Source organism: Rhinolophus ferrumequinum, chromosome 15, assembly GCF_004115265.2.
Source record: "Rhinolophus ferrumequinum isolate MPI-CBG mRhiFer1 chromosome 15, mRhiFer1_v1.p, whole genome shotgun sequence".
NCBI lineage: Eukaryota > Metazoa > Chordata > Mammalia > Chiroptera > Rhinolophidae > Rhinolophus > Rhinolophus ferrumequinum.
In genome coordinates, this window is record NC_046298.1 from 31,772,872 (window position 1) to 32,061,229 (window position 288,358).

Consider the following 288,358-nt stretch of genomic DNA (forward strand, 5'->3'; position numbering starts at 1 on the left):
ACACTGAGGCAGCCACGACAGTGCAAGTAAAGACACTCACGAAAGAGGACTTCCAGAATTGCTTCAGAAAGTGGTAAGAAAGATGGGGTAAGTGTGTTCGAAGCGAGGGGAAGTATTTTGAGGGGGATTAATGGCAATGTGACTTTTACTGCAATAATTTTTTTAAAATTTAAACATTCACTGTCTCTTTTGATCACACCTTGTAGTTAACACTCATACACACTTAAAAATGGTTAAGGTGGTAAATTTTATTGTATTTTTTTACAATTAAAGTTTATTGGGGTGACAATTGTTAGTAAAGTTACATAGATTTCACGTGTACAATTCTGTAATACATCATGTATATATCTCATTGTGTGTTCACCACCCGGAGTCAGTTCTTCTTCCATCACCCTATACTGGATCCCCCTTACCCTCATCTCCCACCCCCCCCCCATCCTCTGGTAACCACTAAACCATTGTTTGTGTCTATGAGTTTTTGTATCTTCATTTGCTTGTCTGGTTCTTTTGTTGTTTTCAGTTTTATATCCCACATGTCACTGAAATCGTATGGTTCTTGACGTTTTCCGTCTGATTTATTTCGCTCAGCATAATAATCTCAAGATCCACAATTGAAAGGATAGTGCATAGGACAGGGTTAAGTACAGAGCCCTGCGGCAAGCTACTAGAGACTTCTTTTCACATGAACTTTGCCATCCCGAGTCTGTGCATGTGTGTGTGTATGTCTCTGTACACTCCATTTCACATACAGAAATGTAGCCCAAGTTTTAAATGGTCAATTCAGGAAGAAAAATACCTTGAGCATTTTGAATTTTTAAAGTATTTGCTGAACTAGTAGAAAAATATGTGTGGGGCATAGAGATTTCTTGTCTATTATGAAACCTAAGTGATACTTTTATGGAAGAAAGGGAACCCTTCACAAGCCTTCTTCTGGGGGGAAGATTTTTTCCCTCTACTTTTCACCTGGTTCAAATGTTTGCGCCAGGCATTCTGAGAACCCCCACCCCCACCCCCACCCCCACACACTAGATTTTCATTTCTCTTCCCTCTTGACAACAAAATCTCCCATTGCAACAATCCTTCCCTGAGTTGCCTCCTCTCTCCTCCTTCTGTATTTTTATTTTCTTTTACCACTCATATTTTCCTGTTTGTTTTGTTGTTTCTTTCCCTTTGCTGTGCTGCTCCATCAATATTTAGTTTCTAAATATTTAGTTTCCAAATTGCTATTCTTGTACTGTTTAGCCAGTACAAGAAATGTAAATTTTTTCATTCACCACTGATGTCCTGAGCCCTGGCTGCAAATAGAATCACCTGAGAAGCTTCTAAAAGGTACCTCAACTCCACCACTGATCAGTTAAGTCAGAATCTCAGGGGGTGGGGTCCAGGCGTGGATATTTGTCAAAAGCTTCCCAGATGGCACAACTGTGCCGTCAGGGTTGGGAAACACTGATTGCATAGATATGAAACCCTTCTATGCACCAAGAGGGCGGTGGTTTGGGGGGATGGTAAGGAGGCCTTCCTGGAAGAGGTGTCACGTAAGTGTGGTAGGTTTGCATTTCCCAGGGCACAACAGCTGCTCGCATCCCACCAGCTCCTATGTGACAGGACCTTGATGCTCACCACTGTGATCGAGTCTACTATTCCCCACCTTGAACCTGAGCAGCCCATAACTGCTTTGATGAATGGAATGAAGAAAAGGGCCCTCCTGGTCCTGAACTGAGCTCTGCCTCCTCTCCTGGTAGTTTCTGTCTTTTGAGGGATAGGTCCACATCATCTAAGTTATCACATTTGTGGGCAAGGACTTGCTTGTAAAATTCTTTTTTTTTTTTTTAATCCTTTTAACATTCACACAATCAGTGGTAGAGACCCCTCTTTCCTGAGGTTGATCATTTGTGTCTTCACTCTTTTTTTCTTGGTTAGTCTGGCTGGAGGTTGATCACTTACATTGATCTTGTCAAAGAATTAGCTTTACATTTTGTTGATTTTCCATATTGTTTTCTTGTTTTCAATTGCATGGGTTTCTGCTCAATTTTTAAAATGATTGTTTTCTTCTCTTTGCTTTAGGCCTAAATACCTCTTCTCTAGTCTCCTAAGGGGGAAGCTTTGCTATTGATGTTTGACCTTCCTTTCTAATATTTGCATTTAATTCTACATTTCTCTCGAAGCACCAGTTTCACCATATCCCACAAGTTTTGAGAAGTTGTATTTTTGTTTTCATTTGCATCAATGCATTTTTTTTTAAATTTTTTTATGTTGCTCTAGAGATTTCTTCTTGGACTTACAGGTGATTTAGAAAAGGGCCGTGTCTTCCTCTCTCTCGGATGCTCCTTCTCAGAACCCGGTGGCCATGAGGGGGAATGCCCAAGCCACATGGCGCGGCCACGTATGGACACTCTCCTGGCAGCCCCAGCTGAGCCCCCTGTGGACCACCCACACTCAGCCGTATACCTGAGTCCCCTGGATGGCCGACATAGTAAACCTCCAGGTGGTGCAGCTCCAGCCCCTTTAAATGCCATCCAGAACCACCCAGCTGAACCTGCCAAACTTCTGAATCGAGTCAGTAACAATAAGGAGTTGCTGTAAGCCACTGAGGTGGGCCACTAAGTGATGCAGAGACAGGTAACTGACACAGCAAGTGGAGGCCATAGGACCAGTGAGAGCCAGCCAGCTGAAGGAGGCAGGTAGGGCTTCCCCGACCAAGGGGAGAGGGAGGACGAGTACCAGGTTGCGGAGTGACTCCCCACTCTCTGAGTGGCACACAGAGTTTGGGGAGACCGCTCCTGCAGGCAAAACACCTGCTCATTCTACTTATGAAACAGCCAAATTAGGAAGTGGAAACCCACGCTTCCAATATTTCAGTGTTGTACCTTGTGCCCAATGTTTAGGGAAACTAATGGAAACGTAACATGCTGACACAGCTCCAACTCAAGTCTTTGCATCTTTGTCCTCCATCCCTTTCCCCACCCCAGAAAACCCACAGACTCACTACAGGTGTCTGTAGGAGCTCGAGAACGGAACCATCTTCCCTCTCTCAGGTTTTGGCTCAGAGTGAGGCGGGGCTCAGCTTTGCTCCAGAAGGTATCGGGACAGGACTTTTAAAGGTCATTCCTCTCCCTTACCCTTTGAGGGTTTCGTTTATGATTTGGTGGCGTGCCGGTGACGACAATCTCTCTTCTCAGGAGCAGCCCTTGTGAGCTGCTTCCAAGCCAGGCACCGGAATGTGACTAAGCGTGCAGTCCTTCACTAGCACCATCTATAGGGCGCCGGCACATCCACGGCTGCGGCTGGTTGTTCTTATGGGGGCTTTGTAGTCATGGTTCATTTACCCTTTGTGTAAAGCAGCAACCCAGAGAGATGCAGGCAGGTTGAACTCAGGGACTTGGGGGCCCATGGGTGCTGCAACGCTGCCCTCTGGACACACACGACTCAATTCCCGTGTTCTAGAAGAGCCCAGGTTTTCCGTGGTGACTGATCCCTCCCGGTTCTAAATGAAAGGATGGGGCGTGGAATCCCAGGTGTCCTTGCAACTCAGGTGTGGTCCATCAGAGCATCACTTCACCCTGCCAGAGGGATTGGTTCATGGCATTTGGTCCAACGTGGCCAATCAGTGCCACACACTCAATGTCAGGGCTGTTGTGCAACTTAAGCTTCACGTCAGTTTGGTGTTGGTAGGGGTTCGACTTGCTGTTTCAGGGGAGAGCTAGGAAAAAATAATGTAGAGGTGAAGCGAGACTGAGCCCTGAAGACATAGTGTGCACCCCTGGGTCAAAACCTACTAGAAGCAGTTCTCCTGCCGGGCTATCCAATTCTGAGTCCACAGATGCTCCTTGTGGCTTCAACCAGTTAGAGTCTGATTTCCGTCCCTTGCAACGGAAAGAATCTCAATAATACCTCATACATTGGAGAGCTTCGTTGGTTGGTCATAGCGCTATTCATCACTGGGGTGACTGTACCTCCTAATTTTCCTGGGACAGTCCTGGTTTATGCTGTGGGTCTGGTGTAATTATTAACAGTACCCCCTTTCATTCTCAAAATATCCTGGTTGGATGATAAATTATGTGGTTGCTATTTTAGTTATCTGTCGCTGTGTAACAAACCACCCCAAAACTTAATGGCTGACAACACCCACCGTCTTATTTACACATGATTCTGCAGTGTGGTCTGGGTTCAGCTTTGTTGTCCTACTCTTTTGACGGGGGGTCCTCTGATGGGCTGTGCTCAACTGGGACACTGGGATAGTTGTGCCATTCTCTCCGTGTCCCCGCAGGGGACCTTCTCCATGTGGCCTCTTCAGCAGGTGGGCAGACCTTCCTATGGGGAAGCTCAGAGCTCCCAACAATGCGGAAACAGAAGCTGCCAGGGCCTGTTAGAACAGGCCTGTAATGGCCATAGGCTCCCTTCCACCACCTTCTATTAAGTGGCCATAATCCCAGCCTGGGGTTTGAGGATGTGAATCCCTGCAGGTGTGGCTTGGGGAAAGTCTCCCAGGCAGAAAAGCATCAAGGTGATTCCATCCACTTCCTGGGGGAAGAGGGAGCCCAAACAAGAACCTGGTTGCCTCTCTCTGGGGTGTGAGCATCCAGTGGAGGAAAAGGACACAGGACTCTCCCCCTTCATGTCTTTGGCCTCAAGACAGTGAACTCTGGGATCCCTCCTCCAAGTGCCATCCTGCACACGCAACGTCACAGTGCCTGGGAACTGGTTAGAAATGAGGCTCCCAGGCCCCGCCCCAAGCCCAGTGAGCCAGAATCTGCATTTTAACAAGATTCCCAGGGGACCCGAATGCACCTGAAGGCGTGAGAATCACCACTTGAGATTCCACACTGTCTCAGAGAACTTGCAACCAGGTTGGCACAAGGAAACCACAGAGTTATGGCAAAAGCCACACTGCTTGTCCAAATAACAGTGCTTCTACAATACACCAATATCAGGCCCGAGCTGCCTGCTGCCAGATGCGTGTCCCAGGATAAAAGGTTCCTGCTCAGATCCAGCCGGACAGAGGAGCAGCTTGGTTTAGAACAATTCTCATCTGGCCCTGGCACATCCTGACCAGTCATGTGACTTCTGACCTCTGCCCCTCTGAATGGGGTCCCCCCATTCTGTAAAGAGAGAGAGGGGCTGGTTTCACTGCACTCCAGGGCCCCTTCTAACACTAAGACTCTGGGAATCCAGGAAATCCCAATTTAGATCTGTGGCTTCGGAAACTGGCAACAGACAGAGAATGGAATCCGGAAGGCCCTGGCCATTGTGAGCGCCAAGTCTAGACGCTGGAAAGGGGGCCACTGAGGCAGGAAGAAGTGAAAGTCCCCTTTCTCAGCAGTCCACCTTCCAGGAAGCAATAACCACTCTGCTCTCAACCAAGCTCCCTGAGGCTGTGATCTGGTTACCCTGGGGCAGGGCCAACACGGCTGTTATTATCTTCTCGCAGTTCACGTCCAAATACTCACACACCCAACCTAGTGCTTCCTCCGTGATAACACCAGGAGCAGGAGCTGCCCCCGTGTCATCCTGGACAAACAGGTGATGTTTATTTACAGCATGTAAAAGAGAGCCCTCTGACCAGCGATGCCAGCTGACAGCAACCGGGGCTGATAAAGGCGGCTTATCACAAAGGCTTAGCCAATGTTATTTTCTCTTTGTTTGTTTGAATTTGGGTATTTGGACAATCGCTGTGAGCCCCGGGGTGGTGGAGGCCAAGTTGAACAATGACCGCAGCGATGGCAGTGATTGCCCCATGGAGATGAAACAGAATGAGCCGGCAGGCCGGCGCTGGGTGTCGGGGAGATCCGCAGCCGCGCTTCTCAGCTCGGGTTCTGAGGGCTAGACACCAAGTGAGGACGAACAACTCTGGTTGGCTGTGGGCAAAAGAACGGCCTGAAGCGAAACTTCTATGCGCCTAGGACCGGGGCTGTCAACCTGGTTGCTCACTAGTATTATCTGGGGCACCTTTGCAAACCGGTTGCACACGGAGCAAGGAAATCCGCATCCCTGGGGAGAGGATGCGGAGGACCTTTTTAAAGGCCAAGTTGAGAAGCAGCGCCCGAGATCAATGCTTCTCAAACTCTAATGTGCATTTCGACCACTCAGTGGGGCCTGAGGTTCTGCATTTCTGACACCCTCCGGGGCATGCTCGTTTTGGATAACAAGCCTAGTTGACTGTGGTTCCAGTGCCTCCAGCATTGCCCCCCCCCCCCAATACTGCATAAAGCTAACAGATGTGGGACAGGGAGAGGGGTTCTCCTGTGTAGGTGAGGTGGTGTCCAATTGCTATCGACAGGAGAGAGATGAGCACAGCTCGGAGCCAGGGTACCGCTGCACCCGTCTGAGGTGTCTCACTCTCAGGCAGGGGCCCCTCGGATGAATGGGGCTGGGTTTTGTGGGTGTGCACCAAATAAATAAGGGTTGGAGATTAAAATCTCCAGGTGAGGTTTTTTAAAAAACATTTTTATTGTGTTCTAATTCATGTACCACAACATTTACCCACTATAAAGTGTCTAAGTAGCTGGTATCCAGTATATTCCCAGCATTGTGCAGCCTCTACCACTCTCTAGGGTTAGAAAATCTCATCACCCCCGAGGGCGCCGTTTCAGGCCACCTTCTCGCTGAGGCCAGAGGCCAGCGCCACCTGCAGGAAGATTTCTGGCATGTAGGAGTCAAAAGAGATGAGCCCTTGGTTGGAAGTATGAGGCATCAGCCCATGTGTCAAGGGAGGTAGAAGACATTGATTATCACCAACTCCAGGAAGACCTCCATGATGTCCCCAAGCCAGATTACGTTCACTTCCTCTTTGTCTCTGAGTGTTCTGCTCACCTTCCACACCTATTATTCCCCCTAACCAGACCTGGGACCCTGTGGGGGTAAGGCCTGTGTCTTTCACCTCTCTAGACCCACAGATGGCCCCGTGGCAGACCACAGTGGGATACACTGAGTATGTGTGTGCGGAAAGCTTGTACCAAGACCCGCCTCTGCTATGGTTGTCATGTCTGGGAACAAGTGGGGTGTGGTTTTGAACTTGTGCCCTATCATTTCTGTAAAGGAACACTGAATTACCACCCACATGGCTTCATCTCCAGCTCACGATCGGCACCTCATTTATCCTCATCTACAAAGCAGAGAGGAAGCCTCTCCCAAGCCCATAACCACCAGAGTTTTGTAACCAGGAACACTAAGGATTCCTTCTCCGCGGAGGGTAAAGCTAAAAGCAATGTGTAAAATTAAAGTTTGGAAAATTCCAGCCGAATATAAAGAAACAGAAATTTCCTTGAAGGTGGAGATGCCATCAGGGAATGGGCCCCCATTACTGGAGATATTTTAGGCAAACGCTTTCCCAAGATGTTACACAGGAGGGGGTAGGTGACCTTGAAGATCTGTCTAAACCTTGTGCTTCTATGATAGAGTTTTCCTCTGGGTAAAAGATGAAGTCTTAGAAGCACTGACCGTATGCTCACACTTGTTCAATTTGAGCAGCAGGCTGCCCAGGAAAATGACAGTGGCGTTGGTGAAGTTAGGGCGCCCCAGGAACAAGCGAGCTCATCACAACCAAACCCATGAAATACCTGTACCACGCCATTCAGTATCTGAGAAGTATGGCAAGGGCTTTGGTGTAGGATGGCAACACACCCATCTGAAATCTACGCAAGGGAGATGCCATTTTCTGAGGCAAGAAAGACTGTGGGTGGAGCAGGTTGAAATCGGAAAATGGGGCCAAGGGATGGTGATCAGGTCTCCCACTGGTCAGCATCCATTCTTCACCTTTGAGAGATTTTTGCTTTTGATCCATTCCTTGGCTCCTAAAATGCACAGGGGCTGTAGCACCATGAAGATAATGGCCCACTGGCCCCATGGTTTGTCTGTTTGGAAAATTCCTGAACATTTTCCCAAATAAGGTTGAAATGCCCCTATAGGCATTCAACAAATACTCACGGTCAAAGCACTCATCATCACCCGTGGTCAATCCAGTCATGATGCCCCTAAGGCACAAAGGCAACAGACTGACTGTGATATGCCCACTGAGCTCTGCCATCCCCATTGGAACCTTGTCCAAGACGAGCAAAGGTCACAGACAGCTCCGCTGGTACTTGTGTGACATTGACATGTGAACTCTCCACCCAGTGATGGCAAAAGAGGACACTCGCTGCCCATGCAATCCCTGGCACAAGACAGAACATCGCGTTTGTTTACCAGTTGACACATCTGGAATATGCCCAAAGCATCCAATAGAGATAACCATCCACTTATCTGCACCACCTGTTTTCGATAGTCAAGTTTCTCATGAACAAACTTTTTCTACACACACCAAAAATAACCCCAATAGATAAAAGGGATGCAGGCCCCACTTGGTGCTGCCCTGAGTTCCACATAGGCCACCACGCAAGGCCAAAGAATGCCCCTTTTAGGCCTACTGTGTGTTGGTGGGGAGCTCTATTATACTGACTCTACACCATTCATACGTCACCAGCCACCAAGGCACAGGCAGAAGGAGTCATGGCAAATTACACCCTGGAGTTTAAATCTTCCAATCAGAAGGTATGTCACCTCTGTACACATTTAACTGGTCTTAACGTCAAGGGCACAGAGAGATGCACTTCCACATGGGCCTGGACATTAGCTCCAACAATCACCATAGTTACTCTCGTTTTCTTTGGCTCAGACGCACATAGGCTGATGCCTATTTTCAAGGTTGAATTATTATTATTTTATAAGAATAGTCATAATAACACAATTCAGTGAGTAGTTATTAGGTGCAAAACTCCTTGCCACATGCTTTCTATGAATTCATTCTTTCACTCAATAATTACATGTTACGTACCTACCACGTACTGAGCGTCATGCTAAGTGATTTCCGATCAACATCTCGTTTAATCTTTGGAATGATCTTATGAGATAGTGTGAGAGTCAGGGTTTCTAGTTGCAAATAACAGAACCCACCTTCTCAAGCTTACACAGAGAGGAAATTTATTGAAGAATTTCTATTTCATACTCTCTGCTGATATGCTCCCCCTGGTCAGGGTGGAAGAGAGCAGGGAGGACGTCCAGAGGGCACAGAAGACCTATAGCCATCTTGTCTGAAGGCCTATTTCTAGTTTTCAGAACAGTTTTTCCTTCCCTTTGTGACCAAATGTCCTGAAAGAGTGAACTACGCACCCTGCTTTCACCTCCTCCCCCGCCCTCTCCTACCCTGGCCCCACACCTCTGTTTTGGGTGACATCCTGTAGGCTGCTCTTCTTAACTCTCTTTCCTTCTGTGTCCCGTCTCCCTGCGACACCTTATCCACGCCCTGGACTTCTTCTTCTTGTTTTGTTCTCCGAGCTCATCCTCCCCTGCAAGGACTCATTCCCGACTCCCTACTGGGACCGCCCTTAGCAGCTCCACGGACCAGGCCCAACCAGATGTATGGCATTTTCACCCAGCCCTCTCTTCCTCTCAAGAGCTATCTCGATGAATGGCGTCCTCATCTTTCTGATAGTAAATAGAAACGTACGGTGCCATTTGGAAAATGTGTTTTCCTCCCCGACGTGGCAATGGACGATTAGGGGGTGTTGTCTACTCTCCCTCCATTCTCTCTGCTGTGGATCAGTTCAGCACCTCATCTTTGCCTGGGTTGTTTAAAAAATTAAAATAGGCCTTAAAAAAAAAAAGGAAATGCTAAAAATAATAGTCGTCGTAACTACCACGTATTAGACATTCTCATAAACGTGTTCCAAGTATTATCTTTTTTCACGTAACCTTTTGTGAGAGGGACTGTAAATATCCCCTTTACGGATGGGGATGGGTTCCCTTGACACATGGAGCAAACGGCAGAGCTGGGATTTGAACCCACGTCCGTCTAGCCTCATGTGGCAGAGCCATTAACCTTATAGTGAAAGAAAAAAAAATTTTTAAATTGAAAACAAAGTATGCAAAGAATGTCCAAAAAGCCAAAGAGAAAAAACCAGGAGAAGAGATAGGACTGCAAGAAAAGGACAGAAATGAAAAGAAACAAAAGGTGTGTGGGGGGGGAATATAAAATTTTTTAAAACTGATAAAACAGTTGAAAGAGACCGTGATGTTGAATGTGGGTGTTTTGCAATCTCCTGGGCAGGAGCAGTTGCCCTTCGTGTTTACTAAATGAGATTCCTCTATGCTCAGCAGTTGGACAAATTGGTTTAGAATTAGCATATTTCGACAACCTCTTAATTAGCCTTCTAGTCTCCACTCCCACCCAATCTAGGCCACTCTCTCTGGCTGCCAGGAACATCTTTCTAAAATGCAAATGTGACCTTGCCACTTCCCTTCTTTGCTTCACATTTTTTCAGTGGCACCAGTTGTAGGCTGGATCAAGTCCCAGCTGGCCCCAGGCAACCTTTGCAGCCTCCTGCCCTCCATCCTTCCCTGCGAGGAAACCCTGACCACCTCTGCTGGGCATGGAGTCTACTGTCCCACACACCTCTGCAGGATCCCCCATCCTGACCCCTTCTCTCCAACTTGGGACATTCTTGGGCTTTTTGGAGGATTGCTGCATCATCGATACCCCATTCTTTGCCCCTGTAGCAGTGTTCCCACCTCTACGGTTGGATGTGATAAATTTAATTTCTCGGTTACTTCCAGAGCTCCATGAGAGCAGGGCCCATGTCCTGTTCATCTGTCTCTCCAGCACTTCTCCCGGGAATAGAATGGGGGGGCCAAAAGACATTAAATGACCGAGCAGTCCGGTAAGATATCTCTTACGGAAGTACAGGATCCAGTGAAAGCATATAAAAGGGGTTACCAACCAAGTGTGGGGGCGAGGCAGATCGGGGAACGCTTCCTGGCGCAGGTGATGGGTAAGCTGAAAGACCAACTAGAGTCTGTCAGCTGAAGAGTTGGGGAAGAGTGTTCTAGGTGAAGTGGAGGGTTTTGAGCTGCGAGCACTCTGCCTCTTTGAGTATGAGTTGAGGGGATGATGTGAGACGCGGCTGGACTGGTAGGTAAGGGCCTGAGTCCCTGACACCAAGTTTAGGCTTTGTGAGGGGAGCAGTGGGGATGCCGAGAGGCTTTTAGTAAGCAGAAAGTGGCGTGGTTGGGTTTGCATTTCAGAATGACTGGCCCCAGTGGGGAGGGTGGATTGGGAAAAGAGGTGGATGGGTGCCATGGTAGTTGTGCAGACTGGGCACCGTACAACTCTAGGAGTACCACTGTCCCCTTTAGGGTGGCCTTGGTACTTGGATAGGGCTCACGTCATCTGATGGCCAGATGATGACGGGAAGTGAATTATATTAACACATTGCAAAAATGTTTAAATTTCTTGGTGATTGGACACGAAATAACTGATATCAAGGATGATAGCATAAAATCCACAAATAAAAAACAGTGATGACAAACGGAGTATGGTCACTTCAAAGAGTATTTAATTTTACTAATTGCACAAGAAAACTGGAAATGCCTTGAACTCTTACAGCTCACATATAAAAGAAATTCAATAGAAGTTTGCCTAGATTTGACAAGTCTTAAAAATTTTCACAACAGTTGTAGCTGGGATCTATGGGCCAGGTAGAAACTATAATTATATCATTGTGAAACTAAAAGACTTTTTTTCTGAACTACCAACAGACACACACGCAAAAACAAATTGTAACCAAATATGCCAAAGGAAACACTGATCTATCCTTCTATTCTCTCAATAAAAAATGATGTTACCAAATCATTGTCATATGAAAAGGAGATCAAAGAATATGCAGCCCCCCAAAAGGCAAGAAAAAATGTATTACAGATGCGTATCAGGCAGTTAATCAGGAAAAATATCATGTTAATTTGTGGATTTGGTGATGTCAGTCACGTTTGTCAGCTTTTTAAAATCTGCCTGCGATTTGCTGTGATGTGTTTTCTGCATATTCACTTCTGTAACTACTTGTTTATTTGTAATTTTGAATTATTTTTCTTAAAGAAGAACGCCTAAATTATGTAAGGCTTGAGCCCAGAAAACCTGAATCTGCTGGTTTCAGAGGCCAGGAATATACTTGTGCAATTTCTGGCCAACCGGAGGTCATTTGGGGTAAGACTGATATGCAAATAGTCAGGCCTGCTTTGCTCCAAGCTTGAAGCCTGGCAGGCTGACTCCAGCTGAACTAATACGCCTCTGAGGGTGGGTTGGCGGTTCTGGGGGCCTTTGCAAGCGGTACATTCATTAATATTACTGGGCTCAGATCTATGAAATCAACGCCTCCCGCCCAGCGCCCTGTCCTCCAGCCAAAATAACATGCTCTAAGCTCCGATACAGTTGAAAGTGAAACCGCATGTTTTTGAAAGGTTTAAAAGCTCGTTTGAAGAAGGGCAGAGGGTCAGGAAAGAAGGAGTTGCATTTACGGAGCTTTGGCAGCCTTTTCACGAGGAAGAGTACCACTTATAACGCATGCTGCTCACCATGTGCGCTGCCCTGGGTAGAGACCAGTGTGGCTGGTCAGTGTTTCTGGCCATGGTGGTGACAAGGGCTCGGCGACATAAGGTAGCTCGCTGGAACGAGGCAAGCTTAGTGCTTCAGAGCTGGAGGGAGGGCTCTTGGCAAAGGGTCGCGGGAGCAGGAAGTGGGGTGCAGCTGGGGCGAACCCTGAGCTGCAGGCCATCTGATAGTACAGCTGGCCAGGACCGCCAGAATGATTTTACTCCAAATGCTTCTCAGATGCCAAGGGGAAAACCACTAAAACCCATGAGCTCATGCATCTTGCCCGAAATCTCTATGAAATTTGAGGGGCAAAGCATCGATTGGAAATCGGCTTTTTCACAGGAAACTTCAGAGTCTCCTTCATCAGGTTGACACATCATTGGCATTCAGAATTTTCCAACTGATCTCACTGCTGTGGTTCCTAAGAGGCTGTTTTGAGGTGCTCCAGTTATCACTGCTTTCACGTTTTAAGGTACCACTTTTGGGGCCCTTTTATCATTACCTGTAACAATAACAATATTAATAGTACGTTCCGTCTTATGCTTTGCAGCTTATGAAGGCTTTTCTTCTGTATCATTTCACAAAATTCTCCCAAAACCCTGGCAGGTGGGTGTCGGTTGTCCATTTTATAGGAGACAAAAAAAAAGTCAGGGACTTGTCCAAAGTCAAGTCAGTGATTAAGAGGCAGAGCAAAGACTGCAAGCCAGGCCTCATGTCTTAATTCCAATATGTTGGGCTCCCGTGGGAACTTCTTGGAATGTCTCCTTTCAATTTCCCTTCCATAATGTTATGGAAGGGACACCTTGTGTTCTGGTGACAGTATCTGTCTTAACTGCCTAGAAGAGATGCTGGTAGAACAAGATTAAGTGTCTGTGTCCATCTGGACCACAATGACCTGTGAACGCCCAGCCCTTGGCCTTGGGCCTTTGCACATGCTGTCCGTTCTGCACAGCAGGACTGTCTCACCTGTTTCTGCTTACTTTTCAGGTCAGCTATGACCTTCTCAGGCCCTCTCTGGGCCTCGTGATGCAAAGAGCCCTGTCACCGTCCTCATTCCTGGTACCTTATTCCCATTGAGCATTTCCTACTATCTGAAATGGGCTCCTTTCTTTCTTTAGTTGCTTCTTTAATGTCCGGTTCACGCTGGTGGATTTTAAGCTCTAAGAGGACAGAAAAATCCAATCAAAGTGAATCCTTTCCTGTCGTCCACCCCCATCCAGGAATCAGTGTAGGTGATACACCATCTAGAGATCTTAACTGGGGACGTTGATCAAAAAGTGACTTCCTCGAGCATTCTTCCACACCATGCTATGGAAGGAGCCAGGAACAGATGGCCAAGTTGGAATCTACGTACTGTCTTTCTGGCTGTAGAACCCGGGACATCTTTGCGCTTCAGCTTCCTGTTTGTAAAATGGGTCTGATAGCAGTGCTACTTCACTGAATACTAATTGCACCCCTGAAGATACAACCAGCGCCTGCCCTACAGGACGTGCTCAGTAAACGTCAGCTACAGAACAAAACTGAGTCCTCCAAGCAAAAGAGCTTTGTGGCCTTTAGAAGGCCTGTGATGGTTAGTTTTATATGTTAACTTGACGGGGCTAAGGAGTGTCGCGAGAGCTTATAGACATTATTTCTGGGGGTGTCCATGAGGGTGTTTCTGGAGGAGATTAGCATTTGACTCTGTGGACAGAGAAGAGCAGATGGTCCTCTCCATTGCGGGTGGGCCTCATCCAATTCAGCGGGGACTGGGAGAACAGAAAGACAGACTAAGGACAAGTTCTTTCTCTCTGCTTGCGCTGAGACATGCATCTTTTCCTGCCTTTGGACATCGGCATTCCTGGTTCTCTGGCTTTCAATTTAGATTGGGAGTTACACCATCGGCTCCCTGCTTCTCAGGCCTTTGGACTAGGACTGAATTATGTTACCAACTTTCCTGTTTCTCCGTCTTGCAGTTGGCAGATCATAGGGCTTCCTGGCCCCTATAAGTGTGTGAGTCAATTCCAACAATTAATAAACATATATACATACCTATATAATTTTATATACATATATATTATCGGTTCTGTCTCTCGAGAATGCTGACTAATGTTGCTATTTAACACTTAAATATTGCTATCAAATGACAAATATTATGAGCAAGCATGATTCTACCATTACTTGTCGAGGGAATGCAAGCATGAGTGAATGAATGAATGAATGAATGAATGTAGGACTAGTAATCTGGGGAACCTGCTCAGATATCGATCAATTCTCTTCAAGGACACGGTTTCACAAGGATGATCTTTTGGCAGGTTGTCAGCTCAGATGCCTTCAAAGACATGCCCTGCAAAGAAAGAGCAGGGGCTGAGCAGTGACCTTGTTCCCAACCAAAGACACCTAAAACATGGAATGTTTAAAGTATGGTGGTCACTAAATAAAATATATCTTTAGGTCGTCCTATAGGCCGCCAGTGTGAGGCCTCTGGTACATTGCACAGGGACACCTGCTTGCTGGTGACAATTCTAAGTGAGACTGTTTCAGGCCCCCCAATCCCTTATTTGGAACCATTGGGGCCAGATGTGTGTAGAATTCAGAACTTTTATGCATTTTAGTAATATGGTGCATTCGTCTACCTCATGTGATTTCCCCAGCAAGTTTGGGCAGCAGCCCTTTATCTTTAAACATTCACCTGTGAATGTTTGAGCATTCAGTTAAGTGGCATAAACAGAGATGAAAGGCAGATTTGGTCGTCATGAGGTTTTTTATTTAAGTTTTCACCTTTTTGGATATTGTAATTGCTGAACAGGATTCACGGGTCTGTGTTTCTAGAGTTTTGCAGTCTCAGGCAGATGCCCGTTAACCGGCTGCATCTCCTTCCCGTTGGTCTGTCTTTTTCTGCCTGGTGGCAGAGCTTCCCATTCGTCTCCCCCAGTGAGAAGGCGCCTCCTCTCTTCACTGACATTTGCATCCAGGCTTCTGAGCTGTAGAAATTTTTCTTTTCCTTTCAGTCTATCTCGCAGTATTCAGACTCGGAGTGCAAAGGCCAATTTAGCTGCCAAGTTAGAGGACCAGTACCAGATGAGCAAACTGACATCAGATGAGCAAACGTGGGTCCCCCGCCAGTCACCCCGCAAACTGGAGAATCTGGGCCAGAAGTCCATCTTCCCACTCCTGCTTCCAGGCATTTTTCTCTAAGGAAGACAATTACCCAGGGTGTCAGGCTGAGGACAGTACATCATGGCTGAATTCGGCAAGGAAGCAGTGGCCCTGATTCATGTCTCTCTAGAAACCTCTTGTCTTTGGCAACCGTTTCTTCTGAAAGTGAAAATCCCTTTTGTCGGTGGGAAAAACCTCATAAAAAAAAACAAAAAAAAAAACACAACACAAAAAACAAAGCCCAACCAAAAAGCACATTGGTTTCTATTTATAATTTGGGGGAAGGAATTTCACGCAGATTCAACTCATATATGAAAAAGAACCTATTACTCAGAGGCGGATGTGTTTCCCATTTCCTATTAGCATTAATTTTTTAGGTCTCTGCTCAGCTATTTGGAGATTGTTTCATTGAAAGATGATTTGTTTAACAAGGACATTGGGAGCTCAGCGAGCTGTAACAGAAACCTGCTTTTGCTCAGGGTCCCCGCTCCGCTCACAGAAGGACAACCGCTTACTTCTCCACCAGCTTCCAAATACCTACCGGCCGTGTTCATCACCCAGGAACCCTGCATCACCTAACAGGTAGCTCCTAACCTCAGCTTGGGGAAAATGGTTAAAAGTAGTGCATATTTTCATTTCTTCCCCCACAGATGGGAGGAGGGGCATGAGAGAGAAAACGAGGGACCGATTTCAAGAACGGCAACACTAGAGCTGGGGCTGGAATTCCCAGCCACTCTTTCTGCCTGGCTGCTGGCAAGTACTATGGAAAATGAAGATGCCTTTGCATGAATTTCATTCCATGGTAAAATCCAATCTGAAAGCTGGAGGAATTTGGGGAGATTTGAAACTTTTGACCCCTTGGCTTAGGTCTGTCTGTCTGCCCAACTAGTGGCCGTGACAGGTCAGCTTAGGCTCCCCATCAGCCAATTTAGATCAAAGGATGGCTTGGCCGAATCGATGATGCTTGTCACTAATCGTCAACTGAACACCCCCAGAACAGAATCAGGGGAGCAGGTACAGCCGTTTTTGCTCTCCTCAACGTAAACCTGGTGGAACTGGTCTAGTGGTTCATGAAAAAGTAAGATAACTATAAAAATAACAGCCATAGTGAATGTTGCCGAGTGGTGAGCATTGGCAGATGCTTCCCAAAAGACTTTCTTTCCATGCATTTTCTGCCAACACCCATTATGGGTTCAATTGTATCCCCCAAAATAGGGGACCCAGGACCTGTGAAGGTGACCTTATTTACAAATAGATCTTTGCAGATGATCAAGTTATGATGAAGTCGTTAGGGTGGGTCCTAACCCAATATGACTGATGTCTTTTTGAAAAGGGGGGATTTGGACACAGAGACAGACACACGGGAAGACGACGTGAAGACACAGGTTAAATGCCGTCACAAGCCAAGGAGCATGGAGGCCACCAGGATCCCGAGAGGCCAGGAACAGCCTCCCTCACAGCCCTATGAAGCAACTGCCACACCTGGATTTCAGATTTATGGCGTCCAGAGTGGTGAGACAATACATTTCTGTTGTTTAGTCCCCAGTTTGTGGCATAATTCCCCACTGTCTGAGGTGGGTGCCTTGATGATTCCCATTTTATGGATGCAGTGCTAGAAAGAAATGTTATGGTCACAGAAACGAAAGAAGTGACTGTCTCGAGTTCAAACAGCAAGCAAATCATACTGTCAGGATTTGTATGCGACTCTCTCTGACTGTAAAACCCCAATTCATCACAAGGACACTGCACAGTCCTTAGGAATGGATGTCTCGGAGTGGGGGCACATCTGCTTTAGTCCCCTCAATGCATAGAGGAAGTCAAGGGTGCCCAAGGAGTCCAAGAGCCTGTGCAAGGTCACATGGCCCATCAGCAGCCAAGTGCGCATGAGGACCCAGGTCATTGCCAGGGCTCCATCCCCTACACCAGACTGACCACCATGTTGACCAGGAATCACTCTCAGACGGGGAAAGAGAAAATTGGGGTCTGGGGTTCTGGGTGGTGCTCCAGGAGGCTCACCCCATCAAATGAGCAGGTGGTAGAGCAGGGGAGGGGACTGAATGGCAGATGTACATGCTGTTGTGCCCACCACACCTGCCCTCTCACTCTGGGCCATCCAGGCCAGAAGGGCCCCGGAGGGCTGGGCACAGGATACCTGGAAGGCTAAGGGTACTTGTTTTCAGAGCACTGGTTTCCTCCACGGTGAGCTGTTGCAAATATTATTTTGTATATTAAAGCAATAATCGTAACGGATCTTCTCAGTTAGAACTGCATTCAGCTACTGGTAATAAAGACCTGAAATGAAAGTGGCTTACATACATGGAGAATCTCTTCTTTCTTTACATAAAGGAAGTCCACGGGCTGGTATGGTGGCGCCATGAAATAAATGTCCAGGGTTCTGAGTGGGATGGAAGGCTTTGAACCTGTGCACACACATGCTTAGAAGGGATGGGAAGGAGCATTCTGGGGAAGTGGGGACCTGTGAGCAAGAGCGGGGGTGAGGGCATGTTTTCTTGCTCAGCTGTGTGAAGAAACTGAAGAGTTTTATCAGATATTAGATTCAAGAGGTGGACTGAGGTTCACCATCGTTGGTGGTTAAGTTGGGAAGTGTCCTCTCCAGACTGAGGTCTAGGAAAAGGGAAGACTAGGCAGGTGTCTCACCCACACCCTCTTTTCAGTAACAGTACAATACATGGGACAGTGATTATTCACGAGTCACAGTCACCCCCTCCCCGTACCCAATGAGGGGGATTCTGCATTCAGCTGGCCTTACCCCCAAAGGAGAGCAACTCCCCAGACTGGCATTTTGGTCACAAATGGAAAAGCGAGGCCGGTCTTGTTTCTGTTTTAGGAGGGAGGCAGGGGAGCAGCTGCCATGTGTGAGGGGGATGGATGGGATAGCAAAAGGAATATTTAAAAATAGCTTGCTTTGGCCCATGTATGCCCTTCATGTTGGTTGATAGATGCAAGTTAGCAACTTGGGCTATTTTTAAATCTGCTCTGGGGGCTGGACTCAGCTTCTCTGATGACAGCATTGCTCTGAGACTGGACCGCATGGGTGATGACTTCGTAGAGAGTATGTCCATGGGTCCACATAGAGTGGGGTAGTTTCTAAATTCAATGGGTAAGGCGGAAAACACATGAGGTCCAGGGTACCCTGGAAAGTCATTCAACTCACTCTTTCATGGCAAGACGTAAGCCCTTAGGAAGCTCAAAATTCTAAGTCGCTTCTTTTGTTTGTCTCTGAATTTTGGCCACGGAGTCCCTTTCCCTGGGGTTGGTCTAGTTGAAACAAGAGGAAAGGAATTTAAAACATGATTTCTTTTCAAGCACATCTAATAAAATTCTGGTACGAGAAATATCTGCACGTTGTGATTTCACGGCATGTCTTTCATGGAGAGGAGAGGGGGTCACTACTTCGGTTTCTTGTCCCTTCAAGTTACATGTTCCCTCTCTGTCCCTAGTCCCTCCTTCCAGGGGCCAAGGGTGTCCGTTCCCTCATCTGCTCACTCTAACAGATGCACTTTTAAGAAACAGACCCTCCATGCATTTTCAGCTTTGGGGCTTGGCGACTTCTCTGTGACATTTGTCTTTCTAAAGTGGGAACATCAAGGTGGGAAGAGGAGGAAGAAATCAACAAATAGCCAGCTCTGAGCAGGCTGCTAGGAGAAGGCTGGAAGTCCCCCGGATGGCAGGACCACTGCTGTGGGGGGGGAGGGGTTTGGGGGGCCGGGGGCAAGGCCCAGGCAGCAGGCATCCTCCACTGTGGGGATGAAAACCTCACAAACAGCTCTTTGTCACATTGCCGAGGGATCTGGGACGTCCCGTGAGTTGCAATACACACACGCCCACTGGATTAAGAGCCGTCAGACTGGTTCCCAAAGCAAACACTGAGTTAATTTTTCCAGCATATTCCTTTCATGTCTGGGCTGCTTCAGGCTTCGCTGGGTCACTGGGCTCTTTGTTGCTGGCTTTGCCGAAGCCCCCGGCCCCCTCCGCCTGGCTGGCTCCTGGCTCCTCTCCCCTCTACACCCAAGTCCTAACACAGTGTTCCGTTTCACTTAAGGAGCAAGAAGAGCCTCAAAGAGATTGGCCTTTGAAATCGGTGAGTTGGTGAGTAGGAGTGCCCTGGAAGTTTCAGATCACATTTCTCTGGGCCCATGGCACGTGTTGCCCTGTAGAAGTCAAGTCCTCATTTCAGGACGCGTCCCAGAGTCTGCAGGGACGTGTGTTGTGAGTCCCACTCACACCTCCCCTACTGGGGATGGTCTGATCAGCCACATCACCCCCTAATCCTTCTTAAAGTGCAGCGGGGCCCCCCACTGCCTTCAGATCATAACCATCCTCCTTCGTGTGCCGGATCGAGCCCCACTCTCACCACTCGCCCCTGGTAACTCTGAATTTATTTCAGTTCCCTGGATGTCCTGTGTTCTCTTACTGCCGTGACAGACGAGGAAACCTATGCGCCATCTGTCCCATTTTAGGTCCTAACAGGAGGATAGAAAATGCTCTGAATATTGACAACAGAGAGAATTTAATACAGGGAATTGGATGCGCAATGGATGGGATTGCTAAGAAGCCAACTGGGGACAACGAGGAAACCCCCAGATGAGCAAGAGCAGGAGCCTCCACCATCATGAGGCTGGGGATGGAGGGACTGAGTCACCCAGCAGACGCTGGAAGTGTGGGAGGAAGAGACGGCCAAGGCAGAGAGGGAAGAGGGGACCACCCTGCCTTCTCCCTTCCTACTGCCTTGATTATCCCCCATTGCCTTTGGGTGGCTGAACCAGCTGGAAGTCAACCGATGCCTAGAGCCTAGGAATACAGCCCACAGACGTCGGCCTGCCTGTAAGACAAAGCAGGACAGGAGGAGGCAAACAGAAACAGGACCGATGCACCACCTCTGAGTTAAGATTGAGTGGACCCTTCATTCCATATCTGAATTTCTCTCCTTAATCATCAGTTGCATATAGTTTTCAAAGCTCTGTTGATTGCAAGTGACAGAAACTTTCCTCAGTAAGAAAAAGAATGTTGATTTGCTTAACTGAAAACTTCAGTGGTTGGATTTAGGTAGGGCTGGATCCAGGGACTGAAACATAGTAAGCAAAATTCCATTTGGACCTCTTCAGCTCTCAGCTCTATTTTCCTCTGTGAGGGTTCCATTTTCAGGGTAGGCAGGGTGGCAGCTGCAGGGCCTAAGACTCATCTTTTCAGAATTCTCAGTGGAAGAGGTGTCCTCTCTCTGTTACTAGTTCCAACCAAAGCCCTGGGATTGAGTCTTCTGTCCGGTTACATCATCTGAGTCTCCCATCAGAGATGGAAGTTATCCACCCAGGTGCCACACATCCTTCCAGCATGCTATTGTGGTTCTCTTCTCCTAGGTGTGTTCTCCACAGATCCTGGATTATCCATGGTTTCCCAAGCTTTCCACATCAGTGTCTCATTTGTGCATCCCAATCATCCTAAGGAATATGCAGGAAAGAGGTTTTTCTCACCTTCTAGCAGGGGAGACTGGGGCCCAGGGGCGTTGGGAGAGATGCTTGGGGCCACTCTGCAGGAATCCCAATTCCAGTCATGGCCACCAATACATACTGAGTGCTGACAAGAACACCAGAACCTAAATGCTCCTTGTATATTATACCATCTAATCATAGTAGTGATGCAATGAAGCAGGTATGATTACCCACTGTCCAGATAAGGAAACTGAGGCTCAGAGAAGGTAAGGCTCTTGTCCAAGATCACATAACTGGTTAGAGAATGAGCCAGGGTTTTGTATAAGGAACTCTGACTCCAGAAAACGCAGGTTTTATGTCTCCCAAATTCACCTGTTCTCTGCCTAACCATCCTCAGTTCCTTCAACTCTCTCATAGGCTGGCTGACTACCCTGCTGCTGACCCTGGACAGCTCTGATTTACACCCATGTCCCAGCAGAATTACAAGTAGATTCCCCCTTGTTTCACTCTAGATGGTACATTAAATGGTCATCCTAGACATAATCAAAACCACAACCCCCATCATTGTGCTGGTCACCCCACACACATCCCACACCCCAATCCTTTCAGCACCTTCCACCTGGAGGATGGAGGCACTGCCCCAGCACACCACCCCAGCACCCCTGCTCTGGTGTGTAGGGGTCCAGGAGTAGAGGAGACCAGCGAGGCTCAGCTCTGCTGTTCCTTCTAACCCAGCCCCTCAAGAGTCCCACCCCCAAGATGTCCAAGTTCCTTCTGTCACATTTGACTTTTCCCATCAGACTCACTGAATGTAAGAGTGGGGCCCTGGTTTTAATTTCTGAAACATTGCTGAATAAACTGATTTCTTTTCAGGGATCAGTGACCCGGGGAGCTCTCTTAGCTGGAAGCTGTGGAGGTGACGGATGGAATTCGCCAAGAGGAAATGGCCAGGCGTTGCTCTGTGGCATTTCAGCCTTGTCCTAGGATGTGCTGTGATGGGGATTTTGCAGAGCTGGGCTGTGTGAGAGCAAGCCATGGGAGGCCAGGCATTCCAGAGAGAAGCCATGGGAAACCTTTCGGGTTTCCTTTTCTCGTGTTATCTCCATCGGCACATCGGTTCACCAGGAGACAACTTTCTAAAGTAAGAGCTGGAATTGTCTTCAGATTTTCTGCCCAACTTAATTTTATAGACACCGCAGTGAGGAGGGATCCAGGAAAGACTGGCTGGAATGGGACCAGACACCAAGTCTCCCATCAAAACAGTCCCTTTTCCCACCCTGTGTCTTGCTCATTCCTAGAAGGAGAAGGACACTGGGTCTCTAGCAGGAATCCTGGCACCAAAAGTTTGCAGGAACGAATGAGAGTCAGTGTTTTTTTAAAGGAACACAGGCTCAAAGAGCTGTGCTTTCCCACCGGGAGGAGTAAGAATCCATTCCACCATGTGGCCACATCAGGGCTGATAGCCAAACCTCCATCTCTCAGTTGGGGGAAAATGAATTACAATCCTATGCTCCAAAGGCAATTCATTACTAAACATTCACGTTCCTCCACTGACCTCTCCTTTCCCATCTTGCATCACTTCTGACCTCACACTCCATGCTCTAGTGACACCCACCTGCTAAGAGTTTCTTGAATATTCCATGTCATTTCAGGATTCAGCAACAGAAGGCTGCCCTATCAGCCTGTAACTACTTTTCTCATCTTTTCCTGAGGCAGTCTTTCAAACCCGGCTCAGATTCTGCCTTTTTCTGGAAGCTTTTCACACCCTACCCCAACTCCAACAAAAACATTCCTCTTTGTCTTATGGTACAATGGCACCTTGCACACTATCCTTCAGTTGTACCTTCCACCTGGGTGTGTTACTCATCTGTTGCCTCCAGTGGACTGTGAGCTGCTTCAGGATGGGACAGGTACCTTTCTCTTCTCTCCCCACTGCCTCTTACACGGTACATAGGAGACAATAGGCATTTGATAACTAGCAAACAAAAGCAACAAATACTGACCTGAAAACTGAAACTGAATTGGCACGTCAAGATGGCAGAGTAGGCAAACATTGTTCTTACCTCCTCTCCCAACCACATCAAAATTACGACTACAGAACAACCATTACTGAGAATCACCTGAAGACTAGCTGAATCAAAGCCCGACAACCAAGGACATATAGAAAAAATCACCTTGAGACTGATGGGAGGGACAAAGACATGGAACGGGCTGGTCCTACACCCGCTTGTGATCATTAAAAATCAGGAGGGATATCTCAGCTGCAGAGGTTCCCCCCGGAGAAGCGAGGATCCCAGCCCCAAGGCTCCGATGCCAGGGAGAGAAGTCCCCATAACTTCTGGCTTTGAAAATCGACAGAAATTGTGGCTGAGTGAGACAGAGGGCTGCTAGAGTCTCAGGTGTCCTTCTTAAAGGGCCCACACACAGACTTACTTGTTGATGGACTCACTCACTCTGATCTCCATCACTGGGGCAGCAGTTCAAAAGTAACCAGGGACATATCAGGAGGAACTGGATTGTTTGGCTTCAGAGTAAAGGCTGGAGGGGCATCTTTCTCCCAGACAGAATTACTGGCAGAATCCATTGTTTCTTTGTTGAACCCGCTCAACTCCTGGTGTGCAGATGCAGGTGACTGCCATATTTGGCAGGCTTCAGACAGAGATGGAGAACCACCCGACTGCCTCCAAGGACAACACACCCAATGAGCAGACTGGGCAGGCACCAGAGCCCCACTTAAGCAAATCCTGCTCTATAGGGTCAGTCCCTGCACAACAGCTCCTCCACTGTAGTCATGGCCAGTCCTCAAAAAAAAAATCAGCCTGAGAGTGAATCCTTCCCATTGATGTACAAATAGCAACCAAGGCTCAACTACAACAGGAGGGAACACACAACCCTCACAATGGACACACCTGCAGCACCTGGCTCAGATGACCAGGGCGACTGAGCCACTGAGCCCCACAGAACACCTACTATATAAGGCCACTCTACTAAGACTGGGAGACGTAGCAGGCCTACCTAACAGATAGAAACAAACACAGGGATATGGCCAAAATTGGGAGACAAAGAAACATGCCCTAAATAAAAGACCAGAACAAAGCTCCAGAGAGGTAACTAAACAAAATGGAGACAAGCAGTCTACCAGATGTAGCGTTCCGAACAATTGTTACAGGGATGCTCAATGATCTCAGGGAGAACTTCAACAAAGAGAATAGGAAACATTTTTTTAAAAGGTCAGAAATGAATAATACAATAACTAAAATGAAAAATACATTAAAGGGAATCAACAGGAGATTAGAAGAAGCCGAGGATCAAATCAGTGATTTAGAAGGTAAGGTAGCAGAAAAACCCAATCAGAACAGAAAAAAAAAAGAAATAAACGAAAAACAGACCCCCAAAAAATGAGGAGAGTTTAAGAGACCTCTAGAACAACATCAAGCATAACAACATTTGTATCCTAGGGGTACCAGAGGAGAAAAGAGAAAGAGCAAGGAATTGAAAACCTATTTGAAGAAATACTGACAGAAAACTTCCCTAACCTGGGAAAGGAAATAGATATACAAGCCTAGGAAGAGCAGAGAGTCACAAACAAGATGAACCCAAAAAGGCCAACACCAAGACACATCATAATTAAAATGACAAAAGTTAAAGACAATGAGAGAATCTTAAATGTAACAAGAGAAAGCAGTTAGTTACGTATAAGGGAACTCCCATAACACTGTCAGCTGATTTCTCAACAGAAACTTTGTAGGCCAGAAAGGATTGGCAGGAAATATTCAAAGTGATGAAAAACAAGGACATACAATCAAGATTACTCTACTCAGCAAAGCTACCATTTAGAATGGAAGGACAGATAAAGAGCTTCCCAGACAAGACAAAGTTAGAGTTAGTTCATCACCACCAAGCCAGTATTACAAGGAATGTTAAAGGGACTTCTATAAGAAGAAGAAGAAAGATAAAAAATATGAATAATAAAAAGGCAATAACTACATATTTATCAACAAATGCTTTCAATGTAAATGGATTAAATGCTCCAATCAAAAGATAGGGTGAAAAAAAAGATAGGGTGGCTGAATGGATAAGAAAACAATACTCTTACATATGCTGCCTATAAGAGACTCACTTCAGATCAAAAGACACACACAGACTGAAAGTAAAGGGATGGGAAAAAGATCTCATATGAAAATGGAAACAAAAAACAAAAAACAAACAAACAAAAATCTGGAGTAGCAATACTTACACCAGACAAAATAGACTTAAAACAAAGCCTATAATAAGAGACAAAGAATAATCCTGTAATTCCACTTCCGGGTATTTATCTAAAGAAACCCAAAATGCTACTTTGAGGGGCAATGTGCATCCATATATTCGTTGCAAACTTTGTCTACAATGGCCAAGATGTAGAGGCAGCCTGGGTGTATGTCGATGGATGAGTGGATAAAGAGTAGGTGGTGCATATATACAGTGGAATATTGCTCGGCCATGGAAGGGAATGGGTTCTTGCCATCGGTGGCAGCCTGGATGGACCTGGAGGGTATTGTGCTGAGTGAAGTATGTCAGACAGAAAGAGAGATACAATGTGATTTCACTTATATGTGGAATCTAAAGAACAAAATAAACAAACAAACAAAACAGAAACAAATTCATAGGTACAGAGAACATTTTGATGGTTGCCAGATGGGAGGTGGGCTGGGGGGTGGGGGTGAGTGAAAAAGGGCAGGGAATTAAGAAGTATGAATTGGTGGTTACACAGTAATCATGGGGATGTAAGGTATAGCATAAGGAATACAGTCAGTAATATTGTAATGTTATGTATGGTGTCAGATGGGGACTAGATTTATTGGGGTGATAGAAGGGAGGGGCTGTGGGCACAGGGTGAAAAAGGTGAAAGAATTAAGAAGTACAAATTGGTAGTTACAAAATAGTCATGGGGATGTAAAGTAAAGCAAAGCATAGGGAATATAGTCAATAATATAGTAATAATATAGTGCCAGGTGGGTACTAGACTAGTCAGTGGGATCACTTTTTAAATTATATAAATGTCTAACCACTATGCTATACCCCTGAAATTAATATAAAATGATATTAAATTTCAACTGTAATTGAAAAGTTAAAAAAGGGGGGGAAGGTAAAGGGGAATAAGAGGTTCAAATTTCCAGGTATAAAACGAATAAGTCATGGGGGTATAAAGTACAGCATAGGGAATATAGTCAATAATATTGTGATAGTGTAATATGGTGTCAGATGGTTGCTGGACTTCTTGGGATGGTCACTTCTGTCATGCAGGGTATCACGCGGGGTCTCTGGTCCCGCTCCCCACATAAGAACGCAGGATGTGGTGAGGCCAAAAAGGAACGCTCACGGAGCCATAGATAGGGGAGTCATACCACTATATTCTCGCTGGCGGCTGGGTAGGAGACACAGGCAGCAGAAGCCACACGATCCGCAACCTGCCGTCCACTTCTCTGCCAACCAACCCCACTTGCTAACTGCAATGCGCTCTTGCTAGCTCAGCCACCATCTTCTTGCCAGCCCCCATTTCCTGCTAGCGTAGCCACGGCAGTTATATTAGTGGCCAATGGCTCACTGGTTACAGCTGATGGCCAACTAGCCACAGATGATGGCCATCCAATCAGTTGATGGCCATTTACTACCCGAGTGAGCACCTTTCCACGTGAGGCCGAGAGCCTGGAAACTGCACTCCTGGCTCTGTCCCCACAACTTCTTTAGGTGTATAAAGGTTGATTAACAATGGTGTACACCTGAAACTAGTATAATACTGTATGCTAGCCATATTTTTAATAAGAATCTTAAAAAAACACTGAAACTGGTTGTCTGTTCTGTGCTACAGACGGTGGGGTGGTGATTCTCAGCTCTGGCTGCACCTGGGGGAGAGCAGCTTTTAAAAAGTACTGATACCAGGCCCCCACCCCAGATTAGAACATCATGGGAACTTTCTAAAAGCTCTGAAGGTAACTTTAATTAGTAAAGGGCGAGAGTGCTGTGCTGGGAGACATAAAGATGAGTAAGGCAGGGTTCCCCTTCCCTTGAGACGTTGACAAGACCAAGCTGATGTTTTCCTCCAAGACAGCAAAGAGTAGTTCTCACAGTGGGGTCCTAGAAGCAGCTTCAAAGCCTCACCTGAGAACTTGTGAGAAATGCAGATTCGGGAGCTCCATTGGAAAACCGTGGCCTCAGAAGCTGCAGGGTAGGGTCACAATCTGTGTTTTAACGCGATGTCCAGGAAGTTCTGATCATGCTGGAGTTTGAGAACCCCTGCTTGAAGACTTGTCTCTCAAAGCGTGACTCACTCACATTTATACCAGCAACTCGAGAGCCTGTAGATGCCTGAAACCCTTTTCAGCGCAAATGACTCAGAGCCTTGGCGCTGGGAGAAAGCTCACAATTTACCAAGAATTTGGAGAGGGAGCCACATTGTATCCATAGCTCCCCGGGTGATTCTGAAGCACATGGAGGTGTGGTAACCAGTGCTCTAATATAATAATAGTTTAAATAAACGTCATCTGCCCCACCCTTCTTCCTTCTCAAAGCATGGACTTTGGTGAAATGGGGGACAGTCAGAAAGTTGGGTCTGGCTACTTCATGTGCATACATCTTCAGATCTCCCCGTACCCCCAATACTTAGGGTGTCCTGAAAGGTTGCCCATGACACTGCTTCGAAGTCTCTTTGGTTTGGTCAATGTCCAGCCTCCACTGGCACTCAGGACTAGGGGGACCCCAAGAGCACCACCCCCACTGTCTCCGTATCAATACTGCCCCTGTACCTTCCTGCCTCAGAAAGGGACTTCTTCCTCCCGGGGAGACGGCCCTCACCACAAACAAGTGACAAACACATGCACAGTCATCACTTGGGACTCTGAGTCTACTGTTATCTCCACCTCTGGGACCACACAACTGCCAAATCTTCTGCCAAACCCACCTTTAATAATCAGTAAACACCCACTTGTGAGTGGGGGCAGGGTCAGTAGCAGAGCTGAGATTCCATTTTGTGCACATTTCAGCAAACACAGGAGCTTTTCAACTGCTAACTCAGCAAGTGTAATTATATCCCACGTTCCATTTTTATTCCATTGGTAAAACTGTGCCAGACCCAAAGGGAAATGGGGAACTGTCCTGCCGAGGACAGCAGAGGCCCCTGCTTTGTTTCCTGTTGATGCTCTCACGATGTGGACCGAGCCAAGCCGCCCTTTTGGATGAGGCAGCGGAAAGTTCTCATTTCCAACCAGCTGCCTAAAAAGCACCCACTCCGCTCGCAGTGTTGTGTTAATCGAAGAATTTTAGGCCTCAACCTTCATGTGTGAGCAAGAATAGGCCTGGGGGGAAGGCCAGCCATTTCCAGATTTAGGAAAGGAAATATTTCGGCATCAAAGCACCTGGTGAACCCCACTGGGTACAATGCAGATTGAATTTCATCCACTTCTTGCCACCTCAGGACCAAAGTCATATAAATAACCACGTTGCAGACTAGAAAGGCCCATGAAAGAGTGGCTAGGGCAGTGGTTTTCAAATTGGGTTCCAAGGAACCCCAGAGTACCTCAAGGATCCAGTAGGGAGAGAGGACTGGGTTGTCTACTGGTTAAGTGACCTTGGGTAAATGAATTCCCTTTTCTAAGCCTCACTTTTCTCATCTGTAAAATGGAGGTAATAGTTCTGCTTTGACTCCTTTGTAGCATTATTGTAAGGATTAAATGAAACATTGCGCGGGCAGTGACAGCTTGAAGCTCTTGAAATGACTTTAATCTTGAGGTATGGTTTGGCAGAAAGGACAAAGGGTATTTCAGGAGAAAGGATGACCAAAGCCAAGGCCAGATGGTAGGTGTGTACACGCCGTGTGCTGGAAAAGATGCAGCCACCTGAGAGGATGGAGTTTGCCCCACGGCTTCTGAGCACTGGCACCTCTCAGGGCTCCCCTCAGCTAAGCCTCCTTTCGAAAACAGCCAGATTTCTCCTTTCTGTTTGCGTCAAGGTCATTTCCTCCCTGGGCCCACACTAACCACGGTCAGGCAATGGGCCTCTCTTTTTCCTGGATTTAGGATGTGGGCATACCCTAAAAAAGATACGGTCTGACGGCCAGAAACACTGGGAAACTCTAGTAACTGCAGACTATGCTGTTTTGCTCTTCTCGGTAATGGTTATGGTGATGGAATCATCAGGAACGTCGTCATCGCCACCATGCTACCATCATCGTCACCATCTGATCATCTTATCCTCCCCTCACCCTTATGTGAAGAACTATTATTACTCCCATTTTGCCAACAGGGAAGAAAGTGAAGCACAGATAGGGTAACTTGTCCCAGGCGCCACATCTTGGACGGGCTGGAATTTGAACCCAACCCCCACAGCTGACACTCTTAGCCATGGAGGTTTCTATAGCAGTTTCAGTACCAGGGGGTGGCTTGAAGGCTACTTGAGCACCGCATACTCTCCATCAGCCCCCACCGAGACAATGTTGATGGAAGGCACGGTGGTGATGGTGGTGGTGGTATTAGAGCCCCTGGCAGTGAGAGAAGCCAGAAACGATAGTCTTTTAGTTTACAATGTTGTCCTTTTTCTCACAATCTGGGTTGTTTTCAGGACGGCAAAAGGGGAGAAAGTTGGGTATTGGAACTCTTTTTGACATTCAAAAAATGACTGTTTTGCATTGTCTAACGTCCTCGTGGCCCAACTTTCCCCACTGAGAGCCTTCATGAGCTAGGTCCTGGTCCCACAGTCCCTTTGTAACCACAATATTAAAAGATGTACCTGGAGGGAGAGCCAGGGATAAGGAGAAGAGGACTGTGTCTTTTCTGAAGGCAAGAAAAATCTTCCAGTCCTAAGCTTCACTCCAGAACTAGGGCCCACATCTTTGCCGTGGTCCATTGGGACCCCTCTCCCAGCTTGGAAGATTGGGAGTGTAGGAAAGATGGTTTTCATTCATTAGAATTGCTGGGGGGACCCATTCTCCCTCTAAATTCTCTTCTCCAATGTGGATCCTCTAAGGCACTGGGGAATCATGCCTAATGAGATGGAAATTCTCCAGCATGTCCTGTTCACTAAGAGAAGACAGCACTTGTCACTTTAGAGAACATTCAACAAGCCAAGTTCACAGCTTTGGAATCCATCAAACATGCCAAGAAAACCCAATGCAGTTGTCAGGCCCTTTGCAGATTGTAAAGTAGGTCTAGTGAGGTTGTTCATCAGCCAGAGACATGTCTGCACTCCTGTGTGGATTTGCTGTTCTCTCTGGAAGCCTCAGACCCTTACACCCCTGTCACGTTGCCTCAAAGACACACATAGCTCGGTACCGCCCTTTCCGGAATGCCATGGAGTCAGGTCCCAAGAGCATCAAAGTTGGAGCCAGTAAAGGCCACAAGGTCCACCTAAGGAGATAGGAGCTCCAACCCTTGTCATTGCCTTAGCAAAGCAGGGAGGAAAATGCCATGAAATCCAGTCAGACCCCAGCACGCCCTCCATTGTGTTCACTTGTAAAGCCCTCACATCTGCTCTTCATAGAGGCAGGCTCCAAATATGATAGGAAATGTATTCTACAGTCACGGCGTGCCCTGATTCCATAGCTGCACCTTCACTAGCAGGATGACTCATCACAAAGGGGCTCCCTGTGGTCACAAAAATAAAGAAAGGGAAAAGCATGCATTTCTTTCTTATTGGAAACACAAGTTGGAGCTTCCTCTTCTTGCCATCCTCTCCGTGTGAATAAGAGTTACTAGGCCTGGCCTGGGTCCAGGAGAAAGACAGTGTGTCAGATTTGCAGAGTGTGCCCTGGCCTCAGGTCTAGATGGCAGTCCCAACTCTGATGCGAAACTCTCCACAGGTCTCAAAATATTAGCAGAAGTGTAAAAAAAAAATAAATAAATCTATCTGTAAAATTAATTAAAACGTGCTTATTAAACAAGGTACCTATTACACAACCCTGCAGAGAGAGGAAGAGGTAGGATGGTGTCAGGTGCTAAAAATATCCTATAGACCCTCCTAATGTATCAGCATTTTCCAAAGGGTGGACACATGAAGCTGATTAGAGACAGGAAGGGCCCATGGGGTGGCGAATATGTATGTTCCATTTCTCGAATTCAGATGCCAGCTTCCTTGTTTGGGGTGGGGGAGAAGTGTTTAAAATGGATAAATCACAAGGGAAGAGGCAAGTGGTTGAGTTGTTGTCGTCAAGGTGACGATTCTCGCAGCATTAATGTTGCAGCACTTGGATGTGGAGATGCTCCTTGGGCTTTGTGCAGACTGAAGTTTCTGACTGTTGCCAACGTCATCACCGTCCTCGCCATCGTCACCGTCACCATCCTCATCCTCTTCATCATCACCACCACTATCACCGTCATCGCCGCCACCAGCGTCGCCATCACAATCATCACAACCACCATCACCATCGTCCTCATCATCATCACTATCGTGGATGTCAGCGTTATAATTACTATGATGAATGTCAACGAGCAGCCTAGAATAATTGTGTGATCCTGTAGCTGCCTGAGGCAGGTCAACAGGGGCAACACCAGGGGGGGGGGCGGGGGAGCCTCAGAAATGAACGTTTGGCTCCTCTTTCCACAGTGTTAGGTAACCAGGAGCCCAGCATTTTATGCACCAGCTGTAGCGTCACCTCTGTCCCTGCGTTCTACCCAGAGCCTGACCTCACAAGTCAATTACAGCTGTTTTCATTGTGCTCATCGGCTTCCAGCATCCACCCTGGCCCAGCTTTCAACAAAGGGTGGATTCCCATGAACTCTGTTCTTTATTACCAGCTGGTTCCGATTAAAGATGAACCAATAAAATGAGGAGTAATACAGTCGCAGTGTGTTCCTAAATGTAGCACTTTTCCATGTGTTTTGATTTACTGGTTGACCAATAAAACCCAGCCCTTCATCAAGGTGGATTCCATACCTCACATGTTTGGCTTTTTTAGTAAACGCAGAGCTTTTTAGAGACTGAAAAAAGATGGGAGTGACTTAGGTTGATAATGTCTCCTGGAGAGAGTGGGGGAGGGGAGTGTGTGTGTGTGTGTGTGTGTGAGAGAGAGAGTTTGTGTAAGTGTGTGAATTGTGTTTGTTAGTGTGAGAATGTGTTTGGGTGCAAATATATGAGAGTGGTGTGTGTGTGAGTGTGTAAGTGCTTATAAAATTATGTATGTAAGTGCATGTGTGTGGACATGTGTGAGTATGTGAATGCTTGTAAAGTGTGTGTGAGTGGATGTGAATGTATGAGCATGTATGAGTGTGTGATTGTATGTAAGTGTGTGTGAGTGTGTGCATGACATATTAGATCAGAAGCTGGGTGTCTCTGACAGGGCACTAGGCCTTGATTTCAGAGCATCTAATATTTCTATATAAACACTCCCTGTCAGCGCCCTTGATTAAATGGCCTATGCATATAAGAAGACATATACAATATGGATATTTCCTCCCTCGTGTCGATAACTGGGTCCTCTCCTCCTAAACATCTATTTTCTACCTGCCTTTTAGCTCCCCCTGAAGGTAGTCATGACTCGACAGTTTCCCTGGACCTTGCATTGGATGGAACTGTTGACTGTTCAAGCTGCATGACTTTTAAGTAGATGAAACCTACATGGTAGCTTTCTGGCCTGGGAGAAGTTTTGTTGGGTTCCAGTTGGAATGAAGAGCAGTATCTTGAACATGAGGAAATGACTTGAAAATATTAGCACTAAGAAGCTTTGGGTACCACTCAGAAGACCCTAACTCAGCATAGAACAGGAAACAGGGCAATGGGAGGGACGATTCCTAACCTGTGAAGCCCCATACACCTTTTCACCTTGTATCTGTACTTCAGTGCCACGGGGGTGGCCTGCTCTTCTCTGAAATGATGCTGTTCGTGGCTGAATCCTCACCTAAGTGCTATGCCGGCAGTCAGCTGGTGCCCAATACGTATTTGTGCACTGACTGCATGATCAGGAAGGGTGGGAGGAGAGTCCTGCAGGAGGTTTTCTGAAGGAAATGAATTTGAGCCTGGTATTCTGGATTCTATTCGGAAGGAGAGAAAAGGTAGTTTTAAATGAGACTTGGACTGGCATGCTGGAATGACGGAAACGGAAGGGAACTTGGAGACCACCCAGCACGGTCTCCTGCAATGAGCACTGTACCTTTAGGAATGGGAGCATTTTAAGCTATTATCTGTCATCGATTCATTCATAAATAAGGCTACAATGGGGAATGAGTCCCTGCCCTCATGGGGCTTACCTTCCAGGCGGAAAAGACAGAAAATCAAGAAGTGAACAAATGGAAAAGATCATTAAAGAGTGCAGTGGGCATCGAACGGAATGAGCAGAGCACGGTGTGGTGTGGGGTGAGCAGGAAAGGCGTCTCTCAGAAATTCCCCGTGCAGCCAAACCTTAGGGAAGAGACAGACAGAACCTTCCAGGAAGTTGCAACAGCAAGTGCAACGGTGATTCCAGAGTGTAACCAGGGTGAGAACCCAAGTAATGGGGAGCATTAAAGAGCTGTAAACACGAGAGCCCACTTATCTGAAATCTGTGTCCCCCAAAAGTACTGAGGCTTTTGGGGGGGTGTGGGTGGTTAATGGCCGCTGGGCTGACCTGGGACGGGGCAGCGTGGTCCTCCAGCACTTTGGTTTGTTCGAACACGCTTATCCATTAAAATTTAATCATGCAGGCTTTTTCTCCATTTCTCTTGAACTTAGCAAGTTTTTGCTGGCATACAAGGAAGGAAAAACAATCCAGTACAAATATTTCTTACTTGTAACTTCTGCAAAAAGACAATGTGTAAAGGAAATGTCCGGTAGCTTCCTTTTCCAGTGGGTCACTGCGGCAGCGTGAACTCCATCTCACATCGGATCACTGCGCCCCCATCCCACCCCCATTCCCCATCCCCCGCCCAGAAGAGGCGGCATTGTCACTTTTCACTAGGAGAACGGAAATAAGGTCAATCTTCCCATTGGGCCAACCTGTCCAAAGAGTGCACTTTATTGTTTTAAGGTAGTTCAAAGGTAGTTGGGGGAGAAAAATCCCTCTAAAAACGGTCCGGAGTTTATTTAAACTCCACAGAGTATCAAGGTGCAGACATGGCGATTCAGTTCTGGGCGATTCAGTTCTGGATGTAGTTCCTGTGTTAATTTCTTTCCAATCCCACGTGATGGTTCGTTCATCGGATGGAAGCACCAAGCAGAACAAGCTAGCGGAAGTTCTCCTGTGGCGTAAGCAAGCCTTGTCTTATACTTCCCATGAAATGAAATAGCATTCTGGGAGTAGGACTCAGTGTGTTTTCTCTGTGTTAGGAATGTTTTAGTTTTCCACCGCTAGTAGGACTGCCATTACCCAAATAGCTAGGGGCGAGGCTGTTCAATTTTCTGTTGGATAGCCAATGTTTAATGCCCACCTGCCACGTGTCAGGCAAGGAACAAGTCTGGGGATTCCAAGCGGGTAAGAACCTGTCTTGAGTGATTCATGCTGAGGAAGGAAGTATCTGAGCTGGTCGTTTGTCACTTGTTTTATTCTCTTTATTATAAAAGTTTCCTGTTGTGAGCTTAAAAAATAGAGTGGAGCAAAAAGAACACAGATATCACTCAAAATGGTGGCCATCTTATAATTTATTATCTAAATTGGGACATTTTTGCAGTGTGAGGGGGCCTTAAGGATAATGGCAGCAGGAGAAACCAGGCACAAAGCAGGGCTGATGGGGGCTGACAGGGAGATGTGGACTCTTTATTGCTAATGCTGCTCCCAGAGGTCACCACTGTTGGCATTTTGGAGCATGTCCTTCTGCATCCCTGGCAATGGAGAATCAAGAAGAAGCATTCTACCATCTCGTGAATTCTTGAGAATTTCCCAGCCAAGCAGCTGCCTTTATGTCACAATCCTCACAGCAGAACAGAAATGGCATCGTAGGGAATTTTCAGAATGGAGTCAAGGACATGGGTGTTTGGGGTGCATGGACACCTAGCCCCGCGCCTCACTGGGGTGAAAGCCAGGGAAATAGTAATATGCTGATATTTTAACGTCTATGCGTCACAGTCAAGCTTACCCTCTGCTGGACGGTCACTGTGTAATACTAACCAGAGGACGGTTCCCTGACACCTACTGTCATTGCCTCCATCAGATAAGATTTGTAACTATTGATGGTGATGATGATGGCGGTGAGTTGAGACGGGTGGTGGTGGTGGAGATGACAACGATGACGGTGATGACATTGATGGAGATGATGACGGTGGTGACGGTGGTGATGGTGGTGATGATAGTGATGGTGGTGATGACAGGATAATGACTAATACTTATATGAAACTCACAGGGGCCAGGCCCTGGTGTAAGCCTTTGAATATATTAACTCATTTAGTTCTCATCATTACCCTATGAATGAGGAGTTATGATTATCTCCATTTTACAGATGTGGAAATGGAGGCCTAAAGAGTGAAGGCCCTTGTTCAAGCTAAGGAGTGACATTTTAGAAAAGCTCATTCTGGGAGCCACAACACAGAGGGGTTAAAAGGTTTTGTTTCTTTGAAAGCAGTAACCGTAAGTATAAAAACTTGTTTTTAGCTCATTTGGAAACTGAAGTTCAGCAGGGTCTCCTTGCCTTTTCTTTTCTTTCCTTCTTCCCTTTTCATGTATTTATTTTTAAATATTTGAGCCTCCATTTCACTGACAGTCTGTGAAAAATATTTGTCCCTTTCGAGGTGCTTATTCACCCTGGAAAACTGGCCGTCATCCAAATGCTGTGTTTTTCAACTATCAGTGTAAACTAAGGATTCACATTCTCAAAACAGAACACAGTTAGGCATTGTTCATTTGTTAAAAACTCTTTAAACCTCACACTGTTTACTTCGTTGCTTTTACCTTGTTTATTGTACCAAAAAACAGCACAAACATCAAATGAAAAACAGACAAGACAGATGGAATGTGTTCAGGATTTTCCATAGGTGCTTAGCGTTTTTGGATGACTTGGCAGACCCGAGAGGAGATGGATAAAGAAATGACCCCTCACAGTTGGCACAGAGCCATGGAGCATCAGAGAACTCAGAGCTCCACCTAGAAAGCAGAGGGTCTGCTCAGAGCAGCAGGCTGGGCGAGTCACTCCATGAGGCCATTCCATGTAGATTCTTCTCCAACCTTCATGGTCCTCCCAGAAGGGCACTAGGCTAGATGCCAGGGGTAAAATTGGAGGAAAAGCTGAAATCTGGAGAACAGAGGAACTGAGTCCGAGGTCGGAAACGAGCAGAAAATAAATAGGCAGTTTCATGTCATGTGGGACAATCCATGATGGGCTATAGCAGAGATCATTCCAATTTATTTTCCTTTTCCTGAGCACACAAGAGGAGTTTGTATGTTTCTCTATCTTCCTCCCCGTTAGGTTGGGATCGGGTGATGAGTTCTGGCTGTTGAACTGTGAGCAAAATGACAAGTGGCACTTTGGGTCAGAGGCAGGTAAGGGCAGGAGTGAGTTCTCAACACTCTCTCCTAATTGTGTCCAGAAGTGGAGCCTCCATCAGCTTGAGTCCCTAATTGATGACGGGACACGGGGATCCTGCTGAACTTTTTTGAACCTGTAGCTCATTTGAGAAATAGCTCTCGGTTGTTTGAAGTCACTGAAGTTTTGGGGTTAATTTATTACTTGCCCATCCTGGCTGATACAAAGGGACAACCATGCAGTGCTACAGGGCAAGGGGAAAGGGTGTGGGAGGAGATGGTGATCAAGAAAGATATCTCTGGGACATGAGAGGTAAACTGAGCCCTGAAGGAGGTGGTCAGACGACCAGCGGAGGAAGAACATTCCAGGCAGAGGGAATAGCATGTGAAAATGCTGAAGAGAGGAGAACTTTGCAGATCCAAGAAAATGCAGAGAGGTCCAGCATGAAGAGAATGGAGGTTACAGGTGCAACTTACAGGTAAAGGGACTTGAGACCTTGAGTATCATCCTGAGGGGGTGGACTTTATCATGGGTCTTAGCTCAGGCTGCCATCACAAAGTACCGTAGACTAGGTGGCTGCTGTAGAACCCACAGTGGCTGTGAGCAAGGGGGAGGGGTGCTGTGCACCCTCACTCACTCTCACCCCCATCTGGGCACCGTGCCCACGGATGGTACGGATGTCATCAACTTGTGGTGTTTATTTTTGACTTTTTCCGTTGCACGTGGAGCCAGCTATCAGGCCAGACACATTTTGCTTTTTTAAATTTAGCCTGGTTTGTGACTCCAATGTTGAAATGGGATCTAAGGGGAGGGTTCGTATCCGCATTGACACAAAAGTTCCAGTTGTGTCCCTTTGATGACAAGATAAAAACGGTTTTTAAACAAAGGGGAGAGAGAGCACATGCAAAGCCAGGGTGGGCTCCCCTGCTGCAGAGGCTCCTGGGAAGGCGGCCACCGAGCCCACATCTGCATGAGACGGAAAGATGTCTTGACCACCTGGCAAAGCTTTGACCATCTTTCTCTCTCTGTTTCCACCAAGACACAGGGTGGGGTGGCTGAGGCCCTGGTGTGCAGGATGGAGAAGCGAAGCCTCCTGAAAGCACCACTAGCTTACTCACCAGCCCCAGGGCCGTGGGGATGTCACTTTTATACTTACAATAATGTGTTGTAAGTACCTGTGCTGGCCACACTGATATTCATTCATTCAACAAATCTCTTGCTGTCGCCTCTTCTATGTCGGCTCCTGTGCTCAGTTCTGTAGCCATAGACGTGAACAAGATCCCATCCCCACAAAGTTTCCAATCTAGGGCAAAGGGAGCCATGTGAGCCACAAGGGTGGTCTTGCTCATCCCACGCTCTCTGCTCTCCTCCCACTCCTGTAGCTCCTCTCCTGGACTGACCTTTTCATACATGACCCTGAACTAACAGGGCTCCTTAGGCTCGGCCCCCAGCCCCTTTCCTATGCCAGCTGTATTGGGCCCCCCTCATGGACTCCCAGACTTTCACTGAGCTTCTCTGAGCTGACCGTTTCCAAATCCAGAGCTCAAGGTTCTCTCCTGACCTTCCACTAGCCATGGCCCCTGGAATCCATCCCACCCACGTGTCAATCATTTGGGCAGTTAGCCTTGTGTTTGGGGTGGGGGGCTTGCACTTCCTCCACTTGCAAATTCGCCCCCACCCTTAGCCCAGGCCACTGTCACTGCTGGTCTCTATCTGCCAGAGCATCGTATTGGCAATCGTCATTTATTGCCTGACCATCCCCACACCCCAGTTCCACCAAGCAGGGGTCTGTCCTGTTTTGCCCCTGCTGTACCTCAGTGTCTGGTTGAGAGAAGGCCCTCAGGTGAACACGCTGGGGTGGTTTTGCGGCTTCGACTCTACTCCACGAACTCAGAGGGCGTGCACTCCTCCTGTTTGGCTAACCGCTCAGCACGCTGTTTGGCTGCAGGTCACTCCTTCTCATTACTGTTTGGGGCTCCATTCTGCGAATGTACCCTATTTCTTTATTCATTGCACTGCGCTATGCCTGTGGGGTGTTCCCAGATTGGGGGTATTATGAATAGTGCTGCAATGAACACGCCCATCCTGGGGTGCTGGAATCTATATCCTTTGACTGGGTGCTTGGACGAAGGCTTGCACAACCTGGGCGTGATGTAAAGCTCTGCCCTGCCCGGTGTAGGTCCTGCTCAGCCGGGGCACCTTTTTTGTTAGTCCGTACTTTCAGAAGATGTCCATTGCTGACGATATTGGCACAGCAAACACGAGAAAGAGTGGTAAAGCTGGGACCCAATTTGCCAGCATCAAGTCCAAACCAAGGGTGAGCCCTCTGATTGGCTGAAGGAGGATTTCATCCTCAATAGCGTATTTCCCAGACCGCTAGTCTGGGCAGTTTTTCGTCTGCCCTCTAGTTCCGATGGCTTGTTGCACCACTGCTGAGAATGCGCTGATGGCACCCATCACATCTGGAGACCGGACGGCCGACACCCCTTGCCCTTTGTGTGAAGTGAGAGGGTACAGATGAAGTGAGGAAGAGGCCAGCTCTGGGCCCCGCTTTTGGGAACGTACAGCCCCTCCCTGAGAGGACGAGCCTCTGCCAACGTCTCTCTAGAAGAACCTGTCCCTCAGAGGCCACACGCTAGAGCCCAACCATCAGCTTCTGCTGCATGTACTTGTTGGTTTTATTTCCATTTTTAAATTGAGCCAAAATTTCCTAGAACATAATTCCTGTTGAAGCGGCAACTCTGTTGAATGACATTAAATATGTCTTTAGCCGAGCTTCTGTACCCAACCCCTGAGCTGGGATGTAGCCCCAGTTTACACATTCTCCCCAAGGGCAGCACAGCCTGGGCCAGGCGGCTCCTTCCTCACAGGTGCCAGGCCCTGGGCTGAGTGAAGGGGCCCCCGGCCCTGTGGAAAGCAGCATCAGACCCAGGAATGAGGGGAGCCAGGGGTCACCAGGGTGGCAAGGTCAGCCCTCCACTGCACACTGAGGGTGCCAGCTCCCTCGCAGAAGAGGGCAAGGGAGTGGCCAGCCCCCTGCACTGTCGCTCCTAGCCAAAGGGGCCTGACAGATAACATGTTACTCACTGTCCTCTGGCAAGAAAAGCTGACGGCTTCTCGGCAAACTCAGAAGTCCTGTGTGTGCTCACAGCACCACACACACACACACACACACACACACACACCTCAGACATGCGAATACATATGTGCTCACACGTGCATGCTCCCCTCAACTCCCTGAACACAGAATGTGTGCACATTGGGTGGGAACAGCATTTGTCCAGAGGACAGTACCTGGATGGGCGCCATTTCCACGCTGCTGCCAGAGAAGAGTCAGCTTGGAGACGAAGGCTGGCCTCTGCCCTTCATTCGGGTGTCCTCAGGGCTCGCCACTGGGCTGACCTCTGAGGAAGACTGCCGCTGGCCACGGCCACTGTCCACCCTGGAGGTACTCGGTCAGTGCCTGCCCAGCCAGGCACACGGGTCCGGGAAGTTGGGCAGAAGGTTAAAGTTGGTGTGATTTAAGACGATTTACTGCCAAACCCATGAACAAGGAAAAGCACAGGAGAAATTTCATTCTTCCTCCTCCTTCCCTCCCCGCCTTCCCGCTTCTATTTTCCTTTATTCACTCAGTCAACAAATGTCAAATGAGCAGGAATTCCCACGTGTTGGGGCTGAGAGGGACGTAGATGAGTCAAAGGTGACCCTGTGTGGCTGGGGCCCTCTCTCTATTCCATCTCCACGTCCCCCTCCATTCAGCGGGCGGCCAGAGTCGGCCCATCCAGCACCCACAGGCTTCAGCAGGTGAGCCAGCCAAACCTGAGTCAGTGCTGGGCAAACCCTGGTACGGCTGCTCCTGAGCCTGAGACCAGCCCCTCTGGCTACTGATACTTGGTGACTACAGACATGGGTCAGCCCTGAGCTGGGCATGCAAGAAGCCCCCAGACCGACAACTTAGAAGAATCCCTGCAGCATTTCATAAATGACCCTTTCTGTCCAATGTTCTCTGTGTCTCAGCAGAATTCCACTTTTAGTGATTTATGCTGACAGTGGCACATTCCTCTATTGCTATTTAAGCCCCTGAAGTGAGGGAGGGGAAGACATAACCAGAACCCGTGTTGTCTCCCTACCTCCCTCGCCCCCCACTCCGGTCTGCTGTCCGCGATGACCTCTGCTGACTGTACGCGGCGAGCACAGCTGAGAACAGTGGACGATGGAGCCCAATGCCCAGCGACCTTGCAGCATGCGATGGTCCAGGTCCCCTTACATAACTGTTTCTTTTCCCGGTGTTGAGATGGGAATGGCTGCCATCCAAGGACGGGGACACAGTTTCCCATCTCATTTGGGGGAACTTTAAGAAAATCTGGACAAGTAGGGAAGGAACACAGCCATGCATATCTGTGCTGGGCTTACTTTTAGCAGAGGGCGGGGGACATTCAAAGTCAGCTGGTATTACCAGGTTGAGAGACAATTGTGGGGGGGTGGGGGCGCTGGCTTCTGTCACCGCTGACGGTGTGTAGTCTTGGGCACCCCTGATGCTCTCTGGGCCTCAGTTCTTTAGTTACAAAATGAGACATTTGGATAAGCTTAGGGACTTTGAAATCTTTTAGCCACAGAATCGGGCTCACCAAATACAACGAGGTACTGTCCTCACACATTAGTGGGTGTGTCTGCATGGGTCATCAGGGAGGCAAATGCCAAGAGGGAGTCAGGTGTGGGACAATATGTGGTAGTGCTAATGTGATGGACCAGTGCGAGAGGGAGAGAGGAGGCAGGAGAAGCTTCTGATCTTGAGGCCGGCCTGAAATGTGAAAGGAGACGGGGAAGGAAGGGGAAAGGGGTAACTCCAAAAGGCTCTGAAAAAGTCTCTGCCAGGCCGATGGGGACCCCTGGGCAAAGGTAGGCCCTGGGGAACTCCCCTGCGGGCAGCAGTGGCGGGTCCTCATGCTTCTGCTCTGCTTGGCCCCAGGCACACACGCTGGAGGCTCTAGCTACCCTCACTTCCTTGTCGGGGTCTCTTACAGGGAAATCCGAGCACCTTGCCCCATAGGCTACCACCATGGGGCGTAAATCTGGTTAGCTCCTTTCCAAAGCATTTGGACAGTATTTATCAAACATGTAAAAACACAAGGTTCTTTACCAATACATTTCACTTCTAGGGATTTACCTAATGGATCAACTCAAGCATCTGTACAAAGATATAACAATTTTGCTCAGGTATTGTTTTCAGTAATGAAAGACTGGAAACAACCCCAATGTCCAGGATCAAGAGACGGCTTACATAAACGGCGGCGTGTCCGCACACAGGAGTACTTTGCAGCCAGCTAAACATGTGCTGTCACATGTACCAAAAGAATGAATTTCAAGAGAGATTGTTGAGTGACAAAAGGCTAAGTGAGGGACATGTGCACTGTAGGTTGCCTTGTGTGAAAACAGAGGGAAGGGTCATCCTGTACACATGCTCAGATTCAGAAAGAAGACACCAGGAAGACACGTGAGAAGCTCGTCTGTGCCCCGGAACGGGGGCTGTGTCTAACAGAGCCCTCCATGTCCTCACCCTGCTCAGGGTTTCTCCCCGCTACTTGTCACTACAACTTGCTTTCACTGTTGACCTGATCATTTGAGGTGTCTGTCACTACAGCGTGAGCAGGGACTAGGGCTTTGCCCGTGTTTGTTGCCGCCGCATGAGGTTCGACGTGGAACATATCAACCAACGTGTGCTGAATGGAATGAGTGAAAGTCAAAACGCATCCCCATTTCACAGCTTAGGAACCTGAGGTTTAGGGAAATGAAGGACAACTTGCCTGGGATCACTTGGCCCATGAAAGTGGCAGGTCAGTGACGGGGGCTCAGACCTGCCAGATTTTGGAGTCCAAACTCTGAGCTGTTATGTCCTGTCTCCCATGAGAGGTCTTGGGGAAGCTGGATTCTGTGTTCCTTAAGGAGATGCTTTACGGTGGTGTGAGGTTCTGTATTCCTAGAAAAACACAGTTTCACCAAAAGGTCTTATTGCCCTGAAACAACTTTTATTCCCCAGTTGTGACAGTGCACGGCTTTTCTTCACATTAACGAATGACCAGGTTCAGGTTAACACAAAGCCCCTCGTGTTTCAAACGAATGTGTTCTGGTGTTCAAGAAGCTCAGAAGGCCCGAAAAGAAAGTTCACTTCAAGGCCAGACATTTCCACTTTATCTTGAGCATCTGATCTTTTCTTCATCTTTTTTTTTTTTTTTTTTGGTACCCCAGATATGTATGTCATATGGAAGAAATAAATTACAGTATTTATGGTGCATGAGAATCCGTTTATTCCCTAGGTCGTTACTGTTTAATCGGCATTTACACTTGCTTGAAATGGTTTGCTTACTCTTGCATCCAAACGGCTGACAAGAGAGAGGCAAACTGTTTATTCACAGCTGAGAACTTCAAAGAAGGAGTCGCTGTCGTGGGGAGGTTCGGGATGCCTCAGAAAGGTTAACCTTCTCACGATGGTGTGGCCTGAATGCCCAGAAAGCGATGCCTAGAGAGGAGGGTGCTCCCCTCTCCTCTGTTTCCCTCTCTCACACACACACACATTCACACAACTCACACACTCTTTCAATCATGCAGTCACACCAGTCCTCTCTCTCTCTCTCTCTCTCTCTCTCTCTCTCACACACACACACACACACACACACACACACAAAACAAAGACTGCCATCCTTCCCTGCAGTGGGTTTTTCCCTAATTCCCTAGAACGCTCCCATTTATTTCCTGTCCTTGGGAAAGGGAAATTTCTAAATCCTTTTGGGGTTTCTCATTAAGATACTGACAAATGAGAGAGCAAGAAGAACTGGAAGCCCACCACATCACCAAATATGGGATAAAAATGTGCCCTTCCCCCTACCCCCAGGGCGAGCACAGCACTACCTAAGGCCCCCGAGGGCCGCTCCTCAAGCCTGGCTCACCCAACTCCCAGCAAATGCTAAATTGGCTGCTGTGGCCACACAGACTTCACCGTGAAACCCAAGATGCAAATGGGTTACCCTTTAACAACAATGCGGGGCTTTCTTTAAAGCCGCCTGACCCATCCCTGTAGCTCCTGTGTTGGCCTGATTGACAGGACCCCTGGGACCCATGGGGTGAAGCCCCTATCAGAGCTGTGGCCTTTTTTGGGGCTTGGGGGCTCCAACGGATTATCGGGATGGTGCCGTGGGGAGCAATCTTTCAGGTTTTCCTGTCAAGGATGCCTGCCTCCTTCTAGGGACACCGGCAGAGGGGCTGATGAGCGAGAGCTGGTCCACCCGTGTGGCCCCCGTGAAGTCATCCCAGAGCCGGCCTCCATCTTTCCATCAAGCACACATACCACGGCCAGGAATGTCCCTCATTTTTCATCCCGAGCTCCTAGCAGTCAGAGACAAGGCTGGGAGCCATGGGAGGGGAGTTTGGCCGCGGCCTCCGACCCTGAGCCGTGACTGCCATCGCAGATCTCTGAAAAATGAGCCCTGTCATCCTGGCCTCCGGTGAGTGCACAATTGTGGCCTTATGTTTCCCTGCAGCTGCTTACCTTTCTGGACAGCAGCCCTCCGCCAAGCCCAAAGACAGGAGCATGGCGCAGAGTGGGGACGTGGCCATGTAACACCTACCAGGTGTCCCGTTGTGCTGCCGCAGTTCCTGAGGGAGGTCTCCGGGGACTCCCACAGCAGGCTGGGACAAGCTTTGAACGGCACCCCACAGATGGAGACAGGGAGGCCCAAGGCGTGCCACAGACAGTAGGTGGTGGCCTGGGACTCAAATCTAAGCTGTTGGACTCTGAATTGCAAGTTCTGTCTCAGGCTAGGATCCCCTGAAAAGCCTCACTGTTCTCATGAAATGTGTCGCAGTGCAACAAAGAGTGGGTAATGCCTGTGAAAAGGTCCAGAAAGCTACAGAATCTAAAGCCATTTGCTTGATGTGCAAGAACCCGCATGTCCTGCCGTGCACTCCTCACATCCCCCACTCCAGTCCCAGTGGCCTCCTGGTCTCAAGCACACAGAGCTGCCAGCCACATGGCTTTTGCACATGTGGGGCCACCTACAGGGCGGCCCAGCTCACGCCTTTCATCCAGGTCCCGACCAAGAATTCCCCCCTCAGAAGGGCCTTCCCTGTCCCCCTGAGCTAAAATCATAACTGCCCGCTGCCATCACCATCTGTCTCCTTACCTGGCTGGATTCTCATTAGAGCACTTGCTTCTCCCCAATAATGAGCAGATCTGTTCACTTGTGTATGAGGTCTTTCCTCTACTGGACTGTGGGTGTATCGAGGGCAGAAATTTCTATATCTTTTATCTTACTGATATAGGCCTTAGAACGGTGCCTGGCACACAGTAGGATCTCAATAAACATTCTGATGAATTAATAGACAAAGATGGAACGAGTGACCTATGGGGCGAACGTTCTCATCAGCTTCGTGGGGCAAACAAATCTCCTGATGCCTTACCTGCTCACAGTTGCCTTCTTTAACCACCCTGTCACCTCCCGGTGGCCCCACACACCCCCAGCCACAGCTGATAGGCTCAAGGAAGCAGCCTGACTCAAGCTGGGCCAATCAGGAATCAGAATCTCCTCTCTGAGAATTCGGAACTGGGACCAAGAGAGTTAGTCTGGCTTCCAGTTGCTAGATAGATAGTCTGTTGTGACATGCACTGAAAGGGTATGATCAGTGAAGAAAAACACAGGGGGATCTCAGACAGGGGGGTGGGGAGAGAGGGAGAGAGAGAGGGAGAGAGAGAGAGAGAGAGGAGAGGCAGAAATAAGAGAGAAAAAGAGAGAAAGAGTGTGTATTTTCCCAGGATATGCTTTCCACTCGTCAGAGGTCCTAGTATTCTTACAAATCCCCTTTGCTTTGCTTAAGCTGGAGCTGCCTGCCAACAAGAACTAGCTTGTGCCGTGGGCTCCCTGTCTTCCCCCACCCCTGTCCTCTCACCAGCTCCTCTCACCCCCACTGGTGTGGGTGTACTGTGCTGTGTGTGGAAGCCACCTTGACCTTCATGTGCTCAAGGAAACCTGACTTGCCCATGTGCGTCATTCTAGATGTCCACCTCCCAACCCAGCAGTCCCTTCTGAGCAGCTTTCCCTGCTGAGCACTGCTTATGCTGGGGACACGGTGACAAGCAGACAGACACAACCCTCAGCCCTGTGCAGTTCACTTTCTGCTGGGTGGGGAGTGACTTCATAAACCCCCCAAACAAAAATCAGTTATTGTTCTGTAAGTGTGATGGAGAGAGCCGAGGGGCGGGGAGGAATTGCCCTTGTAAATAGGGTGGTCTGGGGAGGTGTCACTGAGAAGGTGGTGCTCGAATAAACATGTAAAGAGGTGAGGGAGGGCTCCAAGTTCTACGTGGTGGAACGGCAAGTGCCAAGGCCCTGGGGTGGAGTATGCCTGCTAGGGAAAGGAGAGTCAGCAGTATGTTTTGAAGGGGATTGGTTTAGAGGGTAAGTTCCTGAAAGAGGGACTGCAGGAGATTGCATGGAGCCCTCTGCCAGCCTTGTGTGTGATTTGTGTGGGCCTCAGAGAATCTTGGGAGGTAAAGGAGGAGGAGTGAGGACTCATCAAGATCGGGGGAATTTAAGGTCACATGGCGACTGCATGGAGGGCCTGGAGCTCAAACAGAGGCCATTGGACCCCAACCAGCTTCTTCCCTTTCAGCCTGAGACAACCCTGGGGCCTAAACTGTGAGTTATTATTCAAAAGCAGTGACTGTTTTACAGTGGCTGCACCATTTTACATTCCCACCAGCAATGCATGAGGGTTCCAATTTCTCCACATCTTCACCAGCATTTGTTATTTTCAGATTATTATTGTTATTATTTTTATGATGATGATTACAGCCATCCTAGTGGGTGTGAAGTGGTATCTCACTGTGGCTGCAATTTGCATTTCCCTGATGACTAGTGATGCTGAGTGTCTTTTTAAGCCGCTTGTTGGAAACAAAAGGCCACATATTGTCTGATTCCATTTGTAAGAAATGTTCAGAAGAGGCAAATCCACAGAGACAAAAACGAAGATGAGTGGTTTCTGGGGGTGGGGTGGGGTGGGGAGGGGCGTGACTGTGAACGGGACAGGCTTGCTCTTAGGGGAGACGAAAATGTTCCGGAAGTAGACAGTGGCGGCGGTTGCATAACCTTGTGACTGTGCTCAATGTCATTGAACTGCACACTTTTACATGGTTAAAACGGTGACCTTTATGTTAGGTGTATCTTGCCACAGTAGGAATGGAAGCAGTGTTCTCGCACAGACTGCTTGGGGATGGTTGCCAAATGATAATTTTATCACCTCCTAAACCAGCTTCTTTTTCTATATTTTGGTCTATGTACGAACGGACTTGGACCCTCATCAAGGTTTTCAGGAATTTACCTCAAGGAAAATGTCTTAGCATGGCCCACTGGGGCTTTCTCCATGTGTCCTGGTCAAATGTCGGGGCCAAGGGGAGACTTTGCCGACTTCACTGTGTAAACCAGAACCCGAGGTGTCTGGGAAGCACCTCTGAGGTCACCCCCAGATGCGGCCAGCACCCGATTTGATCAATGCCCAGCCCCACGTAGAATTTTGAACAACTTGGACTAAAAACAATAAATAGCTATTTGGTTACTTTTTACGGACACATTTGGACTGCATTTCAGGCAATTTTATGGGCAAATACTATTTCGAGCATTCCCAAATTCCCAAATTGCACGTGAAACATCTGCAGGGCAAACATCTGGAATTTTACGCTCATGGTTCCTTGTGTGCACTCTTGTACATAAATCTGATCCTGTTCCGAGACCCTGGCGAGACAGGCCTGGCTCCGATGTGTTTTACTGATCGGTAGACAGGCTGGTCCAGCACTGTCCCCAAGTCCACAAGACAGGGCGCCCTATGGAAGTGGAGGCACAGCGGTGAGGAGCTGGGGCTGTGGGTTTCAGGAGCTATGACAAAGCCATCCCATCCTTTGGCTGGGCTGTGGTTGACCACGCCCAGCTCATCCCCTCCTTAATTTAGGGTTGGTGTATCCCAGGTGGGCACAGGTACACTTATTGCCACCACCTTTCCTTCGAGGTCTGCAGCCCCGAAGTTCATTCTCAGCCCCTGTCTACAGTCTTTCAGCGGCCGCCCATTGCCTGTGGGGGAAGATTCCCTCCTCACAGGCTTGCCTGGGCTGACTCCCGCTCACCTGCTCTCATCCTACCTGAACAAAAGCTTCCCAGCTCAGGAACCTTGTCTGTCTTCTTCATGAATTGGTCCCTCCTCCACTTAGCGCTGTGTCTGCCCCATAACAGTTGTTCCACGGTTTGTTAGTAAACACTTTTTAGTGAATTCACAAACAACTAAATGAATGAAGGTCGTAGGGTGCAGTCAATGAATATGCCACAGCAAAAGCACGTTACCCGCAGGACAGCACGGTGTCCTGCCTTCTTCAGATGTACGTTTACTACCTGAAGTCTCATGAAAATGTCTGGTGTGCAAACGACTTTCGAAGCAAACTCTGAATGTCACAGTACAACCATTCCCTTGCTATCTTCCCTTCTCTTCACTTGACATTTCCTTTCAGCCATTTACCATTTGCATACACACTTTTTATGATTGCACTTGTACATGTGTTTTTCTGCTTTTTGCATTACCAGTGCTTCATTTTTGTTTTTCCAAGTTTCTATAGGATCTTAAATGAGCTGCTAAGTAATCATACTTTATTGTTTTAGAATATGATAACCATATTCTTTATTATAAAACAAGGATCAGCAAGCTTTGGCCGGTGGGCCACATCCTGCCTGCTGCCTGATTTTATAAATAAAGTTTCATTGGAACATAGTCACACTCTTTCATTTACACATTGCCTGTGGCTGCTTTTGTGCTACCTGGCAGAGCTGAGTTGTTGTGGTAAAGACCATAGGTATGTGGCCCGCAAAGGCAAAAATATTTACGACCTGGCCATTTAAGAAAAAGTTCACCAACCCCTGCCTAGGACATTTGCATATTTTCTAGTTATTGACAGTTAGATAACTTAGCAGTGAATATCTTTGCACATTTGACATTTAATTTCTGACGCCACTTTTCCTACAATTTTAGAGGTGGAATTAGCCGACTACAAAGAATGAGCCCCCCAACCCCCTTTTAAATGCAGTACTTCCTATTTCCCCATATTTATACTCATGACATAAAATTTAGTAGGCTACCAAAATTCAGTGAATGCTCTAGTTTCAATGCGATCAAATAAGCACCGACTGCTAATGTTTAGCATGTCAGGGGTTAATATGGAAAATATAGAAATGATACATGAGGGCTTCTTTAATTTCATTACTTTGAATATTTAGTGACCAGATTTATATTTTGGTGTGTTTTTTACTTTCCCTAAAGTCCAGTTAATGAAGTTATGGTGAACCTTTTTTTTAAAGAGATCCCCAAACACCTTGGCTTGTTGTGAAAAGCCTCTTCTAGTGAGAAGAATTCCTGGGAAGAGGAAAGGGGGTTATTTTTCTAGGGGAATTAAATTTCTGTGGAGACAGCAAATTTCAGTGGGAAGCATCTCCTCAGTGTTAGTCAAGTTTGTTGGGGAACACTAACCAGTTTTTTTGTTTTGTTTTGTTTTTATAGATCTGTATTTCATTTCCCAATCTCTCTTTTTTTTAAATAAATTTTTTTTTTAACTTATTGGGGAATATTGGGGAACAGCATGTTTTTCCAGGGCCCATCAGCTCCAAATCGTTGTCCTTCAATCTAGTTGTGGAGGGCACAGCTCAGCTCCAAGTCCAGTCGCCGTTTTCAATCTCAGGGGCCACAGCCCACCATCCCATAGCGGGAATTGAACCGGCAACCTCATTGCTGAAAGCTCGTGCTCTAACCAACTGAGCCATCCAGCCACCCCAACACTAACCAGTTTTGAGTCTAGGAACCAACCTCTTTGGAAATGTGGGATTTTTTTATCCTAGCCCTATTGATTCTGATCTCCCAGGAAAACTTGTCAAAACCATGAATGCAGCTCTCACTGGACCCCCCCCCAGCTTTCAGGTTAGAGCCCAGGGTCGCAGGGAAGACTGCTGGTCAACTGGGTGGCTGAGTGGGGTTGCTCTGTGCTGTTTGTTTTGAAGTGAGATGGCTCAGGGCTGGAGCTGTGTGTGCTTTATGTGTTCCCAAGGCCTTTCTAGAGCAGATAGATAGACACTTTCTAAGAGGCTGATAATTCCGTGGCAGCCAACCAAGAGCCCCTAGGCGGAGGAGAAGCAAAATTTCATGGTTTGTTTATGCTGTTTCTCAAGTTGACCGGGAAGACATTGTCAGATGTCACTCAGCCCCACGGTCCTCCACCCTGCCTTTACCCTGTGTGGCGCTCCCCCACCCCCTGCTTTGTGCCTGGATGCCGCACAAAGAAAATTCCCTAGGAGTAAATTTGTAAACGAAAATGCGTATCAAAATAGACCAAATTAGGAATCTTTATAATCAAGGGCCAACATGCTGGTCACGATCTACCCCAGTGGATTTCAACCCCAACTGCAAATTAGAACTCCTTCGGGGAGCTTTTAAAAAAACACTGACATTTATTTGAGGAAGCCCTATCGCCATATATTGTAATTTAATTGATCTGGGATGAAATTCCCTCATTTACATTTCTTAAGGGATCCCCCCACAGAATTGAGAACCTGGGTCCCAGCCTAACTTTCTAGCTTCTCATCTTGGCACCTCTAACTAACATCCCTTCACACTCCACCCCCTTCACCCCACTCCTCCAGCCACGCCAAAGTTCTTGCAGATGTCCTGCTCTCTCCACCCCTTGCCATCTGACCAATCTCACTCACCCATTAGGACAAGCATCAGATAAGATAATGGATATGAGTGTAGATTAAACGTGGCCCAGATTTCAGAGGCTGACATACTGACTCAAGCACTTCGTGACTGCCTGATTTGGGGCAAACTGCTGCAGTCTCTCAAGCTGTTCTCTTATTTGTATGTTGTTGTGAAGACTGTGGGCAGTGTGTCACGATGGACTAAATATGAACAATACAGCCTCAATAAGAGCAGTCTTAAAATGTATATATTATTGCCATTACCAAAGCACCAGCCTTATAGAGGGACTCTAGCCCCTCACTTTACTGTCTGGTCAGTCCACAGCATGCTTCTATTAATAGAAAGGGTCTTTGAAAACTGCCTGCTTATTGTCTCTTCGAAGATATTTGCATGTGGCCTCTATCTTTGATCAGCTTTAGGGATAGCAAATCTTTTTCTTTGGAAGTTGGCTTTTGAATTTTAGAATAGCCAAAAATCTTTCAGTCAGTCCTGGTGATTCATTGATTTAACAAGCATGGCTTGTGTTCCAAGTGAAGAAACGAAACCTGTTTCACAATTGGATTCTGTAATCCCTGGGTGGATCTGAAAGTCTCCAACGGCAAGGACCAATCTAATGTTGTCTTTGAAGACGGGGCATTTCTGCCCATTGGTTTGTTACTTAACAAGAGTCTGCCAATCTTCTGCAGGAGGAGGGTGGGGATAGAGAAATGGTAGACAGGTACATAACAGACAACGACTTGATCATCTTAGAAGCATTCAGAATTATCAAAGAGCATCGTGAGAAGATAATGACAATTCGCCTTATGAAACAAAATGTGTTAAGAATCATCGTTTAGGACAGCAACCCTCACTTAAATAAACAAAGCTTTACACTGAGGCTGGAGGTGGCAGCTGAAATCTGGTCTTCTTACTGGCAAATTAAGCAGTGAATCAGTAGTGGACAGACTTAAGTTGTGACACGGTTATGTAGGAGTAAAGTCGTAAACGAAAATGCGTATCAAAATAGACCAAATTAGGAATCTTTATAATCAAGGGCCAACATGCTGGTCACGATCTACCCCAGTGGATTTCATCCCCAACTGCAAATGAGAACCCCTTCTAATTTGTAGTTTTGGCCATCCCAGAGCCAAGGTTAATCACTAGCATCTAACAATCATCCTTCGTAAAATAAGGTTGTGTGTATTATCTTGACATTGTGTCTCAAGCCATTGGTTTCCTTCAAGGCTAAGTGAAGTTAATTGATGAAAGGGCCTGTGGAGAAGTGGCTAAGAGCATGGGCCTTGGGGTCAAATGGGCCTGCAGTGAGTTTGGCCCCTCACAGTCTGTCTGTGTGGTCTGGGGCCAGGCCCTTGAGCTTCACGCATGAACCAGTGGGAAAATCCCTGGCTTCAGTCCTGGCTCTCCCACCATTGTTCTTTCTTTTACACAAGAGCTGCGCCTCAGTTTCTACCTGAAATGAGGTCTCCAACTGCACCATTTCAAATACATCTGCTTACCACTCTCGTCCTAAAGGCCAAGCAGATGGGTCAGCTGTCAAGCTGTCACTCTACCTGGTCACCTTAACACAGCTCAGCATGGTGGCCATTCTGACTCATGTCTGGGTGTGTGGGTTCTTGGGAACCACCCTGCTGAGCAGGGCCTGTGTGGCTACCCCAAGTCAGGGCTGGATCAGACATGGCTGTATGAGCAATCTTCACCACAATATTGAAGTGGGGAGGCCCTTTTGAGTCCAGTTGTATGATCTTGAATGAGCCACGTAACTCTTCTGAGTGTCAGTTTACCTTTAATTATATGGATGCAACAGTATCTGCTCCAACCAGGGTACAGGGTGTTGGTGAGGGTCAGATGATGCCTGCTGTTTCCTGGTGCTGGCACAAGAACATTGTATCCTTCTGCTTGTCAGGGGTGGGGGGAGGGATGGGCCCTTTGAGACAGGGATCATGTCTTGTTCGTCTTCACACCCCAACACTAACCATCGAAAGCCTCAGTCCATCTGGCAGGCCTGGTTCCAGATCATCTCCTGTTTCCTAACTGACCAAAGCCTCTTGTATTTCATCAGAAGACAGGGATAATAATGGTTCTGGGAGAATTAATCAAATCTGTACGCTACACTGGCATGGTACCTGCAAGTGCAAAGTGCTCAGTGTACATTAAGAGAATCATCATCTCTATCGCCATCACCACCATCACCATCACCACCATCATAACCATAACCATCACCACCATCACCATCACCACCATCACCATCACCACCATCATAACCATAACCATCACCACCATCACCATCACCACCATCACCATCACCACCATCATAACCATAACCATCACCACCATCACCATCACCACCATCACCATCACCACCATCATAACCACCACCATCACCATCACCACCATCACCATCACCGCCATCACCATCATCACCATCACCACCATCATAACCACCACCATCACCATCACCACCATCACCATCACCGCCATCACCACCATCACCATCACCACCATCATAACCACCACCATCACCACCATCACCATCACCGCCATCACCACCATCACCATCACCACCATCATAACCACCACCATCACCATCACCACCATCACCATCACCACCATCACCATCACCACCATCTCCATCACCACCATCACCATCATCACGATCACCATCATCACCTTTATCACCATCATCACCACCATCATCATCATCTCTAACTTCCACTACACATTTTCCATGTGCTGGGAACTGAGCTAAGCGATGGTGTAAATTAACCCACTTAGCCTCCCAACGCACATTGTGGGAATTACGATCACTATTCCCCGTGTTCTGAGGCACAGACAGAGTGAGTAACATGCTTCAGGCTGCCCCAGGCAGGAAGTGGCAGAGCACGATTTGAACGGGCTCCAGAGCCTATGTTCTGAACTATCTCTCGTAACTAGGCTGAGAGCCTATTTAAAGCTAGTTGAAAACATGCCGCTGGATGCACTTAGGCATAAAAACACTTTTATATGCCTGAATAAAATTAGAAGATTTCACAGTTAATTTAGCACATTGGACCATTATGTTGGATAATCCAAGTCAGCTATTCTATTTGAAACGGGCTGATGCTGTCATCACAAGGGCTAAAAATGAAGAGGAAACCCTTCCTGTGTTGTCCTGTAGCCAAATCAGCTGACGGTTTTGTAATACCTGTAATTATTAACTGGAAAATTTGTCCTAATCGCTGTGAAATAAAGTTTCCAAGTAAGATCTTTATCAACAAACACATGCGGATATGGAGATAAACAGCCCAGCCCACCCCAAATGCCTTTTTTGTTGTTTAATTTTTAGGAACATGTATGATTTCATGGAAGTTGGGCATTTTTGGTGGCTGGCTCTCTCGGTTTTCTGTTTTCTCTTTCCACGGGTCAGCCTTTCTTGCATGTGGGAGAGGCATGGAATGCAGAAGCACTGGGGGGCATCTGGGGCTGTGAGTGGCCCCACTGGGGCCAGGTCATATGAGAAGACAGCTTGTTCAGACCTTGAGACCAGCCTCCCGGTGAAGATCTCAGAGCAGTGACCACAATGCTTCCGTACCTGGGATCCGGTGCCCCACCCCCACCCTGGCAGTTCTCCTCTCCAAGATTTAGGTCAGAGATGCTCTGGGAGGGATGTCATGAGCCCCCCGCCCCACCCTTTTGGATAGGCAATCACAACCTCTAGAGGAGATGTAGAATAGAAAAGAGTGTTCCATTTTACACTACTATATAATGTGTGAAGGGAAAGCTTTTTTTATATAACTTAAAAATACAGAGCGACAAAATACGTTCGGGTGGTGGAGATTTTCAGACAGGACCGTGATTCTTAATGAAAACTTATTCTGCATAGCCCTTTGGGGGAGTGGGTGTGAGGATCAGCAGGTAAAATGGGATGTGTGTCTGTGTTTCTCAAAAGGGGGTATCTGTTTAAGAAGGTCGAGAAGCACTTATTTGCAAGGTGAGCCAAAGAATTAGCTAAGAGGAACAAAAACAGGTACTTTACGTCTATCCAATAATTTATGTACTTATTTAAAATATAGGAACGTCGTTCTGGCTGAGTGAACAGCACTGAGCATGAACATGTCTAAACTCGGGAAATGAGAGCTCTGACTTAGGGGGTTAGGTAAGATCACTGCAAGGAGTGGTTGTGTGGTAGTTTGTCCTAACCAAGGCCCACAGTGGCCCACGTGGGCAGGACCTTGCTTCTCTTTGAGACTGACATTCTCATTGCAGAGAGCTGTGAGCCTCTGAGTTCTTGAGAAAGATCACTGCAGCTGAGAACCCTGGGAGGATGAGTTACAGAGCCACTTCTCAGCATGACCATTGTATGACCTGTTCCTTCTGCTGTTGCACAAATCCGTGCAACATGCCAGCTTTTCTTGCTTAGGTGTTGTCTTTCTTTGTGACGTGCCCCTCCCTCTAGCAGTGGAAGCATCTATGAATTTAGAAGGAAAAAGATTCATATTTTCTGGGTTCTGCCACTTGGGAGATGTTCTCTCACCAAATGTTTTCTCTGTCACTGTTCTCTGAGGCCCAAGCTGTGAGGGTCATGTCCAGGGTCACACGGTGAGCTAGGAATGGCTTCTTCACACCATGACAGTGGGGCTCACTCATGCATAGCTTCTAAAACTAAAGGCTGTGGGGTGGATATTGTGTATAACATCCCATGTGAAATGTAGGCCCAGTGTTGCTAAGTTTAGGAATTTTTCAAACGGTGAAACCTTTTTTTTTTTTGTAATGGAACATTCATTTCTAAAAAACCTGACTTTCTGAAAATGTATAAACTCAGTTGAATCCTATCAGACAAACTCAAATAGAGGGGCAATCCACAGAAGGGTAAATCTGCACTCTTCCCAAATGCACATGAAACAGAAAATAAAGATAGGTTGAAGAATGTTCCAGATTAAAGGAGACCAATGAGACACGGCACGTGATTCAAGATTGAAGCCTGGATTGGAAGGCAAAAGTTGCCATAAAGCACAGTATCGGGACAAATGGTGAAACCGAAATATGAACATTCATAAAGCATGGTGACAACGTAGTTGTGTAGAATGTCCTTGTTCCTAAGAGACACTGCTGATGCATTCAGGGGCGTGTCCCACAAGTTACTTTCAAAGAGTTCAGCAAAAATAAAGAAACAAGTAATAATCATGATGATGTTGACTGAGAGAGAAGAAGCAAAAGAGCAAATGTGGCTAAATGATGACAACAGGTAAATCCAGGTGACAGAAACATGGGAGTTCATTATAATATCTGGTAATTTTTCTGTGGGTGTGCCAATTTTTTTTTCAAAATAAAAACTGCAATGGAAACAAATAGGACAGGAAAACATAAGGCTGGGTGAGCCAAATCAAGCTTTCCCACACATTTGCACTTTGCCATGGGCCCCCAGAAGGAGGCTCCCAACAAGACAGTGTCTGCCACTACGAGGGACTCAGGTTACTAACTGGGTGGTCTGACCTCATCCACGTAGTCACACACTCAAAACAACAGAGTGCCCACTGGTGCCGGGCACACACTAAGAAACACAAGTCAGACGGTTCCTGTCCTCATGGAGTTTAAATTCTACACGCATTCAGATAATGAGCACAGGCAAATACTGACCTCTGTAAAATGATGGATTGTGGGGAAAGCAGAAGGACAGCACAGCAGCCGTGTGACAAGGTGCTCAACGGGAGCGTAACCCAGACTGGATGCCAGCTTTAGGAGGGGTATATGAGAAGAGGAGGAGAGACTTCCAGGCAGCAGATTGGCAACCAGCATAGGACAAGATCTGGAGGCAGCAGCCAGTGTGACATGGGGAGAAGGAAAGGCCCACATGGCAGAGGCCCATGAGCAGGATGAGGTCTCGGGGCTATGTGGATTTTATTCTAAGGGTGACCGAAGACCACTGAAGTGTGTGAGATGCATTTGATCCTGACCCTATTTTTTCCATGCTGTTTTTGGAGTCCTGTACCTGATATCAGGAAGAACAGGAATCCCTGTATCTAGTTGCTGTGTGCCAAGCAGTGTTCTGAGCACTCTATATCTCTGAACCAATTTAATCCCCACATCAGCCCAAGGGAGGAGGTAGGACTATTATCCCCATTTTACAGATGAGAAAACTGAGACGTCAAAGCCAAAAGGGCCTTTTGTGGAGAATAGCTCTGTCCTGGGTTGAATTGTGTCCATGAAAACGATACGTCCAAGTCCTAGGCCCTAGAACTGGTGAGTGTGGCCTGATTTGGAAATAGGGTCTTTGCAGATATCAAGCTAAGATGAAGTCAGACTGGATTAGGATGGGATTAAGATCCAATGACTGCTATCCTAATAAAGAAAGAAATTTGCATACAGACACACTCAGAGGGAAGACACACGTGTGAAGACAGAGGCAGAGACTGGAGTGATGCAGCCAAGGAACCCAAGGACTGCCAGTGACTCCAGAAGGTAGAGGAGAGGCCGGAAGGATCTTCCTTCAGAGCCTTTGGAAAAAATCTGGCCCTGCCAACATCTTGATCTTGGAATTCTGACCTCCAGAACTTGGAGAAACTAAATTTCTGTTGTTTGAAGCCCCCTCTCCCCATTTTGTGGTATTTTGTTTCAGCAGCCACAGGAAATTCATGCAGTTTATAGAACGAGTTGTCAGACTCTGCGTGGACCCACATCCTACAAGAAACTGGTGACTTTGAGGGGGTTCCTGGCCTCCTTTTGGCAACAACCGTACAGTATTTGTTAGGTCCTCCCATAACTCATCATCCACCCCAGCCTCAAGAACTGTGTCAGACGGGAAGTCCTTTGGACCCTACTATCCCACAGGAAGGAGAAATGGAGGTCAAACAGTCACTAGTCCTTCCCCTCCCTTTCTCCCCTTGGAGGCACAATTAAATAAATTATAAGCTGGGGCCACATTGGAGTTCTCCCACCCACGTAAGGGCCGCCAGACCTGTTTTGATGGACAGCTGGCCACAGAGGGGGTGGCCACCTCCAGGGCCTGGGCCTGCAGGATGGGGCAGCACCGGGGCCTCCCTTGGCGCAGAGAGCCGCAGCCCTGCTCAGATACCTGATCAAATCAGCCTGTGCAGCTGTCCAAATCGTGGTCCTGAAACCTGACGACCGGGGCTGCGAGAGGTCAGAGACATGCACACAGGAGAATCCCCTTTCTAATGAAAACATTAGCAGGAGAAACAAAGGCCACTTTCTCTCTTGGCCCCACCCCGCCTGTGCGCCTTCCCTGGGAGGAAGGAGAGAGAAGATCGAGGAAAAGAAGAGGAACTGACAGCAGGATGGGTGTGCAGAGGAAACCCGCGGACCCTCAGCTCTGGGGCACGGCTCCTGTCCCCCCCACTGGTGGACTCCTCTGTCTGCCCGAGTGTTTCAGGATGTCTGCTCCTAACCAGGGAGGACTGTCCCCATAAACAAACCTGTAGGTTCACCGTGAGCTTCTTAACAGGCGCCTTCCTCGCACTGAAACAGCCAGTCCCAAGGGATTCTTAACTTTGCAAGTTTTCATTTGGGAGTAAACAAGTCCCTTTGATTTCTCTCGCAAGGTGCACTGGGAAGAGATATTTTGGTCCAACATCCAAGTTGGGAGATGGCCTGCTTTTTGTATAACAGTAGTGGCTGTTTAGAGAAAGGAGCGGTAGTTCAACTTTCAAGTCTTACCCAGAAATTACACATAAACAAACTGTCGTGACAGCAACAATGAGTCCCAGATGCGGCCAGGTAGAGGGATAGGGGGTTTCTCCAGGGCCACACGAGGTTAGAGGATGGTGGACAGAGTAAGCCAAGCCACAGCGCACATAGTAGGCACTCTATAAATACGTGCCCAGGCAGCAGAAATCAGAATCAGAGAACTTGAACTCAGGCCACAGCTGATCGCTCCAGGCACACAGCATTCCCTAGGGAGAGGTTTTGCAGTTGAAGCAGCCTTTTGGTGGGCGGCCTGGGGGTGGAGGGGCAGACATAGGTCACAGAGGGTTTTCACTGCAAAGCAGTGATGGAAGCCACATTGCTTGGGGCATAAGCAGCAGACTAAATACACCATGGACTGAGGTTTTGCAGCAGTCACTGATGTAAAGGACCCGTCCACCCTGACTTCTAAGTCAGCGGGTGACAGGGGAAGCAGGGCTGGTTATGACAGGAAGACAGGATGATGATTTCCTGGCAGAAGCACTTGGCTTGTCCCTGAACAACCTAGCATGAGTGTACAAGGTGGGTGTAACAATGGTTGACGTTGCCGTCAACCCGTGTCAGGCAGGGTGCTAAGCAATCTACATTCATCACTCCCATGAAGTCTCCCAACACCCCACCAGATAGGCACTCTTACGGTTCCCATTCTACTTCTGTGCCAGCTGAGGCTTAAGCAGGTTAAGTAACTGGCAAAAGTCTCCCAGGTTGGAAGTGGAGGGACAAAGAATGGCACTCCTGTTGGCCTGACTCCTGGGCATGCTTGCCCTGTGTGTCAAAATACACTTTTCTCTCTCCTGCCTCAAATGACTACAGTCTGCTTGGTAATTTCTCAAAGTATCGCTAAGTGCTAAGTTATTCATTAATCCACTTGACAATATTTATTGAGTAGCTAGTGTGTGGCAGGCACTGTAGGTATTTATGTACCGCGGAGGTGTCTCGGCACTGGAGATAAATCAGTGATTAAAAAAAAGACAAAATTCCTGCTCTCCTGGAGCTGGCGAGTGGGGAGAGACAGGTAGTAAAGAAGTAAATTATATAACGTGCTGGGGGTGGGGGGGTGGAGAACAGGATGGAGCTTGGGAGAGCTGGGTTAGCGTATGCACAAGCATTTACCATGTGCCGGCTCTCTGCTTGAAGCTAAGGGTTAAAATACGAATAATGGGAGGCTCCTGCAGACAAGAAGCTCACAGCTCATCATGAAGGACCCACATGAGAACCAATAGTCTCCATGCCGTTGGAGAAGTGCTACGATGAAGGTAAGAACAAGCGATGTGGGAACAGACATGTCTAAGCCGCTCCCAGATAACCACAGGGACCGCACAAAGGGGCACCGTGCACGTGTGTTACATCCCCTCCCAGGTAGCAGCCACTCACTGCTGCCTTTGCCACATCTCCAGAGCTCCCTATCCAGGTGCTGCCCCCTGCTAAAGGCTTCACAAACATTAGCTCCTTGTGCCCTCAGAACACCTCCACAAGGAGGAAACTGAGGCTAAGAGAGGTCAAACCACCTGCCTCAGAGTAAATGGTCCCCTCCAGAGTAAATGGTAGAGGCAGCGTTCCCAGCCAGATCTGTGTCTGAAACCCACCTCACCCAATATCCTCTTTTGCAACACTTTTGGAGGAAGGAACTCTTTCTTTTCTTCTATATGCTGTAGACCGACCTAGCACCATTTCCTGCCTAGACTAGATGCTCAATAAACATTTGTTGAATGATGAATGCATTTTATAGTTGTATGTTCTGTGTTCTGTTCTCTCTCTCTCTCTCTCTCTCTCTCTCTCTCTCTCTCTCTCTCCCTCCCTCCTTCATTCATATGAGAGAGAGACATTTAGAGACATACATGCTCAGAGTCACAGATGTGTACCCAGCTCATCTTCTGGCTGAAGGACAAGCTGCCTTCCCTCCCAGTGACTTCACTCTGCCCTGACTGACGGGAGGGTGTTTGGAAGACTCTTGAATCTGCAACAACATGGTACTTCAGCTTCCTTCATCTTGCTACCCAAGTTATCCAACCTAAGAGCAATGGATTATTTGCATGCCCAAACTCTTGGCCTGACAAAAAGTTAGGCCTCTTGCCAACCCCAGGCCAGGTGGCCTCTTTTGCAATCCTCATCGGCCCACGGGAAGCCATCCAAACTCAAATCCAATTAGAGGCAACTTGGAAGTCCCTCCTGAATGGAAAGGCATGGAAAGGTGTGACTGTTCATCAAAGGCTACAAGATCCTCGGTGGGTCTGAGGCTCAGCCAGCCCCCTGGAGTGAGCTGAGGATGACTCACCCAAGATGCTCTGTGGGCTTGGAAAAGTCCTCTTGGAGTGAGCAGGACACAGTTTCAGGCTGAGCTGGTCTCTGAGTCCAGGGTGTCAGAGGTTTACTGAAGCCTTTCCAAGCCTCTCACGTCGGAGAAATTGTACTCGAAGGCTGCCAAGCACCAGCTTTCCAGGGCCACTTCTGGCACCTCTGCCCTCTATCCTGGCCAGAATCACCAGAGCCAGTCTCTCTGCTTCCATACCCCAGGCATTTTCAGCTGCACACAGAGCCTCATTGACCTCAAAGGCAGAACAGAGAGGACATGGGGGGCAGCTGTCCCTGGAGGTTGTCCCTTGTGTGAGTCCAGCATTTGCAGCCCCAACCTCAACACTACGCCCAGATATCCATCCCAGCTTGAGGAAGGAGAAGGTGGGAGGAAACCCCCTGACCACACTTGCATGCATGTGTGGTTCCATAGGTGCCTAGAAGCCCTGAGCAGGGACCCTCTTTGGTCCAGGAATTGTCTTCCAGAGGTTAAACCTGAAGAATACGTTCCAACCCACGTGCCCGGAGGCCGGCTGGACAGCAGTGGACCACCCACGCCTGGGAGGCTCCAGTTGCCGTCAGAGTCAAAGGAAAATCGGGAGGAGCCCGCCAGCACATTCCCGCCCCGTGAGTACGAATTCTCTTTGGCAGCAGCTGAGGCTGCTAAGAAGCCAGTATAGTCAGAGTGAACTGGGCTCACAGAACCGAGGGCCCTCTGAGAGCTGGGGGCCCCGAGCCATGGAGTGATTTGTTCCCAAACCACGCAGCCAGAAAATGGCAGTACCAGGACTAGAGGTACTCAGGTGTCTTTTCTTCTGCTTGTCTTTTCCGTGTACTCCTCCCCAGGGTAAGAGCTATAAAAGCTAGCGGGGGACAGGGTCTATCATTCATTCACTCATACGATTATTCTTTGATTCATACATTCAACAAATGTTATCAAAGTCCTCCTTGGGGCTAGACCCTTATTAAGCCTGGGAGACGCCAGGATAACATAGAAGTTGTAGCCTGATAGAGGATATAAACCAGTAAACCAAAACTTTTGATGTATTTAGCAAAACATTTTCCCAGAACCTGAATCCAGCTTTTATTCCTGGCACTCAGTGTTATTTAAGTAGCAAATATAATTCTAGTCCTAGTTGTCTATTCAACATGCTACACTTGAGGAATGAATATGGTAATATCGTCAGGTTGGTCCTGCAGTGGGTTTGTTTGTTGTACTTAATTTCATAGTAACTCACTACCTCAGCAAACACTTGCTGAGCACCCACTCTGAATTAAATGGGGACTTGGCTCCATTCAAAAAGGTTGAGGTCTTTTAACATAAATCCAAGTGAAAGGAGGTTTCCTTTTCATTTCCTACAATATAATAAATATTTCATATCTCTCCTTAAGTGTCCTCCCTCTTGGTAGACTGTCTTCTCTCTTTCAGGGAGAGGATGGTTTATTGGGTATTAACCTTCTCATTCACCTCTTTTCCTTCCTCCTTTCCTTCCTTCCTCCTTGCCTCTATCCCTCCCTCCCTTTCCTTTTCTCTTTTGCCCCTTCTTTCTCCCTCAATTTCTGCCATTCTCAGCACAACAATCCAGAGGTTCTTCAGAATAAGGGTTTGTTTTCTGAGGCTTGTGACCACGCAGGGTCTTCCGACCACGCAGTATTGGGCTCATAGTAGGTCTACAGAAAATTCTTATTGAGTGGAGGAGACCAAATTGCTCCAAGCCCAGGGCTGAAATTTGTGTGTGAAACCATCAACACCCCTTAACTCACAGGGTCTGTGCAGGGTTTTCCTGGTCTGGCTAGTATACAACCCCCCGGCACACTTGGGGCTCTGGGAAGGAATTAGAATGTTGCTTGGGCTAGCGACCGCCTATTTACTATGGCCACACCTGCTGTTTTATCAGTGCCGACACTAGGCTAAGTCCTTTACGTCTGTGATTATATTTCTTTCAACAGCAACTCTTCCAAGATTAGCACTGTTACCCCCGTTTGACAGATAGAGAAACTGGATACTAGAGAGGTGAAAAACCTTGCCTGAGGTCACCCAGCAAGGCGGTAAAGGAGCTGGAGTTGAAATCCCAGTGGGGACATTCCAGCTCCCTCCCTTCCTGCCCTCCCCCACCCCCACTGTTCCCTCACCCCCTACCCCTACCCCACGCCACCCCCTGTCCCAGACTGAACTCTCGATCTCTTCCTGAGACCCTGGGGACACATCTCGATTTCATGGTCTCTGGGCACTTGCCATGTCACCTGGATATGGGGGCAGCATCTCCAGGGATTTCAGAGAACCACCAAATGTCAGAAAGAAAAGCGTCCTCAGGACTTACCCGCTCCCAACCCTCTCGCTTAGTAAACTGAGGCCCAGAGAGGCTTAGCAGCTTTTTCTGAGTCCTGGGCACCATCAGAGCCAGAACCCTCCAGTTCCTTTTCTGTCCATCATTTTCCGTTGGCTTAAATTTCCACACCCTGGAAGGGAGTGGAAAACTCCAAAATTTTTGGACAGAAAAATCCAAACTATATGGCAGAGAAGGAGGAATTAAGTATTGAGTGGAATCTTGAGGTCCCTCCCTCTACCCTCTTACACAAGTGAGGAGACTGAGCGCCAGACAGATCAGAAATTTCTCAATGTGACTTATTAGGTCAGAAGCAGAGCCCAGGCACGAACCCAGGATATTTGACTTCCAGTTGGGAGAGTCCTTCCTCCGCTTCTTATAACCTCCCAACCCACCACCTCTCATTTGTGACTGCGTTTGGGGGACTTTGTGACGAATTCAGCAATTTACAAGACGGATGAATAGTTGAACTCACTTTGGTCTCTTTTCTCCTATCGAGGATGTTTAAAGAATAAAATGAGAGACAGGCTTACAGATTCAAATGCCTACAGAAGCCAGACCTGTGACTTAAATAAACAGAGTAGGACAGGTGCAAGAGGACAGAGAGTTGTGGGCACTGGGGCCCACTGAGACACAGCCTCCTCTTAAGGGGACAGCCACTACCCACATCCAGCCAATGGTTGCCATATGGAATGTCCAACTCTAGGTGGATCTTCTAATTTATCAAGGAAAGCCAAAAATCTAGGTTATTAAATTTTAAAAAACTCTCCTCTTAACTATTACAATGCAATCTACACAATTGAAACACATCTACAGACCAAGGCGGCTCCGAAGCTACCATTGATACCCTCTGCTTTAGAATACGAAACTCTCTCAGGTAGGGGTGTCACCGTGTCCCTGAGCCACATGTCATCCCCATGAGGCCTGCTCTGCATGACTGAGAGCAGCAGAAGCAGCCTCTGGCAGAAATGATAACTGACATCAATTGTTTGAAATTAGCCATGTCTATATAACCTGCCACCCATTTTTATGTCAGTAGTCGGCACCACTATTAGCAGCTGGACTTCAAAGTGTGATGAGGACAGCAGGCGGAGGCCTGCACAGTGTCACTGTTTCTATCCTGTCATTAATGAGAGTTGGTTTACATGAGTATCAAGTGCTGATAAGGGTGTCTGAGGATCGTCACTGTAACTGCTCCATAGAGCAGACAATTTATTGGACAGCCAAGCCCAGCGCATTAGTCACGGACTATTAGAAGACTTTACAGATGTTTTTAAACCATCTTTTGAATTCCCTTAGACTTGAACTTCGAGCAGGTAATATCAGGGAGAGTGGGGACCGCAGGTAGCCTGGTAGCCTGGTACAATTTCCATCTAGACGTTTGCATGGGATTCTCCATGTGTGGTGCTTGGGGGTCGGGAGAACTAGGGGACAAATTCAGTGCAACCTCTGACCAACTGGGAAGATTTGGGGAGTCATAGGTACTCCAGGCTTCAGTGATTTCCTCTGTCAGGTAAGAGCATTGGACGGAAGGGCTTCAAAGATGTCTTCCAGCTAAGAGGACCGATATCTTGGTTTGCTTGCGACTTTCCTGGTCTTATCACTGAAAAGTACCACATCTTGGGAAACCTCAGTGCCAGACTAACCAGAGTGGCTGGTCACCTTTCTTCCAGCTCTAGATTTTAGAATGCCAACCAAACCAAGAAACATAAAGGCAACCTACCTCTCGTTGTCAAAAATTGGCAATAAACACAAAAGTGGCATGGACAGGTCAGGTAATGATCAGACCGTCTGAGGACCTCACGAGGCACTGTTCTGTCAGAAATCTTGGCTAAAATACCTCGAGTTTTCACAGCATCTGAAACAATTGGTAAGAATGGCTCGAGCCTAAGTTCTTTGTGGATTCTTTTGTAGGAAAACTAAATATGGAGGCTTTGTTCTCAGGCTGAGTTTTTTTCTACAAGCATTTGTTGAGGGGTTTTCTACACACAAGAGCTAGACATGGAGATCCAAGAGAGAGGGCTGCTGAGAGGAAACCGCCCTGCCCTCAAGACTGCTCCAGTCCAATCAGGGACACAGCGATAGCACCCATCAGCTTGAACCATTTTCTATATTTTCTTTGTGCTGCCATGTAGGAGGTAGGAGAGAGGTAACGTGACTTAAGGTCTCAGGGACCACTTCCAGCCAGAGCTCCTCAAGTGCTACGTGGAACCTGACTTTCTGGGCTCCTGTTAAAATGCAGTCTCTGCTTCCATGAGTCATGAGACCCTGCATTTTTAACAAGCGCCCAGGTGACATTGATGCAGCTGGTTTGGGGGGCCACACTTTTGAGGAGCCAGAGGCTGGGTGACTGCCTCCCGAGAGCAAAGTCTGGATCTGACTCATCTTTTATCCTCAGTAACAAGTATAGTCTTAGGAGGAGTCTACTGGATCCACAGATAGACTGAATGGGGCACCATTGAACATGGGCTTGTCTGACATTGCTCCTTCTCGCAGGGCTGTGTGCAGCCCCAACTGTTCCCCACAAGGCCCAGGCTGCATTTCTGAGAATACTCGTGATCAGCTGTTGGAAAAATCAGTCAATGGAATTGCCCAGGATAGTATCCCCTAACACTCAGTAAAGATGACCACAGTCCAACCCCAGGCCTTATTTACTGAGCTCCGGAGGCCACAAGGAGAGGTCCATTCCCTCCTGAAACAGGCCAGAGATGGCGACTGCCTTGTTCTTCCACCTTCGCTCTCCATCCTCCCCAGTGACTTGAGGACTTTGTAAGTTTCCTCCTCGCCAATTATAAAAGCATTCAAATAATCAGAGATATGTACATGGATACGTACTCTGGCATGGTTTGTATATTAGAAAGAAATAGCCTAAATGTCAAAAGAAGAGAGTGATTAGGTAATTTAAGGCATATCTATTAATGGAATAGTTGCTGCCGTTAAAAACCATACTTTTGTGTGTGAACAACAGGAACAAATCACCTAGCAATAATTCTAAGTACAAGGTTGCAAAACTATATAGAGAGCGTAACACTAATTTTGTAAGAGGATAGTTCAAAGAGGAAAGCTCAAGAGAAACTGTGGCAAAATCTTAACAGGTTGGTGCTGGGTGTGGGGTCAGGGTGTTTTGCCTTCTGATGTGTCCTTTGGTGACAGAGTCAAATGCAGAGCTCTGGAGTCAGATTGCTGGGTTCAAATCTGATTTGAGTCAGATTGCTGGGTTCAAATCTGATTTGAGTCAGATTGCTGGGTCACAGCTTAGTTCTGTGGCCTTGGGTAAGGTTTGGAGTCTGTTGGTGCCTCAGTTTCCCTCTGTAAGAGTGGAAGTGATACTCTACTAACCTGCTAGAGCTAGAGGTATGGATCTGGTAAAGTGCTGTGGCAGAATTAGGCGCTAGAGGAATTAAGGGAGAGCTGCAAGCACTCGTCAAGAGGACAAACCTGGTGAGGCTGTGGACACCCCTCTCCCATCCTCGCTCAGGTACCACACACACACACACACACACACACACACACACACACACACCCCTCACCCCATTTCAAACTTATTGGACTCTTCTGGTCCTATCTGAGGTCCTATTCTATAGAAGGGGCTTGCTTCCCTCCTTGTTTTCTGTCTGGCCCACCCCCTGCTGAGGGAACAGGTGTGTGAACAAGCTACAGGTGAGGAAGATGCTTCTTTGTGAACCCGGATGTCCCCGGCTCCAGACATCCCCTGGCTGTTTAGGTACCAGGATCAGGAGTACCTGGGGCAGCATTCTTGGATACAGAATGGCAGGGCTGGTCAAAAGTGAAATCAAGGTGGGTCCACCCCTCAAGTTTATTCTCTCAAGCCTCCCAGTGGGTCCCACCCCATAACATACTCCCAGCCTTTATTCAAAAGAGAAAAAAGAAACAGGGCTCCTGATTCAGTTCTGGATATGCACATACACAGTTTGGGATTTTCTAAGTGACAGCACCTGTTAATTGTCTGGTTAGGTATGACCTATTAAACATTTACCGCCCATTTCCTGTACACGTCTGGTGAGGCCGGCAGGAAATTTAGAACAAATTAAACAGCAGCTGCAATCCCTCACGCTTTAATGGTCCCTCCACGATGCTACGTGGTATTGTAAAATATTAGGGGGCAGATCTATTAGGGACAGGCGGGTTTCATCAAGGGAGCTTCCACCTCTCCATCCTCCTGCCAACCAGGCCCCATAAAGTTAAATTGGCCAGCGCGCATCTCTGCCTCCCCCTGCCTGCCCCCCCCCAAGCCGCCATATATTTGAGGGGAGGCTTTTTCATCTCCACACCCCACTCACCCTCCTCTCCAGCCCCCCGCCCCCCCTCCCAACCGTTCCCACACGGTTTCACATGTGGTCCGAGAGGAGCACTTCCTGCCGTTATAAAAAGCAAAACCAAGACCCCAGCAAAAACAGGCTGTGCACAGAACACCCAAGTTGACAGTGTGAGAGAGAAGGCCTAATCCATTCCATATGACAAACAGCAGTGGCCCGCAGGGGCAGGCCAAACCCTGCGGAGAATTCACAACAGTCCCCCCACTCTGCTGCCTGGTGTTCTCAACTGCCCTCCCAATTCCCTCCTCAAGTGGACCCTTCAAAACAGGAGAAAAAGATTCTTAGGAGCACGCCCCTAACTTTAAATTGATTATGTTTGGGTTTAATAGCCTACTATGCATTGTTCTTTCTTCACTTTGAAAATAAACTCTAGGAAGCATTAATGCAAATACAATATAAACACACTCGTTCCTAAATTTTCGCATCTCCCTGGTGTGTTTCGGCTTGCTCCTTAAGATGATGGCTTAGCTTGATGTAAGAACCAGATGGATCTTTGAATTGGAAGCTTTGCAACGCTCACCATGTAAATAGACAGCTGTTCAGATGATTTGAGGGATGAAGGCACCCCCAAGAATATTACCTTTAATAACTGCTTCCATTGTCCTTGTAACAGCAAAATGGACAAGGTCCGTCCCAGTCCTTCCTTTCTTGTTGTTCTGCCAAAAAAATGACAAACATCCCCTCAGTTATAGACGGAGGTGTAATTAGAGGTGCGGATTTTTAAGAATTAATTATAGGAACGAACAGATTTCTGTAGTAACCATACGTTAGTCAATATTTTTATATTTCTGCAGCTAATGTGTGGTACTCAATGATTGACAAATGTGCTTAATTATTTAGTCCCCACTGCTAGCCAGCAAATGGGACCATCCCTTTTATAGCTGCTCACCAAGGATACTGAACCTAAACACTCTTATCAGTTGCCACATCCAAAATAGAATCTTTCTACTTCCTGTTTCCTACTTCCTGCTTCCTGTTCCTCAGTTCCATAAACCATTCTCCTTGAGAGGTGCTAAAAATGAAAAGGACAAGATGAAAGAGTTACTCGAAAGATTTATGCCAGCCTGTAAAAGTCTCCTCAGTGTCCCACAGACTAAATCGTCAGTTCTGCTTTGACTGAAACTTTTACTGGGGAGTCGGTCTGAATTTTGTCTATAATTCCATTAAAATCTACTAGTCCAACTGTTTGAGGTTTGGTTGTTCTGGATGACTTGACAAATTAGTATAGTAAATTTCGGGTGTCTTAAGTACTAAATTAGGTCATTTGTTTAATGAGCCACTCCACTGCCCAGAGTTTGACCCCAACCCACTAGGGTGAGTTCACATGGAGTTTCAAGGCAGAGGCCTGTGGTCCCTCATTTGTCTTATGCTTCTAGAGAAACTGCTCTAAATTTAGGGCTGGACACGGAATTCCAAACTTAATATTGATAGCAACGTAAATTCCTTTGCTTCGGTTTCTCTCCTTCCCATTTCCTTCCTCCAGTATTGTCATTGCCACCATCCTCCTCCTCCAGTATTGCCACCATCCTCCTCCTCCTCTCCACCATCATCATCACCATCATTACCATCGCCACCATCATCCAACCCCTATAGAGCACTTACTACAAGTTACTTCTAGGTTAGCGCTTACGACGTGTGCTTGGCACTTTACTTGCATTATCCCACCTGCCCCACCCCCCACAATGACCCAGTGAAGTAATGCCATAATTAACCTTATTTTCCAAATGAGAAAATAAATCTTAAAAATGCTAAGTTTCCCAAGGGCACATTCAGTCACTCACACTCACCCCTTCATTCATTAACTCTCTCAACAAATATTTATTTAGCATCCATTAGGTGCCAGGCACTGGAGATCCAGAGCTGATTAAACCATAGTAATCACTTTCAAGGGCTTCACCATTCAGTTGAGTAGAGTCATGCATATTCATACGTGCAAAATAGGTCTATAGTTACCATAATTCAGGCAGACCAAAGGTACACCTGGGGCACAAAGGAAAAAGTAACCAACTCGGTCTCTAAAAGGTTCCCTGAATTATGTATATGAATTCCAGCCTTTTCAATGCTATCCATTCACTAACATGACATCCATCCACAAATTCATGTGTGTGAACTTGTTACCTTCTGACAAGCAGCGACTCTCTTAGCTGGTTCTTTTGTGCACATATCGTACAAAGGGATTGATGTTCAGAGTCATGACTCAGAAGAATGACTGAATTCTCAGTGGCACTGTGAACTGACCACCCCTCCTTTCTGGGAAGGGAGACTATATGACTGACACCGAAAACTGTGAGTCCCTTGAGGGCATGAAGTGTGTCATTTTCCTTCATGACCCACAGGGCTAAACACAGGACATGAAACATAGTCGGTTCTCACTAAATATTTGTTGACTGGATAAGCTTTGAGTTGATTGAGTTCTTTGAATATCAGTTATCCATAGAGGTTCTAAGTGGTGACTCTGGACTAATCAGAGCACTCGATTTAGTGGAGTAATTTTTTTCTAGCCCAAATGGGATGACATGAGCTTGGTGTAGACTCTCCAATAATGACTATCTTTACTCAGGATTGATATTAAGTTTAGATATGCTTACAACCTTCATTGAGAAACACGAGAGAGAGAGAGAAAGAGGCTATTTTCTCTTATTATTACCTCATCCAATATCCCCCACACTTGGTAGATTTTCATTGCTCCTCTGCTCTGAACAGTTAAGGACTGATTATTACAAGGCTGGTAATAATCAACCCACAACCCATCTTTCTCAATGGCATTACTTTGTTTTATTATTTTCTAACGGGCTCCTGAGATGGCTAGCTGGGAAAAGGGACTTCTGGGAAGTGGTGAGCTCAGTCCCCTTCCAAAGGTTTTCGATGTACACTTGTGTGACAACTGCAGTGTGAAGGTCAAAGTGACAGCATCCCATGGCTGCCCTTCACGAACTTCCACCCCATGCCAGGTGGAAGCTCACTTTTCTGCCCTCTGCCTAAATATACACCGACAGGGTCAGAGACCCAGTAGCAAGAACCGTTGAACAATTGTTACCATGGATGGTAAAAATGCCAGTGAAATTTTTAGTTTAAGCTTTTTGTATTTGATACAAGTATATGAAAACCTCAGTTTATACACACATGGAGAGGAGAGGAGAGGAGAAGAGAGGGGAGAAGAGGGACATTGATGTGGACCTTGGAAATAATACAGGAAGGTACAGATACCCGCACAAACCAACAAGGGCCTGAAGGAGACTCTAACGTTGTCTAACTTATGCCCCAACCTTCCCACCCCCCTACCCCAGTCTCTACTGATACATCCCTTCTCTGAACTCCCTGGAGTGTGCCAATCACCCCAACTAGGCTATATGTTAGTTGAGGGCAGTGTCCGTGCTTTTTCCTTAATTTTAACTGGAGTCATAAATACATAGTAAAGTACATGACTACGCGCTGAATGTACAGCTTACTGAATTTTTACATATATATACCCTAGCGTAGCCACTACTCCAATGAAGGTACGGAATATCTCTGGTACCCCAGAGGCTCTCTCTCTCTATGCCTCTTCCCAATCGACACGTCCCCAGGGTAACCACTATCCTGGCCTCCATCCTGACCCACCATAGATTAGTGTCGCCTTCTCTCAAACTTCAAGTGAAAGGAACCCTAGTGTGTCCTCTTGTGCTATTATTCTCTTCAGTCCTCATCAGCTGGTGCAATTCATTCACACTGTATGTAGCAGAGTTCTATTCTTTTTCATTGCTGTGAATGTGGTCCGTTATATGCATATCCTTTGACTCATTGATCCATTCTATCACTGATGCACATTTGATATTGTCTAGTTTAGGGTTATTATCAATAAGGCTGCTATGACCATGCCCATCCTACATGGCTTTGGTGGACGTAAAGATTCATTTCTCTTGGGTATATATACGTTGAGTCTTGGTATAGGTGGATGTTTAGCTTTGGAAGATGCTGCCACTCAGTTGTCCAAAGTACAGTGATCGTGTCATGTATGAGTTCAGTAGCTGCTGTTTTTCATCCTTTAGCCTCGTGGCTTTCAAGCCAATGTCTTCTTTCTTTTTAGAAGCTCTTTAATGCCTGTTTGTCAGCATCTGCCAAGCATGCCAGGTCACGTCTACCAGTTGCCCCCTGAACTGAGCCGAGTATAGGGGCTCAAACACCGGCCTGGTGATGTGACTTCCTTCACGGCTGTGTGATATGTCTTTGTCAGATGCTTCATTTCTCCAAACCCTTCCTTCATACAATGGCAGCAGCCATCACGTTCTCTACCTTATAAAGTTGTTTTGGGGACAAAATGAGGTAATGCCTCTAAAGTGCCTGCTGCATAATAAATGCTCAATGCACATTATCGTTGATGTAAAATGCCAACAAAGAGGTGGGCCATATTAATCACTCTTCCCAGTGTGGTGTGGGTGCTTTTAAAGGCTTACCCCCTCCAGAATTCCTGATGGCCCCCTCGCTGAGCCTCTTATTGTCAGGATAGTTTGCTATTCTTATCCCGCTCCGGGGGGGTGTGGAGGGGTAATTGAAAACGCTTTGCTCCTCTGCCCCTAGTGAGCCAGTCACTTCTAAGAGCTTTGGTGGTCCTTTCAAAGCCAAAGAGGAGAACTGGGGAGAAGACCATAGCAAGATGTCCCACCTCCTGGTGCCACTGGCTCAAATCTCTGCCCTGAGCCAAAGGGTTTCCTTTCGGGCCTCTTCTTTGCTTCTTGGTGTTGGTAGGGGAAGCCCCCTCTCCATCACCTCTTTCCCACTCTTGTGAACAAAAACACCATTCTCCACGTTGAACTCTGCCCTGATGCAGGGGGAGTCTGGCTTCCTTTGTCACATAGCCTGTCGGGTTTCGATTAGGCCAGGGAAACACCACAGGAAATGAGTCAAGGAAAGGAAGGCTGTGATTTTTTTTTTTTAATTTCAAATACCAGATTTATTATTATTATTATTTTAAATGACAGTGTCCCAGCCGTGCCAGGTCGAGGAGGAATGTGAAAAATGTGCAACTTGAAACGTGTGAGGAGCAGCTGGATCCTCCAATTGTTTCTAATAAAAACCCATGGGAAGCTCTAGGTCGTCCCCCCGGAAGATGGGACGCATCTGCCATGACGACACAGATGCTAGGACTCCATCCAAGGTTTGCGCAGGAATTGGTCGGGTTCAGCCAACCACGGCTGGTCTGTCCTTGGGCTTCTCAGGCCTCCCTCGCCTGGCCTGTCCATATAGTAGCTGGACACCTTCCCTGATCTTGTTGACTCCCAGGCTCCAAAGGGTTGTCATGACGATTTAATGGGCTGACCTTCCCAAGCCTGTTTCTTCTTTTGCAGAAAGCATGACTTGAACTGAATATGTAGGTCATTTAAACCCTTCCATCTGCAAGTGCCATCAGAACTGCCTACAAACCGAGGCGGTGTGAGTGTGGCTGGGGCCTTGGGCTCTGCCACTTCTGTGCTATGACACCTCCGGCAAGGTTTGGGACTTTCCTGGGTTTCCATTTCTTCCTCGGCACAGCAGGAGTTCAATAGTTACACCTGTTCTGTGCCAGGCATTCTCAGTGCCTGACATGTAGTAACTCAGCCCCCTAACGAGGTGGACACTGTTATTAGCCCTATGTTACAGATGAGGAAACTGAGGCAGGAAGGTTAAATAACTTGCCCTAGGCCACATAGCTGTTATGTGGTTGTATCAGTCAGGAGCCAACCAGACAAACAGAACCAGTGGGAGATAGAATAAAGAAATGTATTTCAATGAATTGAACTAGCAACGATGGGGCTGCCTGGACAAGTCCAGAATCTGCGGGGCAGGGCCCCGGGAAGGGCAGCTGCACCTCTCAGGCACCGGCTGGAGCCGTTGTCCACAGCAGGGGTTTATTCTTCAGGGAAGCCTCAGCTCTGCTCTCAAAGCCTTCCAACTGATTGACTCAGGCCCACACAGGTGGTCTGGAACAATCTCCCTTTCTGAAAGTCAGCTGATCACGGACTGTAATCGCATCTGCAAAATGCCTTCCTGGCAACCCCCACCTGAGTGTTTGATTGAACAGATTGGCACTGTAGCCTCACCAAGTTGACACGTGAAACTCACCATCATGGTGGCCGAGGCAGGATTCAAATTTGGGCAGTCTGGCTCCAGAGTCCACCCTCTGGTACTGTTTTGTTTTCATTATTATTATAATAATTATTAATAAGCTTAATTTCTTCGAGCAGTTTTAGGTTTACAGAAAGTTTGAGCAGGAAAGTCCCTATGATTAACAGCTTGTGATACATTTGTTACAACTGGTGAACCTACACGGACTTTACACTAGGGCTCACTCTTGGTGTTGTCCATTCTAAGGGTTTGGACAAATGTGTCATGACATGAATCCTCCATTATAGTGTCACACAGAGTAGTTTCACTGCCCTAAGAATCCTCTGTGCTCCATTTATTCATCCCTCCTTCTCCTACCAAGCCCTGGAAACCATTGATCTTTTTACTGTCTCCATAGTGTTGCCTTTTCCAGAAGGTCATAGAGATGGAATCATAGAGTATGTGGCTTTTTCAGACTGACGTCTTTCACTTAGTAATGTGCATTTCAGGTGCCTCCATGGCTTGATAGCTCATTTCTTTTTGGTGCTGAATAATAGTCCATGTCTGGATGGAAAACAATTTATTTATTCACCTACTGAAGGACACTTGGTTGCTTCCAAGTTTGGGCAACTATGAATAAAGCTGGTATAAACATTCGTGTGCAGGTTTTCATGTGGACTTAAATTTTCAGCTTCTTTGGGGAAATACCAAGGAGTGTCATTGCTGACTCACACGGTCAGAGTCTGCTTAGCTTTGAAAGAAACCACCAAACTGTCTTCCAAAGTGGCTGCACCATTTTGCGTTCCCATAATTATACGGTAAATAATATCTCTCTATGAAGTGCATAGAGTAGGGGCAGGTATACAGGTGGTGCTCAGTGCAGGTGAGCTACAATCATCCCTCCATGCCACAGGTGCACCGCCATGTGAGTGTCCCGTACACAGTTTCCGTCCTGGGGGTGGGGTGAGCAGCGGGGTGAAGACAGCCTCATCCCCGTGCTGATCCCTGTTCTGTCCTGGGTTGCACAGGCTTGGTGAGAAGCTCTCCATTTCGACGGCGCCTGGTGCCTCTCCGCAGCCATCCCAGCACACCCTCTCTCAATTTTAGCTTGGGTCACGGCCAGTTCAGTTATTTGAACTTCTGCAGGCATCCATGTCCTGCTGGTCTCCCGATGGGGAGGCTGGAGGGGGTGCTGAGGATGAAATCATGCTGGTCTGGCCTGGGCGAATGTTTCTTATTTCTCATTTGCAAATAAAAATACTCAGCCATCCAAGGCCAACAAACAGTGCCGCCTCCCCAGCTGCTCAGCTGGGCTGGTCCCTCCCGGCTGCATGCCGCAGCCATGGTGTAAGCCGTGTAGGCAGGGCCTGGGACACAGGAGTACCTGAAAAATCTCAGGACGGGAGGCCGCCATGTCCACGGAAGTCCCACATCTGCGCTCAAGACTCACTTAGCACTTTAGGACCCAGGAGTTATTTTCCAGGGATTGCAGCTGGGGAGGGAGAGAAGAGACTGATGAAAGAGCAAGAGTGACGGTGTCATCCTTATTGTTGGGGTGAACACCTCTCGAGCACTTTCTGCATGCCTCGATAAGTTTCATGTGATCCTCCAGGCCGCCCTGTGACTTGGGTGCTGTGAGCATCTCCCCACTTCACAGGCAGAATCTGAGGCTCGGAGGGGGTTACCTGAACTGCCGGAGATGGCTCAGCTGCTGAGGTCCAGATTCCTTTGACTCCAGGGCTCACAACACACTGGATTCCATGAACAACTAATGAGTGCCTGCATGCTGGGTACAGTTATAGCTCCACTCTCATCTGAGACTGAAAACTCCGTGAGCTGGATGTCACGAACCTACTGTATAGAGGCGGCGAATGAGCCAGGGCCCTTGAGTGAGATCTGGTTACAAATAGGCCCGAACTATTCCCCCTTGGAAGGTGAGTGTGGCATCGGTTGGGTTCCCGCCTCCGCCCTGCCTCAACGACCTTCATGAAGTGGTGAGTGAGTGGCTTCACTGCTTCACCAGCAAGGCTGGGGCCACCGAGTGCCTTCTTCACAGGCTTCCAGAAACAAGTAGCCCAGGGCCCCGACACAGAGTGCAGTCTGAGATATCATGATCAGCATCATTATTACGACTCCCTGCCCTCCCCATTCTGGTGGCAGTGGGAAAAGGCCGGTGTCACCCTCTCAATGGGAAGCGAGCTTCAGGGGGAGCTGCCCTGGTACCCACCCCTGAGAAGCCTGTTTGGTTTCCTCCTCTGGCGATCACACATCTGTCGGCTCCCCAATCCCAGAGCCTGGTCCCATTGAGTGGGGAGCTCACCAAGTAAAGAGGGCAAGTGCTGTCACTCGGGACAGACAATAAAAGCCCTTCTGAATTCTTCACCCAGCATAGACAGACCACACATCTGATAGCTGCCAACCTCCTTATGGGTTCCGCTTCATGTAATCATGGCTTAACTTTTTAACTAATCATTACAAGAGTTGGCCCACTATCGTGGCCTGGAGTCCCTCCCCACCTGACGGGATGGCAACTCACTGGCAGCTTTTGGGAGGCATTGACCTCTTTTTTAAGAGGTTCCAAATGGTCCCCACATCGTGTCTTTCTTCCTTGAGATGCAGGCCATTTGAGTGTCATGGGAGCCTTTGTAGAGATGTCAATGGATTATTTCACGAGAAGAAACCCCCTCTTTACACCCCGACGTGGCTTCTGCTATGAAGATGAAAGAGCCAGGAGGCAGGTTGGAAAACAGATAATTCATGGGACTGTCAGAGTGCAATTTGAGTTTCATTCACACCAGGCAGAGCTGGGAAGGGAGACGTGGAGCCCGGGGTTCTCGCTCCAGGGGGAAGCTGGTTGAGCTCTTAAGTGCTGAAGTGATAATCCAGCCCGCGGGGCCCGGACAAAGCTGGACATTTTGTCCTCACTGTCAAAACGCCACAAGCTTGGGAGCAGATGGAGTGGTGTTGGCAGTCGTAAACCCCACCCCCCCACCCCACCAGGGACAAGCAGGTTAACAGAAGGGATTGGCGCCAAGCATGTCATAAAAGCACTGCAGGCCTGTCATGTTCCGATAAATCTTGATTTTGTAACGGAATAGCGCTGTGGTTCCCAGCCTTGGGTTTCACAGGTGAGCCGTGGACTGATGGATGGTTTGGGAGCTGGGAGGAGAAGAGGACAGGAGAAACCTTACCCGCCAGCCCCCACCCCCTCTGCCTCTCCAGCGCCAGGCAGGAAATCCAGCCTGCAAGAGGATATACGAGGCATTTGTTACCTCTCCCAGATCCACACTGGAATGCTGGAAGGCAACCAGGCTTCATCCCCATCTCTTGGCCCTTGCAGAGAGTATTAAACTGTAGGAGCTTAATGAACGCTGGTGGTTGTCTTCTTTCAGTTCGACTCCTGAACTTGACTACCCTTTAAACAGAAGGACTAAGGAGGGTGGGTCCCTGCCCGGTGCACACAAGCTCTGTGGCCTGCCCTGCCCCCTACACTGCCCCCGAAAGGAAGGCACTCTTTTTTAGAATCCATCTGCCCAGAGTCGGTGCCATGAAGCCATTTGTCCACTCAGAGGGGCTGCCCTTTGTAGTTCACATCAAGGCACCATTTTGCTGGCAAGAACCTTGTGAAATGTCCACTCGGAAAACTTTTAAATAAAGGCTAGGACTCCCGAGCTCTGAGGTCTGAGGCCGGCAGGTGACACGAGTGAGCGGAGCAGGCCAGGTGGGAGAAGATGACTGGTGAGTGACCCACGGCTTCGAGTTGGGGAGAAAATGGCCCATCATGGGGATGTGCGCGCCAAGAGAACCTGCTCCAATGGCTGCCACGCGGGACTCAGGGCCGGACGCGGTCAGATCTTCTGGACTACCCACTCACGTGGGACCTTGTCCTTCTCGCCTTCTGGACCACTGTTTTCTTGTGTGCAAAAGGGTAATGAGCTAGATGTCCTTCAAAGGACTTTGAGACAACTACATACAAGGTTATGAAAGTAAAGTGCGCGACACAGCCCCCAGCTCATTGTGCATTCTCAATAAACAGTCAGAAAACTCACAGATGATCATTGTCCCCAGCGTGAAGCTGGACCAAGTGACCCAGCTACGTCAGCAGTTGCTTCTGCGCTGTGCTGAGCGATTCCATCAGCACCTGGCTTCTAGGGAGGGGGTGGGCTTCCTTCCTGGAGGGGCGGTGACGGGTGAAGGGAGGCCGCAGCCACTGCCCTTTCTTCAAGGCAGTGCCGATGTCTCTCTCAAAGATAAGCGCCAGCCCGATCGCCTGCGTCCTCATCGGCAGTCAGATTTCTGGCTCGCAGGCTGCTGCTTCTGGTTGTCGGGAGGAATGAGCGCTGGAGTATGATTAATGAAAGAAAAGGAAATGTAATAACGCGTGGCCGGCCCGCCAAATGGCATAAATCTCTCTGGAGGTTGGAGAAAGGATGGATTCCTCCCTCACCGGGTCTTGAGAAAGGGTGTCCTTCAGGCTAAATGGCGTCTGAGAAACAACCAAGGACATTCCATCAAAGGTCACCTGCACAGATGGGAACTTGAGTTTCACGTGAACACGGTGGCTAAGGAAAATCACCATCTGTGGGCCGGCAACGAGGGGTGAGAATGGCCTGCATAGATGACACGCTGAAAAAGAAGTCTGGCTGATGTTGAAGTGGTGGGTGAAGACCACCGTGCATGGGCTTGGGTTCAAATCCAGACCCCACCACTTGCTAGCTCCATAGACCTTGGGTGAGGTTCTCAATTTCTCTTTGTTTTAATTTCTTTATCTGTAAAGTGGGGATACAGATGGAATCTCCCACGTAGCGTTCTTGTGGGGATTAACTGGGTCACCTTGGGTAAAGCTCTTGGAGTGCGTCTGGCACGTGATGGGGGGCCTTGAAAGGGCTGTTAAAATTGCCATGCATTAGTTCTGCATCCTGTGATTTCATCACCGTACACTCTCAAGAAAGAGGATTTATTAGTCCCATTTCACAGATGTGTAACAGAGGCCCAGAGCACGGCCCGACTCACTAATGTCCTACAACGAGGAACGCCGGCCTCATCACACTGCCTTCTGGCAGCTTGAACTGGGAATTTGAAATCCCGAGGTCCCTTCTCTCTGTGACTTTTTACATTTGATCCCAGGTGTCCCACATGGCCCCTCATTTTGCCATTTGTTGGGATTGCTTCTGGACACTCAGCAGCACAGACAAATGTCCTCCTCCCGACCCCCCCCAACAGTCACCTTTGAGGACCTCAGATCTGTCTCCCATGGGAATTGTCTCCTTTGTTCCTCTTCCCAACACCCCTCTTGCCACTGCCCCTCTTCATTTCAGTCGTGCAATGTCCTTTCAGACCCACACAGGGTCTGCATTGGTATATTGCAGAGGCTGGTAACCTAAGCTGGGCGCTAGAGAGACACCACTGCTGGGCGGGTGTTGGGGGGATAGCTTGATGATTCCAGCAGATGCCACAGGGAGGGAAGGGCCACAGGCAGTCCCTAATTGCCCACCCAGAGATAACCCCTGACCCTTACCTCTCCCCATGGGACAGTCAAAATGTCTGAGCCCTGGGGAGGCCAATAAATCCTTGGGTGTTCCCCACCCAGGATTCTGACCTCCTGCCTGGCAGAAAACATTTAAACTTCTTAAAAAGAACTCTTGCTAAACCCACAGGAAGCGGCTCAGGGTGTTGGCGAGAGTGAGGACAGTCAGGCTTCTGCATGGTTTCTAGACTCTTAAGTGCTGCAGAATTCCACCTGCTTGTATATCATGGCAGCACAGCTGAGCAATACCATCCAGGGGTGGGGTGGGGTACCTGGGAGCCAGGAAGGAACGGGGGGCACTGAGCACCCCATGCACATGGTCACTCTCTCTGCCCACCAACACACTCTTTGCACCTCTGGGGCACTTGGGGATGGATGGCAAGAGAAGAGATCTTTGACACAAAGGAAATGTTTATTATTCAAGAGAATACCAAAGTTTCGAGGACAGGGTGAAGCTTTTTTCCTTAGGTCACATATTCACGTGGTTGATGGGGGAAGGGGGGTCCACAGTGTGAGGGATATAAATGATACATATCTAAGAAAAAAAAACAAAAACTCACAGACACAGACAATAGTTTAGTGGTTACCAGAGGGTAAGGGGGTGGGGGGTGGGAGATGAGGGTCAGGGGGATCAAATATATGGTGATGGAAGGAGAACTGACTCTGGGTGGTGAACACACAATGGGATTTATAGATGATGTGATACAGAAGTGTACACCTGAAATCTATGTAACTTTACTAACAATTGTCACCCCAATAAATTTTTTTAAAAAAAAATTCAAGATACAAATAGATATCTCCTTCTCACCTTTTCCCACAGGTACCTTCCCAAGGGTGATAACAGCTGAAGATCTTTTAGGTCTATAAGCATATAACTATGTGGAGGTAAGTATAGGAGGACATGTATACACACACACACACACACGTAAAATGTTATTGCTTTCCATTAATCTATTTTGGTGATCATTCCATATTGTTCAATAAAGAGCCCTTTATTCTTTTTCATGGGTGCATACTATTCCCACGAATGGCCCATTCATCGTCTATTTATGTAACTGTTGCCTCCTAGTAGGCCATTAGTGTTAAGTATCACTTTTCCCGTGCACTCATGTGTTAGGCAGTGTCCCCGCCGTGGTCATCTGGGACTCCTGGTCACTCTTAGGTCTTGTCCCTCCTTTGCCCTCCTCACAATCTCTGTAGTCCCCTCTCTTGGGTCCAGCTCCAACCTGAGGCTCTGTGGCTGGGTGGGACCTAGGTCCTTCTGCATCATTAGAAGTGCTCCTTTTACTGATTTTGACCTCATCTCACACACAGCATAGTTTTCTCTTGGGTCTATGCAAGGAGCATAGAAGATGCTGGACCATCATCACTGAATGGAGAATAGGAAAAGTAAATCCTGGTGGAGGGACTTCCCTCCATGTCCCCCATGGATCATAAAGAAGCATTTAGATTTTGTCACAGGGCATTACACATGGGGGCCAGGAAGGACCCAGTGGAGCGATGGGGGATTTGGGATCTAAAGATGTGGGTTGGCATCCTGGTCCCCTTGTTTATTAGCTGTGTAACCTGGGCTGTCCCCCAACAACCCCTATCTGTTCAACAGGTGATAAAAAACATAGGAGGCCTTTGTGAATAGAACACACACATAGTGGAAGACAGACGTGTTCAGCCATTCAGTCCTCAGCTTCACCTGAGTCCTGACTCCACTTCCTATGAACTACAGGCAGACACCTTTCCTGTCTGAGCCTCAGTTTGGGATTTATTATAATAGTATCCACCTCATGGGTTCGCAGGCTGATTTTGATGATTAAATGAGATTAAATGAAATCAAATGATATGTCTAGCCATTTGACATGAACTAGCACATGTCAAGTGCTCAAGACATTTTCGCTTTTATTGTTGTCATTGATGTTGTTGTGTGGTTGTTGTTGCCACAGCAGAGGTGGTTGTTCTCCTGACACGTTGTGCTCTTCTATGCAGATGTCCCCCACAGACTGCAGCGCAGTTGTTCAAAACCCAGAGCACTAGCGGGGCTCACAGACTCAAACCAGCTGGCGGGGATTACCACTTCATCATTCTCTACAGGTGCTCAAGGCCTGTTTCCTCTCCCACAGTCCCCTCTTGTGTCCTTGCACATTGGAACACACACGATGGCTCTTTGCTGGGAGAACCCTGCCTGGAGACAGGGGATTGAACCAAATGACCTTTTGACCTCTCTCCCACCCCTAGTTCCAGGCTTCAGGATCACCCAGCATGCACACGGGCCAATGAAATTAGCCACTCTTTCCGGAAATACAAGGTTATTCAGCATTCTACAGCTCCCAGGGGCTGTCTTAGATAAGACTTGCTCCAGGCTTTTTTTCCCCCCCAGGACTTGTGGAAACCTCTGGGTCTGTTTGACATCAACTTGTGTCCTCACAGTCCCACCAATGACCTTCCACTGACCTTTGGATACTGGCGAGAAAAACGTCATTTTTCCCCTAACCCATTGAACTCTCAGAAATGACAAAGTGACAGAGGCCAGCATGGGCTTTGCAGAAAAGCCTCCACCCCCGCCCACCGTCACCAGGACTGAGAGATAGTACCCACGCCCAGCAGAGGCCAAAAGTCGCTGGCAGCCCCTTACACTAAAAGTGAAGTGAGATCTTCCTGAGAGGGGTTTCTCCTGCAAGGCAGGGGAAGAGAGAGCAGGAAGGCAGGGGGTCAGCCGATAGGACACCTAACGGAAGAGGAGGAAATGGCCAGCGGAGTCTAGACACGTTATCTTGCCCCCCGTGCGGGCACCAGCCCCACGCTCATCCATCGTCCCTGGAACTGACTTCCTGCCTCAGGATTTACGCCAATGACTTCACCCTCTTGCTATCTCGACAGTCCCGCTGCTGCCCGCTCTGGGCTCTCAGGAATTAGGAGCCAGATAACAAGTCTAGACAGCTCAGAAGTTTTAAATGGATTATTCTCCAGAGGGAGGAGGATGGCTAGTGACTAGCTCTGGGGACTCAAATGCCGAAACCCTGGACTGCATTCAGATTCTGAGTCTGTGTTGGGAGTGGAAGGCATTTGTACTCTTCCTGTCCAGCCCCACTTCTCTGAGGTTGAAAACAGGCCCAGTAACAGCCACAAGGCCACACAAGGCTGCTTCCCGCCAGCCCATTGTGGGGAGCTCCACACCCAAGTCCCTTCTACCTGGTAAGCCCCTGGAGCTGCTTCCACAGAGTTGGATAAAGACCTAAGAGCTGAAAAGGGGATGGTGTCTCCCCGACCCTCCATGTGCTCAAAACCAAAAGCAGTCGTAAGTTGCACAATAAGTGGAAGGAAGTCCAATGCAGATCAAAACTCCCCTTATGTGATTACTACCCTGAAGCACTGGTTCAAATATCAAGTGTCTCAAAGGAAACCCTCCTGGGTGCCCGTGCCTTGCGGGTGACCCAGGCACAAACCTTTCCCTGCCTACGGACAATACCGTCATGAGCCGATTGTCTCCCGTGTAACATGGCAGCCCCCACCGCCTCCTTCTCCTACCGTGTCATGATTTGTACTGTGTCCTCTCAAATTTCACATGACGTCCTAACTCCCAGCACCTCAAACTGTGACCCTTTTGGGAAACAGTGTCCTTGATGATATAATTAATTAAGATGAGGTCATACTGGAGTAAGGTGAGCCTCCAAACGACTATGATTTGTGTCCTTATAAAAAGGGGACACGTGGACACAGACACGCACATGGGAAGAACACCACGTGAAGACGAAGCAGACATCAGGATGCTGCGTCTACGAGTCCAGCAACACCAAGGACAGCCAGCAAATCCCCAGGAGCCGGAACGAGGCCTGGGAGAGATGGTCCCTCACAGTCTCAGATGGAACTAACCTGCTGACACCTTGGTCTTGAACTTCTGGCCTCCAGAGCTGTGAGAGAATAAATTCCTGTTGTTTACGCCCCCCTAAGGCCCTCAGATGAGAGGGCCCCCCCTAGATTATCACGAGCTCCATCGGCGGCTCTTGAGCACATTCTCATCTCTGGACAGCTGAAGTTTCTCTGGAGTCTCCCGGCCACAGAGATGTGGAGCCCGCCACTTACAGCTGGAAGGTACGGAGTGGCTCTGGGGAGGACTTGCCCAGCTCAGAACATGGCTGGGGCACTGCTGTTGGTGTATTGCCTACCGTGTTTCCCCGAAATTAAGACCTACCTGAAAAAAAAGCCCCCGTTAAGATCGTCAGCCAGACGGAAGCATTTAGTAAGTTAAGACAATGTTCCAGAAGAAGATGACATGATTGTATTTGAATAAATGTAGATTTTTGTACATGAAAAAAATACGACATCCCCTGAAAATATGCCCTAATGTGTCTTTTGGAGCAAAAATTCATATAAGTCCCAGTCTTATTTGGGGGAAAATACGGTATAAGACCCAGTCTTATTTTTGGGGAAACACAGTATATCCCTTGGCAGGCATCGTCCTGGACACAGCAATGATTCCCTCCAGCAAGTGCCTGCAGCCTTTCACCTGGGAGCTTTCTCTACTAAAGGTGAATGCTCACAGATGGGCAGTCTGGAAATGCCAGAGGTCACTTTGTCCTTGCAAGCAGTCCTCAACCAATGACAGCGAGAGCCGGTGGGCAATATCCTAGCTCCCTTACTGCTCCGTTAAGAAACGCTGAGGGGTGATCCATGCAGTTCCCCAAAGGGAGTGAGCCCAGTTGCCCACAGTGGTCATCCAATCAAGAATACACCCTGTATGGTTCCCTCCCTTCATTCTCTCCCGCCCCACTCCCCCAGTGCTTCCTGAGGTCACCTCCCCAAAGGACCCTGCACTCAAACCTGACCCTGATCTGTGTAGAGGGATCCACGCTGAGATGAAGGGAGATTTTAACTCACATCGCAGAAAGATCAGGAAGAGGGGTGGGGTATAACCAGGCTGTACATCGAAGGGATAACTGTGTGCATTGAGTTCTCTAGGTTTCTCAGATAGAACATCTGTCCCCAGACTAAAACCAACCTCATGTGTATCATGGCAGAAATTGCCAGTTCTCTCCAATATCCATTCTCCTTCTTAAGTGATAATATAAATTGTCATGAGGCATATGACCGTCCTTCCCAAAGACTTAGTACTATCCCAGATTCCATCCTTACGAAAGACGCAAGGTCCCAGGTGGGTTCAACTCTGTATCTAGATTCCAGCCAATGGGATGGGAGGAAAAGGGATGTCCAGCTCCAGACCTGTGCTTATATGTCCCCCTTCCCTCCATCCTGCTATCTGGAATGCAGACATGATGATGGGAACAAGTCCACCTTTTCCTCCTCTCCCTCCCCCAACTCTTAAACTAAGAAAAGGTGACGTTGCAGAGTCTTCTATTAGTCTTTCTCCATCAAAGCCAACTTTCAAACTTCAGATCCTAGCAAGCCTTTCATCCACTTTAGAGAGCCAAAGACAGACTTCATTGCCATTAATCCATAAACGATAAAGTGAGAGAAACAAAGGTTGGGAAAGAATACCGGTAAAACCCGGAACTGGTCAATCCAGGAAGTATTGGGAGAACCTGGCTCCTTCCAGGAAAGACTAGGACGCGAGCGGCAGTCTGTTCTGATAAAATCTGGAACGTACTCCTCTCTAGTCGGTGAGAGGTGACCTGACACATGGTGTGTGGGTCACTGGGAGGCCCATTTGCCTGAACCCACAGGAGCCCCACTTGGAGGAATTTCCTAAAATGACAATGAGCAGGAACAATGGGTGAGTCAGATCTTTAATTGCCAGAAATTATCTTGATTTTCATAGCAACGTTAACGTGTTTAGAAAGCCTGTGTTACATAAAGATAAACTTGTGTGAGGACCAGAGGCTGAGAAACAGCCAAAAGCAGCTAGGAATTTATGTCCCCCCGCTGTCCCCCATGGAGGGGTTAGCAGCACGTCGTTTGAGGTATTGAACAGGAACAATTTGTTTCTAAGAGATGGGGGAGATGTCCATGACGGATCCAGCCACTCTGCCCACGCTGCTGTTGGCTGCAGTGGCCAGTGCCGTGGCTGACCCGTGTGCACGTTAGTATTGGAGGGAGGAGCTTGAGAAGGACTATGCTTATCACTTCCCTGTTCCTAGGCACAAAAGCATGGGTGTAGGGTGAGCCGTGGCTTGGAATTCTCGTTCTGATACTTCCTAGCTGTGTGCCCTTAGGTAAGACACTTTGCCTCTCTGAGCTACCTTTGGCACATCTCTTACATGAAGTCAATCACACCTGTCCTGTTGGGTACCTGGGAAGACTAAAAGGGTGAATGTCTTATTCTGCTTGGCTGCTATGAAACAGTACCACAGACTGAGTGGTGTATAAACAACAGAAATGTAATTCTCACAATTTGGGAGGCTGCAAGTCTGACATCAGGGTGCCGGCCGGGTTAGGTGAGGGCCCTCTTCCAGGTCACAGACTTCTTGCCGTGTCCTCACATTGCAGAAGGGGTGAGGGAGCTCTTGGGGTCTGTTTTATAAAGGCACTAATCTCCTTCATGGGGGCCCCACCCTCATGACCTAATCACCTCCCAAAGACTCCGCCTTGGAGGTTAGGGTTCCGGCATATGAATTTGGAGGGACACAGATATTCCGACCACCGCAGGTAATATCTGGTGTATTCATTCCCATCTTCTGTCATCCTCTTCCCTTTCCTTTCAAGAGATGTGGAAAGGAGTAATTGGGCTGATATTGTCCTGGGGCAGATGGGACCAAGTGTGGAAGTGTAAGGCGGGGCACTGTGAGCATGTGGTGTGGTGTGAACATGTGGTGTGGTGTGAGCATGTGGTGTGGTGTGAACATGTGGTGTGGTGTGAGCATATGGTGTGGTGTGAACATGTGGTGTGGTGTGAACATGTGGTGTGGTGTGAACATGTGGTGTGGTGTGAGTGTGAAGTGTGAGGTGTGAGTGGCACGGAGTGAGTGTGAGTGTGGTGTGAGTAGAAGGTGTGGTGTGAGGTCACGTGTGGCAGCAGAAGGTGTCGGGTGGGATGGCAATGTGAGGTGATGGAAACATCCCTGGACCGGGAGCCAGGAGCACTGAATAAGTGGTGATAGTTGAAAGGAAAGAAAGTTAAAGTTTCGACAGTTAAAGATACAATTGTGAAACGGGAATATATGTTGTTTGAGGTGTCTTCCTAGGAGTGCAGTAAAAGTAGTATGCACAGAGGTAGACCCCAACTTCTGACAGAGATTACCTCTGGGAGGAAAGAAGAGAGATGCTGTCCTCATCATGTTTTTAAGCAGACAAAACTGGAACATGGACTAATCCGGAGAGGCGGTATATCCAGACAGCCAACAAACGTCTGCAAAAGAGCCCATCCGTACTTGTCATCCGGGAAATGCCGGTTAAAGCCACATGGAGCACCTCTTCGCCCCCGCGCGGTGGGCTGAAATGAAACCACACTCCGAGGGTGGATGAGCGTGTGGTGTGCCTGGAGCTCAGGGTACCGTTGGCGGAGTGTCCAGCGGCGCAGCCATCCTGGAAAGCTGTTGGGCAGTGTCTTGTAAAGCCTGGCATTCCTCTGACCCCCCCGATTGCACTCCTGGGTGTATGCCACCCAAAACGGCGGCCTATGTTTACAAAAAACACACCTGACAGGGACCTTCACAGCAGCACCAGTTATGATAAAAACCTGTCCCCAATGCCTGTCAACAGTGGGGCCTACAATAAAGATGACACCAGACACAACCCCACATGGCAGTGAGATGGGCCCCTGGGCGGCGATCGTGAGAGGAAGAAACACGACGCAAAAGGGCACACCTGTGGTTGCATTTCTATAGGATTCCATAAAGTTCAAGAACAGGCACAACTATCCACATGGTGAGAGGGTGGGGACGAGGAGCCTCGGGGGGGGGCAGTCACATGGAGGGGAATGAGGGGCTCCTGGCAGGTCGTGTTCTGTTTCTCTGTCTGGGTGCTGGTGACACAGGCGTCTCATTTTATGAGAATTCCTCTGCCTGTGCCCTGAGGACTTGTGCGCCTTTCAGACTGTGTATCTTATACTTGAAGAAAAAGTTTACTGAAAAAAAAGTGTAAGAATCCAGCTAGTAGGTTTGCTGTTATCTCTCCGTATTTTCTAGATGCTTGGTAGATTTCACCACGGAAAAACATTAGATACAAAGATGTTTATCGATAGGAGCTGCAATTATTCAAGCTGGCTGTTGAAAATGTTTTCCACGCCAGTCATCGTACATCCCCCACGTGTACCCTTTCACGCACGCGGACACAGCAAGCTGAGGGGCCGAGGCCGCAGGGCTGGTGAGTGGAGGTGGGACCCTGGCGCGTCTTCCTGACCCACTGGCCTCACTCCGTGTCAGAACAGGAAGGCCAGGGGTGGGCTGCGGTCCCATGGCAGACAAGTCCTCTTGGACAGAGGAAAACAGGGACGAGGGCTGCTTCCAACTCAAGTGCCCCAACACGTGCCCTTGGAAAGGCAGAGAGACTTCAACAGCGTCAGCGTTCCGAGGGCAAAGGGTTAGTGTAAGTTACAATATAAAGACTTTGGGGAGTTCCAACGGTCATCACAGACTGATTTGTTCTGGGTCACAGGTTATCAGGGATTGTGCTTAACGTCAGGGGAATAAGGAAGTGGGGTAGTTTATGTGGGTGTCTGTGAGCAGACAGGAAATGGCAAAGATTTTCTCAGAGTGGTCAGGGAGGAGGGCATGGAGGCTGTGCTGGGTCTGCTCCCCTAACCAGGGCACAGGCTCCTTTGGACACTCCGGCCACGGAGACGCGAACTCCACAAACGTGATTTTGGTTCAGGCTGATTAAATCCACACACTCCTCGGGGCCATGTCGAGACGAAAACCTCTTTGGGAGAGAAGCAGTCAGCCAGCTCACTTCCCCAGGGCCCCCCAAAGTGTGTGCCTCAGAACAGCAGACCCAGACGAGGTTCCTGCACACACACACACACACACACACACACACGCACGCGCGCGCGCACACACACACACACAGGTCAACGGTCTCTGAGTTCGGGGAGGGCTGCCGACAACCGTCCTCTCAGGAAGTCGCACTGAAAAAAAGTATTCAGTCTCAGGAACTCCCACTCCTCCATCTTTTTAACAGTTTTATTGACATGTCATTCACATGCCAGACAATTCACCCATTTAAAGTATACAATCCAATGGGTTTTAGCGTACTCGTAGAGTTGTGCAACCACCACCAGTCGATTTTAGAACATTTTCATCACCTTCTAAAGAAACTCAGTACCCTTAGCTGTCACCCAGCCAGTCTCCTCTATAACCCTCAGCCCCTGGCAACCATTAATCTACTTTCTGTCTCTATAGATTTGCCTGTTCTGGACAGTTCATTATAAACAAATTCATATGCTACATGGTCCTTTTGCATCTGGCTTCTCTCAGCATAACGTCTTCACGCTTCATCCATGCTGCAGCCTATGTCAGTGCTTCGTTCCTTTTTATGGTTAAGTCATATTCCATTGTCATTTTCCCCAGGTAGGACCTCAGTTGCCGATAATATTATAAGGTCAATAAAGTCACTGTCCCCCTCCCTCATTGTACAGATGACAAGGTGTAGCAAGAGTCTCTTGCCTGATAAAGCTACAGTGCCAGTCATCTTCCCCTTCCACGGACCCTGATGGCTCCCTTGTAAATTCAGAAGGTGGTCCTTCCCCCGAGTCATGGACGCCTGGCCATTTTCTAAGAATGTCCCAGGTACAGCAGACAGACTCGTGGTTCCAGTGCACCCAAACTGAGATCGTGTCCATTTCATGGAGTCCCTCTCCTGCCACTGACCTTTGCTCTCCATCTTTTTTTAGCACCTAGGGGCATCACAGATGCCACCATGGCTTCCACATCGCAGTTCCCCCTTGGATGGAGGCGTTGCAAATATGGCCGGCTCTGATTTCACTCCATCCCCAGACACAAGTCCATGTGAAGCCTCGCTGTACTGGCAGTGTGAGTACGCAAGATCCTGTTCACTTTTTGGACACATTCGTTCCCTTATCACTGTGCCTTCAAAGCAATCACATTTGGGAGCCAGATATTTTTCATAAATAAATGGGGTCAAATGCTGATAAAAATCAATACATCTGAAACAACGTGCCGTTCCTGGTACCATGTTCCAGCGGATATCTTGTGGGTCAGCGGGTCCCTTTGAAATGCTCACAACAACAGAAAGGCTTGTTTTTCCATCCAAAGCAAATGGAAATACTTGCAGGAGGGCAAAAAACAAATATTGTCTGGGATGCTGGAGCATTTCAGGCAGCCCAAGTGAACTTTGGGACCCAGTTGATTCACAATTCTGCTGTAGCCATCTGTGAGAAAAGGCGTCCCCATGGAACGTGGAAAGATGGGTGGCTATCTTGGGGCCGGATTTTTTTGTCCCCAGTTTTTGACTCAGTTTGTAAGAAAGAACTCAGTCTGAAGAGAGTGGTTTCTGGAGCCTGGTGAACTGGGGTTCGATTCCTGGTGCCACTACTTGTTTAGATACCTTACTTGTCAGAGCCTCAGTTTACCTGTTGGCCAAATGGAATAATAACAGCTACCTTATAGGGGTGTTGAGAGGGTAAAATAAGTTAGGGAACATAGTTGAGTTAGTTCTACAGTTCCCCACGTTATTAATATTTCCATATCAGAAACAAATGAGTTGTAAATCCTGTTCAAATAGCTCATTTTAAATCTATACTGTAAAATCCAGCTTTGTTCCATCTTACGTTTGTGTTGTTTCGTGTCATTTTCAGAACCAGTAAATAATAACTGGTACCTTCCAAGGGTTAGGCCCCGTGCGTCTTCTCTCTCTAACTAGATCATAGCCACTCCTGCTGTGCCCATGGTGGATTTTTACTAAGAAATTGCAGCTAACGGTCAGTAAGCCTTGGTGAGCACACACGAGTGCCAGTACTTCCTTCATAACAGCTCATGTAATCCTCACGACAACTCCGTGTGTGTGGGGGTGGGGGGCGCAATTATCATCCCCTCTCTACAGATTGAGACTGAGGCTCAAAATGGCTGATTGACTTCCCCAGTGGCACCCGACTTGTACGTGTAGCAGAGCCAGGATTCCAACCATGGTGGCCTGCACCTCTGCATCCATTTATGGTTTGTCTATCAGTGGGGAAGGGAAGCGGGGGATGGGAGGCTGGGAGCAGGCATGGCAGGGAGGACAGCAGCCAGAGTTGTTCCAGGGCCCAGGGGTCAGGGGTGACATCTGGAGGCGAATGGCTGTGGCTCTGAAAAGGTAGCACGAGGGAACCTTGTGAAGTGATGGACTGTTCTGCGTATTGACTGTGGCTGTGGTCACATGAATGTACCCACGTGATAAAATTGCATAGGACAAAATACACACACACACACACATACACATACACACATACATATACAGACACACACACATACAGACACATACATATACACACATACACACACATACATGTACAGACACACACATACACACACACCTAAACACACACACACACATACATACACACATACATACATACACACACATAAAGGAGTATATGTAAAACTGGTGAGATCTGAATGAAATTGGTGGATTGCATCAGTGTCAATTTCCTGTTTGGACTAATGTACCCTAGGCATCCAGGAGCTCCTATGGGGGAAATGAGCTGAAGGATATGCGGGATTTCTCTGTATTATTTCGTATCACTGCATGTGAAACTACATGAAACTGCATGAGAAAACTGATCTCAAAGTAAAAAGTGTTTTGGTTTTTTTTTTTAGAAAAAGTAAATTGAATGTCACAGAAAATAAAAATAAATCAAATAAAAAGGAGCTGGGGCCACCAGGTGGGGGATGGTGGTGGCGTGGGTCGGGGCGGCTGCAGGAGAGATGGGACCCAGGGTGGTCCCAGAAATGAACACTCAGAGAAATCACCCTGCTGCTTCCGAGCGGCTGTGATAACCGTCTTCTCCCCTCAAAGAGCAGGGATGATTAAAGCAGGGCTTCTGCACCCCAGCTCCTCGTCACGCTCACGGAAGACTCAATGGGCCTTAGGTGGGGCTCGGCACTGGCATTTTTTAAGAGGTCCCCAAATGGTGTCAATGGGTAGGTAGCCAGGGGTGGGAGAAGCCCACGTTTCTAGTCAGGCCCCATACTTTAGGGCTGGAAAAGGGAGTCTTCCCTCAAACCAAAGGAATTCAAGGGCCCTGGGAAAACATCAGTGTCCACAGATGTGGCAAGAGTTTGGTGAGGGCCTTTCTGGAAATTCTTTTTATTCTGCCTGTTCCCCCATCATTTTCTTGAGGCAAAAATAAATACCGACATCCCCGCTTGTGTCAAAGTGACGGGTGTGTACACCATCAGTGTGAAAAGTTATGCCCCGAAGCTGAGCTAGACAACCAAACAAAACCTCCCTGTCAGTGAGTGGATGTGTCCAATATTTCAAGCAAAACGGTTTAAAGCTATTTTTGTAATGTGACTCTAAGTGGATAATGTAAGGCTATGGCAAGACCCAGCGAATGAATACATTTTTGTTTGCAGTTTGAAAATCAATAGCAGACTTGGAAATCCTGAGAGCGTTTGGGCACAAGACAATCCGTGTCATTGAAGTGAGGCCGGGCGGCAGGCAGCCTTGTGACGGAGTGAGGCCCTGGGGAGCAGGCACAGGCCTCCAGCTTCGACCGGCCAGTGCCAGACTTGGGAAGAGACGATTGACCTCTCCACGAACAGTCACTAATAACCATTTGCATGCATGCAAATATCCCTGGGTTCTAATGTTCTTCCCGAATCTAAATCTGCAGTGTTGGGTTCAGCGCCAAGGAAAATTTAATTCACCTGCAATGAAGGTGTTGCCGTATTCATCTGGCGGCCACAAGCCTCCTTGCCTGGCCTCCACGGGCCCCAACACATGTGTTCATCAGAAATACCTCATCACACGTGTGCTCTCCTGTGGGGAAACGGGATCCCCTCCCGGCATGAAGCCAGCCAAGCACTCTCAAGTCCTCCAAACCTCTTGCCTGAATTGTCAGAAGATTCTTTCACGTTGAGTGGTCCTTGCACTGGGTCCACTACTGGCTTTTAGTGGCTCTGGAACCCCACCTGAGGTGGGTGCAGAATTACACAGGGAAGATCATTTTCCTGGGACAGAATTGCACCAGCTTTGTGGGATTCCCACAGAAATCCCTCCAGCCCAAAGCCTGAGGCTTGCACTCTAAGTTGCCCAAGTCCACGGCCCCCCCACAGTCTGCAAACAGCACCCAGTCACCTTACTCTTTGGGCTTCAAAGTACATTTTTTTTCCTTATTACGAAAGTGATGCATTCTCCTTCTAGAAAGACAAGAAAGTCCAAATAACACCGTGATGTCTCATTTCCAGATCCCTGATGTTAAAACTCAATCGTGATGGTATCTCTTGCCCCAAACACCCCCGTCGCTCCCAGCACTCAAGATAAAGCCCAGATTCCTGGGCTGCCTCTAGAGCTCCAGGTCCCTCGCTACTCACCCAGCACCGGACACCTATTAGCTGTTCTAGAAAAGTCTGCATCATAAATAAACAAGTGTTCCCAGATCAGCCATCTGGCATCATGTAGATAAGAGCTCTTACCTGCCGATAAAGAGAAATGGAACACAGAGGACAAAATTTGACCATTCATTTCTTCTCATTCTGCATCCAGCCTATTTGAATAATAATAATAACTAATATTTTCTGAGGATTGTCTTGGTTAGGTTCCCCCTCCCGCCCCCCCGCCGTCCCCCAATGGACATGAGAAACAAGGATTTGGAAGCAGGTGAGCGATTTTGGAGGTGAATTCAGGAAGCACCTGGAGGGGAGTAGGGGAATGAGCCTGGGAAGGGAGAAAGCCCACCATTAATGAAGAGGCTGCTGCTGGAGTAATGGGGGTGCGAGCCGGTGGGGGACCCTTGTGCAGTCATGTAGAATTATCTTCCTGAAGGACAAAAGAGACGGGTGCGTGGCGCCTTCTCTTGCTTCTAACGGGTCGGGGACCACTCGGGGGCACTGACTTTCTGCAGGGCTTTGCTCTCTGAGCCAAGAAAGCTCTTGGGCTGAGAGAAGCGGGTGCTTAAAGAAGGAAGCTGTGAGTGTGTAAGATGACCTCGGGAGAGGCCGAGGGAATGATGGGGTCAGGGACACGTTTGCTAAGTTTTTACTCCGTGCCATACTCCCCGCTACACACTTGCATGCATTTTCCATTTCCTCATTTCATCTTGACCGTTTATGCATGAAGTAGGCAGTACGACCCTCATTCTTATCACCATTTTAAATGAGACACTGAGGTTCAGGGAGGAAGAGGAGTTTGCCGGGGGGTCATTCTGAGCAGAAGGTAAACGGCACATTTAAACCCATTTTTGTCCGATTTCAGTCCCATGACCTTAACCACCATGCAGGACGCTTCCCTGAGGAAACGGTCTGGATGCCACCTCGCTTGAGGCCCAGGGAGGGAAGGTGGTAGTAGCAGAGGAAACGCTGAGTCACAGCACCTGAAATTCTGCTGATCTGATCTGTCCCAACACTTTTAGGAAAAACAATACACCCTCTTTGATCAATGGCCAGGTCCACGGCGGGCTCAGGTTCAAAATCAACACATTCCCAAAGTGTGGAAGCCTTTGGGTTCTGGGAAAGTGGGGAGAACGGATCTTTTCTTCCTGGAGTTTATTTAAGGTTTCCCCTCCCGGTGTTCCACAAGTGTCCTTGAGAAAGGTTACGCTGCAGCAGACACCTGCACCCCAGGCTGCTGCAGGGCCCAGGGCGAGAGTGGCGCTGGCCCTGGCCTGCCCACGGGAGGACATACATCTTTCAGGAGAAGCCTTGATGAAATGCAGGGTCCCAAGGAAGACCTCAGATTCCCCGTCTGCAAAATGGGCTGGGCATACCTGTTTTGCTGGAAGTTGTCCCTGGAAGGGACCGGCTGTGGTCACATACTGGCAGGAGGGAGAAAGCATCCCACAAGCTAGGTCTGGGCACCAGGCACCGAGTTCCATCTCATCTCTACCATCCACACGTGGGAAGGGGCACAACTGGACAATGGTTGTCACAGATAATGAAGCTCCAAGTCTCACCAAGACACGAGACATTAAAGGCTTATCTCTGAGTGAGGAAAGGAGGGCTTTGAAGGGAAAGAACAGAAGCGGAGGTGGCACATCACAAAGAGCTCTGCACCTTGCCAGTTACTTCCGGCTACAACCGTGCCCAGTGACCAACAGTTAAAATCCTAGAGCCACTGCCTCGCTCTAAACCCCTGCTTTCAGCCACCATCTTCTCGGAGTTTTCTTTGCCAGAAGAAAGACGCTTAAGGCCAGAGAAGACCTTGGAGATCCTCCAAGCAATACTCTACTCTCTGCTCTCAGGCCTTTTGCAGATGGGGAAACTGAGGCACGGACAATTAGGCAAAGTTTTTGAAACCATAGAGTGATCAGAAATCCCTTTCAACCAGGTATACATAGGTCTTCTCTTTGGGGGCTGGGAGCCTGTCAGATTCTCTTTGAAACGCAGCCAAAAGAAAGGTTCATGCAAGGAATCAATGCTGATTTTTTGCTTTATCTTTGATGAAAGGGATTTCATATAGGAAGCTGGGAGGTGAATGTATGCACAATAAACACCCATGCACTCTCTCTCCCGGGAGGCGAGAGGCCAGCTCTAATGATAATACATTTCCTGAGAACTTTCCACTCGCTCCGAAACACTTCTAATTATGTCTGGAGTCTTTCCTTCCTATCCCACAGGATGAGCTGGAATACACGACTCAGAAGCCTTATCTTGCGCGGCAGTCTGGAGGTGTGCCAACAGCTCTGGAGTTGGAGCAGGAGAGGAATCCTGGCACCCAGCATGGGGACCCTGGCAAATCATCTCCTGAGCGGCATTTTCTCACCTGCAGAGAGGAGAGAGCCAGACCTGTTTCCACACTCAGGTGTCACTGGAAGGATTCGATGACATGGTGAATGGAAGTCCGCCAGCCCACCAGTGGCTCACGAGTGGTCACTCTTCTCACTACGTTTCTGAAAGTGGTAGGCAGATGCAGCTTACCTCCCCACCCTGCCATTTTCTTTTTCAGTATGAAGCTCTGATTCTCTTTTAAGGAGCTCTTGGGATTAAATAGAGCAGCTGCCTTCTCTTTCCTAAAGCCAAATGCTTCTTCAAAAACACATGGGCATCTGAGCCAGTGGGTCCCCACCTGGTTTCATAATTCACCAGTGTGTCTCCAACCATCTCATCGGGCTTCATGCAGTTCCTGGACCAAAACAGAACTCAATTCACTTTCCTCTGCGTAAAGGATATGATGGATTCTAACATGTATACACTGCATAATACTTTATATATTATGTTATAGTACATATGCGTAATATGGCACATGTTTTATAACATTTATAATCTAGGATTCTATGCTTTCTATATAAAATGCTGGAGTCAGGAGCCATAGGTTACCGTGCAGAAAGAACTCAGGGACAGGAAAGCTGCTCAGCCTTATGTCCAAGCCTTGGCTAGACCTTAGGCTCTCCAAACCTGTTTCCTGATCTGTCACAGGGGGCAAGACTTCCATTGTGACATAGCTGACAGGTACCAAACCTCCAATGAACTCAGCTGAGCGTGGCTCCCACAGAAACAGCATGTTGGGGGCTGGTGCAGTGGGAGACCCCGTGTGCACTGGCTCATTTATGACTTCAGTAACTCTAAGAAGGAGTCACTCTGTCCGTTCCTGGGTACACAGGAGGAAACTGAGGCTGGAAAAGGTGAAGTCTCTTGTCCAAAGCCATGGGACGAAGGAGAGAAGGTCCTGGAATCCTGAGTCCCCAAAGCCCATGGCGTGCACGTCTGTACACACTACCTCACCGCTCATTGCAGTCAGGGCTCTGTGTTTCTTTGCCTGTCCCTTTCCATCCTGCAAACACAGCTCCCAATACACAGCCACGCTGGTGGGTCTTCTCCTCCTCTCTTCCCTGGCAGCCCCCTGGCTGCCACTGATTACCCAGCCATTCACTGACAACATGTGGGGAGACATAGGGGAAAGGGGTTCTCCCACTATTCCAGAAGCAGCCCTGATCCTCACACATCCTCCCCAGACAGAGGACTGTGCTCTCCACTCTTGGGTGGGGTTGATCCTCAGAATCTGGCAGCCTTGGAGGCTTTGAAGGGACAGTAGTCTGCTCTGTAGTAAGTCTCACTTCACTGCACTGGGACTTCGAGTCCCAGGACTCATTTCCCTGTGTCTTAGTGGTCATGGCGCCCTCTGGGGCTAGCACTGTGCCTGGCATGGGGCCAGCAGGTATACAGGTGAATGCGGGCTTTGGCATCAGACAGACCCACAATAACTGTCCCTGGCCGTCTACCAGTGCTGCGAGCCCAGGGAGGTTACTTCACTCCGCCAAGCCTCTTTCTTCATCTGTAAAGTTGGGGCGATTTAGGAAAGAGCTCACTGGGCTCTTGAGAGGATTAAATGGAATGTACAGAGCACTTAGCACAGTGCCTGGCTGATAACAAACACTCAGAAATGATAGCTATCGCCATCATCATCACCATTATCACCACCATCACCACCACCACCACCATCATCATCATCATCATCACTTCCTTCACAGATGCTCTGCGGAGACAAATATTTATTCTCATGGCAGCCACTGCAGCCACGGTTCAGAACTAGCCGAGAACCCATCCAAAGCACATCTGAAAGCTGGTTTCCTCAGCTCCATGAGCATGTTCAGTTTAGCTAATCCACTTTGACAACAGCATGACAAAGGCAAGAGGCCCAGAGAAGAGCCGGTACTCCACGTGCTCAGACTGGCCAGTCCAGCCAGGGCGTGGTGAGAATTACTCACTCCGTAGCCTCTTTCAAGAACTGCCCGGGAAGTGAAGAAGTTACTTCAGAGGCTCCATCCAGAAATGGAACATTTTCTTCCCACTTGTGAGCTCACTGTGTACTCAACCAGGCTGAGAAGCCACATCAGCAGACTGTGCCAGGGTGCTGGGAACGCTGAGCTCCCTGAACGGGGAAATGAGAAGCAGGGACATGCCCAAATTTCCGATGACCGGTGGCCATGGCTGAATGTCTCCATTGCAGTAACAGCTAATGGTTTTCTAATCCTTGAAGAATGTGTGTGACGCGGAGATGCCCTCAACCTGTTTCCTTCCCTCCAAAAGTCATCTTCAGCATGGAGCTTATGTCATTCTTGGCAGTGGATGTGTTGAGGTTTGATGAGTGATTTCTTCCCAAGAGACTGGTTGTTATACCTGTTTCTTTGAAAAGGGACCCAAGCCCAGCTATGCCAAGTGCCATGCTGAGAGTTGGGCAATGTTTGCTGACGTTTCAGGCCTTGATGTGATCTCTGCTTGAATCCAGCTTGCTGAAATACCTGACGGCTGACATTTATCTGGACCAAGTCTTCAGCTAATGGCTCCATGTATGTTACCAGGTTTGCTCTCCATAACAACCCAATAAGTTACAAATTTCAATATTACCTGTTTATGGCTGAGGAAACCAAGGCCAAGAGACAGTATATATAATTCAGTCAGAATCACTCAGCTAAAAAGTAGGAAGCTAGGTCCAATGCCAGAAAACCTCTCCCCAGAAACCTCATCATTAGCCACCATGATCTTTGGTCTGTGCTGGTCTGGGACGATCCCTTCCCACTTCTCACTATCTCAGGAACTACATTTCCAAGGGTCTCTTGCTCTCTGACTTCCAGACGAGCTCAGCCAACAGGAGGCACTTGTGGATGAAGGAAAAGCCAAGGCATTTCTCATTCTCTCTCTCTCTCTGCCCATCTCCTCGGTGGCGCCAGTTCCTGTGGGAATGCCCTTCTTACCATGGTCCCCGTTCTCATCAAACAGGACCAGCAGGGTGCCAGCTTTCACCATCTGGCCCCAGCCCTCAGGTTCCAAGACACCACGTCTTCCTTTGTCCTCCCAGCTCAAGGAATGCTGGTGACTTTCTGCTCTTTCTAATCCCTGTGGTCCTTACCACCCCTACTTGGTATCTTCACAAGCTCATCAGCTATAAAACCACATCCCTGTATTAAATCCCTCTGTGTGAAATACCTACAGTGGTCCCAGTTTGCAGAAGGGACACAGTGTTCATGAGAAGACTGGGTGGTAGAGAATGTGGATATGCAACGAGTGCAAACTGTCTCCTTGGCAACACACTACACGGCGAATAGGCACTGGCTCATTTTGCCCTTGCAAGAAAACATCACAAGCAGGTGCTCTCATTAGCCCCACTTAACATACGAGGAAAGTAGAGCATCGTAAGGTTAATCAACTTGCTCATCTAAGAGAAAACAGAAGAAACCCAAACCTTGCTCTTCTGGACGCCAAATTTGGGGCTCTTGCCCCGGGGTCCTGCTGCTGCCTCAAATCCCTGGCCTGTTCTGCTCCCATTTGCTGCATCACTGGAGGGCATGATCTGTACATGCTCCTAACCCTGACAAAGCGAGCCCTGACCATGACCCACGGGAAACATGGAAAACATCACTCCATGCCACATTCTATCACTTAACCTTCTGACTGCTTTTGAGCTTGTGGGTCTTCCCTGGCCACTCTGTGTGGCTTGAGCTGATGACTTCAGTGAGAGCTGCTGTGGCAGGCCCAGATTTATGGCTTTGTTATTACTGTGTTTGGGAGTTTTTACAGCCCCGCACTCCCTGGAGAATCCCAGCGCTTTCTCTAGGACGTATCAGTTAGACGGTGGAGGAAATATCCAAAATGCTGGGAACATCCTGTGTCATAGTGTCTCCCCGGCCCCCAGGTACTGGCAGCCTTTTGTTTGCAGCCAGAGGGAGGAGGAAACTGATAAAGGGCAGGAGCTGGGGGGGAGGCCGGCAGCCGGCACCTCTGTGCCCTGGTTTGTCCTCCCCCATGACAATGTCCCCGGCTTCCTGACCAAAACAGTCATCACCGTGGGCCCTCTGATGTGCAGCCAGCGCTCACGCTGGAGTGAGCCTCTCTTAATTAGCCTCTCACTCGCTCAGGGCAGATTGCTGACTCTGCAAGGAGTCAACATGCTCACCAGTGGGGTCCAGCTGAGTTTTGCCCGCATAGAAAACAAGGCCCCATTGTCCTGCCTCTGCCCCACCCCCACCACCAGTTCCTCTCCCAGAATCCTCCGGGCTGTGGCTCACTTGGAGAGATTAGGCCTAAATTCTAAAGGGGAACGGGGTGGGAGGGGGGAAGTGTGTCAGGATAGAAGGCACAAGGAAGAGAAAAAGAGACCACTAGCTAGGATTACAGTCTGAACCTATTAAAAAATATGCACATACTGACTCTGGGTGGTGAACACACAATGGGATTTATAGATGATGTAATACAGAATTGTACACCTGAAATCTATGTAATTTTACTAACAATTGTCACCCCAATAAATAGAAAAAAATATGCACACATATAAATAATAAAGTAAATCATGATCGAAACATACAAAGGTCCAGAATGACATATACTAAATGGTTAAAGGGTGGTTTTCTCTGATTGGTGGGATCAATCCCTTTTTTTCCCCCTTAGGCTGTTCTACAAGTACATTATAAAAAAAAAAATGTATAATGAGCATCTAGCACTTTTTCATAAAAAAAATAGAGTTGTTTAAGTAAGAAGTGTCACACTGATTATTTCCTCTCAGTTTCCAGTGAAGCCAGGAACAAAAAGATATTTGGGAGGTGTGAGGGTGTAGATTCTACCAGTCTGTTTCCATGGTGAGTGGGTGAAACAGCTTCTTGGTCCCTCCCTGTCCACCAGTTCTAGATGCTTCTTCCTCCTACTTGGAGGGAAAAATGGCCCTTACAGGACCCCTGCCCTGGGGCTGTACCCCCCTTTGCAGTCACAGCACTCATGGAGTCCCCAAGCCTGGAACGGCAGAGGCGAGACCAGCCAGGTCACCCCGGCCCACAGTAAGGGGCCTGGGGTCCTCAGGACACCACAGGCCACGCCTTGTGGAAAGCCCTGGCCTCATCAGCCAGCAGCTCGATATCCGTGAGCCCACCCCATGGGCTCCACAGTCACAGGCCGGGCCTTGGAGTGAACAGTGGATGGTAAGGGTCAGAGAAACCAGGGCCTCCAGCTCAGCCTCCCGCCTCCGAAAGAGAGGCCACCCAGAGATTGGGCCCCCGTGTCCCACCCTGCAAAACAAATGTGACCTGTCCTCTGACCTCCAGCTTACCCCGTCTCCCCTCTGACCCACCCCCAAATCCAGCCCCCACCACCCCCCATCCCAGTCTTCCATCCAGGCAGCTGTGAGACCATGCCTGTGCTTTCAAGTGCAGGATTTCGGCTTCCCTAGTGCAGGCTGCTGCTAAATATACACCATTATTGACGGGTGACATGTGGAGGGCTGCTTTCGGTGTGGGCAGAGCACAGAGGAGCCATTTATAAGTCTGGCTTTAAGGGACAGAAGAAACGCCCCCCTTCCCGTGGTGACAGATTCCCCATGTCCAGATTCCAGTCTCCAGTCCGGCCCAGGGCCCTGAGTTGGTGCATGGCATCTGTGATGATGAGTTGCGTGCAGGCAGGCCACCCTCCTGGTATCATGATTCTCCCCTGCAGGAGTGTCCATAGCCCCTGTAATGTGTGTGTTTAATGCTGAATGAGTTCCCTAATCCTCTGAGCAGGGACATGCATCCACAACCCCATTTTATTCAATTCACTTCACAGCAACGTGTACAAGAAACTACCATTCCCATTTGAGAGAGGAAACCTGAAGCAATGCTGATTCCCTGCTTAGAGGCTTTGCAATTGCTGTTCCTTCTGCCCAGAATACTTTTCCATGTGACCCTCATACAGTGGACAGGTGAGGCAAGCGTGAAAAACACTTCAAAGCCCTGAGCCATCATTGAATAAGTCTGGCAGGACCACATAGGGAGAGAAATGCTTGAGGTCCCCCAGCTACCCTAAAGCCCAGCTATTTGAGTCCTCCCAGCCTATATGCTAGGAGAGAAGTCATCTTTGAGATGACCCCAAGCGCACCCATCATCTGACTGCAGCCATGTGAGAATCTGAGTGACAACCACCTAGCTGGGTACAGGCAATTCCTGGACTGGTGAGTCAATGCTTTGGGGGCAGTTTCTTGTGTAGCAATAGCTGAGTAGAACAGACCCACAAAGCTGAGTCCCCTGGGGCTCTGGGCTCCTTGGGGAAAAGGCCTCCAACACTGACAAATCACTGTGAAGAGACTCGTGTCCCAGGTAAGTCTTTATTAGCAAGAGCCTGTGGAGTCTCTGACCTCCCTTGTCAGCGGCATCTCAGGAGAACATCAAGTGACAGGAGGACTTGCATGACTCTCCAGATGGTGGCAATTTAGGGAGGGAAACAGCAGCCCACTTTTCTATTTGAATCCGTAACAGCTTCTAAGTAGGCAAAGAAGGAAGGAGGAAAGGAAACTGTGGCAAAGCGTCCAGTGGGCGTCGGGAATTTTCCTATGCGTCATCACTTCTGTTCTTCCCCGCAATCTGTGAGTTAGGCATGATTATAAGTCTCCTCTAGGGAGGAGGCTCAGAGATGTAGGAGAGTTGTCCAAGGGCACGGCCTGTAACTGCCAGAGGTGGGATGCAGACGAGGTTCATCTGATTCTGCTTTCTCTACAGTAACAGACTTGTGTGGGCAGAAGGAGAGGGGTGAGGGTTAAGCCTAAACAGTACCTACAGCGTTATCCAGTTAAACGTGATGCCGATTAGAATACTGGATATTGTGCTCGTTGCATTCAATATTTTTTCTTCCACTGAACAATCTGGAAATATGTGGCAAGCTTCACGGGGCAGACATGGTGGGTTGGGTTGTAGGAGCCAGGGGTCCAAAAGGTCTCCTGCAACAGAGAAAGACTGGAGCCCTGTTCCTTTTCGTCATCCTGTTCCTTTCGCCATTCCTCCTGACAATATGGCAGCCTCATGGGAGGTAGACTTTGTATGCAGCTGTCAGACTTCCAAGAGCAAATGTTTCCACCCACCAGGGGACAGTTGCATGGCCTTTGAAAGAGCTGGAGCATCACTTCCACTTCATTCTGTTGCTCTGTCGCCAGCACACCCTGATTCAAGGGCAGGGTCACAGGCCCACCTCTCCATGCTGTGGTGCTTGCATCTGTGTTGAAACGCCACACGAGGACATCTTGTATGGTCCAGTGGCTTCCGTCTCACTCAGAATAAAACCAGAGCCCTTACCAAGACCACCTGGACCACCCTTCCTGTCCTGCTGCCACACATGCCTCACGGCAACCACCCTCCCCCTTGATCACTCCATTCCGGTCACGCTAGCTACCGTGTTTCCCTGAAAATAAGACCTAACTGGACCATCAGCTCTAATGCATCTTTTGGAGCAAAAATTAATATAAGACCTGGTTATAACATTATATTACACCGGGTATTATGTTATATTCTACCCAGTCTTATACTAAAATAAGACTGGGTCTTATGTTAAGTTTTGCTCCAAAAGACACATTAGAGCTGATGGTCTGGCTAGGTCTTAGTTTCAGGGAAACATGGTGGCTATCCATGAATTCTCTGAGCACGTAGTCATCCCAAGACCTTGGCTTTGCTGTTCCCTCGGCCGTGCCCAATCTCTCACTGAGATTTCTGTTCCAATATGTTGTCACAGAGGCCTGCCTCCCCGACTAAAGGAGCATCCCCGTATCTCTCCATCCCTTACTTGCTCTGGTAGTATTTGTAGAACTTAACTACTCCCTGCAGTTCAGAATGTCTACCCCCAATAAAACACAACCCTGAGAGCAGTACTTGGGTTCACAGCTATATCCCTAACACCCGGAACGAGATCTGGTCCTTAGCAGATGCGCAACCAATACCTGCTGAATAAATGAATGAATAGATGGATGACGGACCCAACACGGAACCTTGAGTTGAACGTGAGCCCGGCCCTCACGACTTCCCTAGGCTGCAGTGAGGGGCTCCCCTGACCAATGACATCAGCTCGCCATCTCTCTTGGTTTCTCCCTCACCAGGACTGACCTGGGAAGGCCGCCCAGGCCCGTCAGCTGCAGAATTCGATGAGATAAGGGCGTTTGTCCATCTTTTACGGAAGACCCTGCATCTCGGCGTGCTAATTCATGATCCCACTACTCTGATAAGAAGCCACACCTGGACGTGAGGTGTGACTCACATACTTCTCCTGCCCTGGGACAGGTAGAAGAGTCTCGCCTGAGAGAGTGGGGCATCTTGAAAAATGTAACATATTGTTCAGTCATTGTAAAACATGCAAACCTAGAATATAGAAAGAAACATAGATGAGAAAACATGGGGGTGAGGGAGCAGGTGAATTGCATAGAATCCCAACACGAGACACAACACATGTTTTTAACATGGTGTGATTCCAGATGTTTTGGGTGATAAATGGTTTTTTTTTAACTTTTCACTGAAGTATTACACACAAAGGGAAAGCACACTCATAAATGTACAGTTCAAGATTTTTCACCAATCAAGCATGTGTGTAAGAGCGCACACAGGAACATTTGTGTGACACATATGTGAACATGCATGTAACTGTGCACACATGAAGTTTAAACACATAAGGCAGGGTGGTGCTAAGCCTATCCTACTTTAGCCTCCATTTTCACAAAACATTTTCATTCTCCCCCGTTGTTCTTTCCCACCGAAGCCTGTTCCTTCACAGGTCAGCACCCCTCCCTCGTAGAGCCAAATCCCCTAGAAAGATCTCAGGTGGCAGAGGGGGGTCTCTCCCACAGGTGGTCATGACTTTCCACGGACATATAAGTCAACGGTCTGTCTCCCTGGCTGGACCGAGGCCCCAAGGGCAGGACCACCCAGCCTGCTCTGCTCCCACGTCCCCAGCCTCTGGTGTCTGGTCCTGCTCTAGAGCTTTGAGCCTTCTTCCAGGATGTTAACATAGCTTTCCTGAGACCTCAGGCCTCAGTCGCCAGCCGCCCCACCTCTCAGCAACCCCACGGTCTCCAGGAGAAAACGGGAGCGGCTCCAGCCCACTTGCCCCATCAAGACTTCACAGAGGCCCAGCAGGCGGGATCCAGGAAAGATTTATCAGCCCCTCCGCCCTGTGAAAAGCATTCCGTCAAAAAATTTGAAAAACGCGTCTCATATTCAGCATTTGGAGACAGCTATTCCCTTCTGAGAAGGGCAAGGGATGTAAAAGCCATCAGTCCCTCGCGTGGCTGTCCAGCAGCCGGGAGATCACGTCCTGATGGGTGGACAGGAGGCCTCGGAGGCCAGGTGGCCGGGGTGGAGAGAGGGCCCCTGTCCAGCACTACGTCCCCCCGAGGGGAGGTGCCTGTGGTCTGGGGGGAGCAGGGCGTGTGCAGGGTAGACAGGGGTGCGGCCCAAGATGAATGGGTGTGGGGATGCTGTGAACAGAGCACCTGGAGAGAAATGGGATGGAAAGAGAGAGGCGGCAGAGCACAGCCTCAGAAATTCATTCCAGGTTCTCCACGGCTTCTCCCTGAGCTGTGGAAAAGGAGAAATATATGCTGGCAGAGCAGCTTCCCAGACCACCCATTGGGGATCAGGAAAGCCGCTGTTCTGAAAGCCTGAGCTAAACAGGCAGGAGCTCCCGGACGGTCTGGGGAGGGCAGATTTTGCAGTCTTGTTCCGTCCAGCTCCCCGAGCTGGGCTTTCCACGAGCTGAGAGCCAGGACTTGAAACACGCATTTGGTGATCGTAGGACCACTGGCTGTTCTGAAAACTCCACCAGCCCGTGCCTCAGGCCTTCTGCACTCGCCAGTCCCTCACCCAGGGACTTGCTCGCGGTCTTACTTTCTTGTCTCATTTCGTTTTAGCCCAGATGTCACCTCCTCTGAAAAGCCTTCCTCAGTCACACACGCTACAGATGGGTCCCCTGATACCACATCCACACAGGTGCACACCCACGGGCACGGGCACACATACAGCTGCACACACACATACAGGCACACACACATACAGGCACACATATACCAAATACCAAATACAGCAAGGCACGCACAGGCCTGTGTGCACACACCCAGACACACATATAGCGATGCACACACACACACACACACACACACATGCCCGCACACGTGTGTGCACACTACAATATAGCAAGGTGATCAGAAGACAGACCTCTGGAACCACACCAATTTAGGTCAATTCCCGCCTCTGCTATGTGGCCTTGGTAGGTGCCTTAACCTTTCTGTGCCTCGGTTTCCCCGTAAGTGAAAGAGTAGATGATAATATTGCCCATTTCCTAAGCCTGTTAGGGGAAGGGAGTGTTAGATGAGGTAATGGGTGTGTAGTACTTAGCCTGACTGCAGAGCTAGGACACAGGGAGAAGCAGCTGTCATCGTCACCCCATCAAGTGTGTGTGTGTGTGTGTGTGTGTGTGTGTGTGTGTCTGTATGTGTGTGTGTGTGTATATATATATATATATATATATGAACAGCATCCGAGATTATTTTAGCTACTTGTCTGCTTACGTCTCTCTGCCTGGAATGTAAGCTTCACAGAGGCCACCTGGCCCTTCGTGGAGGGAAAGAATAATGACGGGATAGACATTGCATGAAGGAATCTTCTCAGCCTTCTCCCTGGGCCCTCAGTCTCGCACAGCCCACATGCTGGGAAGCCATCGTCAAGTGCGGCGGAACGCTGCTGTGACACCATGATGGCTACCAGCCATCACCTGAGTGCTGTGCGCTATTCTAGATGGCAATCTCATTTTGTTCTTATAATCAGCCCACGAAATGGGTCCTTTTGTCAGCATTTTACAGACACAGGAAAGTGGAAGCCCCAAGAGGGTAAATGCATTAGCCAAGGTCACATAGCTGAAAGCAGTAACCACTGTCTTGAAACTCAAATTGTTCGACATTCAGATGTCTGCAATGTGGGCCTCCAGAAGTCCTTCCCTTTTATTTCGCTGCTGTAAGATACCATTGAACCTCATGACACCCCTGTCAGAAGGCCCTACTCCGATCTCTTTCTGACTAATGAGTTAACTGAGGGGTTAGGCAATGTCCTTGGAGCCACCCAAAACCGCAGCATGTGGCAGAGCCCTATTCAAACCCAGGACTGACCCAGACTCTGGTTCACTTTGCTATGAGCTTTCTTACTCTCGTGGCAGTATTGGACCCTCCCCCATATAGGTGGGAAGACTAAGGCTCAGAGAAGGCAAATGACAGGCCCAAGCCCCTCACGTCATCAATAGTGGGCAGTTTGGACTCCACACAGGTCACCCTGGTTCTAGTGTCCATCCTGCTACACCCGACGCAACAGCTCCAGATTTGGGAATTCTGGCTCAGCATCTCACGCAGCACCCCACCCCGGTTGGTCATAGTCAGAGTTGGAAAGCAGATTCTCTCTCGGTTGCATCCCTTTTACAATTCTCTCCTAGGGGGTTAATGAGGAGCAGCTCCCAGTCCTTCTCATCCTTCATGTAGAAGGTTCACGATGAGGCTTCCAGCAAAACCCCCATCAGCTCAGCACCCCAGAGGCTGTCCCAGAGCCCGGGGTGCTTAGTGAGAATGACAGCAGCCAGCTGCTCACTCTGTCCCCGAGACAGACCAAAGCTGCTTCAATGACACTCTTGGAACTTTCCCTCATGTTCCTTGCCCAGAATCACCGGACGGCCAGACCCCAGGAATCTGCCTGCTTGAAGGAAACAAATCCAGTGTTTTGCTGCCCACGCTCAAGACCCAGAGGGTCTCTCAGAGTAAGGTTTACGAGGCGGCTTCTGGATTTGATTACAAGGAAATCTGTTCCCCATCTCAACCCCTCAACTCTCTCTGCCCTCGACTGTAGGAATGTGACATTGGCGGATTTCTCAGCAACTCCCTTGTTCCTTACAGACACCGGACTGTGAGCTAACGTTCTACCTCGTTTGTGCAACTCACGAATTACAGTGCAATGGAAAGAAACAGATTTCTGAACCCCTAAATAGGTGAGGCATGAGCTGCCTTGGCATGCCGCAACAAATTGCTATAAACTGGGTGGTTTAAAACAACAGAAATTTATTGTCTCCCAGGTCTGGAGGCCAGGAGTCTGAAATCGAGGTGTCAACAGGAGTCTGAAATCGAGGTGTCAACAGGGCCATGCTCCTTCCAAAGGGGCTCGGGGAGGCTCCTTCCTGCCTCTTTCAGCTCCGGGGGCTCCAGGCGTCCTTGGCTTGTGGCCACCTCACTCCTGTCTCTGCCTCCATCTTCACAGGGCCTCTCCCTGTGTGTGTCTTTCCTCTGTGTCTCTTATAAGAGACACAACTTGTTATTGGATTTAGGGCCTGGCCAGTAACCCGGGATGATCTCATCGCAAATCCTTAGCTCGATCACATCTGCAAAGATGCCACATAAGGTCACATTCACATGTTCTGAGGATGAGGGAACGGACATGTTTTGTGGAGCACCACTCACCCCTCTACAGCGAGTTTTCTTTTTTCTTTTGAGCAAGTACACGAAGGACCCTCACCTCCTGGGGCAATCCCTGGGCTGAGAACTGAGCTGGGCGGGGGGTAGGGGGCATAGGCTCTAGGGTCAGCCCTGCTGCACGCCGCTCAGGGGACCTTCTCTTAATCATCATGTGCCCTATTCTCAGAGCTGAGGACCCAGCAAGAACCACAGCCAACCAAGGCCCAGCTTTCTCTGAGTTTACGTGCCAGTTGGGGAGACAGACAGTAAACGTTTATTTACAAGAGTAAGTGGATAAATAAATATGTCACGTAAATATTTATTCGTAATAAATATTTACAAAGAAAAATATAGCGGGGTGAGGGATAGAGAAGGAAGGGATAAGAATGGTGCTTTAGAGTGTTCACCGGAGGTCTTGCCGATGACAGAGCTTCCGAGGTCAAGAAGGGAGCCCTGAAAATAGGGAGGGGTGGTTGCCGGCAGAGGGAAATGCTGTGCCAAGGCCCCAGATGGGTGTGCATGTGGAGCATTTGTAGACATTGAAGAAGCCAAGCAGGGTCAGGGAGATGACCGGGCAGGATCACGCAGGGTTTGGAATTTTCTCTAACTGTGCATGGAAGCTGCTGGAAGGTTTCCAGCAATAAGTGAGAGAGTTGGATTTGCCTTTTAGGGGCTCACTCTGGATGGTGAGGGGACAGTAGAGTCCAAGACAGCATAAGCAGGGAGGCTCTGGGCAGATGGAAAGGGAGGCATGTGATAGAGTTCTGGACAGAGCTTGAACCCTGCTTCTGGACCTGGTACCTCATCTGGGCAATGAGAGGTTAAAGGGAGAGTTCCACAGACGACATTCAGCCCCTCAGGAGTCGTGCAAGATGACACACCCATGCCCGCACATCCCATAAGGAACGGGCCAACACGAGTCACCACCACCACCGGAAACACCCATTGTACAGCTGCATTTCAGAGCATCTAATAACGTGGGGAGTTAGGTGGAGGGCAGGGTTGCCCCAGCCCAGCACCACTGATGTTTGGGGGGGGCGGGGGGGGCGTCCTATGCCTGATCGGTTATGAAGCAGCATCCCTGGCCTCCACTCACTAGATGCCATTTAGCACCCCCACCCCCTAGTTATAACAACCAACAGTCTTCAGACCTCGTCCAGCGTCCCCTGTAGGATACAATCACCCCGTTGGAGAACCCCTGTCCTGGGGGACAGCTGGCATGGTCTAGCACAGCAAAGAGCTCCTGGTCTCCTGCCGGCCCTCAGACCTCTGCAGGGGTGGGAATAAGAGCGCATTCCATGGCCTGGGGCTGGCTATGTGCAGTGAGCCACTTGCCTGGAGCCTGCCACCCACCAAACCCTGGTGGCTCCCTAAGATACATCGTCATGTCACCGGGTCCCAAATGTGTCACACTTCCATTCTCATCTATTACCAACCAACCCTGAGACCACATCGAGTTGCCTCCCTCTGACTTCCAGACTTCTCATCCCTAAAGCAGGAGGAGTGAGAAAATGAGCTGATGCACAAGCTATCCTCTCCCGGCCTCAGTTTCTGATCCCCCAAAGTACCTTCCAGCTCTGGCCTTCTGCTCTGTATCCCTGGCACGTCCCTCCATGTCTGAAGCCACTCTTTAAAGACCCCTGAATACCCCTTCGATGTCCAGTGGCCATGGACAGGAGGGTGCAAAGGGAGGTAAGAGGACTGTGTTTTGACCGTGTGACCAGCTGCAAACCAGGAGAGGCTTCCGGAACACCCACTGTGTTGGTGGGTGACAGGCTTTGATGGCCTGCCAGAAATGATAGCCAGGCCCTGTTTGCTTTGCTTTATCTGAGTGTTTTGCACCAATATTACCTCTCGTCCCCTCTGTCCCCTTACAGGGGTTATCAGCAGGCAGCCATAGCATCTGCTGCCTGGGGGTGAAGCCCGCAGTGACCTTTCCCACACCCACCTGTCTGCACCCTAGATCAAGGCCCTCTCCCTTCACCCAGACCATTCTAGAGGGCCACCCCAAAAAGGGTGTGCCTGGAAAAGAGACCACCCTCCTATAGAATTCTGTTCTTTCCACAAAATGCTCCAGAACCCCGTCATTTCCAAGAAGGAGCCCCAGGGATATGAAGATTTATGAGTGAGGAGAGACCTTAGCTGTTTTCTCTTCCCAACAGGCCAGCACATTAAAACCACCTGGTGCATGAGTGTCCTGTGGCTGCTGTAACAAAGTCTCACACACTGGGCAGCTCCAACAGCAGAAATGTATTCTCCCACAGTCCCGGAGGCCAGAAGCCCGGGACCAAGGTGCTGGCAGGGCTGGTTCCTTCTGGGGCTGTGAGGGCCTCTCTGCCCGCTCCTGCTGGTTTGCTGGCAATCTTTGGTGCTCCTTGGCTTGTAGAAGCATCATCCCATCTCTACCTCCATCTTCACATGGGGTCCTCCCTGTGTGCGTCTGTCCGTGTCCAAATTTCCCCTTTTTATAAGGACACTGGTCATATCAGAGCCGGCCCACTCTAAGGACCTCATCATAACTTGATCTGCATCTGCACAACTCTGTCTGCAAATGTCACAGTCACTGGGGGGTCAGGACTTCAACATTGGGGGAACACAACTCAACCCCTAATCAACAATAACATACCAAAGCCTGGTCCCACCCCCGATCAACGAAAGCAGATATCTAAGGGGAGGCCAGTGTGCTTCCAATGTGGAACCACATGAAATGCTGCTCTAGGCGATCCGATGTGGGGAAACCTAGTCTCCAGAAATGAGCGTGAGATGCCCAAAGTCACCTGGTGGCACAGGCAGCCTGGAACGGAGGTCTCCTCCCTCCTGGTTTATGCCACGTCCTCAGCAATAGGCTTTTTGCAGACCTGGGGGGTCTGGGGGTCCTAAGCTTGAATCTGCATGGTGGAGGATGATGGTCCCGCAGCCGAGCCCCCAAGCTGAACTTGGTATGCGCGTTTTCTGAGTTAGTATTCTGTATTCTTTTAGTTTTAGCCTCACAATCCTAAATGGTGCATGGGAGTATGGTCTCCATTCTCTCCAGGTGGAATCTGAGATTCAGAGGCAAATTCACTTACTCAGTGCAGCACAGCTGGGTAGAGGTGGGGACATGGAGGTAGGATTGAAACCCAGGCCCATCCATCTCCACAGCCTGCACAAGTCCCCCATCTGATGCTGCCCAGGAAAACCAGACTGCCGGTGCTGGTCTGTGTTAGACCTTACGGGACCCACCGGATGGCTTATGGGAATCTCCCTGTGACGGGTTCAAGAATGGCTCAGAATGAGACAGACCGATGTTCTAGTCCACGCACCGCCACTTACTCACCGTGTGGCCCGGGGCAAGTTGCTTCACCAGCCCGCGCCTCAGCTTTCTCATAGCAGAGTAGGACCACTCCAACGACCTCATCTTTGGTCACCAGCGGTAGGAAAGTAGCACCTACCACTTCGGGTTGCTGGGGGATCAAATGGATCGATGCGAATAACATGCTTCTCATGACACCTTGAGACATGTCAGCTCTTACGATGACTTCCAAGGGCAGCTTGTGGCTCCACCGAGGTGGGCCCAGCTGTCCCCCAGCTGCTGTCTCTGAATTTATGTTTCAGATCAGCCCTGGCCCCATCCCCACTCGCACCTCCCCATGGGCCCATGACATCTCACTCCAAGGACTGTCAGAGCCGCTATTAAGGTGATAAATCTCCCACGGGTTCCTGCTGCCCTTCCTCCACTTTCTGCACAGACGATGCCGTTATAAATGCGTCCGGCCCATGAAACCTAACCTCAACACGCCCCGTGAGAGGGGCGGCATCTGCCACCACCAGTGCTTCGTCTGACTGGAAGCCAGTGCCTGCATTTCCCACCCCCCACCCCCGCCCCAAGCCTGGGCTCCAGGGCAGGGATCTTGCAAAGAGTAGCTTTGCTGCTGATTCTAATCTGGGTGCACCCCCAGGGCAGGCAGGGTTCCACAGAGGGGGCCAGGTGCAAGCGACAGCAAACCAAAGAGTTCGCAAAGTGCAGAGATGAAGAGGTGAGTGCCTCAGACCCCACATCTGGGCCCCCAGCCCAAGCTCTGGGATCTGTCTTGCCACACGTTGTAGACAAGGATGACAGTCTCATCTAACTCCTCCATCAAAGGAACTTATTGGCTCATCTAACAGAATAGCCCAAGGGTAGTCTGGGGGTTTCAGGCATGGCCTGCTCCAGGGTTCAAACAATGTCTCTGGACATTGACGTCCCTCTCTATTTCTGCACTCCACCACAGGTTCCAGGGACTATATGTGGATGCCTGGGTGTTTGTTTTTTTTGGGGGGGGCACTTTTCAGCCTATTACATGTGTACATATGGGGTACAAAGCATGCTTTGTGACTGGCACAGATAACAAAAGTGGCTACTTCTGCTAAGGACAACCGATTTGATTTTGGCTCACTGGTTTACCTTATTTTAAAATAATAATAGAAAACCTTATTTTAAAATAATAATAAGTGTGACTTATGGAGTGTTCACTACAGGCCTGCGGTGATCCACTTTGAAGTTCTTCCCTATATTCCAAGGGGGGGTCCACAAACCCGTTTCACTGATGAAGAAACTGAGGCTCAGAGAGGTATTTAATCTGCCCAAAGGCAGAGTAGCGATTAAGTTGAATACCATCTACTCCAGAGCCTGTGTTTTTTTCAGTATATCCTGCAGTCTCCCTTGTTTGAAAAATCCATCATTGGAAAATGAACTAATTTCAATGCTATGTACGACTAAACCTCAGTGCTTACAACATGCCAGCACTGGGCTAACACTTCTCTGCTGTCACTGATTCAACAACTATGAAGGCCCGTTTCCAGGAGCCTGCCGCTCCGGTCATGTGGAGAAGGAGACATATTGTTCTCAACGCTCAAGGAATTTAGAATCTGATGACAAAATAGGATTGCTGCAACCATGTAATCCCTGTGAAACTCTTACAAGGTGGGTATAACGATGATTGCTCAGAGGGTGACGAGGGCACTGAGGTTCAGAGGGGCCCCCAACTGGTGAATGGCAGAGGCAGAAGGAAGAGCGCTTGTGTCTCTCCCTCTTCTTACAAAGACACTAATTCCATCATGCGAGCGCCACCCTCAGCATCCCATCTAACCCTGATTACCTCCCACAGGCCCCTTCCCCAAATACCATCGCATTGGAGGTTAGGGCTTCAACGTACAAACTTGGGGGAGTGGGAGACACCATTCAGCCCACTGAAATGAGTTAGTAGCGTATTACGAATGTAAACCTCTGAATGCCCTAGGAGAAAAGAGGAAACACCAGAAATTATGCTAAGCCAAGGATCTAGCTATGAGAATAGATTACTCTGCTATTTCATAAAATACATTGCGCAATGATGATGCTATGGGGATAACAAGCGTGGAATCTAAACACCCCTCAGGATGCCTTCTCCATTAAATGGGCTCATGCAGAGGTCCACCGAGCGACTGACCCCACCGCAAATTGTTTTTCCACTCGATATTCATGGAGGAGAGAGCCAGACATGGTGAATTACTAGGGGCCTTAAGATGACCCAGTTGGAGTCACCTTGTGCGAGCCCACCAGCTATCTGGTGATTGACGGGTAGACACGTGGTACAATCCATCACGAGGACCTGACTCAGGAAAGACAGATCCGTGGGAGAGCTAAAACAGATGTCGGGGTGGGAGGGGCACGGGAGGCTCTAAGAGCCAGCCTAGGGCTCCTGCCACATGGCAGTGCTGGGTGCTGGAAACACCTTCTCCTGATGTCACGTTAGAGATGGTTCTTCTAGACAGCCACAATCTCAGAAAATAAGTGACCAAATACCTACATACCTAAAGTGATCAAATACCTAAACATTATTGTGACATCCAGATGGTTACAATACATCAATTCCAAATTTGCAGAAAAAATAAAAATACACGTACTTTTTCATTATTAGTCGATGTGGGGTAAATTGCTGTCATTTTGCTGTAGTGGCCAAACGTTATTCAGACTTCAACAAGCCTTAATGACGTCACTTTTACATCCTGCACGAGGACACCCTGCATGAGAAGACTCTCAGCCAAAACACTAAAAAAATTTAGCACAATCTGTTCATGCCGTTTTAAGAACAATGTCCAACACCCTTTCAATGGTTTCTACCACAAATTGACTGGCATTTAAGGCAAATGTTGACCTTTCGGTCACATTAAAAATTCCTAGATGGTATGTTCCATATGTGTGCTTCCTACTGAAATGGCAGTGTCTCCTTAAAGATTTTTGGACCAAGGATACTGGATAGTGCTGGGTGAACTGGTTCCTCAGGCTCAGACTTACACAAACTATCTCCTCTGTGGGAGAAGCATCTGTGCCATAGAATCCAGCATGTCCGAGCAGGAAGAGACCCTTGGAGACGAGCTGCACTGGAAGTTTTCCAACACTTCCTTCTCTAGACTGGATTCTGTCTAGGAATCACCAGGAAAACTCACATTTATCCTGATCAATCCTCCTCCTCCCCCAGCCTCCTCCGGGGCTTCCTGACTCAGTAGAGCTGGAGTATGTGGTGCCGGGTCATGTGTGTTTTCTAGATACTCTTGGAGGAATTTGGATGGACATGCAAGGGGGTAACCCTGAGCCTGGTCATCTTAGAGACAGGGAACATGCACATTGGTGACGGGGGAGCTCACGGTGAGGGTCCACACAGTGAAGAGAGGAGCCCGAGGCATGTGGAAAGTCAGCGGAGTCCTTAGTGGCCAGACTGCGCTCAGAGCTTCGCAGACACAATGCTAGTAAGTGGGAGTGTGACACCAAAAAGACACAGTCAAGCCCTAAGCCCTGGAATCTGTGAATGTGACCTCATTTGGAAATAGGGACTTTGCAGATGTCTTAGTGAAGATGAGGTCATCCTGAATTAGGACAACCCTTAAATTCATTATGACAGGTGTCCTTCTAAGAGGGAGATTTGTGACCGACACAGAGACAAAGGCCATGTGACAACAGAGGTAGAGATGGAATGATGCGGCCACACACCAAGGGACTCCTGGAGCCCCCAGAAACTGGAAGAGGCAGGAAGGATCCTCCCCTACAGCCTCCAAAGGGAGCCTGGCCCAGCCCACACTTTGATTTCCGACATCTGGTCTCCAGACCTTGGAGACATAGATGTCTTAGTTTAAGCACCCTACCGTGTTTCCCCCAAAATAAGACCTAACCGGAAAATAAGCCCTAGCATGATTTTTCAGGATGACATCCCCTGAACATTAGCCCCAATGCGTCTTTTGGAGCAAACCTTCATATGAAACCGGTCTTCTTTTCAGGGAAACACGGTAGTTTGTGTGTTTGCTATACCCAGGAAACTGGTACCACAACTAACTACAGGACCATGTACCAAGGATTGGCCCCACCCTTGCTCTGAGGAGAGGGGCAGTTTTAACCCTGGTAGGTGGAGCTTTGCAGCTGACTCTAAATGAAATGTCTGTAGTACATGTTTGTTCTCCAAACACACAAAACTGGGTGTTTCCCATAAGCAGAGACGTGTGTCACAGGGAGGTCTCTGACCACCTGGAGACTGGGGACATTTGCTCGGAGGGCTGGTTCCGAGAGGGCCCTTTCCCCGGAGACCTGTCAGACTAGGCACAAAACGTGCCTAGTGCTTCCCAACTGCAGGCCTCTCTGCATCCGTCATTCCATCTCCCACAGTTCACCCCGTCCCCTTGCCTGCATACGGAACGTGAACCAGGACTCACTTCCACTGTAGCCAGGAGCCGATCATGAGGGCAGCCAAGAAGAGCCCAGTCCAGTTCAGAAGGGTAGTGAGCAAAATACCCTCCTCCTGCCACACTTCTGCTCTCAGAACCATATAGCTCTACTGAGGACTCCAGATTCCAGGCAGGCTCAACGCCTTCACCAGGAGGCAAGGACTCATGGGGACCTGGCCCTGCCCAAACCGCAGTTAGCAGTCATGAGCCCGGCCCAGGTCCATGACAGTTGTCCCCACCAAGGGGCAGAAGAAATATGGTGCAAGGGCCAAGAGTGGGGGTCACGGTCACACCGCTGCACTGGAATGTGACCTCTGCAGCTTATAAGGATTGAGTGTGGGAAAGTTACTTAATTCCTAGGAGCTAAACTTCCTCATCTCCAGAAGGGAGAAGAATCACATCTGCTCCTTGTTGGGATTAAATGCCACAGCGCCCAGCATAAGAGAAGTGCACGTTGAATGTAACTCTGACTGTGGACTTCGTTCTGGCTCTGGCTGCAAACGGCCATGTCCCAGCTGTTTGGCAGCCTCTGGGCAGTTTGGACTGAGGACAGAAGGCTTTGGAAACCCAGTGGAAGCAGGAAGCAGGAAGCAGGGGGAAATGAGAGGCCCCGGAAAGGGGCCCTGAGTATGTGCGGGGCTGGAGGCAGCTCCACATGGACGAGCACAACCATTGAGGCGGGAACATCTGGCAGAGCATCTGCTTCTAAAGACACGGGAAGCAGGGAAGAGAGCTGAGGCCGGCGCTCCCCTGTGGCAGGTCCTGCTCACGGGGCTTGCTGCCTTCCTCAGGCATTCACACCCTGCCCACTGAGAATCTCCAGTAGTTCCCTAGCGCCCCCAGGGTCACGTCCTAGCCGCTCACGTGTATTTCAGAGCGTGGTCTGGTCTGGCCTCTGATTGCCTCGCCAGCTTCCTCCTTCACCATGCTAACCGTTCCCTCACGTCAAATTGCACACCCTAGCCGAGCTGACTTGCTTTTAATCCTCTTGGTGACTGGTGTTTCAGGTCCAGACCTGGACCTCCTCAGACTCTTCTGCACCTGCCTGTATTTGACTCAGCCTCCAGGTTTCAGCTCAGAGGTCCCTGCCTCAAGAGGCCTTCCCACCTCCTCCCTGTGTGTCCATGGCCATGGCAGCCTAGGGCCCAGCTCAGTGTTTGGCACACAGTGGGGGCTTGGGGAATGAATGGAATGGGAGAATTTAATGGGACTCGACAATAAATATTTTTGAGCACGTACTGTGTGCCTGGCCGTTCTGAACCCCATGATTCAGCAGTGAGCAGAAGAGATAGAAATGGGCTCCCATTCTGGCTGGGGAGAGATAGTCAATAAACCAGGAAATAAGTAAAATATGTTTTTCACTTATTTAAAAAGGGAAGGAACGTAGGAAATGTACCTAGAGAATCAAAAATTCTATAGAGTCGACTGAGAAGGGCTTACTGAACAGGTGATTTTTTAGTATAAATCTAAAGCAGTGAGGGGATGAGCCATGTAGGTGGACAGATGGATGGATGGACGGACGGATGGATGGATGGATGGATGGATGGATGGATGGATGGATGGATGGATGGAACATGGATGGATAAATGGCTGATGACTGGAAGGAAGGAAGGAAGGAAGGAAAGAAGGAAGGAAAGAGTGAATAAATGAATGAGCAAAGGAACACTGAACAGCCCTATGATACATACAGACAATTCCTTTTATCTCCATCATTATCATGGTTCTTTTGCATGTTTGGCCATCTGCACCGCACCTGTCCTTCAATGTCTATGTTGGAAGCTTCTTGTGGTGACGCTAGACTGTATCCATCTCTTCTCTCAATTCCTAGGACCCTTAGAAGCTGTACCCCAAATTCAGATGGACTCAACACTAGCATTGCCTGATATGAGGTCAAGCAAGAGAGCTTTAAGTTTCACTCATGGAAAAGCTTCCTGCACAACTAATTTCTACACAATAAATTCCATTTTGTCTTGCTTGTTTTTTTAATCAGTTTAAATACTAATTCTTTTATGAGGGTGAAGGGAGACGGATGCAGGGTATTAAAATGTGAGAACATGGAAAACATGTTTAAAAAGATCACTTAACACCATGTTCTGTTATATTCGTGTCATGTTCCAGTGTCAACTGCTTCTCCTACAGGGACAATCTTCCCAAATAAATGCAAAGCAAGGGATGCCAAATCTCATCGCCCTTCCCGTGGTTCAGGAAATTTTTCTTAATTATAAATAAAATTTCTGTATTTGGGAACCTGAGGGAGAATATCACAAGGGGCCACTGCGTTACGCCTCACCATGTGTGGTTTATCTAGTTATCTGCTCCCAGGCAGTTGTCCAGGGTCACACAGCTACTAGGTCGCTGAGCCAAAATTTGATCCTGGGTGAGCTAAAAATATTTTTTTCTCTTACAAAAGGGCTGTGTCCTTAGAGACTGACCCCCTTCATGAGAGGAAGCTGTGAGTTTAAGATACAGATCAAGGCTTTCAGAGCAAGAGTGACCCGGGCCTCCCCTCAAAGTGGGGCCAGCGAGTCTGTCCCGGCGTATCGAGGTGGTTAAAAGTTCAGCGTCGGAGTCTGGAATCTGACTTCCTAAGCTGAACCCAGCTCCTTGACGTACAAGAGTGAACTTGGGCAATCCCTTGCATACCTCCCACCCCCCCGGACCTCAGGTTCGTCATGTGTGAACACCCAGTAATGACATGAAATGACTCTTAGGTTGGTAGAAGGATTCAAAGCAATAATACAAGGCCTGACAATTAAGTCCGCAAACTTGTTGCAACGCTATTGCTAACCTTTTTTTTGGATATCAGAGGGATTCATCATGAATTTGTACCAACTGGACAAACAGTAAACCAAGTTTACTATTTGGAAGTGCTGAAAAGGCTGCATGAAAAAGTTAGATGACCTGAACTTTTCGCCAACAATTCATGGCTCTTACATCACGACAATGCACCAGCTCACACAGCACTGTCTGTGAGGGAGTTTTGAGCCAGTAAACAAATAACTGTATTGGAATATCCCCCCTACTCACCTGATCTGGCCCCCAGAAGTGATTTCTTTCTTTACCCAAAGATAAAGGAAATATTAAAGGAAGACATTTTGATGATATTCAGGACATCAAGGGTAATACTATGACAGCTCTGATGACCCTTCCAGAAAAAAAGTTCCAAAATTGCTTTGAAGGGTGGACTAGGCGCTGGCATCAGTACACAGCTTCCCAAGGGGAGTACTTCAAAGGTGACCGTAGTGATATTCAGCAAGGAGGTATGTAGCACTTTTCTTAGGATGCATTCACGAACTTAATTGTCCGACTTCGTACGTGCTAGAGAAGCAGATCTGTGTGTGCCCCACACCTAGCCAGCCATTCCAATCCTGGGTACACCCTCGCCAGACACGGGTCCATGTGTCCACCACAACAGGGACAGGTATACTTGTTAGTACCCCAGACTGGAACCACCCAATGCCTGTCAGCGGAGGCCAGGGGCCAGTTGCTGGACAGTCATACGATGGACGACGACAGTGAGAAGGAAGGAAACGTCGCTACATGAAACACCACAGGCGGCTTTCACAAACACAGCGTGAGGGAACAAAGCTGGTCCCCTTGTATCATGTTCAAAACGGGCGAAACTCACCTCGGGTGTGGGAAATCAGAGTGCTTATCTTGGGAGGGGGACTAGGGGCTGGCAATGATCGCTTTTGGATGGTGTGTTCAGTGCGTGACATTTTACATATAGATCTAGATATAAGGATACAGACATAGATATAACTTCAGTAAAAGTTTACAGACGAATACCTATACAGCCTCACTCGATATACTGCCTGTTTCCAAACAGCCCTCAGGAATCCCTCTCCCAGGGCTACACTCATGGACACACATGTGCACCAAACCCTTTTCTGCAAAGGCACGGGTTGGATTCAGTCTCCTGTAGAGTCAGGGTGTGTCCCCACGTCCCAGGTCCACCCCAGGGGGATGGTCACTGTGAGAAGTGAGTAGTCAGCATGAGGGGTGATCCAAAGGCTTCGATGTGGGTTTTCATTTCATACACTGTTTCCTTTCACTCCTAGGGGTGAGGCAAATGAGGTCGTGTGTGTGTGTTTGTGTGTGTGTGGGCGGGGGGCAGCCAGGATCTGGAACTGAGATGAACCAGGTAGAATGTCCACCTCGGGCTGCAGGCAGTAGCATGGCCTGAGGGAGACCCTTCTCAAGGTCCAGGGGAGCTAGAGTCATGGATGGAACTGGGACATGGAGAAGCCACTTCAGGAGGAAGGAGCAGTTAGACCAGGGAGGCCCACCAGGCAGAGAAATGCCTCCAAGTGTTATCACGAGGCTGCGACAGCGGCCATCCAGAAGCCTGGGAGGTGGGAACAGGTGTTCTGAGGTGCTCAGGGACAAAGGAAATAGCAAAGCCATCCTTTAAGTGTGGGAAGGGGCAAAAGCAGAGCATGGGGGGCCATTTCGGGAACAGAACTGCTCTCCCTTAAGGGGCTGGGGACCCACAGTTTGCCTTCTGGACCCCTCCCCCCACCCTTCTCATGGCCCTTTGTGGGATCTCTGGGGCCACTTACTATCCAAAGTGACACCTTGCTTGTCGATGGGTCCTCGGGACAAACCGTGCGTCGCACATAATAGGTGCTCAATAAACAAGTGTTGACAAATAGATAAGATTCCCCTTCAGATCTGAACGCCCCCGGGTTGATGTTTCTCTGTGTCTCCGAGGCTCTTACACGGTCTGGACACGTGCTGTTAGGCTACGTGTTCTGGCTTGATGTCGTTTTCTTACTTTACAGTGCATCTGGATAATTCACTTCTTCGAGATGCATTATAAACATACATTTTCCTGACAACTGGGGGATTTAATATTATATGGATCACGTGGAACAGCCTAGCACTGTTCCCGGCACAGAGAAGTGAATTTTCTTTTTAGTGTGTTTTCCCTTAGAAGTTTGATGGAGTGAAATGTTGAAGACTCAAGCGATTAATAGAGCCCCCAAAAGAAGTCCTTTAAAGTATCTGCACCCTGTACACAGCCCAGCAACAGGGTGATTCTCACAGACCGTGCTGAATAATAATAATAAAAAAAAGTGGGACATATAAGGGAACACTCTACGTGGACCTATTATGAGCAACTCAAGAATGGACAAAGCTAATCGATAGGGGTAGAAACAAAAAGAAGGTTCCTTGCTGCAGAAGGGGGTAGCTTTGACTGCAGGGGGCACGAGGGTGCCTGTGGGACTGGGAACGTTCCAGATATTGCTCTGGGCGACAGTTACATGGGTGTGTGCATGTGCCATGAAAAAAAATCCACTGGGTAGGACACTCAAGAGGTGTACTTCTTACTGAATATGTGTTTACATCAATAAAAATAGAAGCAAAACAGCTTCATCCTAAAAGAGATAGTAGATAGCAATGGATTTAAATGATATTTATCAATTTTCATAGGAAATGCATTTACATGGTTCTGGATTTAAAAGATCTATATTCATAAGTTTTACCCACCCCCTATTTCCACCCACCTCACTCGCCCCCTGCACGGCCTAACGGGTTCCAAATGCACTGCTGTGGCCTGATTCTCGCCTAGTCTACACAATTCTACCATCTTACCAATAACAAATGGGAATTACTGAGCGTGTGCTACGTGTCTAATATGATAAACACTGCTTATAAACATTCTATTTTTTATCCTCCTTTCATTGGTAGGGACATCGAGGCACGGAGACGGTAAGTGATTTGCTCCAGGGCCACGGAGCTAGTGAGAGGCAGAGCCAGGCTCTGCGCCGTGCCCGCACTCCTGGGTCAGATGGTGCTGCACGTCCGACAGGGAAACTTGACCATAAAACCCAGTCATGAATTATCTGGCGACAGACCGATAGGGATATTGTAGGGAAGCAAAATCCATCTCTTTTACAACTGTCCTGACGTGTTTATAGATCCACACATCTGAAGGGTGGGGGGAGGAGAGAGGTGGCTCAAAGCCTTCTGGGCCATGCCTCCCCCCCACACACACACCCACACCTCAGTGCTGGGCTATATCCAACCACTGCAGGAAAATGAAGGAAACCACCCATTTTGAACGATTTCTATAAAAGCAGTTTCCAGAATTGATCTTTGCCGCATGTACCACCCAGAGCCTGGCTGACTTTAAAATAGGGTCTGGAAAGCAAAACAGAAATGAGCAGGGAATGAGAAGTCTCCATCTCAACATCTCATGGCTCGGACTCCAGTGGATCTACCCTCGTCTCCTGCCTCCACGGCCCAGCTTCTGGCGGGTTGTCCTCCACAGCACACAGACTGTCGGCTGGAGCCCTTTGGGGCAGCCCCTGGGCCTGAGAAAGCACCAAAGTGCTGACTGCCACCTAGAGTCACCCAGTGTCTGGAGATGCTGGCTACCCCTGCTTTTCTCCCCGGGGGGAGGGTGGGGGGTGGGTTGTTCTTCCACGTGGAGCACAGTAGTGAACTCCGTAGTGAACTCAGTGAAAACGAGATTTCTGTCCTCTTGCCGTTTATTTTCTCCTGAGGCACAGAATGAATCACCCCTTCTCTCACATAGAGAGGAAATATCCCAAAGGCTGTTCAAAAGGCAGGGGAAATGGAGCCCAAAGTTAGCAATCAGGTGTGCCCTGCGAAGAACAGGGGAGACAAGCATGCTGCAGGTGAGCGGCCCTTAGTTGCCTGACAGTCGCAAGTGCACCCTGTGCATGGGCCCCGTGGGACAGCAGAGCTGTCTGTCTCTGTTCATGGCGCCCAGGCTGGGCAAGCTATTTATGGAAACGGAGGATCATTTGATGGCTGCATCTGGAACCAATTGAGGGAGGGCTGGAGTCGCTGTCAGAGCCTGGCACCCACTTGATGATCCCCCAGGCAGGACTTCACCCCAAAGTGTCAAAGAAACGACATGGAGCAGCTCCCTCCAAGGGCCTCCCGGGGCAGTTGACGTTGATTTGAAAAGACATTTCAAGTTGGTCAGTGGAATGGCTGCCCCGTGTCAAGAGGCGATTACCTGTAATATTATGCAAGCTTCTAATCACTGCAGTTGGCTAATTGGTTACAAATTGCTCAGCCATAAATCGTCTTGGGCAGAAAGACCTCCTTCCTTTGGAATGCGGGCTGGTTACTGAGGGGTGAGACAGGGAGGTGGCCTGGCCGGCCCACGTCCCATGAACGTGGTTGGTTTCTCCTCGACTCAAGGCTTTCTGAAAAGTCTCCGAAGCTTTGGGAACATGGCAGAGATGGACAACGGCTCACAGTGTAGCACAGGCAGGTAGGAGGGCGATCGCAGAACTGCTTGTGCTTCTTGGAGGTTTTGAGGAACTGGGTCTCCCCATTCCTGGATCCTGCGCTCAGACCAGGTTCTGCAAAACCCCATCCAGGCCTGTGTGTCCTTGTCACCCCAGGAGGTGGCTGACAGTCCACATTCCTGTGCACTCTGGCTACTCAGTGTGGTCCGTGCTCCAGCAGCATCCGATGGTGACTCCTGAATCAGAATCAGCATCGTAACACAAGCCCCAGTGGTCTGTGCAGAGAACTCCATTGCACCCTCAGCATGTCGTCTGGGGCCTCTTTCCTCATTTTAAAAAGCTGTGTGTTCATTCAAAAACAAAAATGTTCTTTTATGGTGCGCTCACACAACTAGAGCTTTTGCATGCCCTGAAAATAACGGGATCCATCGCTAGACCACAAGCTCCACACGACAGGGTCATCGGCTGTCAGCTGCCGTTTTCCCCAGGTTTTAGAACAGGGTCAGGTACACAGTAGGTACTCGGTAGATGTTGAATGAATATGCAATGACACAGAGATGCCCACTGGTATTGTTAAGCGTCAATGCCGAGGTTGGGAATGGTGCAGATGTGACGGTCCCCCTTTTATTTGAAAGCACTGAAGGGTGATCGTACTGGCCACGTGCTCAGAGGGGAAGGTCTGACGTCACATGAGCAAAGGTTACTTTCAGAATATTAAAATAAAGAAAAGATGTCGTGTCATTTCATGCTGACTAACATTGCATCAAACAGCAAGAGTAGACTATTCCTGCCCAGGCCACCCCTGCTCGAGCCCTCTCTGGAACAATTTGGCGTTTGCTGTTGTCAAAACCGGGAAGCAGTGGTTATGTGTGGCTTTTGAATCCTGCGGCCTCCATTTTGCCTTCTGGAGAGTGGCAGGCTTGAACTTTTGAACCTGAGCTTGGCTGAGAAAGATTCTACTTCCCAGGGTTTGGCCTGGAGATGCCCCCCGTCTCCCCCGAGCTGGCCGTCCCCGTGGTAGACCCTGACCCTCATGGGGCACAGTCTCCCTCAGTCATCCTGGTGTCCCCAGATCCTGGGCCGAGAGCTCAGCGGTCCTGGATGAGTCTGGATTAAGAGGCCTCCTCACCGCTCTTCTTTTTATCCCCCTGCCCTATAATAGCTAGGAGCAGGTCCTATGTATTGAGCACCTACTGTGTACCAGGCACTGTTCTGCATGAATTGTTTTGCATGAATCATCTCCTTGCATAACAGGTCTAGGATGCAGGTATTGTTCCTACACCCATTTTATAGATAGGAACACTGAGAAGCCCCATGAGAGAAGAGGCACCCTCTGCCACACACCCCTCTCTGAGCCTCAGTTCCCATATCCAGAAAATGGGATAATGAGAATTGTTCTGCCTCCCTCCCTAGGTGGCTGTAAGGACCAAGACACCAAAAGTCCTTCTGAACAGGAGCTGTATCTGTGCTTTGGACCCTCAGTGCCTCACCCAAGACCAAGTCCATGGCAGATGCTTATTGAAAGACCATCCGTGAGATAAGATAATAGAAAAGCAACAAGTGTTCTAGGGTCACAGGTTCTAACAAGTTTTACACACTCACTGGGTTCTAGGGCCATCCAGGTCCAAACTCATTGACCTTCATGACAACCCTGGTAGGGCTGTTCTTATTACCCCCATTTCACAGATGAGGAAACTGAGGGGCAGAGTGATTGCCCAGGATCACATTTGAAAGACATGAGAATTTGCATAACAAATCTACGAAGCAGGTATTATTTGTACGCCCCTTGGAGAAGGAGAGGCTGAGGAGCCTGAGAGGGAAGGCCGCCTGCCACTCCTCAGGGACAGCTGGACCCTGGGGCTTACACTTCCAGGCACTATTTCTCTACTGCTGTGTAAATGTGTGGGATGATGATGATGATGATGATGATGATGAAGATGACGCAAATCGTACCCTTTGGTTCAAATTGCACCTTTCAAGTTCCTTAAAGTAGCCCGTCCATGGCCCCAGCTCCTCTGGGCTCCTGTGGGGTTTATGACCTTGACACTCCCCGTGCTGAGACTCACCCTGCCTCCCGCGCTGTTTCCCACAGATCTCAGCACCCCGCTGAGAGAGGAGCTACGGAAGGGCTGGGCCTTTCTTCTCATTCTTGCGCCTCCTCCTGCCCGTTTCACTGGCTGCTGACATCGTGAAGAACTTCTATTTTAGGTGTCAGACTACCAGAAGGTTTCCCTTTGGGGCCTGTGAGACATGTGCAGGCTGAGAGCAGGGGCCCAGGAACCCAGTGGGTTTAAAGTTTCACATATCTACTTTACCAATCTGAACCTCAGTTTCCTCCTCTGGAAATAGGACTAAAATACTAGAGAATGAATGAACCCCCCAAAAAATATTCATGTCCACCTGGCATCTCAGCATATGAACTTATTAGGAAATAGGGTCTTTGCAGATGTAATTGGTTACGATGAGATCATACTGGCTGAGAGGGCCATAATCCTATGGCTGGTGTCCTTATGAGGAGAGGAGAGGAGACACAGAGACATGTGGAGGATTGGCCAGGTGAAGACAGAGGCCGAGGTTGAAGTGATGTGACCACAAGCCAAGGAATACCTGGAACCCCAGGAGCTGGACAAAGCAGGAACCATCCTCCCCTCTAGCCTCCAGAGGAAGCGTGGCCCTGCCCACACCTAGAATTTGGACTTCTGGCCTCCAGGACTAGAAGAGAATACAGTCTATTTATGTTGTCGTAAGCCACCCAGTGGCCCTAGGAGACTGGCTCAATGCTCACAAAGTTCCACTCACAGAGTGATAACTCTCCTTGTCAACATTACAGTGGCTGGCACCTACCCAGGTGGCCCTTTCCCTTCTGGGACAGGCAAAACAGAGCTGCGCGTGAGCCACTTTGGCAAGATGCCCCAAGACGCCAAAGGAGAAGGACAGGCGAACCCGTGATTTGGAGCCATCCGCTCTGCACAAGCCCTGGACTATGGCTATGCCCACAGACCCTTCTCCCCTATGCAATGGCCACGGCTGCCCCAGGAGCCCTAGATCCTGGGGTACTGAGCAGAAGCTCGGAGAGAAGAATGCCCCCCAGTTAACAGCATGGACCACGAGATACCCCATCCGACCACTGAATTTGTCCAGCTGTTTCGGGAGCAGGGCATTGTCTGCCGCCTTGAACCCAAATACAGATGTGTAGGGGTCAGAGGCCAGAGCTAATTAACTTAGGAAGGCCATGTACACTTGACCAGACTCACGAAGGTCATCAGGAACCCCCAGATGCCCCTGTGCTATTTTTAGTCTTGAGGACGATGTGATTAGACCATGACTTCAGTGTGGTCTGGGATGGGTTTGGGGTGGGGACAGAGAGGAAGGAAGGATGGAGTGTGCAGACACAGGACAAAGAAGAGCTTCAGAAGATGCCAGCGCCGGCCTGCAAGGTGGTTGTCTGAAGTGGAGCTGTGATTTTTACTTGCACTCTCTTGGTTAATGCTCACAGAAGCCCTGGGGGTGGGGCCAGTGCCAGCTCCACCTCAGAGCTGGGGAAATTGAGGCACAAAGTGAAGAAGTGACCCCTACGAGGAGATGCCCCTCGTATCATTAGGTGGTCCTCCAGACCTCCTGCACGATGGGATAGTTACACTCTGTGCCTCAGTTTGAAGGTATTTGGGGGCACGGATGCCTTGTGGAGTGGAAAAATACTCACTTTGATACAAGATTATGGAATGCATGTGTAGCTTGGGGGTGCTGGCTTTCCCGAACAGAACCTCCCAGGGAAGGTGGTTGAGAGGTTAAGAGGGGCCTGGGTCCTTCACTTCCAGCTGTGACCTTGCAAGTGGCTTACAGATGCCGGGCCTCACGGCCTTGGCTGTAAAATGGAGACTCCCGCCCCAACGGCCAAGTGAAATGGGGTGACACACGTGGTGGGCTTCACGTAACTCCCAGAGCGGCCACGGTTCTATGGGGCTTCTTGGGACACTCTGGCTACCCCAACTAGCACTGGGGTGCCCTGGTGACAGAGGCAGAGGGATGGCCTGCACAAGGGGCCTCACAAGCATGTCCCCAAGACAGTGAGGCCCACAGGGCAGCTGCAGAGAAGCCTAGGAGGCAGGAAAGGTGGAGGCCGCCCCGCCTGTGGGCCCCAGGCTGCCACATCCCACACAAGGGCTGGGCCTGCAGCCTCTGCCACGGCTGGGACGCTGACTGCTGGGAGACTGGAGTTTAATGCAGCTCTGATTACAGGGAGATAGGGCTTCCCGATGGCTTCCAAGGGCCCCTCTGTGGATTAGTATTTATTACGCCCTGAATTAGCTGGCAAGAGGGTCGGCTTCTGTGGAGACATTTCGCAGAGCCTGGAAGCATAATGTTCCTTTTATTGCTCCATAAACAGCCCGCGAGCTCTCCCTCCTCTTCCTCCCGCTCCCCTCTCAGTCCTGTCTGTTTAAGCTTTTTAAACCTTTAATCAGAGACTAATTGGGCAGAATAATAACAAATCCCTTTCAGCTCTGTTCTTCCAGAGCTCTGGCCTGGAGGTAGCTGAGGTGGCAACACCTAGGAAAGCCCTAGTAGTGCCAAATAAGCTTCTGAGGGCAGAACCTTACACGTGTTTTATGAAATATGGGATGGCTTAACACCCCAGCTAAAAAGGGGACAAAGCTGTTACAGAGGATGTTATCACTGCGGCGCTTGTATTCCCATGGCACACCTCTAGGGGGAGCCATGGCATCCTCGTCTCTCTGGATGGAGCTGTGCAGTGCACAACCTGTGCAACCACACATCACACCCTAGTTCTACAAATACAAATGCAAAGGGACATTCTCAGTATTAGCAGTGGCATATGAAAGGGGACTTTTGTTTCCTTCTGAGCTTCCCCTGCATTTTCTAATTGCTTATCTAAATAAAGCAGTATAGTGAAACATCCCAGCCCCCGTTCCAAATGCTTGGTGTGTATTGATTCTGTTAATATGCACCACAACAGCCCCCACAGGCTCCGTATTATTAGAACCCCTCTTCTACAGATGAGGAGTCTGAGGCACTGAGGCGTCATGTAACTTGGCCAAAGTCACCCAGCAAATGGGCAACCGAGCTGGCCAGTCCCAGCCCTGTGCTCCCAATCAACACCGTTCGATTGCCTCTGACGTTTCCATCCTTAAATGAAGTAGGCTACATTTATTTTCATGACCCAACTTAATTCCACCTCCAGCACTTCAGTGGCCGCCGCCGCCCCTTATCCAGGCACCTGCTATTCCCTCACTCTAATCCTTTGCTCCCCGTCACTCTGTTCTCTGGAAAGTCTTTTTCTGCCCCCTATCAGTCATTTGTACTCTAGCAAGAATTTTAGACAATGCCTATCCTCTCCCAGGGACCTAATTCCTTACTGAACAGTGGAATTCTTGAGACATCTCAGTGGGTAAGCAGAAAGAATCTGGAACGGGAACAGGAACTTTTACAATAACCCAGAAATCAAACTGGTTAGACATAATGGGACAGAGCCAGGATATCCTTACTTTTAGGGACACAAAGGGTGTTAGAAATCGTTTAATCAAGCCCGTGATTTTAGATATGAGGAAAATGAGACCCAGGGAGGAAAGTGGTTTATGTGAGACGTACGAGTCAGTCTATGATCGAAACTGCACGTCTAATTCTAACATTATCTTCCAGACCTGGCCTCACAAGAAAGGAGAATGCAGGTATGTGAGCAAGAAGCCATGTCCCCAGATTGATTCAAGCCCTAAGACATGAAGACATGCGACAGATGACGGAGGTGAAGAATTAATTGTAGGGTGTATATGTCTAGCTCTTCTATTTTACAGGTGGGAAGGCTGAGGCCTTAGACAGAGTTAATATTACCAGCTATCATTTCTTGAACACCTGTGAGTCAGCAGGCACTGTGCTAATTGTAAATATTATCACAATTAACCTGTAATTATCACAATTACAACCCCGTATGGTAGGTAGAGTTTTGGGAAATGCTGGGCTGAAATTGAAACGGGTTTTTGTGTTTCTTTAACTGTAGGACGTTTCAGAGCCTTGAATATGCTTACATGTTCTGTGAATCTCCAAGAAATAAATAGAAAGTTGATGGGTTTCTTTGGGCAAAGACACATCTTTTCATGAAGCAACTCCTGGGACACGTTTTGGTTCTAGATTTGAACCACATACAGCATTCCAAGAGCTCTGCTAAGAGAACATGTGTTCAGGTGCCCAGTAAGTGGTTCCAGCTGTGAGCACCTTGAACTCCAATGACAGGGAGAGGTCACTTTGCACTGATCCACCGTTGCATAAATGTGTTGAGGGCACCTTCTCGTGCAGGCCACAGGGCTTTTTCCTGGAGTAGGTGCAGGTGACAGAGAGGGAAGTGGGTGTGCTAGACGTTGTTGGTGGGCACATGCACAAGCTTCTCTTTGTCCTGGGCACCAGGAAGACTGCACTTCTCAGCCTTCCCACCACTGGGGAGGGTGGCATGTGCCTGGTTCTGGCAGGTCTGTGAGCCCACGTGACATGGGTAATTGCCAGGCTGAATCAGTAAAAGGCAGGTGATTGTCGTCATGTGCTTTCTTCCTCTCAGTGGCAAATGGGAGAGCCTCCTATTGAAAGGATGGAGCAATACGATGGAATCAGCCAGGATCATTGAGTCACGACTTGGAGGACAGTTGCCCTGGAGGGTTGCCTGAACCTGCAGTGGGCTTGGCGTAAGTAGGAGTTAGATTTGTGCTGTGTTGCATCATTGAGATTTGGAGCTATTTGTTATTGCAGTGCAAAGTAGCATAGCCTGAGTGCCAGAGAAAGAGCTGAGCAATGATTGATGAATCAGATAGAATCTTTCCGTGGAGCCCTTGTGGCTAAGGAGGGGATTAGATACTAGATACGTGTGTGAGTAACCAGAACACTGGTGGGTTCCAAGGGTTGCAAATAACATTCTATGGCTGACCTGTACTCCCATCTGATAGCAGAATCAGCTTTGGAGAGGCTGAGTGGAGACGTGAAGGAGGGCTTGATTTGGGAGAGCAAATGCTGTTCCAGGTACAATGAACAGCATGAGCAAAGGCCCAGAGGTTGAAAATTAAGGGTCATGCAACAGAACCAGTTTTGTCAGAGTTGAGGATGTGGGAGGAGAAGTGGGAGGAAATAAGACTGGAAAATACCACTGGCCCCAAGATCATGAAGGGTCTCGCAATTTCACACTAAGGAGTTCGGATGCAATTCTATTACCAGCATTTCCCCGGGAAACTCGGGTCCCATGAGCTGCACCGTTTAGGGAACAGCTTCATTGCCTGCTTCCTTCTTAATAAGTCCTGGGCTCATGAACCAGGATCAAGGCTCTGAGAAGTCCTGCAGTAAAGAATCCAATCCAAATTTGCTTTATACAGCATTTCTCAGCCTCATGGGATCAAGCGTCTCTTTGTGACAAACCTTGGAGAACATTGTGATGGAGAAAGGGGACCAGCAGGTTTCTGAGCATGATGCAGACATGACCAGAGCCCGGAGAAAATTAGGGGGCAGAAGAGAGACGGACCCATCTGCTGCCCCAAATTCCGCACACCAGGCTCCCCTCTGACTTCACCACTCCCAGGTGGACCCTCCATAGGCTTCAAGCCCCTTCATGCTGATCACGTCTTGCCTCAAGCACAGGCTCCTCTGCCATGGAGGCTGCCTGAGGAGGCTCCTTTCCCACCACCATTTGGAGTTGACATTTGACCAATGAGGGAAGGAAACCAATGGACAAATACTCCTGCCCCCATCTTCTGGGCACACATCTCTGGGAGGTGTTCTGTGAGCTTCTTACAAGGTCCCGAGAGGACTGAGCACTCGTTGTCCCCAGTGACCTCAGCCATGCATCCTTCTCCCCAGCGCCCTCACTCCTGCACCCTAGACCACCTCGCAAATAAACCGAACCACCAATTTCCAAGGGTGCAGCTTTGGGGGGAGCCCAAGGCAAGGCCAGGAATGTTGTTAGAGGAATTAGCAGAGGGAAAAGCTAGATATGCGGAGAAGACCTCTGAAAGGTTTTGCAACAGACCCAGGAAATACAACAGTCCACGCACATGTTGCTCCATAGAAAAGCAGCAGCAGAGGCAGCCAGTGACGAAAGCCACCCTCACTGGGCTTCTACGGGCCAGAATCCACCCAGACTCTGTATCGTTGTTACCCCAAGCTTCCCTGTGGACACTTTATTACTTCCTTGATTTATGGAGTTGGAAACCGAGGCTCGGAGAGATGCACTCTTTCCTCTGAACTGGGCCACTTCCCAACCACTCACTGTACGGTCTGGTGGAAGAAGGAACAGGATTTAACAACTACTAGGTGTTGGGCAAGCCTAAGAGAAAAGCTGACTCTCAGGTCAGCATGCTCCAAGGCGGCTTCCTGAAGGAGGTGGACAATTCTGCACACAGGACCCATTATCAGGATCCAATATAAATCTGAAACACCATTCTCATTGCTATTATTACGCTCTCCCATCCTAGGAAGAAGCCTTGTGCCTAGTGGGTGCTCTGTAAGCCCTAGTTAATTTCTGGTGCAATACTGGATCATTGGAGTCTTTAAATGCTCATTTCTGAGCAGGGGTGGGGGGGGTCTGTAACTCAAGTGCATTGTCAAGACCAGGACACAGTAACCATCCAATGTAGATTGTAGTTCAGGCACGGGCTATGAGAAACAGCGGCAGCAAAGCAGAGAGGTGGCAACAGTCTGATCTCTGAGGCCCTGTAGACGTCATTCTGGACAAGTGAGTTCCCGGGGGCATTTGCACGAAATGGATTGATAAGTCTTTCACAGAACAAGCCAGTGAAAATAACAAGTTGTCACTAGAGCCCATGGGGGTACAGGGTGCTGGCCCACAGTGCAGCCGCTGGCCTGCCCAGGAGACTTTCTTTCCTCCCAGCAGGACTGTGTAGATGAGGGAGTCCAGCTCCCATGTCCCCCACGCACACAACGGAGCAGGCTTTCAGCTCAGAGCTGTCAGGCTGGACAGGCCTCGGCCCTGCTCACGCCCGCGGCCCCCATAACTCAGGTATGGATCAGCAAAGATCCTTTTACTCCCAACGGAGTTATAAATCAGTCCTTTTACAGGGATGGTTCCCACAAACACCCCGCTTCACTGTCAAAGAGCAAAAAGGAAAAGAAAAGAAAAAAAAGTAAAGACAAAGGCCTGGGCTCCAAAGCAGAGGGGAAGACAACAATATTTGTTCAGCGGGGCTGGAGCGGAGCCCCCGAAAGAGCCCAGCGTCTGGGAGAACCAATCCTTTGAACTGTCCCACCCTTTGTTATCCCAAGAGTTTGATGATAAGCCCACCCAGCACAAAGATATTCTCAATTTGAGGCATATGGACTCCATTAACTGCCCTCGCACCTTTTAAGAACTTTGCAGCTCCTGCCGCCCACGAACTCCAAGCAGAGGGTTAATTTTCTTAAATGGATTTTAGTCAGGCATGTCCAGCCTCTTTGGAGTGCGTGAAGTTGACAGCTCGCCCGCCAGCCGTGATCTGTCCTTGGGGTAATGACGTCTGCCCGCCCTACGCTGATGCCCGAGTTGGACGAGGCAGGCAAGGGATACGCCCGGTCGGCCAGCTGAGGTGGCCTGGCTCGGTGGGGAGGGTAACAGACTCACATCCAAATCTCAGCCCCACCCAGCTGTGTGTCCCTCTGGGTACCCTCCCCAGTATCCCTGGGCCTCAGTTTCCCCCTTTGTACAGCAAAAGCTACAGTACCTGCCCTGTAGCATTGCTATGTGGGTGGTATGTGTTCAAATATGTAATGCTACCGTGTTTCCCTGAAAATAAGACCTCACTGGAGAATAAGCCCTAGCGTAATTTTTCAGGATGACATCCCCCGAACATAAGCCCTAAGGCGTCTTTTGGAGCAAAAATTAATATAAGACCTGGTCTTATTTTCGGGGAAACACGGTAACAGTTACTGGGACATAATAAATGCTCAACAAACTGTTGTCTATGGAAACAGCAGCGACCTTAGAAGGAAGACAAGCCATCAAGACACACAGGCTCTGCGCTGTGCTGAGAGCTTCAGAGATGGCATATCTCACCCTCACTCGCCCTTTTGGGGTTCCAGAGGCTAACAGGACAGACATCCACCCCACAACCTCCAGTGCAGTGGGCGCTGGAGCTGAGCTGGTGACCCAGCCACAGCCAACAGGGTCGAGGGGGCTCTAGGCAGGGAAGGCCTTCCTCTCACACAGAAAGCGTCGCTTGGAGAGGAGATGGCCTCCCACCTCTGACGGCTGTTGTGGAGACTGGAGCCCGGAGCTACCACCAGCATCTTGCATCAACTAGTAGGACCTGGAAACCGAGGGGCTGAGGATGGCGGCAGGATGGAAAGAGGTGAGGTCCCGGACCACATCGGGGGCAGCTGGAGCAACCAGTCTGCACTTCTTTGTTCTGTGAGGGGACCTAATTCTGCCCTGTTTCTCTCTGCCCCCCAACACTAGAGACTGTTGGGAGGGTCAGCCAGTAAGACCGGTGCCGACAGCAGATCATCACTCACTCACGATGTTTATCAAGGGCTTACTCTGTCGCAGATGGCTTCCAGGGACCAGGGGCTTTTACACGTAGCGGTTGCAGGTGCTAAAACTGGTATTTAGGCGAGTGGCCCCATCTATAGACTGAGAGTCCACACGGGTCTCTGTACATAAGTCCTCTACACCACACTCACTGAAGTGGAACCAGCAAGAGGAAATGCTAGATTCCAGACATTTAAATGAGTGTTTCCTGCAGCGCTTTCCAGAGCCTCAACGGTGCTCATGGGCTCTGAGACGCTCTCTAAGGCAAGTGGCCGTGAGCAATCCCTGAGCCCTCTGGCCTCAGCTCACTCCTCTTTGCAGCGAGATAATAATACTCGCAGCTTCCTAGGTCTGACAGGTTGTTGAGAGAATTCCGTGAGCTAGAGCCTCTAATCTGCCCATCACAGGGACGGCAGGCCCGCAGTGCATGCCCTCTAGTAGGAGTTGTGGGGACTGGCTCTCCTCTCATGCCAAGGACTCCTGCTCCATAGGGGCAATATCCAGGCCAGATCAGAGAGACAACCAGTGTGGGCTAGAGAATGGCAAATTTCTGGCAGTCCCTCTGCGGCCTGAGGCTTGTCTGTCCCTCAGACTTCCACTAGTTAGCAGTTCTAGGCTACCTAGAATATTGATTTGGAATGAGAACTCAAACTCGCTCCAAAGCTGAAAAGCTAACAAATATAACACATGTCACAGAATCCAGAAAAACAACATAGTATTTGATTAAGTAATGGCCTGACAGCCCTCGGGCCCCTCCCCTGCACTTTTCCTCTGGTAAAGACCACAAAGGAATGTGCATGGAGCCAGAAAGCCTGGCTTCTGATGCCAGCTCTGCCACTCCTAGCTGGGTGGCCCTAAGCCAAAGCGGACCTACCTCACTTTTCTGTGCCTCTAATTCTTCATCTATAAAACGGGCTGTTGCTGATAACTGAGCTCCCTGCAAGGGTGGTGGTGAAGGTCAAGTGGCAGCTCTGGCTGTGGATGGTCAAGCACACCTCTGTGGATCCACTGACATGAGTGCCCACCGTTCCTTAACACTAGAACAATCTAGAACGGCCAGGGCATTCACGGTGAGTGGGGGACAGCAGCCATTCTGGCCGCGGCGCTGGTGCGCTGGCACAAACAAGCACAAACAAGCAACTGGAGGAATGTGCACTTAAACACAGGAGGCAGTGTCTTGGGGCCCCCCAGAAGCAAGCCCTGAGACGAGCATTGGGGACAGAGGCGTGTCCTGGGACATGGCCCCAGGAAGCCCTGTTGGGAGTGGGGAGGTGAGACAGGGAAAAGGACAGCTGGTTTCATCAAGAAGTTCCCACCGTGGGGTGGCCGGTTAGCTCAGTTGGTTAGAGCATGGTGCTGATAACACCCAGGTTGCCGGTTCGATCCCTACATGGGCCACAGTGAGCTGGACCCTCCTTAAAAAAAAAAAAAGAAGATCCCACTGTGGGTGGTGGGATTGGTCCTGCTGGGGCACCAGGGGTGAGTAGGAGTTTCCTGTTGCTGCTGTAACAACTCACCACAAATTTATCCTTGAACAACACAAATTTATTCTCTCACAGGTCTGTAGGGCAGATGTCGGATATGGGTCCCCCTCCCTGAGCAACAATCAAGGTGCCCGCAGGGCTGGTTTCTCTGGACACTCGAGGCGAGATTCTGTTTCCTTGTCTTCTCCAGCTTCTAAAGGCCACCCACACTCCTCGGCTTACGGCCCCGTCCTCTCTCTTCACAGCCAGCAACGGCGGCTCGAATCTTTCTCAGGCTGCATCTCTGTGCCCGTCTCTACTGCCTCCCTTTCCCACTTTTAAGGATGCGTATGATTACGCTGGGGCCGCCCAGATAATCCAGCGTAAGCTCCCTGCCTTACAGTCAGCTGATTAGCCACCCTAATTCCATCTGCAGCCCTGCGTGCCTTTCGCCACGCAACGTAACATACTCACAGGTTTCCAGGGGTTAGGACGGGGACATCTGTGGGATCTACCACTCCAGGCTAAACTCTGCATCTCAGAATGTTCCCTCCTGAGGAGGGGGAGCTGGACTCTTTATACACCATCAGGCCTCGGTGGGGTAGCTCCAGTTGTTCATTCTGGCCACTTCCGGCTGCCCTGGGCCAAGCGGAGCAGGCTCTGGCTGGAGAAAGACCCCAGGCAAGGAGACCCCACAGGGCTGGGAGAGGAGGCCGAGCCTGCCGGAGGACGAGCGGCCCTGGATGCAGCACCGGGAATAAACCCGGATGCAGTTCCGCCATCACCCCCCCAAGAGCAGTGAGTGACGTTGGAACTCTGTTCTCCTCCTCTCACCACCCCAGTCTTCCTGGAAGCCTGGAGGATTCGTGGGCCACAGAGCCCCCACGAGGAGGAGGGCCCTTGGGACATCCTGCCCCCTTCAAGTCTGGCCAAGCCTGGGGACTTCCTTCTCTCATCGCGCGTGTTTCAGTCCTACTGTTGGGCTCAGAGACCCAGCTTGAGCCAGGACAGCAAGGTTTGGGGTCCCCGTTAAGTCATCAGGGGTCTGGGCCTCAACTCTGGATCTGTCCAGGATGTCTCCAGCAGTGGGTCAAAATCCCTGCCTCTGACCGAGCCTGGACTTGAAAGGAAAGGCGAGAATGTCCTTCCACCTTATGGCAAATCAGCCACTCAGCGCACAGCGTCTGTCGCCTGCCAACACACAAAAAGCTCTTTATTTCTCAGACACCAAAGGAGTCCTTTTCCACCAGCCCCACCACCTCCCCAAAGTGACATTTCTTCAGCAGTCCCCTTCCCAGCCCCAGCCTTTTAACCACCTGAGCACGCCCAACCCGGGCCTGTCAGGCCCCAGCCCAGTGGGAGAGCGGTTGGCACTGCCCTTGCCCCACACTGAGGGGCTTGTGTGCCCTAGAAGCCTGGTTCTCACCCACTGCAGCTGCACTGGCTCGGGTTTCAGCCAGCCACCAATTTCCTTTCCCTGACAAACAGCCTCAGAAAGCGCGGGCCAGAAACTCTCCACCTTAGAGAGGCTTCCGCTTTCCTGGTGCTCCACTCCCTTCCATGGGTAAGCCTGCTGCTGGGAGCTCCCAGGACCGGGTCAGCAAGAGTCTCTCCTCTCTCTCTCTCTCTCTCTCTCTCTCTCTCTCTCTCTCTCTCTCTCTCTCTCTCTCTTTCTCTCTCTCTACCTCCTTCTCTCCCTCCCTCCCCTCTTTCTTGGCTTCTTCCTCCTTTTCTTTCCCTCTCCCTCTTTTCTTTTCCTTCCTTCCTCCTTTCCTTCCTTCCTTCCTTCCTTCCTTCCTTCCTTCCTTCCTTCCTTCCTTCCTTCCCCTCATTTCTTCCATGTCTTCTTCCTTTTCTCTATCATATTCTCTGAATCTGTATTTATCATGCTAACTCCTGATTGGGTCAGGGTAGGGAACTTCCAGCCCATCAGAGGAAAAGGGCACAGAGGGGCCTCAGAGGGAATGTGGGTGAGCAGAGCCCTCAAGTGTCTGGTTCAGCGGACATCCTGAAAGGGGTTCTCCCTCTTGGTTACCTCCCCACCCCCACACACACACGTGCACATACAGCACACTCATGCATACACACAAACACACATAAGCGCACGTGTGCTCACGTGCACACGCACATACACTCACTCACACCTATTACCTGATGCTAGGATTTGCTCAGCTGGGCTGATTAAGAGAGAAGCCCAGGCCAGTTAGCAGACGCGTACCCACAAGCCTGGGCCTTTGCTCCCCGTGAGGCTCCAGGAAGGCTCTCCCCACTTCTCAGCCCCCAAAGCCTGCTCTTCCCCCAAGGCAGGGCTGCAATGACACCTCCTGCGGGAAGCCCCTCCACCCTCAAGAGCACTCCTGATGCTGGAGTTTGCGGCTTAGCACCCAGAGGCACCTGGTGGTCCTATTTATCCTTGCTTTTTCTCACAAAAATGTCCAAACTCAGACTCAGAACATAACATATGCCCTTATAAATGCTAAAGTAAAAGAACACAGACCCCTCCCCAGATGTCCTGAGTTCTCGCTGCCAGTGGGGACTGGGGCTCAGCTGAGCCAAGCCGAACTGAGCCAGCACTGACATGTATTGAGAGAGACAGACAGGGCAGGAGACCCCCTCATGAGTCAGAGAACCAGCTTCTCTTCCACTCAGAGCAAAGCAAACTCGCCAATGAAAGGGTGGAGGCGTCACAAGATGCTCACACAGCTCTACCCTCTGCCTTTCTATGGACAGTTACTGAAGACCTGCCCGTAGATTCCACGCCCACATGGCTTCCAGCAATCCTGGCCGTGGACCCTCCTGCTGGTGAGGGGCGCAGCTCTGGCCTGCACCCTGGGCCTTGGTAAGCCCAGTGGGGCCGCATGTGTCCTTTCAGCAGCTTCCCAGAGTGAAAGGGACCCCCACATACGTGTTCCCGCCTGGGCATCAACAACACAAGGGCGTGTTGGGGCTGAGAAGGTCACAGGTCATCAGGTTCTTGATGTGCAATTAGGAATTGTCCGTTCTGTTTCCTCTGCTCCCCCAAGTCCTGAGGCAGTGAGGCTCTTCTGGAGAAGTCGGACCAGACCCTGGCTTGCCCCATGCCCTCTAGAGATAGTTTGGGGTGAAGCATCTCAATTTTGGTAGCTGGGAATCCAGTTTGGGGTCTCATTCTAAAAGATCTATCCCCCCTCACCTCCTTGGCCTCATCTATGATTCCCTCCAGTTCACTCACTAGAATCTGCTACACTGCCTCCTTCACCTTCCTCTCATATGTTCCCCTCTACTGGAATGCCCTTCCCCGCGAAACTCACACAGCCTTTTTTGCTTATCCCCTTCAGATCCTACCTCGAGGTTCATCATCACCAGAGGATTTCCTGACTATTTGAAATTGCCATTTCAGGGAAGGGCAGGTCTAAAACAATTCATTTCCATTCCATTAACACATGATTGTTTAACATCCACTGCACACCAAACCCTGCACGAGGTCCTGGGGTACAAGTAGAAAGCCGGATCTCAGTGACGTATGCAGCTGGCTTTCACTTGAGGCCCTCGCTCGATGCACGTTATTCCTGAACAACCTCATAAGGCGGGTCTTATCACCTTGCCGACAAGTACACACGTGTGGAAACCGAGGCTCAGAGGTGGGGAAACTGAGGTTCTGAGGCGTGAACTGACTTGCCCAAGGCCACACAGATTCTGAGTGAGTCCGGACCCTGTGCAGGGCAAGGGAGGCCTACGAGCCCTCCTTTAAGGAACAAAGCCTGGTGATTTCTCAGGAAGAGCATCTCAGGAGAGGTGAGCCAGAATACAGCCAGGGAGGCGGTGACGCCTTTCGTAGCAGACAACGAGCCCCTCTTTGGACGGAAAGGTACCCAGACAACTATGATTTGTGTTTGTGTATTGCAGTTCAAGCCACTTTAAATATGGGCAAACGGGGTGTGCTAGACTTGACCAGGAGTGAACTCCCAAATGAAAAGTGCTCAGGGAGGAACTGAGCTGCCCTGCACTCATCTGGGGCGTGGGGGCGGGGGGTAGAGTAGGTCACAGATTGTAAAGGAATGCAGCAACTGGGGTGGGCGGTGGGGTCCTCGGACACATCCTGACCTTCTCAGGCTTCAGTTTCTTCATGTAGAAAGTGAGAGTATAAAAGACGATAGGTTCCAAATCACCAAAGACCTCAACAGGGTCTAATTCCACCTTTGAACTAACAAGGGCAATGGTAACAGCCCACAGGAACTGAGGGGTGAGTTTGCGCCAGGTGCTGCTGTATTACACAGACTGACCCATCCAGTCCTGTGAGGCAGCGGAGCAGCATCGTCACCACCCCTCTGTAAAGACCGGGAGGGTGAAACAGAGAGGGTAATAACTTTCCCGAGGCCACACAGCAAGTAAATTATGAAGCCAGAATGCAAACCCCGTAGTTTGGCTGACCACCAGGCTTCTGAGGGTGGGTGTGGGGGGTGGCTGGACACCTCATCATGAATTTCAGGCTGAAGGAGGAGCAGCCAACGGGAGACCAGAGACTGAGTGATCACACCTATCTGAGGTGGGATGCAAATTCCCAAGGGCATGCCATCCAGCAAGAAAAGGAAAGAAAAGCTATGCCTGGATAGGAAGAAGTCAAATGAACTTTACTTACAGATGACACGATCCTGTATACACAGACACCTGAGGAATGCATACATACGTACGTACACACACACACACACACACACACACACACACACACACACTATTAGAACTGATATACAAGGTCACAGGACACACAAGGTCAATACATAAAAAAATCAGTTGTTTCTATACACTAGCGATGAACAATACAAAAAATGAAACTAAGAATACAATTCCATTCACAATAACATCACAAGAATAGAACACTTAGGAAGGAATTTAACAGAAAAGTGCAAGACTCAAAGAGTAAAAATTATTAAACTTTGAAGAAGGAAATCAAAGAATATCTAAATAAATAAAAGGATAGTTTGTGGTCATGGATTGGAAGATTCTTATTACTAAAAAGGTCAATTCTTCCAAATTGAGTTACAGATTCAATGCAATTCCTATCAAAATTATAGCTGGCTTTTAATTTTTATTTTTTGCAGAAATTGACAAGGAGATTCTAAAACTCGTAGGAAGATACAAAAATGTCTGTGTTCTAAAACTCATTTGTGGTGATGATTGCACCACTTTGTTTTCCTTTAGTAAAGCTACTGAAATTATAGAATTGTACATTTGAAATGGTCGACTGTTATGAGATATAAAATATATCTCTGTAAAGTTGTTTATAACAATTCCCAGGTAAGGTTCTGTTTAATAGAGAAGGAGCTCATGGTTTCCACCCACAACTCCGTGAACAAGGGAGGATCTTCACAACCCTTCCTGCAGGATCAGAGCAAGAGAAAGTGAGAAATTCACGCTCTTCTCTCCCCCAAAAGAGGTGACAGAGGTATGTGAGGGGGTGGGGGGATTAGAGACCCTGGAGGGAGGGTAAGAGCTCTTTACATGTGCTCTAACACTACAGCTGTCATTTAATCCAAAGAGTCTATTTGAGTTCAAATCCCCCTTGCCACCTGATAAGCTGTGCAATGTGAAACAAGACACTCACCCTCTCTGAACCTCCATTAGTTTAGCTGTAAATTGGAAATAATTGGGACACTGCACTGCTGTGCTAGAATTTGGACCCAGGGCTCCTGACGTCCAGTCTAGAGTTCTTTCCATTAACATTCTGCATCCTACACCCCTTTAGTCATTACAGATTCCATGTATTTCTGTAGCCATTGGTAACCTGAGTTATCAGTAGCTACAGAACGAAATGCTGCTACCTCCTGAGAGACGGGCAGGACAAGGTGCCCCACGTCCTGCTGATCCCCCTGCCTGGGTTTTCTCCGCTTCCACCCACACCTCTGTCAACTGCCCTTCGACGCCCTTCAATCACTTCATCGCACCATGACATCTGTGTCGTGCCAGGTCCCCATTCCCTCCACATTCTTTGCAGCCCAATGGACACCCACTTCCTCCAGAATCTCACTGCTCGGCCACCCTCATGGCTTCCCCTCCGCTGAGCACCTAAAGCAAATGCCGTCCATGAGACTCCAGTTGGAAATGTCACTGGCTCTTCTCTTCTGAATTGTAGGCTCTTTCTCCTTGCCTCCTCTGGAGAAAGGGTCACTGGGGCTTATATTTCTTATTTCACATGACACTTCCGAGCTTCTGTGTGTCGGCATCGTTGTGGGTGGTTTGGTGGAGACAGGAGTCTGTGAACTGGCTGGAGAAGTGACCGCCTCAGCAGGCCAGAGGAAGCATTCTGCTTGGCAGGAAGGCAGAGCTGAAGACTTCCAGGAAGGAGAGAAAAGGAGCAAGGGAAATCCAGGATGGCGACAGGAGCACGGGCTCCAGTCCCCTTGGTAAGTGGGGGCGAGCTGGGATGCACATTGGAGAGTGAAGGACATGGCTGGTAAATTGAGGCAGCCCTGGCTCTGGGGCAGCTGATAGAGAGGCCCCAGAAGGCTGAAGTGGCCAAGTCCACGAGCCAGGCTGGGACGTCAGAGTCCCACACCCCTTGCACGCGTCAACCAGGGACGGGGCCCATCAGGCTCCTTCCCTAATATTTCATCTGAAACTGGGAAAGAGAAACTCTCCAGCCTTTGAAGCTGGGCAAGGGTGAGGGTTGGGGACCGCTGGAAGCTTGGAGCTAACAGGGCACTGAGAGAGGAGAACGTGAAAGAAATAACAATAATAGCACTAATAATGACGATGATATATGTTAAATGACAACTTTTTGTCATGTCATTCTTCTATTGAATATTTCCTGACTGGGTATACAGTGATGAATGAGACAGGGGGACCCCTGCCCCCCAGAGCTTATAGTCTGATAGAAAGTTACCAGACACCACACAAGGTAGGTGGTGTGTGTATCCCCATATGACAGGCGAGGAAACTGAGGCTCAGGGAAGTGACGTAATGTCCCCACGGTGACACGGAGGTTGAATGGTGGACACAGGTCAATTCCAGCTGTTTCTTACCCCCGTGTGACACCCACACCGTCCTTACAACCTGCATCGTCCCCAGCAGTGACACATCCCTCAGTCACAAGCTCACGCGAGAAAATGGGCCCTCGTGGATGCAGAGAGCAAACCATGGGGCCGCATGCCTCCCGGAGCCACCACATGAAACAGCGAGCAACCTAGGATCACTCAAGTGACACATGATGCCTACATGACATCATCTTTGACACTCCTTTTTAAACAAAGACTTTATTCTCTTGCCAATGTCTTCACCCTCAGACAGGAAGAAGCCTTTTGATGTATGCACCACATTCCTGCGCTCCTCAGGGCTTCAGCGGGACATATGTCAGGGTGACAAGCGTCCCCATCCTGGCACCACACATGACGGACGTGCCTTTGACTAACAGGGTGTAAGAAACTTGACATGGCCCCAGCCTGGCCAGCCGGCGCCCAAGGAGGAACAGGCTCATGGGCGTCACGGTGGAAGCGAGACGAGCCCCTGCCTGCCCTGCCATGGGAACCCACAAGAGCTCACACCGGGAAGCGCCTGGCACGTTGCTCAGCCTTTCCCAGCAGCACCCCGAGTCTTCCAGAGTCTAATCCACCTTGAGATTGGACCCACAGTGGCCCTCCCTGCAGGAGCTCCTTGATGAAATGAATGCTCCAGCAAGATGAAAATTTCAACCCTGGACCGAGAGGTAAAGGGGCAACAGAGCGGGCTTGGGGTCAGCTGTGCAAATGGGGAGCTGGAGCAGCCAAAGGTGACTGCACCCGAGGAGCTGGCTCCAGGTGCGAACAGGTTGGACTAAGAGACAGATAGAGGGCCCTGCCCCAGGAGGGACCCCGCCACCATCGCCAGAGCTGTGGTCACTTCCTGTCTCAAGCACTTCTCGACAGCCCACAGGGGCTCATGGCACCCACAGGTGAGGCCACTGCTCACGGGACGCCGTGCTTCAGGAAGGGGCGACCCCCTCAGGGGCCTGCAGGAGGTAGGAAGGACCTCTCCTTGTTGCATCCTGATGTGTGAGAGATTCACAGAATCGTGAGGCCCAGTCACAGGGGTCGCTGACTTCCTGCGAAATTGCTCCTTCTGTGTTTACCCACAGCCGCACCTCTGGGACTGAGGTATGCTTCACTGCCATGCTCTCTGAAAAGCCAAGCCCCAGCATCCTTGGTGACGAAGGCCCTGCTGCTGAGTGATGCTTGGTGTGGCCCAGCTCCTGCCCATCACTGTATATTCCCTTCCAGGGGTACCTTGGAGCTCCAGGAGGCCAGCATCCATGGGCCCACCAATAGTCAGTCAGATACCCTCAGACATGTCAGATGCCGGGTGAACCCAGGAAAAGCCCACTATCACACGGCACTGGTGATGGCACTAATCTGCTGAGCTGCTCTGTGCCAGGACCACGTATCCCGTCATTGGAAGGACCTCTTCATCATCTAGGGCCGCAGGAAGCAGGGGGCACAGGCAGACCAGGGTGCTTGAGGGCAGACGAGGACCCCAGCCTGCTTTGGAGTAGCCTGGGAGCTAACTATGGTCTTCATACTTGAAGTGTTCTAAAAAGTACAAACAAGAACATGGGAGCATATATATGTGGCTCAAAGAGCCTAAAATATTGATGATCTGTCCCTTCACAGACAGCAGTTGGTGACCCCAGAAGAGTGTCTAATAAATAGAGGAGAGGGAGTGGTTGCCATGGTTACCAGAATCCAGAAGGCAGGAGCTGTGGGGAAGGCACTGCCTGTGAGGAGCTGTGTGACCCTTAGTGAGGGACAAGGCTGGCTCCTGGGACCCTTCCCCCACGGAGGGAGCTGGGGAACACAACCTCACCCTCTTTTCCTTCCCTGTTATGCCAGGTGCCCCAAAGGCCAAACCCACTTGGAAGCAATAGTCAGGGGTCCCACTGACAGAATCCACATAGGCTGGCCTCCCGGGACAGAGGGCAGGTGGGGTGCTGGGGTGGGTGTCCTGCAGAGTGTGCATTCATCTTGACTCTACTCCTGAGGACTAGAACCCCAGCGGGTGAAGTGCCTTGCCCAGGGCCCCCAGCTCTGCACGCCTGAGCAAGGAAGAAGACCCCGCTCTGTCCAGGCCCAACCTCAAGCCTGGATGTCCACACAGGCTTGGCCAAGGCCGCAGCAAGCCCTGCACTGGCTTTGCCTCTGACCCTTCAGTGTGTCCAGCTCCCTCACCTGCTTGGATTCCACACTCAATCAGCAGCCTTCTGAGAATAATTCCAGTTTTCATGGAGCGTCCCGACAGGGAGAACGTGTGCTGGCCAAGCTGACGTAAACATCCCGCCCAGGCACAGCTGGGGGCTGGTTATGAAGGAGCCATTCAGCCCAGGGAGGGAATGCACTGACCAGCTGATACCAACATCGGCCCCACCATGGCCCCCGCCCTCACCCCATGTGGCACTCGGGCTTCCTGGTTTGCACACTGGTCTCTCGTGAGTCAGGTTAGTGTGAGTCAGCCTTCCAAAACCTGAGCGCAATGGGGCCCAGACCAGATCACATTTCTGAACCTACACTTAAAGTGTGGTGACCTCCCCCAGGCCCTGTTTCCTGGCGGGGGGCCCTAGTGTGGGCCCAGATGGCCTCCCCTGAGTCAAGCCTCTTCAGTCAAGCCTCCCCCAGACCACGACGAGTTCACAATGTTCCTCCAACAGAATTCCTGGGGTGGGCTGAGAGCTGTGTTTTTGCATCGCGACAAGGGATCAGGAATCAGAAAATCAGCCGTTTGAGAGAAACTACACACATAGCCACTTGCAAATGCAAAAGAAAGTAAAGACTGTATTTGAGCATGAGGAACAAGGATGGAGCTGCCGTCCATGGCTGCTGGGGTGCGTTTTTGTGTGCAGAGTTCGCCGGCAGAAATGCCACGCCACTGCTCTTGCATCTCTAGGGATTCCTGGGCCTTTGGAGGGGAAGGATCCCCACGAATGCTGCAGACTCAGACCAGAGACCACCGCCTGTGATCATTATGTCTGAAGGGAGCCTTGAGCACAGTGGTGGCTGTCAGCTCACAGGCACGCGGGCTGGCTGGGTGTTGGCACAGGCTCACACCCTCTTCTCCAGCACAGGTAAAGCAGGATGGGTGGGAGGCTTAAAGGAAATAACATTTGAAAGCCACTGAGCTCAGTGGCTCCGTGAACTGTGAGCAACAGGCTGAGGGGTGGTAACCAGTACCAGGAAGAGGGGCTCCGCCATTCATGATGGGATCTGGTGGAAGTCACTGCTGACGGGACAAGAACCGTTACCAGAATGACACTGCAAATAGGGCTGGCGCCTTTTCCCCCAGAGGAGTACCAAGCTACACTCTTTCTTCCTGGTGAGCCTGGGGGAGATTGGGGTGGGGGGACTTCCGGGTAAGAGAGACACGGCAGAGACCCACAGACGGGCACCAGGAGCCCACAGCCAGTAGCCTCAGTGCCAATCATTCAGGGCTACAGCAGCGACACACGCAGGGCAAGTGGGCACTGCCACCTCTGGCACATGTCCTGGGGTGCCCAGAGCTGCAGAAAGTTACATTGGTGGACTGCACTAAATCCCACTCCCCAACATTCAGCCTGGATTGCTCCCTCCCATGCTGACTCTGGGCTTGGCCATGCGACTTGCTTTGGCCATTAAGACATTAGTTGATGGGAAAAAGCAGAGGCTTGATAAGCGCTTGCAAACTGTGAACTCAGCGGCCCTGCTGTAAGGAAGCAGAGGTGTTCCTGCTGAAGATAGAGGCCCTAGAAGAGGTGCGGGGGAGGAGTCCCCACGGGAGGGATGAGCCAACCTGCGTGGAAGAGGCACCATGGAGCTCCCAGCTGAATGCAGCCAGCCAGTGACCCCAAGAAGCTGTGTGAGCAGAACCCCCACCTGAGTAGCCCACAGTCATAAGAAACACAAAATCATTGTGTCAAACCCCTAAATGCGGGAGTGGCTTGTTAGGCAGCAATTGGTAACTGAAGCAAACGCCCACTACCCTCTGTAACCGCAGACGATCTCGCCTCTTTTAGCTCATCTCTATTTGCACTGAAAATTACAACTTAGTTGCAGATGCCAGTGGCCCCCTTCTGGGCTATTCCTTTGGAAAGGAATGCCGGGAGTCAGGACGACCCAAATTCTAACCGCCTCTGGACAAGCAACCATGAAGAACCGACACCATCACTCATCGTATTTGTGCTTCTGAAATTCAATGGCCCCGTTGTCGCTCCTTGTTTTCTGTGCCCTCCATCATCGCTGCAGATCCCTGACTGAGCTCCCAGCCTGTGAGCTGTGATGTCAGGACCCAGCAGGGCAGTTGGTGACCAACCCAAAGTCAATAACACATACAGTGGCCCTTTGACTTGAGGAGTCCCAGGGGCTGCTCCCTGGTGGCATTTGAGCTATTTAAGGACCTTGCCAGCTTAATTGCATGGCCCTTTTCTGCTGACAAGGCTTGCACTGGGGGGTGGGGTGGGGGTAGGCGAGTGAGCTAATGGATGGAGGGAGCGGGTCCCCCGTGAGCTTAAAGCTGGGAGGAGGCTCCCCCGTTAGGAGACTACTGCAGTACATCTTTGAGTGTCCGATGTGTGCCAGGCACAGTGCGAGGACACTGACCTACAGGATGGAGTTTTTTAATAAAAGCTCCAACCACAGGGGACCTTTAGGGCAGTGAAACGATCCTGTATGACACTGTAAGGGTGGACACATGACATCATGGACTTGTCCAGATGCATACAGTGCACACCACCAAGAGGAAACCCTACGAACATACTTCAGTCAATAATAATGTATCAATATTAGTTCATCACTTGTTACAAAAGTACCACACTCATGCAAGATGTTAACAGTACGGGAAGCGATGAAGGGATGGGGCGGGCGCATACAGGAACTCTGTACTATCTGCTCAATCTTCTGTAAACCTAAAATATGTTCAACACTTAAAAAGAAGATGGGAGAAAAGGAAGGAGGGAGGAAAGAAACAGCCGAAGTTTTGAGACTTTGGAGGGTTTCCCTGGACCCATCTAGTCACGGTTCTTATCTCCTGGATATGAATGAACATTATGTTGTGACACTGCAGGACGCGGGCCACTACGGGAAGGGCCGGGGTGGAAGGTGGAAGGGCAGCCAGTCAGGAGGCTGTGACCGTAATCCAGGTGTGAGATGACGGTGCAGACCAGGGGGCAGGCGCTCGGGGTAAAGTCAGAATTTCCAAGGACCGGGACAGGAGCACAGAGGAGAGAAGTGGTACCCACCCACCCAGTCTTGCCTGCAGTTATCGCCACGTTATTTAACCGTGGGCTCATGCAGGCTCTGCCACTTGGGGTGAGCCATTTTTGCAAATAAGTACCAGTAGGCTGACATACAAGTATAATACATAGTATATACTCTGTCCAAACCCTGTGAGTGGTGTTCCAAGAAATAACAATTTATGGAAGCAAAATAAATCCTGAAATTGGTGATTTCGACACATGATTCTGTGTAGTGCTGTTAACATTTCTAGAAGATCTGAACTCAACTCAGCGTTATTTCTGGTGTATGAATAGTCACTGCAGGGTGCTGAATCTTTATAAACACTTCAACAGAAGAAATACAAACAGAAGTGGTGAATGTTACTGTAGAATACTCCAAGTGAAATCAGAAACTGATCTTACCTAAATGTGCAAAAGCCAGTTCTAATGGCAGGACCGTAATCAGGCCAGCAGACATTTTTTCACCATTTAAAAAGAAATTGGACTCACATGAAGCGATATGCATCTAAGGCCCAAGTGGCAGATGCTTTCGGACGCCGTCTCGGCAACCCGACCAATGTAAACACAAAATAAAAGAAAGTTTTCTACATCTGGAGTCAAACATCAAGACCTTCAGCTAGGATCCATGGGTTCTGTATTTTAAAATTTCATTAAGTAAAGTTCTAATTACCACATATTTGTGGCACTTCAAAATTTTAAATGATTTTTATTAGATACTTTGCTATCTGACTCAGGTATAAAATGAAGGAAAATGCTATCGATGATTGACTTACATACTACTGTCAAAAATATATTGATTTAAACCAGTAATAAACTATGCATTTATCATTGTATTTTTTTTGTTTAAAAAACTCTAAAATTTTTCATAAATCCTATTACAGAAAAATGATTTACTATTATGGTCTCGCGTTCTTATTGAAATCACATAAAGTGCTGTGGAAAATGTAGAATAATTTATGATTTCAGGAATTCCTGCCATTTCCCAGGAATTCTGATATGTAGTTCCTGACTCCCGGAGATTCCTATCTGCCGAGAATTTGGAACTCGGAGCCTGAATTGAGTAGTGGGAGCCAATGTGGGTCAGAGCAGTGGATGGGATGAGAACATGGAGCACGGGGGTTTGAGAGAGCAAAGAGGAGACACATTCCCTGGCCTGCTGCCGAGTGCTTCAGCGTTTGCATGAGGGATTCGAAGAATTTCAAAGAACGGAGACAGGGCAGACATTTCGGTTGGGGAAGGTCCACATTCCCCCTCAGTGTTGCCCTCCACTGCAAATTCGTAGGTGCCAGGGTACCTTTATGGGAGCCCAAGGGAAAAGGGGGCTCTTTAGAGGACACACCCACATGCTCCCCTCCAGCTGCTGAGGGTGGAGACATGGTCTGGCTGGACCCCGTGGGCCACACAGGTGGCCGCCCCTCCAGACAGACACGGGCAGGCCCCACCCGCCCCACCACACGCAGGCTGGGGAAAGTGGGTGGGCTGGCTCTACGCGCCTCGGTCCAATTTGGCCCCGGTCGGGCAGCAGCTTCCCAAGCCTCGTCTGCAGGGCCTCTAAGCGGGCTGGATGTGAGGCGCTGCATAAACACACGGTATTTTTCTTTGAGGCTTATGAGCGCTTATCCATGTCATAAATTGTCACCTACTTGCACTGAGGGATTCCAGGCCTGCGTTTCCAGGGAGGTCTCTGTTCTCCCAGGCACAGGGAAAGGAGAGCTCCTGAGTAGCTTGGGGGGAAGGGGGAACTAAGAACATCTCCCACGTAGGGATCCACGGAACACGCCAGGTCCAGGTAAACTGGGCTCTGTATGCTTGGTCATTCACTCACTCATTCAGCAAACGCTTGGCAAGTGCTTGCTCTGGGTCAGGCCCATGCTGAAAGTTTCAGATGGACAAAGAACACAGCACGGAGGGGCAGATGAACACTTAAAATCGTGACCATCTTTGAAAGACACCGACTGAACTATTTATGGACGAGATGATAGGATGTCTGGGATTTGCTTCAAAATTAATCGAGAAGGGAAGTGGCAGGACTGGCTGTGGGAGGAGGCTTTCCAGGGTGGGTGATAAACAGGTTTATTGTCCTGATCTGTCTACCTCGGAGTAGAAATTGCATAGAAATAATGACACTGAATGATAACAGTCATGATGGGGCCACACAGTGTAGGAGCTAAAAGCCCGAGGGCTCCGCCAGAATGCCCGGCTGGAAGCTCAGCTCAGCCATTTACCAAGGGGCGTGGCCTTGGGCAGACATCCTGGCCGCTCTGTTCCTCCGTTTCCTCCTCTAGAAGGTGATAATGATACTTGTCTTGCTGAGCTATGGGGATTAAATGAGCCCTTATCTGTGAAACGCTTGCTGAGTGCTCACGAAGGTCAGCACGTACTGAGTTCTCCCTGCCTGGTGTGATTCTCTTCGTTTCCTAGATGATGACACTGAGGGTCAGAGTGGTGGAGAGACTCTCTCAAAGCCACACAGCTAAGGAAACGGCAGAGCCAGGCCTGGAACTTGGATCCAAGGGGCTCCTAAGTCCTTTCCTCTCCAACATAGGATGGGGTGGAAACAGTGTAACAGGAACACAGACCTGGTCTGCTGGGATGGGCAGAACTGGCTGGTAGTAAGAACCTCTGATGGGGCCCACCAGGGGAAAGGCTTCCTTCCTTGGGGATGCCAGCACCTCTCCCACCTGAGTAGGTCCTGCAGGGGCCTGAACGTGACCAGACTCCGGTGCCTTTGGCCCTGGGAGGGAGAGTTTTGGGGAGACTCCGCCGCCGGGAGCTGGTTTTGCCACTGTGCTTGTGTTGCTCGCTCCAGCCACACCACCTCCAGTGGTCCCTGTTGTTCCTTCAGGTCCTAACTTAAACATACCTCCCCCAGGAAACAATCCCCCCCGCCAGCCTCCACAGTTGGGCAGCTCCTCAAAAAGTTACACATGGAATCCGCACAGGACCCTGCAATTGCACTCCTGGGTAGAGACCCCAGGGAAGTGAAAACACGTTCTCCAGCAAAAATGTATACACGAATATTCATAGCAGCATTATTCATAATAACCAAAAATATTGAAAACTGCCCAGATGTCCATCCATGGAAGAATGGATAAGCAAATGGTAGTAAATCCACACACACAATGGAATACTACTCGGCCATACAAAGGAATTGAGTGCTGCCGCAGGCCACCATGGGGAGGAACCTCGAAAACCTGCTAAGTGAAAGAAGCCAGTCACAAAGGCCACATCGTGTATGAGTCCATTTCTGTGAAATACCCAGAACAGGCAAATCCATCACGACAGAAAACAGATTAGTGGTTGACGGGGCTGGAGGAGGGGGTGGGAGTGGCTGCTAATGGGTACGGAGTCTCTTTCTGGGGTGGGAGGAAAAACATTTGGAACTAGATAGAGGTGGTGGTGGCACTACATACACGAAAATTGCCACAGGATTGTTCACTTTAAAAAGGTTCATTTCATGTTGTGTAAATGCAACCTCCGTGTTTTTTTTTTTTTTTTAAAAAAAAGGCAGAGAGAAGTCCGCGACGACTCAAAGCCCTGGAAAGTCCATTATTTCATTCCTGACATTATATAAGCGGGAAGCTGGCGATAGGTGGGGAGGTGGTGGAGGCAGCTGCTCTGGCCAGGAACACAGGGTGCGGCTTGCTCATGGTTTAAAGTAACAGGAAGCCCGGGCAATATCATAAATCAGGCTTTTCTGACTGGGCTGCTTGTACTGAGCAGAACAAAGTGTATTGAATGTCCCGAGTAGGTGTGAGCCCCGATTGCCAGGCCCTGCCAGGGGGAAGCCTCTAATTGGACACTGGCCTCAAATGGAAAGCCGCTCCACGAAAAATTAGGTTTCAACATTTTAACGAAAATCGAGCTGGAACCGGCGTGAAACATGAGCCAGAGGATTTCAGTAACTGCAAGGAAAACACAGACGGACAAATGTCTTGCATGGCTAAAGCCATTGGGGGGACATTTCCTCTTCTGGGGCTCGCTTACAAGGGCTCCATGTTGCGGCTGCAGGTGATACCGTGGGCGCGCTGTGTCTGCCCGCTCACGCGCGCTACCCGAAACCTGGGGGTGATTACCCACCCATCCCCTCCGGCTCTTTTTCTGCCAGACAGTGCAGGCTCACAGGGCATGGCACTCCAAGACTGGACCTCCGTATTTCTGGGTCCTGGTCAGCGAGAAGCAGACACGTACGGTTCATGTAACGCCCGCCAGCATTTCTTTCCTTCAGCTCTGAGGGTGTAAAGCTGGAGCTGAGCTTTGGAAAGGTCCTGCCTGCTGTGCTGTGCACCATCTCTCTCTCAGCCACAGTTTTCTCATCTGTGTAATGAGGTTCTGATACCACCTCGTCGGGCTGTTATGGCAATTAAACTGGCTTTTGCGCTCTGGTCCCTCTGCCGGGCACGTTCCTCCTTCCCTTCTCGCGTGGGCCAACTCCATCATCCTTCAAGCTTCACCTTGAAGCTGAATCTCTCTGGGCTGCCTGACCTGACACCCAGACTGGCTTAAATCCCGAGTTATACTCTCTTACCTGTGCTCCCTTGCGGTCAATCTAATGTTACCTGGAGTTATATATGGGTCCACCTGGATAGTCCAGGACCATCTCCCATCTCAGGATCCTTCACTTAATTACAACTGCCATGTCCCTTTTGCCATGTACGGCCCCATAGCCATAAGTCCAGGGATTAGGACATGGATGTCTTTGAGGACATAATTCTGTCCACCACAGGTGGGAAAGCTGCTCTCACATCTGTATATAAAACAGACACAATTTATGGCCCCACAGAACTGACGGCTTGGTAGGCGAGGAAGATAATAAAACAATTGCATGAATAATTGCTCTAAGGGTGGTTAATCTTTCTCTCTCAACAATGAGTGACATATATATATATATATATATATATATATATATATATTATAGCGCACTTACTATACGCCAGGCATTTTGTCAAATACTCATAGACATTATCACATTTCAACAATGATGTTAGAGGGTGGGTCTTATTATTCCCACTTAACAGAAGTGGAAACTGAGGCTTGGGATGGTTATGACCCACCCATGGTTCACACACACATGCAGACACCAAAACCGGGTTCTCGGCCCCTGTGGTATAACAGGGGGCCCGAGTTCTCAGTTCACGACCACATGCAGTGTGACTACATGCTGGAACAGAGATCCAGGATGACCCAAGAAGTGTTTGTCCATTTCTTAATTTCCTGGGTGGGGGAGAGAGCAGCCTAGGCTCTTCCCTGGCAGGAAGCCCTTCCCCAGAGAGGCCTCCGGGAAGTGACTGGAGAAGAGATGCATTTGTACTGGACTGGGCTTGCCCGCCTCAACCTCCAGTCCAGCCAAGCATGGGCAAGAGAAGAGGGACCCTGTCCAGGTATGGAGCAATTCTAGTCCATCTCAACCACTCAACCTAGGAAATCAGAAATTGCAACCGACGGCATTGTCGAAAGCCTGCAGCATTTGACTCAGGATTTCAATTATCCAGAACTCAAACATCCGGACCTCAGGGGAGAATGAGGAGGGAAGCAGAGAGAGTTGCCGAGTACCCCAAACACACATACTCATTCTGTGCTTATTTACTTTTACTTTAGACACAATTCTAACCAACTTGGTCATTTTGTCCATAAACAGGACTATCAGAATCTTGAGAAAGGAAACAAGTAAAGGATGGTCAGATGTAATAGGTTCACGGATGGGACCGGTCAGTGGCTTCTAATGATCCCATAGAAATAATAACGAAGGCAATGGGACAAAGATGAAGACCTGAGGGTAGCCATCAGTGGACATTTAACCGGGAGACAACGAGCCCTGAACACCTGAGCAGTCCCCGAGAGCACTGCCGTGTCGGGTAGTAACGGGGTGTAGTGTGAGGACTTCTCACTTCTCCCTCTCTAGGGTATTCCCATTTCCCTCTGTGAAGCCAAGACAAAAGTTCTACCTCAGCAAGCTTGACTCTCCCAGTGGAAAGCAGGAAGACGTGGTGAAAACTAGAGGCAGGGCTGCAAATCTCATTTTAGTCTGGAATAGCTATGTGGCTAGCCAGACTCACAGAACCTGAAAAGAAATAAAACTGCTAGATCCTAACCACCTCGGGGTGACTGAGGAAAGGGGCTGCTGCTCACGCGTTGCCCTAGAGCTTGTCACATTTGGTCCTCGTAGCTATCCGGCGATGGACACAGCTTCCCCCAGATTAGACACAACGTAACTGAGACAGAGACAAGGGAAGTGAACCATCCAAAGTCACACAAACAATAATGGAGAAGCGAGGGTTATGCCCCAGGCCCGCCTGATTCAAAGTCCATGGGTGTTTTTTTCCCCCCCATGTTTGTTTCTGCTTTGCCACTTGACCAGTATTGGAAGACTCGCGGAGACAGGTAGCTTAACCTCTCCTGAGGTGTTTCATTCTAGCTGTCATATTTTATTTCAGGGAAATGGGGACGAGACAGGCTAGATTTGAATCTTCTCAGACCTCCACATAAAAAAAAAATATATGAATTGCAATGGGTTGAAACTCACTGATTATGTTTAAACTACAAGTTTATAATGATTTTAAAAAAGAACAATTGATCGCCTTTTGAGAATGACAGCAAATCAATTTATCATCTTGAGAAGTGGGTAAATTAAAAAACCAATCATTTATCCTCTCTTTTCTTTATGAACCATACCACTGGGAAACCAAACAATAGATGAGGGGAAGTATCTCTGTACAGACTCATTCCAGCTAATAAATGAAAACAAAAGGACAGAATTAGAACATCACTATTTTGCGGCCCCTAATGAATGAATGGAAAGGCATTAAGTAACAACAAACATCAAAACGAAGCGGAGATAGGGAAAGAACCGAGGAAGAAAACAAATCAGAATTTTCTTTAGTAGGTAGGGGAAAGAAAGACAAAATCTGGAAACATACAACAGTGATTTTAGTCCCAACTGGTCGATGTATGTATGAAAATGTACCTGGACAAGTATCAACAATATGCTGATACTTGACTGAGATACATGAACTTTTCTCATGCCTTGGAAGCAGAACTTTTAAATAACCAAAGAGGAAATAAAAACCCTACCGTTAATCTAAAAATCTCTTCTCATTTTCATAACAGACCCATCGAGTATGAATTGCAAAGTTGCCTTTAATATACGTATTTCATTCCAGGGCAATTCCATTGTCCTTTACATCTATTTTTGGTTTTGATCCTTGAGGCAACTAATATTCATTTTCAGGAAACAAATCTCTGAAAATTATACCAGCTTTTGCGCTAAATGCAAAGCGAGTGTGTGCATGTTCAGGCTTTCCAAGCAGCGAAAGCTACACTCTGCATTACTCACCCTGAATTCTTAACATCTGTGGGTCCGCAGGAGAATTAATTCTTCAGGAAAAGGCCCCTGCCCTAATTAGATTTTACTTGGCTTATTAGTAAATCTCATTCACTGACTTAATGAGAAACAAAAGTCATGTGATAAAAGAGTCAAGAGCAATAAAATGTTAACTAAATTTATACAGCAGAGGGCTTGAAATTTTCCCTTCATATCAGCAAAACTGAAATCCACAGTGGAAACAGGAATTGCTATAAATGGCTTCAGACCTAGGCATGGGGACCTTTTTATATTCAGGATGTAGCTAATTCCAGAGAGAGAGCACACACAATTTAGGCATTTAAAGTGCTAGACATGTGTCCAAATCTTTACTAGTTGGTAGTAGTAATCATAGCTAATATTTATTGCATATTTCCTATGTGCCAAGCTAGCCTAATAGCTTTAAATGTATTAACTTGTTTGACTTCCCGTGGCAGGCTGTTATCATTCCCATCTTACAGACGGGAAAGCTGAGGCTCAAAGGTAAAGGGACTTACCCAAAGTTACTCAGCAATAACTGGCACTGATGGAGTCCACCTTCCAAGCCAAGAGTCAGACCCCAGCACTGCCATTCCTCCTAATGATTAAAAATCGAGGGAACTCTTTTTCATTCAGAAACTAGTCTTTTGAATTATTATAGAATAATTCAAGAACAGGATGGCCTGTTGAGATCCCCATGGATGTCAGCTGCAGCCTGAATACAAAAGTTCTTTCAGTCACATTTCTATTGGTTTTATCATAGTATCTGAGTTTCAATTAATGTCAAAAGACAGACTGAGGCCTTCACATTGCCCACAAGGGAGCATAGCATGAGTTTTAGAACTCGAGGCACTAGGTTGGAGCAAAAGTAATTGCGATTTTTGCCATTGTTTTCAAACTTTGAAACTGCAATTCCCTTTGCACCGACCTAAAACAATAGAAGTCCATTACATAGCAGGACGTCTTCATGTGGCAAGTCAGCCTTATGTGATGGGGCCCTGCAGCCACTATGAAAGGAGAGGGAAAGAGATGTTCAAAATTAGCACGCCGGCAGTGTGGGTGGAAATGGGTACGTTTTCAATATACTTTTTTTAATTTTTCAGTTACAGTTGACATACAATATTATATTAGTTTCAGGTGGTCAACATAGGGATTAGCTATTTATATAACTGAGGACGTGATCCCCCCGATAAGTCCAGCATGGAAAAGGGTACTTGAAACAAACAGGCGTACACGTAATTTGCCGTGGGCTTGTTGAAACTTCATCTCACTTGGTCGCCCCGGGAGCTCCAAGAGGGTGGCATTGTGACGGTCCCAGTTGTCAGTGAGAAAAGCCCAAGGTGAAAGGACAGACCCATGCCCAAATAAGGATGGCGAGAGTTGCATTCACGCTGAACTTCTACTCCAAACCCCACATTCCTTCCATCGCAAGGCAGCCCCTCTGCCAAGCCTTTCAGCAAAAGCCCTCGAGTGTATTGGAATCCAACCAGAGACAAAAATGACTCGTGCTGTCCAATCTATGGCGGACATCCGGACGTGGGACTGCCCAGCCACCTCTTCACCTTCGGACTCTTCTCCCCTGGCAGTGAAGGCTCCCCCTGTATGCGAGGTCCCTGGGGAGCTGTCCATCCAGCTCCCCAGCTGCGGGTTGGCCACAGGGCCCAAGCTGGGCCCGCCAGATGATTTCCTCCTGGAATTCTGCACTGGAGAGGTAGTCCACTGGAGCCAGTGCATGGACGGACTCCCTGGCTTCCTGCTGCCAAGATGCCAGATGCTGGCTCTTTCCCTCCTTCCTGGAATCTGAATGTGTCGTTCTGCCTTTGAATCTGTGAGTCCCAGTATCCTTCCGATCGTCCTTGTTCTTGGTTTTTAATCCCAGTTGGAGAATTAGTTGGGACTCCTGGCTGAGTGAGTGCCAGAAACCCCTCTCAAACCAGCCTAATCCAAAAAGCCATTAGTTGGTTCCCTTAACTGGAAAATCGGCAGGGTGGGTCTGGCTTTAGTCACGCTGCCGTCCAGGGATTCAGCTGAAGTTGTCGGGTCTTTCTCTCTTTCTCTTTCCATCTTTTGACACTGGTTGTGTTGATTTTGTTCTTAAGGAAAACTGATCCTCAGCACCATCAGATCTTTCTGGTCTATGTAGTAGGTCCAGAGGAGAGCACATCTCTCCCAGGAGCTCGGGCAAGGCCTGGGGAAGACGGATGTGGCTTGGTAGAGTCCCATTTCTGTGTCTGTTATTGTGGACAGGGCGAGGTGTGGAGAACTCGGAGTGGCCAGGCCCGAGGCACATGCCATCCCTGGGCCAGGAAGCAGGGACAGCCTTACCTGAGATGCACAGATTACTATGGAATGACGTGTTGGCTCTGCAAAGGAAATGGTGCCAAACACCTGCTCCCCCCGCAAAAAACAAGATCACTCTAGTTACAAGCAAAGGGGCCCTTCCGAGACCAGTTGCACTGAATCCACTCTGAATGGCGGAGATTCTGAGGTATAGTGAGCCCAAGGAGGGATTGGCATAGTCAAAGAACTTCCAGAAAAGACATCCGTGGGATGAGGATAGCATGCCTGGAAAAAAAGGATCGTCTTCCAGGCACGCTAAGGATGGCTTCAGGCCCCACTGGGGATCTTGAGAAGGCCCACTTTCCAGCTCTGCGGGATTTCCAATGGGGAAGTGATGGGAGAGATAATCCAAAAAGAACAGCACGTCCAGATCGTGGCCATCCAGAAGTGATCGGAAAGGAGGTAAGAGAAACTTGCAGAAATGAAGGAGCCAAAATCCATCCCCTGAGACTCTACTGGTTGGTACTGTCAGCCTCCCCAGAATCGCTTCACAGATATTTTATTTTCCTCCTCTCCAAACCCACTTCTCAGGACAACTCAGACAATAGCGTGGAAAACAAAGCTGGCCATGGTGCCTGGAAGCCGGGACACTCACCTGTGACCAGTGAGGAAGCCAGGCTCTTGCAGGTGGCACAGCACTGAGGTGGGTTCTCTAGGCCCCTGACGAAGGCCCCAAAGGCTGAGCCCCGCTTCCCCCAGCGGTGACCTGCCCATCAGTGGCTTCTGAACTGGTCTTTCCCCTTCCCTGTCTGGCCTCCCCACCCCCTAACGCGTGTCCAGGGGCCCCCTTCCTGAGATTTGCTCTGTGAGGGAGAGACTCTGTGCCTGTCTGGCTCTCTGCTGGTACCAGTGAGGACACCAGCCCAATCCGTCGGCAGAGTCTGAGGAGAAACACCCAGGAGGACTAGACGTCCCGCAGGGTTGCAGACTCTCTCATGCTCTTCCCAGTGGTCCCTCCAAGTCCTTACCATCTTCCTTCTGCTTGAAGGACGTGAATACCAGTTACTCTTGAGGGAATTTCTGCTTCAAGGGCTAGATTTTGACACCCTGCTTTCTGCAAGATTCTCTTACCTCCCTTCCGGTAGCTTCAAGATGACCACGATCTGGACGTGCTGAGCATCTCACCACCATTCACTCAGTGCCTGTAGTAGATGCTCAATAAATTTGATTTGCATGATGAATGCATTAAGATGCCTCAGCCTCACCCTCTGAGAATCAAGGCTTCATGTTCTATGATCTGATATGGACAGGCTGATTTACATGGCAGGGAACTTTATGAAGAGAAAGAGAGAAAGAAAATGACCTGCCCACGGGCACAGAGTCAGTAGCTGATGAGAACTCCTACCACCCGTAAGGATATTTTTATTTGAAGAGAAGATGAGGGTAAAGGGGATCAAATACATGGTGATGGAAGGAGAACTGACTCTGGGTGGTGAACACACAACGTGATATATAGATGACGTATTACAGAATTGTACACCTGAAACCTATGTAACTTTACTAACCAGGGTCACCCCAATAAACTTTAAAAAAAAGAAAAAAAGAAAGGAAAGAAACCCAATCCAACCAGGTTAGCAAAGAGGATGTTAATGACAAAGACATCCGGTGTCTGTGGCAGTCAGGGCGGCTGTGCCAGGCACTGGAGGGATGGCGTGGACCCTCCGTTGCTGCATCTGCACCCGTCTCCTCTCTGCCAGCCAGCACTGTCCACTCCTCCACCCACAGAAGGAAGGAAGGCCATGTCCAGGACACAAGTGTGCATGTCTCTCCCGTGAGGACACCGGCCCAGGCTACACATCCAGAGGTTCTGATGGCACCAGCTCGGGCCAGGGGACCCAGGACCAGTCCATGGGGTCAGAGGGGTGGACACTGACAGCACAAGCATGGCTTCCCAGGCATGGGGAGCAGGTGTTAAAGGGTCCCTTGGATCTACTACCCCTCCCTCCCTCAATTCTGTTTTCTTCCCCTCATCGTGGTCTTTTGCCATAGCTACACGCCACTCATCATGCACACTGGATAACCTTGCCTTTTCTTTTTTAAGAAACTCACTTTTTAAACTTTCCTCTGGCCCTTCTTTAGGTTGTAGAATCTGTGAAGCCACAGGTTTGAGTTGTTAGAAATGTGCTTCTAATGTAAAATTACCTATGCAAGCGACATTGGAACCCGAGACAAAGGAAAACTCAGTAATATTGATCCTGCCGTCATTTACAATTTTGATATTTTGTTAATCGTGCATGCTTCCGCATTTCGATTTTTAAATGTTGCAATCAAGTAGTATTTATCTTGATGGCTGTGGTTTGTTTGGTGCCGCCTTCAATTTTGTATCCAAGGCCAATGCCTCCTGCCTCCCCTAGCAACCCTGCCCCTGTATAATCATGTGAATAAAGGTTTAAAATAGTCATGTCTGTGTCACCTCATCTCTCCTAGGCCCTGAACTGTGGGAAACGCTCATTTAACCTGCTAACATAGAATACTGATACAGATGAGCTTTTGCAAGTCCACTGGCCCAAATCCCAGCTGAAGAAACTGAGGCCTGGAGAGGTTGAGTGACTGGCCCAAGGCCCCCCGGCTATTTGAGGGCCAACTTAGCACTGGAGCCCAGGTCCGCAGGGAGCTCCCTTCCACCTGGCTAGTTAGCTACTTGATAAATTGGGGAGGAAAAAGAAAGTCAGGGCTATGGCCTCAGCCTTCTGCTGGCTTTGTTTTATTTCTGGAGGAGCGAAACAGCTCTGGCCGAGGAGGGAATCATAAATTCCGCTGGGAAGGAGCCTGGAACTCCTGAGCCAGGGCCAGGGCTGCCCCTGGGGAGCGTGAGGCTAGCCGGGGAGAAATATCAGCGAGTGCCCCTTCCGCCTCCCCTGTCTGCGCCCTGCATTTTTAAGCAGTGACATCACAGTGCAGGGAGCAGAGACCACCCTTGAAAGGAAAAACAAGTCACCAAGAGAGCAGGGTGGTGGTGGAAGGGGAGGGGGCCTGCCCCTCCTTTGCCTTGGCAAACAAAATCAACTCGAGAATAAAAATAATCTCTAGTTATATAAGGGTGGCGCTTTTTAAGCCCATCCCTGGGTGCCGGGCCCTGAGCTGACAATGAAATGCATCCTCTCCTTTAAGCCCTACAGGGAAGGGGCTATTTTATTCCCATTTCACACATGAGGAGACTGAGGCTAAGAGGTAGTATCACCTGCCCAAAGTCTCTTTCTCAGCCAGGACTGAAACACAAGCTGCCAGAATTCACAGACCCCTTTCGGGCAGATGGGTGATAATGCCGCATCCTCTGCTTGCAGGAGGCCCCCCGCAACTGAGACAGAAGTCAAAGTTACGCTCCCCAAACCCCTGGCTCCGAGATTTCAAATACTCCATTCCTCCAACGGGGTGGAGGAATGCTCTTCTCTTTCCCCTTGCTCCCTTACCTCCTGCCCACCGTCAGGCTCCCAGACCCCCCTTCTTTCCTAGATTCTCTCTTTTACCAGATCATTTGAACTCTCCGGGTGGCTGGGTCTGTGCCCCAATCTTGCACCCCTCATGCCAGAGAGAAGTTGGCCCTGAGTGGATGAAACTCAAGATAGATCTGTCCACCCACATGTGAGATGCCTGCAGAATTATGTGCATTTTTTGGTGGGGAAAGGGGGGCTTAAATATTTCTGATGAGACTGAACCAGGGCTGGCTGGAACTGTTCTGTGAACAGGGCATCTACCCAGATGCTTGATCTCATGACTTATCAATTAACCATCAACAAGGAACCCACACTATTACTCAGCTAAGAAGTGCACCACTTCGAGAATGTATCCAATACTCCTTTCCAGAAGTGGGAGAAGAAGCCTTTCTACTGCGAAGCCCATTTCCTGCTCAGACCAGGTGGAAAATCTGCTAAACTCAAAAGGTCAAACCTAGTTTAATTTTATACCCCTTTGTTAAGAATGTACCCTTTAAAAAAAAAAAAACACTCATGTTTCTTTCCAACTTTTCAAAAGTTAATTCGTGTGGAAGAAAAAAAAAAGATTAGGATAAAATTTCAAATATTAAATTCAAATGCAGGATTAATGACTTTTATTTCTAACTAAGCCCAAGAGGTTGTCTGGAATTTAGGACATTTTTGGAGCAGTCCAGACCAGACATAACCAGATGCGGTTGTGTTTTGGACCAAGTCAGCACAAATTTCGTACCTTGAAAGACTATATCCGCGTCTGTCTTAATACAAACAGTCCCTCCTTTTCCAAAACACTCCATCCAAAATTAATTCAGAGCCATCGGCTTAAAGACAAAGACTAAACACTTTTTAAGTGTAAGTGAAAGTAGCTGACGCACGTAAACCTTTATTAAACACTCCCCATACACTCCCCTTTCTTCCCACCTCCCTTTTCACCCTCCTCAAATGCTCATACATACAGGCCAAAGGGAAAGGGGAAACATGAGTAATTTGAATGAAGAAAAAAATAGCCTTTCCATAATGTATGAGTATGATTTCTCTAGAATTGTTAAATACTGTGATAACATGTGTGGTGAAGAATCTCAAGTTCTGCTGACCCCCCAAAGTACTGAAAAATTTCACATGAGGACCCTAGCTCAGTAACTTTCCAGCCCAAAGTGGTTTGGATTACTTAGGACAAAGTCTGAACAGGAGTCTAGATGAGTTCTCCTTGTCCACGAATGAGCCTCATAAAATAGTATCCCACCATCCAAAGACATGGGCACAAACGGGATGGACATGGAACAGTGGGGACATGCCCTATGACAGAGAGTCAAGGACTACCCAAATGCAGAGTATGCACTGTGGATCTTGAACACCCCTTGAAAAAAGAACTCAATAGTCCAACATTTGGAAAATACTCCAAACTCTTAGATACTGGCCCGTGGGCCAAATCCGGCCCACTGCTTCTTTTTATAAATAAAATTTTATTGGAACAGGACCACACCCATTCATTTACGTAAAAATGTCTGTGGCTGCTTTCAGGCTAGGACAGCAGAGTTGAGTAGTGGCAAGAGAGACCAAGTGACCCACAGAGCTTAAAATATTTACTAGCTGGTCCTTTATAGATAAAGCATTCTGAGCTCTGCTCGAAGACCTTCTTAGAGATTCACCAATCATATCAGTGCACTAAAGATTCCAAGAAACCCTGCAGCAAGGAAATCCATTCCACTTTGTTTAGTATATTTCACAACCATATTTGTTTTTTAAAAATTTCCCTCCATGAGACATATATTAATTACTCTCTTAAGTCGTGCTCCATACACATTGGGAAATACTGAGAAAAGTGTGTGTATGTGTGTACGCTTGCATGTGTGAGGAAGAAGACATATTAGAACAATCACCACAGGGAAGTGCTGCATATCTGTTTTCAGACACTTCTGGTCTAACACTCAGTGGACACATCACATCTTCCAAGTGGTTCTTTAACCAAGTCTTGAGATGGATTTAACCATACCATATGCACACAACCAAATAAAATGGTTCAGTTGTTCAGAGGGAGAGAATAGTTTGATTTCAAATGACTTGATAGTTTCCAAAATGGACATCTCCTATTGTTAAAACAGAGGATAAGAAATAGATTCATGAAAATAAGATAGAAGCTCCCCGTGGTGAGGAGGAAGAAAGATAATGCAATGTTATGGCCTGAATTGGGTCCTCCCCAAATCCGTATGTTGAAGTCCTAACCCACAGTACCGCAGAACGTGACTATATTTGGACACAGGGTATTTAAAAGAGATAATTAAGTTAAAATGAGTTCACTAGGATGGATTCTAATCCAATATGACTGGTGTCCTTATAAGAAGAGGTAATTTGGACAAAGACACACACACACACACACACACACACACACACACACACGTGAAGACACAGGGACAGGATAGCCATGTACAAGCCAAGGAAAGAGGCCTCAGGAAAAAAACAACCCTGCTGACACCTTGATCTCAGACTTCCAGCTTCCAAGTCATGGGAATATAAATTTCTGTTGTTTAAGCCACCGAGGCCGTGGTACTTTGTTACTGTAGCTCAGGCAGTGTAACACAGCAAATAAGGTGTTTTAGCAGAGTGTTTATGAACAAATGCCTGATATTTCATAGCTACATTTTATGAAAAATTCTTCATAACTAATATTTAAGCATCCAGCCTACAGTTACGTCTGAGTTTCAGTCCAAAAGCAACCATGTCCTTATTAGCTGTGTGAGTTTGGGCAAGCTACTTACCCTCTCTGACTCTATGCTTCCTACCGGTAACGTGGAAACAACTTCTCACCTGTTCGCCTTTCCTACAGGTGTTTGTACAGATTGAGTGAGGTAATGGTCATTAAAACAGTTAGCAAAGAGGGGGCAATCAATGAACAGCAGTTCTCATGGCTACCGCATTTCTTCCATGCAAGGCAACGTCAATTGTGATCTATCATCCAGGTTACTAAGAGTTTTTAAGAGAGAAAAGAGACACTAGAATAGATGTACTCAATCAATGACAAGATGCATTCTGGTTGGAGAAACACTCCTATGTGAGGAGAAACAGAAATGTGTTTCTGGGCTTTGATAAAGGGTGGCATTCCTCTTCATTTTATATTTAGAGAGGCACACACCTCATTGGGATATAGAATAAAAATAACAAATTCTGGTACAGGGCTCTGGACCATGGACTTTTAACACTGAGCTCCCAAGTCTTGGGCTAGTATGTCACACAGCAACAAATAACTGCTTTAGAAGCTATTCCTATTGTGATTGCACTGCTCCATGACAGAAATTGCATAGAATCTATTTGTCTCATTATAATTAGAAGAGCTACAGACAACAAATCCAAGATGGCAGAGTAGATAAACACCAGGCCTGTTTCCTTCCGTGAACACATTAAAATCACAACTAAATTTCAGAACAATCAACCTGGAGAACCACCTGAAGTCTGTCCGAACACAAGTTTTATAACTAGTGACATAAAGAAGAAGCCACGTCGAGACTGGTAGGAAAAGTGGAGACACAAACCAGGCTGGTCCCAAACCTCCATGTGAAGGTTGAAAATAGGGAGGGTTACCTCAGCTTTGGAGGTTCTCCCAGAGGAGCAAAGGGTCCCAGCCCCACTCCAGGCTCCCCAGCCGGGAGTACTGGTGCCAGGAAGAGGAGCCCCCCACAACATCTGGCTGTGAAAAACAGTGAGGATTCGAACCATCCAGGTGGGATGGAAGGTTGTGGGAAACCAAGATGTCCTCATAAATGGCCACGTACGGACTCGCTCGCAGGCACTCACCTTGGGCTCCAGCGGCGAGGTAGTGACTCAGGTGGTGTCAGAGGCATATGGAGAGCACACTGAGACATGTGGCTTTGAGGCCAGGGCTGGAAGACAGTCGCCATTTTACCTATGTTGGAGTCCTTCTCTCGTACAGCCGGGCAGGCAGCTGCCATCTTTAATGTGTTGAGCCCACCCCTTACGCTTACGGACTAATCTGAATCTGATGGGTCTGGTGAACTCTGGGGCTCCGCCCTGCTGACTCACTAGGACCCCGCCCCACCCAACTCCCTCAATTCAGGAGGCTCTTTCTCAGAGAGCAGCCAGCCCCACCTGCATTGTGCTCTTTCTTGAAAAATTATCAGAGTCCATAGGCCCCAGGCAGGCAACGACTGGCTTCGGTGTGCTCCGAGATTTTTCCTGAGTAGCTTCAGACTCAGCACTGGCACCAAACCAGAATCTACATTAACTAGTGAATCCAACTCTTCCCACTCTAATGATTCCCTGAGACCCTACCTCACCCAACTCACATACCACGTGAGGCTTTGTCAGAGGCTGAACTTTAAGGGACCTGGCAGATGGCAGCAGGCCTCAGGGTGTTCTGGATTTTTGCAGAGCTACCCCAGGCCCGGTAGTGGTTGCAGACATCCTCTGTGCACAGCGTGGTCTCTCCCGCATACCTCCAGGTTTAACACAAGCAGCAAAAAGCCATGGATCACTTTTTAGCTCCTACCAAGTGGTCCCTGGCTGGTCACAGGCAATGGGTGACCTCGGCCTGCACTAGAGCCCTCCCAAGAGCTAGACACCCCAGAACCAATAAACCTGGAGGTTGGTTTCAGGTCACAGCAGAGCGCCACCAAATTAGCCCCGCATGCAGCACACCCAAAGGGTGGTCTCAACAGATACCAGAGTCCACTAGGTGAATCCCACTCACTGGGGTAATTATCCAGCAAAGCAGCCAGTAAGCTGTGGACATGGCCTAAGCCTACAGCCAATCAGCCTGAGGGTCAATTCTACCCACTGACATGCCAATAGCAATCAAGGCTCAACTATAACAGGAGGGCACACACAAGGGACACTCCTGGAGCACCCAGAGCAGGTGACCAGGGAGACTGTGCCAGGGCCCCACAGGGCACCTACTACATATGGCCACCCAGCTAAGACTGGGAGACATAGCAGACCTACCTCACACATAGAAACAGACACAGGGAGGCAGCTAAAATGAGGAAACAAAGAAATCTCTCCCACATAAAGGAACAGGAGAAAACTCCAGAAAAAGAACTAAATGGAGGCAAGCATCCTACCAGATACAGAGTTCAAAACAATGGTTTAAGGATGCTCAAGGAACTCAGAACTTCAACCAAGAGACAGCAAGCATAAAAAAAGGGACATAGATACCATAAAAAAGAACCAGTCAAAAGTAAAGAATACAATAACTGAAATAAAAAAATGCACTAGAAGGAATCACCAGCAGACTAGATGAAACAGAGGACCAAATCAGTGATTTGGAAGATAAGGTAGCAGAAAACACCCAGTTGGAAGAGCAAAAAGAAAAAGAATCCAAATAATGAGGATAGTTTAAGAGACCTCTGGGACAATATCAAGCATAACAACATTCACATCATAGGGGTACCAGAAGAGAGAAAGCAAGGGATTGAGAACTATGAGAAGAAATAATAACTGAAAACTTTCCTAACCTGGCAAAGGAAATAGACATATAAGCCCAGAAAGAATAGAGAGTCCCAAACAAAATGAACCTAAACAGGCCCACACCAAGATACATTATAATTAAAATGGCAAAGAAAGGCAACTAGAAACTTACAAGAGAGATCCCATAAGATTGTCAGCTAATTTCTCAACAGAAACTTTGCAGGCCAGAAGGGATTGACAGGAAATATTCATGATGAAAAGCAAGGACCTACAATCAAGGGTATTCTACCCAGCAAGGCTGTCATTTAGAATCAAAGGACAGATAAAGAGCTTCCGAGACAAGAAAAAGCCAAAGGAGCTCATCACCACCAAATCATTATTACAAGGAATGTTAGAGGGATTTCTTTAAGACAGGGAGGGAAAAAAGATCAAAATTATGAATAATAAAATAGCAATAGCTACATATCTATCAACAATTACTTTTTTTTTTCCTGTGGCTAAGAAAAGTGTTTTATTTTTTTATTTTACTTATTTTTTTTTTGGATTGTTCTTTTTTTAACAATTACTTTTGATGTAAATGGATTAAATGCTCTAATCAAAAGACATAGGAGGGCTGAATAGACAAGAAAACAAAACCCTTACATATGCTGCCTACAAGAGACTCACTTTAGATTGAAACACATACACACAGAGATACGAAGAGATGGGAAAAAAATGTTTCATGAAAATAGAAACAAAACAAAAAGCCAGGGTAGCAATACACATACCAGACAAAACAGATTTTAAAACAAAGGCTATAACAAGAGACAAGGAAGGACCCAGTAATCCCATATCTGGGTATTTATCTGAAGAAACCCAAAACGCTACTTTGAGGGGACATGTGCATCTATACCTTCATTGCAGCATTGTTTATAACGGTCAAGATGTGGAGGCAGCCTGGGTGTCCATCGATGAAAGAATGGATAAAGAGGAGGTGGTACATGTATACAATGGAATATTGCTCGGCCATGGAAGGGAATGGGTTCTTGCCATCTGCGGCAGCACAGATGGACCTGGAGAGTATTGTGCTGAGTGGAGTGTCAGACAGAGAAAGACAGATGCAATGTAATTTCACTTATATGTGGAATCTAAAGAACAAAATAAACAAAACAAATCAGAAACAAACTCATAGATACAGAGAACATTTTGATGGTTGCCAGATGGGAGGGGGTTTGGAGGTGAATGAAAAAGGAAAAGGGATTAAGAAGTACAAATTGGTTGTTACAAAGTAGTTAAGGGGATGTGGGGTATAGCAGAAGGAGTATAGTCAATAATATTGTAATACCTATCTATGGTGTCAGATGGGTACTAGATTTGTTGGGGTGACAGATGGGAGGGGTTGGGGGCAGGGTGAAAAAGGTGAGGGGATTAAGAAATACAAACTGAGAGTTACAAAATAGTCATGGGGATGTAAAGTACAGCACAGGCAATATAGTCAATAATATGGTAATAACTATGTATGCTACCAGGTGGGTACTGGACTAGTCAGGGGGACCACTTCTTAAATTATATAAATGTCTAACCAGTATGCTGTACCCTTGAAATTAGTATAAAATAATATTGAATGTCAACTGTAACTGGAAAATTAAAAAGGGGCGGGGGAAGTACAGGGAATAAGAGGTCCCAATGTCCAGGTATAGAACAAATCAATCATGGGGATGTCATGTACAGCATGGGGAATATAGTCAATAATATTGTGATAGCGTGGTACAGTGTCAGATGGGTGCTGGACTTATCATGGTGATCACTTCTTTACATCTATGAATGTTGAACAACTACAGTATATACCTGAAACTCATATAATATTGTATGTTAGCCATCTTTTGAATAAGAATCTTTAAAAAAAAAAAAAAAAAAGGAGCTATAGACACAAGGACAGCAAAAGCTCTACTCCAAGCACAAACTGGGAGCTATCCTCAGGACTAGACAAGCAAAAGTCGCGTCTTACTTCTTTACTCATTTATTGATTAACCATTTAACAAATATAAATGAAGTACCCACATGTGAACGGGCAAGTGGTGCAACAATAGGCCGGGCAGCTTCAGCCCCTGCCGTCCAGGAGCTTACAAATCACAAATGTGTCCAGTGCTGTGAAAAAAAAGTGTGCCTGGTATCGTGGGGCATAAAACAGGGTGACCAAACCGCATGCTGCGGGGGCAGAGAAGACATCTCTGAGGGAGGGGCATTTAGCAAAGATCCGAAGGATGGGCAGTAAAAGCAAGGGAGATGCGGGGGGAAGAGTGTGCCAAGCAGATGGAACAGCCTATGCAAAGGCCCTGAGGCAGGAGAGTGCAGTCTGGATGGGAGGGACTAAAAAGAGTCCCCTGTAGTTAGTGACCTGGGGGAGAGGGGGTTTGAGATGTGGCCGGAGAAGTAAACACCTCTCCCTGCCCCCTTCTTAGGTCCCAGTCTTATTTTTAGTGGACTAGCAACAAAACTGAAATACACAGACTCTGGATGGAGACTGACCAAGTGAAATTCTAGCTCTGGACACTTACCAGCTGTGTGACCTTGGGCAAACCACTAAACCCCTCCGAAGCTCATTTCCTCATTTGCAAAATGGGGACGATTAAAGGACCCACCTCACAGTGCTGTTGTTAGGATCTCAAGAGTCACTCTCTATTAGGCTGTTAGAACAGGCACAGACGAAGTGCGATGTGTTTCTTATTACTATTATTTCAGGAAGCTGCTAGGAAAATTTCCTCGGGTAATATATATACAGCACCCGGCAAAGAACGGAGCTCCAAGAGTGAGCAGGAGTGTCATATTTATTACAGGCTCACGTGTCCCCGGCTACCTGGATCGAATTGATTCCTGAGTTTAGACAATGAGGGTGTGGACAGTGGCTCACGATCGTTGGGTGATTCTTTTTCTCAGGAAGTCCTCTCCTCCAGCCTGGTTTCTCTGACCGGCCTCGCTCAGAGGATAAAGAAGCAGCCGTTCTTCTAGATGGGCCAGTGAGGTGCCAAGCACCAAGACACCCACCCGTCGGGGCCCTTTCCGGTCCTGGGTGATGGAGGAAGAGGCAGGCCCGTTCCTCCCCACGCAGCTCAGCCAGCTGTGGGCTGGGCAGCCTGCCCATTTGGATGACACACTCCCCCGGGACCTGTGAGGCTACACAGGCTCTCAGAGCAGGAGAAATGGGCCTGGGTTCTGCCGGGTGCAACATTCCCACAGGCGCCGCTGGCAGGACAGCCAGTGAGATGGAGGCCAGGGGCCTCTGGCGTCAGGCCAGGCCGAGGAGGGGAAGCCTGCGACATGCCCGTTTGCTCCTCTGCCTCGAGGTCACAAGAGCTGGAACCAGCCAGCCTGCTTCGAGCCATAGGCCCTCAATCTGTCATGATGCCCCAGGAAAAAATACAGTGAAATACTAGTTTTTCATCCCATTTATTACCCTAACCAAACGTCACCTGGAAGCACCGTTGGCACCGAGTGGCAAGACGCAGCCCACAGATAGTATGGGGACACCCACGTGCCCCAGGCTTGCCCAAGGTATGAGAGCATTCACTGGCCACAGCGGCCCAGGCCTTCACAGGGTGAGATGACAGGGATGGGCGAAGAGGGTCCAAGGGGCAAAGCTGACATCCTGACAACTTTATGGCCTGTACCCGCTCCCATAAAAATTGCCTTTGCAATGATGTCAAGGGGTCTCCTCGGCAGACGTCACTGTGCTGGGCGGGGCCACCTGCCTTGGAACCCAGAACCAGAAGTCAGCTGCTTCCGCATACAAGGGGTTGTGACCCTTGGGCTGGATTGGGGGGTTGGGGAGACTGTCCAAAAGCCATGGCCCCCTTCCCCACACCAGGCAGTGCACAGCCACTGGACAGATTCCACCATTAAAGAGTAATGTCTCTGGATACTGCTGCACTTAGATCCCGGATGGACACCCAAAGGTCCTGGGAGTGGACAACTGATTATCAGCCACTGACCTCTTGGTGTCCGAGGGGTCCTGCCACTTCCTGGGTCCTTTCTGTGCCAGGATATAACTGTTAAAGCAGCTCCACCAAGTAAGATGTACAGGGCCCATGCTCAGTGAGACCGCATTTGGTTCAGTGCTCTTTTATAGCCAACTTGAAATTCTTCATGATGTTAGAACCCGGGGTTCCTGTTTTCACCTCATACTGGGCCGCACACATTAGGTAGCCGGTGCTGCCCACACCTCCGCCTACCTGGTCCTGTGCCATTGCTGACCCTGCTCAGACTCACCGACCTCCTTTCAGCCACTATCTCCTGAAATCCTCAAAACCACCCCAGGTTTGGGGGGACTACTTTTGATCCCCATTACACAAATATGGAAACTGGGATAGTAAATGGCTTTGGTACGCCCACACCACAAGTAAGGAGCAGACCCAGGACCCAGCGCAAGCTTTGCTAAACCTGGAACCCGCATTCTAAGCCCCATATCTCTTCTCCCACAAATGGGAGGGGCACCGAGCGGGGATCGCAGGCCAGCTTAGTGTAGCTGGGAGAGGCCTCGTGGGGAAGGGAGGAATTGGGTCATTACCAAGTGGGGAGCCTTCGGGGCAGGAAGCTGAGAAAAACATGGGTGCTGTCACAGCCCATGGCTCTGTAAGTGGGGGATCCTCTGGGACCCGCCTCTCATCTGGCCTCCTCATCCACTTATTCTCCCTGAAGATCTGCTCCAGGAGGTCACATGCCATGGTCCTGGGATAACACCCGCACCCAGGAGCCTCTCACATCAGAAGGGGTTGGCCTCCCAAGAGCAAGGAAACTGGGAGCTCCCAGTACCAGAGGAGAGGGATGAGTCCCAGTGCTCCCAGTCTGTGCGACCCCAGTGATGCTACGAGTCCCTCCTTTAGAATGAAGACCAACCTGAGTCCATCCTGTCCATGGTGGGGTAGGATCAGCAACATCACCAAGAACCTGAGGAAACAGGTCTCATGCAGAAGGAGGTGGGGCCATAAGCAAAAGCCAAAGGAACTCAGGAGGGTCAGTCCAGAGAAGCGACAGCTCTGGGAAAATCCTAACAACACTCCAGCCCCGGGAAGGTGCAGACAGTGAATACCAGGCCCAAGCTTCCTGGTTAAGATGCTACAGTGGCCAGCAACAGAAATCCCGACTGAAACTGGCCTAAGCCAAAAGGAACTGCATCCCGGGATAGACCCGTGTTCAGGAAGGGATACTGATGGAGGGCTCTGTGCTGCCCTTCACGACTCAGGCTTTCCATCCTTCTACTTTCTACTCAGCTGTGCACGGTGCCCGCCTCCTGCTCTCAATGGGTGCAAATTCCCCCAGGCACCTACTGGCAGGACGGCTGTAAAAAGGGGGAGAAGGGAGTGGAGTGAGTGTCTCTCCTGACCTGTACCAGCCTCAGCATCGACAGGAACTCTGGTAAGAAGCTCAGGGCCCTGGCTCTGCCATTTACTAGCCTTGTGACCTTAGGTTAGTCCTGCAACCTCTCATCAGCTTCCCGTGGCTCCGAGGAAAACAGCAGTGTATCATGACCTAGAAGGCTGTATCAGATCAGAGTATTATTCCCATGTAACTGAAGCTCAGCTGGGCTGAATTAAGTCAAAACAACAACTTAAGAGGACTGTGCTGGCTCGCATTAGGACCGGAGAGAAGGATTAGGTCTGAATGGCCAGGAGTAATTCCCAAGGCCATGCCAAAGAGCGGGCACAGTGGGGGTTTCCTGGCCACTGCCTGGCTCCCCACCATTAAAGCTTGACTGGGTCACAGAGGCTTCAGCTGCCCTAAACAAAAACCAAAATATCAGTGGCTAAACAAGATGTCTGCAGAATTTATTTTCCTCACATAAACATCTGAGTTCTGCTCTCTAAAGTCACTGGGTTCTTTCCTCTCCTGTAAGTTGTGGGGTCCCTCACTTGGGCTGTGATAATTCACCACCATGCCTGGGAGGACACGAAATGGGGGAAGAGGAGGCCCTGCCTTCCCCTTGATGGGCACACGTGTCCCTTCTCACATTAGCCAGGGCTTGTCACATACACTTCTCAGCTGCAATGGAGGCGGGGGAAAGCCGTCTTTATTCCGAATTGCAATGGGCCTACTTAAACATTCTATTACTATGGAAGAGGGGGGACAATAAGCAGGGTCTACCTCTGTCTCTGCACCCCAGCTGTCCTACCAGCACCTCCTTTCATTTCTCTGACAGCACAAGCTCTGCACACAGGCTGTTCCTTCTGCCTGGACACTGTTCCTCTTCTCTGCCTAGTGAACTCCTACATCTCCCTCAGATCCCAGCTCGGGCCTCATTTGGTCTCCATCAGGACTCCTGCCACATGTTCTCCTTGCCCTAGTCTTGCTGGTTCTAGCACCTTCCAGATTTGGGATTATCCTCCTGGGAGATCATCTGACTGATGGCTGCCTCCCTCAGGGGATGGAGAATTTCCCAAGGGTGGGAACCTTGCTTTGTTTCCTGTTAGGTGCTAGTGCCCAATCCAGGGCTATCACTATTGGCTGAAAGGACTGAATAAATAAATGCACTTTCCTGAGCTCCAGGTCCACGCCTGCGAATGGACACCGCTCAGAGTTATTATAAGAAAAACAACTACGATTGTAACAAGAGCCTCATGACTAAGTGGCAGGCACTGGCGCCTGTTTTAAGGTGTTTGCTCCTCCTAGCAGCCCTTTAAAGTAGGTTATCCCTATTTTATAGAAGAGGAAACTGAGGCACAGAAAGTTATCCGTTAACTGGCAAGCGGGTATTGAACCCCAGGGTTCTGACACATAGGAGGGGCTCAGGCAGCTCCCTTTCTGAGTGAATTCCCCACACACTGCAGACCAACTGATGGAGTGAATGGCTGTGGAGGGGCCACACCCACCTCTGTTCTCATCCCCAGCCCCTTCTGGGAGCTCCTGCCAGCCTGACACAAAGTCCTTCTGTAGCAGGTCCCCAAGGCCCCAGCCACCCAGAGAGCCACGCTTCCATGTAACCAGCATCTCTGCTGTGGCCGCGTCCTCTGCAGCAGCTCCCCGAGGCAGGCTGCTGGGTGACACATGCCTGCCCCCTCCAGGGCCACAGGCCAGAAAACCGGCAGGCACGTGCTCCACGGGTGAGGACAGAGAGGCATCCAGCCCTGCTAGGCCACGAGGATGTCCAGGAAATGCTAAAACATGCCTGGGGTGACTTAGCCAATGTTTACATCACTCTTACATGTAAAAGGAAAAAACCAAAACGATGTTTTTACTACAAAAAGCATGTGAATTCTTACAGCAGGGGAACAGGCACTCCATGGAAGACAGAAAGACAGGAGGACTGCCCAAAACCCCGTCCGCACTCGCTCTGTGCACATGTCTGCCCAGGTGCCCGGTTCTCCACAGCTCATTCTCTCCAGCGCAAACCACGTGGCCACAACATCTCAGATTCCGTGTGTGCAGGCCTCCATGACTTCCGGATGCTGGTGTCACGGTTTACATGTGAACAGAACAGGTCGGCTGTCATGACCCCCCTCGTGGGGATGATGTGTGTGTGGTGAGGGCCTGTGGCGGTGAATGCCTTAGACAAAGGGCGCCCTGTCCCCTCCCACTAAAATGTGCTGAAGTCCCCTCTGTGTCCTGGGGGAAATTCAGAGCCGGCTCAGACTCAGTTTCTGTCTCCCATTCCTACCCCCACCCTCAACATCTTACCACCCAGGGGTAAATAGACAAGATATTTATTTTGTTACTAACAAACATTTTTCTAGCACTCTCCATGCACCAGGCATTGTTCTCAGGGGTTTACTAACATTAACCCGGTTAAGAACAAGCTCAGAGGTAGGTACTTTTATTCTCCCCATTCTACAGATGAGGAAACTGAGGCCCAGAGAGGTCAAGTGACTTGCCTAAAATCACACAGCAAGTAAGTGGTAGAGTCCGGATTCAAACCCTGGCATTTGGGCTCCAGAGCCTGTGCTGACAGTTGCATAAACACAAGCTAATTGACCGTGGATGTGAGGACCACATTGGAGCAGCCTCACCTGGAGAAATATGGAAAGATGGGAGGTGACACATGGGACATAAGCTCCTGCTAAAACACTACTTTAGAAAAAAAAAAAAAAAAAGGAATCCAGCAAGAAAAATTAGATATAAAGCAGTGGTTCTGAACCCTCGCTATAGGTGAAAATCACATGGGGTAACTTGAAAAATGCTACCCATGTTCTAACTCCCTTCATCTGGGGTGGGGCCCAGGAATCCGTATTTACTAAGACTTCCTAGGTGATTCCACTGTGCAGCCAGGTTTGAGAACCCCAACTCTAGGAAACAGGATCTCTCCACATATCCTAGCTGCATGACCCTGGGCTATTTGCTTAGCCTCTCCAGGCCTCAGTTTCCACATCTCTGAAATGGGCATGCCGTTGCTTTGGTGAGTACGAGAAGCCACATGTGTTGTGCATGGCTTGCAGGGGTCAGTACAGACTATCAGCCCTGACATTGTCAGCCCTTAGGATAAAGCACACGCACTGCTCTCAGCACACAAAAGATCAGTGGATTAGTTTGCTCGGGCTGCCATGACAAAGCACCACAGACATTGATTTTCTCACAGATCTACAAGCTGGAAGTTGGCGATCAAGGGGTGGGCGGGGTTGATTTCTCGGGGGGCCTTTCTCCTTGGCTTGTAGATGGCTGTCTTTTCTCTGTGTGCTCATATGGTCTTCCCTCTGTGCTTGTCTCTGTCCGACCTAATCTCTTATACGGACACCAGTTGAATTGGATCAGGGCCCACCCTAATGACCTCATTTTTACTTAATTGCCTCCTTAAAGGCCCCATCGGCAAGTACAGTCACATTTTGAGGTGCTGGGGGTTAGGACTCCAACACGTCAACTTTCGGAGACACAACTCAACCCAGAAGGATCAGTAAATGCAGACAGCACTGTTTTGAAGTGCTTTCTTGGGTGTCATGTCCCCTAAACAAGACAGGGTGAGGTGGGTGGTGTCCGTTTAGTTCGGGAGCTTCTGACATTCTCGACAGTGGGCTGCTGATCGGGGCGTCCCCCTCGCCTGCCACCCCTGGCCCTGCCAGCCCTGCGAGGGTTAATCTGAGGTCTCTGGAGCTGGGTAGATTTACTGCCCCCAGACCTTTATCATCTCACCCTGACGGGGAGGGCTCACATTTCCCACTTAATTACTTGTCCGGCAATCAGAAGAGATAGCCAGTTCTGTGTTCAGTTGGCTGCAGCTGTGAACTGTTTATTTACTTTTCCTCAGCCTGGGAATGGCTGTAATTTAAAGGTTCAGATCTTAGCTACCCTGCCTGGTGCAAACCCTGCTTAAACACTTCCATATTGCTCAGGAGGAATGCCGCTGGACGTTGCCCCACCTCCCTTGCCGGGACGGGACGGGGAGCGCTGGGAAAGCAGGTGTTCCTGGTTATTTATCAAGGCTGCAGGGCCCGGTGAGAGAGATGGCTGCCTGTCTCAACTCTGCAGTCCACCCAAAAAATTCAGGACAGAACCTACAGCCCTAACAGGAGTGAAGACCGCGAGCTGCTGGGATGCGACGGTCCCAAACCACCCCCTTGCAAACAAAAAAAAAGTTGTCCCTGCCACAGTTCAAGCCACAGCTCTCACTAATTCCTGCGCCAAATGGTGTAATTACCACTTAAGTTGTCAAATGGCATCCAGATGGTCTTACCTTTCACACCAGCGGTTTAATAAGCTTTTAGGCGTGACCTTTGCAGCTTGTCCTCCACCTGAGCAACCCTCTGGTTTGTGAAATCTGAGCCCACAATTAGATCTGATAATGAGTGCCCAGGCGACCAGCCTTGAACTCTGTAAGCTCGCTTCAAGGGGTGCCCAGGGAGTCACCCCACGCCACTGACAAATGGCATGCGTCGCACCACAAACGGAGGGGCCCCCTGTGCACAGGCCCCGCAGAGGCCTGCCTGGGGAGATCACAGAGACCCAAGAGGGCACTTGGGGGGGCCAGGCAGCTCCAGGCAGGCTGGTGCAAGAGCCAAATTCCGGCAAACCAGAGGTTCACACCCAACCGTGTTCTCAGGCCCACCTGCCCCCGGGCAGCTCACCAGGAAGAACTATTGCTAATACTGTCACCCCCAGTCACACCAACAGGTGTGCTCCCAACATGGGAACCACACTGCTGCCACAGAGCTTCCTGGGACCCTCTACCAATTCACCCCTTTGAATACGCTTGAGCTGGAGCAACTCCCCAGTGAGGCTTTCGGTACAGGATGGAATGATTTTGCACTGCAAAGGATCGTACTCCACTGTCGGGTGTGAAAAGTCAAATTATTCTTTCCCAACGTGGGGCGAATTCCACCGATAGTTTGGGGAACTCACATGCATGTACCAGGCACCATTCCTAGGACTTCACGTGTCTTGACTTATTTAATCCTCACAACAGCCTCGGTACTGTTTTTATCCACATTTGTAGATTAGAAAACTGGCACAGAGAGGTAAACTAACCTGCCCAAGGTCACACAGCCAGCAAGTGGCAGGCATTGGGATTTGAACCCAGACAACAAGAAGCAGACATTAAGAATATGTACATCTATGATGCCACTTAGGTAAACAAATAATAATTTAACTAAAAATTTATTGCTGCACATGTAGGATAACATGTCATATATATTGGACAAAGTTTAAGGGTTTGTGCAAGGGTTTGGGTGATGCCATATATTCTGAGAAGAGCCCTACACACTGATATTCTCAGTGTCTTGTCAAACTGAAGAAAAGGGGGAGATACAAAGAGAAGAACAAACCAGAAGCCTTCTCTGTGATGGGATGGAACAGAGGGTGATGGAGGAGGGACCAGACAGTTGAGCTCTGGCCAGGGAGAGAAGTTTCCATGGGAGAATTTTGTCCCCAGTTACAGCCACACACAGACCAGAGAACTAGGGGAGGCTAAGACCCAATAGGGACACTGGCAAAATGGCTTTGTTCCGACTCCTTCATTATATTTGACTCCTTTAAGGGTGTCAGTATCTCCTATTCTTGCCCCTTCAGGGATCCTGGGTTTTAATGGCCTCATTTCATGTTGTCATTGAAAGCCTACTCTTAAGATTGTTTTGTCATTCTTACTAAAGTGTGAATGACTGACATTTAGGAAGAGGAGATTGCATTTCAGTTTATCACCTTAAGGTCAACTTGGCTTTTCAAACAAAGAGACCATGAGAAGAGTAGCGATAAAGAGGATGATGGGTGTGTGGGGGGGGAATCATCGTTTTTTGCTAAAATGATGGGAGGAACACAATGGTTTTGAAAAATATCTGTCTATAATATGGAAGGCAAAGCAAAAAAACATGTGGACTTTTAATGTAAAGAGATGCCCAAAAGGTCATGTTTGGGCAGGTTTTCCTCTTGGTCCACACTCCTGGGAAGGGAAGACTACTCTGTTGATTCTGTGATAGAAAATCTTCAGGAAAAGGCCTTAAGTGTCCAAGTGGTTCATTCTGATAGTGAGATCCTCCAGCAGGTGATGAATTTATTGAAGCATGAGTTGGGGGTACCTAGTGACATTTCTAGAATGCAGAAGCCACCTGTATTAGATGCTTGCAAAAAGCCAACCTGTCTTAGCGCCTTTCCAGCCCAGCAGGGGTTCACTGTAGTGAGACCAATGGCGGATCCATCTTACACCACCCAGGGTGTATTATATATATGTGTGTGTGTGGTGTATGCACACGTGTGCATGTGTGTTGGTATGCATAAGTGTGTATGCGAATGGATGTGTGCATGAGCAAAACTGTATTTGTGTTTGCATATGTATGTGTGGTGCGTTTATATATGTAAATGTGCACATGTGAATAAATGTGTGTACGTGTGTGGGTGTGTGTGTGTGTGTTCCTCTCCCTACCCCCAAAAAACGTCTCTGGAAGACAGCATGAGGCCATGTGTTCAGCCACCGTATTTCAGGTTGTATTGCGTCCCTGCTTTGGGAAAACATAAGCCAATAAATGTAAAATCAGCTCTGAGCCTGCAGCTTCCTGCTTTGGGTCAACAGAAACCCTGGATGAGAGAATAGCTGGGGATTCCCTATGATAAAGTAGGAAGTTCATAAAAAGACAAGGACCCCAAAACTCTGAGAACCTCATCAGGTTCCCCTTCATACTGACTTTCAAAAAAGACCATAGGAGTTGGACAAACCGGGGAGTAGACCCACCTTGTCTAGGAACCTGCTGATTCTGCCACTCGGGCCTCTTCCGCCGTGTCCACAGCCCAGATCGTGGAGAAGATCCTAGAAGGCCTCAATTCAAATCCCAGCCCCACCGTTCATCAACAGGAATCTTGTGCAAGTGGGGAATTCCTCCGGGCCTCTCCAGTTTCCTCATCTGTTAAAAAGAGAGACACCACTAGCACCAACGCTAACACTGTCAGCTAACTCTCCAACCGTGAGCGCCAGCAACCGGTGCCCTGAGGGCTTCCCATGCCACATCGATAACATTAAATCCTCCAAGCCCTGGTGAAGTAAGAACTGTAATCCCTCCAGCTTATACAGCAGGAAACTGAGGCACAGAAGCGTCAGACCCTATCTGGCCCCAACCCCTCATCTCTGAGAATGCCAGGATCACTTGGCATTTCCTGATTCCAGATTCCTGGACCCCAAGAAAAAGAAAAGAAGTTGAGTCCCTTGTATTATTGTCAACATTTGGAAATTTCCATGCGAACAGTTCTAGTACCTAAAATGAGGCCTCAGAGGGTGCTCAAGGTCTCTACTCTTGATTCCGACCCTATCCTTTCCTGAAAACCCTCTCCGTGCTTGGTGTGTGCAGAGCACCCTGGGATTTCTCCCAAAAAAACCCTAAGAGAGAGAATAGCAGTCCGGAGAGGAAGAGACTGAGGTTCCAAGAGGCTCCAAAACTCAGCGAGATCAGGAGACATAGCAGTGAAGATAAAACTCGGCCTGCCTGACTCCAGAACCTGCCCGAGCTGCCAGACCAGCATTTCTCCAAATGTGCCTGGTCAGAATTACGCAGGGCCTGCTGTAAGCTATGAATCGTGGTTCCACCCACTCCTAAGGAGTCTGACTCAGAAACCAGAGGCCAAGTACCTGCATTTTCAAACAAACATCCCTGAGGGTAAGAGTGAGAACCACCGCCCACACTCCTTGGTAGAACTACATTAATTACCTGTTTCCATTCCCTCGTGGCTTGAGAGTGGCATTGATGGGGTGAAGGAGGATGGAAACCCAGCCCAGGCCAGGCAGGCAGGCCTCTCCTGCCCTCCCTCGCCTGCCTGCAGAGTGCCCCTGAGGGCTGAGCGGGCGCTGCGTCCCCCACTGGCTCCCTCCCAGGTGGGGAACCCACCCCTTACCCCCTCACAAAGAATGGGCGGAAATCCCCCCTCCCTCCTAGGCAGGAATTCACCCCTGCCATTTCAGAGAGCTGTCCCTGGACAGGCATGCAGGGTAGAGGGGGGCCCGGGAGCAGCAGAAAAGTCCAGGGACATGGGGAGCCAGGCCGGGTCCGAGGGGCTGGCAAACAAAACACAGCCCCCCCAAAGCTGGGCCGGAGGGCGGCTGAGCAATCGCCTGTGAAATCTGCAAGCTCATCAGGGCACTTGGAAACCTGGTGGGGACACAACACAGGACGCATCCTGCTCGGAAGAGATAAGAGAATTCCCAGGTTCTCACTGCCTAGCCTCTCCCTAGGGACAAAGAACCGGCCTGGAGCATGGAGGAACGTGAGAAAGATGCCCTGAAGCAAACTCACTGCAGGGAAGCTCCCTGTCACCAGCTTTGGGACAAGACCTGGGGAAGGGGTCACATATTGAGCTGGGACCCAGCTCACTGATTTCACTCATCCCTGAAATCACCCTTCAGGCTGAGTTTCAAGCCCACCCAACCACACACTGGTTGTAGACCCAGGGCCAGTGGCTGTGCCTCTCTGTGCCTCAGTTTCCCCATCTACAAAATGGGGCTGCTGGTAGGAACTACCTTATGGCATTCTTCCAGGATTTGTTTCTTGCAGTTAAGTGTGCAGAGGAACCGCTAGGGTTAATGGAAGACCCACTGTGTCCTCAGCACCTTCCTGTATGACCTGGTCCGGCCCACACAGCCAGTCCTGGGAGTGGGGCATCTTCACAAGTCCCGTTATTTCAGTGAGGAAGCTGGCGTACGTACGACTTGGAGAAGAAGCTTGATGGAGCCAGGGAGACTAGGCTTGGAGCCAGAGGCCACACTCATGCTGTCGTGTAAAGCTCATTCTGAGAGCCTGATAACAGAGTGGCGACTCTAGTTGACTCAAATTACATTCCTATTCCATGGGACCGTGCCATGTGGTTCAGCTCCATCCAGATGCTGCGTATGTGAGCTGTTTGCCAACATCGACAATGATAATAACCAGAGTGAAAGCCAGCGCTTGCACAGAACGACCTACCTGCCAGGCCTCTGCCAGGCCCCGCCCTGCACTTTCCACACAAGGTCCTCCAAACGGCTCTGGAGGGAGGTGCTGTTATCACCCCCCTCACAGGTGAGGTCATTGAGATTTGGAAAGGTTTAGTCACCTGCCCAACATCGCCCAGAGGTAATCAGGGGAGCACAGTGCAGGGACCCAACCTCTGGGAGCGAGTTCTCTTTCTGTCTTCCTTTCCCTCTCAAGGGCAGGGAGCCCACCTTGTCCCTGTCTGCGTTCCCACGGGAGGTGGGCACAGTGGCCAGTGGATGGAAGGTTCAAAAGTTTAAGTTGAATTAGCTCTGATTTTATTTCCCAGATTCTTTTGAGCACGTGGTATTCGAATGGGCTGGAAGAGGCACCACGCTGTTTGGGGCATGCGAGCGTTGGGGCTTGCTCAGTGGGTCCTCAGTAGCTCTTGCCTCTAGGAGGGACCCAAACTGCCGATGATATTTGTTTCCATAACTGCAGGTCAGTAAAATGAGGTAAGGCAAAACCAGTGCGTTTGGGCGGGAAATCAACAATGACAGCGTCCCAGAATACAGCTAGGACATAGAAGCATGACCAGTTTTCCAGGCAAAACACACAGTTTGCTGATATGCTAATATCCCCTAATGAGGCCACCATTCAATATAACCAAGACTTCTATGGTTGGGCCAGAAAGGTCCATAAAACAGAAGCACCAGTGGGGGGGGGAACCCATAGCCTTTCCATCGCCATATTGCTGTCAAAACAGTACCTGCATCTTCAGACCCACCTGCGGCCACGCTTGACTCATTGATCCCACACCTGCCCTGGGTGGCACTCGAGCTTTGCGGAGCACCACCTGGAACCAGACAGGCTGGGCACTTTGCATATATTCTCTCTAGTTTCCAAGTCAAGAAGGTGCTAGAACCCAGGACAGCTCATTCCAAAGCCTGGAGCCTCCCCCACAATTCCAGGGGCAGATTTTGAAGTTTCTTCTTAGAACTCCCAGAGTTCCTGCCAACTACATTCCACTGGAAAACTTTAAAGACATGCTCTTGGAAGCTACCACTTCCTACCTCCCAGTGCCCTGTCTGCAAAGACTGGCTGAAGTGAGTTCAGGGACTTGGGAAGGGGGCTGTGGCAGGTACTGTCGACGCATTTCCTAAGTCATTCACACCCACCCTCTCCCTTGTCACCTTCTGATTTAGAGGAAACCTATCGTGTACCTTACCAGCCTTACTCGTAGCTTCATGTGGCTCGCCAAGTGGCCAGGTTCTGACCTGTGAGATGTGAACAGACTCTGCGGGGTCACCACTGGGAAAGCTTTTGCTTTCCTAATGAAAAAGGCACAGACCCAGCTGGCGCAGTCCTGGAAAGCTTCTCCTCCCTTCCTCCCTTGAATGCCAACATGATGGCTGGAGACGCAGCAGCCATCTTGACCATGGTGGGACAGGCCATAACAGTGTGGTAGACAGAATGGTGCCCCCTGAAAGAAGTGTCCACATCCTGCTCCCTGGAACCCGTGACAAAGTTGCATTACATGGCAAAGAGGCATTAAGGCAGCAGGTGGAATTGTTTCCTAATCAGCTGAGCTTGAGATGGGGGGAGTACCCTGGAATATCCAGGTGGGCCTAATAGAACCACAGGGTCCCTAAAAGTGGATGAAGGAGGTGGAAGAGAAGATCAGAGAAAGAGATGTGATGATGAAAGAAAGGCGGAGAGCTGCACCTCGCTGGCTTGGAAGATGGAGGGAGGGGCCATGAGCCAAGGAATGGGGGTCACCCCTATAAGCTGGAAAAGGCCAGGAAACGGATTCACCCTTAGAGCTCCAGAAGGAAGGCAGCCCCACTGGCACCTTACTTTTAGCCCAGTGAGACTCGTGTCGGATTTCTGATCTACGGAACTGTTAAGATACTGTGTGTTGTTTTAAGCCACCAAGCGTGTGGTACTCTGTTACAGCAGCCACAGGACACTAATACAAGCCATAGGAGATGCATAATTGCTCTTGTGGAGAAAAGGAAAAGATGCCAGCAGCTGCCTTTCTACAGACATCTCATCATGTGAGAAAAAAGTCCCTGTGCTGGTTTAAGTCACTTCCGGTTAGACTATTTGTGACTTGAAGCCTGATACTGTCCTAATTGGCACTACCTCAGCTCGGTAAGCTTTTTATTTCAAAAATTCCTTTCATGAGAAAGAAACAGAATCACCAGCGAGAAATGGGAATTGAACACCGATGACAGCGCCCCAAGGTTTGAAGATGAATTCTGGATGCCCCTGGGACCTTTTCCAAGAAAGGAAGGTATAGTAAGATCAGAATTCCTTGAGCAATTCTCTTAAGAAAACTTTTCCTTCCATATAATGCCCTAAAGCCCGTCAACATTCTAAAAAAAAATGAAACAAATTGTTAATTCAATGTTTATGGACTTATAAAGTGGACCCTAGACAAAAAAGCCAATTGCAATAAACAAAAGAGTTAATTTGTTCGGCGGTAGCCCCTCTGTGGCAGGGTCTCTGGGACATTAGATGTGTTCATTGTTTGCCGCCTTTACAGGATGGGGTAAAATGGCCTCCCGTGTAAAGGGTCACACAGGACTGGGTTCTTTGTGTTTTGCTTTTATGGAAAGCTGTTATTCTTATGACCTCGTTGACGGACAGCCCTGTTTCAGGAACACGACTTTACTGTAACGTGATTTCTAAGCTGCGTTTTCCCAATCTCTTTCATCACTCATCTTCCAACTGGGTTTCCAGGAAGGGGTTGCAGTAAGTTGCCTGAACCGCGTCTGCCTACTCACAGCGGATGAATGACTCCGTGAGTTAGGAAGGTACAGGCCATGTGTCAGGGCCCTGCCTCCTCTGTGCTGGGCACGAGGGAACCAGACTCTGGCGAGGATCGCTTAGCATAGGAATGGGCTTGGGAAGCTCTGCAGACGTTTTATCCTCACTGCTCCAAGCGTGGTCTGACGTCCAGTTATGTATGCAAGAGAGGGTCCAGGGAAAGGTCGGGCAAAGGGCCTGGTATGCGATCAATGCTCAGTAAATGTTTGTTAACTACGGAAATGTTTTTCTAAAACTCACCCTCCCAGGGAAACCTGGGGGATGTTCCCACATTCCAAGGCAGGCACCGAGCCTCACAAGGGCTGAGTGGGAGCATGAGAAAGCGGCTGATGGACCTACTTCCTACAAGGGCCCGTCCTTGGATGTGTGTTGCCGTGGTGATCACAGCTCTCACCTGAGCCAGGTACCTCTTTCCTTCCTCACAGCAGTGCTGTGAGCGGCCTTGTGCTGCCCGCTCTGAGAAAGAAGAAACCAAAACATAGGGGAGACTTAGCGCCGTGCCCACCTCTTGGTGATGTGTGGAGATGGCTGTGAACGCAGGCTGCCAATGGCCCATCGGGGCTCCGATCGGTGACCCCACAGCCCTGCCAGCCACAGCAGAGCCTTCTTTGGCCCCAAAGAGCACAGCGAATTCAGGCAGAGGCTCTCAGCCAGAAACAGAAACAGCTTGGCCCTCCCAGGGCCAAGCTCTGAGTGAAGAAAATTGACTCAGAAAATCTGGGATCGAGTGGGAGCCCTAGAGAGATTTGGGGGCAGCAGGCGGGAGAGGGAAGCAGTGGGCACCCTAACATGCAGCACCTCCCAGGGGTGCGATTAAGAAGGCCGGACGCCCTCCTCCCCAGCATGCCCGCACCTCTACGTGTGCCCACCTTCTCCTGCAGCTTCGCACAACACCCGCACCCCAGGCTAGGACTGAGGGGGCCAGGCCGGAGTTGTTTGGCTTCCACCCCACTCTGGTGATTCTGGGCAAACCCTCAACCTTTCTATGCCTCAATTTCCTTCTTTGTGAAATGACAGTCGTGAAAGAAGCCATCTGCGAGGGAAGTCTTGGCCAAAAACACTGATCCCTTACTTTCCCAACCCCCTAGAAACACATTAACTCATTTTAGTTTTAATGAGGCCATAAATGAAACATTCAGAATGCTAATAAATATCTCATCAGAGGGTTTGTGTTTTTTTTCTTTTAAAGTCTCCTGCATCTTCGAATCAGGAGAGCGACAGGTAATAGATGTGACCACACAGCGCTCTCGGCCCTCTGCTGGCTGCCTAACCGGGTCTGCTCCCCACCCCATCCCTCCTTGTTGACGGGCCTCGGGTTTTGTTTGGCTTGGCAATGGAGCCAACTGAAAATATGCAGTTTCCCAGACTCCTTTGCAGTGGAGAGTGGTAGGTGACACAGTCCCCACCAATGCGACAGAGGGGAACTGCTGGAAAAGGGTCTCTCCAGAACGACAAGACCATGCATCTTCTCTTTAATCTTCCTGGAATGAGTCTCATAGGTGGAGCCTCCACCTTGTGATCGTGAGACCAAAAGGTGTGTGTGTATGTGTATGGGGGAGGGGGACGGGGGGCAGGGGTCCCTGCCGGGACTACCCACCTCCAGCCGCGCCTGCCTGAAACACCCACCCCTCTGTTAGCCTCTCCATTACTGCAACTGAACATGTTCCCAAATGATGCACCCAGCATCTGAATGCAAGGAGCAGCTACCCCCACCCCATCTTAGAGGAGTGAATACAAAAGATGTTAGACAGCCAGTCTCCAGGGAAACAACTCCCACGCAGGTCTAGGGCCCGCCTCCCTCTTGCCTGAGATGATAGATGGCAATGCCATCCAACCAAGGTTCTCTTTCTCCTTTGGGTCAGGGAAAGGCAGTCCACTTCTATTCACTAAAATAAATATTCTGTGTATTTGTTTTGTTTTGTTTTATTCATGTATTTATTTCCTTGGTGAAACCAGCCTCCAGGTTTCCTGAGGCATAAAATGTGACATCCAGACTGCAGTGCTCCTTAGGCTATTGTTCCCTCCCCAAGAGGTGACTGATGGAGATGGTCTCTCAGTGTCTCTGTCTGTGAAATGGGGGTGACCGGACCTCACCTGCTTGGTCTTGCCCAGATGCCTGCCCTGACGTCGTGATTTGACCTCGGCCGGGCTCTCTGACCACGGTCCCGTCACAGTTCACTCTCCCCTTTCAGCCCCCTGGGTGGTCCCCTAGTGCCCCCTCCCCCCACCAGCTCCCTTACCCAGGTGGATGCCTGGAATAGCTCTGTCCATCTCCACACCGGGCTGACCCCTCACAGCCATCTCAAGAGCCTCCCTGAAACACTTCCCCAGGCATATGTCTGTCCTCTCTGATGGACTGCGGGCCCTGACTGAAACGACCTTGCTTGTTGTTCACAGCCGTTAACCTAGAGCCACCCAAGCACCTGGCCCAGAGCCGGTGATCCATAAACATTTGCTGCCCATTGACCAAATGAATCAATGAGTGAATGCAGCGGTTTCACAGTGAGCTTGTGTTTGCAGAACTGATATAATAAAGCTTCGTTTTGCCATGCCAATGTTTTTTCTGCCACAGTGCCATGTCCTTACATCTTGTACCTCGGGGAAAATACCATGAGTGTTTTATCACGTTGGCCCAAGTGTGAGTGAACTCTCACACTCCACAGTGAGAGAGATGGCTAACCCCAGGGGACCCTAGAATTAAATGAAGAATACTCTCGTGCATGTAACAGCCCAAAAGGACAAGAGGGAGAAGTGAAATGTTCAGATAATTATCCTTCAGTTCTTGGCTGCACTTAAGCAGGGATGAAAAGAGGAGACTCACTAGTTGGAAGGGAGGGAAACGACCCTCCAGGGACAAGGAACTGCACATGCAAAGGCCCTGGGGCATAAAACAGAGTGGGGCACTTAAAGAATGGCAAGTGGAGCACATGTCAGGGAGCAGAGAGAGGGCAAAATTAGATCATGGTTGTTGGTTTTTATAACATAACATCATTAATTCTGCTTATAACAATGATGCCTTTATCAAATGCTATGTTTACATACATCACCTCAATCCCTACAACCGCTTATGAGGTAGGTCCTATTATTATCCCTATTCTACTGGGGACAAAACTGAGGCCCACAGAAACAAACTGACGTTCCCCAGGATCGATACCCATTAGGAAGAAGCAGAACTGGAGTCTCAGTCTCGGTCTACCTGTCCACAAAGACTGTTCTCACGTGCCATTTCCCACACACTCCATGCCTTTGGGGCAATATGAAGAGAGCTCCTCATTGCCTTGGCGAGCATGTATCAGCCAGCTCTTCCCACACTCGTGCTGCATAACAAAAGCAGAAATATCATGGCATCCAAGGATAGCACCCTGTGCATCTGGGGTGGTAAGCGAGGTGTCCCTGCTAACACTGGGCTAACCTACTCACCCATCTATGAGTTCCCCTGTGGTGAATGGGGCCGCTTGACTCTGCATGCCTCTCACCCTTCCGTGGACCAGCACAGGCATTGCTCATGCAGATGGCAGAAGCTCAAGAGCACTACACTAGTGGAAGGAGGTAAGTGTTTCTCTAAGCTCCTACTTGTGGGATGTTTGCTAACATCCCATCAACCAAAGCAAGTCAGAGGGTGAAAGCCAGACTCCAGGGACAAGGAAATCTACCCACAACTTGGTAGAAGGAGCTACAAAGTCCATGGCAAAGGGTTTGGACCCAGGAAGGAGTGAAGACCTGAGGCCATTTATGCACTCCACCTACAACAGGTGAGGAAGGCCTGGGCAAGGGCCAGACGGGGTGTTGGAGCAAGAGAGAAGGGGCCTCACGGAGCCCAGATCCTCCTCTGGGAGTAGGCCAGGGTTGTGGCACAAGTCAGCAGGAGAGCTGGAACCCGTGTCCAAACCACCTGCCTCTAAGACCCCTACCCCATGCAGTGGGAGCCTGGGTGGATCACTAGATCCAACCAAGAAAAACAGAAACTTCCCTGAGCATTTAAAAGAGAGAATTCAATACAGGGAACTGGTTGCTCTGGCGATGGAAAAGCTAAGAAGCCAAACCAGTGGAGTCAAGGGGCTAAGAAAGCACCGTCAGGAAGTTGCTAGCACCCCAGAGCTGGAGGGACAGAGAGGAGCCAGGGTTGGCGAGATCCTGTCCGTGCAAGCAGCACCACCACTGAGACAGTGAGCAGGGGGAGGAGACGGGGGAGACCTGCCAGCTTCTCTCTCCTCCAGTCCACCCTCCTGTCTCTCACCAGATCCTCTCTCCAGCCAGATGTTGGGTGATGATGTGGGAGCCTGCGAAATGAAGCCCCTCAGCCCCTGCACGACAGAGTAGCATGCGAGGGACGAGTGCAGGGCCTAGGGGCTGGCAGGTTCACAGAGAGCGAGTTGCTGGGCAACCACCACCTGGGGACAGGTGGCCTCTGTCTCCCAAGTATCCCAGGGTGGTGCTCCTTCAACGGTCAGACCAGTGTTCACAAAGCCCTGCGTTCTGACTGAGGAGCTCTGGGCGGGGGCTGAGACTGCATTTCTAACAGGCTCTCGGGTGATGCTGACACTGCCAGTTCTGGGCCACGTTTCCTATGGCAAGGTACTGGCAGGCATGGGAACACGGCAGGACGTGGGAGCGAGCACCTTCATGGAGATGCCAAGCAGACATTTGTTTAGTATTTTCTACAGGCCCAGCTCTCCTCCCTTCTGAGAGCCCTTGAGGCAGGAACCGTGACAGAAAAAAAAAATATGCTATAGCCTAGCATGTTCAAGAGACTCACCCAGGGTCACCCAGCTTGTGGGTGGCCGAGATGTGATTCCTGGTGGCCCCTCTGGCCGTTTATTTCTGGGATTCCGGGAATTGGCCCAAAGACAGTCTCGATGCATTCTTCTATCCAGCACGTTCCAAGGACCCAGCCTTTTCATTCACAATCTCGAAGCCTCACAACCTGAAAAAGAAATATTTCTAGCTCCATTCTGTGTAGGAGGAAACTGAGGCTTAGAAACTTTCAGGAATTCAGCAAAGGTCACCAGGGAACGTGTGGCAGAGCCCCATGTGCACCCAAATCTGCCCAGCGACGAGAACTTTCCGCCAGACATTACATTATACCCCGCGGCCTCTCAAATTCACAGTTCACTTGTTCAGTCAACAAACTCTGATTTAGCAAAGCACTGTGAAGGCCTGATTAAGAATGTGGGGACTGTGATCCCCTGGCCTGGAGTCAAACCCCATTCCTCCTCAGCCTTGGACAGGAGCTGTGCCACCTTGACAATTCCACTCAGCCCCTCCGGGAACTCCGTGTCCTCAACTGTCAGATGGGGACACTGACATTCCATACCGCAGTGACCTACTGGGACGCACCACCCTGTCATCCCATGTGATACCTGGCACGTTGCGAACTCTGGATAAATACCATCCCTGTTGTGAGTATGTCACAATCCTGATGCTTAGTTTCTAAGCAGGGGAGTCAGTCAACTCACAAATGAAAAAACTAAGGAATTAGTTAAATGACTGAGTGTCCAATATTAGGGTTCCAAGCAAGTGGAGAGCTCTAGGACATCAAGGAGAGCTGCTATCATGCAATAGCATCATGATATTGTTATCCGAGCCCTTGCCCAGGCTGGGTCTGTGGCCACGTCTGCAAGCATCCTGGGACAGGAATCGTGACAGCCCCCAGGATGGGACTATGTCTCCCTCACAGAGGAAGCCTCACTGCAGGGTCCAGCCCAGAATGTCTGAGGCCCTCGCGTCACTCCTGCCAGATGCCTTCCATTCAGAGGCAGCAGTGGCGGCAAGACCACTGAAAGGTGGCCCCCAACGCTCCTTTCTCCAACCGGCTCAGAAGACGTTGGGCAAGTTCGTTTCTGAGAGACAGGCAGGGATTTGGGTTTCTGGTGCTTGTTTGCACAAAGGATCTCAGCCTTCTTTCTCCTGACATGCAGCTTAAACACACTAGCTGACCCTTAAATGGAATCCCCACAATTCCACGGCTTCTTCCAAGAGAATTTCACGGGGGAGGGAGGGGACGCATTGTATCCTGCAGGCTTTATTCCTCCACTGACGGCACAATCTGTTTAGGGTTGAAGACTCGATGCTAAATGTGTCTTCTGGTTTGTTTGGGTGTATTTTTCTCTTTTACCTTTTAACTAAAACACAACACAAAGTTAAGTGCCTTGATTGCATTCAGCTGTTAGGAGGGGAGTAACTATGCGTCCCCACCTTCGCTGGCAGAGATCAAACGTGACGTTCTCAAAAAAACACAAAGCGGAAAGTTTACAAATACAGAACGCAGAAATCTCTGAGCCAGGGATGTGTGCATTCGATGTGCTTGCTAGCCACACAGGTCTCTGTGCTGTTTCCGTAAACCCATATGCAAAAATGGTACTAGGGCCACTTTCTACCCTCTACCAAAAAAAAAAAAAAGCCCAGAAGAGGCCATTATCTTTACATCAGCTAAGGCCCAACCAGCCTGGTTGGCAACTTGAAACATAGAAATATTTGAAGCTGAAATTGGTCAAACAGGCTGGTTGAATTCATCTTCTGAAATAATCTTGCCCCGAACTAGTCTATTCATATACATGAAGCCTGAAAGTGCTTTTCCTTGCTGGGTTTCTGAAACTTAAAATATTTTCAACTAAATGAGAAAGCGTTCACTGTTGAATGTCCTATTAGAGCTGTCACAAATGTGATTTCTGGAAATAAACAAGATCGTAAGAAGGCTGGACGGAGCAGAAAAGTAAGTCAACATTAATAGATGGTGTAATTAAATTATCCCTTAAGCCAAGGCACCAAGTGACACAAAATTTTTTGTGTTAATTCTAATATGTCCACCTCCCTGGGCCTGAACAAATTTGAATGGCTCCTCTCCAGAATTGCTCATTTTATTTTATTCAGTTTCCGTGGAGCAAATAGCTCTCTGTTCTGCTAGTCAACCAAAGTACTTCTACTTCGGACACACAAGTTCATATTTTCGTCGTATCACTTTACAAACGTTCACTTGATACAAACGTGGCTCAATACACAATGTTTATTTTTTATAGGGTTAGTATCTTGCTCAAGAAAATTAGAACTTAGTTTCAGGAAGATTTATTTTCATTTTAACTATTGTTCACTGGTCACTGCCACTCAATACTTAAATGCCTTTCTCCCCAAAAGGCAAAATCTTTAAAGCAGAACAGAATTTATTTAAACAGCTGGGTTTGTGCACAATCATTTTAGTAATACGTTGAGTTGAGTTATGAATAGTTGGTGACTTACACAGTTTGTAAATACATACAGGTATAAAAGCTGGCATGTCTTTTCATTAAATTTTTAAAGACCAATACATGGACTAATTACTACCAGACATGAAGTCATTGTGCTGTGCTACATTTACATATTTCTATGTCTTTAAATAGTATTTCCCATTTGGAGTCTAATGAATTTCCCCCGTCCCCATCTTTTTGTTTTTCCAGGACAAATGATAACATCATTTTTAGGAAAAGAAATACCTTTTTGTTGCTGTTGTTGAATTAGTTTCTTTAAAATAGTTGTCAACGTGCACACGGTTTCTTTTGAAATTAAAAAAACAATATGGCAAATTATCCTGTAAAACTAATCATAGAATCCTGTTGTCCCATGAAGAATCGAAACACGGAAATCATTTAAAAATGTTTTCAAATAATTTTAATTTTGACATTAAATATGTTGAAGAACTCGCTTGATATTCTTTGGGATTCTCTTTAGCAAGAGATAAGGATAGGAAAAAATTGGGGGGAGATGGAGGTTTAAAACCTCTAAGAAGCTGGTGATACTGTTTCAGCAGGTGCTGATATAATGAAATACAATGTCCAGGGTGGTTATTCTCACTTATACATATTCATCACATCAGAAGGAAAACACTGTTTTGAGGAGGTGAGATTCTGATGTCACTAGCAGTACGTGCCTGATTTTCCTTGCCTATTTGTGCGCATATAAAGTTCCACGTAATTATAATGTGCATTCCACATGATTATTATAGGAGAATCGTAAGGACAGCTTTTAGTTCTCAAAACATAAACAGGCAACTGACAAAATATTGAGATCAACGCTAAGCTCCTTCCATTTTTATATTGAACATTTCCAGGAAGTATTTCTTTGAACTCTAGCTGGGCACTGTCTCAGACCATTTCAGGAGGGTGAGACATTTGATAATTTACATTTGGAGTATGTAAATACTTTAAATACTCTGGGATAGTTTGCAAATTTCAGGCGAGGTCTCAAAAAAAGGCTTTCTTCTTACATTTAGAGCTTACTGGACACCCTCTGGGAGAGGTGAAGGGGAGACCTGACAAGATTTGGGGCTAAATCTCAGCATCTATCTTCCCCACCCCCACCCCCATTGATCACTCACTCTAGAAGTAATATCGCCATCTACTGGACAGCAGCCATACCTCCCTAAGAAGGCAAAGGTTTCTGTTTCGGCAATCCAAATTAGAAAGTTTAAAAAATATATTTAAGGTGTAGAATGCCATAATCTGAGGGACAGGAGAACACGAATAAAATTACCAAAAGCAAAGGAAAGTGGCAATAGCCCTTTTCCACGTCTCTGGTCTATGACAATTTCGAAAACTGGCTCTAGCCCATCACTCTACCCCTTCAACAGACCCCAAAGAGGAAAAGGAGTAAGAAAACTGCTATTTTTAATTTCTAAGCGTTTTATAGTAGTTACGAACTTCTGGAGTGAAGGATTATTTTTTTCACCAGTCAACTCCCTTTTTCTTCCCACATTTCCTCGGGGCTGGGGGTATCAGAAAAGCACATACAGGGGCTGCTCAGTTTGTTAGAGCACAGTGCTCGTAACACCAGGGTTGCCAGTTCGATCCCCGCATGGGCCAGTGTGAGCTGTGCCCTCCACAACTAGATTGAAACTACTTGACTTGGAGCTGATGGGTCCTGGAAAAACACACTTAAAATAAATAAAAGTTAAAAAAAAAAAGAAGAAGAAAAGCACATATAAACACACACACACACACACACACACACACACACACACACACACACTCCTTTGGAGTTCTTTAACCTAACAAGGTTTTGCGAACACAAGAACACAAAACTGGGATAACCCAAATATTATTCTAAATTCTTTTTTCAGGGACTTAAGCAAAACAACTACCATTTTTTAAGTTTATGTAACTTTTCCTTATAAATATAATCACATTCCGATTATACATCTACAATTACAAATGTTGATTTCTGGATTCTCTCATGCAAATAACCGTTTGCTTTCGTCTTTCTTCCTGCCTCTAACTGATCACTGGATTTTCCTTGAAATTTGAGCATTAATTGCTTTCTCCTGGTAATTAAAGGCAGGGTATTCTTTTCACGAGAGAACTACATTGTTTTACAATTTCCCACACTGGTTGGAATAGTTTCATGGAAAGGAAAGAAGTCAGTTGTGGCCTAGAATATTAACATGTTTTCTTTACAATCCTCTTAACATTTGACAAGATGTTTCGAAGATTTTTTTTTAAATCGACAACTTATGTTAAATGAAAATTACAATTACATTTTTAAGTACCACAATTCACCCATTTTAAAAGGGGAACATGTTTTACTGAACCTTATTTTTCCTTATTACACATCATAAAAAATAAAAAAAAATTTTAAATGTCCTACGAGCCTAAAGTCAGGCTTGCTATTGTATTACAGTCACAAATTACTTCATTTCATATATTTCATGTGTGTGTGTGTGTGTGTGTGTGTGTATCAAAGTATTTACATTTTGTAACTTAATTTCTCACTTACTAGAGTTTGAAAGATCTGGATATTATAACGGCAAACTCATTTGCTGCTGGAATGAAATGAGAAAATGAAAATTTTTAAAAATTCATTTTATTAGGTAAATTCAGTGGGGACTCACTGTTAGCCCCTGAAATAAGCCAGCCTGCCTCTGTTTACTTTCTCCATCTTTCTGGAGCTTTAACATGAAAACTGAAGTCACTGCATTTGGTAAGTACACTCCCCCTCCCTTTCCTATCCGATGTTTGTATAGAAATTGTAGAGTCTCTTTTCCTAAAAGTGGGGAATGGTGCTGAGGGCTGACAGAGGGAGTGCAGGCGAGGAGCCCCATGGAAAGTTAACTGAGAGAGCAAGAGAGAGGAGGCAGAGCAGGGCAGGACAAACGGGGTCAGAGACACGCAGGAGCGAGACCATGGCGTACTCACAATTTCCAGGGTCTGCAGCTGTCTCTCTGTCTCCTGGTCCCGATTCCAAAAGGAAATGTAGCTCTTTTGTGCAGAACCAGAAATGAACATCCAGGAAGTTGGCCAAATCACTAGCTAAACAATCAATAGAGGAAACACAACAAATTTGAAAGACCAAATTTGGGTTTTTTTCTCCAATAAAGGAAAAGAAAATAGTCAAGGGGAAAGTGGGGGGGGAAGGGGGGCAAGGACATTATTTTAATTCTTTCCTGTGACCTGAGCGGGGTCCCAGGTTAATCTAAGTTCGAATGTGGATATTTGCTCTCCTACATCCACATGGTATAAAGGATCACTGGAATGACGGCAACGGATTGAGGCTTATCGCAACGCCCGAAATCCGCTGTGTGAAACGGCCTGAGTTCCTGCTGCAGATCTGAAATGAGTTTTCCTATGAAAATCCACTTTAAAACGCAGCGACCCCCACCCCTAATGAATGCCTTCAGTGACAGGAAATGTTAACCATTTTAAGCGTTTTATTTGCATTTGCTCAGAAGCTGAGAGAGTGAGGGGGAAAATGTACATTTAATGATTGGTCGTGAAATTGAGATCAATGGAGTATGAATGTGTGTGTTTCTGAGCAAGGTGGGGGGCATCCTGGGTCCTGAATTAGCCCCAGACAAGAGTGACCTCCCCTTGAATTCCCACAGGAGCGAGGAAGGATGTTGCAGTTGAGCCATATTTCAAATTCTCTTGTGTTGTTGATAAATTAAAAGGCAACATCCTTCCACTTTTCAGCTGGGGAGTCTAAAGAAAAGTGCCCATCTTACAATGTTTGTAGTGCCGAGATGTATTTTGTGCGAGTGTTTTCTCCCTGGGATCAAAAGGGGAAAAAAAAGATTTTCCCCCCAAATCAACTAAATACTGAAGCTCAGAAACACACGGAATGTGTATAACATTGTCCTTCAGAAATCCATCTTGAATTTTTTTTTAAAGCTCTCTCTTTGATCAAAAGCCGGCAGAGAATTACATTTTTCCCCATTCTGTTGCATTTAACATGGACTAACACAGGGTGAGTTTAAACAAACAGATGGCCCAGGCATGAATGCTCCTTTCAGTTTGAGTAGCTGGAGGTGGGCTGGATCCAGGGGGTGGGGGTGCAGTTGGGAGGAACAGTTAGAGAGAGGAGAGAAAAGCTGCAAAGTTTAGGGGGGAAGCTGAGACAAGAATAAACCCTGATGCCAAAAAAAAAAAAAAAAAAAATTAACTACCTCTCCGCCGTGAGCCTGCAATCTTCTTGCAAGCGTGCAGGGTAACTGTTGAAATTCTTCTGCCTAAAAGACAAATGGCCTACTTTATTCAAGAGTGTCAAGTAGGGAAACAAAACAAAACAAAAACCCTTCAAAGTATATTTTCAGAAGATAATCTAATGCATAATAAGCGCCCGGTAAGAGGGGCGTGCGGGGGAGCAGCGCCAGCTTCTGGTGAGAAATTCCACAAGGGAGTCGTGCCCCAGCCGCCCAGAGAGGGACTGGGGGGAAACTGAGAAAGGCCAGTCCTGGTTGAGGGTCTTCCAGGGGCGTGAAGCTGGTCTACTGCCTGTGTGGCCTCCTCTGTGTAGACGCTAGGCCACCGACACAACTGCCACGCAGCCCTTGCCCTGTGGGCACATATGAGGGCGCGCAAAGTGGAGGCACAAGCCCTGGGGCAGGTGGGCACTTTGAGGTCACTGCTGCAAGAGACGCAGTTAAGGCTGTATCTCCTCATGTGGAAGAACGGAGGTGCTGGCTGGGTTCTAGTCTCCCCGTGACGAGCTGGCCCTGAACGCTCCTCCTTCACCTCAGATATCTTCCAGAACGCTGCTCCTCTACAGAGGCAAGGAGCCTGGAAGAGGGACAGCTGTCCTCGCCACTTCCCTCCTTAGCCCCGAGATGCCTCACCTCTCCACATCCCAGGTGTTAAAAGAAGTCCTCCCAAATCCCCGCTGAGTGTTTGGACGGGGTCTGTTACCCAGCGCCGAGGCCAGGGAGGGTGATGAGATACAGAGGACATCGCAGAGAACCATCCAAAGACAGCTTTCCCATTTTCCCCCTCACTGCACACACACAAGCATAACCTCTCCTCCGTGTCCCTTCCCTCCCGTGCTCAAGGCGGGCGGAGGGAAGGAAGGGAAGAAAAAGTTACAGGTCACATAGAGTAATTTATTGGTGATAGCGCATGCCCCAGGAGAGTGCAGTTAATTCAAGGCCGGGCGTTTTCTGGAGGCTCCAAGCAGAAAAGAGGAACCAGGATACTAAACGGCAAATGCTGACAAGGCCAGGCTGCTGTGTGGAAATCCGGGAGGCCTCTGGCTCCCCATCACCCAATGACCGCCCCCCACTCACAAGACCCCACCGCGGTCTCTCCATTTCCCAGGCCGCCAGCTAATGTGTGTACTCTGGGCTCTGAGTTGCTCAGATTCCAGTTTTCCAACCATGCTGAGGCAGACAAAGCCCCATGCCTAGAGCTGGCAGGGTCCTGACAACTTAGCCAAGGCTAGAGAGCCTGCAGGGGAGGAAAAGAATGTTCTAGAAGGACACTGAGCCCAAACCCTGGGCCCAGAAGGCGAGTGACACTCACTTTTCTCTTTCACCGAACTTTCTCTGAAACACCAAAAAATAATCCAGTGGTAGCATACGCGTGTGTGTAAAAATAATTTACAGACTACACACACACACACACACACACACACTCGCACACCACACAAACACGGTTCATTTTTAATTTATTTACTTTAAATACCAGGCTATTTCTTCTTACTAAAGGCCTTTCTCATACTGTTTTACACCCCCTCTCTTCACAGAACTTCCCTCCTTAATGTAAACGAAGGCATTTCCCACAACCCTTTTGCTGGAATGTTCTAAAATGCTAGCATCGACACATTTCTATTTCATTTTATTGCAGAAACGTTATTTTATGGCACGGAGTGTGTGGTGTGTGTGAAGAGTGGGCAGAGAAGGGGGGCGTTCTGCTGTAGAGGGGAGGCCCCGCGGTGCCGTCGGCCTCGTATAAATCCTGAAAAGTGACAGTAGAGCTGGCAGGAGAATTTGGGAAACCAACAGACAAAATATACAGTGCAGCCCATAGGCCTCACCTTTACGAGGCAGAGAGCTTCTGGAATGGATGGGCCGGGACCTCCTAGGCCACTCATTAGGCACTTGATGAATTGGACGTGGGGCCCATTGCTCTCCAGGGGCAGCGAAATGCTCGAAAACCAAGTTTTATTAACCTAATAAAATGAAAGGGAAGAAAAAAAAAAAAGTCAGGAAAATTTCAGCTGGAAGAATAAATGCAGGGGACACAGTAAGTTAACCTACTTTTAATATATTTAGAACCATTTTGGCAGCCATGAGCAGTTCCCAAAAAGACCCTGAGTTTCTAATGGTAGATTTCAGCTAACTGGCTAGCAGCACGCAACAGCAGTCTACGGAAATCCAGTGATGCCTGGTTTTCATATTACAAATCAGTACTTTTTCATCCGATTGAACACCAGGGAGGGCAAGAAGGAAACATGGCAGAGAGACGTCTTCGGAGCAACTAGGTGTTTTGGAGAATGAAATGGACGCTGCCCCAAGCGTCCTTGGATACAAAAGGAAGCCATCAGCATCCAGGAATCTCAGAGCTAATTCAAGTAATGAATTCAAGCAAATTCGGAAGCGAATTCTGATAATGAATTAGAGCAAATTTGTCAGGTGCATGCAGACATGATAGGGTCTCTTGTATACACAAATACCTTTGGAGACCCTAAATTTTGGAACTGGCGACGGTGAGGATCTATTTTAGGACAGAAGCCAGCGCAAGCCGAAGCATCTTAGCTCTCCTAGAAGACACGCTGAGCCACTGGGAGCCGCGAGTGGTCATTTCTGGGGGCCACTGTTATGTGGACCTAAGAGCAGGCTTTGTCCAAGGGCCACCCGCTCATGTCACTTGAACCTCCAGAAAGTAAGAGAGCTTTATTGTCTCTGGATCCCAGAGGCAAAGGCTGCTAACGGCTCTGTGTTCACACAATGCCTCTGCACAGTGACGGACGACACATTTCAGCAGTAGCCGTGTCAGTGAGAATGTGCAAAAGAGAGAAAGCTGCCTCCTGCCCAGTTTCCGATCAGGTGCGCACCAGCTCAGAGCTGGCCTGTGGCACCGTCACTCATGTGGCAACACGTCGACAGCAAATGCTTCAAAAACCAGACTCAACAAGCTCTCTGCACCCCAAAACCCCACCTCCTAGATCCAGGAGGGAGGGCTGGTCCTACTCAGTGGCCAGCACACACATCCCTGCGGTCATTCCGTTTTTAAAAATAATAATAATAGATGTATATACACGAATATCATTATATACATGTGCACCCATAATATTCTCTACGCCTTCCTGGGCCAAGTTCTAGCCCCTGAGGCATAGGCGCTGACACACCCACGTTGGGGCACTGGCCGCCTGTGTGTGGATAACAGGCTCTCATTTGCATAGTCTTCTGGGTAGCCAATTCCTAGGGTATTTTTGCAGCTCTGAAAGTTGTTGTTTAAAAATAGCTTTAACTTTTCATTGTCACAGGATTTTTTAGGGCAGTGGGACTCTTCTGTATGACACTGTGATGGTGGGTACATGACATCAGGCATTTGTCCAAACACATAGAGTGTGCAACACCAAGCATGAACCCTCATGTAAACTACAAGCTTTACGTAATAACCATGTACCAGAATGGCTTCATCAAATTGTCCCAAATGTACCAAGGCAAGATGCTAAAAACAGAGAAAACTGGGGTAGGTAGGAAGTAGATGGGAACTCTATTTCTGCTCAGTTTTTCTGTAAACCGAAAACCACTGTGAAAAATGAAATCTGCTAATAAAAGAAGCCTCATTGATGAAGCGAGAGAAGGCATCTTTCTTTGCCTCCCCTCTTTCCCTGTTGGTATTTCCTGGGAAAGGACTTTGAGAAAGTAGAAAAGTTCAAAACAAAACAAAAAATACCCACCAATACACAGCTGTTTCATCCACCCCACTGAAGGCCATTCCGGGCTGGGTCTAGTCTTGAAGGACGTTTTCTGCCGGGACTGGGGTCAGCCCGTCCCCCCAGGACAGAGGGGTTTGATGCTTCTGCAGCAGCGACGGCGGTAGAAGCTATTTGAACAGTGTTCTCCTTTATTTTTTATTTTTACCCTAACGTCCCATTGCACGGAGTATAATGACATGATCGCTATAAATACACTGAAATCCTGTTTTCCTTTCGCAGTTGGTTAGATCCGGTTTACAGTCGAATGTCAGCCTGTCAACCGGGATTTCCAGGATCATTCTGCCCCCCGTGCTTCGAGGCCAGAGAAGGGGTGAGCCCAGCACGCCCACAAACCCAGCCCATGTTACAGAAGAGGAAGCCACCTTGGGGGTGTAGACTCTGAGGTGATTGTTGACCTGGGAGCCTCCTGCCTCAAGGGGTCCCACTGCCAGCCTTTGTCAAAGCAGGCCCTGTCGAGAGAGAGAGAGAGAGAGAGAGAGAGAGAGAGAGAGAGAGAGAGAGAGAGAGAGAGAGAGAAAGGGAGGGAGAGAGGAGGAGGAAGAAGAGGAGGAGGAGGAGGAGGAGGGGAAGAAGAAGAAGAAAGGGAAAGAGACAGACATATAGAGAAAAAACAGAGATAGAGACGAAGAAAGAAAAAGAGATGGGGGCAGACAGACAGACAGACTGGCAGAGAGAGAGAGAGACAGAGAGAGACAGAGAGAGATGTGCTTGCAAACCAAAACCACAGCCGTCCACCCCAGCGTCTTCACGGGGAGCTGACATCTGCAGCCGCAGCCCCCGTGAATGGACACAGAGCAGGCCCCTGAGTTGACACGGGGACACACACCACACCGTTGTCAGCCCAGGCAGACCGGCCGGCCAAGGCAGCAGCGACTCGGTCCTGCAGCTGTAGTGGCGCCACCAGGTGGTGAGGTGACAAATTCAGATTCCTGCCCTTTGGCCCTTCTGTGGGAGCTTTTCACAAGAGTGGTCCCATGATTTCAAACACTGAGCACCAAGGGAGCCAGACGCTGATACCACCAGTTTCAGTGCCGCCGACAGCATGCAGTGTGGCCGCACTGTGCCCTCTGAAATCTGGCCAGCAGAACACGGGGCAACAAATCCCATGTCTGACACCCCCCAAGGAAGGGGGCCATGAGGGGCTCTGAGCACTGTGTTTGGGGACTTCAGATCCAGCAATGTGAATCGCAGCCCTCTTCTATCCGCTGCTAGTGCAGAGAGTGGCAGCCAGTTTCCAAACTGCTAAACACAGCCCAGTCCTTAAAATTATACCTACTCACAGAGTTGGGAAGATTGAGGAAACAGAGGATGTCTGGCAGAATATACTTGCGCCAAAAAAAGGGAGCCTCATTAATATTCAGTGAGTCTGTGGGCCTTGGGGTGGGGGGCACCAGGCAAGGCTGGTGAAGGGAAGAGAATCCCCAGGCATACCTGGGTCCTGCCGGTCCCATCCCTCCTCGGAGTTATTCTCTAGACGGAGCCACAGATGTTTCTATGGCACTTCCAAACTGTTGGTTGGCATTGAAAAATAAACTTCAGGTAGTACTAGCCATAAACAAGTAATAATTGTCAGCGTTGATGTTTATAGGGTGCTTCCAACAGTCTGACTCAGTACCTCACACATGTTAACACAGACAATCCGTCACACTCCATCAGGCTCTTCTGAGGGAGTTGCCAGCAGTGTGCCCATTTTACAGAACAGAAAGCTGAGTCACAGCAGCTGTGTTGCTGGTAAGTGGCTGAAGGCCACAGCTGGCCCCTATTTCTACCTGCCTCCTGTCACCCAGGTCACATTAGGGGCTGCTTCTTGCTAAGGCTGATTATGAAAAGACCTAAGGAAAACAAGTTTCACTCCAGTGGTTTCTTCACCAGAACTGCTTTAGGAAATAGGAAGCCTAAGGAGAAACGCTGGAACCATAGGAGACTGATGAAAACAGGCTCAGCTGCATCAAAAGTCACGTGGGGCTGTTCTGGGTGGGCACGAGGATGCAGGGATGCGCCAGCCCAGGGGATGGCATTGCCTCCTACGCTATTTCCTGGTGTCTGCCCCGCCCCCCAGGAGAGGGGGAGAGGGTTGGCGCCCCTCTGTGTGGGCGCTTCGTGAGAGAATGGACGACTTTCCAGTGCAACCGCTGAGAAGCTGTGCAAAATTAGCAGGATGTGGGTGAACAGGAGTGGACCCTCCAAAGGGCCCGGGGCCCACAGAGCAAAGAGGCGGGACCATCACAGAATCGCACTTTCTTCTTACCCAACAAACCCTCCCCCCCTCCAAATCATCAGCCAAATTAACGTGATCCACAACTTTCCCTACAGTAACTCGGGTTATTCTCCTTTCTTTTAATAGGACGGAGTATTGCTTTGCCTCGCCCCCCAACTTGGAATATTTTTGTCCCCCTCCTTCTCCATTTCTCCCAGCCCCACTAGCGTGAGGGAGGCGGGGCTTTGGGGGCAGGAATTCTCTCACATCTCCCTCTGACCCTTCCCAACCCTCTACAGCGCGAGTATTTCTTGTTCTCAAAACTACTCCACCTCTTGCGTCTCTGATTCACGTAGTAACACAGCGCATGTGCAGTGCACCAACACGTGCAGCTACGATGTGAATCACATTAAAAGTCACGTTCCAGCTACGATTTCGGATGTGCCCCATCCATGCCACGATCCCCTAAGGATCAAGACCCAGCGACGTCCAGCTTTATGCCCTATGCGTGCTGTAGCGAACACCCTCCTGCAGGGCCATTGCACCTGGTCGGTGCTCTTTGTTTAAGTTAGATTTCCCTGAGTGGGACTTCGGGGTCAAGTTTTATGTGCGATTCGAATTTCCAGAACAATTGCCAGATTTGGTTCCCTCATCAACTTGCAGCAACTCACGCGATCATAGCAATTTATGAGCGGCCGTTCCACCAGGCCACCACTCCCGCCACGTTAGCCCGCCGACGTGTCACCCATCTTTATATTGTTGTCCATCTGAACCATCCCCAACTTCGTATCTTTGTCACATCTGAGCCCAGAGGAAGCCTGTACGAGGTCTGACAGTTAAGTCCGCGACCTTAATTGTCAGACCTCGTATTGCCCCTTTGGGTAAGCCTTGGCTCCAGTTCCCTTCCCAGTCAGGTGTGAAAGATCCCTGCGGCCAAAATGGGCCTCCGGGATAAAGTGTTCCATTAACCAGGCACATGTTTATCTGCTTCCCCCCACCTCCACCCCCCCCACACACACACACCTCATTCCACAGAGGGTTTGAAGTGGTTGCACGTCTTCTGAGGGTACCTCTGATCAGTCCCTTTCATCTGCCTCCAAATCCTCGTGTCAAACTATGATTTGACTCCTGCCACACCTGCTCTTGTCCCCGACTAAACACGGCCTCGGTTGCAGGTAATGGGACTATAACGGGGAGAACACAGTAAGTCCTCACTGAATGTTATCGATAGTTTCTTGGAAAGTGCAACTTCAAGCAAAACGACATCTAACGAAAACCAATTTCACCATAGGTTAATCAATAGAAACAAGAATTATATTCCCGCGGTATATTTCTGGTCACAAAAACATCACCAAATTCCAAAATAAAGACCCCAGAACATTTCTAATATTAAACATTGAAGTAAAAGTGAGCTATACATACATGTAAGAAAGATTAATAAAAACAAGTGAGATAATTATTTTCCAACCTACTAATTCAAGGTCAGGGTCTCAGGTAGCCAGAGCTTATCCCGGCAGCTCAGGGCTCAAGGTGGGACCCACCCGGACAGGACACCCTTCCTTCGTAGGGTGTACTCACACACACATACCACACTCACTCAGACTGCGCCAACGTAGACACACCAACTCACCTCACTCGCACGTCTTTGGGAAATGGAAGGAAACCGGAGTCCCTAGAGAAAACCACACACAGAGACATGGGGAGACTGTGCAAGACTCTACACAGATGGGGGCCCCCGCCGGGGATCAACATTTTTCCTCCATCAATGTTATAACAAACCGACGTTGAATAAAACGATGTTATTTGAAGACTTGCTGTGCACACACACACACACACACACACACACACACAGGGGAACATGACCTGTGAATAAATGTCTGTGTGCATAAGTAGAGGAAACATAATAAACTATACCATAAGTCAGTATTTCTCCAACAAGACTCCCCAAGATATGAATGTGCCAGAAAACGTTATGCCTTCCATAAAATGTTCCATGGGTAGTTAAATTTTGAAAATGCTGCTTCCTCCAACCCTCTTGGTGCTTTGCAATGGGTCAAAGGTTCTGAGAAGTCTTGCTGTAAAAGTACCTGTTCAATTACGTTTGAGTCAGCATCTCTGGCACATACTTGGCTTTTGGAGCTTTTGTGGGTGTGGACACATGTACCTCATTATGCAGCAAGATGCTGTGCATCCACCACATGCTACACACTGGAGCGAAGCCAGATCTATCTCCTGCCCCTCCTGGAACTCTGTCCAGTGACACAAACAGGTATCAATAAAATCATCACACAGAAGTTACAATTGTAGTTAAGCGTGAGGAAATTGAGCGGTTGGGGTGTTGTGAAGCCTTAAATATAGCAGACCTGGCCTGAGAAACCCAGGACGACTTGTCCGCTGAGGAAGCAATGTTGTGGGTAAGAAGTGATGACGCAGGGAGACTGAAGGGGGAAATGGTAACTACGCAAACCCTGGAGAGCATTACAAGCAGAGAAAGCCACAGGAGCTCAGGAGCTTGGAGGGATGGAACACGGAAGATCTGAGGACCAACAGAGGCCAGGGTAATGGAAGCAAAGGAAGTCAGGACAAGCTTGGCTGGATATGTAGCTGGAAAGGAGACGGCGAAAGAACATGGGGATGCTTGCCGACCATATTAACTACTTTTGTGCATTACCATGTTAAAGCCTCCAGCCCCCATCCACCAGACATGCAGCTTCAGGGAACCAACGGAACATGGAGAAGACACCATGAGCAACCAGGGTCTCTCAAACTGGGGAGTCGGAAAGGATACTTACAGGGTTTCGGTGGGACAAGAATTAGCAACAGGATGGTTTGCCAGGAATCAGTCAGAATTTGTAAGCTAGTTGGGTGACTGAAAGAGACGCTGTAGTTGCCACGTAGAGAATGGGTTTGAAGGGAGAGAAAGGTACATGTGGGAGAACAGGTCGGTGTCTGGGACCACAGTCTAAGAGATGAAGGGTGCTCTGGACAGGGCGGTGAAAACAGAGGTGCAGAGTCATAACAGTTTCAAGGGTTAATAATGATAAAATGTGATGGTTATGAGCCAGGAGTGAAGAACAATTTCTTGGTTTCAAGCTGACTTTGCAATTGCTGTCTCTCATCTCTTCTTCTTGGCCTTCACAGGCTTTATCATATCGTTGAAGTAGCTGTTCATATGTCAGAAGACTCCAGAAGACTTCCCTCAGGCCTCAGTCTAATACAGCCACTCCCCCTGACCCCACCCATCATAGCCACTCCCACTGTCCCCCCCTCCCTCTCTTCAGATGCTCCTCACCCTGCTTTAGTTTTATTTATGGCTTTTACCCTTTCCGGAAATAACGTGGTATGTTTGTTTCTTTGCTTACTAAATGTTTGTCTCCTCCATGAGAGTATAAACTCCACGACGACAGAGACCTTGTCTATGGTTCATCATATCTCCAGTCTCTTACACAAAGTAAGTGCTCAATAAACATTTTTTCAATGAAGGAATGAATGATGGTGGAAGTGATGCTGAGAATGGCATTTTCTGAGATAGAGAACACTCAAAGACCAGGTTAAGGGAAGAAATGACGACTTTGGGATGGACACGTTGAGGTTTGAGTTGCCTTTGAAATACACACAGGAGATATCAATTAGGCAGTTCACACGTGGACCGAACCTGAGGGGAGTTGTCCAGGATAGGTTTACAGAGTTGTCATCTTCTGGGTAAAGGTAACAACTAAAGTCGTGGGTATGACTGAGTTTACTTAGGGACAGAGTGTCAAGCAGGACGTCATGCAGGCCTAGACATGAATTTTCAGTAATCCAAACGTTTCATGGTCTAACAGAGATGAGCATGCAAAGAGAACAGAGCAGAAGTACATAGGAAGACAGGAGGGAAACCAGGGGGGGCATTCCTTGGACGCCAAGAAGGGGCGTTTCAAGAAGGAGGGGACGGCCAACAGAGGGAAAGGCTACCTGTGGTCTGATGTTAGGTCCCAAAAATGTCTAATTGGATATAGTGATATCAGGGTCATTGATGACTTTGGCAAAAGCTGTGTGATGAGAACAACAGAAGTGGAAGCCAGGTTTTAATTGACTGAGAAGTTGATAGCAGGTTAGAAAATGAAAACAGCAAATATAGAGCACAGTTCTGAGAAGCGTAGCCTGAAAGGAAAGGGAGTGACCAGGTGAGAGCTAGAGGATGATATGGGTTTCATGTATGTTTGTTTTTTTCTTAATGTGAAAGAACTGGTCTTGTTTGTACATCTTTTAAAAGCTAGTTTAGATAGAAACTCAATGAGGAGATCCAAGACGGTGGAGTACATATACACTGTGCCTGCTTCCTTCCATGAACACATTAAAATTACATCTAAATTATAGAACAATCAACCCTGGAGAACCATCTGAAGTCTGGATGAACAGAGGTTTTATAACTAACGATAGAAAGAAGCCACGTCAAGACGGGCAGAAGGAGTGGAGATGCAGAAGTGGCTAATGCCAAACCTCTGTGTGGTGGTTGAGAACCAAGAAGGAAATCTCAGCGATGGAGGCTCCCCCCAGAGGAACAAGGGACCCCTGCCCTACATGGGCCTCCCCAGACTAGAGTACGGGTGCCAGGAACTGGTGCCCCCACAACATCTGGCTGTGAAAAACAGTGAGGATTCCAACCATCTGGGTGGGATGGGAGGCGTGGGAAACCCAGGCGTCCTCTTAAATGGCCCACCCATAGAGTCTCACTCACAGGCACTCACCTTGGGCTCAGGGAGAGGGACAGTGGTTTGGGGGGTGTCAGAGATGTGCAGAGTTCAGACTGAGTTGTGTGGCTTTGAGATAGGGGCTGGAGGACAGTCAGCATTTTCCCTGTGATAGGTCCTCCCGTGCAACTGGCAGGCTGGTGCCATCTTTCCTGTGTTGAGCCTGCCCCCGACTCTTGCAGCCAAATCAGAATTTGATTGGTCTGGTGAGCTCCGCTGCTCTGCCCGGTTGCTTAGCTGAGACCCCATCCCACCCAAAGCTAGAGGCACTTTCTCCAATAGCAGCCAGCCCTACTTGCATTGCACTCTTTGATGGAAAACTATCAAAGTCCTGCAGACCCCAGGTGGGTGGTGACCGGCTTTGGTGTGCTCTGAGACTTTTACTGAGTAGCTTTAAGTTCAGCACTGGCACCAAACCAGAATTTTCATTAACCTGGTGACCACAACCCTTCCCACTCTAGTAACTCTTTGAGACCCTGCCTCACCCAATGCATACCGCATGAGGACTTATCAGTGGCTGAACCTTAAGGGAGTGGCAGGTGCCAGCAGGCCTCGGGATGTCCTGGCATTTTGTGGAGCTACCCCAGGCCCAGTACTAGTGGCAGACATCCTTGGATCACAGTGTGGCCTCTCCTACATTCTTCCAGGTTTAGTACAGGCAGTGAACAACTACAAATTGCTTTGTAGCTCTTACCAGGTAGTCCCCAGCTGGTCACAGGCAGTGGGTGAGCTGGGATTGCACTGGAGCCCCTCACAAGGGGCCCCAGAACCAACATACAGAGAATCGCCTAATTAGCCTCACAAGCAGCACACACAAAGGGTGGTTCTCAACAGTCACCAGAGTCCACTGGGGCAAATCCCACTCAGTGGGGCGAGCCTCCCACTCAGCAGCCTGTACTCTGTGGACATGCCAAAACTCCACAGCCCATCAACCTGAGGGTCAACCCCAACAACTGAGGTGCCAATAGGAATCAAGGCTCAACTATAACAGGAGGTCACATACAACCCACACAAGGGACACTCCTGGAGCACCCAGAGCAGGGGACCAGGGAGCCTGTGCCACTGGGGCCCACCAGGCACTTGCTATATAACATCACCTGGCCAAGACGGGGCGGGGGGTGTAGCAGATCTACCTAATACATAGAAACAAAGAGGCAGCCAAAGTGAGGGGAAAAAAATACGTCCCAAATGAAAGAACAAGCGAAAACTCCAGAAACAGAACTAAACAAAACAGAAGCAAGCAACCTACCAGATACAGAGTTCAAAACAATAGTTATAAGGATGCTCAAGGAACTTAGTGAGAACTTCAACAAAGAGATAGCAAGCATTAAAAAGGACATAGAAACCATAAAAAAAGAACCAATCAGAAGTGAAGAATACAATAACTGAAATGAAGAATGTGCCAGAAGGAATCACCAGCAGCCTAGATGAAGCAGAGGATCAAATCAGTGATTTGGAAGAAGAGGTAGCAGAAAACACCCAATTGCAACAGAAAAAAAAATCCAAAGAAATGAGGATAGCTTAAGAGACCTCTGGGACATCAAGCATAACAATATACACATCATTAGGAGTACCAAAAGAAGAAGAAAGAAAACAAGGGATTGAGAACCTATTTGAAGAAATAATGACTGAAAATTTTTCTAACCTGGAGAAGGAAATAGACATATAAGCCCAGAAAGTGCAGATGAACCCAAACAGGCCCACACCAAGACAGATCATAATTAAAATGTCAAAGGTTAAAGACAAAGAGAACCCTAAAAGGCAGCAAGAGAAAGGCAACTAATAACTTATAAGGGAGCTCCCATAAGATTGTCAGCTGATTTCTCAACAGAAACTTTGCAGGCCAGAAGAGATCAGCACACAATATTCAATGTGAAGAAAAGCAAAGGACATACAACCAAGACTACTCTACCCAGCAAAGATATCATTTAGAAATGAAGGAGAGAGAAAGAGCTTCCCAGACAAGAAAAAGTTAGAGGAGTTCATCACCACCAAACCAGTATTACAAGGAATGTTAAAGGGATTTCTTTAAGATGACAAAAAAAAAAAAAAAACAAGATCAAAATTATGAACAATAAAATGGCAATAGCTACCTATCTGTCGACAACTACTTTCAATGTAAATGGATTAAATGCTCTACTCAAAAGACATGGTTTAATGGATAAGAAAACAAGACCCTTACATGTGCTGCCTACAAGAGACTCACTTCAGACTGAAAGACACACACACAGACGGAGTGTAAAGAGATGGAAAAAGACTGGATTTGGGTAGCATCTGCGTGAAATTGGCTTTCCTGGTTTGGGCACTGTTGTCTAATCCTCATGACTTTATGAAATGAGGGTAGATCCATTTCCACTCTGCAGAGAAAGAAACGGAGACTCAGTTCGGGGACTTGTTCAGTTTCCCAGCTAGTGAAAGAGCTGGCACTCTAACCCAAATAGCTTCAGGATCATGACTGCTCCCATCCAAAAGCTGTAATCATTTGGAATGAATCTATTTTTATTAAAATGCATTGATAAAAAATAAGCTTCACATGTAACCAATGTGGTCTAAAAACATGAGAACTTAGGGGCAAAATGGATTTCTGAATTTCACAAAGCTAATTCCATTTTTACAAGGTAATTCCATTTCCCAAAATATGCATCAAGACATTTTCATCAGGCCCTCTTGTTTCAGGAATAGGTTACAGATGAGGTGTAAATTGGCACAACCCATCTGTATAGCAATTGAGCAATGTATCTCAAGAACTTCAAAAAGATTAATATTACCTCCACAACTAAGATCGAAAGGACAACAACTTGACTTGGAAGAAAAGGCCTGGAAGTACACACTGTTCCCCAATAAAGTCCTGTTCCCCTTCCCCAATAAAATTTTTAAAAAAGACTAATATTATTTGATTAGGGGGACATTATAATTTGTCATCCAAATCAAGACAATTTTGAGAGTAAAAAGGAGCACTAGTAGTAATTACATCAGGGCAACAGAAGAGAACAGGGCAGACCTGAGGTATAGACAGCCTACTTTAGACCAAGTAAGTCTACATCCAGGACCCACCTTAAAGAAATCCATGCATTCATCCATCATTCATTAATTCATAAATATTAACTGAACACCTACTATATGCAAATACAACTTTTATGTTAAAGGACCATCATAATAGTGTTGATTTTAATAACAATAATTAAGAAACCACCTACAATTGTCTCCCACTGTTAGTGAGACAATTATATTCTGGAGAGCCAGATGATGCAAGACCATGCAGATATTAAAAATCAAAATTTTCCATAATGAATCAACAGGAAACATAAGCACAACATTAAATAGGAAGTCTGAAACAACTGTATATTTAGCACAATCCAAATTTTATAAATATGTGTGTGTTTATGCATCACCATAGGCAAAAATAGCAGGCAATAGATCAAAGAGGCAATGGTAGGTTTCTCTGGATACTAACAGTATGAGTGATCTCTGTTTCTTCCCATGTGGCTTTTTCTTTCTGCATTTTTAAAATTTCCCACGTGAGCGTAGGTTTGTTTCGCACGAGAAATAGGACTCAAACTATATCGCTGACACAGCTGAGAGAATTGCACTGGGCAGTGCAAAGAGCAGATGCTCCCACCTGCGTCAGACCTGACTCTCGACTGTGTTACTTTGGGCAAGTGCTGTTGTCCCCCACAGCCTCTGTTCCTTAACCTAAAGAATGGGAACAATGACAGCACTTTCCCTTGGATCTGCAGAAAGAATGATTGAGCAGCGCTGGCCACCACCCCTCTCCCATCTGTCCTGGTCCCAGTGCCGCCGTCTTGGCCACTGGCTTCCTTGGATCCAGGCTTTTCATTTCATTGAAGGAGAAACCAACGGTGAGGCAGTTGATGTCCTCAGTTTCCTTTAACATGGTTATTCCAAAATGACATCTTCTTGCCGGCAACATGGGGGGGCTCTGGGAGCCCCAATCCTGGACCCTGCCAAGCACCCACTCTCTTCAACAACAGTTAACACTTTAACAGATCTTGTTGAGTGGGTTCTGGGGCAAATCCCAGCTGTGCACTCATTAGCTCTGTGACCTAGGGAGGGTGATTTTATGTCTCTATGCCTCGGGTTCCTCGGATGTAAAATGACAATAAAGCAGAACCTTCTTTCTGGGGCAGTTGTGTGGATTAAAAGACACAGTGTGCATAAACCCTTAGAACCACACCTGGTGTACACACACGTTCCCTCAATATTCACTCTCTGTGATCAGTGCTTCCTCTGTGCACTGGGGTGCCTCCAGCACCCAGCTTTTTAAGTCTAAGGCATCCAGCTGCCAATAGAATGCCCACGGCAGGCAAATCTAAACCATGCATTTGTGAAGGGAAATGTTCCTTTGCAATTCCCATTGTGATTAGAATTTGGTAAAATATGCATAACATAAAATTTACCATTAGTGACATTTAGTAGAGTCAAAGTGTTGTGTAACCATCATCACTATCTGGTTCCAAAACTCTTCATGATCCAAAAGAAACCCTGTGCCCATTCAGCAGTCACTCCCCATAACCCCAGCCCCTGCTTTCTGTTTCTATAGATTTACCTATTCGGGACATTTCCTATAAGTGGAATCATACAATATGTGTCTTTTGTGACTGGCTTTTTATTTTTTTTACTTAGCATAATGTTTTTGAGGTTCAGCCACATTGTAGCAGGTGTCAGTGCTCTTGTTTTTTGTTTGTTTGTTTGTTTGTTTTTAAGCTGAATAATAGTCCATTGTACTTGTAGACCACGTGTGGTTAATCCATCCATCATTTGATGGACATTTGGGTTGTTTCCATCTTTTGCCTATTGTATAATAAATAATGCTGCTATGGACCTCCCTGTACAAGTTTTTGTTTGAACACGTCTTTTCATTTCTTTTTGGGTATCTACCCAGGAGTGGAATTGCTGGGTCAGAGTGAAACTGTATTTCTTCTCTGTTGAGGGACTTCTAGGCTGTTTCCCACAGTGGCTGCATCGTTTCACATCCTCACTGGCAATGGACAAGGGTTCTGATTTCTCCACATCAAGATTTTCTCTTGACCAACTGCTCAGCTCCAGGTCGGCCTGGCAGGAACACGGCCAGACCTGTCTCCCATCCAACACATTTCCTCTCCCACAGAGGTCTCCCGCCTTCACGGAACGTGGCATGGCCCTGTTCAGAAGGTGTGCGTGTTTTGGTGTGAAGTTTTCCTGGCCTGCCTGGCCCTATATGTGTGAGGAAGCCAATCCCACCAGCCCACAGGATGGCAAAGTCTCTGTGCCCCAGGAGCAGCAAACACACGAATGGCATGGGCACTCTGGAGAGGGTCCCCGAGAACACATGTGGTTCCCATCAGGCATGCCCTGCGCAGTGTCCATCTGTCGACAACTTATTATTATTACTGACAAAGTACCCTCCCTTCCAATCTCAGGGAGCACTCACTATGCCTGCGTATTAGACTTGATTGAAGACACGGGGTCTGACGGGGCCATCATACAGGTTCCATCGTTCTGTTTGTGGTGACATGCGTGAGATGTGTGACAATAATGTCTCCCTCAGTGCCTTGGATTTCCCAGTGTCAGAAGCGGGTTTTACCGAATTCAGAACTAGAGAGCAGAATGTTGTTTGCCAGGGACTGGGGTGGGGAGGGAGGGAGGACATGGGGAGATGATGGCTAAAATTACAAACTTCCAGTTAGAAGAGGAATAAGTACAGTCAATAACACTGTATCGCAGACTTGCGAGTTGCTAAGAGAGTAGATCTTAAGTGTTCTCACCACACAAAAAAAGCGGGGGAGAAGTATGTGAGGCGGTGGAGCTCTTAACTGACCTTATCGTGGTTATCATTCCACAACACACGTGTACCACATCATCGTGGTGTCCCCCTTAAACTTATACAATGTTGCGTGTCAATTGTATGTCAATAAAGCTGGACAAAATAAAAGAAGTGAGTTTTGCAAGTGGAAGAAAACCCAGGTTTGTGCGGGGAACAGGTTTCCCTGAATGGGCAGGAAGCTGGTTCAGAGGAACATAAACCTCAGACTGAGAGGTGGTGAGATGTGCAGAATCTCAGGCCCCACCCAGACCTGCAGAATCACACTCTGCATGAGAACTCAGTCCCCAGGTGAGTCCTGTGCATGTTAGAGTCTGAGAAGCCTGATGGGAGTGTGTGCAGTTGTGTGGGGGGGACGGGGTGAGGGGGGCGGGGACGTGGAGCTCAAACCTGGCTCTGCCAGTTGTTTGCTGTGTGAGAATGAGCCGTTTCCTTAATTCTCCAGGCTTTGCTTTTACCCACCTGGTCCAAGGCATCCGGAAGCATTCGATTATGCTGACAAAATGTGCTACAGAATCATCTTGTGGCATGTGCTGTAGTTCTGATTGTTGCCAAACAAATGACCTCCAAATTGAGCAACTTACATTGATAAATTGTCCTGTGTCCCACAGGATTTTCTAATGCACCTTAGACAGTCATGAATTTAAAAATCCTATTCATAATTGTCTGAGCCCATCTTACTGTATTTTACACACAAATACAATGTTTCAATATGCATTACATTTCTCAGGGCTGTAACTACTGTGTACCTCAAGAGAGAACTGTGTTATCCTGTTCAGAACCTTCTCAAGGATGATCACTATATCAGAAAATCACATCATCAATGACAAACCTACTGGTGGTATCTGAGTCACCAACAAACAACCGTGTGTTCAACCGACATTTGTAGATGTTACATTCCCAGTGCTTCTGTGCAAGGGCACAAACATTCAATTCTAAATTTTTCATCATGAGTTCAGGAGTTGCACTCTTCAACATAGTGTACACTGTAAATTTTCATCAAAACCTTGGAGCTGCAAATTTATGGAGCTAATGCAATTTACGGACATGCCTGCCATACAACCCACAAAGCTAGTCCTCGTCAAGTCAACCATCCAAATCAGTTGTACTTTCTAACAGAAAAAAAAAAAATCCTCTTCCTTTTGTCCATTCAAATGCATGTGTTAATACATGCCTTCAAGGACAATCATCTTCTATTGTAATTCTAATTCGAAGATAGACAGAAAACAGGTGATTAGTTAAATAGGAAAGTAAAAGGATGGATGGATGGATGGATGGATGGATGGATGGATGGATGGATGGATGAACAGATAATAGATGATGGATATGGTAGATGGATAAATGGGTGGGTAGATGGATGGGTGAACAGACAGTCAAGTTTTTGTCACCTGGATAAAATAAAGCTTAAAAATATCTTAGGAAAGCTGTCTTTGCTGGTCCTCTTGAGGACCACCCTTGAGAGTAGACACTCTGAACACCTCCCTTTCTCCTAACCCATGGGTAATTTATCATAGAAAGATCCTATGCTTTTTCTTGATAAAATAGGAGAAGAAGGTTGAAAAAGAAGAGACCAAAAAAAATGAAAAGAAGAGGAAGACAGTCAAGCTCAACCCTGTAGGAGTTGATTCCCTTAAAACTATCCATATTCAAGTAAGTCCTAGAAGGCCTCCACATACCGTCGGGGAAACAGAGCTGTCCTATGACATCTGGTTATGGGTCGGTGATATTGCATCATAGGACCTTCTTCATGCTCCATGGGACACAGTTAAACAAGCCACGGGTCCAATTCAACCCCATTGTTCACAGAGGCCAGAGAGAATGGGTGGCTCGTCCAACCACACAGAGCAAGTGGCTAAGCTGGTCCTGGAAAAACCCCAAGCTCATTTTCCTTAGCAAATGCACCTGAACAACAGAAGCCATTCTCCTGGATGCAGACACCCCAGACTTCCACAGCACATCCCCACATTCGTCAATCACCTGGGAGGCAGATGCAGGGCAGCCCTTTCCCGAAATACACCGAAAGCCGACTTCCCAAGAAGTCCCCCGGTGCCTGACTGCTTAGCAGGCCTCTCCATTGAAGACGCTGACCCCAGCCTCCCAAGGTCTGAATCCCTGTAACCTGGGCCTCTTCCTAAGGTGTCTCCAAATAAGGAGCTGGTCCTGGAAACCCACATGGCGGTGTCCTGGCATGACAATGCCCACTGGCGTAGGCCAGCGTCAGTGCCAGACTTGGAAGCAGAAAGGACGATTATCTGTGGGTGCTCCTTGCTGAGAATATTGTGTTTGGGTTTCATTTTGAGGCCTCGGGCCCAGGTTTTATTTTGCTCTAGGCTGCCTGGTGGTCTAAGGCTGCGGGGCTGTGGCCAGAGCTCCCTGCCTTCACCAGGACCCGCCCTGGAAATGAAACAGACATCTCTGGGGGTTGTTTACTCTGCTGAGAAATAAAAAGGAGGTCGCTAGCAAGAACAATGGCCACTTGGGATAAAGTCTTACTGCAAGGTGGCAGGAACCATACAGAACTCACTGGTAAAAGGGGGGAATGGGGTGAAGAAAAGAGCAAAGAAACGATTGGGGTCAGAGTGATTTGTAAGTGGCAAGAGCATTTGGTGAAAGAGGAAGTCAAAATGTGTTTTCGTGCACTCTGTTTATGAGAGGAACCTGCACACAAGGGTATTTATAGGCCCCGGCTGGATACTTGCTGAATCTCATGGCTTGTTTTGTTGCCCCAGCTAGGTTATATAGGTACTTTATTTGCTGGAATATATAGAGTTAGTTATTTGCTGGTGGGTATGGCACCCTCGAATGTCAAAGCTGGGGGACTCCTGAGAGATTTGTTCATTCCTTTTTTCCCCAAACCGCCGATGGAGGAGTGCTGTAACCTCCTCACCCCTGAATATCACACCTATGCTTCATGACTAGGTATTTTCTTTGTCTTTTCAAAAAGATTTTATTTTGGATGCTCTCTGCCCCGCCCCCACCCTTCTACCCCCCCCCCCCACACACACACACACACATCATGTGAGGACATAGTGAGAAGGTAGCCATCTGCAAGCCAGAAAAAGAGCCCTCCTTAGGGAAGTGAATCAACCAGCACTTTGACCTTGGACTTCCCAGCCTCCGGAACTTGTGTGCGATACAAATTCCTCTTGCTTAATCCACCCCATCCATGGTATTTTATTATGGCAGCCTGAACTGATTAATATACCTGGAATGGAGAAGACACAGGATAAATTTTTTTTTTTAAATGAATGAGTTTAGAGTTCAGAAGTTTGAAGGTTGGTGTGGGAAAGAAAAATAACTGGGGGAGTTTTCAACATTAAGATAGTTTTTAAACCTAAAATGATGGATAATATTAACCAAGGAGATGGGAAGAGAAGAGGGGCCAGGACAGATTCTTACAAGAGTCTGTGAAGGGATAGCGAGAAAGCAGGAGAAAAATCAGCCGAGGCTACAGTTTGTTTCAAGAAAGGCAGAGTGTCAATAGTGCCAAATGCTACTGAGAGAGCAAGTAAATTACTGTTCCCCAGGTCGTTGATTCGTTAGATATTTACTGAATACTCATTAAACCCAAGGCTGGGCCTGGAAAATGGGAACATGCACGAGCTATAAGTACAGTGGCACGTGGTGGTTTATCACCTAAGTCACAGCGGTAGGGGTGAACGCTAATGAATATGCTGGATCTTGGGAGGAGAATGTAGAGAGGACATTTGGTCACTCCATCTCACAACAAACAGTTTTTAGTACTATTACAAGAAGAAGGAGCTGTGTTAACACAGACCAACAACCGTAGCACAGCACAGGCTTTTGCATGAGAAGGATAGCATGTTGCTTCCAGAGTCTTTGATTTGCAAATAAATTTGCAAATAATTCCACTTATGTTGTCTATACAGAAAACAACATATTTTTCTGAGGATAAGGAAAGAACATGATTCGTGGACATCGGGAAACCCATTGATGCGGGACCTTTGCAGGAAAACTCAAAGAGGACTAAATTCCATCAAGTATTTTTGGAGTGCCTGATAGGTGTCCGGCATTACACTTAACCTTATCGTAGCTAAAAGAAGTCGTGGAAACGGTCATTACAGTGAGAATTGCTGAGTGCTTCACAACAGCATGTGGACCCGACGTAATAACAATGAGCATGGATTAATTGAAACTCAATATATATTTCCCTAAAAATAAATCAAACCATTGTCCAATAATACATGCATCATGAGAGACTTCACCTCTCACCTTACTCAGTCTCTGTTAAAGATATAATGATTCTATTATGTGGGAAGAGAAAGATATGCAGCCAAATATCTATAAATTTACTGTATTTTTTCACTAGGTTAAAAGAGAAAACTTACATTTTGGAAAGGATATACCAGAATATCTGAGGCTGGCAGAGTTTTAACATTTACATTTAAAATGACCCCATTTTCCTCCAAGGGCAGAATCTGGCTGTAAAAGGCCTCTCCCTGAGCGTTGCTCAGGCCACAATCGTGGGTCTACCCTTTATAATGAGGGCTGTGCTTCATGCGGATGGAAACTGGCTTTGACTTCTATTTTTATCTACCCTATGTTACTCCTCCTCAGTGGAACCTGGACCCTATAACTTGTTGACTATCCACCTGCAGTGACTAAATGCCCAGAAATCCTGTGGACCTGCAGCCTCAGTGTGCAACCGAGAAGAGGGTCATGTTCTTCCAATGAAATCTCTCCCAGGGTATGAAACAGATCCTTAAGACGCAGCTGCTCTCTTGGGGTGAGAAGCCTTCAGGCCGCATGCCCACCTCCCTGAGGTGACCCCTAGTCACTGCCAAAGAACACCAAGGGCTGCACAGGATGAATCCAGTTTGAGAAGCGCTATTCTAGAACACAGTGAGATCGCATTCAGAGCCCAAAGGGGACGCTTCTAGAGGACAATGAGGGTGAATTGAAGCCTGCAGGGCAAGAGTGTGTTCTAGAACACGAGGGCAACCCCGTATGGTGTGGGGCACAGCATGTTCTAGAGCACAGGGAAGCCAGTTCGTTATTTACTTCCCAAGTTCATTTACATTTGTTCTTACTGATTAATTAAGCACTTAGAAGGAAAAGCATTGATTAAACAGGTAGCTACCACGTGCCAACCTCTTAGAACACCCTACAGCTATCACATGAGATAAGATAATGATTAGCCCCATGTCACCTGTGACGAGGTTTGCCAAGTCACTTAACCTGTAGGTGGCAGGGCCAGACTCACAGACAGGCATCTCTTACCCCACAAGGCCCTGCACTGCAGCAGGGCAGGCAGGGCTGTGAGGCCCACTGATGAGGAGGAGAGCCCAGCCATGCCGAGCCACTTCCTTCCCACTCTGGAGGACCCCTGGGAAAGTCGGCAGGATGAGCTTCTCCTGAATGTAACGCACAGGAATGCAAAACAGGAGAAAACGCGGACAGCACCACATGGCTCCATGTTTCTTTGGAGCTTGGTTCTTGTTTCTTGTTTTGTTTCTTTTGTTTCGCTTTGTTTTACTATACCCCCCCACACACAAAGCTCTGTGAAGGTGGTGATCGCTGGGGAAGCTTACAGAAAGCATTCTCGAGGCCTCAGTGGTGGCCCTAGCACATTACCCTGCTTCACCAGTAGACAGGGCCCAGTCTGGGGCCACTTTCACCTTCACAGTCAGAACAGCTGGCATCACTATTGGTCCAGCCCAATACTCCACTCGTGACCCATACTTGGGAGGAGAGTCTATGTCTCACAGATGTGGCAGAGGCAGCCAGTACTTTCCCCTTCCCCTGGGGCTCTAGCAGGGAGCATGGCACACAGTGACAGCAATTCTAGCCTTGCAGCTAGCACCACAAGCTTGCAAGTCAGACAGACTTGGTTCAAGTCTCAGCTCTGCCAATAAGGAGCTGTGTGACTTTGGGCAAGCTACCTGTCCTCTCTGAGACTTTGAGTGCTACAAGAGCAACTACAAAGCTTTTCTGGAAAAATAAAACAAGGTAGCACATGTAAAAAGCTTGGAAGAGCAACTAAACCAGTAAAACAATCAGAAACTGGGGTGAGGGAGAAACTTACACAAGGAAGGAATTGTGCTTCAGTTATACATTGTATATACATGTATATTGTATGGGTATGTTTAGATTTACATTGTATCACTGAGCCGCTCAGCTGTCATAGAGCTAGGAAATGGTTTTTATATACATACATTGTATACATGTGTTCAGATATACATTGTATCACTGAACCCCCAGCTATCCTAAGATCTAGTGGAGTTTCATAAATAAACATTGTGTATATACGCTCATATATACATTGTATCACTGAGCCCCCAGTTATCTTATGATGTAGGAAGAAGCTTTGAGACATATATGTTATTTCTGTATGTTCCGATGTATACTGTATCACCGATCCTGCCCCAAAATGTCCTGTGATCTAAGAAATTGTTTTCATTCATATTCATTGTAGACATATGGTCAGATACACATTACATTACTGAATTACCCCCAAGTGATCCCATGACCTAGGAATTATTTATCTTACCTATACATTATTTCTATATGTTCAGAATATAGACAAGGAACGTTGTTCCATTTATTTAGGACTTCTTTAATATCTTTCAACAATGTTTTGTAGTTTTCATTGCGTAAGTTTTGCAATGCCTCAGTTAACTTTATTGCTAAGTATTTTATTCTTTTTGATGCCATTGTCAATGGAATTATTTTGCTAATTTCATTTTGATTGTTCATTCCTGATTTGTAAGCATACTATTGCTTTGCGTGGATTAATCTTATGTTCTGTAACCTTGCTGAACTCTTTTATTATTATTATGGCTGAATGCAAGATCAAAGGAGCCAGGGTTCCTGAATCACCACATGGAAAAATGACTGCCAAATCCGCAATCCAGTGTCACGTGAACAAGAAATAGACTCCTATTGTGTTAGGTGCCGAGACTGGGGGTTGATCTGCACAGCAGCTGCCATCACTTTAGCTAATACAATCTCTGACTTAAACGCTACTTCCTTTCTTGATTCCTCACTACCTTCCTAAATAAGGAGTCTTCTCTTGATTCTCTTTCTTCTTGTTTCCTTCTTTATTAAAAATTGTAATTCTTCAACTATGGGTATCATTGATATAATGTCTTTTTTCCCCTAAAGGCAGAGACTATATGTACCTCATTCATCTCTCTATTGCCTACTTGAATACAGTATATAACCACCAGGCACACTTAGTAAATATTTACTGCATATGTGAATACATATTTTTCTCTTTTTGTTTGGCTTTTGCTGCCATGCTTTGAGCACTCACTTTGTTCCAGGCAGTGGCTGAGGGTTTTGTTCAATCCCTTGACTCCAGGTTTGCATCTCATTGAACCCCCTGGCAACCTTCTAAGAGTGCTATTATTACTCCCATTCCACAATCCAGGAGGGGCAGCATCAGAGAAGAGACGTCCACACCGCACTGTTACTTAGCGGACAAGAGACAGAATCAGGATTTGAACCCATGTTTGGAGGCATTCTTCTACGAGACATCTGCTCAGTCATTTTGCAAATGAGACTTCCTGACAGTTTCCACAAGAAGACCCAGTCAGTTCTGTAGGCAGCCATTTAGCTTTTCCAGCTCCTTCCGGGCAAAGTATGGATCTGAAACTTTGGAGGAGCCCATAGCTACTGAGATCCCAACCAGGACCACCCAGTAGAAAATATGGCTGGAATGTGGAGGGGGTGCCTGAGGGCTTTGGGGAGCTTTCTTCTCTTCATCTGCCTCCCCTGTGAACCCTTGGTTTAACTTACACAGAAGGAAACTGAGGCTCAGAGAGGCTCAACATACCCCAGGTTACACAGCTAGTAGATGGCGGAACTTGAACTCGAACCCAGGTCTATCGGACTCGTCTCTCCTCTCCCCACCACCCATCATAAATGGGTGTGTCTGGCAGTAATGCATACTTGTAGATAGAGGAACAACCACTCTCAGATCGTCCTCAGGATTTATTGGCTGCCAGTATGGAAAACGTCTCTTACAAATATATATTTAAAGCTTTGCACAAGGGCAGAATATAAAATGCCCGTATATAAATATCTCCTTCTTTCCTCTCAGTCTCCAATGCTACATTCACCCTGATTTATGGAAGCATTTCCTTGCAATAGGATATGCTGGAAAGTTTGAGCCTGGCTCAAGAAAAAGTGGAGTATGTTAATTTCAAGGCAAATTAATTAAAATGCAATCCAAGCTCTTTGGAAATAACACAGAAACAGTATTCAATGCTTGGTGTTCGTCCAGGCTGAAACAGGCCCACCTGCTTTCGGCCAGCATGGAGACAACCCCATTTTGTCTCATTTTCAACTTAGACTTTTGATTTCATCATTCAAGGAGCTCAGCTTTGGGTATCACCTAGCACTTTGTCGTTAGTATTCCAGTCTTTTCATCTTCTCAATAAATATTCAGTATAGAGGCTGCTGAGTCAGATGGGGCTTCATTGGGGTCCCAGCAAGCATCAGATGGCACATTCAAAGGAGGTCATTGGAGGACTGTTTAACAAAGGGATTGCCAAAGGTGTAGGCAGGATGTAAGGAAACCAACAACAGATAGTGTAGAAGCCCCATGCAGTAAGAGCAAGACTGGAACCACCAGCAGGGCGGTTGGGGAAGGGGAGGGAACAAGTCTCAGAACCCAGAGAAGGCAGCAGCAGACCAAGAGCCACCTTACTGAGCTGTGGTCTTAGGTAGAGGGGCTTGGCAGGAAGGAAGCTGGGGGAACAAATACTCTAACCTCCCTCCTCCTGTCTTCTGCTCCTTGCCATGCCCCCTGATGGCCAAACCCAAGCACAAGGTGGAGAGTGAGGAAGCCATGGATGCAGCCCATACAGGCGGCTCCTGGGGCACAGAGCAGCGTGGGGAAGGTGGAGTTGGATCCCAAGGGCCAATAGAAGACATCCAGCACAGGCGGTCTCATCTTGGTCTCTTCCTAGATGTGCGTGGCCCTTGAGACAGCCCTGAACTTCTCTGCCTCAGTTTCCTCTTCTAGAAAATGGAGACGACAGTGGTCCCGGCACTGGGAACGTTGAGGATTGACAGCAGCCCTCAGCCAACCATGGCTGCTGTCAGTCTCTGTTCTGGCCAATCAGTGGATGTCGTGGGTTGGAGGCGTGCAAGATTTAGCTGTTACACTAGAGCTCATGTCTTGGCCGCTTCTTCCCCTAACAGGACTGAGACCTCAAAGCTACATCATACCTCATGTACCATGGGGACAACAACAACAAAAGTAATATAACTACTGAAGAGGATCAATGCAAGGATTAAATAAGCTCATTCATATTATACACTTAAAATAGCATGTGAACCAAAGTACGCGTAAGTGCAATAGACTGAAGAAAATGGCCCCACGTTTTCATGGCCTCAGAAAGGAAATGTTGCTCTTCCGTCACAAGGTAAGGTATCTTTCCCCCGCTGTTGACTCTGGGCTGGTCTGTGACTTGCTTTGGCCAACAGAAAGGAATAGGAGTGGTGGTCAACAGTTTTGAATGTAGGTCCTGCCTTTCTGTGTTGGTGACATCCCCAGTAACTCCAGCAGAAGTGCTCTAGCCAGCTGCCCGATGACGCAGGGCCATGTGCCCATCCCTGAGACGACCTGTGAGCTCACAGGGAGTGAACAGTGGTGGTGGATGGGTCTCGAGAAAGTTTTCAACCCTGGGTCTGGCAGGGTGAGGCCAGCCCAACCCAACTGCAAAGAAGGACACCCAAATAAGAAGGAACGGTTGTGAGGCCCCAAGAAAGGGCTCCACATAATCCTCACTCTGATCTTTGAACTCGCCCAGTCCAAGGAGGGTCCTAACTCCCAGCAGAGGAACAAGCTTTGTATTCTGATCACATCTCACCCTGGAACCCTCTAGGAGGTCAGAAGACTTTACACAGCAGAAGACCTGGTTTCTGAATCACGTCAGTAAATCACCACACATTTCGTCACCTTCCTACCACGTCATCCTAAAACGGCTGTAGGTCCTTTAGTAAAGTCACCTACCTTCTTTGAATTCAGTTTCCTGTTCCATAAACTGAAGGTATTAATATTCATGCTCAAAATGGACCATAGATATAAAATGTCCTAGACCCACGACTTGGCTTAATTTTTCATTTCCTCTTTTACTACTTTTTTATATAGCCTTTCACAAAGAGGGATTGACAAGAGGTGACATTTTTCTTCTTTGCTTATGTTTAAGAAAATGGGACTCCCACTCGTGCCTCTGTTTGGATGGTGTCAACATCCACTTACTGGTCACTTCTCAACACGTTTCCTGTCTTTGGAAGTTGGTATTTCTTGGAAGATAGTTTGACTGCTGGAAAGAGTCATACACAGGTGGCTTTGGTTCATTTCTATAGAGAGAAAGTAGTGCAAAGAATCAAACAGAAAAATGTCAAGTCAGATGGTAGCCCCATGATTAGCCACAAAACTCCAAGATAAAGAATTCATTTGCTCGTACCAAATCACGTCATTATAGTATATAATCTGAAAAGTTGTCCCCCAAAAGATGTGACAGAAACGAATTCACTCTTTCTTGAAGTGAAGATGTAACAGTAATCGCCAACAATAACAACCGACATTTCTTGAACGTGACTATGTACTAGGCCCTGCTCTAACTCCTCACACACCAACTCGTCTAATCCTTCAGGGAGCCTGTGAGAATGTAGTATTATTATCCCCATTTTAAAGATAAGGAAACTGAGACCCAGAGGCCCAAGGAGGTAACTGAATGAGAATGGAATGGCAGGGCAATCGGAGAAGAAAGAGAGAGAGGGGGAGAGAGAGAAAAACGAGAGAGAGAGAGAGAGAGAGAGAGAGAGAGAGAGAGAGAGAGAGAGAGAGACAGGAGGAAAGAAAGAAAATAAATGACCTCTAAGGTGCCACAAAGTTTCTCTGCTTGTTTTCTTTTTATCCTTTTAAAAAGGTGAGGTCATCGTAACTGAGAAGGAAAAGTAGACACTTCTGTAGTCAAAAGGGAATCAGTTCTTGTATTTTACTATACGTAGCTCTATGGTTAAAGAACTTTTATGTTCTTACGTAGCAAACTTTTCTTCTCCTTAAACAAGTTGCCACTGGAATAGTCTTGGGAGGGCTGCCATCTGAAAATTGCCACTGTTTTCATAAGATGGCGGCTTTCAGTTTCCTTCTTTCATTTTTGCAGAGCAATGAAATACAAAGAATGCTGGCTGCCCCCTCCCAGCCAATGATCACATTAAAATTCATTCCCTCCTTTCGTCTTTTTACTGTTTATTTTACAAACAGAGACACAGTGTCTGAAAACTCCAGTAGCTCAAAGACACACTTTTCTAGTGAAACCTAACTACTTTCCACTTTCATATCTGAAAATTAAGCAAAATAGTCCTTCAAGAGAATTTTCATCCAAATGGATCTGCTTTCCAGTGGAGGTGGAAATCTCTCCCACTCATCCAAAATCTATAAACCCACGCCTCTTCCCCAAAACCCCATCTGATGCAGGTCTCCTTCTGAGAAAGTTAAAGTGAGAATCCACGAATGGGTGTGGGAGCCAGGGAATAAGCAGGCTCTTTTATTTCTTCATGAATGCCACTTCGACTCCCACCCTCAAGGAAAACATGAGGGCTTTGGGGGGCCACTGCTTTAAAGACCAGTGGAGAGGCAACGATTCCATAAACAGGACACAAAAGCACTAATCAAAAAGGAAGACTGACACATTGGATTTCATCAAAATGGAAAACTTCTGTTCATCAAAAGATAACAATTTAGAAGCATTTGAGATCTTGGTCCCCGGCATCTGTTGTCAGTTTGGCTCAAATAAATTCTTACAAAAATTCTCAAAAAAAAAACACAATTTAAAAAGTAAAACAGTAAGCCACAGATGGGAGGAGATATTTGCAAGGCACACATCTGAGGAAGGACTCGTATCCGGAATATTTAAAGAACGTCTACAAATCAATAAGAAAAAGACAAAGTAGTCAATTAAAAAAAAAAAAAAAAAAAAAAAAACGAGCTAAAGCTTTGAATAGGCAATTCACCAAAGCTGTAAATGCTCAATAAGCATATGAAAAGTGCTAAACTTAATTTTTATTTGGGAAATGCAAATACTGAGATAACACTACACACCCACCAGAATGGCTAAAATCCCAAAAGACTGATAATATCAACCGCTGTGGAAACAGAGAGCCGCTGGACCTCTCCCACGCTGCCAGTGTAAACAGGGCTGCCATCTTGGTTAACTGCTTGTCATTCTCTATAAAACTAAATATATAGGTACCCTTGTGACTCAACAGTTCTATTTCTAGGTATGTATGCATGAGAAAGAAAGGCACTCAAATCCTGTTTCAGGGTTGGCTCTTGTGGGAACCCAAAATAAGACACCTCATTTCAGAATAGGTTAGCAGTTAGGTAAAAGAACTCTGGAGTCAGACAGACCTAAGATTAAATGTGAGTTCTTCCAATACTGGTTGAGTGATCTCAAACAAGGATTTAGTTTCTTCATCTGTAAAATGGAGATAATGCTGGAATCGACTTACAAGGTGTTTGTGAGGATGAAATGAGCTAACACACACATGACATTTTTCATAATGCTTGGCATTTAGTCCACACTTAAAAAGGCTTAATATCATTGTCGTCGTCAACAAAGTTTGGGGTCAAGTTATGTTTCTTCTACAATACAGAAAAATCAACTGATTTCTAATATTTTACACACATGGCTCTTTTTTCAAAAAAAAAGTCTGTAAGAGTTCACAAGAAATTCATCAGTAATTCTACTTGGAACCAAGGATGTTGGAGAAGGTAGTTCTTGGGACATCTGATTATACCAATAATAGAAAAAAATGCCGAAACACTGAAAAGATTCCATTCCACTTATCTGTTTCTCTACAGAGACCACACAGTGTGAAAGATGCTGGTAAGATTAGATTCTTTTCTGGAAGAGCAAATTCACCTCATCTCTCTCAAGAAGACTGATTTATTCCACAAGTTTATCCCAGTCCAGACTAAATTTGAGAAGACTCATTTAAAGCTAAATTTGAGCAGAACTAAGTTCCTTTTCATGAACACATCTCAACTTTTCTGAGGAGTGCGTTTTTTATGTGTGGAGTGTGGTCACCTCGTCTTTACTGTTACATTCTTGCCTCCTTTGTTTATTGGCATAAGAGAAAGATTATAAACCTGTTGAACTTTATTTTTTCTTTTTTATGTCTTTCATGTGTTATTTTCAGATCAAAAATGTGATCTGTCCATTTAGCAACTGCCTACCTGCAGGAAAGAAAAACAACAGCTGACATCTTTGAGGCAGCCCCAAATAAATGGTAGGTAGCCGGCTGGGGAGGGGATAGCAGACATGCCATTTGAGAAATGGCACACTAGGTCCTCTCTCTTTTCTTTCTTTCTTTCTTTTTCTTGTTCCTAATTTCATTGGAATTACTTGGAGAGGAACTATGCCGGCACTATACGGCAGACTCGTTACAGACCGAAGACACACCAGAAGCTCAGCTCACACAACAATGCAAGGTCAGTGGTTAAAGTCTGGGCTCCTAGAGCTTCATAACAGTGTGACTCTAGACACATGACGTTACCCCTCTAAAGCATGGTTTTATCCTCTATAGAGGCAGTAAGAGCGCCTGCCTCACAGAGTTGTGAAGATACTTCAATGAGATCTTGCTGGTCAAGTGCCACCAGGCCTGGCTTCAAGAGAACACGGCTGCTCCGACTACTCAAGTCAGATTGGTCAATGCTCGGGGAAGGTGAGACCATCGTTTTCTGGTTTAGTGGTAGCATGAATTTATACTACATAGTTTTATTGTTGCATGAATGCTTTTTCACTGCGATCATGTGGAGTTCATATCCGTGAGGAGGCATTCTGGTGCAAGGAATAGAAAACTCAACTGAGGGCAATCTAAACGATAAAAACCTAAATTGCATCACGTTTTTTAAAGCCCCTAGGAGGTGGTGCTAGGGTTGACATTGCAACGCAATCATGTCACTCTCGCCTTTTCTCTCCTTCTGCTCTGCTATCCTCAACTTGTCTTAAGTTAACAACTCATAGTCCCAAGGTGGCTGCTGCAACACCAGCCACTTCAACCAAATTCAATAGCAAGAAGCAGAGCAGGGCCAGGACAGTAAAAAAGGATTTGAGCTGCATGCGGAAGGAAGTGTTGGTTTGGAACAGTCAAGAGAAGTGAGAATTCCCAGCAGAACAGGGTCAGCTAAAGGGTGAAGGTGGAAAAGCCCAATGTTTATTTGGTCAAGAGGCCAACTTTAACCTAAAGCAATGTTTTCAGCAGACTGTTTGCCCAAAACTAGTCACCCAAGATGTTACAGGAAGGAAAGTGTCCCATGGTCTATTGTATTCAGAGACACCTTCTACTCTAGCCCAATGAATCCAATAAAAATATAATGTGAGCCACACAGATAGTTATAAATGTTGTATTTGACGCATTAAAGAAGTAAAAAGAAACAACTGAACTGTACCTATTTAACCCAATACACCTAAAACCTTGCCGTTTCATTATGTAATCAAGATAAATAATTAATGCTATACTTTGCATTCTTTTTCAGACAAAGTCTTCGAGAACCAGTGTGCATTTACTCCTACAGGACAGCGCAATTTAGACCAGCAATATTTCTAGTCAATGTACACATGTGGCTGATGGTGAGAGGGATTCTAACGCCTTGTGGAGACTGACAAACCCCTCCTTTCTGTCTTGTTTCTTTTTTTCTTAGCACTTCTTGCTGAAGGAACTAGCTGTAGAGAGCTCACAGTAGGAACCGCCAGCTACTGCACTGTTGCTCATGCTTTACTCCAAGTGTGTACACACACACACACACACACACACACACACACACACACGGCAGAGAGAGCAAGCAAGGACCTTGGAGGTATCTGTGTGATCTTCCCAAGCCAGTCTGCTGCCAGCATGGAATTTCTTTGAAGTCTTCTGTTTTATCCTAAAATTTATGGAGATTTTACATTCTACTCCAAAATACATCCATGTTTGTTTGAATATTGAAAGTGTTTTGGATTACTTGGCGTCTAGGAAAAATCAAAGCTTTGCATGTTTATGTTGTAACTCTCTCTGCCCATTCTGTCTACCCTTGGGGGTTTCTACGCCCCAATTTAAGACGCACAGGATTACCTGGTCTCCAAGTTCCCTTCAGGCGCTGGGTGTCCATGACTTTGCTTCACAATTAAGTTGGATGATCCATTCTCTTGCATTTAGGCAATCCATGAGCCTATGTTAAGTGGTTTTGTTTCTTTTGTTTTGTTCTTCACCATTCTAACCTGGGATAACGCACTAGCTGGGAGACTTTAGGTATCAGATCTTCTGACTGCTCCTTTTCACTGCCTGTAAGTCTTCCCTTTTGTGCTGGAAAAGACCCACAGCTCTCCCCAGAGCTACCCCCTAAATACTCCACAGAACTGTCCCCTAAAAGGATCCCCAGAAAATACTTCCTCCTGGAAGAAGTGTGGTTCTTACTGAAACTACTTGTGAAAAACCAAAACCAGCATTTACACAGACGTTCCCAATATGATTATAATTTCTAGTCTTTATGAGAGGCAATAGATGGCCATGAACTAAAGTGATAAGTTTTATAATTATTACAAAATGTTTTATAAGTAAATAAATATAGTTTATATCTAGAAATACAATCATATTTAGTATATGCCATTTGTGATATATAAAATATTAAAACTGTTGCGTAAAAGTCGTAAATAAAAATATAAGAATTACATACAATAAAATTTGTACTACATAAAATACAAAATTACGTGAATATGTAATATAGTATAGCTATGTAAACTGTATTATAAATAATAAAACACCATACAAAATAAAGTCTATAAATAAATATATTATAAAATTGTACTTTAAAAACGTTTTTTAAGAGATTATTCCTAATAAAGATACTACCAAGTATCTTTAGCCTAAAGGGCCCTAGGTACTGACACTCCTCCCCACGGTGGGGTCAGTGTCCCCTTCCTGCTGAGCCTGGGGGGAGCTTTGTCATTGTCTCTACCAGTAAAGCATGGTGGAAATGACCGCAAAGACTAGACCTTTAAAATGCCGTTTACTTCCACCTTGTATGCCTAGAACTCTGCCTCTGTGTTGTGGGGAGCCCAGGCAGCCAGAGTGTGGAGGGCAGGATGACAAAGCCTGAAGGAAGCCCCGTGAACAGCCAGCCTCCAGGTGATTCCAGAACCCAGCCATCCATTCACCACCCCTGCCCCCGCCGCCTTCGGGCCTCCCCAGCTGACACTGCGCAGAGCAGAGAGGAGCTGTCCCCACAGATGTCTGACCGAAGCGCATATTAGTGAGCAAAACATGAGTAAGGACTGCTGTCATCTGCTAAGTCTGGCTGGTTTGTGACACAGCAACCAACGACTGGAGAACAGCCCTAGGAGCCAGGCACCCCACATCTGGGTGGCTCTGCCACTTGCTGTAGGACGGCAGGTAACTTGCCTGGCCCCACAGAGCCCCTGTTTCCTTACCAATAAAGTAGGCATGATACTGACTTCTGTCCCCCTCACAGCTGTCATGAAGATTCAATAAGACACCTCGGTGACGTTTCATTTCTCAAAGGAATAGGTCCTAGTCAGCAAGCAGGGCAAGACCCCACGGAGCCAAAACTGCCCCTGAAAGCCAAGCTAATCACACTTCAGGGGAAGCTCCGCTGCTCTTCCCAAGAAGCCAAAGGAGCCGGTCTCTCCCTCCAGCATTGGAGGGGACTCTTCTTGCTTTGAATGAGCCCAAGAAGTGGCTGGCGAGGCGAGGGGCTGTGTGATGAGGAAAAACACGCCTCTACATGAGAATCTCATGGCATGCAGGGAGCCACGTACACCGTCTGAGCCTGCGATCGCCAAGGCCAACGGAGGAAAGAGCAGCTTCACACACACGTCCACACACACACACCACACACTCGTACCATCCACACACAAGCACACATCCACACAACACACTCAAGGGCTGAGAGTCTGCAGGTGAACGTGCAGAGGACGGGGCCCACCACACGCCTAAGTCTGCCCCCAGTGAGTGGTGGGCCAGGAACTAGCAGCGCCAGGACTGGTACGACTCATAATAACCATCGTCGTAATCACGTGACTACGGAGGGCACCTCCACTGTGTTTATTGCCTCAGCTCTAAACGCGTCATATAGATAAACTCATCCTCTTCGCAGCAGTGGCACCCCAACCCCTTTGCACCGGTTCCCAAATCACCTAAGTCTCCTCCCAGCTGTGCACCACAGTCGTTGGGCAGCACAGCTGCCCCTGAACGAAGCAGCGAGACTAATCACAGCCATCCATGTACCCATTCAGCTTGCTGCAGAATTGCCGTGAGTTTCATTACCCAGTCTACCCAGGATCCCATGGGGTTGCTAATGAAATACAATATAAACACTGATTTAACATTCCGAAATCTAACAAATTCTGAATTCTGAAACAGATCCGGCCTCCAGGGTCTCAGATAAGGGACTCAGATAAGGGACCTTGGGATAGGTTGTTCGGATCAGGAGTCCCAATTCTGGACAATTAAAAACAATAAGCCAGCTCACATTCAAGTGTCTGTGCTGGCGTTTCGTGTGGATTAGCTCGCTGGTGCTCACATCCACCCTGGGGTCAGCAAACCCGGCCCCCCAGGCCGTGGTGAAGCTGTCTAGTCTCCAGCCATGCTCCGCTGGGGGCCAGCAGGCGGACTGCCTGGCGAGGGCAGTACACGCTCCCATCCTTGGCACCGATTGTGTTTCCCAAAGCCAGCCGCCCTTACTCACTGCAGCCGACATCAGGCTCTGCTTTAAACACCAGCTTAGTCCTGTTTGTCACAGGATTTGCAGGGCTTTTCTCCAGAGCCGGGAGAGCCTGCATTTCCCTGGAACATTTAATACAGCTGTCAGGGCCTCCCTTGGGATGGAGCACACAGCTGGGCTTGGGTGGGAACAGACAGGATGGGAAGTAGGGATCAGGCCAGGTGCCCCTCTGCCACAGAGGAGAAGGGGGACCCTTGCCCCAGACAAATCGCTCGAGCTTTGCAAACCGGGAGTGCTTTGGCGCTCTGCCCCTCAAATGCTGTGTGTGCCCTTTGCTCAGAGCTTGGTTCTCAAGCACATGGACCCGGCTGGGATCCCAACCCTGCTCTTTACTCTGGGACTTTGGAGAAGGCACTAAAACTACTCAAGCCTCAGTTTCCTCTTCTATGAGGTGGGATGTTAAAAACTGCCTGCATGCCGTGGGGCTACTGTGACACTGTGACACAGGTAAAGAGCTGAGTCACCAAGAGACATGCACAAGAAGGCTTGTGGCTGCTTGATCCGGTGTCCAAAAACTGGACATGCCCCATCTGTGCATTGGCACGGGCACACACACGTGAACACACTGGGCACGTCGCACAGCGGGACCTGCACAGCAATCAAAGGGAGCGAACCTGCTACAGCTGCCCCAGTGAAGGATGTCACAGATGTTATAACACGTGAAAGAAGCCAGCACAGAACCGGATGTGCTGTGTGGTTCCCTGGATGTGAAGTCCAAGAGCAGCGAAGCTAACAGAGAGAGAGGTCAGAATCACAACAATGACGGGAGGTGGATGCTGACCCGGAAGGAGAATTGGGGTGCTGAGAACATCTGTGTCTTGACCTGGGAGGTGTTTCCCTGGGGAACCCACGTGTAATAACTCATCAAGCTGTGCACTTCACGTAAGTGCACTTGAGTACATTTATGCTATGCCTCAATCAAAAAGGAAAAAGAAAGTGCTGGTGTGTCATAAGTGCTCCAAAGATGGCAGCTTAAAAATGTTTGTGGTGGCCCTCCATGCACGGACCACCTCTCTTTAACCAGCAAACACTAAGTGCCTATAAATGCCCTGGAAATTTTACACCCTTACAGGTTGGCCATTTTTCTTGACTAAGTAGGTTCTTCCTGGTTCTTTCAGGCTTCTCTCTGGTTATGCTATTTTTTTTTTCTTTTGAGGGAAAAAGAGAAGTTGGGGAGTGGGAGGGCAGGGCAGAGAGGAGAGTGAGAGCATTGGGACCCTGCCAATGTAACCAGCTGCCTTCCAAGACATATCCGTCAGCAATCGCACCCTGGAATTTCCTCTGTGTGTGCTCCTGGGCTCAAGTTTTCCATGAAGCCTCAAGTTCTTGGGGGGGACCTATGTCTCCCAAAATGCAGCTCCATGGTCAAGGGCCGCCTCCCGTTGCCAGACGTTGGCAGGACTGAGAAACTGCACCAAGGTACGGTAGATGATGGCATTAATTTGCCCTGGAAATGGATAGGTCCTGGCCTTGATTCAGACTGAGGCCCAGAACCTTCCCTCCCTCCAGGTCAAAACATCCCCCCGTGGATTCTTTAAACATTGCTGTGTTTATCTAAAATGCTATGGAGGCTCTGCTGAGGCTGACGGTTTTGAGTGGACTTGCCTCTCACCTCCCAAGCAGGAGGTCTCTGTCCCCTCTCTGCAGTTGACCTTGGCAGTGGGGTGGGGTGGGGGTGGGAGCAGGGGCCTGGGGGGATACTGGTCTTGCTGCCCCTACCTGAGCTCACTGGCCACCCCGAGAGGGGTATGGCCATCTGGACACAGCTGATTGAGGTCACCTCATCAGCACGCGGGTCCGGACACCTCATCTGCCCCTTGCTCCAGTCTGGCTGCAGCACCGGACCTCCGACGGGTCTGATCACAGCACGAGCATCTTAATCAGGGACCCAGGACCTTTGTTGGTGCTCAGTCCATGCGGAGACTGATGAGCCCTTTCAGACCTCCTGGGACCACCAACTCAGGCCGGACACCCTCCCATGACGGGGGTGGTCTCTGGGGTAGGGGTCCTCCCTGCATCCACCTGGCTGTGCCCTGCACTGAGCTGTCCACCTGGCCTGTGGAATCCCCACAGCCACACGTGCACGTTCTCACAAGAGAAGGGTGAGCAGCGCCTCTCCTCCACTCCCCCGGAGGCTCCCACGGTCCCCCAGCTTATCCTCGCATGGGTTCCAGGGAGCCCCTTCCTTTCTGTTCCAGACCTGACCACTCCAACCCCTCGATCCTTGCTGCGTCACTGGATTCACAGTGCCCTGTGCCTGGCTCCCACCCCTCCCACCACAGGCCGCACCACCCACTGTGCTGTGTGTTATCCACAGACGTGACGGTGTTCTTGAAAGGTGTGAGTCACCTTTCATGTATGTGGATTACGTAAAACTTTGAACTGAAGGATAATATCAATACAGGGATGAGGACCTACCCTAAATTCATGGTTCAGAGTTGCTGCAAACGGAACATGTCCGGGGACTGGCACCTGAATAGAAACCCCAAGTGCTACCAGCATCCGAGCAGCCCCCCGGGAAACCCTTCCGGGCACTACCCCCCCACACACATTTCTCAGATGTGCTGGTATTTTCCACTCACCGTTTCTGTCGCCTTAGTTCCCCCTGCCCCACTGTTGGTCCAGCGCAGAGGGCTGTGTGCTTCTGCCATGTCTTCCCCAAGCCCTGCCACAGGCTCTACGGCCTGCCTCCCCCTCGCTCCCGGGGCTCTTACCAAGCCCCTCCAGCTCCCCACTCCACGATGCTGCCGCAGGGAACACCCTCACCCACGCTCCTTAGCACCTCTTGAGAATGGCTTAAAATAGGCACCCGGGAGCCGAACTGCTGGCTGTTTTAGCTTCCTGTGGCTGATGCCACAAATTACCTCAAAGTTAGTGGCTTAAAACAACACAAATGTGTTACCTCCAAATTTATTCTGGAGGTCAGAAATCCAAAACGGGTCTCACTGGGCTAACATCAGGCTGTGACAGGGCTGGTTCCTTCTGGAGGCTCTGGACAGAATCTGTCTTGCCCTTTCCAGCTTCTAGAGGCCATCTGCTTTCCTTGGCTTACGGTTCCTTCACTCTAACCTCTGCTCCTGTCATCACATCTCCTCTCACTCGAACCCCCACGTGCACCTCTTACAAGGACCCTTGTCATTGTACTGGTCCCATCTGGATGACCCAGGATCACCTCCCCATTTCAAGGTCCCTAACTTGATCACACCTGCAAAGTGCCTTTTGCCACATAAGGTCACATATCCACAGTTCTGGGGATTCATGAGGTGGGGTTGGGGTGGCGTGAGGGGCAGTCTCTGGCCTACCACACTGGGTTTGTTGTCCAAGCACCAAGAACCAGCCTGACCTTCAAAAGGTCTGCACCGGTTTATACTCCAGCCAACAGAGCATGAGGATTCCAATTTTCCCACAACCCCACCTTCCTTCCTTTCCATCCCTCTGCTTTCCCTCCAGGAGCCCTGCTCAGCCTGATATCTCTTCTGTGTCTGAGACGTGGGAGAGTCCAGTCTATTCGTCTCAGAGGGTTACCACCTCTGAGACAAATGGGTCTCCAAAGGTCACATCTTTTAAAACACACTAAAACATAATACCCAGTGCTGGCAAGGATGTGGTAAAACTAGCAGCCTCGTGCCCTGCCCACGGAAACAGAAAGCAAATTGGCAACCTGTCCCAAGAGCCTTGACAACACTTGGACATTTTGATTCAGTAATTTGTTCTGGCCAACTCTCCCAGGGAAATACTCCTAAATACTTCACATGAGAAGTGCTGAATAAATAATCAGTGAGCTGAATTGAGTTGGCCCTCGGAGCCGCAAGGGGCAGGAAGAAGAGGAGTGTCAGAGGTGAGCTTTGGGTATGACTCACACACGTTCCCTTAAGGGAAATAACTGAATGTGAGAGCGCCACAGGGAAGAGCAGGTCCAGGGCTGAGGAGGGACATTCCTTCCTGTCTGGTGGGTGGCCACCCTGCTGTCACCCTCTCCCTCCATCAGAGCCCTTGACCCCAGCTCTGCTCTTCACTACCACTACTTTCCAGCTGAGCAAATCATAAACACCATGGAGACAGGGGAAGGCAGGGAGAGAAGTACCTGAGTCAGAGACGAGGAGAGGGATGAGAGGGATCGGGAGAGTGTGGGAACAAGGGATGGAGATTCAGAAGCACAGGGACCCAGAGCAGGAAGCTCAGATTTCCCTGATATTCAGATGGAGCCATCACATCAGAGCTTGGCCCTCACAAAATGGACTTGGTTGAGGTCAATTGCCCATTTAATTTAAAACAATTCAGTGTGCCACTCCGGCAGAGGAAGCAAAGAGCATCTTCCCCCATCTGTGCTCCAGATGTGATGGCTACCATCTTGGTTCACAGGGGCCACCTTTTGGATGGTGGAGTGGTGAGCTGGAAGGAGACTTGATCCAAAAAGACTGTGGAGCAGAGGCAGCCACCAGCCTCAGATGGCCCACTCTGGGACTCCCGTGACACGAGAGAGAAAGCAACATCTATCACTTTGAAGCTGCTGATTTTCTAGTTTCTACCACTCATAGCTGGATCTAATCCTAATTAATACAGTAAGTAACAAAGACGTTACTTAATGTCATACACATTAGAGTTTGGATCATGACTGTTATAATTTGTAATGACATACGGTTATAATATCATATCTATCACTCTTAGGCCTGAACAAGCAGGGCCCCTACCCCAGGACCCACACCTCAGGGGGCCTCACCTTTGAGGCACCTTCCTTAAAATTTCTAAACTCCCTCCAGTGGCTGGGACCAGGAAGGTGGGCAGGGTCATGCAAGTGGGACACCCTACGCCAGGATGGACCCATGTGGCCTTGGTCCTCATTCACTCCCGTTCTCCAACCCACGATCCTACAAGAGGTGGACCAGATGTCCTGAGGAGTTCGGGGACTTGTGTATAGGGGGCTCGACCTGGGGTTCTAGAGCCAGGGCTGGTGTCACCAACTGATGCAGTATATTCACACCATGTTGGGCAACCAGAATGGTGTTGACACTCTGATTTAGAGTCATTCATACTGTTTATTAAGACAAGACCCTGCAAAAAAGACGTGCCTGGAGCCCGGCACATCCTAGGGACATCCCTATCATCATTCTCATTGAGTGCTACGAATAGAGTCCACATCAATCTGAAATTCCATAGTAGTGATGCCAACACCTCCTCCAAAAGGTGGGGGAGTTTGGGTCCAATGTTCTGTAGCCAAGCGGGAGCTGCCCCAAAAATATCCCACAGGATCTCACTCCTGAGGAAGTAGAAACCCACGCATTTCCCTCTTTGCCTCCCTCCCTCCCAACCAGTCATTCTAAAGGCTTTTCAAAAAGGCAGGCAGCTGCTGCTGTATCCCTCTGCTGTGCTGTGCTGTCTCTGTCTCTGTCTCTGTCTCTATCTCTATCTCTATCTATCTCTGCCTCTCCTTTATCTCTCTTTAAAATAGCAGCTTGGAGCTTCCAGGTCCAGCAAACACCAGCAAAAGGAAATGTGCACGTTCCAGAAGCAATGAGGGCGACAAGGTAGCTGGCCCATGGCAGGCATGGAGGGCCCTACACATTTACTCATTTAGCCACACAGTCACCTGTGAGTGAGGTTGCTGAGTACGCCCAGTTTACAGGTGAAGAAACGGAGGCACAGAGTGCTCACAATGAGGATGTGGAAAAGCCCCGATTCAAGCCGAGGCTGTGCTTGGAGTGGGTGCCCCGCACAGAGAGCGAGGAGGAGGGAAGAGGACGGTGACACAGATGATGCAGGGAGCCCAGGGAGCAAACAAATTAACGAGGAAATTGTTAACACGTTTAAGACGTGATGTGTCGCAAAAAGCTGAGATCGTTCCCTCAAACTAGTTTTGCAACCAGGGTGAGAAACGACCGCATTAAATTATCTCTAAATTTCTCCCCCTTCCGATATCCTGGCCCTTCCTTCACCTCTCAGGGAGACAGTCCCCTCCCTGCCTCCTTAATGCAATGCAGACATGGCTTCTGATACCTCATTTTTCTGTTACAGATAAAGAACTTGAGACCCAGAGTGCAAGAGTGACGAGGCCATGTTCACGCTGTGGGTCACCGAAGAGGCTCACTGCCCTCAGTTCCCTTTCTACTGGCCTCCAGCGCCATTTGAAACACTTGGGGCTCTTTCCCTCGGCCACAGTGAGCGGTCTCTGCAAGAACATGAATGTCAAGGCATGGAAACAAACAAGGGGGAAAAGACAGCAGGGTGGGTGGGTTCCCGTGTCCTCGAAGCTGAGCCCGACCTGACAGGTGGCCTCATCATTAAAACCATCACGGGCCTCTCCATCCCAGTAGTGGGGACATACTCTCAGGCACCTCCCAGGGAAGACGACGACAGCGGTGCCCCCTGGGGCCTGGGGAGGGCCAACCTGGGACACACGGGCCGGCGCAGCTGTCTGTTTCCACTTCCCTGACACAGGGAGTGGTTTCTCCTCCTCACCCGCTGCTGTGGGCTCTGCATGCCGCAAGGATTACACGCCAAGTGAACTCTGTCAGGGCGGCCGACCAGCAGGAGGGAGCACAATGCGTTCCATTGTTCCCACCCGCCTTCGCAAAGCCCTGATTGGCAAGAAAACATCTCTGAGAGACGGATGGAAAGAAAACGTTCCCCGGGCTGAGGTCCCCCATCAGGCTGATTAGCTGCCATCACTGAGATGGTGTTTAGAGGGCTGGCGGGTGGGGTCTTTTCTGCTACCAAACAAAGCTCTCTTCCTCTCAGTGGTCACTGTCCCCCAGGAAATTAACCTCAAAATGGGTGGGGGAAGCCCAGGGGACCACTTGCCCAGACTTCCTAGGGCAGACCGAATTGAAACTACTCCACCTATCACCATGTATTAATAATATAGTTGTTACCATTACAATTTATGAGCATTTCCTATGTGTCGATCATTGTGCTAAACACTACACAATTATCGTGACAACGGAGGGTATGGGTAAGACACGTACTGGATGCCTGGCACTGCGCTGTGTGCCTTCCATCTCCGTGGATCCTAAGCACACACCTGGGAGGCAGGTGCGATGTTTAGGCCCATTTTACAGAAGTGACCAGTGGATAGCTGCTCGGGGTCTCCCTTTGGTGACTCACATGGGGCTGAATCTGAGAACGGGTGTGTGCAGCTGCGTGCTTATCGTCACGGCTGTGTGTGTGTGTGTGTGTGTGTGTGTGTGTGTGTGTGTGTGTGTGATTACGTGGGCTAGATACTGTCCCAGACGTGACAGGTACCTGGAGATGGGCATCACGGCCATGACAAATGCTTTCCCTCGCGTGAAGTGTCCAGAGAAGTCACTGGAGCAGAGGTGACCAGTGGAGGTGTCGGGGAGGAAGCCAAACTGAAACTGACAAAGGAAGAGGGACCGCAAGAGATAGACGGCGCAAGGGAAAGACGTGTCAGAGGCACAAAGAGAGAGGCTAAAAGACCAAAGTAAGAGGTTGGCATATAAAACTATTCCTCGTCTCCAGATCCACATATAGAGAGAGAACAAGCTGATGGCCAAAGGGGACGGGGTGAAGAGATGAGAATCACAAATGTTTAAAAATATTTTTTAAAGAATATGCAAATAGATAAATACCTACTATAATGAAACAAACTAAGTAAAAACTTTCCTGGGATAGGAAAAAGAAAAAACCAAAACAATTGCTTGCTTCCAATTCTTGGCACTCAGAGCTCTCCTTGTGAAACTGGCCCCAGCCTGCCCTTCCAGCCTCAGAAAAGGTTGCAAAAAGCTCACTACAGGAGGAGAGGCACTCCTACCAGTGAGACTTTTGAACAATCATTGCCATTCATTTCTTCTCATTCGGTGTCCTCATCAGACATCACTAGTCAATCGTGGGCTTCCGGAAAATCTCTACCAATTGATCAGAGTTTGTACATGAAATGAAACCCATTTGCTGTACCTGCTTCACTCAGGTGATTTTCCCTCCCTCCTAATTCCCTCTTATGTTATTTATGGTCATAATTTTCCATCTTTTGGGTCACCAAACTTGGTTCCCAGTCCTTCTTCAGCAGCCTCCAGGCTGAGCTCCAGGCGCTGGAGTCACAATTTCCATAGTTCAGGTTGTTTTCTCTGAATTACGCAGTTGGAACCCTGGAAGCACCAGTAGTATTTGAGGGTTTTTAGCCTTGGGCTTTTGGGCCAAATGCTGTCTTCCCTGTGACCCGTTTCTTTCCATTAGAAAGGTATGTGTAAGTCCCACTAAAAACAGAAACCAAGATGCAGCTGTCTAGAGGCTGCAACAGCCAGCACAGGGACCAACCGGCCCGCAGGCCAGAGGTAGAGCTGCCATGGTGGTTTCACTGACACAAAGTCTCTTGCACTGGACCTTATTTCCACCACCAGAGTCATTCTGGTGTTATCTCCCAAACAGCTCCATTGAAATGGAAAAATGCTGCCCAGGAAAGGACCTCTGAACCTGTTCACACCTGCTTATTAAAATGTGCTCAGTTGTATGTAACAAAAACCACTTGAACTAGCTTTAGCTAAAAGTAATAAAAATAAAAGAATAACGAAAACAAACCAAAAAAGCAGAATTATTATAAGAAAAGACGGAGGGGATCTCAGTGCATCCCAGGCAGTAATATGGGACCTTGTCCTCAGAAGGGCCTCGAGCTTAACATTCTGTTGCCATCTTGAAATTCTGAACAATTTTGTCTTTGACCAGCTCAGTCTTGCTGGGAATCTCGAAGAGATGGTGTAGGACGCGTCTCCATGTATCTCCCCACCACCCCCCCAGGAGTGAGGAATCTGGGGTCTTCGTCCTCCACCTCTGTCCATTGCTGACTGAGGACATCCAGAATCGCTGTCTGCCCAGGTGAGAGCTCGGAAGAGCTGTCAGGTGGGAAACTCGGGTACCTGTAGAAGGTCATCAACAAGCAGTGGGAAGGTGGGTGACAAGGGCATGAGGGTAGGTCTGTGAATTACAGTACCAGAATTTCAGAACAGTGAATTATAGAACCATGAATGACAGAACTAGAATATGGATAACTAGGTGGGGTTTACCTAGAGGAAAACCGGGGTAGAAACTACCTAGCTACAGCCTTCTAATTCCAGGCAGGGCTTGGTGCTGGTACAAGCTAAGCATCTCAGAAGCTCCAGGGTCCACCCTCTCGTTTCACGGATGCATGGACACGCAGAACACAGCATCCCTCACCACATCTCTCCATCTTGGATTATGCCACAACCCTACTTATAACTTAGCATGAAATGCAAACTCGCAACATGACCTAAGCCCTGGCCCTCCACGATCTGGCCCCTGACCCTTGCCCACCTCCCCTGTGCCCCTCACTAACTGTGCTGGCCTCTCTTCACACCATGTCCCTTCTCAACTCTGGCCCCCTCTAAATGCTTTGCCCTCTGCCGGCAACATCTGTGCTTCCCTCTCCCCTCCATGACTGGATCCTTGTCAGCCTCAGGGGACAGTTCAGAGGACACCTGCACAAAGAGGTCTTCTGAGATCATGGTAACTCCTCTTCCCTTCATGCAGGGCCTCCTATATGTTTCCTCTAGAGCCCTCGCCACAATGGATCATGAAGTTTTTATTCATTTCTTTTCCAATCATCTGTCTCCCCACTAACTTTAAAATCCATGAGGCAGCCACCACGTACGTTTTGCTCACCAAAGCATTCCCAGAACCTGGCACCATGCCCCAAGGCTTAATGTTTGGCAAACAAATAAATGAATTTGGCTTTGTGAAGTTCTTTGCCTTCAAGGGGACCCTCCAGTGGTCACCACTAAAATGGGAAACATTTAGGCTGTCACACATGACGGCTAGCCATCAAAGACATCCCTCTACCAAGATGTCCAGGTCCTAATCCCTGGAACCAGTGAATACATTACCTTACATGGCAAAAGGGGAATTAAAGTTGATAATCAGCTGACCTTAACATAGGGAGAGCATCCTGGATTATCCAGCTGGACCTCGTATAACCACATGGATCCTTAAAAGTGGAAGAGGGAGCCAGGAGAGTTGGAGAAAGTCACATGATGGCAAATGCAGAAGTCAGAGAGATGCAACATTGCTGGCTTTGTAGATAGAGGAAGAGGCCCTGAGCCGAGGAGTGCAGACACTTCTAAAAGCTGGAAAAGGCAAGGAATTGATTTCTCCCCTGGAGCCTCCAGAAGAAACCAGCCCTGCCAACACCGTGACTTTAGCCCAGTGAGACCCATTTTGGACTTCTGACCTCCAAAATTGTAAGAGCATTAATTTGTATTGCTCTAAGCCACCAAATTGGTGGTATTTTGTTATAGCAACCATGCGACATTAACACACTATGAGAATCCTTTCTCCAAGAATTGCATTTGAAGATTCAGTCTGGAGGAGTAGTTAAACACTGTGCTCACCTCCTCCCGTGACCACATCAAAATTACACCTAAACTACAGAACAACCATCATTGAGAATTGCCTGAAGTCCAGCTGAACTGAAGCCCTACAACTAAAGACATATAGAAGCTACCTCAAGACTGGCAGGAGGGGCAGAGAGGTAAAACAGGCTGGTCCCACACACAACTGTGGTGGTTAAAAATCGGGAGGGATATCTCAGCTGTGGAGGTCCCCAGCAGAGGAGTAAGGGGCCCCAACCCCAGGCCAGGCCCAGTACTGGGGAAAGAAGTCCCCACAAATTCTGGCTGTGAAAACCAGCAGAGATTGTGGCTGAGTGAGACAGAGGGCAGCTGGAGTTCCAGGTGCTCCTCTTAAAGGGCCCACGCACAGACTTACTCACTGATGGACCCACTCACTCTGAGCTCCAATGCTGTGGCAGCAGCTTGAAAGGCACCAGAGACACACAGAGAGGAAATAAATGAGTTGACTGGCTTCAGGATGAGGGCTGGAGGGAGAGCTTACTCCCAGACAGAGGAGCTGGCGGAAGCCATTATTTCTTTGCTGAGCTCTCCCCACTCCCTGCATGTAGTTGCAGGTGGTGGCCATATCTGAGTCTGCATCAACCTGGCCAATACCATTAATTTGCCCTGATTCCCTGAGACCCAGCCCCACCCACCTTCCAGATACTCTCAAGCCGCTTCCAGTGGCTTTTCCATATAAATGGCCTGCCTTGGAGCATGCTGCAGATTTTCCTAAAATCTCTCAAAGGTTCACAAAACCCAAACAAGTAGCATCTGGCTTTAGTGTGTCCCATACATCTGACTGAGCAGCCCCAGGCCCAGCACTAGCAGCAGCCAGCCTTAGTTTGTGGCTTGGCCTCTGGAGGCACCTCCAAGCCCAGCGCTGGTGATGGCCATCTTTGATATCTTTGTGGCTCATGCAGTGGCTTCGGGCAGTGCACAAGGTGTGGCTGAACTTGGTCTGTGGTGGAGCCCCTCCCAGGAGGCTCCAAGACTGGCACACCTGGTGGCCAGCTTTGGACGTAGCCGGAGCATCACTTGGCTGCCTCTGGGGACAACACACCCAAATGGCACCCTGGGCAGTCACCAGAACCCTGCTAAAGCTAATCCTGCTCTGTAGGGTCAGCCCCTCCACAACAGCTCCTCCACTGTAGTCACAGCCAGTCCTCATGACAAATTAGCCTGAGGGTAAATACATCCCATTGATGTGCAAACAGCAACCAAGGCTCAACTACAACAGTAGGGCACGTACAACTCACACAAGGGACACACCTGGAGAACCTGGCTCTGGTGACTAGGGAGATGGCACCACTGAGCCCCACAAGACACTTACTACGTAAGACCACTCTACTAAGATAGGAGGCATAGCAGCCCTACCTAATACATAGAAACAAACACAGGGAGGCAGCCAAAATGGGGAGACAAAGAAACATGTCCCAAACAAAAGAACAAAACAAAGCTCCAGAAAAAAAGACCTCAATAAAATGGAGACAAGCAATCTACCAGATGAAGAGTTCAAAACACTGGTTATAAGGATGCTCAATGATCTCAGGGAGAATGACAACAAAGAGATAGGGAACATAAAAATGGAGATAGAAAACATAAAAAAGAACCAATCAAATAAAGAATACAAAAACCAAAATGAAGAATACGTTAGAGGGAATCAATAGTAGATTAGATGAAGCAGATGGTCAAATCAGCAATTTAGAAGATAAGTAGCAGGAAGCACCCAATCAGAACAGAAAAAAAGAATCCCCCCAAAAAAAAAAGAGAGAGAGAATAGTTTTAGGGACCTCTGGGACAACATCAAGCATACCAACATTCACATAATTGGGGTACCAAAAGGAGAAGAGAGAGCAAGGACTTGAAAACCTGTTTGAAGAAATAATAACTGAAAAGTTCCCTAACCTAGTGAAGGAAATAAATATATAAGCCAGGAAGTGCAGAGAGTCCCAATCAAGATGAACCCAAACAGGCCCACACCAAGACACATCATAATTAAAAGGCCAAAGGGTAAAGACAGAGAAAGAATTTTAAAAGCAGCAAGAGAAAAGCAGTTACCTACAAGGGAGCTCCCATAAGACTGTCAGCTGATTTCTCAACAGAAACTTTGCAGGCCAGAAGGGATTGGCAGGTAATATTCAAAGTGATGAAAAAGAAGGACCTACAACCAAGATCACTCTACCCAGCAAAGTTATCGTTTAGAATAGAAGGAGACACAAAGGGCTTCCCAGACAATAAAAATCTAAAGGAGTTCACCAACAGCAAACAAGAACTACAAGGAATCTTACAGGGACTTCTTTAAGATGAAAAAAAAAAAAAGATAAAAAATATGAATAAAACGGCAATAACTGCATACCTATCAACAGTTATTTCAAATGCAAATGGATTAAATTCTCCAATCAAAAAATGGAGTCGCTGAATGGATAAGAAAACAAAACCCTTACATATTCTGCCTATAAGAGACTTACTTCAGATAGAAAGACACACACAGACTAAAAGTAAAGGGATGGTAAAAAGATATTTCATGAAAATGGAAACAGACAAACCAAGAAATGAACTAGGGTAGCAATACTTATACCATACAAAATAGACTTTAAAACAAGGGCTATAAGAAGAGACAAAGAAGGACCCAGTAATCCCATCTCAGGGTAATAATCCAAAAAAAAGTCAAAACGCTACTTTGAGGAGACGTGTGCATCCATATGTTCATTGCAACATAGTTTACAATGGCCCAGATGTGGAGGCAGCCTAGGTGTCTGTCGATGGATGAATGGATAAAGAGTAGGTTGTACAGATATACAGTGGAATATTGCTGGGCCATGGAAGGAAATGGGTTCTTGCCATCTGCAGCAACATGGATGGACCTGGAGGGTATTGGGCTGAGTTGAGTAAACCAGACAGAGAAAGACAGATGCAATGTGATTTCACTTACATGTGGAATCTAAAGAACAAAATAAACAAACAAAACAGAAACAAACTCAGAGATACAGAGAACATTTTGATGGTTGCCAGATGGGAGAGGGGTTGGGAGGCAGGGTGAAAAAGGTGAAGGCATTAAGAAGTACAAATTGGTTGTTACAAAAAGTCATGGGGATGTAAATTAAAGCACAGGGAATATAGTCAATAATATGGTAATAACGATGTATAGTGCCAGGTGGGTACTAGACTAGTCACGGGAATCACTTCTTATATTATATAAATGTCTAACCACTATGCTGTACACCTAAAATTAATATAAAATAATATTGAATGTCAAGTGTAATTAAAAAATAAAAAGGGGGGGAAGGTGAAGAGGAATAAGAGTTTTAAATTTCCAGGTATGAAACAAATAAGTCATGGGGATGTAATGTACAACATAGGGAGTATAGCCAATAATATTGTGATAGGATGGCACAGTGTCAGATGGTTGCTGGACTTATACACGGTGATCACTTCTCTAGGTCTATAAATATTGAATAACTATGGTGTACACCTGAAACTAATATCATATTGTACATTAGCTATATTTTAATAAAAATCTTTTTAAAAATGCATAACCCTCCCCCCAGAAAAGAATTTCATTTAATTATTGAAGCAACTTTGTGCAGTAGGACTACCAGTGCTCCCATTCTATGGATGAGGAAACTGAGGCACAGAGGTGAACCCAGGTCATTGTGGAACATTGTCCAGGTTCCACAACTCATACATAGCAGAGTCTGTCTGTGGACCAGGAGGCAGGCCCTGGAGTCCATGCTGGTGCCCTTGGTGCTTCTGCCTCTACAGAGAGGCTTCAGTGGTTAAATAACAGTTGTGCCTGGTGCGTGGAAAACCCTCCATGCATGGGCCTGACTGTGGCTGATAGGATGGGTCTGATTCCTGCTTAGAGGGCCAATAGCTGTCATCTTCTGGAATGATCCGTCATGCTTCCCATTGGTCCCCTTGAGTCCTGCGCTGGGCATCCGTAAGCAGACCGGCTGGTTTACTGCACATCAGCGGCTATGCTGTAACAGAAAAGCCATGGGTTTGGAGCTGGTGGCAGAATACCTGGGTTAGAATTTCCACTGGTACCAACCAGCACATGCCCTTGGCCAGTCATGCATGTGGGTGAGGTGTGAAGATCCCACGGGAAGGTGCTCTGCCCTTCCCAGCACACAGTAGGTGTATGGAATAGCACTCTGTTCCCTCACGCCGTTCTGACCCACCACCCTGTAACTCCCAGAGCCCACAAGGCTTCCTGCTGGCCCCAAACAGCAGCAAAGAAGTGGGCACATTGCCTCATGAACATGGGGGAGCTTGGGTTTTCCTTCTTCTGTCTGGGTGGCTGTCCATCCTCTTTATGCAGCCCGCAATCCAGGGCAACAGGACATATGGACATGGAGATGGATTGTCTCCTGAAATGATCTCTCTAGGAGGGCAAGCTCAGCTGTGAAAATCTGCTGTGTACTCATCCAAGGAAAGGGCAGGCAGCCATTGAAAATAGCCCTGCCCAGCTCCCTCTGCGACAGAGACATCCCAGTATCTTTGCTTCCTGCTGCCTCTCTCCCCCAGACTCTGGCGCCGGGTTTGCGTTTGGTCCTGAAAAATGAGAACGGGCTCGGCTGGGAAGCCGAAGGCAATTGAGCTCTGGATATTTTTTTTAATTAAAAATTAAAAATAAATCATCAGTGACTTAGAAAAAGAAGAAACATTTCTGTCCACTCCAGAGGCTCTTAATCTTTAGGGGAATTTGGACCCCTTTGGAAGTCCTAAGAAAACCAAGGAGCCCCTTTTTATTAATAAAATGTTTTTAAATACATAAAATTTGCAGGATTACAAAGGGGAAAAATTATACTGAAATACAGTTAGCAAGCTAATTTTAATGGTGATTTAGTCATATATGTGCTCTTTTAGAAATTCAGGTCTCACAGTGAGTCTAAGAGATTCTTGAACGTGCAGTAGCCCTGAGCTCAAATTATATTTCAAAATAGCGGGTGTGACTGTACTCTGATGAGAAAATATCTCGGATTTTGTTCGTGACCAAGTCAAAGATTCTGTTAATGCTACTTACTGGCTTGTTGCTTTGTCCATAATGTAAGAAAATTGCTAAATTTTGGTTAGACTTTAGGGAAAATATAGATGCAATATTTGTCCATTCAGGTTCACCAAACCCCTGAATTCTCTCCCCACCTCCCCAACCCCCGGAAACCTTGGTTAGGAACCTGGAGGGTAATCATAAGACTCCTGGCTGCTTCTGGACCTCACGCAGAGTTAGCAGAGAGAAAGCACTCAGCAACAAGCCTTCAACAATTTTCAGGCTAACACATGAAGTGCAAGGTATTCTAAAATTTGTGTTTCAAAAACAAAAAAAAAACCCTCAGAGAGGGAGAAACTTTTGAAATAGATTTGGTGATTATGTCTAGGTACAGGATTTAGGGTATATTTTCCCCCTTTTTTTGTTCATCTGTCATATGTACATATATAATTTTTTACTATTATTAAACTTATATAATAAAAAGGAGGCATTCACAGGATAGAGATGACTACAAACAGAAACTTGTCATGTTAGTATTATTCTACAAATTACCACAATGGATGCATATTATGTTTTTAAATTAAAAGCTACTAAAAATCCATTGAATTGAACACTTTAAATGGGTGATTGCTTGGTATGTGAATTATATCTCAGCAAAGCCGCTAAAAATGTTTAATTAGTTAGCTAGTTAATTAATTGATTAAAAGTTAATCCATCAAGCAAATCATAAAAAGAAACATTATGAGCCATTTGAGAAATGTAAATGTTATTTGGATATTGGATGATATTAAGTAATTATTGTTAAATATCTTAGGTGTGATAATAATATTATGGGTATGTTGAACCGAAGAGATTCTGAGTGTGCAAGGTATCTCTGTTTTATTTCTTACAATGCGTGTAAATCTACAATTGTCTCAATATAAAAATTTTAGTCAAAAAAGAGAGAAATCCTTATCTGTTAGAGATACGTACTGAAATAGTTACAGATGAAAAAGACGCAATATCAGGGATTTGCTTCAAAATAATCCTGGTTTGAGGGGAGGGAGTGGAAATAGTGTTGGTGAGCTATTAAATGTTAGCGTTGGGTGATGGGCGTGTGGAACTTGTTCTACTTTTGGATACATTTGAAATTTTTTATAATAAACATTTTTAAAAGCTAATCTTTTTAAAAAATTAATTAGATAGGCAATAATAAAAAAATGATACCAGGCAATCAGGTTTCTAGAAAAATTAAGTCTCATGTTTTAAAAATTCAAGAATCATGGTGGTTCTCACTATTTTCCTTTTGTTTTACAACTTGAGGACCTGTTAAGTAATAAGCCTCTTGTCCTTTCTTCCACCACCAACACAAGCCAACACCAAATTGGAAAGGAGGCCTTCCCCCCACCCCGCCCCAGCATTCCACTTGCAGCCAGTTGGGCTTTCGGAATGCCCCTGGAGCAGGCAAAGGAATCCTGGAATTAAGGTCCGGACCCAGGGTCCCAAGACTAACTCAGCAGCAGGTGATCCCCATTTTGAGCCTCAGTTTCCCTACTGTCGAAGTGAGAAATTTTGCACCAGAAGAATCTCTAGGCTTCTTTCCAGCTCGTACACTCTGTGATCGTCAGAACCATGTTTACTTGGGCTTTGACGGAGCCGGGATCAGGGCCCAGAGGCCGCCCTCCATCACACAGGCTCTGACATGCCCCTTGCTGGGACCCTGGGGAAGTCACAGGCCCCTGCCGTTTCCCAAAACACAGGCGTTCCATGCCCCATTGCAGGCCCAGCATGGAAGGCTGGGTGGAGGCTTCCACACATGTACTCATCCTGAGTCACAAAGGGCCAAGCCCAAGGGTGTTTACCGGGACCCTAGAGGTGAGGGCAGAGGGCGTGCGCAGCGAGACTCCCTCTGGCCTGTGGACAGCCCCCTTCCTCTGGACCTCAACTGACTCCACCTTCCAGATCTCCCTGAGCACAACCTCCTCTTGCCAGCTGCTCCCTGGGTGTGACCCCGGCAATTGCAAACACACGGGACCTGGTGGCAGCCAAGTGTGACAAGGGCTTCCTGGCATCACTGGCTAGCGATGAAGCATGGACGAGGTATAGACCCCCTTCCAAGTGCCCTGGACCCTCATGTGAACCAAACTCACACCCAAATGCTATAGGCCCTAACGTCTAAGCTACGACTTGGATGGCGTGGCTCGCTTCTCAAAAGCCCTGCAGGACGCCCCTGCGCTACGTCTGGGGATCCCAAACCACTCTGCCATTTGGGCTCTGGACACCCTGGCTCCAAACCACCATTCCAGCCTGATCTCTGAACCTCTCCCGAAAGTGTCCACCTCTTGAGTGATTGTTCTCCAAAGTGGCTTCAGGAAAATGCAGCCTACAGGTTATTTGCAGGCATGACACGACTGAAATGCTCCATGACCGGAAAAGTTTGGCAAACACTGGGTTAAACAAATGCAAATATGTCTCCTCGGCCTTCTCAGTGACTTTGCTATCTGAGGGAGCACTGAGAATTTGAACCACCCACAGGGGCACAGGGTTTGTCACCTTTTCTCTGCTGATCGGACCCCAGACCTCGTATATTAATAGGCATCTTGGGAACCGTGAGTCTACATATGACAGGAAATACCCCTTGAGACAGATTGCTGTCTACTCTTATCAGTGTGATCAAGAGCTACTGGAACCTTCCAGCATCTTGCTATTCATTGATTTGGAGTGTGCGGTTTTTTTGGGTTTTTTTTCACCATCAATCCTGTTCACCCTGATCTTGTACTCTGGCCGTTGACCTTTTTAAACTAAAAGTGGGATTTAAAATGTACTTGCATGCATCTTCTTGCGTTCTTATCCTGAACTCTCTAACAGTCACCACACTTGTTCTTAGAGGGTATATTTTCTTACCTTCCAAACTTTCAACCATTCAAGAAAATTTTATTGAGTACCTAGTATATGCAGGATGCTGGGGCAGAGACACCCAGGCCCTCCTAGAGAAAGCACCAGTGCGTGTACTACCACAGGGGAGCGAGCCTCTCTCTCGGTTCACGCTTCGCAACCAGCCAGCCAGAGGGGCCACAGCAATAATTCTGGAAATTACCAGAAGACATTTCACTAGGGTTCGGAGTTTGATCCTACAAGTCTAAAATCAGGGCAAGGAAAGAGAGGCAAGAGTAAGAAGCTACTAGTATTCTCAGCTACAGGGATGGTAACTGTCCCAGTGTGAAAAGCTGACCCCCAAGCCATGTCTGTTTTAAGCCCCCCGTTCATGGTCACTTGTTACGGCAGCCCCAAGATGCTCCCACACATCTCTGAAGCATGTTCAGCTTTACAGCCCAGATGCTGACCACCGGGGAATCCACAATCCCTTCCTGGGCCTAGATACGACTTTCCACCCCCACCAGGGCTCAGCCCTGTCCTGTCAATTGGTCTTCAGGAAGGAGCCGGGACGTACTACAAACAAGCAGCATATTGAACTCAGCTGCCCACTGGGAGTTGAATCCTCAGTGCTAACTCTTACTCAGGAATGAACCCTAAAGCCGTGAAGGGGTGGGAAAGGTCAACCGCCTACAAAGCCCCGTAGCCCAGTGTCACTCCATGAGTGGACCAAGGGCCTATTGCAGAATGAAGAGGCTGACAGATTCTCTGGAAAAAGCAAATGGAAAACTGGACAAAATGGTTACAAAGCAACCATTTCGGGGCTCTGGGAATTCACTAAAGGCAGACAACCAACCGAGAGGAGTCTGTTCTTGAAAAACAGCATTGTCTTGGGGGAGGAACACTGGGAATCGACAGTCTGCTCGCCTGGAGCCGCCGCCATCCCACCTCCCCTTCCTCTTGATCAGCGACAGATGTGGCTTTACCAGCACGGGGCTCTTTGGAAACCAACAGTCGGGTTGCCACGGGGCACACTGCTAACAGCAGTGACCTGGACACTTGCAGGGGACCCCCTGCTTCGGCAGCCGGAGACCATGACTTCCGTGGGACGAGCAGTGAAGCAGTCAGCAGTTTAACAAGAATCCTGGAAATGAGAGTAGCACAGAAGTCGGGATAAGATCTCCACCTCATCCCTGCCCATCTGGGAAAAGAAACCAAGAAGCCCTCTAGATCAGGAGTGTCCAAACTTTTTCCAACGTTTTTCACCAAGAGCCATATGCGGTAAAATACACAGACAGCCGGGCCACTCACTCGAGGTGAAGGACGTATTGCCTCACCTGGTTTATTTAAGTGAACTAAATATATTTTTGGAATTTGCTGCGGGCCAATTAAAAGTGGACTGCGGGCCGCAGTTGGCCCTCGGGCCGCAGTTTGGACACCCCTGCTCTAGATAGTGAAAGCAAGGAGACCTGAGGATTGACGGAGCTGTGAATGAACTCCACAACCACAAAGATCCACCCACACATGTTGGAAGCCTTTGGGTTCGAGGTTTGGTGCACAACCTTGGCCTAATTCACTGACTGAATACTGCTTTGCAGTTACTAGGGGACTGACCACTAGGAGGCCAGGTGAAAACATACAAGCAAGAATCAAATAAGTTTGATTCTTAGCCGAGACATTAGTGGCTGCACACTGCAAGGTAGACGAACTTCACAGTTTAAGTCTGGGAATGTTACTTAAAAATCAGAAACAACTCTCCAAAATACAATTCATAATTCAGATTTGCTGCAACGCAGTACTTGAAATGCCCAGCCCGATGGAGAGGCCCTGCACACACCTGGTGAGGATCTGAGGCCTCCCGCCTAGAGTCATGTGAGGAGCTGTCGTGGAAATGGATTGTCTGGCCCCAGTCGAGCCTTCAGATGAGACGGCAGTCCTGATCCCCATCCTCACAACCTCAGCAGAGGCCCTAAGCCAGAGACACCCAGCTAAGCTGCTCCTGAATTCCTGATCCTAAGAAGCTGTGTGAGATAGTCACTGATCATTGTTGTATTAAATGGCTAAATTTAGGAATAATCTGTTACACAGCAATAGATAACCAATACACGTGGCTTCTACAGTGGCAAGTGTGGCGAGGGAGAGGAGGGCTGTGTTTTCTTCTTCAGTGCAGATGTGGAATCTCTGGAGGAAATTTAAATTCAGTCCCAGAAACATGCATTAGGCTCCTGGACCCACAGAAATAGTATGTAGGAGAGCATAGTATTCTAAACATTAAGGGAAAAAAGTCACCCATTGTTACTTTGCTGTTTCAAGTTCAAAAGATCTTTTTTCCCTTTCTACACAAAGCAGTTAACGGCAGGATCGCCTGGAATTCTCTTCCCATGGATGGAAACAGCAGGATGATGGATGTAAAGCAAGCTAAGGATTTATTCTTTCTTGGTGTCCATCAATGAAGTGGACAGCCCTGAAAGGATTCCGTGCTTGGGTGGCAACAAGAACATCAAATAAAACTGCACATGTTCCAAAGAGGAGGCTGCAGTGGAAAAATGTGGTGCTAATTAGCTCCCTTGTGCGACCATCCCAAGAGTGAGCAGGGATGAAGGGCAGGAAGGTCTGGGCTCCACTAGGCAAATATTTAGAACGTGTACACAAGCATAGCTGTGAAGAAATAGGAGAGATCCAAGGAGGGTGGCTGAGTGAGCTGATGGCAGGGAAGGAGGGCTGGTTCTGCACAAGATTGGTGTGAGCGCAATAGGAGGCCACCAGGAAGGTGCTGTGTGTCAGATGAGAGCGACGAGGCCAGGGTATTGTTCGGGTACCAGAGATAAACCGTAGCTGCAGGGACCTGGGAATGACCGTTGCAATGGGTCTCATACGGCAGTCACCATTAGCAACCACGTACCACTGCCATCCGAGAAGGCTGGTCCTATTATTCTCCCCATATTAACGATGAAGAAACTGAAGATCAGAAATGTTGATGCACTTGCCTAAGGTCACACAGCTAGTGCGGCTATTAGAACCAGCATCCCAGCCTTGGTTCATCTGACCCCACAGCCCCCATGTCTTACCTACTATGATAGCTAACAGTTAATGAATACTGTGCCAGTAAGAATTCCCTCTGTCGTATTCCAATAGTATCACTGCCCAAAACTCGGAGGCAAAGTCTCTAGCTGTTGGGTGTCATGTTGCAGCCCATTAAAAAGTCCTTAAGAAAATAGAGTACTGGAGACTTCTGTGCTGTCAGGGAGAGGCTAAGGAGGAGCGTTTTCTCCCTCTCTCTCTCGCTCCCTCCCTCTCTCCTCCCCTCTCTCCTTCCCTCCCTTCCCTCCTCGCATTCTTTCTTTTTTAAACATCACCTAATTCCACTTAAGGGAAAATAGTCTGACTTCAAAGGGAAAAGTGGCTGATAGGGATTACAGCTTATTGAGGATAATTGCTTCTTTTATGCTTCCCCTCCAAAGTAATAGTTCGTTCCATGGTCCTTACTGGATTTCTTTCATTTTGATTAGGTTTTTTTTAATAAGTAAAAGTTTTCTGTGACACAAAATGCCAAAGGAACACCAAGTATTCAGTAAAAAAATTCCCTCCCGATCGTCCCCCAATCCCTCCATTTACACCCGCCCCCCCCATCTCTGTGTCTCCTTCTGGAGACATTTTCTGGAATGTTCTTTTCTACCAAATGGTCGCAGATTATTCACTAATTCTATACCTTGATGTGTCCATTTTACGACATAGATGAAAGAGTTGCCAAAAGTAAATTCATAACGCCACTCCCAGCACACAGTAGGTACTCAGTGCTTCTTCTGTTGCTGCTGCCATCGTGGTCACCATCTCCACATCCATCTTCTTCGTCATCCTCAAGTTATTCCACATGGGTACACAAAGACCATCCTCTTCCTTTTTCTCAGCTACACACGCCTCCATTGTGTGGATATACCACAATTCCACTCATTCTTTTAGTCGACATTTAGGTTGATTCCAATCTTTTAAGCTTACAGATGGTACTGCATTGATAACTCTGTGCATGTGTCATTTTGGACATGTACAAGTCTACTCCTGGGATACAAGTCCTAATTTTGGTGGAATTGCTGGGAACAGGGTGTTTGCATCTATAAGTTCGATAAATATGACCAAATCTCCCCACAGAGGTTGTACCAAGTATCACTCCCATCAGTAACACGTGAGAGCCATGGTCCCTGCATTTGGCGGTATCACGAGCCTGGGCACCCTCGTAAGCATCTCATGCAGCACCCTGCTTCCTCCCAGATGCCCCCACACTTCACATAGCAGAGGGCCCTCTCTGCCTGACACCGCACCTGTCCAACAAGCTCCTCCCGGCTGCCCCGCTTCTGTTCCCGTGCTCTAGGCTCATAGGCCCCGGCTGCCTGCAGGTCTCCCTCAGCAGTTCTCTCTCCTCCCCCGTCTCCCACTGGCCCCTCTCAGGACCAGCCTCTGTCCCTCTTGCCTGAACCGTACAAACACAGTGTGCACCTCAGCAGGGCCAGGGTCATAGGGGAATTAAAGGGAGAAGGCGGTGAGAGGTTCTTTGCAGAAGCAGCTTCAGGAAGGGGTGATCAAGTCCACAGACAGAGTCCAAAGCGCTGGCCTGGGGGGCTGGGGTGCTGATACGGACCCTGGAGGGGGCAGCTGACTGAGCCACCTAAGGTGAGGGGGAGAGGGGCCCGGGGCGCCCACTCTCAGTCAGCACCTGTGAGTGAGCCCCCTGAGTGCTCTGGGCACCTCTGGCCCTACCCTCGTCTCCACCCCAGGACCCACAGCCTGATGAGGCTTCAAGCTGGTGTCAGGGTGTGACGAGGCCAGGTCCCCTGTACCATGCCTGGGAATATCCTCAGCTCACCTTCTGGGGCCCAGCAGCTCTGGGGAGCGGAATGTGTCTTCTCTCTGGGGTGGGTGGCGACCAGGGCTCTTCCCCTCCCTTCATTCCCAAGGCTGTGAACTCTGGAGGTTGGATTCTCCTCCTGAGGGTTCCAGAAGGAAAGCGTGAAATGTTCTAGGCAAAGAGCCGACCCCCCCCCACCCAGACTGTGGCACATGTTTATTGGGGGTGGGTTTATTATGGACTAGAGAAGATGTGGGGTTGGACACCTGAAGACGCCCATCACCAACCAGTGGTACAATCTTAGACAGGGCACTGGAGCTCCCTGAGCCTGTTTCACCATCCACAAATGGAGGTGTAGCCCTGCTCACCTCACAGGGTACTTTGAGCCACAGATGAAAGAACGGACGGGAAAGCTCTGAGCAGGGTGTCTCCCTGGCCGTACTGCTTGGTCCCTCAGGTCTGTAGACCCCCCGACTCCCTCACTGGCCAGCTCCTATGTGTGCTGTACCAAATCACAACACAAATTTATTCTCGTACACTTCCGGAGGCCAGAGGTTCAAAACGAGTCTCCCTGGGCTAAAATGAAGGGGTCAGTAAGGCTGTCTCCTTCTAGAACCTCCAGGGAAAACTATTTCCTGCCTCTTCCAGCGTCTAGAGGTACCAGCGTCCTTGGCTTGTGGCCACATCACTCGAATCTGCCTCGCACAGGGCCCTCTTCTCTTCTGTATACAATGTCCCTGTCCCTCCCTCTACGAGACATTTGCGTGTACATTTAGGGTCCACTCAGATAATCCAGGGGAATCCCCCCATCACAAGATCCTTAACTTGATCACATCTGCCAAGTGCCTTTTGCCACGTGAGGTCACAGGCACAGGTTCGGGAAGCCTACCACACCCTCCTTCTCCCCTGGCTTCTGATAGCTGTTCTGGAGACAGGAGCCCATACGTCATTTTCTAGGGTGTGACTAAAACCTCCCCAGGGATCCACTCTGTCATAGAGACTCAAAGTTTTGGCCCATAGAAAAGACTAGAGTCTGGCCCAGGTGGTTTGGCTCTCGTAGGACGGAGTGCAGCAGTGTGCCCTCTCAGGCCATAGCAAGGTGTGACTGCTTGTATTATCATATTACATTACATCATAGTATTATATCATAGGAGAAGGTGTTCTCGCTCAGACTCTGTCTCTCAAAGGAAGCTGTCTAGGCAAACTGGAACTGAGCCTTCCAAAAACCACAGTGGTAGCCAGGGCCACTCTCGCTGCCTCTCCCAGAACAGCCCTCATTTCCTCCGGGCAGAAACTGTGTCTCAAAAGACCTGAGACCTCGGCCTCTTGATTTCCACCAGAGAGCCTGGGGGGGGCTGAGGGCAGAGAGAGATGACAGGAAGATGTCTCCAAGGCCTTGGGTGCACCAGAAAGCCTAAGAAGGGGATAGACCCTCCCTTCCTAAGGAAAAGCCCAGGTTATTTATGGATCAGAAGTGTCCACATTGCAGCCCTGCTCTGGCAGCTCCAGCAAGAGGGAGCTGCTCTCACCACACCGGCCTTCAGGACAGAGGAGGAGGGCATCATCCAGACCCCACAGGGAGGTTCTGCTCCCCTCACTGGGGACACGAATACGAGCTCTGACAATTAAGTGCACAAACTCATCCTAGAAAAAGTACTACATACCTCGTTGCTGAATATCACTATGGTCATTCGAAGTACTCCCCTTGGGAAGCTATACATCGATGCCAGCCCCTAGTCCACCCTTCAAAGCAATTTTGGAATTCTTTTTCTGGAATGGCCATCAGAGCTGTCGTCATATTACCATTAATGTCCTGAATGTCATCAAAATGTCTTCCTTTCAATATTTCCTTTATCTTCAGGTAAAGAAAGAAGTCATTGGGGACCAGATCAGGTGAATAGGGAGGGTGTTCCAATACAGTTATTTGTTTACTGGCTAAAAACTTCCTCACAGACAGTGCCGTGTGAGCTGGTACATTGTCGTGTTGCAAGAGCCCTGAATTGTTGGCGAAAAGTTCAGGTCGTCTAACTTTTTCACGCAGCATATTCAGCACTTCCAAATAGTCAACTTGGTTAACTGCTTGTCCAGTTGGTACAAATTCAAAATGAATAATCCCTCTGATATCAAAAAAGGTTAGCAACATCATTTTGACTCTTGATTTAGACTGATGGAACTTTTTTGGTCATGGAGAATTGGCTGATTTTCATGGTGCACTTTGAGTCTTTGTTTCAGGGTCATATTGATACACCCATGTTTCATCACCAGTGATAACACGGCCCAAAACATCGTCTTGCCCCCTTAAACGGTCTTGGCAAACTTCGACTCTCCTTTGCTTTTGTTCATCGGTGAGCTCCTTCAGGACCATTTTTGCACACACCTTTCTCATGCCAAGATTTTCAGTTAAGATTTTCCTTAATGGTTCTCTGTCAATGTTTACTTGGTCTGCTATGCGTCTCACAGTCCGCCAACAATTTTGAGACGCAATTCGATGAATTTTTGCAATGTTTTGGTCAGTTCTACTCGTTACTGGCTGCCCTGACCTCTCTTCATCAGTGACACGTTCTCTCCCCTCTGAAAAACATTTAATCTATTTGTACCTTGCCATTTTCTTTGGGGCATTAACCCCATAAACCAGACTGACATGTCTCTGATTTCATTTCCACTCTTGCCAAGTTTAACAAGAAATTTAATGTTTGTTTGTTGCTCTGGTTCAAGCTCAGACATCCTCACGACGGCACACAAAAACACGCAACAACAACAATGAACGCCACTCAGCAAGACACCGCCACACATCGACATGAACACAGCTGTGAGACACTGACATACCAAGGTTATGAAACCTTACTGAGCTGTTTGTACAGTGCTGCCAATGGAAGTGCATGGTGGAAGTTCTTGAACTTAATTGTCATACCTTGTAGATCATACCCAGAAGGAACCCGACATGGAAATCACCACAGGGATATCTGACGGCAGGGCCCACAGACAGAAGAGAAAGGGCCTGGCTTGAACCAGAGTGGGGGGCGGGGGGGGAAGAAAGGGTCTGGCGATGGCAGCAAGGGCTCTCACACCTGCCCTCCAGCCTTGCCAAACTGTCATTCCCAGATCCCAGGTTCCCAAACTTCCGGGGCAACCACAGGTTAGGAGGTAGTCTCTGAATGCCTGTCTCCGTTTGCCCTTTCAGTCAGTGGGGGGTCTTCATGAGCAGTTGTTCAGGCATTTCAAGCACATTGCTGGAGCCTGAAATTGTTCTCTGTGGGAGAGGCAGAGAGGCTGGCCTCTCCGGGAATCGTTCTTGAGTGACTTGGGCATTTACCTCAAACCATCCACTTTGCCTTGGGTATGTAGATGGGGAAGACACCAAGAATGTAACTTGGAGGAGACGCCAAAGCTGGGGCAGGGCAGCCGATGGAAACTTCAGGACACCATGTTGACACTCTTCCACCACCTGGACACAGAGACCGCTTCTCCTCAGCAGTCACTCCACTGGCTCCTTCTCACACTCACAGCGTTGTAACCACATCTCTCTAGCCATGCTGGGAGAGATGCCAGTGGGATTACCCAATACGGAACTTTTTCAGTTCAGAAGATTAACCAAGCATCTTAGAGAATGGTTGGATTTATGAGCCCTGGGTTCTCAAGTTCAATCTCAGAAAGGAGAGCAAGACTTGATTCATGTTTCAGGGTCCTAAGTACCAAATCCCACCTGGTACTTAAAGTGTTGTCACCATGTTCTCAACTTCCTCAGAAATTACTTGCCAACTTCGCGGCACAGGATACGTAATTGACAGATGAACTTAAGTACCAAAGCTTAAAACTCACGTATCATGTTTGAAATACAGGCAAAAATAATAATAATAAAGACAAATATCTATAAAATCCAATTCGGGAGACTGTCACCCAAGGTTTATGGGAGAAAGTGGCTGAAGGAAGAGAAATTTTTTCACTGTAGAGTCACAGATCACCCGAAATAGAATTCAAATTCAAATACATATTGAAATCCTATTTTATTTCTAGGGCTTAAGTAATGAGACTGGGAAGAAAATGTTTCTCTGGATTCTTACATTAGGGGAAAAAGAACATTCAAGAATGTATGGCAATCCAATTAAAAAACAAGCAGAGAACCTGAACAGACATTTCTGCCAAAAAGACATACAAATGGCCAACAGATATATGCAAAAATGCTTAACTTCACTAACTATAGGGAAATGCGAATCAAAACCATAATGAGCTATCACCTCACACCTGTTAGAATGGTTATCATCAACAAGACAAATAATAACAAGTGTTGGAGAGGCTGTGGAGGAAAAAGAACACTCATACATTGTTGGTGGGAATGTAAATTGGTGCAGCCACTATGAAAACAGTATAGAAGTTCCTGAAAAAATTACGAATAGAATTATCATATGACCCAGCAATCCCTCTCCAGAGTATCTACCCAAAAAATCTGAAAACATTTATCCATAAAGATACATGTGCTCCAATGACATGGACAACCAAAGTATCCTTTGATAAATGATTGGATAAAGAAGATGTGGTATATATATATACACAATGGACTATTACTTGGCCATAAGAAAATATGAAATACTGCCATTTGCAACAACATGCACAGATCTTGAGATTACTATGCTAAGCGAAATAAGTCAGATAGAAAAAGTCAAGAAACTTATGACTTCACTCATATGTGGGATATAAAACTGAAAGCAACAAAGGTATAAGACAAACAAATAAAGAAACAAAAACTCATAGATTCAGACAGCAGTTTAGTGGTTACCAGAGGATAAGGGGGTGGGAGGTGGTAGAAGAGAAAAAAAGGGGTCAAATATATGGTGATGGAAGGAGAACTGACTCTGGGTGGTGAACACACAATGTGACATATAGACAAAGTATTATAGAATTGTATACTTGAAACCTATATAATTTTACTAACCATTGTCACCCCAATAAATTTAATAAATAAAAAAAGGAAAGTTTAGCAAATAGGAACACTCAGGAAAAAAATAAAAATAAAACCAAAAGCAGGCTTTTCAAAAAGACCGATAATTAAAATAAACAAAAACTCTTGGCTAATACTGTCAATGAAAAGAGAAGGTAAAGTACAAATGAAAAGCACTAAGAACAAAAAAAGGTAAACCATAGCCACAGAGAGGAGATTTTAAAAGTCCTAAGAGACTCCTACATGTAACTTTTTAACACAAGTTCAAAAGTAGAGATGAAATGAACAATTTACTAGGAAAATGTGAATGACCGACAGCTGAAGAAGAAGCAACGATGAACAGGCCCACAAATGATGTTGTTTTTGCCTCCATCACATGGCCGTCAGCCTCCCACTCCCCAAGGCTGCCGTGAAGGTAAACAGAGAAAATGTGCAATGACACTGCACACTGGAGAGTCACCCACGAATGCATACATGCTGGCCTCAGTCAGAGTCCCTACCGTGGACTCCCCTGACAGAGATTCAGGAAGGGTCAGGAAGCCCGGAAATATACTGTGCAAATTTAAGAGTGTATTAGTTTCCTATTGCTGCTGTAACACGTGCCCACAAACTTGGTGGCTATGTGAGGTCCTTAGAGAAGTCCGAGTCACAGAACAGAAAGTAGAATGGTGGTACCCAGGCTGGGGGAGGGGGATTGGGGAGTTATTGTCCAATGGGGGCAAGAGCTTCAGTTTTACATGATGAAAAGAGCTATGGAGATGGATGGAGGTGACGGTTGCACAACAATGTAAATGTGTTTCATGCCACCGAGCTATTACCCAAAACGGTTATAATGGTAAATTTTATGTTGTGTGTATTTTATCATAATTTAAACAAAAACAATAATTTTGGGAACAGAAAAACATGCCGGCCATTCCCGGCCAATGCCTTCTCTGGACTGTCAAGTGCATGAGAACCTGACCAGGACCAGGAATCAGCTCACAAATGAGTCCCTGAAAGAGCACAGTAATCAGAAGCTGGGCTGTGGGGTCAGCAACCTGGGCTCACAGCTCACCTCTTCTTCCAGCCAGCTGTTTTGTCTCAGGCAGGTTACTTAACCTCTCTGAGTCTCCGCTCTCCGTGTGTAAAAAGAGGATAAAACGGCCCACTTTGTGGGATCATATCTGGTGCCCCGTAGTGCTGTTATATCTCAGCTAAACTGGTCCCTCCGTATTTGTGAGTTGCCATCACATAGAGAAGGGGACAGGAGCCCTGGGTGCCCACCTCCAGTCTACTTTCTTAATCAGCTCCCTTTCCTTTCTCAACCTTGGGTTTGCCATTTCTACATTTGCTCCTGTCCCTGCTGCCATCTCAGAACTTCTCTTTTGCTGAAGCAGCTAAAAGGGCCACATTCTCCTTGACTCCCATGATGGGCAAACAAACCCAGCCTGACCCCTGGGAGCCCACCCAAAGCCTGTAATGAGCAGGGTGACTATTCCAGAAACAGCCTGCCTGGCCGCCTGCTGCTGAGCAAAGCAAGCCCTGCTGGCGACATGGGTCACAGTGGCGACATGGGTCACTCTAATTCCCTCTCACCACAGACTCCAGGAACACACAGATCCCGTGTGGGGGCCAGAGCCCCTCGGGGACATGGGCTGCCAACTCCAAATGAACCCCAAGGCCCAAGGGCACTGGGTAAGGCCGCCCCACCACGGCCTCTCTCTATGGCATTGTTTCTCCCCAACAGACAGGCACTAATATCTCCTCGGGGTCGGAGGAAGCGTTTGTTCCCACTTCTCCATCCATTCCAGACCTTTTGCTGTTCAGGTCCTCAGAATCGAAGGGAAACCAGAGCAACGCCCTATTGCTTGGGATTTGTCCAGCAGGGCAATAATGCTGAACCCCAGAGACAGACTTCCTGGAGGAGGAAAGGGCTGTGACATCTGTTTTTATTGCTTCTAAACCCACTCTGTCACTCCCCCTCTTTGAGGGAATAACAACTTTAATTGAGCTGAGGCTGCCCTGGTGGTCTGGCCCCAGGGGGCCTGAGCCGCTCCCCTCTCCGGGCTGAGCCTAAATTGCAGGTTGGGAAACTGAGTGTCATCGGGGCCTGTCTGAGAAGGCATTGCAGCTCAGGCTCTTTGCCATCCATGATGCTCCCGGTTAAAGGCACTGATCCACGGGGAAGGAGGTGTGGAAGAGTCCGGAAAGACAGAGCTCTTTGGTCTAGCCAAGTGGCAACAGCCCAGATGTCCAACTGACAAATGAACAAACAAAAGGTGGACATCCACACGACGGAATATTACTCATCCATAAACAGAAATGGAGTGTGGATCATGCATGCGACATGTGGCTGAACCTTGCAAACGTCACGCTGAGTGACAAGCCAGATACACAGAGCCACATACTGTGATTCCATTTATACGAAATGTCCAGAATACTCTTGCTTAAGGCTGGGGGTGGGAAGAGGGAGAAAATGGAAATAAGGGGTGACAGCTAAAGGGTATAGCGCTTCTTTTTGAGGTGATGAAAATGTTCTAAAATTGACTGTAGCGACGGTTTCACATATTGGTAAATATTCTAAAAACCATTGAATTGTACATTTTAAATGAGTGAACTCTATTTTTATGTGAATTATATACCAAGAAAACTGTTTTAAAAGAAAGAGAAAGGAAAGGAAAGGGAGGGATGGAGAGAGGGAGAGAGGGAGGGAAGGAAGAAGGGAGGGAGGGACAGGCTGGGGCAAGACCCAACTTCACCATTTATCAGCTGTGTGACCTAGGGCAGGTGACTAAACCTCTCTGTGCCTTAGTTTTGTTCACACCAAAAAAAATGGCCATAATTATGCTCTGCCATCTAAGGATTAATTAGACAAGGCATGTGAGCACTTAGCATGTGCCTAGGCGTCAATACACAACCTCCCTTTCTCCCACCCGAAGCGTGGACCATAGAGCGACTGGCACAGAGACCAGGCCAATGGGGATAGATGTATCATTTTTATTATTGATAAAGCTGACTGGAGAACACGGTCCTAGCTCAGGTACTTTATGGATGGGCTGATTACATAGATTTTCGCTGGCAGAGCAGCACATCACAGGCACCTGGGAGAGTCGGGAAGGGATGACTCCTGCTCCATCAGGAGGGGACGTGTCTACACTGACCACAGGGAAAAGACGGTGAAGACCAAGAGGCCAGAAGCCCAGGGGGCTACTTCTGCTTTGAAAAATGGGGACAGAACACCTTTCCCCCCCAACAACAGCCGATCGGTATGTTTATGATTATTATAAACGATGAACACAGTCGGCGCCTGGCAGGTGTTAGGTGCTCAATAACTTTTTATTAAGGTGTTAACATAATCCCACCTTCATATATGTATGAATATTGGGGGGGAAATTGAAAGTGTAGCCACTCACGTATTGGTAGTATATAACTCTGGGAAGCAAAATTATGGAAGACTTGTATTTTCTTCCCTGGGCTTCTCTGGGTTTTCCAGGTTTTTTTTTTTCTAATGAGCATAATTTTTATGTTATTTTTAAGGAACATTTCTTTGTGGTTCTGAAGATTTGAGGACACACGCCCTGCCTTCAAGAAGCTAAAAACTCGCTTTAGGAAGAAGGTTTACTCCACTTTATAGAGCAAACCATAAGGAAAGAGACTCACACGTGTGGTTTAGACAAAGTGTGTAATAAGAACTCACGGGAGACAAAGGTCCTGGAGGTGAGGGTTGCTTCCAGGGCAGGGGAGTCAGCCTGGTAACTCAGGCACCAAACCCCAAAGTTCTCTTTCTGCTGGACAATCCCAGGCCCCCACTTCCCAAGTTCCATAATTGGTCTCAAAGCCAAATTTCCAATATCTTTGGCTGCAGTGACAACTTCTGACTGCCAACCACACTTTTACATTTGGTGTCCCAAGTCTCTGATGTACATATTTCCAGTCATTTTGAGTCTTCACCTTGGTCCTGTTTGTGTGCTTCTATAATTTATTTTAAAACGCCAATGGCCAAACTTACGGCTCAGTGCAGAAATGATGTCCACTCAGAACCTATCCCTCATATGGCAGGGGCTCAAAGCCTCAAAACTACACTTCCCAGAATCCCATGCCGTCATGATTGTTCTAGACTGGACTCCACCAGTGAGAGCCATCCACACAAGAGTGGAGAAGTGAGAGAAACCCCAAAGACACTGCTCCCCTCACACGAGTGGGCAGACACGTGGGATTTGGCGGATGTAAGGTTTTGCAGCAGCTGCCTTGGGTTCCCGCCAAACACCCCCCTCAGTACCATAGACAGCTGTAATTTCCTGCAGTTCCTGTGACTTCCTGGTGTGCCCAACTTTAGTGGTAAACCTGAGCATCAGTGACAACTTGCCCTGCTCCTTGTTCCTTTAGCTCTTCAACAGTTTTGAAAGCACCTAATCCACTGAATTAAATCCCTTCTTTTTCTGGGTGATATAAGAATTTTTCCGTTGGATTCATGCATAATAGAAGCTAACACTGACCCAAACACAGTGCTAAACATTTTACCTGCATTATATCACAAGATAGTTATAATAATAAATAAGAAAAACAATATTGCTGTGTCCACATTCACAGAGAAAATAAGAGACACCGCTGGGACTTAAATTCAGGTCTACCTTACTGCCCAGTTACAACCCATCTTAACACTTTTTTATCGTGCTCCAGCTGGCTCCTCTTATAGCTCTGTCGAAGTTCTCCATGAGCTGGGGCTTCTTTATCTACAAACCCAGAAAATGTGGATGTGTCTCTGAAGACACATCACTAGAAGTAAGGAACCCAGAGGACCTGGGAGAAGACTGCATCCTTAGCTCGTGTAACTGGCATCTCCTTCCCTCCCTGGAGACGTAAAGATAGGTCGATTGACAGAATGCAATGTCCGGTCTCACCTGGTTGAACATAAGCCCAATTGGGGCAGATATTGCCTGTTTGTGGAGTCATTTATTTCTAAGGGAACTTGAAAATACCAGGATTTGGAAAGTTCTTAGCCCATTTTAAGACCATTTAAAACCCAAAGAGCCATTTCCTGGGTCCCTTGGAACTCTCTTACCATTTAGGCCATCTCTAGATGGATAGAACATGGACTTAAGCAGTCTTAAATGCAACAAAATCTTTGTTTTGAATCTAATTCAATTGAAAGGTCAAAGTCTCCTGGAGCAAGTCAGGGGCTGCAGAGAGTTTTCTGTCCCTCTCAGCTCTGATTCTTTCAAACTACTCCACTTAGGGAAGGAAGCAAACCGATTCAAGAAACGAGACTAAAGTCATTTTGGGTTTAGGATAATTATTTTTGAAATTGGAGGAAAATATGTATATATTTATTTTGGGCCCATTAGAGCTTTGAAACGTTAATGTCTAAATTGCCAGGATTATATGAATTCCCTTTCAAAATTATTGTTGTAAAAAATCTATAACGTGGTTTGGAACTGTCTCCCTAGCCTGTAAAGCGATATCACCACTTCGTCCTTGATCCTTTTCCTTTTCAATCAAAGCAGATGTGCCCGTTTGGTTCCTCTGACTTTGGAAAGTCCGAGGGAAGACCTTCTCCCCTTTCTGCCATGGGAACCTACTGCTTCTGCCGACAGTGAGTCCTGGTCTGACGACCAGCTCAGGATCCTCTTTTCATGGAAATGGTTCAGGGAACACTGGAACCACACAATTTATTATGCTAAACATTTCCCCTAGTAGAAAAATAAATTGTGGTAGAGTAAGGTTTGGAGCGCCAAGCAGGTGGTTCTGAGCAGGGAGCAGGCACATCCCAGGGCCAGCCAGGGAGGGAGGCCAAGTGGCCCTGATTTCAAATGTCTTCAGATTTTTCCAAAGTGAGAACACAGCAAAGTTTTGTCAGTTCCCTGAAGCGTCTAGAGATTGGCTGGATCACGTCATCACTGGAGTCTATGTAGGCCAACAACAGCCAGCACATGAGATTCCCCAGAGCCCCACAGGGTCCAGCAATAGGCCGCAAAAGCAAAAGAGGGAGGATGAGCACACAGGGCTCTTGGCCACCTACCTGCACCCCTCATCTACATCTGTCTGTTTGTTTTTACATTGTTTTGAAATGGATTTCAGTTGGAAAATGTTACCTGGGACAAGGAAACGTTTAAAACCTTGTATCTTCTCCAATATTCCCATTTTTCAGATGAAGAAAATGAGGTCCATAGAGAGAAAATAACTTGCCTTAGGTAGAGTGTTAGACTCATAGGCCCTTAGGCCTGGAATGCCAATAACATTACCTGCTGTATGTGGTATTACCTGTGGCAGACCCCAGCAAGGTGGTCACCAAATTTTCCCCTTTTCCTCCTGAACACATAATTAGACAATTTCTCAGATGAGGTTAGGTATGGCCACATGACCAGATTCTGGCCCATAAGTGTACCCTCTGTCAGCTCTCCCCTTGTCTGATGATCAGATACAGAGGATGTAGTGAAAGATACAGAGCCTACAGGAAGGAGCCTGAGTCCCTGAGTCACCTAGTGGAGCAGAAACCCAGGCGGGCCCCCCAACCAAGAAGCAATAATATTGGAGGGTATCATGAGTGAGAAATAAACTTCTATTTATTAAGCCATTGAAATGTTGATTTATTACAGCATTAGCCTACCAAGACTAATTCAATACTGTAAAACAACAACCACTATTTTATTTGTTTCACTTTGGCTTTTTGCCCACACAGAATCCATCTCTCCTTCTTTTGGTTACCACTCTTCTATGTCCCTCCTCCTGCCTTAGTTAATCCTACTGTCAATCAAGATGCTTCACCCTCCATAAGCCTGGGGGTGGGTACAGGAGCCAACATCAGCCAATCAGAATCTTTGTCCTGAGGCTTTGGAGCCTGAGCAGAGTAAATGAAGGAGAGAAACAGTTGCAGATGATTCATCTCATTAGTGGTTCGCAAGTCACAAGAGCTACTCTAGTTTCATCTTTTCCAGGACTTAATTGTTATGCTTTTCTTCCGATTCCCACCATATCCCCCCAATTAAATTTTCTTGCCTTTTTTTTTAGGTTTGCTAAGTCCATTTCTGTTCCTCACAATAACAACAAAAACAAATTGATATATTATAAAGATGAAATAATAACAGGATTGTCTAACAAGGGGTGGTGTGTCATATCTCACCTAATAGTCTCAGAAAATATCACCTTATTTAATCCTGACACTTACCCTGCCAAGGGGATAATAACAACGTCTTATAACCAGTGAGATTGCGAGTCCAAATAGTCCATTGCCCAAGATCACACAGCTAATAAATGGGGCAGCTAGAGTCAGCTTTAGAAGGTCTGGGTTCAACTCCAATATTTCTTAAAATCACCTTCCCAGGTAATAAATTTTTTACTATGTTTTCAATTGTAAAAGTAAGGCATGTACAATATTTTTCCCTTCCATTTCTCTTATCACCAGAACCACTTTTAATAGTGACTTGTGCATCATTGCAGAACTTTTCTAGGCATATGCCAGCATAGATATTTTTAATCTGGATAAATGGGCTTATTATAAACGTAGTCTTCTGTATCTTACTTTTTAACCTTGCAGATCAAGGATCATGCTGCACTTGCAGGCAGACCACCCTCAATCGTTTCATGGCTATCTAGTCTTGCTTTATAGGTATGTACCATTTTTTATTTATAATCATCTACCTATAGAAATTACAGTGGTTTTCAGCATTTTTAGCATTTCATTATTCAATAGTGACTTCATATATTTATTTGAATATTTCAGATGACATATACTCACTTCAATATTCACGGGCCTTTGAACACATGTGTCAGTTCATGTGCAGGGTGCATGCCTGTATGTGAAACTGCTGAATAAAGATGTGCATGTATTTTAAATTTTGATACATGTGATTGACTTGTTCTCTGAAGAAATGGCCCTAATTCATACTCTCTGCAAACATATTTTGAGAAAGTGGATGAGTGGCCTTGAAATGTGAGATATCATTATGGACAACTGAAGTAACGTCGTTGGCTCCAAGTTGCTAGGTTCTGTCTCCCGAGCAAAGAATCCCTGCCTTTTGCCCATGAAGTGCCAAGATTGCAGCTTTTGACCTTTTGGGTAATGGCCAAAAGACATGTGCCCTGAATCAATAAACCACACAAAGTGAAACAAACAAGGTTCTCTCCACCCCCGTCAAGAGAAGAAGGATTGGATGCACACGCACACACACACACACACACACGCACACACACACACACACACAGGCACACACACACCCCCACCCCAGCCATTCATGAAGCTCTCAGCTGAGCACATAAGAGCTTCAGAGAAGGTTTCTGGTTTGGATTACCAGAAAAATAATGTGGGACTGTAAATGGGCCTTATGACTTTTTATGAGGAAGCCATGTGATGCTTTTATTGCCTTCACAGCAATAAATGTCCACATCAATTTAATTATTTGCTGCTTCCCTGCCTGCCCCCTTTCCACAGAGGAAAAAATATCACAGAGTGTTTTCACCTGGTCTGCACGCAGGCCCATCGGGACAACTAAATGAATGAGTGAGATGCTATCTTCAGACAAAGGGTTTGAACCACGGAATTTCTAGCCGGAGCAAGGGTTGGAGGGGTAACTCACAGACCCTGCGCTCCTTATAGTCCAGCCCCCACCCCCGGACAATCTGAATATTCATTGCACATTACCATAAAATGAAACTGAGGTTCCCAACACACGTTCTCATTTCACAACAAGCACGTTCTCATTTCAGTTTTATGACTCTGGGAAATGGGAATCGTGAACCTCTCTGAGCCCTACTTTCCTCGTCTACCAAGGGCCTGGTGCCAGGGGTCCGTGGGGGAGCCAAGAGGTAGCACAGGATGTCCTGGGCGCCAGCACAGCGATCACGTGACTTTCAGTGGTCTCAACCTGAAGTCCCGAGAATAGTCTATAACTTCTCAGAAACCTACCCTTTGCTAGCTCTGAGCTCATCACCTACTACTTCCCCTTCCTCCTTCCCTCCCCTCCAGCCACTCTCAGCCACACTGGCCACCTTGCAGTTCATTGAACATTCCAGGTATGTCCCTACCTCAGGGCCTCTACAGGGGCTGGGCACCCTCGCTGAGATTCTCTTACCCCAGGCTTCCACGTGGCTGCCTGTGGAACTTCTTTCAAGGTTTTTCTCAAACGCCAGCTTCTCAGACAGGGTTTCAAACCAACCATCTCTTTAAAGTTGTAATGCCACCACCCCCTCCCAGGGCCCTCTCCCTCACTTCCATGCATTCTTTTTGCTCCACAGCGTATCACCAGCAGACAGACATCACCTTAACTTGTTTATTTTTTTATATCTATTTCCTAGAATGTACCCTCCATGAAAGCAGGGTTTGTTTCTGCAGTTTTGTTTTATTTTGTTTTTGCTATATCCCCAGAGCCTAGAACAGGGCCTCACATAGAGCGACAGTGAATTATTGAAAGGGGAGTAAATTGAGATGAAGTGATGTGACCAAGACATCGCAATGTGCTCATCAAATCTCATTTCCTTTCTAGACACACAAGAAGACTACAATTCCCAGCCTCCCTTACTGCTAGGTGGGGGCTGTGTGACTGCTTTCCGATCAATGGGATGTGAGCAGAAGTGTTCTAAGCCACTCCCAGATCTTATCTAAGAAACATCCTGCAGGATCCCCCAGCTCTGTCTTCCACTTTGTCAGTGACCAAGGAGGCCACAGGATGAGAGAGCAGAGCCACATAAAGTGTCCTGGATCCCTGAGTCACAGCACAAAGGCAGCCACCCTACCCTAGAGAGTCACCAACCTGAACTACACTTGGGGCAAGAGAGAAATGAACCTTTAGCGTATGAAGCTGTTGAGATTTCAGGGTTTATTTGTTACAGCAGCAAACTAATGCAGGTGGAAAATACTGGACTACAATTCAGTAGGCCTGGACTATAGATACAGTCAGTTCTTATATAACATGACATACACACTCCTTAAAAATCACTGCCCTATGCAAAACTGGACAATAAAGACCACAGGGCTTATGAGATGAAATGGATTAAGAGCACAACACTCAAAAACTTCATCAGTGACGTTTTTAAAAACAAACAATAGGAATCTAATAAAAATGGGACCTCAGATTCACACGTGTTAAATTGCCAAAAAAAAAATCCGTAAGTGCTATATATAGTAAATATGACACTTGACCTTGAAAAACACCTGAAATTTGCTGGAGATGGGAGCTTCACAAAGATTGTAGCTTGTGAGCTATTATGAGTGATGAAAGGAAAGTTGTCTGAATTCCTCACCTATAAAGTTCTACTAGATCTGGGATCAACAAACTAAGGCTCTCAGGCCAAATCTGGCCCTCCATCTTTTTTAGTAAATAAAGTATTATTGGAACACAGCCACACCCATTCATTTGCATATTCCTTATAGCTGCTTTCACAGGCAGAGTCCAGTGGTTGCAACCAAAGCCAGCAAAGCCTAAAATATCAACTACCTGGGCTCTTTACAGAAAACATTTGCTAACCCCTGGATGACATGGTCTCTGGGATCCCACTGAGTGTGCCATTTTCTATACCTCAATTTGCTAACAGAGTGATGTTTAACCCCTAGTTCTGATCCTCTCCTACATGAACAAGGAGAAAGGTGTGGGTACACACAAGCATGTATACACTATGGCCAGACCTTATCTGAGTAAACCATCCAAGCCTGTGTTCAGCTCTCCCCCCTCCCGGGCACTGTGCCCATATCTTGGGGCAGCCGTCCTCCCCTCCCCACCCACAAGTGCCCTCTGGTCAGCCCACACCCACCACAGACTGGGGGGAGCTTAAGTGAAACCTTCCATTTCCCCTTCCTCTCGGGGGACGGCTCGGAAAGCCTGTGTGTCTGGGCCATTGATGGACTAGAGGGAAGGCCATGAGCTTAACCTAATGAGTCAAGTGCAGTACACCCAGACTAAACATCCTTAATTAAGCCCCCACAAAGGTTAAATGGGCAATTAGACTGCCCAAGGGAGGGCTGAATTAGACAGATTGGCCCTTTACCCCCACAAAACAACTAGAACTTCCCCCTGGGACACCCTCCATCCCAAGAGGAGAGGGCCGTGAACCTCCCCCTGCCAGGCACAAACTCTGCTTTGCCACAGTTGGTCCACTGCATGGTTTCTCAGCAAAGGGTCCAGTCCCTGGCCTGTGGGAGTGTCACAAGTAATAATCATCGTAGCAACATTTGCTAACCTTCCAGGCCGTGAGCCTTGAGAGCCTGAAAATAAATGTGATAACTCATCCAGAAGGACCCTTATACATTATAAAGGAGCCCCCACTGCTCCCTGCCCAGCACCCTCCAACGGTGCTGAGATGGCTCACTCAGGACAAGTCCAAGAATCAAAGCAAGGCTGGCAAGGCCCCCCGAACCTCCTGCTGCCCACAGTGCATCCTACACAGCCTGGGGGCTAATCCTGCCCTGCCCCCGCTGGCCTCTGGGCCTTTGCATCACTGTGTCTTCCATCTGGGACGCTCTTCTCTAAGATATCAGCCTGACTCAGTCTCTCACTTCCGGGTCATTATATCACAGAGGCCTTCGCTGATCCACTTCCAACACAGCTGCACTCACTCAACCACTCTGTCTCCCTGGCCCTGCTTGAATGTCCCCACAGCACAGATGCTACCTGATGTTAAGTGACATGCTGGTTCACCCTCTGCCTCTTACACTGGAATGCCTACTCTGTTTACGGATATGTCCCCAGCACCTATACTAGTCCCAGATACAGAATAGGTATCCAACAAATATTTGCTGGATTAATAATATAATAGGTTCATGAACCATGTGCTTCCTGGGTGCCAGGCAGTGGGTCAGCATGTCTTCTCTCCCATAATTCCCCCAGCAACTAAGTATACCCATTCTAAAGAAGGTAAAACCAAGTCTCAGGACTTGCCCAAGGAAACAGAGCAGGTGAAGTGGCAGGATTCAAACCCAGGCCTGCCTGGCTCCCAGACCCAGGCTCTTAATCACTACAAAGTACGGGGACTGTGTATCAAAGCTGAGGCCAGGTCCCCGTGTGTGCTTCCATGCCCATTTCCATGTACATTAGAGGCAGTTCTGGATAACTGGGATAATAGTGGCATTCTCACTCACTTGCTTTCTCTACAGTTAACCTGGAAGGAAAAGAAAGGATCTCTTCCGTGAATTGGACCCAACCAGCAGCTCTCTTACCTGTGACAAGCGGTGGTCTCATTGAGAGGAACAATGGGAATTCCTGGGTTATCAGGTGAATGAGCAGAGAGAGGGCTGTTGCTGATTACTTTGTGGGTGCATCTAGGACAGCGCTGGGGGTCTAGCCCTAGGCTCCTCTTGTTTCCCTGCTTCAAACAGAAAACAAGGGTAGGGTCCCCCGTCACCCCTCCACACAGATAGCAGGCAGCTTCCACCAACCCCTGGCTCTCTCCTCTGCCCAAAGCAGGGCTTCCCATCTGCCTTTGTCATCATGGCACACATAGAATACGGTAATGTTGTGCAGCCCACCAGGGACCATCCAGAGGGGAGTGGGGGCATCTATTTAAAATCTGGTGGGGGAAAAAAAATCGTATTTTCTACTTATGCTAAGAAAAAAATAAAATTCAAACTTGAGGAAAGTGTTTATATATTGAAAGAGTATAAAGCTTCCAAATAAAGGCAATTTCTTTTTTTTTTTAAGTAGGCTCTTGAGCTTGCTTTCATGAATGCAATTTTTTTTTTTTTTTAATTCGGCTTGATGCTTGAAATGGTTACACACCAGCCTGGGTTCTCCTAGTTTTTGTTCCTCTCAAAGCAGATCTGATGTGAAGACTTGAGAGGAAGTAGTTTGTGAGGAGGGTGACCCCAGGAAACACAAGTGAGGAAATAAGAGTGAGACAAGCCAGTAAGGGTGTATTAAAGTTGGGGGGACCGGTGGGCACATGGGACTCAGTCCCACTGGGGACCTCTGAAAAACCACGTGGAACATGATCCAAAATTGCCCCACTGCCACCACAGGAAAATTGTAGACCAATATGTCTTATGAATAGTGATGCAAAAGTCCTCAAGAGAATACTATCAAACAAAATCCAACAGCATATTAAAAAGATTATATCCCATTACCAAGTGGGGTTTATCCCAGGAATGCAAGGATGGTCCAACATATGAAATTCAATCAATGTAACACATCACATTAATAGAACAGGGTAGGGGAGAACTACATAATCATCTCAATTGACACAGAAAAGGCAACTGACAAAATCCAACACCCTTTCATGATTTGAAGAAAAAAAAAATTCAGAAAACTAAGAACAGAAGGGAACTTGTTCAACATGACAAGCAATATTTATGAAAGACCCTCAGCTAACATCACTCTCAATGGTAAAAGACTAAAAGCTTTCTTCCTAAGATTAAGACAAGACAAAGATGCCTGCTTGCACCACTGCTATTCAACATTGTACTGGAAGTGCTGGCCAGAGCAATTAGGCAAGAAAAAGAAATAAAAAGAACCTAAATTGGAAAGGAAAAAGCAAAACTATCTCTATTTGCAGATGACATGGTCCTATACACAGAATTTCCACCCTGGAGGGCAGGGAGTCCCAAGGCATTTATCTACCAACCCTTATCACTCCACCACCCACCAGCCACCAGCACCACCCCTCCACATGGGAGAAGGACGTACCCATCTCCTCACTTCCAGGTTTCACTGGGGTAAAAGTGAAGCAATCTCCCACATTCCAAAGAAAGTTCTCCAGCAGAAAATAAGAGAAACTCAGGTACTTGAGGTAGGGGGCTACCAGCTGTCTGGAACTTGTCTGCCAGAGCTGCAGGTGCAGTCGGGGCTGAGGGGACAAATCACAAGGCAGTATCCAGCATTGGTCCTTTTAATGATGATTTCTTCAAGATCTTAATAATCTGTCAAAGAAACCCATTTTGTTTATACAAGGTGATTAAAAGAAACTTTTAACTGATTTTTACAGCTATTTAAAAATGGATCATTGAAAGTGTTTTAAAGACTTGTTGCACATCATTTTCTATTATGGACAAATATTGTTTTTTTAAAAAAGTCTTGGGATAAAAAAGAATGGATTTCAAATCCAACTTAATTTTTCCATATCAGATATTTCAAAATAAGGATATAACTTTTTCTAGAAATTTTATATAAATGAAATCACTGCATATATGTTATTATTATTTTTTTTTTTTGCATCAGGCTTCTTTAACTTAGCATAAGGTTTTTGAGCTTTCACTATCTCATTGTATGTAGGTAATTTGTTCTTTTTAATTGCTGAGTTGAATTCCATTGTCCACCTAAAATGGGTGGCTTTCGTGATGTGTAAATTATATCTCAATAGAGCTGTTTAAAAATCAGTAAGGATGAAGCTCTAATTTACAGAGTGTGCAAGCGTCTTTGACCCAGGCGCCCTACAGCGAGCTGGGAGTCCCCTACCATGACCTCACGCAGACAGAAGAGCCCAGACTGTGAGGACAGAAACTAGGTGAGCCCCACCCCAGGCAGCTTGGGCACGCGCCATGCTCCCTGTCCTGGAGGGAACACACTCCTCCAACAGCTCCAGAGCCCTTTGTCCATGGCGGACAGTGCCCCTCTCCGAGCTGGACACTCACCTGGATGCCCAGGCCAAGGGCACTTCCTGGGCTGCTTGATGGGAACGGCAAGTGCCCAAGGCCTCTCACAGTGAGGGTAACTGTCAGACACCAGCCAGGATGCTGCTAGCTGAGGCAGGCCCTGGACGAAGGCGTGATACCAAGAGACTGTCCCAATGCTGCCATGAGCCACAGGCTAGGCCACTCTGGGCAGGAAAGACCACCTCTTCTTGGTGTCCTGAAACCCCTTGAGCCAACCACCCCAGTCTTGACCTTCCATGTTTCACTGTTTACTCTAATCCTGGTGAGATTGTCTCGTTCCCACAAGTGAGTTTGGTAAGCTCTGTCTCACCCCAGGGCCTTTGCACATGCTGTTTCCTCTGCCTGGGATGCTTCCCTCTCTTACTTCTTAACCCCTCTTCATCCAGCAAATCTCACCGCCACAGCCATATGCTTAGGGAAGTCCTGGCGTACCACGCCCAATCCAGTCAGGTGATCTCACAGCACTGTGTCATGTGATTTATGTCCCCTGTGTGAAGGTGTAGAATGTCTGTCCCCCGCTGGACTGACAGTATTTGAGGGTAGTGAGCACACCTGCTCTGCTCCCCATGGTAGCCTTGGTGTCTAGAACGGTGCCCGATACGTAGCACTACTCCTGAAATATTGGGTGAAAGCACGAATGAATAAACGAACCTGTGATAGCAGAGTTTGGCCAAGCTACTCAACCTCTTTGAGCCTGATCTTATATTTGTAAGGGAGGATAACACATCCTCCGCACTGGGGACTGCTGTGACAATTCCGTGAGCTCACGTGCATGAACACAGCCAGCACCAGGTCTGACGCACGCACCTCTGTGACTACTCATTGAGTGCTTCTTCAGGGCCTAGACCAGAGCTGGATGGGCATGTGTGGCCATTGAGTCCTCCTGTCAATCCTGTGGTGCTTCAATGCTGTCCCTGTTCCCATTTAACAGATGAAGACACTGATGCTTCGCAGTGCTGAGTGACCTGGCCCAGGTCTCATCATGAAGAGCTATGCCCTTAGTTGCAAAACTATTGCCACATGAGAAAAGCAAGGATGAAATCACTTCGACCAACTGCTATTGGCGTATCTGATACGAACAGTGGTCTCTGAGAGGTAGGACCATGGAGTTTCAAATTTATGCTCGATGTGTCGGGTTTTCCCACAAGGAACATGACGATATGTGTAACAGCGAGTATGGAAAATGAATGAAGGAGGGAACTGCTTACAGATTCCATCCCCCAGGCTGGGCAGCCTAGGGTCCCCAGAGGTCCCAGGACCTCAGATGGGGAACACCCAGTTAGATGCTGTCACAGACCCAGGACCTCCTCCAACAGCCATGACCTTTCACCCAGCTGACCAAAAGGAAGACCACCAGGGAAGCCGAGGTCAGCCAGCGAGGGGTGGTCGCAAAAAGGGCTTTTCCAGGAGGGGAGCTTCTGGGGGGTCTCTGGAAAGGAGCGGCAGGCTGAGGGGCTAGAGAGAGGAGCGGGGCCAAGCTGGAGGTCACAGGAAGGGGCGGGTCTGAAGGGGATGTCCTTACAACTTAGCCTCTCTCTTTCTCAGGAGTCCTTTCTTTGGGGGAAAACCGAAGCGGGGGGAGAAGGGAAGAAAAACAAAGAGAGAAACTGGAGCCGAGAAAGGGAGACACAAAGATAAAGGCAAAGAGAGAAAAGGTGCAGCGATAGAGAGAGAAAGGGACAGAGAGAGACTTGAGGAGACCGAGAGAGACAAAGCCAAGGGGTGAGAGACCGAGAAATACACAAAACAGTGACAGAGAAGAGAGGAAGCATGGCGGGATCTCAGCAAGCCCTTGAGCTAGAAGGGCCACAGAGGTCAGCCCCTCCGTGTACAGCCAGAGACTTTCATAGAAAACCCCCAAATGGACTCCAAAGAGTACAAGATGCTACCAAAGTCCAGAGCAAGCCAGATAGTCAAGACTTCAAGTGTGTCAAAACAGCAAACCCAAATAACACACGAAGGGCGTTCCCTGCCCCCTTCTTCTCCCTCTTCCCTTTCTCTCTTCTGTCTCCCCTGCGGGTCCTCACTCTGGCCTCTCTATTGACCTGGGGTGTGTGTGGGGTGGGGGGGTGCTGATGGATGGCGCTGGGGAGGGAAGGAGGGCACGGCTGGCAGGTTTGGCTGCAGAGGCCTGCTCCTCATTAAGGCTCACTCAGCCTTATGACACAGCGCTAATTATGGTTGAGTATGTCATGTTATTTTGATTCATATTTCCTGTCTGGAAAACAGACTGGAGGGTTGGGCCTTGAGCCAGGATGAAGGCCGGGAGGGCAGGGGCAGGAAGCTGCCCCCTCACTGACCAGAGCCCCCTGCAGGAACCGAGAGCTTTCTAGGGGGCCGAGCTGCCACCCCCACCACCCTCCCTCTGTCCTGTCCGTGCTCTGCCCTGCATTGCTGATGTCTGGCTTCTGCAGAGTTCAAATCCTGCCTTGCCCACTCCTCCCAGCCCAGCCTCACTTGTCTCGTCTGTGAAGTGGGTCTACAGCAAGCCCTCAACACTCTGAGACTGGCACATGCGTGGCAGTGGTGTGTTTGTGGTCACCCTTGCCCTTGTTACTACTTCAAAGCAGCAGTGACCCTGGGGACAGGAGCCTCTTCTCTGGAGGAGGCAAAACAGGTGGATAGGAGCGTGGGCTCTGGGCTCCGCTCAGTATCTAGTTCCCTTCCTGTGAAATGGGCTCACACCATGCCTCCTTCACAGGTCCCCAATCAGGGAAACGGGTCGTTCGCTCCCAGTGTGTAGAATAGCAGCTCGCACAGGCGGTGTTTGCAAAGGCAGCTGTCACTGTCCTCACACAAGGGGCTGTTTCCGCTCCGTTCCCCACTGAGTTTCTAGCGCCTCCCAGGACTAACCCTGACCTCAACAGGTGGAACCCGCAGTGTCACAGAGGGCTTCACACAGGTCTGCTACTGCAAGTCCTTCCCAGGATTCACTCAAGTCTGCAGCACAACCAGGCGGGGGGGCTGGGAGAAGCATTGAGGGCTGCCCATGGGAAGACAGCCCCTCTGCCTCCTTCTCTTGTCAAAGAAGCCGAGAGCCAGGACCAGGGAAAGCTCTCAGGGACATGCTTGGGGGCCTCGGAACATTTTTTCTTGAATCCGTGATAGACAAGCCTCCTGAGCAACTTCCGAGTGCCAGACAGGGTCCTGAGTCCTGCCCTCCAGAGCTCACCATCTGCTAGAAGTGTAATATCTGTAAGACAAGCCTACCTGCTGTGGTACTTACTGCCAGTGAGTGGGACAGACGCTGGGTGCCCTCCCCAGGAATCAGGAATCAGCTCACCGAGAGGCTGTGCCCACAGCTGGGAACATGACATGACATCAACAATGAACAATGATTTAAAGAAGAATCTTGTGTGCATTGTTAAGTGAAGCACGCAAAGCGCAAGACTATAGAAATACATATGTGTACACGCACACATATATATCCACACACACATTCAAACACATGTACGCGTGTGTGTTTACATATAAAAGTAAGGTTTATCCTTTGTATAAGAAAGAGAAGAGAATATGCATAAGAATCTATTAGCAGGAAATAATCCAAGTGTCCATCAACCACAGGTGAGTGGACAAACAAAACGGGGTCCATCCACACAAAGGAGTAGCACTCAGCCATAACAGGGAGTGAAATGCTGACACACGCTACTACATGGATGAACCCTGAAAACATAGTGATAAGAAGCCAGATGCAAAAGACAACATTTTCTATGATTCCATTTATGTGAAAAGTCCAGAAAAGGCAAACCTGGGGAGACAAAGTTACTGAGCGCTGGCAGGGGCTGCGGGATTCACTGCACGTGGACATGAGGAATCTTACCAGGGGGTGAGAACGTTCTAAAACGGATTTCAGACCATGTAAAGCCACTAAAAAGCCTTGAATTGTACACCTGAAATGGGTGGACTTTAGGAGACGTAAAAGAGACCGCGATAAAGCTTTTAGACGTGTCTGCTTCCTGAAGTGCGGTGTTTTCTGGGGGCCGGCATGAGCACTGGTGGATGCAGGAGAAATGGACAAACCCCGTTCTCAGTAGAGGTGAGGGTTCAGAGGATGGATGGAGACAGGCGCGAAGCTTCTGGGGAATTCATCCCAGCTTGATGTTTGAACAATGCGGGGCTACTGCCCACTCAAATGTGTTCATATAAAATAAAAAGAAACTAATATCCATTTGAGGGGTGTCCCCCTCTAAGCCTGAGTGTCCCCACCACACCCTTTCACAACAACCCACGAGAGGCCCAGGTCTGCAGCCCCCAGGTCTAAGCCCCTCCAGTACTGGTCGCTGATAGCCCAGAAGGTAATGAAATCATGGGAACCGAGAGGCATCCTACTGACCTTTGTCCCAGGGAGAAGACAGATGCTGCCTGGGCTGCTGCTTTCTCATTCACTGTGAGCCTCTACAGTGGGACCCTGCCACAGCTGCTGTGGCCAGCGAGCCCCCGGGAGCCTGATGCATCTCACCTCCAAGAGCCTCTTGGGTATCTGTCATCATCATTATCGTCCCCATTTGAAAGAAGGGGAAGCCGAGGCCCAGGGATTTCTCCAAGTTCCTAAAAGATAAGAGCAGAGATGGGAATTGGATTGGCAACTTGCTGCAAGCGTGTACATTTGCAGCTGCTTCTGAAGGAAGCCCAGGGTGGTACGGACCTTCTTCTACAGAGGTCAAAGGCACAGGGAACTCTGGACGCAGATTCCCAGATCTGTGCTCTGCTCCCCATCATGGAGACAGCCTGCAGGTCCCTTTCCTCAGCCCTCCTGGAGGGACCAGCGAGAAACAGGGGCATCCCGGGGTGTCCTGCCCTTCTCCAGGTGAGGACATGATGGGCAGGATGCCGGCGTCCAGCAGCAGCCCTGCAGCAGCGCCCACCTTCGCAGCATAAAAGCTCTGATGCTTTCATTCGTTTGCAGTTTTCCCAGGGGGACCTCAGACTAACAGAGTTATGTCTTCCTCTCCAGGGCAGGTCTTAACAAAACACCGTGGGCACGTTTCCCTAGAAAAACCAAAAGCCTTACAGTCCAAACTATGCGTGGCGAAGACCAGGGGACGTGGGGCGTGGGGTGGAGAGGAGGGTCAAGAATCAGACGGAAATAAGAAAAAACGGATTTGCTGTTATTGTTGTTGTTTTGTTGTTGAGAAAAAAATTCACGTACCATCAAATTCTTTAAAGTGTGCAATTCAGAGGTTTTTAGTACATTCACAAAACTGTGCAACCATCATCACTATCTAATTCCAGAACATTTTCATCACCCCAAAAAGCAACTCCACACCCATTAACAGTCACTCCCCGTTCTCCCTCCCGCAGCCTCTGACAACCACTGAGCTACTTCCCATCCCTATGGATTTGCTTATTCTGCACAGTTCACAGAAATGGAATCAAATGCTACGTCATCTTTTGTGTCTGGCTTCTTTCATTCAGCATGATGTTTTGGAGGTCCATCCATGTTGTGACATGTATCAGGACTTCATTCCTTTTCAGAGCCGAATAATATTCCACGGTACGGATGGATGACATTTTGTTTAACCATTCCTCAGTTAATGGAGATCTGACTTGCTTCCACTTTTTGGCTATTTATGAATAATGCTGCAAAGAACATTTGTTGGGGGTGGGGCAGTTCTGTGTGGACCTGTGTGTTTTTACGTCTCTTGGGCAGACCCCTAGGAGCAGAATTGCTAGGGAAAATGAAGTCTTGCCTGAAGGCGGATGTTCTCTTTGAAGAAACACACTTTTCCACTGGCCCCTCAGTGACAGGAAGAGGATGAGGACTTCCCACCGCCAAACTGGCAAGACGCACTGAGGAAGTGGTGGTGGTGAGCAGGGAAGGTGCCAGGATTTGAAAGTCTGTGAGGTGTTCTGGAGCGGTGGGTTTCAGCTCAGCCTTGTGGAGTGGGGGGCACTGGGAGAAAGGAGTCTGAGAAATCCAAGGGGTTCTCTAGGAAGGAGGCACAGCATGAGCTAAAACCCCCTGGTGGGCATATGCACAGCCCCAGGACCACTGGCAGCTTTGTGTGGAGGGAGGGGTTCTCAGGACATTTGTGAACTGTGAGTCATACTGCCTGACGCTCCTGGGGTCTGCCTGGCAGGTTCCTGTAACAGATCCAGGTAAACTCACTCCAGGTGAAAGGTAAGAGTCAAGATGTGTGGTTGAAGGGAGAGCTTGTCCTCTTACCTGTCCATGAGAACATCCTGGGCAGTAAAACTTCAATCCCATGGTCAGCCCAAAACAGAAGGGGAACACCATGAATGTGCTTTCATTCATTCATTCAACCGATATTTAGTGAGTTGCGTGCTAGGTGCTAAAGATGCACCAGTGGGCGAGACACAGACATCCTTGCCTCTTCAGGGCTCACGCTCTGGTGGGGAGCCAGGTATTTGATTAAAAAACAAAAAGGATGCATCCTGTGATGCGTGCCAGTTAGTAAGTGAGCAGGAAGTAAAGAAGAGAAAAGGGGAGGAATTGCCTGGACAGGGTGGTCAGGAAAGGCGTCCTTGAAGCCAAAGCGTGAAGGAGGAAATGAGTCCATCATAAGAAGAGGCAGGGGCGGAACCCCGGACAAATGGGACGGGTATATGGAGGGTCCCAGGTGGGCTAGAGCGTGCTGGAGAGGCTGGTGGGCAAGGTGGGGGTATGCTGGATATAGAGGAGACCTTGGGGAGATGGGCAGGGTTTGGATTTTCTTGTAAGGGCAGGAAGAAGCTGTGGAAAGATTCCGACGGGGGAGTGGTGTGTTCTGGTGCTAGAAACCCATCACCCGACTTCTCTGGCTGATTGATGGGGGACAGGACTGAAGGCCTTGATGTGGTCCAGGCTGGGAATGGGGGAGGCCAGCCGGATAGCCATGCATGGGGATGACACTGCAATGGCCGGACTGCCTAGAGACCATGGAAACTGACAGCATGACTCAATGCCTTACATGTCATCAAAAGTCCTGGCAGGGAAAAACATGTCTCTCATGTGGAGAGGCAGAGAGTCAAGGGTAGAGGGAGCAGAGACAGCTGCTGGGGGAGGAGGTGGGAGTCAGCCCCCACCCACGACCTCGTGCTAAAGGGACCAGTGGTCCTGCTCAGCAAGCCGTCTGGTCCCTGAGCCCAGCAGCCAAAGGGCAGGCCGTGCAGAGGGTTCCTTACCCACCGCTCACTCCCCGCTTGGAGAATGCCTTTTCCCACCTGGAAACCTTCCTCAGGAATATTTATGCATAAAAAAATGAGAAAGCAAATTCTTGGCTCTGGACAGAGGGTCAGAGATTTCAGAAAGTCATTCCGTTAGAAAACACTGGTTTCTATTTTCACAAAAACCCTGAGAGATGAGTTATGAAAGCCCACGGCCTGCGAAAGACTGCGGAACAAAACGCCGGAGAGAGAAGGCAGAAGGGCCTCAGCTGGGGGTGGGGAAAGAGGGTCTAGAGCGGGGTGAGCTTAGGGTCTTCTAGAAGTACCATAGCTGTTGTTGGACAATTCCTTTTCTTTGTTTTGAATTACCTACGTGAAACATGAAAGCTGATGTATCTTTGTGTACCAAAAATTCACTTTGAGCCAATGCTGGGAAAAAAACACTATACCCCAAAGGCTGGAGAATATTGCAACTTGGATAATAATATTACTATTAAATGACAAGGTTAATCGTAATTATTAGTGATACAAATCACAATAATTACTAAACAATGATAATTAATATTATTAATTAATGAGTAGTAATTAATAATAACAGCCACTCTACGTGTTCTACCTTTAGTCCTCACAACCACCTTATGTAATACACGTAGGTATAATTTTTATCCTCATTTTACAGATGAGGAAGTAGAGGCTTGGAGAGGTTCAGTGACTTGCCCAAGTTCACACAGCTATTGAAAGGAAGCCCCAAGATTCAAATCCATGCAGTTCAGAAAACTGATTTTCTAGTGAACTGAGAGTTAATCAGAAAGCCGTCTTTGTTTCGATCCTCACTGATATACCCCCAAAATTACAAATACCCTCTCTGATCATAGTACATAAAGGACTGGGGTAAGTCCATGCATAGAGGAGAGGGACATTTAGCAAAATAAACACATGCACGCAGGGTCTCAGGCCAGAGGGTATTTGGGGGTTCCAGAGCCCTGGGGAGGGAGGTGTGCACCTATGACAGACTTCTCACACTCCCTGGAGACAGTGCTAGGCCAGTCAGCAGGGCCGGCATGAGGTCACCTTGGAGGAACAGAAGGGCAGGGTCAGTCTCCCTGACCAATGGGTGTAGAAGGAACTCTCCAGACAGAGGCCTTCGCCAAGATGAGCACCCACTCAGCTGCCCAGGTGCAAAAGGCTGAAAGAGGTGAACCACCCACCCCTAGAGCTCCCCACCAAGGCACAGCTGGGAAATGGGACTCATGTACCTGGCTTAGACTCATTCATCCACCCGTCCATCCAATCTGACCATCTGGCCATCTGTCCATCCATTCATTCATTTATCCCATGAAGCTGCGAGAGCAAGTTCACAAGTAAATGCAGCGTTTACATAACTCGGGGTGAGACCGCCCTGACCAGCCTTGGATTTTAGGAATCAGCAGATGTGATGGCGGGGTGAAATTTGGGATCGGGCCAAACTGGGATCAAACCCTGACCTCACCACGTGCGACCTGTGTGACCTTGAGCAGCCGCCTGGGTTCACTGGACTCCAGTTAACAGGTCCTGAAAAACAAACCCCATGACGCTGTTCCCAGTATTAAGGAGCCAGGGTTACATAAGACAATTGTCACAACCCCTAGAGGGCAGAAAGCAGGCAACTGTGGCAGCGACCAGTACTGTCACATAAGGGTACCTGTGCTTCAAAAAAGAATGAAAGCAAAAAGACCAAAATGTTAACAGAATTTAGCCCTGCATGTTAGGGTCACGTGTGATTTTTTATTTTCTTAGAGATCAGGTTCTGAAATGTCTACATTTTTCTACTTATAAACATGTAGTTTTTATGGGAGAAAAAGAAGTGAGTTATGACCTTTTTTTTAATGGAAGTTCATCTTGTCTGAGAGCCTTTACCTCCACTGGTTTGGCAGGAGAGGGTACAATCAAGGACCGCGTGAGGCAGAAACTGCCTGGTCCCAGGCTTTGCAGTTTCTACTCTGCTTCTGGACCCGAGCCTTCTGCCAGACCCTTGTCAGGCTAAGAAGCATCCAAGCTTGATCCCTCTTTTTATTTATTGGAGCTGGAAGTACAGGAGTGGAGCTGGGTACACTGCACCCGGCATCGTTCAATCCAGATGTCTGTTGGGACAGAAAGAATAACCCAGAATGCTGGGAACAAACTGAGTCCCAATGATCAATAAAAGTTGTATTCAGCGAATATAGATTACAGCAAACTGAAGAAAGAAGGTCCAGCCTTCTCAATGAAATGTTTCACTATAAAGCTGCTTACAATGAAGGTCTTTCAGAAGCCATCCGCACGATTTTCCACTTAACCAGGAAATAGTTCCCCTCCAAATGCACGAAATCATGTTGGTGCATTATGTTGGGTTTACATTGATTAATAAATATCTGAAACTTGAAAAGATAATGACCTCATGAGTCGGAAGGCAGCCCCTCCAAGGTCCTCCCGAGAAAACTAACATATGCATGTTGCTGACACCTGAAGTGAAAAATCTTTTTTCCCATGACTCCTTGAAACCTGCCCTAGAGTAAGCCATGTAGTATCTGCTGGGGATGCTCAAAGGTCAAGGCCAAAATCCCACGTACAGTGGCAGCCCAGCTTTGACTGGCACCTGGCGTGCCCACCTGGGATGGACAGCTGACCTGAGACCATGCAGCTGGATCCCAGGAGCTGATGGCGGGGCAGCGAGAACAGCTCTGCCAGCCGGCCCGCGAGAGCGACCAGCCCAGGAGGTGTGGGCACCCCACTTCTGCCCACATGGCTCCTTGTTAAAAGTGTTCTGAAGCCCCAGTAAACACCGAGGGTTAACCTTCCAGGACTGCCCAGTTAAGTCTGCTGCCATTACTATAAAAATAGCAGGATTCTCAGAGTACTATGTCTCTATGACTTTATAAGTCTCGGATCCTCTCCTCCCCTCTAAGTTGGTGCAAAGACCCTTATGAAAGCTATAAATTGAATTAAAACTCACATTTAATACTTAGTTATGGTGTGGTTAACAGTTTTACGGGCCAGGCTGTGGCCTCCTTATTTACTTACAATGTTGTCCTTTATGTTTGCAAACCCAGGCTGCTCGAACGACGGGGCAGACGCCAAGTTATTAACAATTATTACCTTTTACAGTCATTTTTGGACCCGGCGTGCTTTTTTGGTGGTCTCATAATTTCAAAACAGGGACCTTTGAAATCATACCGAGACCAAACGGGCCTGCGGAGGACACTTCCTCCCGCCAGGCCCAGTCCGGCTCACTTCCCATTGTGAAACATTTTCCACCTCCCATGCACCTCGCATGAGCCGAAGCTCCTGGCCTGGGGTGCAAACTGTCTTCCTGGAGAAAAGGAGCCCTGTGTGAGGCCAGGGGCCCTCCAAGGGCACCTTCAGGGCAGGACACGTCGCACTGCTTGCTGGACAGAGTGACATCAGGGCTGCTATTGGCAGACCAGCAGTGATGTGGGTGGCCTTCACTGTCACGAGCTGAGGACACGCAGAGGCCCTACGCAAAACAGCTGGCCCTGTGACCCAGCCACCAGCAACATCCTTCATAGAGCTGCTCTGAGCCTTGCAAGTCTGGCCCAGATTGTTAGCTGTATAAATATATCCCATGCATGAGTGATCTGACACAGGATAGGGTGTGTATGTGTTTGTGTGCATGTGACTGACTGTGTGTGTGTGTGTGTGTGTGTGTGTGTGTGTGTGTGGCATGTCCTGCCCCGAAGGCGCCCTCAGAGGGCCCGTGGCCTCACACGGGGCCACAGGGCTTCTTCTTTCTCTCTCTCTCTGTCTCTTTCTTCCTTTGGCGTCCCACATCCTCCAAAATCAAACACTTTGTTCTGAATTTCAAACAAAGGGAGTGGGGGATAGACACAAGTTTTCCTAAGTAGAGACCAGGCCGTAAATAGTAAGGACTGGAGTTGGGTGTTAGTTTTCACCCTTCCCTCGATATTTCCGGAAAAAGTGGTGGTTGCCAGGTGCTTGGAAGGCTGGGGAAGTGAGTAAGGACCCAACTGGACCAGGTGTCCTTTCTTGGTCTCCACCTCAGCAGCTCTGCTCCACATGTGGGTCCACAGCAAGCTGCGTACCAGCACCCAATTTACTGGTGGGCCACCCCTCAAAACGTCTCAGTCCATCAACTGATGAATGAATAAACAAAATGCAGCATATCCACAGGATGGAATATTATTCGGCCACGAAAAGGAATGAGGTCCTAACATACAGGACAACACGGATGAGCCTTGAAAACATTGTGCTGAGTGGAAGAAGTCAATCACAAAGGGCAGCATATTGTGATTCCATTTACATGAAACGTCCAGAATAAGTAAATCCACAGGGGCAGAAAGCAGATTGGTGGTTGCCAGGGGCTAGAGGAGGGAAATGGAAAGTGACTAGTAATGGGAACAGGGTTTCTTTTGGGGGTGACAAAATGTTCTAGAATTAGATAATGGTGATGGCTGCACAATTCTATGAATCTACTAAGAACTACTGAATTGTACATTTTAGATGGGTATGGCAGGTGAGTTTTTATCTCAATAAAGCTGTTTAAAAAAGAAAATGTCTTCTACTGTGCCCCCAGCCCCTGCCTGACGCTCCCCATTCCAGTGCCTGGGTGGCCCTAGGTCAGCAGGGCTTCCTGGGTGGCCAGAACTCTACCACAGACACATCTGATTCCCGAGAAAGACAACCCAAAGTGTGATGGGTTTCTGCACAGTGACGTGAGCTGGGTATGTATTTATTTTCCAGGGGTCCCCAGGAAAATCACTTCTACCTGGCTGGATGCCCCCTGCAGCTGCCACTGTGCAATGTGACTTCCTTCATTGGGTACCATACTGGCCACTCAATGAGCCTGTAACCTGGTGCTGGCTTATGACTCAGCAGTATGAAAAGTAGCCATGTGGGAGGCTTTCAATTCTGTTATAACTCTATGATAAAGGACTACCCAGCCCCTTTCGTCTGCAGTGACCCAGCCCCTAAATGGCCATACTGAAAAAGTCAGCCACATTCCACCGAAGAAAGCCTAAAAGAAGGGGCGGTAACCAATTAAAGATGCAGTCTTTGCTTCGCCCACGGACAGGCGGTCTAACGTCCCTCCTGAATCTAGGCCAACCTGGGGACTTAGTTGGGCTAATGGAATGTGGCAGAGTGACATGCTGGGATGCCCACAGCTACATCTAAGGAGCCTTCCTTCTTCCGTGTTTTCTCTTGGGACACGCACTCTGACAGTCCTGAGCTGACCTAACCACTCTGAGACGGCCATGCCAGGGAGGCCTCCTGGACGTGACAGCTCCAGCGGAGCCAACCTTCCAGCCACCCCCACCACGGCACCAGACATGTGAGCAGAGCTGCCTTGGACCCCAGAACAGCCCAGCCACTCGCTGAGTATCACCAAGTGACCTCTACGGACACGACACAGAGTAGAAGAACCACCCAGCCAAACCCTACCCAATTCCTGACCCACAAAATCATGAGATAAAATATTGTCATCTTAATTCCTGCTACCCAAATTCTTGGCACTGTGTAATATTCTCCTGGAAATTCTCAGTGAGGGTATTGCTTCTGCCTAGAGGGAAACAAGGGGCGTGTTTGGTTGAAACCCTGGTGGGGCACGACTGGCATTTATGGGAGGAGGGGAGCGGGCAAGGGGTGGTGAGCATCCTGCAGTGGGCAAGGGAGCCTGGTTTAACCAAGAATTGGCCCCACATCTTGTGGCACTTTTGATATTCATAGAGATGAAAGTTCATTTTATAATTTTCTGAGCCTGGAACATGACTCATTTTTTTTTTTTTTTTTTTTTTTACATACAGATCTAAAGCATTTTTTAAATGATTTTAACATACCCTGAATTTTCCAGGAATGCAACCACCGTGTAAATCAAAGGAAGACTACAATTTGCCTGGTTTGCAACCTTACTAGAAATTGTTCAGCAAATCGCAGAGAGCAGCAGCGGGCCATCCACACAGAACTCAGAGCTGATCTTTAGGGGGCTGCTGTCCCCCGGCGAGCCTTTGAGTCTCTGAACAAATATACTTAGTCCTTATTTCAAAATCTCAAGTATGAAAAGGAGGGTTTGACAAGAGCTATGGAGAAGTATCGTCTTTAAAATCCCAATTCATTCATGATAAGTGGGCAGAAGCATTTGACAACGTGGTGAAGACTTCTAGCGTGGGCAAGCCTGAGTGCTTCCATACTGAAACATGTATTTTAAATAAATACCTTCCCCTTCCTTTCTCCTTTGTATGGGTTACGGTATTGTTTTTGAAATCGTATTTTTCCGTTGCCTATCTCCTGTGTGACCCAGGGTAAGTCAGGCCCCTTCTCTGAGCTCTTTTCTTGTCTGTAAAATAAAGGAAGTTAGCGATGCAATCGAAAAGTGCCTCCAGAGGACACAGTGTTCCTGGTGAAAAGTTGGGGGAACCCGTGGAAGGTGGCCCCTCTGCCGTGACATTCCACACATAGGCCAGGTAGAGGGTGGTCCAGGGACCCAAAGGGGAAAGAAGGAGTGCTCGTTTTCCTCCTCTAAGTCTAAAAGCACCATTTCAAACTGACCAATGTTAAAGACAGAAAAGAAAAAAAAAAATCCCACAACCTATTAATGGTTCAGAACACGCATAGCAAGGTCATTTCTGGAGAGAAAAGGTGAAAAAAAAATAGAGAGCTTTTCAGTCTGTGAGTAAAAAGTGTCCTTTAACAGGCGATAATTATATACAGGAAGGCAATTAAAGTTTTAATAATTTAATTACCTTCCTGCAAACCCATCAAGGGAAAATATGGAGTGAAAACATTTTTGAGGGCCAGCAGCCACGATGAGAGCCATCAAAGGACTCTGAGATAGGTCAGCTCTGAGGCAGTTGACACATTAATTTTTACAGGCTGACCGCCGTTATTAATAGACGCAACTCGATGGAAGTATTTTTCCACGGTGGGGGGGACCACATCATCATTTGATGCCTGATGTTACAGCAAACATAGTTTTGGCTTCTCCCTGGAAATAAATCTTGTTTTCTTTGACCTTCATTTGGCTTGAGGCAGGGCCAACTTTCAAGACTGAGCTTCATAGAGAGGGCTCCCTGCTCAGGGCTGCCACGTCGGAACAACAACAAGAAACTGTGAACGGAGATCAAAAGGAGTCCAGTTAGAAACCACAGGCCAGGGCTGGCACAGCCAGGCGGGGCGAGGGAGAGCATCCCTCTGGAGATGGCCTGCCGAGTCCGTCCCAGCCTCAGCCTATGTCTCCCCCCACGGGGATCACACCTACCGGGGAGCACGAGGGCCAGCTGCACTGTTACTGACTTAACATGTTCTTTACACCCACCCACTACTTCGGTGCTGTTTTTATTGTTGTAAAATACCCATAGCATAAACTTTACCATTGAACCATCTGAAAGTGTACAATTCAGTAGCATTGAGTACAGTCACGATTTTCTGCCAGCGTCATCTACCTCTGCCTACTTCCTGAGCTTTTTCATCACCCCAAAAAGAAACCCCACGTCCATTAGAGGTCACTGCCCCTCCCCCTCCCCAGCCCCTGGCAATCACTGATCTACTTTCTGTCTCTGTGGATTTGCCTGTTCTGGGCATTTCATCTAAATGGAATCCTATACCATGTGGCCCTTTTTGACCAGCTTCTTTCACCCGGAGCTTTTTAAACTGAAGTAAGTGTATCATAAAAGGAAGTCTGTATTATCATCAACAATAAAAGATCTGCATCACTTGCCATACATAGAAAATCGCCGTAAAAATGAATACAATGAAAACAAGTTCACATCACCAAACTGCTCCCTTTAACGAAATCTGTGTTGAGCCCCTGCTACGAAACAGTCACCGAGCTGACCATCTCTGTGGGCAGCTGGGACTCAGTCCCGCAGAAAGCTTCTGAGGAGCTTGCGAGTTTTATCTGAGTTTTCCTCCAAACACCAGGAAGCAAGGACTGACGCCCACCCCTTCCCAGGTGGAGAGTCAGCTCCCGGGGAGTTCATCTCTCCATACTTCCTGGCTGCGGCCATGGAGAAATCCCTGAGGCAGAACGAAGAGGCGTGCAGGGTCCTGCAGACGGCTGCAACTGACATGCTGGGAAATGTGCACCCCAATGAGGAGAGAGTGGGTCTGCAGGAACACCAGGAGCACAGAGCCACCAGGAAGTCACTTCACATCAGCATGCACATTTCTGCTTCCTTCTATTGCATAGCCACATACTATTCCACTGTGTTCCTAAGCCATCTACTGATGGAAATTTATGATGTTTCCTGTTTTCTTTTTTTGCTATTAAAAACAATGCTGAAACTGCTATCTTTGTAATCATTCCATCGGTGCGTGAGTATAATCTTAATATAAATTTCTAGAATTGCTGGGTTAAAGGACATGTGTATTTTACATTCCAATAGATATTTCCAACGTACTTTCTTTACAGATGGTCTCAGCTTACACTCTTACCAGCAGTGTGTGAAAATGCCCATTTCTGCATCTAGTCATCAAAACCGTGAGGTATCCAATTCCTGGATCTTGGCCAGTCTGTAGGTGAGAAATGCCTGTACCTTGCCGTGGTTTTAATTTGCACTTGAGAAGATTATTTCTATCTCTATTTTACAGATGAGGAAACAGACCCAGAGAGGTTAAGTAACTTGCCCAAGGTTTCACAGCTAGTAAGTACAAGACCAGGATTTAACCCCAGGTCTGCCTAACTCCATTTCCTGGGCTTGCTCCGTTACTTTCCTCCTACCTCCCATGGTATGTGATGGATTCTGTCACTTGTGGATGTGGTTTGTCCCACAGATGGAGCGGGAGCTCCAAGTTGGCATGTTCTGTACCCCTTCCATAAGCCACGCATGGCTCAATGCACAGGATATGAACACCCCGTAAACATTTCTGATGAAATTGCTGATTGCATTATCACACCTACAACCCACAGTGCAGCCTGGCAATACGGAGGCCACAAAAGCAAAGAGCAAACCGTGGGGACCAAACAGCCAAGGAGTTTTGTCACGGGGACACCTCTGTGACCTCATGGTTTCTGCCAGCTTCCCACACCACCTGGCTCACCAGCTGAACCTCAAGGGCATCTTTGGAAAAGGGGACAAATGTGAATGGAGGTGTTAATGCCGAAAAACACAGAATTGAGGGAAACAGCCAGGACCATCTTCCACCAACTCCATGCTCAGAGCTGGTGGGTTTCATGTCCTGCTGGTTCAGGAGAAAGTGAGACTATACTTTTTGCAGGGTGTCAGGTGTTTATTACAACTTATTGTACACACTAATAAAGCCCGAATGATCTGAGAGTTTCAAAGACAATCTGAGCCGCCTTAAGGAAACAGAAGACGGCAGAGGGAAGCCACTCATTGACCATGCATGTGAAGAGCTCCTGACAAAGCCTGTTTAGCACACACACTTTTCCGTTCTGGGCTTCACAGCAACTTTCAAAGGTCCATTTTACAGATGAGAAAATAGAGTTTCAGAGCAATGGTGTAGTTTGCTCAAGGTCCCATGGCTGGTACTGGCAGATACAGAGCGGCTTTAGATGCATTCAGTGCTCAACATTTACTCCCCAAAAGCGCCCTTCCCAACACCCCTCTCTGGGGCCAAGGTCCCCCAGGTCGTGGTGTCCTGGGGACAGCTCCGGGTCCTGAACCCTTGTCCCGCTGGAGCCTCCTCTTGCCACTACTCCTGCTGAAGAGAACATCTCCCACATCCCGGAATGCAGCTTGGCGGTGGGGGTGCTCAGAGACTGCCAGGACCTCCCTCAGTACCCCCGCTCCCTTCCCAGCACTGAGATCTGACCCCCACCATGGGGGCTGGGCGTTGGCAGGCAGAGGGACTGCACACCTCTGCCTCCCTCCTGGGCTCAGCAAGTGCCGGGTGTGGGCCGAGAGCACAATTCCGGGACCAGCCCCTGCCCTGACCTGAGGCCCCGCAGGGTGGGTCTGAGGGGAGGGGCTCCACAGCACCCAGTCTGGGCCCCACGTGGTCTCACACAGCATCGTGGATGTCTGGGCTGGGCTCCCACCAGCCCCTTCACAGCTTGCAAGGTCAGGCTGCAGTTTGAATCTCTATCTGCAAGGCTAAGACAGGGATGAGAGGACCAGGGAGAAACTACCGTCTCTCAGGGCCCTTCCAACAAGATGAAGGGTCTGAGAGAGCCACCAGACGGAGGTGGGCCCATTAGCTGAGCAGAATCCCCTGCCGTGCTCAAAAGGTTACATTCGGTGTGATTCCTTGCTAGGACGGAGGAAACAACATGATTGGGATGGGGAACGGACCAGGAGTTTCCGGGGCTAGTGATGAGGGTAAGGTGTGTCGGTACAGAGCCCGCATGAAAGGGTTTTAGAATGCTGTTAACACTGATAGACCCGTACAACGAACAGCAAGTCCATTTTAGAGCGTGGCAATTTTTTTAAAATAATACGGTAGGAAGGAGTGGTCAGTGTCAGGGCTCTGAGCCCCCCGCCCTAGACCCTGTGCGAATGAAAAGAAATGTCCCCCAAACCACGTGACCAGAGCAGTATGACCCTGACTCTGTGTCAGTTAGTACCCAGGGAAGGGGGAGAGAGTGCAAAATGGGGGAAATGCACATTTGCTGGAAATTACATAACGCTAGTTCTCATGCTCGGCCAATTTAGTCCTGAACCTAGAATGAGGTAATAATTATACAGCCTGAGGAATCTTAACAGCATGGAGGAGAAACCCAAGCAAACCCAGCGAGGGAGAAGTTGTACCAGAAATGAGAAATTTGAGCCTGAGCAGAGCCCTCGTGGTTGCAATCCCTGTCGAGATGTGCGCTCTCGGCCAGGGTACGGTTAAACCCCTGAGGCGTGCTCTGAGCCTCCCCTTCTGCAGCAAACCTGTGCCTGCCGCAGAGGCAATACTGCGGGCAGACTCCCCGAGCAGCTGTTTCTCACCGGGGACTCTGCCATCGTGGGTGGGACAGTTCTTGACCCTGCAGAGTTGCCACACACAGGACAAGACATTTTGCCCTCCTGGTCCTTGGTCAGTAAGTGCCGTCACTCCTCCTGGTCACTGCGACAGCCAAAAAGCACCCATCTGCGTGTGCAGTCACACAACCCTTGGGGTAGTACCCACTCTCCTCAGGAACCACTGCTCAAGTGGTCAGAAAAAGAAAGTGATGTTTAGTTGGAAGCAACTGCTTCCTCCGCCCTGATGTGAAAGAGTGTCCCCAAGTCCTGGGGATAATGCAATGTCATGTGATGAGGTGAACATTGTTAATATACACATATCTTCAGTAGTTTCTGTCCCCTGTGTGCAAGAAAGGATGCTGTCACTGACCATGCAGCCCCGTCTCCTTCAGGAATGGTCTGTAACCATCAGATGGAACCACATGGGCCAAGCCTTCACTAGGGTTGCATTTGGACCTCAGAACTCATGGCTCAGACCATCAGCAAGGCAGCTTATGGTCCTAGAGGATGCTCCAGGTTTGGAAACAGAAAACCTAAGTCTAAGCCTGGATCTGAATGCCTTACCTCCCTGAGCCTCAGTTTTCTCATCTGCAAAATGGGGATAACAGGTCAACCTCTTCCTTATGTCACAGTGTTTTGCATATTCTGTTCTCTCTTCTGAGAGTCTGTTCCCAGGCTCTCCTTATGGCTGGTGCCTTCCTGTCCTGGAACTGTTCTTGGAAATGC

The 288,358-nt window shown here is 48.2% G+C and overlaps 2 long non-coding RNA genes across 3 annotated transcripts; one reads left to right on the plus strand and one right to left on the minus strand.

The window, feature by feature from the left end:
• Nucleotides 1–67,373: 67,373 nt before the first annotated feature.
• LOC117034369 (uncharacterized) lies at nucleotides 67,374–194,797 on the minus strand. Of its 2 annotated transcripts, none has more exons than XR_004425079.1 (6): nucleotides 194,671–194,797; nucleotides 192,809–192,871; nucleotides 191,562–191,675; nucleotides 186,158–186,325; nucleotides 176,370–176,538; nucleotides 67,374–67,436 (listed from the first exon to the last, which is right to left on the minus strand). It is a non-coding gene; the product is annotated as an uncharacterized LOC117034369 (long non-coding RNA). The 2 variants fall into 2 exon arrangements; XR_004425080.1 differs by lacking the exon at nucleotides 67,374–67,436 and adding an exon at nucleotides 106,427–106,530.
• A 27,958-nt stretch (nucleotides 194,798–222,755) lies between these two features.
• On the plus strand, nucleotides 222,756–224,318 carry LOC117035545 (uncharacterized). Its single transcript, XR_004425212.1, has 3 exons — nucleotides 222,756–222,806; nucleotides 222,902–223,039; nucleotides 223,854–224,318. It is a non-coding gene; the product is annotated as an uncharacterized LOC117035545 (long non-coding RNA).
• Nucleotides 224,319–288,358: the final 64,040 nt, after the last annotated feature.